We start from the raw sequence: 213,986 nt of genomic DNA, 5'->3' as shown, positions 1-213,986 counted from the left end.
TGAGACCTGGAGAGGCTGGGACTTGCTGAAAAGTCACACTGGCAGAGCTGGCAACCGGGTTTTAAACAAGCTCTGGGACGGCCAGCGAACGAGCCCTCTCTCCCTATCTCTTGCCTTGGCTGACTACGCGAGGAAACGAGGAAGGCAGCACTCACCTCGCTGTCCCGGCTGGTGCGGCGGCTCTGCGTCACGCACTGGATCTGCCAGGGCAGGGGCTGGTACACGAGGTAGGGCAGGGGCTCTTCACGGAACAGGCTGGTCCCGAGCTGGATGGAGAAAGGATGTGCAGCAGGTAGGAGGACAGGGGAGAAGCTGATGAGCAACTCAAAGAGCTGCAACTAAACAACACCAAGAGCTGCTCCCGCATACACATCACCAGGGATCACAGCCCCCGGTGACCTTGCTAACTGTGGTGATGCTCAGCTGCCCTTCCTGGCACCACGACGATGGGCGATTCCCACAGCTGCCCTCAAAAAGCAGGTGCCTGGACCCAGGAAAGGTACGGAGGTGGAGGACTTTGCTGCTGAGCTCTTAAGGGACAAGAACTAAAACTAAGGAAATTGGCAAAGCAAATACAGCCATCACGGGTAAGGCTGATGCCACGTAGCACCGTGTTAAGTACAGGTGGCCCAGACCTCACCCCAGGGTGGTCTGGGTTAGGGATGACAGAAGGATGTGCCCACCAGGGCGAGTACAGAGTTCTCTGCCTCTTCCCCCAGTCCTGAGTTGCTTCTCTAGGGCCAAGTGCTTTGCTACAACGACAGAAACCAGAACGTGCACCCAAGCCACCACCCCGGCCAGCTTGTGGAGGACAAACAGAGCCACGGAGTCACGCAGCCACTGCCGGGGCCGAAAATCAGCAGCAGTTCATGGCACAGCCCCAGCTGTGCTGCAGGGAGCTTGGGGCACCTCAGGCCCACAGAAGTAGCTAAGCCTGGATTCCGCACTGCCCACGAAATAACACACCCCTAGAAATAAGACTGAAAGCATCAAATCCTGCCTGCTGCCTGGCCAGCCCAGACTCACCTGCCCAAACGCTCTCACCACAAAAAACAGCGCTGTCATCAGGGTCGCCAGCATGGCTGGGATCTCCGAGGGGCTCCCAGCGTCCTGGGAAGTCCGAGCTCTGGGAGCGACGCGCAACGGGCTGAGTAGCTGGCGACTGAAACGTCCCCTTCTGCAGCAGGCAGACTCCAAGCCCCTTAATGAGCTTAGGGCTCATGTTCATCCCGGCAGAGTAATCACCCACTGTCCTTTTGCTCTTCTAATCGCTGAATTTCTCCAACATACATGGTGCTGGCATTCCAGGAAAAGCAAATCCTCTTCTTCCCTACGTACAAACAGGCCAGTACACTCCCACATGAACACAGCCCCCACACCTCAGAGCCATGGCACGCAGCAAACCTCCGCTGGGCTGCTTCTCTGCAGGATTACAGCAAAACCTCCCAGGCCCAGAAGGCATCTGTATTTCAGATGGGATTTGGGGTTTCTCGGGGCCGTCCTGTGCTCTCTGCACAGTCACTGCTTCAGGAGTGGGGTAGGGGACCAAGTGACTCGGTTGCTCCAATTATCACCTGGAAAAACCTAAAGGATGGGCTCAATTTCTGCACGGCCAGCAGATCCACACGCTGTTCTTCCTGTGCCTACTCTGTCCCTCAGCTCCAGCAGCCCTCCTCTGCCCAGCACGTTCGGCAGCCATCCTCCTTCCCTCCCAGCCCTCCCTCCGCAGGCAGACACAGCTGTGCACAGCAGCATCCATCCCAGCCCCTCCGCGTGCCCGCGTGCCCCACGCAGCTGAGGACCACGTTTGTCTTTTTGGCTCCGAGCATTCTGTGATCGCCAGAGGCCCCCAGCCCCCAGCCATCTGAACGTCAGGTTTCCAGCTAACAGCACGGGGCCCAGAGGAGTCAGAGCTGGAAGGATAAGGGCACGTGTTGAAAGGCTCTCTCCTCACCATTTCTGCCACTGTCCGTGTTACACGTCTGCAGTCTCTCGGCACTGGAGAGCCCCCAGGCAGGGCGCAGAGGCAGCCTTCACTGCAGTGCTCGGAGAGCAGACGAGCTGAGCCTTTAACCAGACCGCTTGAAAGAAAGCCCCAAAAGAGCAAACGTGCACAGCTGGAAGGGCTGGCTATGGGTGTCCCAGGGCTGCTGGAAGGAAGGAGGCAGGGGAAGGAATAAGCGCTGGGAAGAGAAAAGCACGTCCCCAGTCCTCCTTGGCTGACGGAGGGAACGTTACTCAGCGACCCAGCCACCAGGACTGCAGCACGCACACCACGGCGGCAGCCGAAGCTCAGCCACCACCTGGGGGAAATGCACGACTGCTCCAAAAGGAAGGAAGAACTCTGCAGCAGCCACCAGCCTGCAGAGAGAACCAATTCTCAGACACCCCGAGTTACCGGAGAGCAGCTCCAGAGCAAGGCCCCGTTTTCCACGGGGGTGACCCGGCTCCGTGCCCCACGGATGAGCCCCCGCCAGCCACGGCAGAGCCACGGGGCACCGGGAGAGCCCCTCCGCCCGCCCTCCTTCAGCCCCAGCTGAGCTGGCCTTGGTCTCCTCCGGCACAGCGCCCGCCTTGCAGCCTTGACACGAAGCTCAGGAGGGAGATAACCATTGTAATGGGTCTGGATGACTGCTTTATGAAAAGGGCAGGCTACAAGCCCATGAAAAGCTGTCCTGCTGGCTGAAAGCCCCATGAAGAATTGCTTTTGTAGTTTTGTTTTTAGCTTTCTATCTGCCCCTGCATTTGCTACCGTGGCCAGACACTTAATAGAATAATGGTAATAAAGCTACAGCAAGCTGAAGTGGTCTTGAAAAATTGCCAGAAATGACCTTGACAAGACAAAACATGAAGCAGCCTGGAGACAAGTGAGGGGAAGATGTGAAAGGTAAGTACAAGCTGGCTATCGAGGGCTACAACAGCACAGCTCGACAAGGAAAAAATAAAGCTACAAATGTCACCATCATACAAAACAGACTCATGTTGATTTAATTTGCTTACAAAACCAGATACAGCTATCACAAGTTTCAACAGGAAAGATAAACGTATTTGAAAACATATTATTGCTAAGGAAGCAGGCATTTCTCCACACTAATCCACGCTTCTCAGGACACAGACTGGGCGCAGCTACGTGGCTTTGCGGACGGTGTCCAACAGACTGACAACCTCCCCGTGCTGCAGGAAGCCAGCACAGTGGGGTTACTACAAAATCGGCTGGAGCTACTGCCATGAGTTCCTCCAAGAGCTGGGAAACTAAAAGCAAAATCCCTGCAGACGGGGATTGGTGTAAATCCGACAGCAGACAGGAAATCTGCGTTTTGATCCATCCCTTCCTATGGAGGAGGGATTCCCCTGGCCAGCTGCCGTTCCCTGTGGTCACCTGAGGTCTCCTCATTCGTCCAGGGCCAGTACGAGCTGGCTAGGATTTCTTCAGCAAGGACACCAGTGTGACGGGGCCTGCACGATGACTACCCCTGCTTTGTTAGCAAGCAGGGGACTAGAGGATCCATGCGGAGGCCTGAAGCCTCTGGTCAGACCCACAAACAGGAGCCTGGCCAGAAGATCCCAGGACAAAGGTGGGAGGAGGAATTCAGAAAATTTTAGAGTCCAGCAAAAAAAAAAAGTAAATACAGACATTCTTCTCGAGTTTTAAAATGTTCATCAAAAATATATTTCTATTTGCATGTAAACATTCCCCTGCCACACTCACAGCATGAACTGTTCCAATGTTGTGCCAGTATACAACAACCAGGAAGCAAAGCAGGAGGGGGAGTTCTGCCTCACTTTGCTGCGCATCATTAGCCACACTGAGAAACACAAACAGCACTGAAGGGTGAAGAACAGCAACTTTACCATCCTCCCTGCATCAGCTGTCTCTAGAGAGAACGACTTTGAAGATGATTTCTCACAGATGGGATCCCTTGAAATGCAGACTTCCTCATCAGACAAAATGGCAAATGGTACAGCATTTTTTAAATCATTAAATATTTAAAGTCAGCTTGGAGGAAAGACTGACAAAACAACCAAATACCACTTTTCCCACTTAGCAGTATGAAAGCCTAGCCTGACTTCTCCCCACTGGCTCGAGCAGCACCATCTGCCCCCTCGCAGCTCTGCGTTCCGGCAGGGTGCTGCCATGCTCTGCGTAAAGCCCCTCCAGCACCACAAGTACATCCACCCGGTGCGCAGAGCGATGTGCCACCTCCTCGTATCTGAGAGCAACACATCCCAACCCCTCAGCCTTGCTCCCAGCCACGCAAAGCCCTGGTTCGTGGCCTCAGGAGACTGCTCTCCCCGGAGCCCAGCAGAGCTGCTCCAGGAGCTGCTGCCCAGGTCCCAGGCTGGGCACCGAGGGCTCAGGTTTGCCTGCACAGCCCTGCTGCGTGGGAGCAGACCCCAGCTGCTGAGCTCCGGATCCCTCTCCCCAGGGCACGGAAGGACGCAGGTGGGGCTTTGTCTCCTCTGAACATTCCCACTAGGCTGAGAGCCCTAACAGCGCCTGCACCAGCAGGAACTGCTCCGTGCTCTCTTGCCATCCCTGCTCTGCATTGCCATCAGCACATTTGTAATACATGCGACGAGCTCCCACAGCACAGCTATGCTGTGCAGTTCTGGCCAGCCTGGCAGAAAAAGGAGGAAGCAGGGAGCTCTTTTCTAGAAAATCTGCCATGAAAGCCATCCCTGGTTTTGTTCCTACTGCTTCCATCCCAGAAGACAGGAACATTTTCCAGAGAGTTACAATCTACTATTCCCCAGTTATATCCCCAGACTCTACCCGTTTTGCCGTTCATTCTCCCCTCCTCGTGCACTTGCCACAAAAGCCAGATGACTTGGCTCACCTGCAATTAAGCATTTGTGGGGCATCAGCGTGGGCTCATTTCCTGACACATTTCCTCCAGCAAAGTCTCAGACAGATTCACCTCCTCCCCCTTGACCAGTTACTCAAAGTCCTCCATGATTCACAGCTCTGCTTCATGATTGCTAGAATACTAATGAGAGAACTGTTGATTTATTGAAGCCCTGATATTTCACCACTGGATTAAACAGTCTATAAAGTATATTTGGACACATTACAGGATTAGAAGAATCCACCTGGGAAGTTCACTTCCTCCTTCCTCCACTCTCTCGTAAAGAGACTTTATTTCAAGGGCAGAGCACAAAGAACAGTGTTGGCTGGGTATGACCAAACCCCAACAAATTGTTAGGGGGACTACACAGGCCCCAGCTACCACCTCTCCAGGTCCTGCACCCTGAGGCTGAGGGCTGAAAATGCCAAGTCCCACCTTTCAGTAATGGTACACTTTTATTTGTCTGTTTTCATCCAGTCCTAGCTGAAGTAGGCTGGGGCTGCTGGCAGAGGGCTTCTGTGCACCTGGGAAGAGAGGTCTGGCAGCTGGGTGAAGGAAAAGCATGGCTTACACACGGGATTAGCATGCATGAGCCAGGAGGCAGGACACGTACTGAGGGGCAGGAACCAGCCTTGCGCACACGTGCTGTCTTTAGCCTGCTGCATCCAAGTCAAATGGAATTAAAGAGGGATTATGGAATTCAAAGGAGCACTGTGCTCAGGACAGCGTGCGCTATCAGAGGCCCTGAGGGATTTGCTGCTAATATCAGTGTACACTGCAAAGGAGATACTTTCAGCCCCAGCATAATGCTGTTACAACACAAACCTGGAAACACTCCCATTAATAGCACTGCGAGGTTCCACTCGTTTGATCCAACCATACGCAGCTGGATGCCTCAGAAAACTGAGCTGGACAGGCTGAGCCCGGACCCTCCCTGCACGGCCACGTGGCCACCCCACATGTCAGGTCCATGCGACTCCTGGCGAGCCTTAGTTCAGGCACCGCCACCTCACCAAGGTGCTGCACCACACACGGAGCTGCCTCCACTGTGCCTCATGGCTCCCTCATTGCAGGCTGCCTGCAGCAAATCCACTGACGCTGGCTGGGATTGTACCACCAGCACCAGCACCATGCCCTGCCTCCTCCTCCATTCTGCACTTCGTTTTGTTATTTATTTATTAAATTCTCACATGACCAGCTCCAGCTGCTGGGTATCACAGAACAACTGGGGACAGGGAGAGAGAGACTCTCAGTCAAGTAGAACTCGAAGATGGAAAAAACAGGTCACTCGTGCTGTAACTACTAAATAACATTCTTTTGCAGAACTGGACACTAAAATAGAGGCTAAGGCTTTGAAATTGCTGTTCAGTGCTTTAGAGCTCCTGATTCACCCACCTCCTGCTGTTCCCTCCTACCTGCTGCAGGAAGCTGGAGTGCAATTACTCAGGGAAAGGATACACCTTTGAATCCCTCTTGAAGTCTTCTAGCCATTTCTTGTTGGTCTCAATCATTCCTTGAATACTCATCTTGTCTGACTCACAGCTCTGGAACTGGGAGTGCTGGAACAGGCGAATCTGCTCACTGTTGTTAGAGAGAGAAAGACGGTGGAAATGGGAAAAATGCCTAGACAGGAACAATCCTAGAGCTGAGAAAAAGTGAAGAACCTCTACAGAAAGAGCCACAGTTAGCAAGAAGTAACTTCTTATTGGCTCCAAACGTTCTGTCCAACCACATTATGGAGAAGACCTGCAGCAGCCACCCACTTTGGTCTGTGCAGCATCAGAAAGGTTCAGGTGGTAGCCTCCAGGATCATCTGTCACAGCAAAGCCAGCCTGAGTTCCACTTGGCCCATGGCTGCCACCCTTGGATCCTGCTCCTTTAATTAGGGTTAGCAGCACAACTCTGCAGGAAAGCTGCTGTTACAAGGCAGTGCTGAGCACGTGGCAGTGAAATGCTAACACTATCTAACTTACCTGCCTCATAGCCAGCTTATTTCACATAACAAGGTAGGTAAGAACAAAATCATATCTGATCTAGAAATTATTCCAGAGAAGTAAATGCAGCACAATGAAACAAGAACACTTGAGGAAAAAGACTCTTACTCTGCAGGTACGTATCCCAGCTTGTTGTCCAGAGTACCGGAACTTCCACTGAGTGATGGGAACCCACCTGGAAAAACAGACATTAAAAACAGGTCCCCCTGATCCAAATCAACAGTCTTTAAGCCTGGGTGCATTTGCTTTCTTGTGTTACGGACACACTATCCCTACAAGCTGAGCCACCAGCCAAGAGCATAGTGGTGTTAAGGAAACTGAGATGGTGAACCTATCCCCAGTCCACAGGATACTTCTAGTGGAGCAGGTCTGGTTTCTCTTTTGCTCACTTCTTTAATAACTTTCCTTCTGTGTACATCAGTACCTAAACTGCTCTGGAAGCAGGATAACATGGTCAGCCATATGTTGCACTGGGATGTTCTCATTCTTGATCTCATTAGCGCTCTTCCTAAGAGCACCACCAGCTGATCTGGCCTTATCAGCACTGGCATGATGAGCTGATTAGAATTTGCAGGACTGAAATCAAAAGTTGTAAGCAAACAAGTAGATGGATTAAGGTTACAAGACCTACCTGGGAAGTACTTGTGCCACTTTTCTGCCAGGATGCTGTCCACTGTCTGCCCGGCTGTGAAAGAGCGACTGGAGCTCAGCCCAGTGCTCCGGACCCACTGGTCCACCAGAGACACCCCAGCGGGGGGCACCAAGGAGCCACCTGCCTGAAGTCCTGCCAAGGATGCATACGTAGAAAGAGGGACACCATTGGAGGGCACCTGTGTCGAAGTGAAGAGTGGAGACTGGCGGTTGTTCAGAGAGCTCAAAACGCCGAGGACCCCATTCAGTTCTCTGGTGATGTGCTGCAGAGAGTCTGTCAGGCATTGGATCTTGTCCAGCTGTGGGCCAACCTGTAGATCCGTTCTCAAGTCAACTAGCAGAGGACAGAAGGAATAAAGGGATCACTGGGAAGGTGAGGGAGACGCTGCCTCCCTGGCAGGAGACTCACTTTCCGGAGTGTTTCACTGAGCTGAGTTTGATCAGTCTCTTTAAACTCAAATGAGCACAAGTGAGAAAAACATCAGGTACATCAGAGAGGCAAGAGGGAACGGCAGACACTGTTTAAAGCATTATACATTGGGTACAGCGTATCAAACCAGTCAGGCACTTACATTTAGGCTGACCTAAGCTTGCACTGGACATGCTGTTTGTGTCCTCAGAGTTGCTGAGATCAAAAGTCACCATCTTCTTGCATGCAGTACTCTTCAGTGTATCTTCATCTGAAAGCTGATCAGAAGAAGGGAAATGTTGCAAATAAAACCTGTTGTTCTGTCCCTGGAATAGCAAAGCCACTGGAATACTGCCTATGGCTCATCTACACAGGCTGGACTGCACAGTCAGGCACAGACCAAGTGAAGGTAGGGATATTCATCCTCGGTCTCCAACAGCAAAATCTAAAAGAAAAAAGACTGCCTGGTCTCTGGAAGAAGCTGTGCATGCACTGGAGGCCAATTTAACAGTTGTATGAACTGGCCCTTCTAGGCAGAAGTCAAAGTGTTTTGTGCAATAAATACGCCTTGTAATTCTTGCATGGCTGGGTTCTCTCTTTGCACCAACAAGTGCTTGACTATTTAAAGCTATGCACACTCACATTTCATGCTGCCCTAAGGCTACATAGTCACAGGCACAGCTGGACAGATTCTAAGGCTTGCATTGAACAGGAAAGCAGACTAGATCCTAGCTCACATGAGGTGACCTGCCCTTGTTTTCTCTAGGCAGAACTCATGCAGATTTTTCAGGTTGCTTTCTGTACCTACTCTGCAGTCATACACTTAATAGTGAGTCCAGATGTCTTCAGCGGAGGGAAATATTTGCCACCTTGCCCAAGACACGAACAGCTAATAAAATATATAATTCTAACGCAAGAGTTTAGTTTATATTGTAGGATACTTCAGCATATTGGTGTTAACATGCATTTGTTTCTGGCCTAAGAAGATCAAAGGCTCATTCAGCAGGTTTTCTCCAGCCAACTTGATCCCTGATGCCAGCAACCCTGCCTGGCAAGTTGCCATCAGCCAGAAACTCACCATCCCAAGCCTCAGCCTACGTTTGTTCAGTTGACTGCAGACCTAGTGAATCATGTGGATTATAGCCTAACCAGGTTTGTCATTCTCTCCGGCTCCGTGACCAGCCTATTCTCTCCTGCAGTTCTCACAGACACACCATTCTGCTCTCAAAGAACGTGTTTCTAATAATCCAGCTTCCCTTGCAAACACCAGTCTTCTGCCACCAGCTAAATAGCCCCCATTTGTACCAAAAGCTCTACAGAGACTCCAGCACAGGGGAGGAGGTCAAGAGCTCTGGGAACTGTGGGAGTGCAGTTGGGCAGGTCCAAGCAGGATGCTGGTGCTTACCTCCTCCAACAGCGATGACTCCAGCTGGCTTAGTTTCTCTTCCTTCTTCTTCAGCAGCACCTGTCCTTTCCGCATAACTGACTTCATCTTGTCCAGCTGCTTTGCTTCCTGCAGGGGATCAAACAGCCAAGCCAAGGAGGAAAATCTGCTTTAGTTGTCATGATGACTTTCACTGTCTCGCTTCTGCTCAGCACAGGAAATCGTGCTGCTGGAATAAAACTGCTTCCAAGTCTTCCAGAGCATAGGGAAATGAGTATACAGAGGGGAGAGCACATGCCTCTGGCAAGTTCACCCCAAGGAAAAGGAGGTTTCAATTCCTAACGCTGCATCCAGCAGGGTCAACAGCTTTGCAGCTATAGTCTGCAGGTAGGAGTGTTCTGGCAGCAAAGGAAATTATCTTTTCCCTGTCTTTAGTTGGTATATCAGCAGAACTGACAAGTACTCTGGAATCCCTTTTCATGCAATAGTTAAACCACTGCAGAGCTACAGCTGCAAACTTGTACTTAGTGATGGGATGGACACCTGCCAGCGCCCAGTGACTCACCTCTTCCAGGTTCTTGCGCACTCCCTCCAGGAGCTGGGAGCTGTCAAGATCCTGCACCACCTCCTGCGCTTTCTGCATATCTTGGTGCCACTGCTGCTTGGCAGCTTTCAGCGCCGTGTGCCTCTTCCTCATGGAGCGGGTCTGGCGCACCAGGAATTCCTTGGCATTCCTAATGGAGATCCCTTCGGCAGAGATGTAGCTTCTGACACTACAAGAAAGAGACAGGTATGCTCCTGGCTTTCTGTGCTCTCTGTTCCATCTGGCAAGCCTCATGCAGCTCCCTCCCCAAAAATAGATTGTCTGCGTAAAGCACGTAAGCTGAAGCAAAAACATTTGCTTGTAAAACCCAAGAAAAGAAAAAACAATACCCATTTTCTGAAGTAGCTGGTATACAGATACTCACTGATCAAATTGCAAGTTGCTGTCCTCGTGGCTTTGAGAAGGTGGGGAAGCAGACTCTCTGGATGAGTGCTGAGGAGTTGAAACATTTCAAAAGCTAATAAATATGTATGGGAAAACAGAACCCTAGGGCCCCCCTTAGAATCAAATTAGGGGCAAAAATTCTGGATGAAATCACCATGTTATCACCCTGATCCGAGATCAGTGCTGGAGATATTCTTTATGTGATATTTTAAAATAAGTAATAAGGACATTTCTGTCCCTGACTCAAGTCCTGCTTTTGACTCCAAGGACACTCAGGTATCCTACACTCCTTTCCCCTAATATACAGAAAGCAACAAAAAGTACAAAACACTGATCTCTCATGGTAAAGAAAACGCATCATTGCATCTCAAATAAATTCAGGCAGAAAGAACCAAAGTTGGGATTTTCCAGGAGTTACAGCCTCAAATCTCACAAGGCAAATGACTTTGCAGCCAGCTTTACTCACAGCTTGAATAGTTTCTCTCAGGTCTTCAACATGGAGCTCAGCTTTCCTTCTTGGAGACTCCACGCTTTCTTCTGCCTCCAGTTCTTTCAAAATCTCCTGCTTGCTCCTGACAGCTGCCTCAAGCTCACTGTCACATTAAAGGTAACAACGGCAGCAGTTGGTTAGACTGCGGGTCCATCTAGCCAGTAATCTACCTGCAAGTGTCCAAAGCAACCTCCAGTTTCCAGGAAGGAAAGGACCAGATGTGCAAGACAAGCGGGAACACAAACATACTGATGACAAGGAATTGTAACAGCTTACAGCAGCTGTCTCATACAGTTTCCCCCACACAGGAACAGACACAAGTAAGAGACTTCACACTATGGCAGTTGGCAGATACCGACTACTAGATCCAGGGCTGGGGTACATCAGACAATGGAGGCTATCAAGCTGAATAACCAGTAAGACAGGCTTCTGCTGCCCCTGGCTGCTAAACACAGCTGAACCGTTCATGCAACACCTCCAGACAACACTGCTATCAGGTAGAATTTGTACACTAAAGGAAATTTCTCACACACACACACCTGATACGTTTCTGCAGCCTTTGGCTTCGGGTCTGCAACAAATCCACCTGGGCCTCCAGTTCAGACTTCTGGTCTTGGAGCTCTTCAAGAGACCTGCGCAGTTGCCGGATGGACTCAAGAAGGTTGGTGTGCTCCTTCCGATTCTCCTCGAGGCGGAGTTGAGAAGCTAAAGCAGCTTCCTAGAAGCAAACAGAAAATCCCTCAGACTTCCCTGACAACGAGTGAAAGCGCAGAGTGTGCAAGAGACTTTTGCTATCTGCACAGTTCACAGGAGATCCCAGAGCTACAAATGCACAGACCACGTGCCCTCCTAGGGGAACAAGACTGTCTTCTCTTTTTGAGAAACAGCTGCAAGCTAATCAAACTCCCAGCAGGATGGCACTCCAGGCTGAGGCAAGGTGGCAGGGAGGGATTTGCAGACTCACAATTAAGGAGCAACATAGCTTGCTTTTATAAAGCCATGATTCTAGCGTGCCCACTCTACCCTCCCCAAAATAAAAGCAGTGCAGCTCCTCTCCAGAGCTAAGACATACATCTCTTTCTAGCTCAGTCCGTCTGTCTTCATCCAGCAGCTGCTGCCTTTTCTTCCTCAGAGATTCCTCCTAGATATGGTAGACAGCGTAAGTGTCAGAGCATGGGGGTGGCAGCAGAGGAGACTGCTGATGCTCAGCAGTTTCAAGACCATTTCAAAATACCTGAGCATTGTTCTGAGTTTTGCTTTATCCCATCCCCATCCCATTCCCTTCCCTTTAACTTCAACTACAGAAATACTTGTAGGAATACTTCATTATATTTGCTAGGAAAGTTTGTATTCCTGTGGAAAGAACATCCCCTTTCTGTTCAGCTGTGAGAGCATTCAAGGCATATAGCCATTTCTGCAGCACCTCACTTTGCGAAGTTTACGGTTGCATCCAGCATTTCTCTACCTTTTCCCTTCCTCACTCCGGTGCTCCTTGGAAAGGAAGGGCTAACAGAAGCAAGCCATTGTAGCAGGACGGGACTTAAGAGATTTGGCACACAGACATATCAGCCAGTGATTTTTGCCAGCTCCACAGGAACATCTGGAGTGCCTCCCCCTCCCACTCTTGTGCCCAAGATCGAGAAACGCTCTTTTCCTTTTCATCACAGAAGAGAGGAGGAGGTAAATCAGGAAAGGTTTGTCTGAAATCTAAAGCGACACTGAACAGGACATGCTGCCATGAAAGGATTTTACGAGCCCTCTGTCACAGCCACATAATGCCTCCCAAGGCAGGAGAGTACACCCAAAGCACTGACTCTCACCACAAATCCCACTAGCCGTAAGGCTGTACCGCTAAGAATGCTTAGCCCTGCTCTGACTCACAACAGAAGTTTTAACCTGTAATTTGGATGGTAGCTAAAACCCTGGCTGATCACTCCTCAGAAGTCACCCAGGAGGAAGCAGCCAGAGGAGCAGCTCCGGCTAGGAAATGTCCGCAGGTCCAACATGGCTGACTCACCTGGCTAAGAAGCTGCACGGATCTTGCTTTGACATTCTTTGCACGTATTTCAAGCTCATTTTCTGAATCCTGTAGTTTTCTTTCCTGCACAGAGATGTCAACTTAAAGAGAGAACGACACAAGTTCCTCACTCACCAGGCAGAGCTCTGCCATCAGAGGGAACAGGGGGAAAAAAAATAATGGGAAATTGTGACCTGTCTCTTGTATCACCCTTGGCTGTAGAGGGTGATGCACTGAGGTGTCACAGTACCCCGGCCAACGCAAAGCAGCCAAGCCACAAAATGCTAGGCAGTCTCCTCACCTTCTCCCTATGCCTACTCTGCAATAGGGTCAGCCGTTCATCCAGCTCTGCCTGCAGAGCTTTCACCTCCACTTCATGAAGCTGTCGGAGGCGTGCCATCTCACTTCGCAGGCCTTCAAACAGTTCTGCTCTTTGCTTTCTCTCCTGTTTGTTACAGAATATAAACAAGAAAAGTGGCTGAGTGAAACACAGGGTTCTCCAGCGAGCCACCACGAACACGCAGGACACACACCCTCTGGAAAGCCATCACACAACAGCTCCTTAGCAAATACCAATTTAAAAGCAAGATTAAAACCTCTTGCTTATAGGCGCAGCATTGTTAAGAGAACTGGCCCTTCTAGGCAGAAGTCAAAGCATGCATGGCTGCACAGAATGTTTTGACAGGTTAACCTTACAACCTGTCCTAAATTCGCTTTACATAGTGGCACCAACAGCCAGTTCTCTTAAAACAAAGGAGATCCCCCAGTTTTTTGGGTGGTTGAGATAAGCAGGCCTGGCAAGCAGCAGTGCCAGCCCAGGAACAGACCGACTGAGCCATTACAGTGACCTCCCAGTTCACTGCTCTCCCCCAGCAGTACCTCCTCTTCATACTGATCCTGAATCCTTGCCAGGACCTCCTGGTGCTCCTCTTTCATCCTCTCCATTTTCCTCTCATGGTCTTTTTCCACTCCCTGGCGTTTCTCTCTCAAAAGCTCACTGAGCTGCAATGATGACACAAAGAGGTTTCACTGAACCACTGCATTGCACTGCAGTGGCTCCCCAGGAGAGCAGCTTCCCACATGAACAGAAAGACTGAAGTTCAGAGTACCTTGCAAGTAGGATCAGGCCATGGCCTGGACAGTAGGAAACGATCACCCCACTGAGATGAGATGGTGCAGGAGTTCCCCTTCCCCGGATGCACCAGTCACCCTTGGGCAGGGGACTCGGCATCTCAGACCTCAAAGCTCCAAGGAGAGAGGGTGAAGAATTGTCAGCATCCAAGACGAATACTTGCCTCATGTTCATATGCCATTACTTGATATGCTTTTTGCTGCGTTTTCTGCTCTGCTCTCTGCAAGTCTTCATGCAGCCAAGTCTCCTTACTCCTCTGTGCCTCCGCTGCCTGGGTTTGTAAGCTAGAAATGGCCTGCCATGAAAACCACCCACAGAGACTTGTCACCCTTCTGACAAGATCCATTTAGTGCCACCCCACAAAGAGCAAACAGCATGGCAAGAACCGGTGTATACAGTCTCACCACCCCCTACTTGGAGCATGTCCAAATGCTGAGCCAGACCAGAACCATGTTTAGGAAGTGGAAAAAACTAGTGCCACCCGCCCTGGCCACATTTGGAGACACTGTGGGAAGGAAAAAACAATTTACATTCTAGGGACACTATCTTTTACCTTTTGATGCTTCTCTTCTGCTGCAGATTTCAGCTGCTGGAGTTCAGTTGCAAACTGTTTCTCCAGCTCCTCTGTTGCCTACAGGAACACGAGCAAAACAATCTGCTGGAAAACCTCTATTTGTAGGGACATGCTGTGCAAGATGTTGTTGCAATTAACGTCTATCCATAAGCATCAAAAAAGCACAACAGTCAACCCCTTTCAAACCAAGTTACATACAAGGTGCTTTTACTCTGTATGTGCTTTCCCTCCTAGAAGACCTCAATGGATCTCAGTCACGCTGTGCTATGCTGGAAGAATTACAAACTGCCTCCATTCAAGAACCCCAAGCTTTCTGGAGGACTAAAGCAGCAGCCAAACAGGTATCCCAGCCTGATAAAATAGTTTGCTTTAGCTTGGCAAAGGCACAGTGTTCTTCCTCTCTTCTGCAGATGCAACGTGGCCACTTAAATAATCATTACTTAATCACCATTGTAATAAAAATGGGGGAGTACTCCTCCTCAGCCCAATCGTACCCCCAACAGCATGCCAAACATCTTTCCTTTGTGTTTTAACTGAGTCATTATTAAAGCACATGAAGGAGTTATTTATTCTTATTTAATTTTAGCATTGCAATGCAAGCCAGGTCAGCATAAACAGCATGGGTCTGACCCTAGTTGGTAAAAAACAAGTCTCACCTTTCTCTTTTCTGTTTCTAATCTCTCCTTAAGCTCCCTCAGGAATTGTTCCTTCTCTTCTTCCAGCCTGACCATCTCTTCCTGTTGAGCTTCCTCCATTTCCAGCTTCATTTTCTCCAAAACAAGTTGCTTCTTCCTCTCCAGGCTCTTCTTCTCTGTTACCTGCAGAGATTCCCACTCTTCTCTCAATTTTTGCAGCATGAACTCTTGCTCTGCCCTGGCAGGTTTGCAACAAAAAGAGAGACAGAAGCAGGTCAGAATTTGGTACTTTTAACACTGTGCCCCATTTAGGAACCAGAGCTAAGAAAATACACTGGTACAGGACAGGACATGCAAAATCCAGAAGAAATGGAGAACCAAAGCACACTTTGATTCACAAGCGTATCAGCTAAGGTTTTGGAAATAAACAGCAGAGCAATCAAGTACAGACGTATCTGCCAGCCATTACGGCCCACCAGTTTCACCTCCAACCAATACTCAGCTCCCCAGCACGTACAGCATCACAGTTAGGCCCTCGTACTTACTAACCAGGCCAGGTAGCAGCTATGGGAGGCTCAGGCTGGCTAGTACTTCCTCTGCATGGTTGCTGGTGGCATGCAAGATGCGTCCCTCCCAAACCCCCCGAGTTTATATCCCTAGGGATGGCAGCTTCCTACTATTTGCAGGAAAACTTTTCACCTTATCTTCTCCTTCTCTGCCTCAGTCTCTGAGGCGATTTTGGCTCGCAGCTTTGAGAGTCTCTCAGTTTCCTCCTTTCTCACACGCAACTCTTCTTCCTCAGAAACCTTTGCCAAATCCTCTTTCAGAGTCCTGAGAAATGAACAACAACAACAAAAGTTCAGGAAGCTCTAGTATCTTCCAACTGCCTCCCCAGGGCCTACAGATCAGCTCCCACTACCTGTGCCTCCTGAGCGATGCATCCCCAAGACTCTAGCCAGTTAATTCTCTTCCATACCTTCCCAGTCTGGCTGCTGGCACAGGAGACACAGCCCCTGAGCATCAAGCTTCTGTGGTGTATTTTTAAAGTGTACTGTACCACCACAGGCGGCACTTTTTTCAGTAAGTGAAATCAACTGCTATTAAGTGAAGCCAGACTCCCAGCCAAGGTAACTGGAAGCATTAGCACATCTGTAAGCTTCATACTTGCATACAGCACCTCCTTTTCCCACTGGTTTGGACATCTCTCTCTCCAGGTCCAATTTCTGTGCTGCCCCTTGCACCCAAGACAACATTCCCACAACATTTCACACCACGATACCTTTTCTGCCTCCCTGTGTGCTGCTAACAACTCATTTGGGGTGGCCCTGGTAATTCTAGTACAAGTCCTGAGAGAAAAATCTCCCAAATAGAGGACGCCACTCCCATTGCTGTTCTGCTCCCTGGATTGCTATTAGAACTTCAGGCATTGGCTGGGTTTTACACAGAAATCCATGCCCTATTCCTTAAAGTCTTGTTTGGAAGTCCCTCCTTAAAACATACAGTACCAGAGTTTCAAATAGTTCCTCTGGGGTAACCTCATCTTCTCTAATGTTCCAATTTCCAGTCCTATTACTACTGTTTAGCCCAGAATTTGAAAGTCTGCCAGGTGGTAAAGCTCCAAGTACTGAACTGGAAACTTTTCCCAGGTTAACAATAAGAGACAGGTTCACAGCTATATGAAAGCTGCACGTGTACCAAATGGTAGCTCTTTGTGCAGGACATGAGGAAGATGCTCTCTTGTCTGTACTGGAGAGAGATTTCCTCAGGCAGACTGCATCCTCTGCATAGCTGCTTTGAGCATTTACAGCTCTGACAGCGGACCACTGCTCATTTCAAGATGTGCAGATCCTCACCCGCAGGACTGCCTGGGCCAGGACAGTCCCATGCTCCTTCCCACCCCGAGAGCCCTTTTCTTGCCTCTTTTACTCACAGCTCTGCAAAGCAGCACCCGTTTCAAGGTGGTGGCCTAGAACACAGCACAAACCTGCTGCCACCAACAGTGAATTGCAGCTGGGAAAGGCTCGGGGGAAACAGGACAAAAGAAGAGTACCTGAGGGATTTTTCTTTTTGCTGATGAAGCTTCTGAGCTTCTTCTTCTTCCTGCTGCCACATCTCCTCCTGGAATTGCTGAATTTTCTCCTCCTTTGCTTGCAGTAAGTGCATTTTCTCTCGTTCAATCTCCTTCTCCAGCTCCTTGGCTATTTCCTCCAGGGATTCTTCACTAGGCTGGCTCAGGGACTGCTCTTGTTTTATTTCCTTTTCAGGTTGCCTACCAAAAAAAGAAAGTTCCTTTGGCAAAAGGGTGAGAGAACTGAGTAACACGAAGGGAACAGCAACATTCCCCCACACAGTATCACCTCCAAACCAAAAATCTCAAAGCCACCTACTCTACAAGCTTGCCAGTCTACGAAGGGAAAGGATGTGCAGAAGCTCCCCTAGACTGCAGCCACTTGCAGGCTGCTGCGGAACGCTTGCTGTTTAGCTCACAGGAGGCGAGGAACAGCAGTGGAGGCAGGTGGAGGACACGGAGGCAGAAGACAACCTTGCTACAGAGCTCCTCCTGCCAGCGTCCCCTGCAACATTCCTGGAGAATAAATCCGTTCACCTGCTTGCCAGCCAAACTCACGGGCCTCACACCCTGAACTTTTTCAGCTGCAGATCCAGGAAAGCATTTTCCACAAGGCTATTGAGGGATACGCGGCCCAGGCTCCAAGCTTCGAGTAGCATGTTATCTGAGATAACAGCTTGGAGTGTCCCCAGGCACCACTGGTTGGAACTCTCATCGACTCCCAGAGACCCTCGGACTGATAAATTACTGACCCTAGCCCTAACAGCACTTAGGTCCTGAACGACTCTTCTTTTGGCACACTTACAGCTCACCTTGTGAGGGTAACACAGCCGCACCTCGTGAAGGACCTAGTAGCTTTGAAAACATGGATCTGACTGCCAGGCATGAAAGCAGATGCAATCAGTACTGGTTTCTAACCCAGGGACTGGCAATACACTTCTGATGGACCAGGTATTTTTCTGCAATTGCAATCTAAAGTGTGCTGGGAGTTTGCCAGCCCTAGGCAACAGAATGCCCTAAGCTCTCCAAAAATTCAGAACCAATCTGTTTATAATTAAGGTGGTTTTTTTGTGTGTGTGTTTTATTTTTTTTTTCCCAGACATAGAACAGCAAAATTATAAGGTCTGTCTGAAAGAGGCTGAAGGGGAAGGAGGACAAATGAAGAGTAGTCTAAGGACAACATTTTTATTCTTTGCTAGTGAAAACTGAAGCAGTGAGGTTTCATCATGCTCTAAGACTGCTAGCATAAGGCAGAGAGACTTCTGTCTTGCCAGGAATCAGGGAAATAATAGCTCTAGTAATATAACCTTTAGTCAGAGCGAAAAGGTTACTCATGCAGCCATTAGCAAAAGAACGAGAGAGAGGAAAGGGTAGTAGGGTCCTGAAAAAATCCTGCTTCCCCAGCATTCCCCCGTAACACCACATGCTCTGGGCCAACTGCACAGATGCCTACAGGAGGTACCATTTATCAGGCTGCTCTGCAGAGCAACGCGGGCATTTCTACCTTTTTATCTCTTGCTTTTGCTCTAATTTTTGTTTTAAAAGCCATCCAACCAACACACACACATCTACACAAACAATCCCTAATAAAAAGGGAGGTGCTGTGCTTGTCCTCACACCAAGGATTGCTACTCCACCACTTTGTCTTGACAGATCCATTGCCTATTTTTTCCCAATTACGTCTGCTGATCTGTCATTCGACACAGAAAGCAAGGTCAGCGTGTTCACTTCTATTGCAGTGGAGCTGCAGGAACAGACCAGCAAACACCACCTGTTTAGTACCATGAGAGACCACTGGCTTTTGCAGGGAACCCGAGCTCTGCCATCGTGTGCTCTGACTTCACTATCTCAAACCAGTGATCCCAGTGACTGAAAGTGAAGTGGTTACCTCCCCCCACACACACTGAGACCTCAGTAGTACTCAGCAAGAGAACTCAGGATCTGTAGGAAAATGTTTATTAAGGTGTGTGAGTGCTTAGCCTTGTTAGCGACACCGGTAAGGAGGCTTTTCCAAGACCAAAGCAAACAGATCTTTCTCCATACCACAGAGCCCTACGCCCCAGGCCCCAGGGGCTGAGCTGCTGTTCTCACCCTCGCGTACAGACTGTTACCTTGGCACTCTCGCCACGGAACAGCTGCTGGGATTTGCACGTGGAGATGTTCTCAAGCTTTGTTGTGCCCACCAAGCCACATCTCCTAGCGTGCTAACATCACACAGTACCTTCAAACAGTAATGGGGGCGGGGAGGGGAGGACAAAAGCTGTTATGCTTACAACACCAGAGACTTAAACGAACTTAAACGAAGCCCTTACTCTTTCTGTGGGGCAGCAAGCTCTTCCAGATTGATTAGGCTATCCAGCGATCCCTCCGCCAGCTCCAGGGCCACCGCCTCGTCTTGTTTGGGATTTCCTAAAGCAACACACTTCTGTCCTGATGTTTCACAACCACTCTGATCCCTCTCACTTTGCAGCACAAAAAAGGTAACAGAATATCAATTAGCACAGATCAGATTCTCGTGGCTGCTCCAGGTACACAAAGACAGAGGGAAGATGGGACGTGCAGCTGACTTAGATGGGCAGTCGGCAGCACCAGCTCATGCCTGCCAAGGGGACTCCGTTGTCCAATATAGGGCTGCCAAAACCCCAGGAAAGCTCCCAAGAGCCAAACCATTCACACCACCTCAAGCCCTGCCAAAGTAACAGGCAGCTGAGGATTTAATGCGTCTGTCAACCTCAAAATACTGAATCTCGTTGCTGGATTACCTCCCTCTCTTTGCAAGTTCTTACAGGATTTCCCCAGGATACATCAGCCCTATTAGTAATACTCAAGTTGTTGTCTAAATTAGAGAGAGAAATATTGGCAGGCATGTCTACATCTACAGTTCTACTTCATCTTGGAAGCACAGAGAAGAGAGACTAGGCAAGCACAAGGTAGCTTTGCAGGCAGAGCAAGAGGACACGTAGCTGGGAAGCAGGTACCAAGTGATAAGGAGACAATTCCTGGGGGCAGAACACATTTTCAGGGACCTTCACGTGAACAGCTCCTCCAAGCACAAAGTTGTGAATCCCAAGTGCACGCAGCCAGTCATTAAGATGGACTGCAACCTCTTCTGTTCACAAGTTTTCCTGGCACAGGCAGCAGCTTCTTGGTTCCCAGTGCCCCAGAGTGCTGTGTAGCTCTGTGTGGAAGCTAAGAGTTTGGACACAACTCATCTATAAATGCCACATGCTACAACTCTCAAAGGCAGAGCGGGAGCTCAGGAGACCATGGAGCTCACTGCTCAGCACAATATTCCAATTGTTTTAAACAAGTCTCCACAAGCAGGAGGGAAATAGCTCCCCTAGAGAGTCTATAGTTCTCACAGTAACTAAGGGTCTGGAAAGCCTGCGCTGCTCTCGGGGTAACAGCTGTTGCATTCTAGAGATGTCCGCACACCAGGACAATAAAACAGCTTACCACTCACACCTGGCTAAACAGTGACTTCCCCTATGCCACCCCTGTGGGAGGAAGTTGAACGGAACTGTTCCCACTGGAGCTGAACTGCCCTGCCATCAGTAGCAGGAGCCAGGCCCCGGGAGCCTCCAGCTATGGCTCTTCCCAGCGAAGAGCTGGCAGCCTAGCAGAACCAGTACTGACCGAGACTGGGACCTGCCTCAGAACCTGAAGGTCTGTTAGCAGGCAATGGCCAGTGCCTGTCTCCTACGGGTAAATGACATAAGGCACAACGCAATGAGGACAAAGTCAGACCGTCTTGGCAAGAGACTGACGTCCCCAACCTTGGAGCAAAGTCGGATAGCTGTAAGGGAAATGGAGAGGCCAGCTCCACGGCTGGGGGTAGTCGCAAGGAAGTGGAAGGCAGGCAGTTTTGCAGCCTTCCCAGCCAGAAGCTGAAACGAAGCTGAAATCTGTTGAGACAATACTAAAGAGGTGGTGGGAGAAAGACTGAATGGAAGAAATCCTGTGAGAAGCTGCAGGGTCTCAGGATGTCCTACAGGGAGCTCCTGTACAGGTTACAGTGACTACAGCACAGCAGAGGCAGACAAGACAGGAAAATCATCTGGAGCTAAAGCTGTCCATGCCTCCTTTCTAGCACTGACTGGTTGTACCATACCTCTCAGCAGCTTTTGTTCTTTTGCTTTGCTCTTCTTCTATACTGGCTTTGCTTTGATCTTTTTCTTCTCCTCCCAGCTCCTGGGCCTGCAGGTAAAAGCAAACAGTGTGGAGTTCGCTGGCTCCTTTGCCATCAAAGCCTCTCAGGACCTCACAGAGGCTCCGCTGAAAAGCAGTGCCACCCTGGTCCAACACACCAGCACCAAGCCCACGGACCAAACTGCATCACAGAGTACTCCAGAATGCCCAGCTGAACGTGTTAGCTTCCTCTCCTGCAATGGAACCAAAGTCTCGAGACATTGCAGGGGCACCTTGGAGGAAGAGATCCATCAGCCCAGAGACATCTGGGAGCTCGGCTCTCCAGGCTGTGGTGTCAGACTGTGGGCTCAGGTTGGCTTTTTTCAGTACAGAAGATGAGCCCTCTGCCAGGACTCAGCACTCCTAGCACAGGCTTGGGTTATTTCCCCCCCGGCCCTGAAGGTCATCTTAACACATCCAAGTAACAATAACATTGATATATTGACTGTGACCAGAATCACAACAGGACTTGATCCTGCCTTGCATCCTGGCTCTCAAACAGATGATGATGGGCAGCATACTTCATGCAGCCACATCTACCTACAGACTGCTGACTACGCCATCCAGCAGAAATCCGTCTGGGAGCTGCAGACAAAGCCAGCTCCCTTGGTAACACACTCAGAGTGACTTCAGATGGCTTACTTATGAAATAGGAAACACGTTTATATTCAAGTACTTGCTGTTTCAATAGTCAGCTGCTCCTGTTCCCACCTGCCAGCTACCAGGCACCTCTGTCCCTCCAGCAGGGCCACACAAACACGCGTTGTGTAATTCGCCTGGGGAGGGGGAACAGCTTCCCTCTCCAAACTCTCAGTCCCACACGAGAAAGGATTAACAGCTCATCCTGCCTGCTGAGGCTTCTGGATATGAGGTCTCTTGTCCAGAGAGGAGTAGCCCACTCATAAGCTCTTGGGGACCACAGAAACAGCAGGTGAGCTCTTCCCTTGCCATGCAGGAATGTACTGTGGAGCAGGGCCAAAAAAGCAATTAAAACAGCAGTAATTTATGCAAATGTTCAGCAGAGCAAACAGCAGAAGGATTCCCTGCAAGTGCTGTCACCTTCCATCACATCAGCCTGGTCAGAGCTCTCCCAGGCAGCTCCCTGCCACCCCAGCCTAAATAATGACTTAACTCCTGAGAGCTGAGGAGCCCTACAAACATCTCCTGGCTCAAACCAGGCTGTGCCGCCTGTGAAAGGAGAGAAGCCAAACAAATGAAGAACGAGATCTTTCGGGGAATAAAGATAACCGGTTACAGAGTAATGCTGCTGAGCTCAAGCCTGGGGCCACCGTGACACTCCCGCCCAACACGCCTTCCCAGGGGCAGTCCCTCCGCAGAAACCACCGACTGCAGATACCTCCGGACATACTGAGAAGGTGACTGGAGCGCCTGCCTGCAGGGAACAAGGGCTGGCTTTTAAGCCCTGTCTGTGAAATTGCTGGAGTCTTGCCCCTCTTGTTGCCTCAGGATCCCCAGCAGTCCCAGAGGAAGCACCAAATACTGCTAGCAGCTTGGTTTTCTGTCCCGCTTAAACACCAGGCTGAGTCCCACAGGAAAAATCTCACGCGCTCGCAATACAAAGCCAGGCTCCTGGACACATGAAAGCAGGATGACAGATAATAGGCCGTCTTCTCTCTGCAGAGCATAGCCCCCAAGGGGCCTCGACAGGAGGATTTCCACGGTCTCCAGCACACAACAGCTCAGATCCCATGCCTGCTTCCAGCTCCTCACCGCTATCACAGCAATGATGCCAGCAAAGCAGGATGCCAACACTTCAAATGCCTGCTAAGTGAAGGGTGAAAGGATCAACCTCCCCATTGCCAGCAGAGAAGTCAACTCTTGCAGGCAGCAGCCCACACTGCCTCTGCAATCTACCACAGCTCCTGCCAAAACAGGCTAACCAAAAGCTTCCAATGCTGCGCACGTGTAGTGTCACAGAGGCAGTCTTTTTTTTGAAAGAGAGCATTTTGCCAACATATTTAAAGCAAGGCAAGCTCATTGCATGAAAGTAAACACATTGCAACAATCCAGTCTCATTTCAAAATAGCCTCTGTCTTTCAACAGAAAAGAGCAGCTGCAGTTCTGCAGGGGGCACCATTTCAAACCTACCTCTCTCTCCTCAAGACAAGGCTGTAATAAACTCAAAACGTGCCTGCTCCAACAAGACATTTGTATGCACGAGGACTGTGCTGTAGCAAGAGGGAGAGGGGGAGAACACAGCAGGCATATGTTTTGTTTTCCCTTCACATCTGATTATGCTCATTATTAGGCACAAGAGGACAGGTGTATTCTCCAGACAACCTAACAAACTGGATTGCTCCTCTCTGCTGGACAGGTGGTGAGTTTGCCACTCAAGGTCTCCTCCAGTGCAGCTGATCAACTCACTTACAATCAGAGCAAGGCTGAGTAAACCCCAGCTGGAGCCTGACCCTCTGCCTCCCCATGCAGCACGCTCTTCCAGCCAACGCGCTGATGAGCTGAGAGGATGGTGCAGGAGAGGGGTAGCTGGGATGGCTCAACAGGAAAGTGGGGCTGCGGAAGACAACTCAGTAACATGCTGAGAAGACAAGATAAAACCTCAAGAGGCACAGTAATCTTCTCCAGTCAGGACTGCCCTAACATAGCTACATATGGGGCTGATGTGATGTAGGAAGCAGACACGTGCAGGCATATGTACGCTCCCCCATATGCCACAGACTCACTGAACGGATCCTATTTCGCAGCTACATGAAAGCAGGCAAGACAAGCAAATGCTCAGCAATAGGCTTCCCTATTACAAAACCTGTCAAGGGGACGCAACCTCCTTTTCTTCATTTTATACTATTGTGTTCTGCTACACGAGTCCTCTTTATTTGCTTAAGAGAAAGAAAAGGACAAAAAAAATAAAAAAGAAAAAAAGTAAAATAGACTCTGCTTCCCACCACTCTCTGGAAAAGCCAGTTGTCTACACTTGTAGTGGGGGCAGTGAAAGGACGTGTCTGTGAGCCCGCACACATGCACCACTCAAATCACCTCTACTCGAAGAGTATGTTCGTTGTATAGCTTCCCCTCATGGGAAGGACTGCAACTACCTGCTTCTCTGCAGATAAAATAGTGCACCAGAACTGCTGCTCCAATCCCTGCCCCAAAGGCAGGGTGCTTAACATCTCTCTCCTGTTTGCCTCAAAACCTTATGCCAGCAGCTTCATCCTGTGCTTAGTACACCACAATGCAGTATTTTAACCTGCTGGTTCAGAGATTGGTCCCTGATCACACGTAAAGCACTTACCTTGCACATGGGGCTGTCTAAAACAGGAGACAGAACACCCACATCCAGTACCTGCTCAGAAAAATGACTCTGGAAAGCCAAGTCCTGAAGAAGAAAGAAAACGATCAGTGTCTGACAAGCACGCGCTGGTTTTGCCAGAGCTCCTGAGAGATTAGAATAAAATCCAAACGCAGTTTGGAATCCATGCTCATCATTCCACTGATAGCAAGTCAGTTCAAACATCTAGTGCTACTACAATTACAAAGGTTTACAGGACACAGGAGACAACTACATCAAGACTCAGGCCTGCATCCAAGACCAGATCATATCTGTACTGCAGTCAGATGGCTCTGCTAGCGGCTTGACCAGCAGCAAGCTGGGTTTTCTGCTCCCCGTGCTGTAGGGGCACAGGCAGACACCGTGGGTTACCCAGAGCTACCTGCGTGGATGACAGGTGGGGCAGTGGCACTGTGCTGCAGCGAGGCTCTTTTCACTGATGATCCCGGAGGAAACTCCCCCTGCGGTGCCAGGGGACTGCAGTTCCACTCAAGGACGCCATGGAATTGCTGCAGGGCAGTGAGCTCTGCCATACCACCCCATGCACTCCTCCATGCCACAGGTCACAGCGGGCAGGGTGACACACAGCACGTCTACAGCAAGCAGCAGATTTCCCCCCTCGGCCCCCGACCCAATTTCCAATATTGTTGCAGGTTTTTCTGAGATTTTTTTTTTCCCTAAAAGCCCGCTCCTGCAAGTTGCCCGCAGGCCGGTCACTCGTACAGTTCTCCCGACTGGCAGTGGGTTCGTGCACCTGGCTGCAGACACAGCGTGTGTGTGTGTGTACACGTGCCCACAAGCAAGCACTAGAAGAGGTATCGTTTGATGCAGCAGCCACTTGCCAACACAGGCTTGTACTAACACTGGTAAATAATGATATTCTCAGCCATTTTCTGGCCATGCTGCCTCTGCTCCCAGTGGCAGATGGCAGCGGCAGTTTCCTGTAGAGACAAAGAGATGCTGATGGGCACTTCACCCCCCATCTCAGGGCTACCCTCCTGCATGTTCTTCCTCTGGGACACTCAGAAGCCAGGTCGCCCAGCCATACACACTTCCAATAGAAAAAGCTGTTTAGTCCCTTAAAGCATGATTTTATATTGCTTATTATTTTCCATTTTGCAATTATCTGAGTGGAGTCCCAGCTATGAGCGACCTACTTTTGCAGGGATATTACCTCACCCGCAGAACGAACCCGCACTTTTCTGCAGTCTCTGCTCCCGCTCGGTAAAAGCCTGTCATCACACCTGACCATGGAAGTACCACAGCCTCCCCACCACAAGAATACCCACGTCAGGACCTCACAGAGCAGACCTGCGAACGCTTCTGAGTGCCTGACCTGGGGCTGGCTTCTCCCTGGGAAGCATAGCCATGGAGTAAGAGAAGGTTTGGGAGTGAGAGCTGGTTCTGCCGACACTGCTCTATGTACACAGGCAGTTCCTGGTCAAGTCATTCATCTGATAAAGCCTGTGCTTGCTCAGGAATTTGCTAAGCACAACTGTGCTTCAGTATCTCAAGAACCCCGCTGAATACCAAAGCTACACAAAGGACGACGTTGGTGGCCTGCGCCACAGCTGTAATGTCACTGCTTAGCAGGGAGTCAGGGCAGTAAGAGTGCACGAGATGGCCATGATCTTAAACTGGCTGCACGTTCCCAGGGAATGCAAAGCCCATGCTCAAGGGAGAGGGACTTTTAGCGACTCACCATATGCTGAATCAGGTCGTGGTCTGAGCGGTTGGAAGCCTGCAAGTCCTCCACACATTCACTGGTCTCAGATGCCTTTGAAAGCTGAAAGGAGATGCGCATTATGGCCTGTAGATGTGCTAGCCCTGCCACTTCATTTAGGCATTTCCAACTAAAAAGAAGTCAAATGATACTCGGAAGACAAATCTGGTCTCTGTATACCATTGGGAAATAAAACAGCATGTGTCTGAGGTGACTGAACATCTTAGGAAAGACCAAGGGTGTGACCCACAAGACAATCACGAAACACCACAGAGAAAGGACTGGGGAGGGAAGGCAGGTGCAGAGGATGGGACTGGGGAGGACAAAGAAGTGCTCTTCGAATATCCCTGATAAAAGGCACTTGCTTATGGTCCTGTTCCTTCTGCAAGAATCTCCACAGCTCTGAGATCTCCCTAGACCACCAAGTAAGTGTGCGAAGCCACCCAGAACAGCAGCATGCTTCCTCAGTGACTGCAGAAGTCCAACACCTTGCTGTGCTGTGTCCCCGTGCAGCGAGGACTCCTGTGTTCCCAGTCATCGAGAAACAACGCAGAGCTGTTCACCACTAGCACCCGTGCAGTCCTGCTGACTTCAGCACAACTACCCAGAAACGTAAAGAAAGCACGCAGATGGTGTTTATAAAAGCAAAGCTTTCAGCTTTAAGCTCTTCAGGACAGAGCACTTTTTTTTAGGCTCAGTTTTACAGTTTATAATTTCTTAGACATTGTCCATCAATGGAATGAGATAAGTCATCAAAATTAGCTGGAGGAAAATTAGATTGGAGAGACATCATTTATCAGGTCTCACGCTAACACTTCTGCGCGACACTGAACAAACCTGGAAGGTGTGCGCCTGACCCCCCAGCTGCGGGGTCCAGGCTGTTACCCCACCTGCACCTCGTGATGCAGCGCAGCCCACCTCCTGCCGGGGCCTGCACAGGGAGCTCCTCATTCCAGCCCGCTGCCGCCAGCTGTCCGCCCGTTTCCCTCTCAGACAGCATCACAGAGGCAGTGCACAGACAGGAAGGAAGGCTCCAGGCTCGAGCTGCAGCTCTGGAGCCAGCCCCCAGGTACAGTCCCACAGTCCTTCCCCACGCTGAGCTCACGCTTCCCTCTCAGCATCCTCCCGCGGAGCTGTAAACATCACAACTGGCAGCTCACTTTACACTTTTGCCCTATCTCTACATAAGCTGAGAGAAACAACAGAAGGAGAGAAACAAAGCAGCACGGACAGCTGGGCTTGGTGTGAACTTCATTATAAAACCTGCTTGCTTAGTACAGATGGCAGCACTGAAAGCTGAGACTTATTTCTCCTCTAAGACTTGAAACACACAGCCCCGTCCAGGATTTTTGCCTGTCAGTTGCTTTGGACAGCACTTTGTGTACGCATAGAAGAATATTTCCTAGCTCAGTACTAAAGTTGCCGATCTGGGAATTCAGAGCACTCGTGCCCCCCCAGGAACAGGCTGCTGATTAGGAAAGCACTTATGCTGACTTAACAGAAGATGAGTAAGTGTTCCAAGTGCTTCCCTGAATCAAGGCCCTACAAAGCAATGGGAAGAGCCACAGCAGATTCCACACCAAACCCAATCCGTGCAGGCAGGTCTCTTACTTTGCCAGCATCCAGCCTGCTGTCTGTTTTCAGATCAGCTGCTTCTTCCCTCATTTCATTTACTATATTTTCATCAACAGACACGGTGTCAACGGTGACAGCCAGGCTTGCCAGCTGATCTGCCTCAGCAGCTTCAGCATCTGGAGACGCAGCTCTGGGTTGCACGGGACTGCCGGGCACATCTGTCCCTGTTGCTCTCCTTTCCTCCAGAGACTGTGGCAGCTCATCAGCTGCCGAGACATCACCTTCCACCTCAGCATCTCTCTCGCCCAGTAGTTCATTCCCAGCGAGTTTCCCATCAGAATCCCCTTTGTTCTGGCCAGAAAGGCTACCGTCAGCATCTCCGGAAAGGACTTTAACCGGCGTTGGAGGGCATGCATCATCAGCATCCAAGGAAGACTCTTGCCCTTCTTCGGCATGTCTTGATTTTAAAGACTCCTTCTAGGCAGCAAGTCAAACACAATTACAGCTACAACATTCTTTAATCCCTTCTCTGGGAAGATGCTGGGGTGAAAATAGTATGGGTTCTTCTACAGCAAGAAGCAAAAAAAATCACAAAGCTTTGGGTGACTTCAACGAGACCGATTTGACTTATTTTCATACAGTCCATCTCAAAGGAAAGGAACGTTAAGATAAACCCACTCATTTCCTGGGGTTGAGGCTTTTTTTTTTACTCTATTGTTTTTGTATTCATGGGGTCTCAGCACTAGCAGTGTCTGTTGCAGGGATCATCAGTCCCTGGGAGCACCTTAAATGCTCTGCAATAGGCTCATCCATGCTTTCACGCTGAGTCTGTTCAGCGAGAGATGGAAGCTTGCAGGAGAATTACCAGATGTTTAACTTCTGCCTGAAATAACTAGAGAAGGGTAGGCAGGATGCAGCCACCCCACCGTCCAGTGGCACAAACTTACAGACAGGCCCTGATTTAAGCTGCCACTCTGAGCTCAGAACAAGACCAGGACCAGCTAATGTTCTAGACTAAGAAATGGCAGAATCCACTGGCCCTGGGAAAAACAATCCCAAAAGCTTAGTCACCCAAAGGTTTGGCTGCCTCTCCCAGCAGTGGGGAGGCCCACAAAACCGACAATAAAAAGCGTGATAGCCAGGAGGAAGCAGGAAAAGGTTCCCTCATCAGTATGCAAACAAAACTGCTAGCACTTCCTATTTTCTCGCTGTTTTATTAATGCTGTGGTGTCTTGTCAAACATTAGCTGCATCCTGTGTACAGCGTGTACCATACACAGACTGCATATTTTAACGATGTATTTTTATCAAAGTGCAACTGGAATGCTGTCAGTTTTAAACACGGAGCTGCGGGAAACCGAAGGGATGTCTTGGACATGTCATTTGTCTGCGAGACCTTCTCAGGGCTGAGAGAATCATCAATCAAACCGGAGGGGAGGACAGAGAAATCAAATCACTGGATACTTTCCAAAAAAACTACAGTTCAGAGACTCACCTGCAATTTGCCAAGTAATAAATGAAAGCTTACGGCCTGTTTCCAGCCCAGTGCCTGGTTAGCGAAGGCTCACAAACACCACTGAATCACTAGCCAGCCACACGAAGCTCTCCAAAGGCCTTGATAACACCTTTGGTCCAGAACGCAGACAAATTTGTATGCAGGTGTCATCTCTGCAGTGATCCTCCAGTCGGCCCGTCTTTGCTATAATCCCTCTTATCTGGGGATAAGCACGTCTGGAAAGACCAGTCACCGATTGTGCTCCCGTTTGGATAGTTTGGTTTTAGAGTTTTTATGAGAACCTTCTCCCAGGACATCTGACAACGCCCAAGAAAAGGTACGCCAGATGAGACCAACCAGGATTCTTATGCTTAAAAACAGGAAACGGGTATTTCCCTTTGAGAGGCACACAGCAATATACTGATGTGGCCTTTAATACTGTGCACACAAAAAGATTTCTCTCCAGGCAAATTCACCTCAGTTACTAGAATATCCCAGAATAACCTCTTTAGCTGGTAGAACCCTATTTTAAGGACAGATGCAGACAAGACTTTTGTTAACATTACGCCTTAATGATCACTAGTGCAACTCACACAGTTCCCCCTTCTGGAGAATCAGATACACAGGTGGAAGGGAAGGGAGGTTTTCCTTCTGTCAAAAATAGACGGTGGATTTTCTATGGATTTCAGAGCTAGGAAGAGTCAGCCAGGCTATAATTGGCTTTAGCTGATCTTTTCACAAGCTGTAACACATTTTACCTGTGGCTGAGTGACACTAAAAAATATGAAATTTCTCCCTATCAGATATATTGCTTCCAGACTTCAAGTGATCAGCATAAGTGGGGGAAAACAAAAAAACACATGGGGACCAGGTTTTAGAAAGGCATCCAATTCAGAGAAAAGCAATCAGCATAAACAGCAGACACCAAAACTGAATCCTACTCATCTCAGGAAAATCCAAAGCGGCACAGTCATCCTGTGTAACAGCTTGAACATGAGAGATTACGACAAAAACCTTCACCATCTTTCTGTCTCTAAAAAGGGGGGAAAAAAAGAAAAATACTCATACTGCATACAGAACTCCTTTGAAAGCTGAACGTGCTTCCTGTTTTCAGGATGTTCTCAGGCAGAGAAGTACAGAGTGGGATAGGTCTGGCAGACCTCATCTGGGAATCATTTGTTCTTTATGTTTGCACCCCTCTCCGTAAATATCGTACTTTAACCAGCAAGAGAAACAAGCCGAGCAACTATGAGATCCACACCACAACACTGGAAGCTGCCTACGGCATGCAAAGCTCAATGACATCATGCAAGCGGGACCGTGATGTCAGAGAGCCACTCGTCACCTCTCTCAGACTGCCAGCTTCCTCTGCGGGACTCCTCTGGTGCTGGAGACGAGCTTCAGTGACATCGGCTAAGCGGCTGCCAAAGTTCTCCTCCTCCGCTTTGCTGTTCTCCTAATGGATGGGGTGACATCTGCTAGCAAATAGTCACACACACACCTCTCTGCACTGGTAGGGCCATCCACCCGTGACAAGTCAGCACCCTGTTTGTTCACTACTGCGTGCACCCAGACAGTGGAAACCCCTCCAGCTGAAGAGCTTTCCAACCCGGACTCAGGGGCTCACAGCCTCAGACTCCCACACATCGCACTCTCCTTACCAGCACACACACACCGGTGCTGCTTCTACTGCTGGCCCGCCCGGTGAACTTGCTGTTCAGACTGCACCAGACTCTTTCCAGATCAAGGCTTGCTCTACTTCCCACGAGTGAGAACTGCTGACTTACTACAGCAGTTCTTCACCAGGCTTCCCCAGGACGGGAGAGAGCAAGGCAATGAACCCACCAGTCATTCCTCCCCCTTAACTACTCATCGCTGCACTGGCACCTTATGGACGTCTTAATTGCCTTGGAACCAGCAACGCTGCCTCCTGCACATACATCTCTGCACTAAGATGTATGCTGTATTGTGCAATGTTTACTTACAGAGACTGCTCTCTTTCACACGTTTCCATCTGGTAAGAGAGCTCTGCATGTTAATTCCCCACCACATAAAGGACCCCCTTGACTCCAACTGTTTACCCAGAGATTGACCTGTACAGAAGGCAGAGTACCAAAGCTTCCCAAGCTGCAGGCTCTGCAGTTTGCGGATCACTTCTGCTGTCATTGGACCCTCTCTCCAGGCACCCAGAGTGAGATGCTTCCAGGTCTTTTCCTCTACTTGCCCCTTTCAGGGGTTCCCAAAGTTCTTTCACATTTTAACAGCAGTCTTGCACATCTGCAGCAACTATTCCATCACAGGAAATCAGGAGGCAAGAAAGCTGGCTTCAGGTGAGAACTAACCCCATGAACAGCCAAGCAAACCAAGCCACCTAGAGGAGGCCCTCTTCCTAAAAGGACATTTGAGCTGTTACACATAAACCTCACACCTCAAGTTCCCCAGCATCTGTCTTTGGTTTTATTTCCAGTGCTTTTTCCCAGCTAAATTACTCCTTGCTCCACAAGAGGCCACTGAAAGTGGTAGCATTTCTGCCCGTCTCTGCTTCCAGACAGTTGTGCCATATTCAGTGCGGCCTCTACTTCTACCCAACTTCCCTGCATCTCAGTAAGTCACTAAACCCTCGCATATTTCTTTTGAATATGGATATTCGACACTGATCCGCAGACTACACGAAACCAGCTTTTTTCATCCCTTTACTTGTTAGATTTACTTTCTGTAGGGCTTGTTTTATGAATTCCTTCCTTCTCTCCATTTTGAAAAGAAGCTGGAGAATGGTTTGGGATGCAGGCTGAGCGCTCACTCGTAAGAATGTTTTTCTACTGCCATCTCATGGAGCTACAAGTGAATTATATTTTTCATTGGGGCACTAATAGTTTATCAGGACTGAGATATCTGATTTACTAGCTTTTAAGACAGAGCTTGGCTGTTGGGCAGCAATTGCCACTTTATAATAGATTCCTGAAGCCCCACCATGTCACTGAAATGCCAGGACAGCTCTTTGCTCCTGGACACATTAGCATTTCAGTGACAAATTGGGCTCCAACGGGCTTCTTGTTGTTTGGAGATGAGAGAGTTGAGCCTTTTTTTTACATCCACTTTAACAGAAACCTTTGCAGTTCTTGCCCAGTGCTGTTCAAAAGGTTCTCCAAAGTATTTTACAGCTTGATTTTTTTGTGTACTGTGAAAAGGGTGAGGGAAATACTGAAAACGTTTTAAGAGAAATTAATTTGCCTTTCAGATACTGAAACAGAATTTTCAAAGTGATAAGAGAGGATTAATGTCAGCACAAACAGGCTGAATCACTAGAGCTGCTTGCAACGCACTTCACATTGTCCCTTTGTCATCTTAAGCCTGATCACTGCTAAGAAAGTGCTGGCAAAGAATGCACACCCGCAGGGAAAGCAAGATGTCTGCACACGGCAACACATGTACTAAACTCATTGCTGATGCTCTGAGCCTGAGCAATGGAATTTATCAGCATGCAAAATAGAAAACGGGTTTCACATTACCACACACACAAAAAAAAAAAAAAAAAAAGAGGCCATAGCCAGTCCACTATGAAGAACCTAAGAGATTCTTGTGGAATTGGATGAGAATGCAAGGATGCTGTATCCAGACTAAATTCCCTTCTCCTCTCTCTAAATGAGACCACTGCAATTTCAGCAGAGGATGAGCCTTCCTTCTACACCGACTGAAAAAAGCACTGAGGAAACAAACCATGCCTCTTCCCCATCAGTCCTTCCTCCCACAACGGGCACAGTGGTGCCACTCAGATCTGAGACCCTCTCCTTTCTGCCCTTCCTTGGAAGAGCTGATTTCTGTCTCGCCCATCACACCTACGCAACCTTCTCTCTTTCTTCATTCAGAAATAATTAAAACTCCGCCTTGTGCAAACGTGCAGTCAACTCAAATGCCATCTCTCAGACTGGAAGCATTCTCCTTCAAGCACAAGTCTGCCTTCTGGTACCCACACCATGCCCCTCTACAGCCTGCATCTGGCTTCTCACACCTGCTACCCTCATACTGCACTCAGCACTGCTGCTGTGCTTTCTCCATCAGCCCCACTCCAGGCTGTTAATTCTTGCGAATTACAAACATTCATTGGGCACCTTTCCCGCAGCCCACGCGTGGGCAGTGCACTGTCATAGCTCCTCTTCTATCTGGGCAGTTTTACGTGGCTGTTTCACATTGTCTTTCTTACCTCAGACTCAAAACTGCCTCCCAAGGCACTGACATCCATGTGCAGGTTTTTGAACAGTCTTCGTGTCCCACGGAGGCTCTAAACGTATTCAAAGAAAGGAAATGGTTGAAATTGAGTTCTGATCTCTGCAATCCCATAGGCCACACCGAAGGAACTTGAGGGTTCATAATTAGTGGAAATAAGGGAGCAGAGCCACAGCAACACACGACAGCAATAAGCCCACAGTCAATTAGTCTTAGAAATGCATGGTGGCAGATGCTGATTTATAGAGAGCACAAGGAGAAAAAAGATCAGACACTTTTTGGCAACCAAGCGACACACACAGGAAGTGCAGGGCAAATTAAGGCCTGAAGTTAAACTGAATGACCATGGTCAGGCAGCTGTTACTGGGGGTAGCATCCCAGTCTTCCATTCGTTGAGGCTCCATGCACTACAGTTACTGACACGGAATAAGAACCAATACACAAACTACCTCATTCTCACTTTCTTCCTCTTCGTTTCTCCCTTTATCTAAAGGTACTGTGTTCAGAGAACTCTTCTCTTCACAGACCAATCCCAGCAACTTCTTGGTGTGGCCAGTGGGCTTACAGGGCTCTGCGGGCTGCAAAGTCAAAAAGAAAGGGAAGTCAGAGGACAGGCAAAGTAACAGGGGAGATGCAAACCCACTGAAACCCACTGGACTTTGAAAGCTGCCGATGGCAAGAAGTTTTTGAGTTCTGAGATCTTGCTCAGGATTACACAGCTATCCTTGTTTTTCAGAGCCACAGCCAGCTAGGAGATGACATTCGTTATGAGGGTGCACCTTCCTGTTACAAAAAAGGGTCTCCCATCCAAAAGAAGAACATATGCAAAACCTTCCTGTGCCTCCGAACAGTGATTCAGTCACGACCATCTGTAGCAGATGTTTTGTTTGGCTCGCTCTGGTGAAGGTAGAGAGTGGCATACAGCTAGTTCCACAGGGCGAACACAGTAAAACAAAATGTTTGCACTCGCCAGTGACAATCAGGACTTAAGTCAGCAAAAAAACCCTTCAGTGAAGATGTTCATTTGGATAACGTTTTGCAAGTATATTATTTGATTTATCCTTTAAATAAAAAAAAATACTACATAAAGCATTCTTGATTTATTATCCTGAAGAACACATTCTATAAACAATCAATGTGATTGTAAGTCTTATTTTTATCCAGAAAATGTTCTTTCACTTTCTTTCTCATTAGATAGGAGAGTGGAAATTTTATTTTTTAGATTACATCATCTGTGCTGTATGCCATGCTTCATTTGGATAGAAATTAAAGATCACCTAAAATGAACTTGACAGCATTTCAACAGTAACTGAAAATGTCCTTTCTTTAAAGCTGCTAACCGTACAAAATCTGGCACTGGGCTCCCTAGAAATAGCGAAAAAAAAAAAACACGCAATAGTTGGGGAAGGTTTTGTTTGTTTGTTTTTTTAAACGGTCTGAAATATTTCAAAGCTGAGGAGAGGTCACAAATACTGCCTTTTAAACCTCTATGTATTGCCAAGCCCGTGACCTCTCGCAGAGCCTGCTTTTCTGGGCATATTTCCAGAGAAGACAGAGTCTTACCCGAGTTTCTCCTCTGGCTGCAAGACTGGAGTCCACAGAGCTTCCCACGTCCGAGTTCAGCGAACCACGAAGGATGCCAGCTGGAGAAGCCACGGGGCCACGCAACGGAGCAAGGTTCCCCAGGGGCGCCTGCACAGGTGCTAGCGGGGATCCTGAAGACTAGAGGGTGCAAGAGGAGAGCACGGGCTCGCAGTTGACACTCGTTTCAGAACGAAGGCGCTCCCCCGCGCAAACACTGTCTGCTAACACCGAACCTACGGCCCAAGAAACTGCTCTCGAGCTAACACCAAACAACGACCAGCACGTGACATGCGTGGGGAATAGCAGCTTGATTTACTCGTGTGTTTTGTCTTCCAAAGACCCATCTGAATGCTGTGATTCACCTTACAGCAGCACGGTCATCCGGAAAATAAACAGACATTACTCCAAAATGGGAGCAAGAGAACAACAACAGCCACACTAACTCACACACCTGCACGCAACCAAACACAGCACCCTCCAGGAGAGGCTCGACACCACACCATCCTAGGCAACCTCGGCAGCTTCCCTTCCTGCTTTGCCTTGCTACTCTGCACAGCGTGGAACAAGTGAAGGAGAAGCCCCTGACGGCAGAACGTTTCCTACACCCCGCAAGCTGCAATTACCATCTCCAGACAGAAACCCAGGCTGCCTCCTTACCTCACACCAGTGGAAGTGCACTTTTTCCACCACTACTGAAAGTAGAAAGCAGTTCTGCGGCAGCACATCAGTAAGAACCTCCTGAATACATCTTTACCTTTCAAAGCACAGCAAGAGCCCTGGGAGCCACCCAACGTCCTCCCCTCCGAACAATGCAAGCCTGACATTTCGAGCTGTCTTCACCAAGAAGCGGGACCGTTCTCTTTTACTTTGTGGAATTCCCCACCCAAGAAGTCTCGCCTTTGATACACCGCACCGGTTAAACTAGAAGGAGGGGTACGCTAGGATTTTCTCTGTAGCTTGCCAGTACAGCCAAGCGCTGTTCCTTCAGCAGAGCACATGCTTATTCATAAATCACAGTTCCTGTACTCTGTGTTAATACGAAATTACAGACTGAAAACGGAGTTAATTCACTTGCACACTGAGGGATGGGGAGAGAGATGAATGTATATCAATCTTTCTTCCACCAAGTCCCTGCCACGCCAATGGTAACAGAACAAATTACATATTCTGGGCTTAACTAATTATTTCCTACCAGATGGCCATTAACTATGTGTGCAGAGCAGTAGAAGTTAGCTGTCCTTCAGCAAAGATAAACTCACTTCCACTGGGCTAATTAAAACTTTCAGGATGATCTGCAGTTTATCTATATTTATAGGCATAGTTACTATCAGCTAACTGAGCACTAGCACGTACTGTTAATTAGAAACCGAAGCTAGCGACTTGGTGGAGTCACAGACGGGTACCTGCACTAGCAGAGCAAAGCAATTCCTTACCACTACACAGTGACCTCCCTTATAGGGTTGGGGTTTTTGTTGATGTTTTGAGTTTTTTGGGTTTTGTTTGTTTCACGGCTTTTGTTGTGGTGGCTGTTTGTTGGTTTGGGGTGGGGGGAGATGTTTTCAGAACAAGAGATTTGGTAAATTCTTATTAACATGAGGCAATTACTTCTTGACAAAGACAGAACAACCTGGAGCATTCTTCCAGTGACGGGGAGGCTCGGTGCAGAACATATCCCATGGTGCTAGTGTACAAACAGTGTCAGAGAGCTGTGCCTACTACCTGCCACTTTCTTCAACTGCTGCAAGCTGAGTGCCGGGTTTATGGAGCAGCACCACTTCTAATAGCTTTTTTGGGGTGATTGGTATTCACAGAGGAAGGAGAAAGTTACGTTTATAGATGGTCCATCACACCTGTAAATCATCTTGGTGTCCTAAGACCACAGCACCAGTGGTCCAAGGACTACATTGTGCTAAATTACACTGCACCTGCCTGCAAGTCAATCGCCCGTAACCACTGGGAATAATCCTTCCCTTTAAGGAAAGCTAACTCATTTAAACTTTTTCCTGTTTTTCCTCATTTAAGAGGGAACAGAGACCATTTGTCAAGATACTGGACATGTACGTGGGAGACCTGGCTTTGATTTACAGCTTCTATATTGCCTTAACCAACTCACTCGCTCTGGGCCTTGAGATTCAGTGAGCAAAATTAGGCTAAAAATAACTTATTTCACTCTCAATTTAGATTGTGGGATTTACAAGAAAAAGATTGAGTTTATACTGTGCTTACCACAAAGGGTCTTAGTGCCATGATTAAAGATGGTTTTGTATTCAATATTGCAATCCCATTTGATTGCTGCCCATCACCTCTTTTTTAGTGCAGAAGGCACCTGTCCTAATACAAAATTAATTCAAGATGTAAATTGTACAGTGTTTGCCATGCAAGGAGGATTGTGAACAAAGGATTTTTCATCCTACCTCTTGAGCTTTAGGAAAGGCACTATAACAGATGTCACATTTCCTTATATAACTTCCAGCAGTCTGCTTTCTCCCTTTGCTCCTGAAAGTTAGCTACAAATCAAGATTTCCCTCTCAGGTCTCCAGAAACGTTTACAACAGAAGTGCCAGCACAAAGGATTTAGTCCTACCTCGTTCCCCCCTGCTCCTTCACCAACCTCTATTTTGCTGCAATTCTCAGCAGTTTGTCTGGTTTGGGTCAGCTCCGCTTCCACGTGCTGACAGAGACTGGTGCTTCCCTGGCAGTCAGCCATCTGACGGAGATACTCAGGGGGAAGATGCAATTCCTCTGGGACTTCATCTCCCCACGCTCCGGGAGCTTGATCTGTCCTGCCATTTTCTTCCTTCACTTCTGTTTGCACTCCAGCACCATTAGACTCCCGGGCAGTGCATTTCCCACACGAATCCACCAAAAAACTAACACAGTCAGGTTCTGGGCTGGCACCTTCTTCACATTCCTGCAACGCGTGGCACAGTTTCATGTCCTTGGAGCTACACTCTCTCTCTGACTTCTTGGCAGGACTTAATATCTGAGACAGGGATGATCCCAGGACGGGACAAGGCAGCACAGGCTCTTCTGTGACAGAGTACACGTCCTTCGGTCTCCCAGACTCATTGTGTAGAGAGGAGACTCCCAGTATCTGGGGTGCATTATCGTTCTGAGAACTGTCCAAATCACTGCTATCACACTCTGACATCAAACCGCCTCTTTCGTCATCTTTACAGCCGTCTTTGGCAGATGAAAAAACATGTTTCGATGTAAGATGCACTGCGGAATGAAGACCCACATCAGTTCCTCCCTTTGCATCTATTCTTTGGAAGCAGTGTCGTGTTCCCACGATCTCTTCAGGGGCCGTGGGTAGGCTCCCTAGCACACCATTCATGCCGTCTCCTTTTGTATCTACTCCTAGTTTCGTCAGATCCATTTGCTTTGAGCCCTCTCTCTCAGGTCTGCTGCTGCTCTCATTGCTCCTGCAGAGACTGGTAGCTTGAGCCAAAGCCTCACCACCTTGAACTTTTCTCTTACTTCTGCTCTGAGATACTCTGGTGCGGGAGCTTAGCTCTTCTCGAGCGTGTGGAGCATCAACTGTCTCCTGCAAACCCCAGTCATTTGTGGCACTGGCATCAAAAAGAGTCATTTCAAGGTTCCTGCAGTAAAACCTTTCTTCTCTGGCTTGCAATAAGCTTGGACTTCTTTTCACATCCCCACCAGGTCCTGTAGATTTCTCTCCAGCTGAGAAAGGACGATCAGATTTACGGACACAGTCATCCATCACGTCTTTAATCTTCTGCTTTCCTTTCAGTTTTTCATCAAAGAGCAGGATTTTGTCTTCAGGGGACTCTGGTGGAGTTTGAACATTCTCAAAGTCTTGCGAATAGGATTTCTTTAACACATGCAAAGGTTGTACCGTTGGCCTAACCTCTACATCGTCAGACTGTGAGTCAGAACTGGAACAAAGATTTTCTTGTATTGCCAAAGGTATACCTTGCTCCTGGTGGATGTCTACGTCAAAGCTGCCGAAAGGTGGGCCGTTTCCTAAAATTTTCACCGCATCGGTTAAGGTCTGGCATGGGCTGCTGAACTCTGATACAAGAATAGGGTGCAGGTTATTTGGCCACATGTCTGCAAACTGCCTCCATGAATCCGTTACGCACGATGCTCTCCCTTTGCCTTTGTCAAAGAGGCCTTCATTTCTAATCTGGCTATCTGGTTCTGGCTCGGGACTCTCCTGCCCAGGGGACAGAATGGCGCAGGGTATTTGGCAAAAGGGTGTCGAAGGAAGAATCCCTGGCTGCATTTCCTAAGTAGATAAATATTAGCAAATAACAACTAAAACTTAACATGTAACTGTACATACATAACCCTTACTTAAAGTACAGCTATATTTAAAGTGATTTATATACAAATCGGTGTGCAAATTTTGGAGCACTTAAAGTAATCTGTATGCACATAATAGAAAATACTCAAATCGAAGGCCTGAGGTTTTCTGGGTTGAAGACATCTTCAGTAATAACACTCTCTTTCCCCACTGATATTTACCTTGTGACTGGCTAACAGAAGGCAGGAAAGAATTGCCATCACTTGGGACCTAAAGCGCATTTGGCTATGCCTGCAGTTGCCAAAAGCAGAGCAGGAGAGCCTCACACATCTAAACCTGGGTTCAGTGCCCAGATATCACAGCAATGTATGCACGGAACCTGCATAGGCACCTTTTATTGTCTTCTTCAAAGAAAGAATTTTTTCCAGCACTCCAAGTGTTTTCCAGCTCCCCTCCCTCCACTCACACACACAACTGCAGGATAATAATTGTTCCCTGTCCAAAAGACACCACGTCATGAAGAAGCAACAAGCTCAGGTTCAAAGTCTAACACGAAAATGTTTTTAATGCTTTTAAGCTGGAAATCCGTGTTCCAGTTCACTGTAATTCCAATAGCCAAATGGGCAGCCTGACGCTTAGCCAAGGTCCTTGAGAAGAATCCCCCAGAACCTCTGGTCAGTTGTTTGCACAAGCCAGAGGCAACCATGACTTCATGGGGCAGAGGCTGCACTTGGTATGACAAGACCCCACAGACGGCAAAACAGCCATCTCAGTCTCCATGTCTGGTTCCGATGGCATCCCAAAGCGCTGGGTAAGGCCGGCTGGGCAAGGGAGGAGGGCAGCCTCCTTCCAGGGGAGCCCCTCTCTTGGGAAGTGGCCTGGGATCTCCCAGAATCGCACAGCTGATTTATTAAACACAAGCCAGGCTTGGGAAGGGGGAGGAGTTTCTGTATGGAAGTGGCTAAGGAAAAAGTCCCAGGACCTTCCTGCCACATGGTGTCTTTACCTTAGCATTACTAAGGTATTTGGGTATTTGTCTAAATTTCCTTAAGAACAGTCAATATCTGCTACGACTAGCGCCAGCAGCCTTGGCCCACTTGCTTCTCAGCAACAACGCTATGGGGCTGCGGCACAGCCACTAGGGGTGTGGCCGCCTAAACCAAAACTTCCCAAGTTTTCTGTGTGTGTGTGACCCAGCAACCAGGCGATCGCTGTTCCCGTTCCGAAGCAGCACCAGTACAGCATCGCCCCCTAATTCACAGCCACTCATCCTCAGCCAGCCTTCTTGCTCCTCCCCAGAGTCACCGCAAGCAGCAGGGCCTACTCACAGCGGGTCGCTTCGGTGACTGCTTATCCTTCTTGTCTTTCTTTTCTTTCTTGTCCTTCTTCTTCTTCTCTTTCTTTTTCAAACCGCCGCGTGCCAGCAGCTTCTTTCGCTCCTGAGCGACAAGTTCTCTGTAGTGGTCATCGCAGGGGTGGTCCCACGTGGACTGGCCGTTAGCGAAGTTGAAGTAGTAGATATCGCCAGTGATATCCTGGCTGCGTAGCAAAAACAGCAGGAGAACATGAAGGAGCAGCACATCAGCTCTGCGCACGCAAGCAGCAGCTCTATGCTCTGCACAAGGACACGGCTTCATTCAAGGGTTTTTGAAGGCTCTAAAAATATTCCTACTGGGCAACGTGACCACCCTACATTCAGTGAATAGGAGCACCGTGTCTCCAAGAACCCGGAGGCATCGGTGTGGGAAGCAGCTCTCCTGGAGATTGCTCACGTCCTTATCCAACTTCTCAAACATCTTCCTTCTTCTTCCACCGCCCCAAGAAGAACTGAGCGCCCCTGCCCCCAGGAAGAGCCTGTGTACGTCACCCTCACTTCCCACCCGGCACCCTGCTCTGACACCCAAACAGGCAGCGCTCTGCACGAAGGCCAGCAGAGGCCAGCAATCTTAGAAAGCAGCTTCTGACAGAGATCTCTCACCAGGGCTTCCACTCGGGTGGTAACGGGGCCACAATGCCTTCCTTGGCCAGCCACATCAGCTCCGGCTCCTTCTCAGGGTCGATCCCGATGTCCCTTGCAAAATCCTGGATTTCTAGGAAACAGAACAGGAATCTGTGGAGCTGGACTACACCAGGCAGTACGCAACAAAGCCAACTTCCTCAGCGAAAGCGATGGACACAATGGGAAATCCCGATCCTGAAAGGACACTGCTCAAAGCTGTCAAAATGGCCCTGTGTCTCAGTGAGCGTCCTGCCAGGCTGGTGAAGCAGGGAGACGGAGGCTGCGAGCTGTCAAATATCCTTGCCAATCAAAGAGCTAATTTTTCAACTCTACATGAGATTCCATTTTTTTCTGCCCTCTTGGCTCATGCTCTCCCCAGCTCCCATTTCCTTAATACGCCTAGAAATGGCTTGGCAAGCTTGAGCCCCCTACTGCAGCTCCCAGGAGGACAGGCATCTGCTACCTTGTTCGCTGGGAATGTACGTCTCGTCGTAATCTTCTTCCAGGATGAGCTGGTCACCAATGCGTACCATAGCTCCTGCCATGGCTCCCTGCACCTGGCGGCAGGAAGGAAACAACCCAAAAATCACAACGAACAACCGCAGTCAGGCAGAAGCAAAGCTCCCTCGTCACACAGCGCGTGGCAAAGCCCCAGAAGGAACTCAGCGCTGGGGCCGTGGAGGGGAACAAGGTGCGCTGGGGGTGCCAAGCGCGGATGCAGACGGGAGGAACAAAGCGCAGGCAGCTGGAACTGACGGGGCTTGGGAAAGGCAGGAGGGCACGGGTAAAACACCGGGGAACAAACCACGGCCTAGAGGCTAATTAACGGCACCAAGCAGGGAATGATGTTGCGTTGTTTGTAAGCACGCTTCCACGCCTCTCCTACAAAAGGTAAAGGCCGCTTGCACTTAATTTTGGCTTTTTCATTATTCATTTAGTAGCGGAGACAGAGCCCGCCTGCTGGCTTTGCGCTGCTCGGCCACGCGGCGTGGGGCAGGGCCAGGACCTCTCCCCCTTCACACTCCTGCACCTCTTCTGAGGCCGGGGGGCAAGGAGTTCCCTGGATCACCCCTCGCCACGGGACCGCGGCACCCGAGGGAAGGAAGACGTGGCGGGGCTGGGCTCCCCGCTCCGCTCCCAGCGCAGCCCTGAATCAGAGACCCCCACGTCCCAGGGCCTGCAGGAGCAGGGAGCCGCGCTGACGCTGACGCAGAAGTTTCTACAGACAAGACGAGCGCCTGCTTTGGGCAATTTTAAAGGGGTTAAAGGGGCTGGGAGGACAAGGAGCAAGGAGAAGGAGAAGGCGAGCAGCTTTGCCCGCACGCAGAGCGGCGCTCCGAGGCCTCCTTGGGCTGAAGCTGCGCTGCCCGGGGACAGGCGGGCTTCTGTCAGCGCCCCGCTCGCCTCGGCCCTCCCCCACCTCCCGGAGGGCCTTTGGGGAGCCGAAAAACTGCCCCCCCCCGCCCCCCGTCCCCCGTGAGCGGCCCCTCAGGGCCCCCGCGGCTCCCTCACGCCGCCCGCAGCGCCGGGGCCGGGCCTCGGGGGGATCGGCCGGGCCTGAGGGGCTGTGCGGGGCGGGGGGCGGCTGGGGCCGGGGTTACCGGTCCCGGGGTTGCCGTGGTTGCCGTGGTTACCGGTCCCGTGGTTACCGGTCCCGTGGTTACCGGTCCCGTGGATGCCGTGGTTACCGGTCCCGGGGTTACCGGTCCCGTGGTTACCGGGGTTACCGGTCCCGTGGTTACTGGTCCCGTGGTTACCGGGGTTACCGGTCCCGGGGCTGCCGGTCCCGGGGTTGCCGTGGTTACCGGTGCCGGTCCCGGGCCCCGCCGCCGCCCGGGCCCGCTCCGCAACCGCATCCGGGTCGCGTTGCCCCTGGCAACCGCGCGTCCCGCCCCCTCCCGCGCGCCATTGGTCCCCGCGGGGAGCCGCCCGGCGTTCCATTGGCCGAAAGGAGGGCGGGCGGGGCGGGAGCCGCCCCCGGCGCCTGCCGGGAGCCGTAGTCCGGGCCGAAGCGGGGCGCCGCCGCGCGTCGCCACGGCGCCGGGCCCGGGGCCCCGCGGCCCGACCTAGGCCCCGAGCGGGCCCCGAGCGGGCCCCGAGCGGGCCCCGAGCGGGCCCCGAGCGGGCCGCGCTCCTCCGGGCCGGGCGGCTCCGTTCCGTGCCCGGAGCGCTTCCGCCGGCGGCGGGCGGGCGGGGCGACGGCGTCCGGAGCGGGCGGGCGGGCGCAGGGGCGGGGAGCGTCGCTCCGCCATGGCCGCCGCCCCGCTCGGCCCCGCGCCGCCTGCCCGCCCCGGCGCGGCCGCCCGGCCGAGGCGCGGGGCGCTGCGGGCCCGCTGAGGGCGTCGGTGAGCGGGGGGTTGGGGGGTGGGCAGCCCCCCGCCGCGCGGCCATGGCTCCCGCCTGGCCCTGCCTGCTGCTCTGCCTCGGCGCCGCGGCCCTGCGAGCCGGCCCGGCCCCGCCGCGCATCCGCCTGCCGCTGAGGGGAGGCGCGGCCCCGCCGCCGGGCCCCCGGGCTCGCCGGGCCCCGGAGGAGGAGGCCGAGCGGAGGGGGAGCTTCGTGGAGATGATCGATAACCTGCGCGGCAAGTCCGGCCAGGGCTACTACGTGGAGATGACGGTGGGCAGCCCCCCGCAGAAGGTAAGGGCCCCGCGCCCCCCCCAGCCCGGCCCCTGGGCGCCCGAAGGCCCCCCCCGGGGCTCAGCCTCCCCGGGAAGGGGACCCGCAGGGCTCGGCCCCGTCGGCCCCGGGCGCTCTTCGTCAGCGCCCCTTGCATCCCGGGGGCTGCCCCGCCTGCCCTCGAGCGCCGTTTTCGGGGTGCCCGAGGGTCGGGAGGCACGCTGAGGACCGTGTGCCGGCCTCGCGGCCCGGAGGAGCCAGCTCCTCCTCTCTGTTACGGGTGAGATCGTGGAATTCCCTGCTGCCCCGTCCTTTTGCACCTGGGCACCCGCGCCCACCGCCATCAGCGTTGCGCTTGGCCCGCCGGGGTGGGTGCCGGCGAAACGCCTGGGGGCCACCCTTCTTCAAGTGCACGGCCGGGTTCCATCCTTCTGCCGCCCACGGGGTAGGCCGGCTCTGCCAAAACTCCCCGTGCCCACGTAGGCTCGGAAATAGCGGCTGGCTTCTCTGCGTGCACCTCTTGCACGATCTGCCTCCTTCCTCGGGTGCCCAGCACGTTTTTGCGCTGGGGGTGCGCTCCCAGCGCGCGTCTGCTGGGAACGGCGGGGGAAAAGCAGCAGAAGGAGCAGAGTTCCCCCCGGCCGGGGGGTTCATACCGCCGTCACAGAACATCACGCACAGAAATCAGGTCCCTCGAGGCGGTTTCGTGTTGTCCGTGGGTCTTCAGGATGTGTTTTTTCTGCTCTGGCAGGGTGTGTTTAGGGAGAAAGGAGATTATTTCTGAAATCTGGTCTTAAATGTGATTTCATCATCCAGCCCTACTGGAGCTCTTGCCTGGAACCTGCCATGTGTCGCAGCTGCCAAACAATTTCAGTGAGAACCACCTGTTCCCGGGCACTCGTGGATTTCAGAAACAGCCCCCCGTTTGGGCAGCACCTCCCAGCCTGGGCCTCCTGCCAGCCGTGGATGTGGGGTGTGTGCACGTGCCTGCGTGCGTGTTTGCGTGCTGGAGCAAAATCCCTCCGGGCATTTTAATGGAATTAAAAGACTCACGTGAAAGGGAACGTTTGTGCATAGGCAGGAGATCGGGGAGCACGGTGCGTGTTTATCCGGGAGGATGCGTGCGTCCCCCCCGAAGGCCCACGTGCAGCCCACCTCCCTCCTTGCCTTTCCTTTCCACCTTCCTGCTGCTAACGAGGGAGCTCCTGCGTTCTGTCGTGCTTTAATTCTGGCTGCAGAGCCTCTATCAACAACGAGTTCCTCGCTCCCCCCGTCCCTCGGCGTGTTGGTTGCGCTGCACGCTTGTGCCCGTGCCACCAGCGCCGGCTGATCCAGCCCAGCGCCAGGAGGAGGGCGGCAGCGGAGCAGCCAGCGCCAGCTCCGGGACAGATGGCAGAGGCTCGGAGCCACAGCCGCCCGACTTGTCCCCCCGCGACCCCACGAGTGCTGCTGCCGAGGCGCCCGGAGGGGCTGTCACATCCCGGGAGCTGCGGGCGGGTTCGGGAAGCAGCCCTGCCACGCGCGGCCCGGCCTCGCTGGTGCACGTCGCGTCCTGGGCTGAGCCTGAAGGATGCGGGCGCAACGCGTGCGACAGCAAACCCGAGTCAGCAGAGCACGGCCTGCGAGCTCCCCCCGCCGCTTACGCCGGCACAAAAGGCCGCACGTGGCAGCGCCTGTGAGAGCCTGGGGGCAGCAGCCAGGCTCGGGGCGTGCGTGCGGGTCCTGGGGAGCCGCAGGTGTCCCCAGCTTCCTGACGCCGTCGTCGTTCTCGGCGAGGCGAAGTCTCCCGAGCAAAACCCCCTTCCCGCGTCCTCCCCCTGCAGCGTCAGCTCAGCAGGTCTCTCTCCGGGGAAACGCCTCCCCGGGCGCCCTGGAGATGAGCCCCAGCTGCCGGCGGGGCAGGGGGGCCGCAGGCAGGGATCGTGGCCCTGCGGGATGTTTGCCAACCCTGCCCGGGAGCTGCTAAGCCAGGGCAGCGGCAGAAATGAAGCGGGAGCAGAGCTCAGCATATGGACGGCTGATTAGCGGCCCCGGCGATCCGTGGCAGCTCGTGTAGCAGCAGTCCTCCCCCCCCCCCGCCCCAGCTGGGCGAGCAAATCGCATTTCGTGGCAGGGGGAGCCCGGGGACCCCGCCTTGGTGCTGCCCCCTCCAGCTGGGGGTACCCAGCGCCGGTTGCAGGGTCCGAGGCCGGGCAGGGCAGGGCAGGGCAGGGGAGCTCGCGCTGTTTGCACAGAGCCCGGCGGCGTTTGCTGTCTGTGCAGCAGCCTGATGTCACCGACTCCTGCCCCAGCACCGAGTCCTCTCTTGCACAACTGCTCCGAGCCGTGCTCAGCTCAGCCCCTCCTGCGCTCCAGCCCCCCCCGGGCAGCCTCCCTGCCCTGCCTCCGCCTGTCCCAGCACCCCAGGGGGGGCAGGCGCAGAGCCCTGCCTTTTCTGCCGGCCGGGGGCGAGCAGGACGTGCCCCGGCCGGGAGGGCAGAGCCAGGCTCGCCGCCGAGGTGAGGCGCAGAGGGCTGGGAAGCACAGGGCACGGCAGCCCCACGGCGCGGGGACGGGGAGGGCATCGCTCGCCTGCGGTGCCGAACGGAGCTGGGTGCTGCCGGGTGCAGCCTGGGTCCCACGGCAGCGGCGAGCTCCCTGTCTCTCTTCCTTCCCCAGCTGAATATCCTGGTGGACACCGGGAGCAGTAACTTCGCCGTGGGAGCTGCGCCTCACCCCTTTCTCCGGAGATACTACCAGCGGCAGCTGTGAGTACGCTGCGGGGCCAGGGGCTGGGGGAAAGCAGCACGGCCGCCGGTCCTTGTGCCCGTGCCCCAGCCCCACGGGCGGTCTCACGTCTTGGGGGGCGTCGGGCCAGACCCGGCCCCCAGACGTCCACAGGCACCCGCTCCTCTGCCCCGCTTTCACTCTGGCTCTTTGACACCGCTGCAGGTCCAGCACCTACCGCGACCTGCGGAAGGGCGTGTACGTGCCCTACACGCAGGGCAAGTGGGAAGGGGAGCTGGGCACTGACCTCGTCACCATCCCCCACGGCCCCAACGTCACCGTCAGAGCCAACATCGCTGCCATCACCGAGTCGGACAAATTCTTCATCAACGGCTCCAACTGGGAAGGGATCCTGGGGCTGGCCTACGCTGAGATCGCCCGGGTGAGTGCTGGCCGCTCTGGGGCCCTGCTGCCCCTCGGACAGGCTGCCTGCACCTCCGTCCCCACCTTGCTCCTGCTTTGTGGGCACCTCCGGCCGCCCAGAGCAGGGCCTTTAGGGCCAGCTTCCCGGGAGCGGAGCAGCGTGAGACCTGCCTGCCAGGCGCCACCCTGCAGCACCCTGGGAGCGCGGAGGGGCTCGCGCACACGCTGGCAGCCAGGGGCGTCCTGTCCCAGCACAGCACGTCTCGCCCAAGGGTTCGGATCGCCTCCGAGCTCCACTCGGTCCCAGCGGGCCCACCTGCGGTGCGCAGCTGTGCTGCTGACGTTGAGCCCTGCTCCAGCAGCGTGCCGAGACGTGATTCCTGGGGGCGCAGCGAGAGGACATCTCCCGGCTGTCCTCCCGCAGGCGTGGAGAGCCCCTGGAGAAGGGGCAGCACTGACGCGTCCCTGCCCTGCCTCTGCTTTTCTCCTCCCACCAGCCCGACGACAGCCTGGAGCCCTTCTTTGACTCCTTGGTGAAGCAGACCCAGGTGCCCAACATCTTCTCCCTCCAGCTTTGCGGGGCAGGCTTCTCGCTCAACGAGACGGAGGCCCTGGCCTCAGTGGGAGGCAGCATGGTGAGTGGTCTGGAGCCAGCGTGGTGGGGGGAGGCTGGGGCCTCCTCCTGCGATGCAGTGGTCCCCGAGGGCAGGGCTGGCCACGTGGGACCTGCTCTGGCTGGAGGTGGCGACACGTGGCGGCAGCACCTTCCCGTCCCCGTCGCAGATCATCGGTGGCATCGACCGCTCGCTGTACGTGGGTGACATCTGGTACACGCCCATCCGCAAGGAGTGGTACTACGAGGTGATCATCGTCAGGCTGGAGGTCAACGGGCAGGACCTGAACATGGACTGCAAAGAGGTGACGGGCGCCAGGGGAACCGGCCTGGTTTTGTTGCCGCTGCTGGAGGCGTTCGTCCTTCCGTTATGGCTAACGTCACCCAGGGCAGTGAACGCTGTGGGTGCCTGTGCATCAGGGGCTCGTTGTCGAAGGAAGCCGAGGGCAGCAGGCTGCTTGAGACCAGAGCCTGGGACGTGGCGATGGGCTCAAAGGAAGCAGGGCTTGGCCCTGGCCCAGCCTCGGTAGCTGTGCAGGGGTAGCCAGGGCAGCCAGGTGCCGGGAGGGAGGAGAGGAGCTGGGCCGGGGCGTTCAGCCTGGGTCACTCTTCCTCTCGCTGCCCCCAGTATAACTACGACAAGAGTATCGTGGACAGCGGGACCACCAACCTCCGGCTGCCGAAGAAGGTGTTTGAGGCTGCGGTGAAATCCATCAAAACAGCTTCCTCGGTCAGTGTGGCCCCTGAAAGCAGCCACGTCCCCGGTGTGGTGCTGCGGGCAGGGTGGCTGCCCGTCACCAGCCCCAGCATCTCAGCTCTCTGCCCGCACGGCCCCGCTCACCTCCCCTTTCCCTCCGGCAGACAGAGAAGTTCCCAGACGGCTTCTGGCTGGGGGAGCAGCTGGTTTGCTGGCAGGTCGGCACCACCCCCTGGCACATCTTCCCTGTCCTGTCCCTCTACCTGATGGGGGAGGCCACCAACCAGTCCTTCCGCATCACCATCCTGCCCCAGGTGAGCGCTGAGCAGGAGAGCGGGCGGGAGCTGGTCTGTGCGGGGTGGGCGCAGCTCCCTGCCCTGCACGTGCATCCCCGGGACAGAGCTGACGGCGCTTCCCTTCGTGCAGCAATACCTGCGTCCAGTGGAGGATGTGGCCACCTCTCAGGACGACTGCTACAAGTTCGCCATCTCTCAGTCCTCCACCGGCACCGTCATGGGCGCAGTCATCATGGAGGGCTTCTACGTGGTCTTCGACCGCGCCCGCAAGCGCATCGGCTTTGCTGTCAGTGCCTGCCACGGTAAGGGACGGGCGAGGGAGGGAAGCAGGGAAGGAGCGGAGCCAGGGGGAAGGGATGCGAACGCGCAGCGGTTTCACGGTGACCAGAGCCTTGCCTTATCCTGCCCGCAGTGCACGACGAGTTTCGGACGGCCGCAGTGGAGGGGCCCTACCTGCACCCCAACATGGAGGACTGTGGCTACAACATCCCGCAGACGGACGAGTCCACCTTGATGACCATCGCGTACGTCATGGCGGCCATCTGCGCCCTGTTCATGCTGCCTCTCTGCCTCATGGTGTTTCAGTGGCGCTGCTTCCACTGCCTGCGGCGGGACCACGACGACTTTGCCGACGACATATCCTTGCTGAAGTGACACCGGAGCTTGGGGGCAGTCCCGGGGCCCGCAGGTGAGGTAGCAGGGCAAGGAGAGGTAGGTCCTTTTTCTGAAGGCTGGAGAACAGAGGCAGGACAGCAGCGTGGGGAGCTCAGACAGTCAGCCGAAGGCCTTCTGGCCCCAGGGGACGCTGTGCCCTTTGGGTCTAGCGGGCCTTGAGTGACCCACTGCCAGGAGCAGGCCAGCCTCGAGGTTAGGCCCTTGTGTCCCTGGGTCACCATCGCCTAGGGCAGCATTTGGGTAGCAGGACAGGAGAGGGAACACCAGCACTGGGGAGCAGGTGGAGGTCTGATCCCTTTAACGTTAGGATCCCCCTCTGTGCTCCAGGGCTTTGCCCTGGTTCCTGACACCAGCCACCCCTTGCTGACCTGTAGCTGGCCACCAGCACGTGTTCAGCGTGTGCTTGCAGCCTGTGGGGAAGCAGCGTGTGCAAGGGCAGCCACGGGAGCCCCAGGTTTCAGCTGCTTTTATCTGGGACCTGCAGAAACAGTGTGGGAGCTGGGGGGTGACGACAGCACAGCAACCCTGTCCCGCCTGCAGCCCCTGGTAGGGCCGGGTACAGGTCTCTGCTCCGGTACAAGGATGAGCTGGGCTTCCCCTAGCTGTCCTGCCCAGGCCTGCCGAGCGTGACAGTCAGACTGATGAGCCATCCCATGTCTGTCCCCTTCCCCCTCACCCCGTCCTGCGTATCTGCCCTCCTCAGCCTGCTCCGCAGGGAAGCTGCTGGCCTGGGCCCTCCGTGTAGTGACGTGTGCGTGTGTGCATGTGCGCTGTGGCTGTGCCTTCCCCACGCAGCTCCCCTCCCCAGGACGCCTGTGAGCTGGACTCCAGCGAGTGCATCTCCGGAGCCTCCAGCCCCGGGCTCTTGGGAAATACCCCACGGATCCAGCCTGGAGCTGCCCGGGGACGTGGGAAGGCAGGCAGGGGGCTTTCCTAGCGGCTGCTCCCATCCTGCTGCTCTCCTGTGTACCGCTCGCTCTAACATTTACCGTGGCATTTCCCTGCCCTCCCGGCCTGTCCTCCCTCTGCTGCCGGCCCCAGGCTCTCTGCTCACCCCGCCCTGGCTGCCTCCCAGGACGGGCACCCATCCTCCCCCTGCTCCTTCCGATCACCACGGCCCCTCTGGGGACCGGGAACCGCCTCACCTCCATTCCAGCACCAACAGCATTTGCCGCGTAGAAGCTGGTGGCTGCTGCCCTCCGGGCCTGGGGACAACAGCCTCTGCTCCGGGACACGGGGCTCTCCTCCCTGCGCTTCGCAGCCCTCGGACCGCACGGGGAACGAAGGAAGGAGCTTTCCCCTCGCGCGCTGCACAGCCTGGAACAAGCAGAAACCGAGTGCCGGGAGGCAGCCGAGCGCTGAAGCCCAGCGCCAGCCCGTTTCCCCGGCCCACTCGCCTGTTTGAAAGCCATAGGGGAGCCAGTGCCGGGCTCGGTGGCCCCCGCCTGCAGCTGCTGCCTTGCCTCGCCTCACCAGCCGGCCAGAACCGCGGCGGCTCCGTGCTGCTGCGCTCGCGCCACGCGTCCTCGCGCCCCGGCACCAGACACGCTCGGACCCGGGCTCCTGCTCTCAAGGCATGAGACACCCCGGCAGCTCTGGGCAACGGGAGGTGGCTCTGGGGACTGCAGCGGTTATTATTTTTTAAACACATGGTTGTATTTATTATTTTAGGGGGTTGGTTGTTTTGTTTTGTTTTGGTTTTTTACAGTGCAAGTCACTGGTAGTACAGCTGCGCAGAATCAAGGCGTGTATATAGCAGGTCCGTACTGCACCCAGGGGTACAAATAACGGTCGCTTCTCACCTGTACAATATTGACATATAGCTATATTTTTAATTCTAGCGCTGAAAGCCACTGTTCCAAACCCACCATGAGGGGATTTGGTGCTGTTCTGTTTTTTTTAAATACGTTTAGCCCTCTGCTCAGTCCTAGGGCCTTGGCCACCACCCAAGCCCAGGGCTCGCTCGGCGGCAGCGGCACGCTTGGATGGAAGCACTTTATGGATCGTAGGCGACCTGGAGTTGGTTTCAGAGGCAGTATTGCGTGTAAGGGATCTGGTGGTAACGACAGAGGGGTGCAGGAGGAGGGCACAGCTGGATCACAGCGTGGTGGGTCTCAAGCTGAAAGGACACGTGGCAGAGGAGGCAGTTTTGCCCTCAGCTTGTTCATACGGCAAAGGGAGGACTTTATGGAGTGAAACAACCCTCCCTTTCTTCCTCTGTCAGCCCCCCCCTGCAGTCCCCTCCTCCCTTCCCCAGAGCACATGCTCTTAAGCTTGCAGACAGTCAATACCGCTCAGTTTCCTTACTTCTCTGCCTCAGCCTGGGACGTGGAAGTGCTTTGTTTTTAGCAGCGAGATTCACTAACTAAAAAGGCAACGTTCACCCGCAAGCGAAAGTCAGAGCTACCTGCGGTGCTGGGGCCTGGGCAGAGCTGAGCCCCGAGTTCAGCTGGGGACAAGGGCTGGAGCACTACAAGCCTACAGTAATCACCAGGGATAAAGCTTGTTAACAAAATCCTTCACTTAAATATCTCTTCAAAAAAGCAGTGAGGGAGCCATTGAGCGAGGCAGGAGAAAGCACAGTGTAGGAGACCACAGAAGAGGCAACCCAGCCCTAACGCTGGGAACTGCCCCGCCAGCCCGTTACATGCACCCCTAAACCATCCCCCTTAGCTGGGTCTGGAAACAGCCACCAGTTCCCGTGCTGTGCTCCCAAACCCTGCTCGTCCTGCAATTCAGCTCCAGCGCGAGGGCAAAGTTATGCAATCGCAGAGTGCACGCAGACCTCCACACCCTTGTGCCTGCCCAGGACCCTCCCCAGGATCCCAGAGACTCTGTTGTGGACCACTGCCTTAAAACATGCTGACAAGCGTGTGTGTGCACGTGTGGAGAGATTCAGACTGTGGCCAAATTCAGGCACGCCGTAGGTACCCTGGCAGTGCCTGCACTGAGCAGCCCCAAGGCAAAGCTGCTTCCAGCAGCGCTGAGGTTGTGCTACAGACTGCAAAAAAAAAAAAAAAAAGGAAAAAACCTACAGAGTAAGTGCAAGATTTTAAGTGGTGCTGAGCACCTCGTGAGCCCACCGAAATCCATGGAGAAAGGGTTGGTGCCTCAGCCCGTGTTTTAGGAGAAAGTACAGGAAAGGGAAAACTAGAATCTGCAACTGGTTGGTTATCCTGAGCTGCAGCACAGCCAAATTTGTTCATGCCCCAGTGCTCCTTCCCCAGGACCCGGAGTTACACCAGGAAACACCAGGTGAAAGCGTGTGCAGGACTCTGCCCGGCGGGAGGAGGGATGGGGCTGGCTGCCGCAGGCTGCCGCTGTAGACTCCAGTACTCTGTAACCTATCGTCTGTGTAAGAACAATGAATGTTAACACGGTAAATTATTACATTAAAAAGAAAAAGACAAAAATACTTCTCACCTAGAACCTGTTCGTTGCTAAGAGGGGAACTATTCTGAGCACACGCAGCCCCAGATGGACGTGGCGTGGCAGGGGACTGCTCGGCTGGGGCGTGGGGATGCGAGACGTCCTGCCAAGGGGAGCGGCTGTGGTAAGCGTGGAGCTGGTGGGAGCGCTGCCCCCAGGGAAGAATACGCGCAGCTAAGGGGGAAGAGGCAGTTACAGCAGCCCCCCAGCAAGGAGGTTTTGCTTTAACACGTTAGAAAGGAAGCCAGTAAGGCTACACACTAAGAAATGAGCAGCAGCACCAGATCACTGCATAATATACACACTTTATTTATGAATTTGTATGTATACAGACTTTCTATACACACATTACCTATATAATAAAAATGTACATGTGTATACATGGTCGTATAAATATAGAACTGTAGAAATCTTAGAACTGATCCTGTCTATTCACAGCAACTCCTCCCGTGGGACCACTTTGTTCGAGTAGCCGTCATTTGAGACTTGGACAAAAGGGGCAAGTGTCATTTGTGTTGGTTTGTGCCCAGAATTTGATGCACTGGAAGAGAGAGAATTAGTCAAGAGCCACTGGCACAACTCAAAGGCGCCGTGAACGGAGCGTGGCATTACTTTTCCAGAACAGTGCTGGCAAGGGGCGCTCATTTTAAGGGACGGTTTACTTTGCTCCTTAGAAACAGCCCCCATCGAAAGGTCACAAGGGAGCCCTCTCCAACCTAGCAGACCATCATGATCTACTGCCTGCACCGGGAACCTTATGAGGAACAAGAAGACGTGCACGTAGCAGGGAAGAACACTCACCTCCTTGTGAAGCACATGCGAACAGGCCATGGGGTGAAGGTCACCGGGCTGCACAAGCTTCTGGCACATGAGACACAGCTTACAGGCAGCGGGGGTCTGGCGCAAGCAGCGAGGGAACAGAGCAGATAGTCACAGCAGCCCCACATCCCACCTCAGATCCCACAAGACGTGTTCCAGCTACGTGTCTTGCCCGCTGCAGCCAGGGGCCACAGTTTGCCCAGTTCCTCCCTCTGCACACCAATCCTGCAGCCATTCCCTCCTCCCCCAACGCAGGGCATGCAGAACCCAAGCTGCTAACCCGTCCCTTCTACCCCACCAGCACGAGCAGCTGTGTGACAAGAGAGAGAGGTCCCAACTTCACTGGCTTGTCCCTTTGGCCACTTCTCAGAAGGGCTCCCTCCCCAGGTAGCTTTCCCTGGGGATGGTGAAGTGCTCCAGGAAGGCAAAAAAAAAAAAGAAAAAAAAGTCTTACATGTGATGCTGTTCCAGGGTAAGCCACCTGGGCTGGGGGCAGGAACATGGGCGTGCTGATTTGAGGCAGCGGAGCAGAAAACATGGGGGCCCTGATTCGACTGAGAGGCTGCAGGGAGGCAAACAAGGCATTATCAAACAGTGCAGAAGGAAAGGACAGCCGAGCTACCCCAAGTCAACGCAGGGCAAAACTCCCCTACAGTAAACGCCCCAGTCAGCAGAGAGGGGAACCCACAGGACACGCCTGGTGCACACAGCCCAAGCCTGAGCTCTGCGTGGATCCAGCAGCAGGCCCCGTGCAGCTCAGCCTGCGGGGAGCCAAGGAACAGGAAACTTCTCACTGCCACCACCCAGGTTGCTTTTCTCTGCAGCCCCCCTACCCCCAGCACCACCCCGGCTCTCCCACCTGAGCCCCGGCTGCTGCCCGCTCCTGCTGCTCTGCGAGCTTGGCCGCCACCAGCTGGTTGAGCTCCTCCATGGTCAGCCCCGCCATGGTCCTCCGAGCAGTCTTGATCTGCTGCAGGATGTTGGTGAGCTGGGCCCTGCAGAACAGCAGCCTGCTAAGAGCTCCCACCCACCGCCAGCGGGTCCCCCCCCACCAAAGGGCCGACGATACCGCGCGCCAGCCAGCCCCGTGCCAGGGGAAGGCTCTGGCACAGCACAAGGGTACGTGCTCTCAGCCATGTAAGTGAGACAAATCACACGCTGAGCTTCTGTCCCTAAAATGCTGGGAAAGAGTGGGAAATCCCAGCTGGAGCGAGAGACAGCGCCCACCTGTCACGCAGCACCTCAGAAGCTTAAGGCAAGGCTGCAGGCAGAGAGCTCCTGGCTGCGTTCACCTATCGCTGCTGGGCTTGGCATCAAGCTCCAAACCTGCCTTGCTCAGTGCTGTGGCAAACCTGACAGAGAGCACCCGCCCTTTGCTCCTTGCCTTTGGGCTTCCTTTACTTCCCTCCAGCCCCAAGCTGAGCTCCGCTTCCCCCTGTCCCAGCTGACACCTCACACGCACGTCTTCGTCCTCCGGGAAGGACAACACGAGGCACGTACTTGTTGCACTGCGGAAACCGAGTCAACAACTTCTCCAAAAGCTTTTCCAGCTTATCCGCCGGCTGCGGCCTGTGAAACTCTGGAGTGACCTTAACTCCTCCCAGGCCCGGCGGAGGAGGGATGGAGGCAGCAGGAGTCATATGAGGACTGTGGGTGCCGATGAGCGATGCCACGACAGGGCTGTTTCTTCCTTGGGAAGCAGGCAGCGGTGGGGAAGGCTGGTTGGGCCTGGAGATCGCGGGGTTCAGGAGAGGAAAGGAGAGCGCCCTAGGATCGGCGCTCGGCATGACCATGGGAACGGGGACTGGTCCTATGGGAAACGGGAGCCTGGGAGTGAGGGATGGGTTGGGCTGGAATGCCGTCAGCATGAAATCTGTCTGAGAAAGAAAAACGGGGTTGGGAGAAGAAAAGGCTGGTTAGAATAAGCCCATCCTGAAGCAGAGCTGAGCACCTTCCTCCCCAGCCAGACGGGAGGGGGGCTGAGCCACAGACACCGGCCACTACACTCCTCGTGATGAGGGAGGGCTGTGCAGACCCTTTCCCTTCTCACCAGGTAAACCCGGTAAACCCAGAGCTGCCTCAGGGGACAAGCCCAGGGCTCCAAGAAATGTAATCCTACAGTCTCCTCCAATGCACACAGCACAGGCAGTACCAGTCACAGGCCAACAAACAGGCTGTCCCCAGAGCCTCACAGAAGCATCAGAGCAATCAAAGCTTGTGTTTGTTAGGCTGGAGAGGCACTCACTTCTGAGGGTGGAGGTGGCAGTGTTGGGGTTGGGATCTGTGGGAGGCTGCTCAGCTTTGTTCCATTTCTCACCATCTGAATGTGGTCATTGAACTGGTCCTAGCAGAGAGAAAAGAAAACAGACGCATTTATCAAAGCCTCTGCCTCGGGAAGTTCTGGGCACCGAATGCCTAGAGCAGGCAAATTCCCCAGCCGCAGCTGCCTGAGCAAAGCATTCTCAGCCCCAGAACGGTCACAGGCCCTAAGCAGGTCATTTGGTTTCACAGAACAAAAGAGAATGAAAAAGGACCTGGAAAGAGAAACGGCTTCTGTGGTTAACCCAACACTGCTTTCGTATCCACGTGGCTTATCCACACGCACGAGCCTGAAGAGGCAGGCAGATCTCTGCAGCTGCTCACAAACACACTGACTGTGCCATGCGTTTGGGCACAAACCTCTTTCCTGGCTCTTAAGTCTTCTCTCAAAGAGAGTTGAAATTAAGCATGCAAAGCAGCGTTGATGTGAACCACACGTTCTTAGGCCAGGAGCTGTCTGATAGCAACTTACTCTGACACTCTCCTTTGTCATTCGTATCCTGTTCAGCCTCATCTCCCACTCCTGCTTTGGCCTCATTGTCTCCAGCGTTGGTGGCGCAGACCTGCAAGAACAATTTAACCTTCCCTCTTGCAAGCATGCTCTCACTTGCAGCAAAGTGGGAGCAGCTCAAAGCAACAAACTCCTCCAAACCTCCTGCCTTCCCCAGCAGGGCTCCCCTCCACTGGCTGGGCAGGAAGGAGAGCTCAAACCCAGGCGAGGAACCCCACAAGAGGGGAGCACACAGTGCTGCCCGAGTGCAGAGACTGATCTGGTGGACAGAGACATCAACCCCACAGACAACCCAGTGCCTACAGCACGTAGTCTAGAGCACAGCAGATGTTCAGCAGATGAACAGTGACGGAATAAATAAGCATGGTCCCACCAACCCCTGTTTTGTGACATTACTGAATCACATTAGATTAATAAAGAAAGCCACAGGAAACCCTGAACTATTTCAGTCAAACCGCTAGTACAAGCAGAAGAGGAGATTAGGTAATATCAGTGTTCTGGCGCGCCTATCACTTCTGAGACAGGAACTTACTTGAGGTAGGTGAGGTGTAGCTCTGCTTCTTTTTCTGCTTCTTCTAGTTTCAACACCAGCAGCTCCTTTCGGCTCTCCAGGGACAGGATCTAGCAACAGTCCCAACTAACGTTTACTGCACTGACATTTGCTTACCCCTTCTCCAGCCCCATGAAGAGCCTCATCCTTCACTGCTCCTAATTTCACATAATCTGTCATCAATCAATCAGTCATCTAGAATCTCAGGAAGACCCTCTTCAACTGCTTTGCAGGTAAGAAGTCATCTACTAACCTCTGCTTTCCAGGCCCGTTCCGTCTCCTCAAGAATGTTCCTGTTGATTTCATTGTGCTGGTTCTTCAGCTTATCTAGCTCCATCTCCCACAGCTGCCTGCAAATAGAGACATAACAAATCTGCTTCGGCACTGGAATGACTTGAAACAGGAGAGCTGACAAACTCCCACAAAGCCAATTGATCCTCGTAGCTCTTGATGGGGTGGAACTGTGGGATACCGACAGCTTCCAGACCATGACACCAGTCACATTTCCCAAGGCTGCATGAGTCACAGTCCCAAGAGTGAGCTGTTCCAGAGCATGCAGACAGCCACTGTGCAAATATACATGTAGAGATGAGCAAAGAGGGGAGGCAAGAATTGCCCTCACCAAATTCTGTCCAATTCCAAGGAACGGTGCACAGCTCTGAACTAAAAAGCAACCTGAACCAACACACAGAACTAAAGTCATTCTGATCCTGTAGAAGTTCAAAGGTGGCCCTTTCCACCTGTGCCTGGACCTGGAACATCTCTGCGCACTGTTAAAATACCTGAAGTGCTCCAGAGTTTAGAGCAGTTGGGCAGCTGCAGGGAACAGCATGGAGGAATAGGTTTCCCTGATTTCTGGGAAGCTGAAATTCAGTCAGAGGTAGCAGTTACAAGCTGAGTCAATTCACTACACATAAATGCTAATCTTATGGGATCTTTATGTAACAAGTATCCAGGAGCCTTCTTGTGACCAGGATCAAAGAGAATTTAATCCAGAGACTGCGAGCACCAGCCTGCTGAAAGGGGACATAAAACCTCTAGGGCGCCCAGGTGGACAGCACTGCTAGACCCCCCTCTGCAGCCTACGCCATCAGCAGCACAAGCCGCACTCCAAACCAAAATGATGAAATAAGAGTGTTCAACGCTATTAATCTGGAAACAGCTAAGTGCCTTACTTTTCATCAGACTGCTCTGCAATCAGAGAAGCTATCTTGTTTTCCTTCTCCTCCTGTTCTTTCAGCAACCTGCACGAGAAAAAAAGGACAGATGGAGTCATCCACCGTAGCGGTGTTACCGCACAGCCCCTAATGCTGCAGCTCTCAAGTTTAAACAACGTATTTGCACAGCTGTGTGCCCAACGCAACAGCACACTCTGAAGACTGTTTTCAAACACGTATTGAATAGTTCAATCACCAACATCCTCACAAGCAACAATTTTGCTGTATCATGACACTGCACAACGACTGTAGCATTTAACCTGAGCCCACCACAGAGCTGTGCCACTCTGACACGTACTTTGCAGGGGGGAAGCAGGCTGAGTACTTGGAGCCGTTACTAAAACGGCTTATCCGAAAACACCACTGAGCCCTCAAATTAAAAATTAAAACTAAAAAAATCAGACCTTGAAGACATATCAGAATGGCTCTATAAAAGCACAAATTCACCATGCAAAGGAACCCTAGGCTCTTTGCAAAGGAATCACATTGCCTGCTTTAGAACCCCTCTGAAACTAGCAGGACTCTTTGCACAGAGCGTGCTGCCTACCTCACAGCAAAGTCTGACCACAGCCGAGTCTTTCAAACCATTAGGTATAGCTAGGCTGCTTAAGAGGGAAGCTTAACAAGAAACCAAGAAACGTACAACAGAAAACAACAAGACCCTAACCCTGATACCGTAACTGAACGGTCCTGCCCCCTGCTGAAAGGCTCTGGACTCACAAAGATGCAGCAGAGCCCAGCAGAACTGCATGTTATTTTTGCCAAGTTCTGTCCATACAAATATCTAACAGGTAGAACAACCTGCTGCCCGGAATTTCACTTTGAGATCGTCTGTATACAAAAGCTGCTCTGCTGTAGTTGAATCCACTCAAAACTGCACAGGCCCGTCCTGAAATGCTCAACAAAATACTTGCTGCTTCCAAAAAGTTTCAAGTGATCCTCTTTTACTTGATCAGATATACATCGAAGTTAACTTACACTTTTCTTCCTAAAAAAATACTTGTTTTTTCATACTAATACCTTCTGCCTTTCTCACAGAGTTTCTCAATTTCTGCTTTCAGATCCTGCTCTTTCTGCAGGAATTCTTTCTTTTCTTTCTCCATCTTCTTCTTTGTCTCTTCTCGCTTGATTGTAACATCCTGAATTGCTTTCAAAATCTCCTAGAGTAACATAAGCATCGCACAAATGAAGAGCAAAATTCCCAAGGAATGTTTTTCTTTGTTTTTAAATCCATTAATATCTTAACAAAATTGAAGAGAGATTATGAGATTACACGCGTCATCGGAATCTTTCTTTTTAGTAGATCTAGACATGATTCATAGAGGTTATCACGAGGAAACACAGGAGACAGACAGAAAGCCTGAACTACGTGTTCTCCTGTCTCCTTAGAAGAACTTTGGGGCACTCCTTCTCCTGCTCTCTACTCTAGTTCTAGGCGATACACCACCGATGGTTCCTTTTATCCTAACCTGAGCCACCGCAGAGCTAGTTGCAAATCTGTTATTTAAGCTAGGGATCCATCAACAGTGGCTACAGAGATCTAATTAATGCTGTGGAGTTAGTTCTCCTCACTTCACACTGCTCTCCCGGTCAGCACTCATGGGGAAAAGCTCCTGTGCTTGTTGAAGAGATGCTGCAAGATCGCCAGCAGGAACAGACATATACGCAAGATGCTGTATTATAACTTACTTCTGAACTGCTCAGGCTCAGCATCCAGACTTGGGCAGGGACCTAGCCTTAATGCTACAAAATGTGCTTGCATGGGCACACGAGGTCAAATCAGCCCACCTTCATCGCGTAGGGCTAAGGGGCAGGTTACACAGGAAGAAGACTTGGCTAAATACCTGGTGGTTCTTCATCTCTTCCTCCCTCCGCTGCTGGAGCTGCTTAAGCTGTACCTGTAGCTGGTTCTCCACTTGCCTCTGTTTGTCCAACACCTCCTGGTAACGTTCCTTCAGCAAAGCCCTCTCAGACATCATTTTGTCCTGCAGGGGAGAGCAGAAATTCAGGGAGAACCTTCCCTTTCCCTCACACCAGAGACAGCACGGATGCAAGCAGGAAAGCTCAGCGGTGTGTGAAAGCCCACTGGACGCCAAGGTTGATATCGTCAAGAGCCACGTTATCGGCTCCCACTTTCAAAGCTCAGACTCCCTAGGTCAGAGAAGTTGAATGGAGGCACTGCCTGGAGCTGCAGCTACCACTACATTTCCCCTGCTAAAGAGGGCAGCTCAAGAAGGCTGAGGCTGGCATTTAAATGAGAAAAAACATCCTGTGGGAAGGGCAGGGGACCCAGCATCAGGATGCCTAGCGCCAGGAATAGCCCTGCCTCCGGCTACTTCCTTTACCAGCACATCGCTATAAAACTTTGCTGTGGGACATCCTGGGAACATTTTTAAGCTTCTCCCAACTCTCTGGGATGATTTGGTATGCAAATAATGAAAATCCACTGCTTGGGTGGGAACGTTTTTGTTTTATAAACAAGATGTTTAGAAAGAAACAAACCAGGGGTGTTTCACTTGCTGAGCAGCCAGAGAGAGACCAAGACTCATATCAGGTGTCCACTGAATTGCCGGGGTGATCTTTCTTGGTCGCATATTAACTACAGCACACGCTAGAGCCGCCAAATACCACAAACGCCATCCCCACCACCACCGCTCTGCAGCGTTTCAGAATTCGGGTCATTTTTGCTGACCGTGGAAGCGCCCCAAGAGCCTTTTTGTCACCCGTGCTCAGGGAAGACGGGCTCCCAAGGCATCAGCGGCCCAGCCGAGCTGCCCAGCAGAACCGCAGACGGGAGGGCTGGGACCGTCCGCGGGGCTTCAGCACCCACCAAGTTCTTCTCGATGTCCTGATCCGTGCTGGCGTCCACATCGGCCGTCTTGAAGTCGGTCTGCAAAGGCACACGGACCCCGTCAAGCCGCAGCCCGGCCAGCCCCGACGACCCCCCGGGGAACACCGGCGGGGACCGGGACGGGGCCGGCCCCGCAGCCCCCACCTGCACCGCGATGTTCTGCGACGGCTTCGCGGGGGCCGCCTCGGGCTCGGGCTCCTCCGCCGCCCCTCCGCGCTGCCCGCCGGCCTCGGGGGGGCCGCCGCCAGGGCCCGGGCCTTCCTCCCCCTCCTCCTCCTCCTCCTCCTCCTCCTCGTCCTCCGCCGCCGCCCCCTCGCCCCCCGACGGCACCGGGGCCTCGCCGGGGGCCGCCGCGGTCTCCGCGTCTCCTCCGGCCGCCGCCTCGCCGTGGCTCTCGGTGCTGCTCGGAACAAACACCCGGTCACGGCGCCGCCCGGCCCGGCCCGGCCCGCCCCGCCCGGCCCCCCGGGGCCCACCTGGCGGGCGGCGCGGCGGGGCCGGGCTCGCTGAGGCGCGGGGCGGCGGCGGGGCCCTCGGCCTGCGCCCGCTCCAGGGCCATGGCTGGGGCTGGGAGCCGGGGCCGGGGCTGGGCTCGGCGCGGCGCCGCTCCGCCCGCCCCGGGCCGCCCCTTCCGCCGCCGCCGGCGGGGCAGCGGTGGAGCGGCGGCCGCCCTCTGGCGGAGCGGAGGCCGGGCGGGGCTGTCAGCGGCCGCGGGCACCGGCAGCGGAGCGGCACCGGCGGCCGCCGCCGGCCCATGCCCGGTGAGCGGGGACCGGCGGGGACCGGCGGGCTCCCCCCCCCCCCCGGTACCAGCGCCGTCCGTCCCGGGGGGGCCGCCGCAGGCTCCCGGCCGGCCACGCCGCCGCGGACTTTGGCCCCGGGCCTGGGAGCGAGCGGGGAGGAGGGCGGAGGGCTCGGGGCCGGCGGGAGCCCACCGCCGGGACACCGGGCCGGGGGGTGCGGGAGGCCGGGGGGTGGGGGGGGCCCCGAGGTGGGCCCCGTGAGGTGCGGGGTGGGTGCCCCGGGGAGGCGGCGGCGGGCAGGGGGCTCGGTGCGACCCCCGAGGCCCGCAGGAGGCAGCGGGGTGCGGGCAGCGGGGCGCTTCCCGCGGGGTTTGTCCCGGGGGAGCCGGGTGCCGGTGGTTTCTGTTCCGGTTTCTGCGGCGCAGGCTGGGCCCTGGCGGCAGGAGGAAGCTGCGGGTGCTCCTCGGGGGACAGCCGGGGCGCGGGGACCCTCACGGCCCCGCCACGCGAGGCCCGGGCACAGCCCGGGCACCGGCGGCTCTCCCCGTGCTGCCTCACCGGGAGGGCCCCGAGGCCTGGCGGTGCAGGGTCCGTGCCCGCACCGTGCGCTGGCGCTGTCCTGGGAGGAGATCTGGGGGTCGGCAGCGAACCCTGGGCTCCTGGGGAGCCGTGGCTGAGCCTCTCACCGTCCGTTTGCTTTGCTCTTTGCAGCCTGCCTGTCTGATGCCGCATCGGAAGCGGAGGGCGCCGCTATGGAGTGCCGGGATGGAGGCCACGCGCTGTATCCACACGTGCCTTTGGCTGAGCGCAGCCTGGATCCCCTTCGTGCTGCCGCACGGACTCGCCTCCGGCACAGAGCTCGCTGCCGGCGCTGACGGCCGGGGCACGGCGCACGGGCACGGCAAGCTGGCGTGGGCTGTCAGCCTGGACGTGCCGGAGGAGGAACTGGAGCAGCAGGCAGAAGAGCTGGCCCGGACTGCGGGGCTGGTGAACATGGGCCGCATCGGGGAGCTCAAGGGCCATTACCTCTTCGCCTACCAGCCCGACAGCCACACGGCGCCCGAACACGAAGCAATAAGGAGATCGGTGGACACTTTGTTTGCACAGCATGACAGCGTGCGGTGGCATTCGGAACAGAAGCTTCTGAAACGCTCCAAACGCAGCCTGCACTTTAATGATCCCAAATACCCCCAGCAGTGGCATCTGGTGAGTGGTTTTCCTGCTCCGGTCTCGCCAGCGATCTCGGGCCCTTTGTGTGGTTACAAGCGAGCTGTCACGTGGTGGGCAAAGCAGCGACTATCTCTCCTTGCAGCCAGGAGGAAGCAGGCCGAGAGCTCGCCCTGCCCTCCTCGTGCTCGCCGTGATAACGGGAGGAGGCAGCATCCTGCCCAGTGCTGGCCACGCGCTGGGAGCACTCTGCCTAGTGGCCTGAGCGAACCTTTAGTGACCGTCACTCCCAGCCTTGCCCTGGCCCCGTGCTTCGTAGCCAGAGCGCACGAAAGGTCTCGGAGCCCCTGTCCTCGGGGCAGACCCGCTGCCCTGCTCATGCTCTGCTCTCACTGTCCTTTCTGGTGCTTAGAACAACCGCAAGAGCCCCGGGAAGGACATCAACGTCACCGGCGTGTGGGAGCGGAACGTGACGGGGCGCGGCGTGACGGTGGTGGTGGTGGACGACGGTGTGGAGCACACCATCAAAGACATACAGCCAAATTACGTGAGTGCCGGTTCTGCCAAGGGATGGGGCGAGGGACAGATGGACAGCAGGCGGCCGGGTGCGGGGACACGGCTCACCCAGGCCTCCAGCGTGCGAGAGCTCAGCAGGGCCTGGCCCACGATGTTGCCCTAGGCTTGGCCAGGGGCTTTGCACCCGAGCTGCAGGGTTACCGGCACTTGTATTCCCGTGCTCCCCGATAGGTGGCTGCTTGGATGTGGGAGCTGGCTTCCTCCTGACCCACTGCAGTTGCTAAAGCTTCCTCTGTCGGTCCCTTTCCCACAGCACTAGGTAGTCCTCTTGAGCTGCAGCCCTGTGTAGCAGCAATCTCTACGTTCCTGTGACCTCCAGGTCGCGTTTCAGGCCTCACAGAGTGCCTTTAAGTTCTGCTTTTCCAGAAGAGAGAAGAGCAGGTCCCTGAGCTGTGACTGTGGCTCTGTTTTCAGAGCCCAGAAGGCAGCTATGACTTGAACTCCAACGACCCTGACCCTATGCCTCACCCTGACGAGGAGAACGGCAACCACCACGGGACCCGCTGCGCGGGGGAGATCGCCGCCGTGCCCAACAACAGCTTTTGCACGGTGGGGGTTGCCTACGGGAGCCGCATCGCAGGTACGTGCACACGACAGCACCCCGACGTGCTGAGCTGACGCCTCGCTCCTCTCCTCTCCTCCCCTGTGCCGCCCCGCACGGCTCCTGGGAGGGGTGGCTGGCACAGGCGGCTCTGAATCAGCCAGCGCCTTGCCCAGACTGGTTTGTCCCTCCGAGGGAGGGACCTGCATCTGCCTCAGCTCCTCTGACTGACAGAGCAGGATAGGTGTGTGCTGGGGGGCTCCCCAAATCCTCCCAGCGCCGCCTGCCTGCCCCTAGAGCTTGCAGCAGCTGCACATCCCCACCACACAGCTGAAGCCAAGCGAATGTGCAGCGATGCAAACGTGTGCCCGCACTGGTGCAGAGCTGCAGGCTGTCTGGAGGCACCAGGGAAGCAGATTTTTCCCAATTCCCCGTGCTCCCCGGGCCTGTGGTCTCGACCCAGCCTTGTGCAGAGGGTGATGCAGGGTGCAAAGGGTCCTGTGCGAAGCCAGGGGATGTGCTGCCGTGGCCTTGGCTGCCTCCGGACCTCCGACTCCGCTTTGCAGAGGGAGGTGAGATGTCTGCCTGGCAGGACGTGTCCTTGCCAGGGCAGGGGACAGCGCTGCGGACGTGATTCTCTCCGCACCCGGCAGGTGGTGCCACGGTCCCTGTGATGGGCCCAGCCCCGAGAGAAGGCCGGGCTGGGGCGCAGGGTGGGCCCCGGGGTGCCAGGAGGGTGCTGGGGGCCTGGGGCTCCCCCGGGGCACCGAGGGCAGCTCCACACCCCTGCCCTGCCCGCTGCTCTCCTTGTGGGGCGCTTCCTGAGCAGCCGCCCGGGTCCCAGCGCAGTCCCTGGGCTCCAGCCCGCCAGGGAGGCTGCGGATGGAGGCTGCAAGTGACGCCGGGCTGGCAGGAGGGGAGATGAGCTCACGGTTTAACCGCAGCACTGGCAATGCAGGAGCAGGGAGGGTTTAGCCCAGGCTATTGAGGCGGGACGCGGCGTTTCTTTTGGGCTTCGGCTCTCCAAACGTGCGCCTGGCCCTGCAGGGCGACGCAGCGTGGCAGCCGTGAGCTCTGGGACGGGGAGACATGAGCTCTGGGCTGGGACAGGGAGACGTGCCACGGCAGCGAGGAACTGCTGCAGCCAGCACAGCACCAGCTGGGGCAGGCAGAGCCAGCTCGTCCCTGGCGGGGCCGCGCGGCTCCTCCACGGGGCAAGGCTCGGATGCGACAGGGAAAAGCCGCACGCTGCGCCAGGCGAGAGCTGGGATGGGTGGGCGGTTGTGCTGTTTATAAATAGGCTTAATTGAGCTGTGTGCCTGCTTTCCATTCGTAACGTTCTTTGCCAGCCGAAACCGTGATGCAAAACTGTAATTATTAAGGGTTCGGGTCATGGAAAACTCGGCATCGAGCCTTCGTTTGCACTTCTGTAGCCCCCAGGTGGGGTTGCCCTCCTGGTCTGAGCGCAGCGGTTGGGGTGTCCTCATCTCTCGAGCCCTTTCCTCAGCAGTCAAGCGTGCCACCCATCCCAGAGCGATGCCTGGCCGTTTGGTGACCTGGATGGGGAAGCAATTGCTCCAGGCAGGGACCAGCTCTGAAGAGCAGCACCATAACTGAGGGTGGGATGTGAAAAAGCCCCTGGGGAGCAGTGCTCTGGGCATGGGGACTCGGGAGCACACGGAAGTGAGCCCAACCAGTGTTCAGGTGTCCTGTCCCCCCTCACCAGCTTGGTCCTGGCCATGGGACTGGACAACTTGCTTAGCAGAAAAGCCGTGTCTGGCAGAGGATGTGGAGCTGAGCGTGAGGATGTGTCTGCAACCCCAGACCCTGGCTTAAATCTCCCCCCGCAGACTGCTCTCTGCTTGTAGCTCCAGACCTGGTTCGGTCAGGCTGGGAGAGCGAGTGTCCCTCCTGTGAACCCGCCGAGGAATTTGTGCGCACTGTTTGCACAGCTTGCTTTGATCCACTTCAGCCACGTCCATTGTCCTCTGTCTGCAGGCATTCGAGTGCTGGATGGGCCCCTCACCGACAGCATGGAGGCCATCGCCTTCAACAAGCATTATCAGATCAACGACATCTACAGCTGCAGGTGAGCCAGGCCACACCAGTACCCAGCAAAATGCTGCACGCCCTGCTCTGCCTGGGGAGAGGGTCACGGTTGGTGGCTGACTGCTCCCACCAGCTCCTCCAGTTAGTCAGGAGGCACCAGAACCAGTTGCCACCTTTCGGTGCCGTGCCTGGCAGGCACGCAGCCGGGCTGCGAGCTGGCAGCTCCGTGCTTCACGGCACCGAGCAGCCGCCTGCTCCCCTTGGGCAGGGCTGCGAGGGCCGGCTCGGTGCCTGCCTTCGCCCTGCACTTGGTTTTCTCGGGGTCTCTGTGCTGCTGGGCCTCGAGGGGCTGCAGCCAGGTGCCTGAGGTGGGGTGCTCTTTGTAGCTGCTGTTAGGAGCAATGCCCTTGTAAGCCTCCTCCGGGCGTTATTGCAACACCTCGTTGCTCATTCTAAGGGCAAGCCTCCACGGGAGGAAGCGTTGCTGTTTGTGACTCGTGTTACACCATGGTGTCTCTCTTTGCAGCTGGGGTCCAGATGACGATGGGAAAACCGTGGATGGCCCCCATCAGCTGGGAAAGGTACAGAGCAGCTCCAGCAGCACCAGTTGCCCCTGGCCTGGCCCTCCGGCGCTTGTGGTTCCTTGCCTGCCTGAACAGGCCGGGAGGGGTGTTGCTGCGTCTGTTTGCTCCCATCGCTGCCAGCGGAGGTGTCGCACCTCGCTGTGTGGTAGGGAGAGGCGACGTTGCAGCGGGAGGGCGGTGTTCAGGCACTATTAGATGAGCTTTCCAAGGAGAGGCTCGTTCCAGCAGGAACGTGCTATTTCGCAACCTGTGGTATTATTCCGACACCTTTTGCAACCCAAGGGACGCTCTGCTCAGGAGACCAAGCATCCCTGTGCTAAGAATCACCTGCAGAGTACACCCAGCCTGCCTGTGCGTGGCTCCTGCTGCCCAGGTCCCGCAGCGAGGGGACTCACTGGAGGGAGCCCCAAAACTGACTCCGCGTTGCTCATGGGATGCGGTTCTGCTTGATTTCTCTTTTGCTCGGCAGCCTCCTGCTGTACTTTTCTAACCAGGAGATAGCTGCTCTGTGCTGTGCAGAGCAGTGCTGACAACTGAGGTGTCAGTTCAAGATGACGAATGGTTTCCAGTCCTGCAATTCATTCCCTTCCTGAATGCAGAAACAGCTCTAAGAAGCTCTGGGACACAGAGCAGAAGCAAAGCTTGCTTTGCAGCAGCAGAGAGACCCTTCACTCTGGAACTGGCTTTTCTGGCCAATGCACGACGTGCCTTCACCCCCCGAAGGTGGGCGGAGGAGGAGGGTTGGGTTCCAGCGGGGTGCTTTCTATCTTGTCCATCAGGCACGTGTCCTTCCTCTAGGCAGGAATGACATCTGTGCAAGGTGTCAGCCTGAAAATGGGCTTCCCAAGCGGGGCTGATGTCATTGTGTTTCTCAGTAAAGGCAAAGCCCCGGTGCATGTCAGGGCTGAGGCCTTGCAGAGGGGCACCAGGCACGCGTAGGCTGTCTGTGTCAGCAGGAAGGCATCGGTGCTGCAGAAAAGCCAGTCCCAGAGTGAACCCTGGGAGCGGGGAGGGCTGGGCATGCTGTGTTTCTTCTGGAGTTCAAAATCCGGTCAGTCTTTGTGCTGTGATTGCCTGGAAGGTTGTTTTCCCTTTTCCTCTTTTTTTATTTTTAATGCAGAATCCACTCAAAATTATAGTAAACTCTAGATGAACAGTTCCCCAGCCCAGATGTTGGCCGCATCTCTCCCTTTGTTAGGCTCGCTCAGGAATCCCAGTGTCTGGTCAGGGCTGTAGCAGCCACAGCTCCCTGACTCCGCTGGCGGGGTGGAATACAGCCTGGGGGGGCTGCGGCTGCCCCCGCTGTCACCCCGAGCACTTGGCAGGGCTGGTTGTTGAAATTTCTGAGTGTGCTTTTTGGTTGCCGGCTGGAAATGCCAGGACACGGCTGTGCAGCACGTCCTGTGCCTGTGGAGCGGCGAGGTTTGGGGCAGCCCGCTCCTCCCGCGGCTCACGGCCGCCTGTGCCAGCCGTGCCTCCTGGCAGAAACCCTCAGCGGGTGCCGGGGGGAGCCAGGGGAAGGGAGAACCTCTGTTCCTGTCCCAACCATGGCCCTTTCTTCTCCGCAGGCCGCCCTGCAGCATGGCGTGATCGCAGGTCGCAGGGGGTTTGGGAGCATTTTCGTAGTGGCCAGCGGCAACGGGGGGCAGCACAGCGACAACTGCAACTATGATGGTTATGCCAACTCCATCTACACCGTCACAATAGGTGAGTGCGTGGGTCTTCCGTCCTGCTCCTTCCCAACGTGGAGAACTGAAATCGTCTCGAAAGTGCAGAACCTGCCCGGCTGGGGGCTGGCTGGATAGTGGGAATATGTAGGAAACTCTCCTCTGGGAATGAACGTGGCATTGTGCAGAGGTGCTGGGCTGCCGTCTTCAGGTCTGCAGTTTTCTTTTGAGCTACAGAGCAAGAGGAGCCCAAAGAAATCGTTGCCTGCATTCAGGCATCCGTCGCTGAGGCTGTGACAGACACGCTGCTGTGTTCAGGGAATGGCCTGAGATGCAGCACTCCTGTTACGTGTGATAGAACAGAAACATCTAATCTTGGGGACAGAAGCTACGTGGGGGGTAGAAAATCTGTTTAATATTTAGGCTGGTGAAGGGTTGTTTTTTGTGGCTGCCTTTCCTGTAGATCTTCTGGCCATGAAAAATACAGCCTTGGGTCTGGTTTCCCTGCCCCGCTCGCAGCAGCGGGCCTTGTCAGGGCTCTGTCTCTGCTGGCAGTGCTTGCACTGGAAGCAACCCCAGTGCTCCGAAAGCCTTACCAAGGGTCAGCTGTGCTCACAGAGCTGGGCTGGGACGAGGACCGCAGGGCTCGCACACCGCTGTCTAGGGAAGGGAAGAGCCCACCCGCAAGTAGAGACCGTGGTAGCAGATGGGGGAGCCTGTGGAAAAGGTACAGGTAGCAGGACAGGTCCCCAGGGGCTCGTCACCGTGCAGTTTCTGCAGTTAGATGAGACTGGCTCCGTATGGTCACTGCCTTTGCTCTTCCCCAGGCGCAGTGGACGAGATGGGCTCCATGCCGTTCTATGCCGAGGAGTGTGCCTCCATGTTAGCCGTGACCTTCAGCGGTGGGGACAAGATGATGAGGAGCATCGTGAGTAGCACGCGAGGCGCACGTCCTCCCCTCTGCTCTGCCTGCCTCGCCTGGCCGCGGGGCTGTAACAGCCCGGTGCAGAGAAGGGACGAGGCTCTGCGTCTGCTGAGTGCCGCACAGCGGCCTTAGGCTCGTAGTGGGCTTCTCTGTAAGGCAGGGAATGAACACGCTCTGTATCTGGGCCCTACATAAACAGTGCTCTGAGAGGCAGGTTCCTATTTCTGGCTGTTCCCGGTGTCGTCGCTGCCTGCCAGCAGGTAACCCGCAGTGCAGCGACCCTCTCCCAGCAGGGGTGTTCCTGGGCACGCCGTGTGCCTGGCTCCAAATGCAGGCCCCGTCTGTGAGGTCTGCCTCTGAGTGCAGGCAGGACGTCAGACCAAAAGGGACGGGGATTGCACGCCCCTATCTCCCTGCCCTGCGCTGCTGGGAACTGCAGGGAGACATCCTGTGGGACAGGGGCCGCTTGGGTGACCCCCGAGAAATTCCTCTGCGCTGCGTCCCTGGGAGTGGCGTCTGGGGAGCTCCCCTGCTGACAGCCAGCAAGAGACAATCCCATCCGTGTGTGCCCCATTTACACAGCAAGGATGGGGCTGGAACGAGGCTCCTGCGCCACCGTGGGCTCTGAAGGGCAGGGGGGCTCTGTGGGGGCTCCCCCCAGGCAGCCCCGTCACCCCCACAGAGGGCCAGGAGCAGCATCGGGCTCTTTAAACTACTTGGCCACAGCTCTTCCCTCTTCTGGCACGTGGGCCTCTCCCAGCTGATTTTTTCCTGAATATTTTTATCAGCTTTTCCTTTTTTGCCAAAAAATGACTTCTTGTCAACAAAATGTCCTTTTTTTCCCCGAGCCAAGCAGCCGAGCCTGTTTCCACCAGCCCCAGGCCTGACCCTGGGTGTTCCTCCCTCGGTGGTGGTGCCCTCGGCCGGCTCTCAGCCTAACCAGCCCCTGCGGCTGGGTGCCGCCCCTGGCCCCGGGTGCCTCCAGGGGCTGCAAGAGCCCAGGCCACCGTGGGGCATCCCATTCCCAGGCAGGACAGATGAGGGATGGTCTCGTGAGCAGGGAATTGTGGCCGTGGCTCCGTGCCTGGTAGAAGAGGCGCCGACTGCAGACCTGTCAGACAGGCTGCCCCGCGTGCTGGGTGAACCAGGGGAACGGGGAGAGCCTGGGACAGAAACACGCCGGGGAACAGGGAGAGCCTGGCTTTCTCAGCCGCCTGCGTAAGGCTCAGCAAGCTCTCATGCAGCTCCTCTTGTCCGGGACCACGGCAAAAATCAGCCCCAAACTGGAGCACGGCACAACCTGCCCACAGCAATGGCTCAGCTCGTGCAGCAGGGAAAGCGAAACCCAGAACGGAGCTAATTTTTTGTTTCAGAAATAACTGCAGTCATCCCAAGCTGGTTTTCCCAAGAAAGGGCTGTGCTCCCATCAGGAGTTGCTGCGCTCTCATTAGGAGTTACGAGTCTTTGGTTTCATGTCCATCTTCCCACAGCCTGCTGCTGGTGAGGTAGCCTTGGAGGTCTCAGACGTGCTTTCATTTTGAACGCTGCAGTAACGTGGGAGCTGCTGTTCCAGCAGGGCTCCAGAATGAGGGGCTGTGCGTGGCCTAGGAACGGTTTACGCCAGAGCGTCATCCTTTTTCTTTGCACTAATGTGATCCATCCTTTATGAGCTCCTTTCATGTTAAATCTTACACACCCCTTTCTGGACGAGAGTCTCCTGCTCCGAAGCGCCTGCTGGTAGCTGTGCTTTAGGGATGGCAGAGTTAACTTCTCTGCAGCCATCTGCTGGGCTTTTTTCTTTTACCAGACTATAAACTTTGTATGGTTTCCTTAATGGGAAGAATTTAATACAGCTTCTGGCACAAGCTGCATTTCCTACTGAAAGTTTGTGCTGCCCAGGGTGTTCTCTGTCGGACGTGCAGTGTCCGAGCGCAAGCTGAAGTCGTTAGCAGCTGACGGAACGGTACGGCGTCAAACACGGGAGGCCACAAAAACCACAGCTCTTGGCAGGGCAGGGTGTCTCCCGCTGAGAGCAGAGGGAGACGGACACTCGCCTCTTTTGAGGCTCTGTGTGCTCCTGCAGCCCCGTACGATCCCTCTGCAGAGGCCCAGTCGTGCTGGGGCGACGCCGTGGTCAGCGGAGAAGGTGAGCCATGGGCACAGCTGAAATTCAGAACCCTCCTGGAAGGTCCCAAACCAAAACTGCCTTGGGTTTCTCCCAGAGTGGCTTAGTTGAGGCCCAGCTCCTTTCTCCCTCCAAAGGAAGCTGTCTGCTTTCATCGTTTCATGGCTGTGATGTGTTATTGGTGAAACAAGGGTCTCCCGGGAGTGTTTGTGGGGAGCTTGAGCTCCCTATAGGCAGTGCCTCCCTCAAGCAGCAGTGGCTCATCCGAACTGGTATTTTGGTCCTAACTGCAGCATTTGAGTTGGGTGCGTGGTGCCCGCCCCTGACCCGGTGCTGCTTTTGATGCGTGGGCAGCAGAGCTGAGAGGTGTCACCTCCAAAGGCCCCCCAGGGGTGAGACCTGAAATCGAAGCTTTTCTCTAGACCCGGCCCAGGTTCTGTGGCGTTGGGGCACCTCTGACGTGTGTCCGGGGGAGAAGCGGCACCCGTCCCTTGGAGCAGGGGCACGTTTGTGTTGCTCAGGTCCCTTCCTCACCGAGCTGCAGCCCAGCCCCAGCACAGGGATGAAGCTCTCAGCAGGGAAGCTGGGGCGTTTCCTTTCCCACCCGGTACTGGTTTTTGCTCCGTACCCGAGGCCTGGCTAGGAACTGCCTGGGAAACGTTTCAGGCTTTCCAGCAGCTAATCCCTGACCCCCTCCCCCTGCTGCTGCCCCGCTCTTGTTGTTGTTCTGCTCCAGGCTGAGGGAGGCTGACGGGATCTCTGGCTGCCCCTTCTGTCTCCGAGCCTGATCTCAGCAACCACAGAGAGAGGGAAAGCTCGCGTGCTGCAAATTCCTCCCTGCTGTCTGGGGGGAAGCTGCTGATGCGGCAGGGACGGCGGGGAGACAGGCAGATTGGCGGTGGTGTGTGCGGGCAGGGGGTTTAGGACCACGTCCCTGCGTCCGTGCTGTGGAGGGGGAATCCTTGGGCATCCTAAGAGCTTCCTCTCTCATTTTGTGTGAAAGCCTTGCATGTGGGGGGTTGCCTGGATGCTGCCTTGGGGTGCTGTGTTTGTACCGGGACACTGCAGGGTGCTCAGCACCCCGTGGGGCAGTGCTCTCCCCTACCCGGGCTGCCACGCTCCGACTCCTCCAGCATCGCTGCGCCAAACCCCGCGCTGCTCTCCCTGCTCAGAGGCTTCCCATCTGCTCACCTGAGGCAGGCAGCATTCAAACACACCCCTGGCTGGGCTGGCTGCCTGGGAGGGCAGGGAGGTGCGCTGCTGCTGCTCGTGCCCGCCGTAGCCTCGGTGAGCAGGGGCTGGGTCAGCCCCTCTCTCCCCCAGGACAGTCCTCTCAGCCCAGCAAAGGCAGCCCGAGGTGGAGAAGGTTTTCACCATCCTGAGCAAACAATAGTCTGGGGCCCCTGGCAGTGCAGGAGGGGGTGGTGGGGGAAGCCTGGTCCTAATGAGGACAACTGCTGACTCTGTTTTCTCCCCTCCCACTCCCAGTTTTCCGAGCCTCCTCATCATGTTTCCAGCCAGCCCTTGGGGGATCTTTTCCTCCTCTCCAGACTTGCGGTAGAGCAGCAGCAATCACATGAGCACTGCTGATGGTAATGCGTGAGCAATAGATCAGCACTGCGGGGCTGTCAAGAAAACCTACCAGCTTGTGCACCATCCTGCACGCTGCTGGGGGTGCTCATGCAGGAAATGAGGAGCCTTGCCTCCACGTAGCGCCCCCGGGCTGCGCTCACTCACAGGCTCTCCGCCATCTGCCTTGTTCCCTGCCAGGAGGGCAGCTGCTGGCCCTCCTCCTGCACGTCGTGCTCACACTGCTCATTCCTTAGCTGTGGGCAGCGGTGGGGAGCCCCAGAACCCCCACCTCTGGCACTATTTGCATAGTTTGGGGGGCAGTGCTCTCCTCCCGGTGCCCCTCTGGAGCAGCCAGCACCGCCCTGTGCCCCCAGGGCTTTTGCTGGCCGTTGTTGCAGGCTGAGCGTGGGCTGCCCAGTTCCCAGCCCGGGCACACCAGCACGGCAAAGCGTGGCCTGACAGGAGGCCTCTCCCCTCTGTCTCCGAAGGTGACAACGGACTGGGATTTGCAGAAGGGCACGGGGTGCACGGAGGGCCACACGGGGACGTCGGCTGCGGCTCCTCTCGCCGCCGGGATGATCGCGCTGATGCTGCAGGTGCGGCCGTGCCTCACCTGGCGAGACGTCCAGCACATCATCGTCTTCACAGCCACCAAGGTGAGCGACTGGCCCTCCCTCCTGCTGCAGCTTCCCTGCGAGGATGCTGCGGGATGGCCGCGGTCCTGCGGCACATCTCTGTTTATGTCTGCCTGCCCCTCCATAAATCTCTCCGTTGTCTGGCTCCCAGCAAATGGATTGCGTTCTCCCCTTGCCCCTCGTTCCTCCCAGGAATGCGGCAGAGGCATTTTCCGCTGTCATGATAACGAATGGGGTATTTGCTCCAGGAATGCCTCTGTCTGCCACTGTACAGGTCTGCCACGGGCTCGCCGTGCCTGCCTGCAGACCCGGGGAGTGTACGTGAGCGCGCGGTGTGCCCGGCCGTGCCAGACCCTGTGCAGTGGGAAGGCGAGGAGAGGAGCTCTGCCCTGCTCTGGCCTTGCCTTGTTTTCTCCAGAGAGTTGAGCTCTTGGAAACAGACATAACAGAGAGCTCAGCAGCAAACACAGCCCCTGCTTTTGCTCAGCCCTGCCTGCTGCCCGGCTCCTGCTGACCCAGTGGAGCTCACGACGGAGAGGCAGAGTGGGAACTGGTCGGAGCTGTCTGATTCGGCCGGGGACAGGGCTTCTTCTGCACCCCCCTGGGGAGCAGGAATCTGTGTCCAGCTAATGCTGTACGTAAAAGAAAACTCACTTTGGCACAGGGCAGCGTTTTCCACAACTGCAGGCAAGCATTGCCGGAGTATGACAACCTGATAAGTGATGGGACCCAGATCCACCCTGGCCTGAATCTTGTTGATTTAAAAGACTAGGTTCCTTCTCCCCGAGGCTTCTGCCGTCCCACAGGCTGTGGCTTGGGTGGCATGGAGAAGGGAGCAGCTGGGATGTTTCAGAGCGGAGGCATTTGTGCCCTTTTGTGCTGCTTGATTTCCTTTCCGAGGAGCTGGGAAGCCTGTTTGTCCTGGGACTTGTTTCAAACAAAGGTCAACCTGTTTCTTTCTAATAAGGCCATGTGGGTTTGCTTCCCTGCTGCTGCAGGAGACTTCTGAGCCACCTTCCCCTCAGGCCCGGTTCCTTCTGCTCTGGGTTTACAGGGCTGTGGGTGTCCCCCAAGGTAACGAGTGCCCTGCATTTCTTTCCAGTACGAGGATCGTCACGCGAAGTGGGACACCAACCGGGCTGGCTTCAGCCACAGCCATCAGCACGGCTTTGGCTTGCTGAACGCCTGGAGGCTGGTTAACGCTGCCAAGGTAATCCTGCCCCTGCCCCGCGCGTGCTCCGCAGGCTCCTAGGGCAGACCCACCCCGGTGGCAGGGACAGTTCCTGTCCTGGCAGCACCGCGGGGTGACTCCTGCACTCCAGGCCAGCACTCGGGCTGTCCCCCTGCGGCCCTCACTACGAGGCTGCTTTTGGTATGAAGTAATGAGGCTGAAACCTGCCCCCGAGCTGCTGCTCTCTCACAACTATATATAGCCATGGGCGAGAGCCTTTGCTCGTGGGAGACAACAGCTCTGATTCATAGCTTGGGGAGGTTTGTCAGCAGCCCCAGCACCTTCCTCCCTGGGCACCAGGCTCCGGGGAGGGGATCGTGCCCTGCGGATCCAGCTGGCAGCATCCTGTCCCACGGCCTGCGGGGATGTGGTGTGGCGTGGTTAGATCCGGCGGGGACATCCCCACCTCCTGCTCCCTGTGCCACCAGCTGCCTGGAGACCAGAGCACACCCCCTGGCACTTGGTCCTCACCCACGCGCAGAGCACCATGCTGTGTGCAGGGGTGCTGCCGGTTGCCAGCAATTCCCCCTCTTTCATGGGGATTTTCAGGCTGCTTGCTTTTCCCCCGGGGCTGTGGGTCCTGCCCCTCTGTGCTGCAACAAAAGAGCTTCAAGAAACTGCTCAAAGCCGCTCAGGTGGCCGCAGAGACAAAACCACAGGTGCTGGTTTCGGAGAGTCCTGAGTCTCAGTCAGCACCTCCAGCCCCCAGGCAGTTGCTTTCCTTCCACTCTTAGACACGTGGGCGCCCCTCGCCAGCCCTGTGGTGCTTGCTGCAGCCCACGTCCACGTGTAGGAGGTGTGTTACTGCCAGGAGGTGTGTTACTGCCGGGAGGCTGGCAGGGGTGGTGGGAGATGAGGAGGTGGGCCTGCAGGGAGGGAGCGACCTCGTACTAACTCCTCTTGCCTCTCACCTGGCAGATCTGGGAGTCCGTTCCCTACCTCGCCTCGTACGTGAGCCCTGCCCTGAAGGAGGGCAGGAGCATCCCGCTGCTGCCGCAGGAGCTGGAGGCCACGTGGAACGGTAAGAGCAGGCGTGCCACGCCACAGCCCGTGCTCGTGCGCGCCGAGGCCCCAGAGCCAGCCAGCTGACGGCCTGGCAGGGCACACCACCGAGGGGTTAAGTGCCGGGCTGCCTGGGCTTTTCCTTCTCTCCTTCCGCTGCCCTTCCCCAGGGGATCTGTCCCTGGGTCTGCGCCCCCTCGATAAGCCCCGCCGTGGACAGAGGAGCCAGAGGGCCCTCGCGCAGGGCCCGGCTGGGCAGCAGCCAGAGCCGTTCCTCGGGCTTTGTCCATGTTAGGTAATCTCCAGCTCCCGACTTGGCCGGCCGCTGTCCACATAAACAAGGCGATGCTCGGGCTGCTACCAGTGGGAAGGAGAGCCGGGCTCGGGGACAGCCCGGCCCCGCACCAGGGCCGAGCCGGGGAGCTCCTGTCCCATCCTGGGGCCTCCGCACCCCTGGCTGCCCCCTGGCAGGGGTCTGGGGCTTGGCAGCACCCAAGCACGGGGGTCCCTCAGGGAGGAGTTGGGAGCTCAGCAGGCCAGCGCCTCCCCGCAGATGGTCCTCTCCCTTCCCTCCTTGCTGGGAGGTGCTGGGCGGGTGCTGGCCACAGGCTTTCCCTCTGTCCTGCCCCTGCCCCGCATGGCAGCGGGCTAGACCCCTGGGCAGCACACAGCCGCCTGGCTCCCGTGCAGGTACCAGCACTGCGGGACCCCAGGGGGCAGAGGGGTGACACCCTGCTCCAGCCCTAAGGCAAGGGCTGGGGGTCAGGCAGCTCCTTTTGCCCTAAATGGAGCTGTGAGCCGACAGCTGGGCAGCAAAGCAGCCCTGGGAAGAGGCGAAAAAGGCGGTTTGGAGGAGTGTGTGCAGGGCAATGTGCGGCCGGGGGCACTGCTGTCCCCCAGGTACCTGGCCCAGAGTTATCCCTTCCCCACGCAGCCCCGGGAAGCACCAGGAAGGGGCTGCCCCATCCTGGGGTGCTCCTGCCTGGGGGGAGGCCGGGGAGCACCCACCTGCACCCACCTGCTGCGTGGCCAGGGCTGCCAGGAGGGGCCGCGGGCTGCCATCTGCTCCGCAGCGTGCCAGGGTTTCCCCTGCTATAATTAGCAGCTCTGGGGCTGAGCGTCTGCGGAGCTGGGAATGGTTTGGGACCGGCACGTCAAGTCTGGCCACCAGGTTTCTCATCCCAGACCTCTCCCCAAACCCGGCTCCTGTGTCGCTGCGGTTCGGGGCAGCCTCTGGGGTTGCCGAAAGCTTGCGCAAATGCAGGGTGGGATGGTCTGGTGAGGGACGAGGAATTATTTCACTGCAGTGGCCAAAGCGCTCTGGGTGGGCTGCTGAGCTGTGCGGGGTGTGACTGCCCCGGCTCCTGCTGCTTGGCTCCCCCGGCACACACACACACACGGGGGCAGCCGGGAGGAGGCAGCAATTTGTGTCCTGTTAAGTGGCACGGCAGCACCTCGGGGCCGGCTGGCAGCAGCCACCGGCCTCGGCCAACCCTGCCTCCCCTTTTCCAGTCAGCGCCGCCGACCTGGAGCTCTCCGGTATGAGAACCCTGGAGCACGTGGCAGTCACCGTCACCATCACACACCCCCGCCGCGGCAACCTGGAGATCAGGCTCTTTTGCCCCAGCGGCATGATGTCCCTGATAGGAACCACCAGGAGCATGGACTCGTAAGCGCCGGGGGGGCAGGGACTGCAGGGCAGGGCACCCAGCAGCCCCGAGCAGCAGCGCCGAGGCACGTGCCCGGCCTCGCCGCTCAGGCTGCGTTACGCTCAGGGGTTCTTCCTCCCCCCTCTGGCAGGGATCCCAACGGCTTCGCTGACTGGACCTTCTCCACAGTGCGATGCTGGGGCGAGGAGGCACAGGGCACCTACAGGCTGGTCATCAGGGACACCGGTGAGTCCTGCTGCTGGGGGTGGTGGCAGCGAGGTCAGGCTGGGTCTGGGAGCGGCGGAGGTGGGAGCGTCCCCTCCCGGAGCTGCTGGGTGTGCCCTCGTACCCCTGCGCCCGGCTCCGTGCCGTGCCCTGGGGAGCTGCCAGCCCAGCACCTGGGCTGCTTGCTGCGGGTTAGCCTGACGCAGTGCCAGGTGGAAGAGTTCCCCACTGGTGCAACCTGTTTCTTCTCCAGGAGATGAGAGCCTGAGGCCTGGGACCTTGAAGCAGTGGCAGCTGACCTTGTACGGCTCCTCCTGGTCCCCAGCGGAGATGAAGGAGCGGCAGAGGTAGGAGACCGCAGCCCCGTCTTGGTGGGGAGCAGGAGCTGGCAGGCTAGGGGACGTTACAGAGGTCTCTGGGCCGGAGCTGTCACGGCAAGGTGATGGCAGGGTGAGGAAGAGGGGCTGCAGCCCAGCAGCTGGCACCTCGCACAGGGCTGCCCTCAATAGGTGGCAGAGGAGGGCCTTGGGCTGCACAAAACAGCTCCGTTGCAGAGCTGGCAACCCCCAGTGGTGTGAAAGGCACTCCGGAGCCTTCACGGGCATTTGGGATCCTCCCTGGTACGGCCAAACCTGCGGGACCCTCACTGGTGCCTCTGTCCTGCAGGCTGCTGGAAGAAGCCATGAGCGGGCAGTACCTGAACAGCAACTTCTCCCTGCCCTGCCCTCCGGGGCTGGAGATCCCCGAGGAGCAGCACTACACCGTCACGGCCAACACGCTCAAGGTGAGCGTGCTGGGGCTGGGGAGAGGCACGGGGCGCACGAAGCAGGGGTACCCATCCTCTGCAGGAGTCACTGGGGAAGGGGAAACCTGCGCCTCTGATCCTACTGGCACTGTGTCCTCTCCCCTGGGAGGCGCAGGGTGACAGGGCAGAGCGGGGGGTTAGTTGAGGCTGTTTCTCAAGGGGCTTCCTCCTCCACAGACCCTCCTGCTGGTGGGATGCTTTGCTGTGTTCTGGACTTTCTACTACATGCTGGAGGTGTGCCTGACCAGGAACAACGTGGGCTTTGACCTGAGCTGCAGCGGCTCCAGCACCTGCAAGTGGTACCAGCAGGGCGGGAAGCACAGAGCCCTCGAGAACGGCCTGGAGATGGAGTCTGTGCCGCTCTACAGGGAGAAGGAAGCCGAGGATGTCGAGATGGAGTGCGAGCAGCTGGAGCCTGCCCAGGAGGGCAGGGGGGAGGAGGGGTCCTGGACCCCCACCCACCCCAAGCCTCCCACCAGCAGCAGAGCTGCCGGCTTCCACGAGGCAGCCCCCGCCGCAGCAGGGTACCTCGGCCGGGAGGCAGCAGCTGAGCTCCTCTCGGAGGGCAGGGAGCACCAGGCATGCTAGCTGGGGCTGGGGGCTTGGGCTGCGTCCCCCCCCTCGGTACGTCCTTCCTGAGCGTGGGCAGCAGAGACTTCCTGAGCCCCCGGGGACCATTGCCGCTGTGTCCTGCGAAAAGGGGTGTTGGAAGTGGCTCAAACAAGGAGAAAGTCTGCTGGCAGTGGAAGGGGAGCTTTCCTTTCCCTTGCTCTGGAAAACAAAGCAAGCCTTAAGCCCGTTCCTAGAGGAGCTTGCTCCCTGTCCCCTGTGCTCTGACCCCGCCACCCCGTCCTCTCCGGCAAGCACACGAGCAGGCGTACGCTTGGGGGGGGCAGAAGGCAGCGGGGCTTCCTCCATCGTCCTGCCCAGAGGCTGCAGGGCGTAAACGCAACCCGGAGGGTGCTGGGTGCTGCCTCCCCCACACCCCCCTTCCCATCTGCTGCAGGGAGGGCGGAGGGCCGGGGGGTGTCCCTGCTTGGGGACTCGCTTCGGGGGACACGAGAGCACCCCCGGCAGTGTTGTGGCAGCGCGAGCTCGCTGTGGCTGCCGCCCCCCCCGGTCTGCGTCCTGCCGCTCGCTGGGGCACGAGGGGAGCGCCAAGGCTGCGCGCAGTGCCTGGCTTGGGCTGGGGAGGGAGGCTCGAGTTGCTCTGGCAGCGGCTCGTCTGCGAGCAGGGCTGGTTTGTTCACGTGTCTTTGGGTTCGCTGGTTTATTTTTTTAAAGTTGGGGGTTTGTTTTTTAAACAGCAAAGTCCTTTTGTGTAGCTTTCCAAATAAAGTCTTCTAAAAACCCTCCTCTCCCCGAGCCGTGACTCCTCTGCCCTCCCAGCGCTTGCTCGCTTTGGGAACCCGAGTCACCGAGTGCCCAGGGCTGGGGGGATGCTCTGCTGGGGGCCAGGGCTGCTCCTGGCAAGGGCCGGAGGGGTTGGAAGGAGGAACGGCAGCGGCTTGGGGTGGGGAGGGCTGAGCCCCCCCCCCCCCGGTCTGCACCATCCACGTCTCCGGGGCTTCGGCTTTCCTGGCGCGCCCGCAGGCTGTGCCCGCGGGACCGGGCGCGAGGCGGCGGGCAGGAGGAAACCTCGGCACGCGGCGCTAGATGAATAACCTTTTAATTTTGACAAAAACGAAGTACAAAACCGAGGCCAATTTTCTTTTCTCCCCATTCGCAAGGATCTCTGCGAGAGTGGCGCTTGGCTGGTGCGGGGTGGCGGGCGGGCAGGGTGGCTCCGGGTGCTGGGGCGCGCGCCCTCCCCGGGGAAGGGCCACGGGGCACCCGCGGGTGCCCGCGAGCGCGGCTGGGCGCAGGGGGGACGGGACCAGCTGGCGGCGGGGCTCGCAGGAGTGAAGCGGGGAGCGTGCGAGGCCGGAGAGGAGAGGAGGAGAGGAGAGGCCGCCCGGGAGCGGGAGCCGGAGCGAGCGCGGCGGGGCACGGCTGGGCTGCGGCTCGGTGCCGGTCGTGGCGCCGGAGGGGTCGTTTGGGCTGGCTGGCTTTTGGTTTTAAATAAATACCAATCGGTGGGGGGCGGCTGGAGTCGCCGGCGCCCCAGCAGCTGCGGCACGCGGGGCTGGAGGGAGCGAAGACGGAGGTCCTGGCTGGGGCTGGGGGAGGCGGGGGGCTGCCTAGCTGATGATCTGCCGGGGCCGGCCGTAGCTCATCCCCGCCTGTGATGCGCCCTTGTTGCTCCCCATCTGTAAGCCGATGACGTTCTTGCCCTCCTTCAGCTGGCTCTCGGTGAACTCCCGCTTGTGCTCCTGCGCCTTCCTGCGGGGCGGAGGGAGAGGCCATGCGGCACCCACCCCTCCACCCCCCCCCCCCCAGCTGCCGGATCCTTGGATCCTCGCCCTGGCATTGGAATTCCCCCCATTCCCCTCCCCAGGGCCGTAGCCCCAGCCCTCTGCTCCCTGGGGCACCCAAGAAGGGACCGAAACCTCCCGGGGCTGCCGCTGGGCAGCGGGAAGGGGACGGCGCCAGACCCAGCCGGGTCTTGGGGGGAGCTGGCAGGCAGGGGGCGGGGGCGCAAGGGTCCCCCACTTACTTCATGAACCAGTTGGGGTCCCCGTGGTAGTTCCCGTCGTTCTTGGTCACCGCCAGGCTCCCCAGGGCCATCAGCGTCCTCTGCACCGCCGCCATGTCCTTGGCTGCCGAAGGACAGCAGAGTGTGAGCGCTGGCATGGTGCTGGCAGCCCCGGCCCCCTTGTAGCCCCCCCGCCTGCAGCCCCCCGCCCGCAGCCCCCCCCCCAGCACACCTTCAAAGAGGTCGACGGTCTGGAAGATGTCTGTCTTCACCACGCCGTAGTCCTCGGCCGCCTTGAGGAACTGGGCGATCTGCTCCATCTGCTTGAAGACCATGGTGGGGGGGCTGTCGGGGATCTTGACGGGCTTGGAGCCGTCGGGGTAGAGGCTGTTCACCAGCCGGCTGAGGACCTGCGGGCAGAGGGAGGCTGAGCTTGCCGCACAGCGCCGCACAACACCGCACGGCACCGCACAGCACCGCTCCCACCCGTCCGGCCCCGCACTTACGATGCCGTTCTTCAGCCAGACCTGGAAGCCCAGGCGGCCCCGGTCGGGACGGCCCACGCTGGCCCCGCACTGCGCCACGATCCACTCCACCAGGCGGTCCTCCAGCTCGTCGTCGTACTTCTTCTCGATCTTGGACTGGACGTCCCTGCTCATGCCGTACGCCGGGCCCTTGTTGGCCATGACTGCGGCGGGCGGGAGACCTGGGGCAGGAGGGGGGGCATGTGAGGCTGCGGGGGTGCTGCCTCCCCCTCGCCCAGCACAGGGCACCCCGTGGCATCCACCTCCTGCTCTCCCCGTGCCAAGCAGGTGCTGTTCGATGCCAAACGGCACATCCAGAAATGAGCACACGGCCGCGATCCTTGCGGTGTGCCCAGACAGACGGTTCCCATCCCGGCAGAGGTGCTTTGTCCCTGCTCTCCAGCTCAGGGTGCGCAGCACCTGCTCAGCCTGCTCAGCCACCAGCAGGTCCCAAGGGTGCCAACGTCCCCGGCATCAAGCAGCCGGTGGCCGTGGTGCGCCTGGAGCAGCCGCACTGCCCGGAAAGTGCCCGGGAAGGAACCGGCACGACTGGAGAGCGGAGGGCTCTGGGCAGCAGGGCTGGGTGCCTGGGGCACAGCGGGGTGCCGTGGGGTGGCCACGGCTCTCCGTGTCCCCATGCCCGTGCCAGGAGGCCAGTCCCCAGGAGCCGTGCCCGTGCCCTTGTAAGGACATGGTGCGGGCAGGGACGGCGGTGACCGGGGCGGGCAGCACCGGAGGGTGCCAGGAAGGGTGCCAGCGGGGAGAGGTGGTGGGGAGCCGGCAGCCAAGCCCCCCGCCGAGGCGGCCTCGCTCCTCCCCACACGGCTCCTGGTTGGGTTTGAGCCAGCCGAGTGCCGGGGCTGAGCCGTGGAGGAGCTGCGTGCCCGCGTCCCCTGAGCTCCCCGGCCACCGGCTCGCCCCGCGCACCGGGCAGATGCAGCCCGGCTCCGGCAGCACAGCCCCAGGATGCGGCAGGGCTGGGTGCGGTAACGCCGAGCCTGGCTGCTGCCAGCGGGGCGGGGAGCCCCCAGCCCCGGGGTTCAGGCAGCAGTACTGCATGAGTCCCCCGACAGGCTGTGCCCAGTCCCGGGCACGTCCCCGATGCCGCAGGCAGCGCCGCTCGGCCGTCACAGCTCGCCTGGCCACGGGGCACTGACCGCCAGCCCGTGCCCACCTCCTGCCCTCATCGCCCCCGCACTGGGCTGCGCCCCTTCCCGCAGGAACGCAGTAACGGGGGGCTGGGGCTGCTCCGAGTGCTCCCCGAGTGCCCCAGGGCTGGGCAGAGCCAGCGCCCGCCCCAGCTCTGCTCCCGTGAGCCGCGGAGCCCCGGTGGCAACGCGGTGCTGAGGACCAGGGGCAGCAGCGCACCATGGGCAGTGTCCCCAGCCCATGGAACTGCATCCCTCCCCGTGGGAGCGGGACCCTGACCCGGGGAGCAGCCTCCCGATCTGGGGAGCATGATCCCATCCCAGGGAGCAGCATCCCAATTTGGGGAGCAGCATCCCAATTTAGGGAGCAGCATCCCAATTTGGGGAGCAGCATCCCAATCCAGAGAGCAGCATCCCAATCCGGGGAGCACGACCCCATCCCAGGGAGCAGCATCCCAATCCGGGGAGCAGCAACCCCATCCCGGGGAGCAGGACCCAATCTGGGGAGCAGGACCCCATCCCAGCGAGCAGCATCCCAATCCGGGGAGCACGATCCCATCCCGGGGAGCAGCATCCCCATGTCCCAGGGGCTGGCATCCCGAGCGGGGCACCCTCCGTGCCCGCCACCCCCCCCCACCCCCCCCGCAGCAGGACTCACGAGCGGCTGCTGACGGAGGCGAGGGGCGATGCTCTGCGCGGGAGCCGGCGCTCTGCACAGTTAGGAGGCCGACGCCGAGCTAAAAGGCCGGTGCCGGGACAGTGATGTCAGCCAGCCCGCGGCCAGCCCCCCATCCCTCCCTCGCGGGGCGCGCCAGCCCCGCAGCGCACCCTGACTCCAGCCCCGGCACCATATTTGGGGAAAGACTCCGAAAAGTGGTGACTAAGGCCCGTGCCGGAGCATTCCCCGCGTGCCTCAGCCCCGGCAGTTTTGGGGCAGGGAGGAAGCGGGGCCCCGGGCTCTGATGGAGTAAGTCCTTTTATAGGCAGGCGCTCGCCGAGGTTTTCTGCCCTGACTTCATGGCTGGCTTTCCCCTGCGCTCACCGCTGGGACGGGACGAGCGGGGCTCTGCGGGGCTGGGGGCACGGGGGGGACCCGAGCGGCAGGGACAGGCCACGCGATGGCTGCGGTGTGTGCCGGGGGGGCTGCTGGGGAGCAAAGCGAGCCAGGGCGGGCCTGCACAGGGTGGCGAGGCCTTGGGCATCCTGCGGGCGTCTGGCCAGGGCACAGGAGTGTCCCCAAGAATTGCTCTGCCCCCGTCGAGGAGGGCAGGATGCGGCCAGGCAGCCCTGGTGCCAGGTGGGGATGCGACAGGGACCCTCAGCCCCGAGGACCCGCAGCCCCCAGGACCTCACAGCACATCCATGGCTCCGTCCCCAGCCCTCCCCGGCCCCCCCGCAGTACCAGGAGCTCCAGCAGGACACAGCCACAGCTCCAGGATTGTCCCCACAGCCATGGGAGCCCAGGGGCTCAGCGAGGGGGCACAGCCCCACGACCCGCAGCCTCCCTGGGCACCCCTACATCCACGGGTGCGCTGCCTGCCTCCCCAAACCCCCCCCCACCCCAAACCCCGCTCCCAGCAGCTCCCAGCCCCTGGGGCACAGCACCAGCCCCACAGCCTGGAGGGGGGCAGCCCTGGGGGGCCTCTCAGCTTCCCAAGAGGCGAGGGGGAGGCTGGCGGAGCAGCAGAGTGCGGCTGACACCCAGCGGCAGCGCGGGCAGCCCCGCCGAGCCCCCCCCCCGGGTGCAGGACGCGGGGTGCCCCAGCCCCGGCCCCGCAGGAGGAGGCAGGCACGGGTAAAGTGCAGACACTTTAATGGGAGCCGCTTCCCGGCACGGCCGCCCGGAGCACACCCGCGCAGCCGGCTGCAGGAGCAGCGGACGGGAGGAGAAAACCGGCCGGCAGCCTCGGCGAGGGGCTCGGCAGGATGCGGCCCCGCTGGCCACCCCGGCACCGGGGTGCGAAGGCATCGCCGCCGCGCTCCGCTCCCCAAAACTGGCAGTAGGCACTGAAGGTCCCGCACCCGTGTGCGTATGGGGCCGCGCGTCCCAGCAGCAGCAGCAGCAGCACCTTTTCCAGTGTCACTTGTCACCACGGACGGGCGCCACGGGGGACAACACGCGGCCACGCAGCCCCCGGTGCAAGAGAAGGGCCAGGCCACCAAAGGGGGTCCCCAGCCCCACTTTCGGCTAAGACACGTGCTGGGCAGGCCGGGGGGGGGGGCCACAGGCACCCGCTGGGGACCCAGCACAGTGAGGAGGAGGCACGGCGGGGAGGGGACGGAGAGGCTGGCGGACCCCCAGCACGGGCATGCCTCCCCGGGGGGCTCCGGCCGGGCTTTTGGCACAGCCCCGGGCGGCGACACCGCGGAGCAGCGGCCCCTCTGCTGCCGGGCCCCTAGAAGACGTAGATCTTGTCCCGCTGGACGCAGTCCAAGTCATCGTCCAGCGTCAGCAGCACCTGCGGAGAGGGGAGCGGAGGCGCGGTGGGCCGGGGCTGCAGGCAGGGCCGGGAGCTGCGCCCCCTCACTGAGCCCCTGGGCTCCCATGGCTGTGGGGACAATCCCGGGCGCTGTGCGGGCGGGCGGCACCTACCAGGAAGGAGCCGAACATGGCGATGGAGGAGAGGAAGTGCCAGATGTCGTGGTCGTCGAAGAAGTCGAGCAGGATGCAGTCGCGGTTGTGCTCCCGAGACTCGGCCGGCGTTTTCTGTCCGGGACAGGGCGAGCTGTCACCGTGCCCACCCCGCAGCCACCCCGCGCCCCGCGCCGCCCGCCCGCCTACCTGCCAGGTGCTGAGCCCCTGGAAGAAGAAGAAGAGGGCGAAGCCCCAGACCACGGAGGTGCCGATAATGCAGAGCAAGGGGATGAGCTTGATGCGTTCGCCGCTGCGGAGCTGGAGGAGAGGCCGGGGTCACCGTGCAGGCGGTGCCCAGCAGCCCCAGCGAGCAGCCTCCGGCTGAGCACCCCCAAAACGCCCGTCCCCGGTGCCCTCCCCGCACGGCCGGCCCGGGGCTGGGCTCCGCTCGCACCTTCATGATGATGTAGAAGGCGAAGTAGAGGAGCAGGTTGCAGATGCCGATGGCCAGCAGGTAGGAAGCAAAGTCATTGGGGTGGACAATGAGGCCGTAGGCAGCGCTGGGGAGGCAGGGAGAGGCAGCGGGGTCAGCTCAGCCTGGGGTGTCCCCCCCCGTGCCCTGCTGCCCCCCCGAGACCTGCTGGCAGCTCTCCCAAGGGCTGCTCCTGCAGGGGATGGGGCGGTGCAGGGGGACGCTGCGGTGCCGCGGGTGCAGGGGCCGTGCTCAGCCCACAGCTGCCACGAGCTGGGTGTCCTCAGCCCGGGGGCTGGCCCGGGCCGGGGGGAGCAGGGCAGGGGCAGCAGCGGGGATGGGGGGGCCTGGCCGTGGAGGAAGCAGCGTGGGGGCCTCGCCTGCCCCCAGCTCCGCACTTACAGCGACCAGTTGATGATGTTTCCCATGACCAAGAGCACCATTCGGTCCTGCGAAGGGAGACGGGACGGGGTGAGGAGAGGGCCTGGGGGGCACCCGGCCAGGCTGGGGAGGGTCTGCTGTGTGCCACGTCTCAGCACAGCCCCAGGCCGGTGGCCAGCAAGCTCGCGGGCAGCGACGTCCCTTCCCCTCCCATCACTCACCACGTACATGGGCCCGCTGCACTGCCGGACGCAGTCCGTGTACAGCACGTGCAGGATCCTGCGCAGGATGCCCGAGTCTGCAGGGAGAGGGGAGGTAGTGCTGGGGGTCCCGGAGGTAGTGCTGGGGGTCCCAGAGCCAGCCCCTGCCCGTCCCAGCCCTGCCCTGCTTGGGGCCAGGCCCCCAGGTAAACCCACCCAGCCCTCACCGAGCTTCCAGCGCCCCATGTAGTAGAGCTGGGTGCTGAGCAGGAGGGTGGCCACGATGTGGATGACGGAGAAGACGATCCAGAAGGCCATGTTCCCTTTGCCGAAGACCTGGGGGGAGAGAGGAGCGGGCAGCGGGCTGGGGAAGTGGCCACCCCGAGCCGTGCCCGGCCCCGCCGCGCGCCCGCACTCACGACGCCGACGACGGAGAAGAAGATGACGACGGCCAGGCAGGCGTAGGCGCTGTAGGCGCTGGCGTTGATGTCGGGGTGCCGCTTCTGGTACAGCTTCAGCATGCAGAGCCCGGCGATCATGTACATGAAGGAGGTGTCTGCGGGACGGCAGCGGTCAGCGGGGTTGGGGGCGGCCCCCGGCGCGGCGCCAGGGCGGCACTCACCGAACTGGAAATTGGTGTAGTTGGGGCAGACGTGGTAGCAGGCGCTGAGCAGCCCCTCCATCATCAGGGCCGTGCCCATGGCGTAGAAGAGCCCAAAGTGCTTGGGGATGCCGCACTCCTGCGGGGCCAGAGAGGAGGGGAAGGGGCGCTCGGAGAAGCCGAGACCCCCCCGGGCACAGAGCCCCGCGGCCACGCGTCCCCTACCAGGGCGTGCGTGTCGTTGCGCATGAGCGCCCGGTTGTAGTTGATCTCCCGCTGCAGGATGATGAGCAGGAAGAGCAAGCCCAGCAGGACGTAGCCCAGGTTGCTGAGGATGTTGTTGAAGGCGCTGCGGGAAGCGGTTCAGCCCGTCAGTGCCCCGGGACACCCCCATCCATCCCCCCGCAGCCCTGCCCCACGCGCGGGGCACCCCGGCTGCACGCCCGCCGCCCCTACCTGAGGTTCCCCAGCGGGTGGGCGCACAGAAAGTTGTAGTAGCAGATGTCCTGGTTGCCGGTGACGTTCACCACCTGCAGGCATGGCACAGTGAGAGCGGGAGGTGGCAGGGAGAGGACACAGGGGGACACCCGGGGACACAGGGACGTTCCCATCGCGGCTGGAGAACGGTTTGGGACAGCTCCCCGGGAACGGGCCGGGCACCCAGACCCCGCTCACCGTCTGGTAGGTGATGACGAGCTGGATGACGGGGAGGGCATAGAAGACGGCGATGGTGGCGATGTTCCTGGGGGGGCACAGCGGTGTCACCAGGGCGCCCTGCCACCCGCCGGGGGCACCGTGGGGTCGCCGTCCCGAGCCCCCCCACCCGCACCTCCCCTGCTCACCAGAAGTAGATCTGGTATTTCTTCCGCAGCACCCGCTTGTCCTTGCGGGCCAGGTCGGCCACGCAGAGGTATTGCTGGAAGGAGAGGCAGGGTCGCAGGGGGGCAGGCGGCAGGGCAGGGCTGGGCGCCCCGGCACGGCCCCGCGCAGCCCCGACGGGGACACACCTTGGTGCGGATGACGTTCTTGTCGTAGTCGATGTCGGCCAGCGTGTCGTAGTCGTCCTCCTCGACCGAGCTGAGCGAGTCCAGGCGGGGCCGGCCGGCCACGTTCTCCAGCGACCGCTCCCCTGCGCCAGAGCCGGGGGGATCAGCGGTGCCAGGACCACAGCACCCCGCGGGACCAAGCCCTCCTCGCTGACACCAATCACCCCCAATTACACCCGCGCCTCCCCTCTAGCTCAGCCCGGTCCTGCCCCGGGACTCGGCCGCACCGGGGGCAGCCCTGGGCCGTGCGGGGCTGGGGCAGAGCGGCTGCGGGCACGGCGGGGGCTGCGCCCGGGGCAAAGCTCGGGGCAGGGCAGATTGGTTTGATTGGACCGTCCCTGCTCAGCACCAACATCTACCCATAGCAATGCACAGCTGCCTCATCGGGGCGGAGGGGATGCGCCGCTTGAACTGGTCCTGCCCTTCAAAGGAAAGCGAGAGTTACTGGGGCAGGACAGGGACCCAGCGCACCGCCGGCACCTCGGGAGGCTCCCCGGCACGTCACCAGCCGGTGGTGCCCACCTGGAGACCCCAACACGGGCTCGCAGGGAGGGACAGGGGCTGCCAGGGGACGGAGAGAGGCAGAGCTGAGCTGCCACCGGTCGGTGCCCTCGCCCTGGCACGTTGGCTCCGCGGCGCAGCGCAGCGCAGGACTCACCCACGTATCCGTAGGGGACCTCTGTAGAGCCCATGCTGCCCGAGGCGGCCTCGGTGCTGCCGGAGGAGCCGTTCTCTGGGGGGAGGGACAGGGTGGGCATGCGGCACGGCCACCGGCCCCCGCGGGCAGGGAGGTGAGGGGCAGCGCGCGGCACTCACCGAAGGAGCCGTAACCGTAGGTGTCGTAGGGGACGTGCCCCAGGAAGGAGTCGGGGATGCTGTGGGAGTGCCCTGCAGGAGAGGAGGGGACGCACAGCTCCATCAGCCGGGGGCAGCCACCAGCAGCACCCCCAGCACGGGGCTGTGCAGCCTTTCAGTGCGGGGCAGTGCCCTGCGCCCCTGCCTGAGGCTGGGCATGGGGGCACGGCCCGGGCAGCAGCTCGCACGGACAGAGCAAACGCTGGCACCTACCCAGTAAAGATGCTGGGAGTCGCCAGAAAGTCATGGAAAAAGAGAGAGAGACTCAGTCAGGCGCCCAAGGCCCAGCTCAGCTGCGTCAGCCCCAGAGCGGAGAAGCCAAACCCCAGGACATTCCCGTCCCTGCTTTTTGGCCTTACTTGAAAGGGGAAAAAACCCACCAACCCCAGGGACATCCCCTCGCTGCCGCCCCCAATACCCCTCACCCGTGTCCAGGCTGGGCGAGTCCATGGCTGCCAGGAGCCCCTTCCTCCTCTGCTGCCTGCCGAAGGAAGCGGCCGTGAGCAGCGCCGCAGGGCGGCCGTGGTGCCGGGGCTGTGGGTGGCACCGCTCCGTGGGGCAGGGACAGGGGCACGGCTGCCACGGGCGCAGCACCGGGAGGGGAGGGGGTGGTCGACAGGGGCTGGGGGGCCACAGAGTGCTCACCGGCAGCTCTCCCAGCAGGCGATGAGCAGCGTGAGGACATAGAAGGAGAGGAAGATGCCCAGGCAGAAGAGCATGCTGCTCACGTACGCCTCCGCTGCGGACAGAGCCGGGACGAGGCTCAGGGCGAGCGGTGGCCCCGGGGACCTGTCCCGGGGTCCCTGCAGCACCCCGCAGCTCCCAGCCGCTAACAGCGCCCGGAGCAGTCTCCCACCCAGGCTTACAGGTTATGGCAGGGGACACCATCACCTCCAGCATCTTCTGCCGGTTGTGTTGATCCACGGGCTCATCTGCAGGAGGCAAGGGCAGCGGTCAGCTCTGCGGGGTGGGGGTCAGCCCCGTGCCCAGCACCGGCCCCGCAGCAGCAAGCCTCCCCCCGCCAGGCGCCTACCTGGGGAGGTGTGTTTGGAGAGGGGGTAGTAGGGCAGAGCCCCCCCGCACGCCTCGTCCTCGGTCTTCACCACCACCACCACGTAGAAGCTGTTGCTGGGGAAATCCTTCTTCTGCAGCGGCCGTCCCGGGGCGAGAGACAAGGATCAGCAGCGCCGGGCCGGGCCGTGTGGGTCCCTGTGGGGCTGAGCCCCACGGCCGGGGCCTGTCCCCACGCTAAGTGACACCGGCCGGCAGCGGCACGGCCCCGCGCCCACCTGCACCGTGATGGCTGCCTTCTTGGTCATGGTCTGGTACATGCCGATGAAGGCCACGTTGTTGTCCAGGTCGTAGACGGGGCACTGCGGGGTGCAAGGGGCAGTCAGCTCTGCTGAGCACCGCGGGTCCCCCGGGGGAGTCCCCAGAGGCCAAACCTACCAGGATGTCCTGGATGGAGATGACGGAGCAGGGGAAAGCCATGGCCGAGGTCACCTTCACAATCACCGAGTCCACTCCCTCGGGGAACTCGTACTTGAAGTACTGGGGGGAGAAGGGCACGTCGCTGCCCGTGCCGCTCCCCCCGGCGCGGAGCCTCTGCCCTGCCAGCCCAGCCCCTCACCTGCGGCTGCGATGCCGTGGCATTGAAGCTGAAGGCTTCGTTCGTCCTGCGGAGAGCAGGGAAGGAAGGATGAGGGCCGGCCAGGGCAGCGGCTGCCCGGGGAGGAGCAGCCCCGGGTGGCAGCGGGCAGGGAGACGGGGTCGGGCCCCTCACCGCAGCACGAAGTTCTCCACGCGGGTGACGCGCAGCTGGTAGGAGGCGTTGAGGGACAGCGTGGAGACGTCCACGTAGAAGTGCTGGGTCTCCACCTCCGCCTTGGTCTGCGGCTGGCACAGCGTGCGGCTCACCTCCTGGTACGCGTACTTCCTCTGGTACCTGGGGCAGGCAGACCCCGCCGTGCCGTGCCGTGCCGTGCCACCGACCCCTGCCCACCCCGTGCCCACGGGACCCCCACCGGGGGGTCCTGAGCCCCGCCGATACTCACAGGCCCCGTAGGATGAGCGGCACCTGGAACGAGACCACCGCCTCCTTCTGCCTCACCACGAAGAGCACGGGCAGGTCCTTGTGGTCGGACAGGACGTTCACCGACACCCGGACTCCCTCTGTCTGCGGGGACAGCGCGAAGGCGACGCTTTGGCCGGGCAGCAGCGCCCCGCTGGATGGACTTTGCTCGGCAGACACGTTGGCCCTTGCTGATGGGGGGACGCCGCCCGTCTGCTGTCCCCAGGGCGCCCGGCTCCGCTGCCACCCGGGGCAGGGTGACGCGGGGCTGCACGGCCACGCTGGTGCCCGGGGCTCCCTGGGGTGGCAGAGGCACTGCCTTGGGCCGACTCCTGGGTGCCCAAATGGGGAACGCAGCCCAAAAGTGGGGACGCAGCCCAAAAGTGGGGACACTGCCCAAAAGCGGGGACACTGCCCAACAAGGGGAGCACAGCCCAAAAACAGGAACGCACCGCAACAAGGGGAACACCCCAAAAACGGGAACGCACCGCAACAAGGGGAACGCAGCCCAACGAGGGGAACGCACCCCAACAAGGGGGAACACCCCAAAAACGGGAACGCGCCGCAAAAACGGGCCCCAGTCCCCAAAAGGCCACCGCGAGCCCCCTCGGGCCGGCGCCCCGCTCACCCTGTTGCGCAGCACGGTGTGGTTGAAGGCGTAGATGTTGAGCAGGTCGCCGTCCACCCAGTCCGAGTAGGTCCTGTCGAAGGTGGCCTCCTTCTCCTGCACCCGCCGGCGCTGCTGGGGCTCGGGCAGGGCTGGCGGCGGGGCGAGCGCCCACAGCAGCGCCCAGGCCAGCGCGGCGGCCCCGGCGGGCGGCATCCTGCCCGCATCCCCGGCTGGGCTGCGGCGGACCGGGGGGGGGGGGGGACCGGGGAGGGACCGGGGGCGGACCGGGGGGGTCAGCCGGGGCGCGCCGGGGAGCCCGGACCCATGGCGCGGGGGGCGAGGCGGTGCCGGTGCTCGGTTCCCGGTGCCCGGTGCGGATCCCGGTGCCCGGTGCCCGGTTCCCGGTGCGGATCGCGGGGCCGGCGCTCGGTGCCCGGTTCCCGGCGGCAATTCCCGGTGGCGGTGCGGATCGCGATGCCCGGTGCCGGCGGCAGTCCCGGTGCCGATGCCCGGTGCCGGTCCCGGTGCCGCCCGCCGGTAAACACGTCCCGGCGGTGACGTCAGGGCCGGGCGGGGAAGTGACGCGCGGGCGGCGCCGACCGAGGGCGGCCCCGGAGCCACCGGGGGGAGCGGGGCCCTGGGACGGGCGGGGGGGGCACGGGGACGGGCCGACAGAGGGAGAGACCGACAGAGGGAGAGACCGACAGAGGGAGAGACCGACCGACAGACCGCCGCAGCCCCGGGGCGCCCGCGGGCCTCCCCTCTCACCCGGGGGCCTTACAGCACGAGGGGGCTGGGGCTGGGTTCTGCTCCTGAACACCCCCGATCCCAAACGTCCCGCTCCTACACGCCCCCTGTTCCTAAACCCTTCCCCAGCGCCCCGAGCCCCCCCCTGGGCAGGAGCCCCAAACCCACCGCCCCTGCCCCAGGTCCCTGCCCGACCCACGCAGGGGCGCGGAGCTTTATTTCCGCAGGTGAGGGGCTCCGGGCACCCGTCGGGCGCACGCTGCTTCCAGGGTGCGGGTTGGAGGCTGGTGGCAGCCGCGGCGTGCTCGGGGCAGAGCCAGAGCCAGGAGCTGAGCTGCAGCTAAGGCCCGACTCCCGTCCAAGTATCGCCTCCGCTGGACCGACTCGGAGGTCGATGCTGGAGCGACGCGCGCTCCCTGTTCACGTCAAGGCTTAAAAAGAAATCACAGAGCAATCGGAAGCAAGCTAATACCTCCTGTCTGGGGCCAAAACACCGGCTACCTCCACTTGCGGAACATCACGTAGAGCTTCAGGTACAGAAAAATTCCGCATCGCTTTGAAACGGTGGTGAAAAGAAAGGAAAACACAGGAACAAACAAAACCCAAAGACTAGAAGTAAGAACGGAGACTAAACGAGAAGTGAGGACCCAGACGAGCGCGACTCCAAATACCCACGGGAGGGAATGCTGCGGATTTACCTGGTGAAAGGCTTCTCTGTGGAAGCTCCCCCCGGACCCAGCAGCACCTCGGCAGCCGGCCCGGCGGGGCCCCCAGCACCAACGGGACACACGAGGCAGCCAACACAGGGAACGGGAGACGCACGCGCACACACACACACACGCCGGAACACGTTGGGGTGAAACATTTACATTTATATTGAAGTATGCACTAGACAGAGTGAGTTCTACCAGTTGATGCTTTTCTTTTTTTTTTTTTTTTTTTTTTTTTTGCCAAAGCAGAATCACAATTTCTTCCTGGGAAGGTTCGAGTCAGTGAGCAGAAACAGGGCAGCGCCTCCGAGCAGGTGGGGAGGCCGCTGCCTCCTCGGAGGTCCCCACCATGTGCCTGGAGCGTCACCCCCCTCCTCCCCAACAGGTTCCCAGACACTTTTTTCTGTCCTTTCACATCTTTTCTCTTTGCTGCAATAAATAGGGAACTGGCAGTGCTCGCAGGCCACTGTACAGACAAGATACCAGGCTTCAGCACAGAACTGAAAAATGCAACTGGATTGTTTACAGAAGGAAAAAAGCCCCAAAGGGCCAGTTCTTTCACAGCCAACCATTAACAATGAAATAATTCATGCTGGCCGGGCTGGGGCAGCCCAGCCCAGCCCCGATCCCAAGGGACATCGGTCGCCCAAAGCTGCAACTGAAGCTTTTCTATGCTTCCTTTGGTGAGGCACTGGGTTTTTAGTATTTGCTCAGCGAGGAGGCACAATCCCTCCTTGCCCTCACACAAAATTTCTCAATTTCGCGCGGGACAGTTTCTCACTAGACAGCCCCAAGCACAGCTAAAGTCTCATAGGAGAAAAAAAAAAAGCTGTCCTTCCTTTCCTTGTGCAGCATCAGCACCTATCCGTGACGGTTACGGCAGCCGAGGAGGAGGGCTGCGAACACCGAACCAAGCACAGAGCGTGGCACCTCAGCAAGCCAAGCTTAAGCAGAGCCCCAGCAGAGCTGCCCTCGGTCACGTTGCAGAGGAGCCACGAACCTGCCCAACCTCTCTCCTTCCACTCAGCGCCCCGCCGAGAGCGGCTGACTCACAGCCGGACACAGCCTCAGTTGCACGGGTGCTTAGTTGAGAAGTTAGAGCTTTTTATTGGAGGACACATTCCTGGTTAGCGTCTCTCTAACCAAACGCAGTGACAGCACGGAGGGAAGCAGGGATGCATAGATTAAACTATCGCACTGCCTTCTTATAAAAGCCTAGAAAGCTGAAAAGCTCGCAGGGAGTAGGGCGCTTTATCCCTCCTCCCTAGGGGTGTGTGTGTGGAGGGGGGACAATAAATCTTTTCCCCAAGAATCCTCCACTGCAATGGACTTTCAACGCCTGATTTTACACTTTTTCTTACACCGGCTTCTCCAGCAAGCATCTACTCAGAAGCGTGGATACCTTTATCTTAAAGCCCCCTCCGCAAGGCAGCAGGGCTACAGAGTGCATAGGCTGAGCGGGGCGTGGGGAACAGCGCGTTCCTGGCCTGGTTCACGGGGGTAAGACAATCATCCTTCTGCTACTACAGCACTCCAACACTTTTTACTTTTATTTCGGGGAATTGGAAAGCTTCATCCTTCCTTCATCTGTGTGTAGATCACATATACTGGAAACAAAACACACACTATGCATGCAATCCAGGCAGAAATCCTGCTATGATCAAATCTACAGGAAGAGGGGAACGTAGTGGGGACATAAAAGTATTCCTTAATGCTAGATTATAGACTGCGTTAAACACCAGCACCCTTTATTATAAAAAAGGGCAGACAGACTATATACAGTACCTATGTACTCTCATTGCAGCAGGGCACAGCAAGCAACCTGGACACCTGAACACCCCTCGTTAAGCATACAGCACGGAGTGCCCGCTAAGAAGCTGTCGGTTCCTCTCCCGTTTACCTGCCCAGAGGAGCGTGTCTGGCCGCAGATGGCTCTCACACCCGGAGAGGTGCAGGGACCTGCGCTGGCAGCTACCGCAGTGCGAATCGCTGCCGTGTCTGCCCAGCGCTGCCACGCTCCAGCTGCGGCAGGTAAGCCGAGGAAGAACAGACTTGAGTTAAAATTACTTTATTTGCAAGTATATTTAGCTATTCGTCTAGGGCTCTGCGTTTAGGGTCCAAAACGGTTTCTTTTCGAAAAAGAGCAGCTTTCACTTTTAGATGAAAGGCTGTTTTCATACCACCACTAGTAGACTATAACCAGCTCTCATAACAACAACAAAAAAAATCCCACCTACTCGCAGCCCCTGTAAGAGGGCGCTCGCTGCACTGGCTCCCTTGCCTGGAGGTGAGCCGCGTCCAGGGCAGGAAGAGGCTGCACCTTGGCTTCGCTTTTTACTGTAAGAGGCTGTAGTTGCTTGAATAAAATGTTTATACAAGTAAAACAGAAGCAGTAAAGAAATATACACCTTTGAACCTGTAAAGCTTCAGACTGATTTAGGCCTTGCAAAAAGGGGTTATTCATACGGGTTTTCTTTAGAAAAAAAAAGGGTGTAACAGTCATACTTTAAAAAAAAAACAAAGAAAAGAACGATGAACAGCACTGCAAAGAGCCCTGTAGCACAGGCAACTCAAAGGAATGAAATGTCAGTTCTACAGTAGCGAGGAAGTAACTACCTTGTGTGATATTAACTGGATAATTAAAAGTCCTAAACTGAACAACTGTTAAAAGCCAGCAACACCATACACAGACAGGAGCAGAGAACAGGACAGCCAGCAGCGCCTGAATGAGGCTGCCCGCAGGGAAAGCTGCACGGAATGAGGAGTGCCCCAGCTGCTCGGCATGGTGAAGCAAGCACGAGCACAAGCACCTGGCAGTGTTACACACGTTCAGTTAGCAGTTTGTTTCGTTACACTTCTGAATTCCAGTTTCATGCTGCTTCAGAAAGGAGTGAGAAAGCGACACGTGTCGCTTAAACCCCCCAGTGGGAAAAAAAAAAAAAAAAAGAAAAGGAAAGAAAGAAAACGTTAAAAGGTGGGACCGAGACTGAAAAAATGCATCTGTTCTGTTATTAGCAAGTGGGAAGTGACTCTTGTTCACAGGCTAATACACAGAGCACAACCCCTACAGCCAGGAACGGTGAGCCAGGAGCTGTGTGTGGGCTGTCAGAGACAGGCTAACAGGTTCTAGGACAACCACAGAGCAACAATACGTGAGGGGGGCACAGGGTGACAGTCCTGTTCTCATTTTAAATGAGGAATGGTTTAAAAGTAAAACTCTTCTTCAGCTAATTTCCTCCTGCAATAAAACCAACCAAGCCGGCCCTCATATGTACAAGACCAGTTAAACATCAGCCTTCCCCCTCAAAACACTAGGTACGAGCATCCGTAACATTCTACAATGGAAAGTGCTTTAAGAAAGAAGGATTCTGTAGTGCCAGTGACAGAACTGATCTGATGGGCTGGAGGATGTTAACGCCGACGTCAGCTAATCAGGCCAGAGCAGCTCGTTTCTCCTCAGGGGTCTCCTCCAGTAGCTGCATGATCAGTTCATGGAGGGGTTTGCAGATCTTGGCGTAGCCCCCTCCCGTCAGGTGCAGGAAATCAAACATGTCGTGGTACGAGATGGTGCCATCCGAGTGCACGAAGCCGGCGTCTACATCCAGCAGCTGGACGTTGGGCAGTTTGGGGAGGGAGGCTTTGAGCAGATGGTTCACCTTGGCATTCTTCTGCCGCAGAGGGTTCGGCTTCTCTCCGCGGGGCAGCAGGCCCTGACACAAGAAAGAGGCAGTGAGGAGCTTTCATACAGTAACGATTTCCCTGTCAGCTCAAGCATCCTTTCAGGACTCAGGGTGTCTGCGACAGAGGGATCTCACTCCTCGGATCGGTCCCTTCAGATCTAATTTCAAATGCAACTGAAGACGGGCTATAAGCACAACTGGCAGGGCACTTGCTTGTTTAAAGCTATCGGCTCGTGCTCTTTCCAAAAGCTGTCAGTGGTGCACTGAACGCCTCCGCTAAGCTTCTCAACGGGGCAGCCACCAGCCGACCTGCTAAAACAAGGAGGCAAACCGAGACTTCCAAATCCCAGCTCTGATCTGGGCGCTTTTATCCCTTGCAGGACTTCTTCCACAAAATTACCACGTGGGACAGCGATGCTGCTAGTGGGAACGATCGCATCCACCTCTGGCAGAGCTGAACTTCTGCAGGGCCGAGCGAGCAACGCAGAAGATAAACGAAGCGACCGCCCTCCCGCCCCCCCCCACTCCCAGTATCAGGCAGACACAGCGCAGAGAACACGGGGCCTCCTCGCAGCGCTTTGTTTTCGCAGCACTCCGGGACATACCAGTACAATAACTTTGGCCTGCGGCTGCTGGGTATTTATCAGGCGCACGATGGCCTCGATTCCGCCTGCTACTTCTTCCGCTGTGTTTTCGTGATTATTTGTTCCAACCCAAACAACAATGACCTACGAGGAGAAGAAACGTTCGCAGCTTTTTCAGAACAAGTTCTAATACTCTTGCTGACCCTGGAAACCCTGTATAAACATCATCTGCGACCAGAAAGCTCGGTTAGGAATGTTTAAGTATAAACCCACAACGCAAGAGGTCTTCAGCCGTCAGTTACGCTGGCTTTTGAATAGCACCTCACAGGCCTCGGTACAGACGAACCAGGATTACCGAAGGTTTTCTGTTCAGCCTCGGAGATGCCCGAGTCCGCCCCATCCCACAAAGCCTCTTGGCCAACACGCTGCAGGAGCCCGCGCTGCTCAAAAAGACGACGACATTTACACAGCGCGCGCTCCTTCAGCACAGGGACAAGCGTGCAGCTCAACTTCTTTAAGGAAAGACTAAATGCTGTTAAATAACAGGAATACGAGCGACGCTGCCTTCCTACTGGAGCACACCCCGCGTCACTGCCTCGCACCACAGCGCCTTGGTGGGCCGCTCGGTGCCTTCAGTAAAGGAATTCGGCTCGGGTGCAGACCGGGAAGCTGTTCTTCGCTACGCGTACCGAACATCTTTGCTGGCTTCCTATCAAAGATTTCACCACCCCTATCTAGAGGCTGAGAATACTCGGGCCTGAGACACGCTGCAACTCCAACCTGCACCTGGCGATGGTAAATCACAGGCCCGATCACCATCTGCGCTGGGACTGCAAGGCCATCTCTCCCGAAGGTTCCTCCGACATTTGCACACTCGGCAGCGAAACCCGCGCGCGTGAAAGCACGGCCCTGTTCCCAAACACTTCCGGTTTAGCCAAACACAGTTCAGCACTTTATGCATGCTTAGTGCCAGGAGCTGCTCAAACAAAGGTCTCTTAAGAGCTAGCAGCTCCCTCGGTTGTGCACCGCTGACGTCTCCTGTGAGTCAGCACAAGGCTGCCCGTTTGGCTTCCCGGTCATACCTTCGGTTTAATGTTCTCCAGTTCACCGTTCTTCAGTCTCCACAGAACGTGGCCGGTGGTGTCCCCGCCGATCCCAAAATTCAGCGCATGAAGTGGTGAGAAGAGCTCTCGCCATATCTGCAAGCAGAGATCGGTTTCCTATTTCAGAGGAGCAGCCTGATCGTGACAGAGATACCGCACAGACACGCGGTGTCGCCAGCGACACTGAAAGGAGCGGTGCGATACCCCAAAACTCACTTCCAGAAATGGCATTTAAGCACAGGACAGGGCTTTACTCCAAGGTCCAGAAGAGGTGGAATTGCTGGTGTTCACTCACTCAGTCCTGGCACAAAGGAAGGGGAAGTTCTCTTGAACAGCTACTTGGTGTCAGGAACACAGAGCGCTGGAGCTGCTGTAGACCACGGTGTCCCTAACCTCAGTTAATTACGTGACTGCTGAAGGCGTCTAGGATCTGAAGAAATCCCTTCTATTGCCGGGTAACAGAACTAAAAAAACCTGATGCACACTGGGAAGCGGCTCTCAAACAAAGTTACTCGGCTACTGCCACCGGGGAGCAGCAAAATTCTTGTTTTGCTCCAGCAAAGTTTTAGGGATTAAGGAAATGCGTAAAACCTAGCCAGCGCCTTAACCAAAATTCCCCTCTCAGGGCGTCTCTAACACCTTCCCTTTGGCACCAGAAAATTAGGTCCGTGCACGCGGCACGCTGAGGGTTAAACGCGCTCTGGCCAAGACACACCTACAGAGATTTCGCTCCGGGGAGGTTGGAACCAGAGGTCCACGGAAGGAGTGAAGGGCCGTGCGCGTGTCCAAGGGGAGGCCGTTATTAATTGCTTCAGAGCAGGACTGCAAACGGCCGGAGATAAACCAGGGAGACTTTGTACAGGCGTTGGGGAACGAAGGAAACGGGGCAGAGCGAGCCAGAAGAGACAGCAGTAAAACCAGAACGGAACGGAAGAAGTTGTCAGGACCGCGCACGCCCGCACGCTGCTGGGTGGGAGTCGCTAAGCCGCGGGACCCCCCAGCTGTGCTCACTGCCCGGCAGTACCTCATACTGCTGCAGCAACTGCACCATGGAGTCCCCCACGAAGAGCACGTCGGGTTCCTTGTCTTTGCAGTCCGAGACAAACCTATTGTGCTGTTAAAAGAAAGCAGCGCCGTGTCAGCTCGGACCGATCTCTCCTCACCAGCACCTCTGCTGCGGGGCCCGAGCAGCTCCCCCTGCTCCCCCCTGCACGCTTCTTTCTCCGTGTTAACCCGTGAGCTGCTGGGCACCCCTCCCAGCCGCACGAACCCCGACGAGGGACGAGCTCTTGGCTCTGAGAGCAGCGTTTTGCCTGCTCTGGGCGCTACCCGCGGGCGGTCACAGCGAGCATCCTCTGGCTGCTCCACCCCGAGCGCAGGAGGAAGCGCTGCAGCAGGAGGCTGGGAGCGCAGACGCTTCAGACGCTTCGCCTCTGCTCTTGTCAAAGACACACGGCCTTGCGGAGGCACCCGTGGAGCGGAGCGCTGTTTTGCGCTGCGTTTAACAAAGGGGCCGGCGATCTCCCCCCCGTTAACGGAGCAAGCGGAGCATTTGCTAAAGGCGTTTCACAGCCTGGCGCTCAGGCCTCGTAACGCCGCCGCTCGTCGCCCGGCTTCACGGCCGCAGGCAGGGCACGGCGCAGCCAGCGCGCTGCCAGCCGCCCCCAGCCCCTCAGGGGGGAGCTGCCCCGCGCCTCCCCCTCCCGCCCCGCCGCACCTGCGACATCCACCGGTCGTCTCCCTGGACGTCCTCGGCGGCGTGCGGGACGGCTGCTGGGTTCGAGTCCCCGTGGCTCATCCGGTTCCTGCGGAGAGAACAGGGCGGGCGGGCCGCGCGCAGTGCCGGCCCCGGGAAAAAAAAACGGAAAAAAAAAACAACGCGAAAAACACAACCCCGAGCAACCCCGGGGCGCTGCCCGACGCGCGGCCCGCGACCGTTTAGCGGCCGATCCGGGACCGTTTCACGGGCGCGCCGGTCTCTAACCGACGCCGAAGGGCGCTTTGCCGCGGGCAGCTCCGCCTGGCGGGCTGTGACGGGAGCCCCCCGGGGCTGCGGCGCGGGGATCCCCGGTCCCAAGGACAGAGCGGGGATGATTTTTGGGGCAAAACACGGTAATTCTGGGGCCGGCCGGGCCCGATCCCCGGCACGGCCTGCGCGCACGGCGTGAGGCGGCGGCGGCAGCGCCAGGCCGCGGGGCGAGGCCGGGCCCCGCCGCCGGCATCCACCGGCGTTGCAGCTGCCGGTGCGGCGCCCCCCGTGTCGCGGAGGGGACGCGGCCCAGGCCCCGGCGCCGCCCCGCACTCACGGCTCCCCCCGCGACTCCATGGCGCTCGGCCGGGCGCCTCCCTCCTGCCTCGGCCCGGGCCCGCTCCGCTCCGCGCCTGCGCCGCCGCCGCTTCCGCTTCCGCCGCCGCCTCGCGGCCAACCCCGGCGGGGCCGCGCGCGGGCCGCTTCCGGGCGCGCTGCCGGAAGTCCCGCCCCTAGGGGGGGAGCGGGGCGGGGGCGGCGGCGGCGTGACGTCACCGGGGCGGCCGTGACGTCACCGCGCTGCTTCCTGCGGCCCCGTCGGTGCGGGCCGGGGCCGTGAGGGGCCGGGGCCCTGCCCCTCCCCCTGCGCTGCCGGTCCCGCCGCCGGTCCCGGAGCCGCCTCAGGCCCCCGTCTGCGGGCACGGAGCCCCGGGGGCCTCGCGTTTGTGCCCCCGCGTGAGGAAGGGCCCTGCCGGGGGCGCGCCGTGCCTCGCAGCAGGCCCCGTCCCCGCGCCCTGCCCGCCGGTACCGGCAGCGGGCGGCCCCGCACCGTGACCAGCGCTGCCTGCGGGGGCTCCAGGCTCAAGCCGAGCCCTCCCGGCGGGGCCCGAGGCCGTGCCCTGCCCCCACCCGGGGCCGTGCTGCGCTTCGGGGGGGCGGGCAGGGCTCGGGCTGCCGCTGCCTGGCGGTACCGGGGCCGTGACGCTCCTACGGGGGCACCGCGGGGGTCCTGGGCCCCTGCTCCCGGCGGTGAGGCTGGGGCCGAGCCCCCCCCCCCCCCCCGGGGCTGTGCTCGGAGCGGACCCCGAGATCCCGGGCTGGGCCCCCCCCGGTGCCCTCCGCCCCCCCCCCCCCCCCCAAAGGTGGGCTGCGCGCTCCCGAGGCCGCGCGGGGGCGCGCTCGGCTCCCGGCCCCGCCCCTCTCCCGCTGACCACGCCCCTTCCCCCAAGCCGCGCCCCGTCCCCGTAACCCCGCCCCCTCCCCTCTGGCCCCGCCCCCCGGCCAATCGCCGCGCGCTGACGCCCGCCTCCCCCCGCCCCCGCCGCGCTGCCGTCACGCGCCCCGCCCCGCCCCGCGGGGTTGCCATGGCAGCCGCCCCCCCCCCCCGGTGAGCTCACGCGGTGCCGCAGCCCCGCGGGGGGGGAGGGGGCGCGCTCCTCGCGACAAGATGGCGGCGGCTGCAGCGGCGGCGGCGGCGGCGAGCGGCGCGGGGGGGCCCCCTCCGGCCCCGCGCCTGCCCCCGGCCCCGCCGCCCCCGCGGCCCCCGGGGCCCGCCCGCATCGGCTACTACGAGATCGAGCGCACCATCGGCAAGGGCAACTTCGCCGTCGTCAAGCTGGCCACGCACCTGGTGACCCGCGCCAAGGTGAGGGCACGGCCCGGTGAGGCGCGGCCCGGCCCGGCCCGGGTCCCCCCCGCGCCTCCCGCGGCCTGCCCCGGCCGCCCCCGCCCCGCTCCGGCGGCTGACAGGGCCCCGCCTGCCGCCGGGGCCCGGCCCGGCCCGAGGGGGCCGCGGGGGGCCGCGAGGAGCGGGGCCGGGCGCCGCCGAACCGCGGCGCGGGGGGGGGGCGGGGGGCTCCGGGCCGCGGGCGCCGGGCCTGGGCGCGGCGGGCTGACGGGCGGCCAGCCCCCGGCCGGCCCCGCGGTACCCCCGGCAGGGGCCGCGCGGCGGTGGCGGCCCCCGGGCCCCCCCCTCGGGACCCGCCGGGGACGCCGCAGGGCCCCGCGCGGGCACCGGGCTGCCCGGGCGGCCGGGGAGCGCCTCGCTCGGGGGGGCAGGACGGGGGGCTTGGCCTCCGTGCCGGCGTCGTTATGTAAATGCCAAGAGCCGCGGGTACATCAGCGTAAGAGAGAAGTCGTGCTGCTTGGTGACGGGCTGGCTTTTCGCCCAGGTAACCGAGTAAAATTCGCCTCGCTTATTTCTGTTCGGCAGTCGGTTCCGCGCCGTCCCCCGGACGGTTCCGTTCGGAATCGGGTTTTGTTCGCATACGTTGTGCGAACCGACACCGGCCGCTGGGCCCTCGAGCGCTCGATGCTGCGGTTCCACCTGCAGCTCAGCTCCTGTCGCGCTCTGCAGGGCCCGGCCGTTGGTTTCGCCATGACGGGGCTGAGCTTTCCCCGTAGGAACGGGGGTGATAACAGCTCGGATGCTCAAACGAGCGCCTGATCCTCTTGAGTAGGGATCAGCCCTTTAACTCCGAGCCGCATCCCTGTTTTCAGCCTCTCTTTTCGAGCCAAGGCTTCTCTCGGGTGGCGTTAACTCAAAGTTTGCAGAATACCGAAGCAGAGACTCTCTTTTTGCGTTCAGACGGTTGATTTTTCTGGAGAATGGCAAAACGTACACAAAGTTGTCTTTGGAAGCCGTCTTCAAGGGTGGCAGGACGGGAGCGAGGTTCGATGCCTTGTGTATGAATGAGGGGAGAGGCGAAACTGGGATCGTGGTGGGTGGGAAGGACGTGGCTGTGCTGACCGGCAGCTCCCGAACGTCCGCTCTGACGGTGGTGCGGGTGGTTGGGTTCGCTGTGGGATGGGAGGTCTCCTCGTTGCCTTGTGTCGCCGAGCCCAGCGGAGGTGGTGTCTGCGGTGTCCTCTGTGCTTCTGAAACGCCCCTCGGCCGGCGGGGCAGGGGCAGCCCCTGCGCGCGCGGCTGCGCTGGGTGAGTGAGGTACCTGCGCTGGGAGCAACTGGCGTCTGCTGGGGTCAGCGGGCGGCAGAGGTGGAGTAGCGGGGAGCTGAAACTGGACCTGGGAGCCTTCCTAAGTCCGAGGTCGGGTTTCCTTTAAAATCCCACCCTGCCAAGAGGAGCGCAAGCGAAGGGGCTTGGTTTGCCTTCGGTCCCAAGTGCTGCTGGCTCAGGACTCTTCCTTCTCTGCAGGGGCTGTCGCTGCTGGCTCGGGGAGAGGAGGGAGGGAGGGAGGGGGGAAGAGCTGTTTGCTTCGGGCTCTGGGACTCGTGAGGTTAGAGGGGAGGTACAGGTGTAAAATACCTCGGAAAGGGCAAATCTGCACGGAAAGTCGTCTTGAAACGGCGGGGGGAACAGCAAACAGCCGCCGGCAGCTTTGTTTTCAGCCCAGCCATACTTTAAACAGTTCGGCTTCATGGAAACGGCTCAGAGGAAAGCAAAGGCGTTGGGAAGTGTTCCCACCAGTGATTTGCAAGAACCCTTTGGACGTGACACGCAACTGGGGCACGGTTGTTGCGTGTGCTGGCAGCTCCTTCCAGAGATGTGCTCTTCCAGCGGTAGCTGCATGGACGACCCAGGCGGCGTTCAAATATAGCCACCAAATCCCTGCGCGGACCTGACCCCGTGTCACGTTCCCGTAGAGAAAGGCTGGTTTGCTCATCACGGCCCCTCCTCGGGACCCGTGCTCCTCTGCCTTGGGAGGAATTCCAGCGCAAGCGTCCGTGCGGATTTTAAAAACGTCGTATCCCGTCTTTTTAGGTTACGGCGAAGATAAAAATTAATAACTTGTGTTCATTGCTGCTCGCGAATGTAAAAGGTGGTCTCTTGGTAAGGTTCTGCAGCCTGTTTTCCTTTCCTATGGACATTTACCAGGGCGAGCGGACTTTGATGTGACATCTGAAGATAACAGCTTGAGCGTTCCTGGCTTGCGTTCCCTCTAACCTCTAAAAAAAAAAGGCAGAGCGCTTTGGTGGCTGTTCTCGTATTAAAGGACTGGGATTTCTGTGCCGTTTTGGAACTGAAGGACTGCGTTTATTTACAGAGAGGAGGAGGAGTGCGTGTGCTGGGCGCGCCTGGCTCTAATGGCCTGGCACGTCCTGCTGACACAGAGCATTGCAGTTTACGTATAACTGGATTTCACAAGTTGAATGTGGGTCAGCGGCGTTGGGGACACTACCGAAAGGGAATGTTAATCATCCTAAAGGGCAGGAGGCCTGTATTCGTAATTGTCTTTGCTGGAACTAATGAAATAGCAAGGGACGGTTGACAATTTGTGTGTTAACCGGGCCGGCGATTTCCATTCGGTCCCTGGCCACGCGAAGCTGGAATCCTGTGCTCTGTACGAGCGCCGCTCCCATAGCGGCACGGGACCCGGGGCTGGCTCTCTGGCTGGGATCCACCCACCCGCAGGATATCTTGCTGCATCTCCCCGCTTCTGTCCTGCTTCCCTTTGTCCCTTCTGACGTTTCACGAGAAACCCTTTTTTGTGGGGGCTCTAAAAACCTTCCGAGTGGCTGAATGAGCTGTTTGCCAGGCGGCTTCCACTGATCCATCGCGCAGGTGCCCGCGCTGGAACTCCAGCTCCGCTCAGAGTCGTGCTCAGCGCCGCCGTTCTTCACAAGAGCTGATGGATGCGTGTTAACGGGGGGGACTTGGGGAACACGGGGTGGGCAGGTACCTCCTGTCCCCCTCTCTTCGGTGTTGCGCTGCGGGCTTCAGGAGCTGCTGCTCTTGTTTGTGCCCCTCCAGCTGGAGCCAGCCCCGCCGCGGAGCGGGCCTGCGAGTCTTCTCCTTGGCGGTTTCCCCGGTGCGGTCCCACGTAGCACGGCAGTGTAAATGTTAAGCCTTCCCTTCTTTATGAACGGTGTTTCTCTGAGTTCAAGCCGTTGCGCTGCGCGTACCGGGCTCCTCGCCGGGAGGTGAGCGTTCGTTCCGTCTCCGTTTTTCTCTCGCCATGGCGATGGGAGTTCACGGTGCTGGCAGAGCGTCGCCACCTCCCGAGTCCTGCGCTCTGCCTGCTCCGTCGTCTCAACTTTTTTCAACCGGCTCTCTACTTATTTTCAAGTTTCTGGGAGCTTTAAACGGCAGCCGGGTGGTGGACAAAGCTAGAACAGTTCGAGCTAGTTTTGCATCGTGGCCTCCTGTTTGAGGGGCTCCCTGGAGCTGCCTTACCGGGTCACAACCCAAACCACGACGCTTTAGTCCGTGACAGAACGCGGCCCTTCTGCCACGGCCAGCACCAGCTGTAGTGCGGTTGGACAGACGCTGTAATTAGGCTGATTTCTTTTGCCAGGTTTTTAAGGAGCGGAGCCTTTCCTGGGGAATCGGCGACCTCGCTGCTGTAGCTGGGAGGGGGTGCTGCCGTCGGAGGCCGGCTGTAGTTCCTGTGGCTTGCGTTCGGGTGCACTAGAGCTACCGGTCAAAATCTTGCGCTGAGTTCGCGGAGGTAGGCGCCTTGGAACCAGGATAAAAATCCAGCTGGGAGGCTTTGCTCCTGATGGGGCTTTGAAGCCCTTGGAGGAGCCTGGCTCAGCCTGGTGCACGTCGGTGGCTGAACGCGGGAGGCTCCCGCGGCCGCCGTGGTGGGTCTGGGTTTGTCTCCGTGAAGCGGAGGCAGAGCTGCTCACGGACGAGTCGCTGGAGAGGTCTGGGCTGCTGCCCGTTATCCTGCTCCTCCCGCCCCGTGGCGCGCAGCAGCGAGCTGTGGGGCTGCGGGATAGCCGGGAGCTGTTGGTGTTCGGTGCGTGATAACCCCAGCGGTGCGCGTGGCGGTGTGCTCGGGTTCCCTGCCTTGTCGGGGGGGGAATTGTTTGTTTCTGGTGCTGTTCCCTTCGCAGTGAGCCGTGCGAGGGCCCTGCATGGTGACCTCTTCGGTCCTTCTCGTTTTCAGTGCTTGTTGGTGCTTCATCTGCCCCGCTTCGTATTGCTCTTGGCCATAAGGAGGGCCAGTGGATGCCAGAGGAGTTGGTGATCCACAGCTATTATAACACCGCTTACACGGCCTTTGGTTCTCGTCGTCTGTGTGCTGCAAGAGGGTTGTTTTAGGTGGGGGAGAGGTGCAGCGAAAGCCGAGGAGCTAGAAATGGACCGAGGCTAAGCACAGTTGCTGCAGTGGGGATAAGGGGGGATATTTATTAAGCCCCACAGAGGCATTAACTCTATCAGCTGCGAGCCGAAATAGTGGCATTACACGTTTCATTAAGGCGGCTTCCTTGCTGTGGGAAATAACATACGGTTACCAAGAGATTAATGCAGGAGCACGGTTAAATTTGAGACCAGGGCTCTTCCTGAGGAGCCTAACGCTGCGAACAGTTAGGAGCGGGGCTGCACGTAGCTGCTACCGGCGGCAGCAGTGCCCTGCGAGGGCAGGGCCGGGGAATGGCCCCGCGGAACCTGCCCTGGCTCAGCCGCCCCTGGCCGGGGGAGCAGTGTGAGGCAGCGGAGCTAATCGGTGCCTGCCGCTGTGCTGTGCCGGAGGTAGCTTCACTGGGAGCTGAGGGGGCTACGGCTTTTGTGCCTCCGGCGCGGCAGCCTCCCGCCTTGCGCGCAGCATCGCTGCCTCCCGAGCGCTGGGGGCCTTGCAGCGCCGGAGCTGCCGCAGCAGGTGGCTGAGCGGTGCCGAGCGGCGCCCGTCTCTCTTCCTCGGAGGTGCCCTGCGAAGGCTCCGCGGGTGACGGATGAGGGTTTGGAGAGCCGGTGCTCTCCTTCGGGTTGGAAGGGGGAGTCCTGCTAGGAGGAGATGGGGGAACAGCAGCGCGCTGCTGGGAGAGCGGGCTCCTTGGTGCTGGATGCTGTCACGGGTAAGCAGCAGCTGAAGTGTTGGGACGTTGCTGCGGGGCTGCCGGCACAGCAGAGGTGAAGGTTTTTGGTTGAAATTCTGCCCGGCCGAAGAGATTCTTGCGTGGATTCTGCTTCCCTTGGGAGCTGCGATGGGCGCTGGCACCTGTCAGGTGTCGGTCCTGCGGCCGCACGCTGCAGCCAGGGTTCGTACGCGAGCAAGGGTTAAACGGGCTCAAGTGTCTCCCCTCGGAGCTTGCGTGGGTCCGACCAGAGCAATTTTGAAATCCCGCAGTTAAACCATTGTGCTCGTTTATTGCAGACGGGGCCTTTCTGCTGGTCCCAGGCCAGGGGCTTAACACGCTGCATTAACACTTAAATGAAGAAACCACCGAGGGCTGATTCACTGTTAGTCATTGTGTGTCTCTCTTCTAGGAGCTCTGACCCCAAGTCCCTGCAGTTGAGGCTGAGCCTCGCCCTCTGCTAAATGGCCATCAAAGGGGCTCCATAAAGAGGGAATTATGTGGCTGGCTTCGGCCAAGTCTCAAAGTAGTCGAATCATACTAACCCACACAAACAAACTCCCACAGCCGGTGGAACCGACACGTTGTGCCCAAAAATAGCCCAGCTTTTGCCTGCGTGTGCGGGGGGAGACGAGCGCGGCTCGGCCGTGCTCCTCGGAGGCCGGGCAGGATATCCCGGGCTGCCCGAGCATCGCCACCGAGGTGGCTCTGGCTGGGGCTTGGCCGTGGTGTTCGGCCATGGGCCCTGCCGAACGTGGTCTCGAAGCGTTGAATTCTTACCTAGCACGGGTCCTGGTTGCACTGACGTGTCGCTGGTTGTCCCAGCAGCCCGCGCCCGGAGAGGTGTGCCGGGAACAGCGCGCGGTGCGCCGTGGGGACGCCAGCACGCCGTGGGGACGCCAGCACGCCGTGGAGGAGACGTTGTCCTCGCACAGCGGGAGCTGGGTTGGAGCGACTCCAGCGTGCCGCCCGGGGAGGCGCGCAGCGGGTGGTGGAAGACGGGCTGAATTGGCCGGTCCGGGAGAGCTGGTGCCGCTCGGTTATCTCGTGCGTGTGGCCGGAGCGCGGGCTCTTCCCAAAGCTTTGGGCCTGAGGAGGTTGGAGACGAGACGGAGGTGTAAGCGCGAGCGTCGGGTTTGTGCCCCTTGATTGGAGCGCATGCCGGTGCCGTGCTGTGCAACGCGGCTGCTTTGCGGTCGAGTTCGTGTGAACGCTGCCATGGAGAAGCCTCCGGGAGCACGCCCGTGCGAGCCAGCTGACGGGGACGTGACGGGAGAACCGCGCGGGGACGCTGCAGGAAGCCTGCAGGAGCTGCAGGTCCTCCGCGGTGCAGGCGGGACCCCTCGGCAGCGGGGAGCAGCGCCCGTCCGGGGCCTCGGCACGCACCGACGGCAGAAGGCGGCCGGTCCTGGCGCTGCCATCTCGGTGTGCCGGGTGGCCGGAGCCGTCTGCGGGCATCGAGGTGTTCCTCGTGGATGCGGTGAGCGGCCTCCGGTCGGTATCACATAACGCCGGCGGCGTCTTCGCTACCGACAGCCAAATTCCGAGTTTTGTGCCGTTTCGGTGCCTCCTCGGTGTTCGCTGCTTTGCTGTGCAGCAATCAGGAGCTCTGCCTTCAGTTTCTTAAAGGACCTGATGCAATTACAGCGCATTAATTACCAAGGTTTGAAGATCACTTAGAAGAAAAGGAGTCTCTGTAGGGCGTCCGCGTGCCACTGCGGGGCTGGAGCGCGAGGCTGCCGTGGTTTGTCAGAGCGCCAGGCGCAGGAGGGCTGGCGGTGCCAGGGGAAGGCGCACGGCTCGGTGCTGATGGGGATAAAGGAGGACGTGGGGCTCAGGCATCAGATTCAAGTATTGCAAATAAAATCTGGATCTCGAGGCCGTGAATGTCTGCTGCCTTTCAGCAAACAGATGGATGCTTCGTGTCTCCTTCCAATGACTTCTAAAATATGGTTAGTGCCATGTGAAGCAGTCTTGATGAAATGGACCCGGCGAAATGCTTTCAAGGCTGAGAAAGCGTGCGTGGATTTCTGCAAAAAGACACATTTCCTTCAGGCTTTTCCTTCTCTACCAGCCCTCTCGGCTCGTGCTCGCTTTGACTGCCTCCCTTCCTGCGTGTCCTCACCGTGCAGAGGATGCAGGAGCAGAAGCAGCCCTGTAACACGCGCACAGGTGTGACACCGCGCTGCTGGCAGGGGGCTTCTCGTGCGGCTCGGCCGTCTGCTGGGGGAAACACTCGCTCAGCCTGCGGTGCTCCCGAATCTCCCTCCTCGGTTGGCTCCAGGTCTGTTTCTGGTCCCTCTCGTGGGGTCTCGCTCAAGCCCAGAGGCTTCTCTCTAGCGGCCAAGGGCGGGCGAGTTGGAGCTGATGAGGCTTCCCCTAAAAACTGATAGTGGCGTTCAACAACATGCGAGTCCTTTTGGTGGACTTTGCAGGAATTCAGCCCGTGAGCTGTGTGTAGCCGTGCGAGTCCGACCAGGTAACGTGCTGACCCGCAGCGGGGATCCTGATTTGTGGCCGGTTGCCGCCTGCGGGGTGAAAGGAGCCGATTTGTTCGGCGCGGTGCTGCTGCTTGGAGGTGTGCCCGGGGCGGCCCCGGCCAGGCAAAGCGATCACCTGCGAGGGGGGGCAGGCGTTTGGGGACCCCTGGGGTCGTGTTTGGGGATTTCTGTGGGTCGCGTTGTATCGCGTGTGTGGAACCTGGGTGGGCAAAGCCCGTCATCACCTGGGTGAGTTCCTGCCGAGGCGTCTGTCCGTGCTTTCCCTTAGCTGGCAGTGCCGCTTCTCACCGTGTTGGCTCCTCGGGGCGCCTGGCGAAGGAAGGCGCCGTGCTCCCCCCCGCCCCGAGGCCCGGAGCAGCTCTCCCGCGGGTGAAGCAGCAGAGGCAGCTGAACTGCCCAGCTGTGCTGGGGGCCGCTCTGCCGGCTGGCTGAGCCTGGGGACCTCGGCTCTGTGCGCTGCCTTGGGAGAAGGAGGCACTAATCCCTAACCTTGCCCATACTTAGCTTTGCAGGGGAACGATCAGCGCTAGAGAAAAGCGTTCGCCTTTCGCCACTCGCTGTGAGTGCCCAGGCACGTCTCTGGGCTTCAGACGTGTTAGTTTGAGCTCAGCAGCACCGTCGGGAGCTGCAGATAAAGAGCGTTGCTCTTTGTGCTTGCTCTCCTCTCTCCAGAAACGCTTGTAGGAAATCCTTGAGCTGCAATCTCGCGAGTGGCTCTGTCGAGGTTATCGGCCGGCCTGGAGCGCGGGCGGCAGATCCTGCCGGGGGCAGCGCGCGCGGCGTCCCGTGGGGCTGCAGCCGCCCGCGCTCAGCCTCGCGTGCCGGAGCCCCTTGGGTCACTGCAGGGACTCCTCCTGGCCTCCCCGCGCCGGGAAGCCTGGAAGGGCTCCCGTGCTGCTCGGGGTGCGGTTGGCTCCCTGGGCTCCAGGTGGCCGGGGAACGGGAGCGGTGGCTGTGGGGAGCTTGCGCCGCGCCGGGTGTCTGCGTGTCCCCGGGGCTGCTGGCAGCTGGGGCCGGCTTCGGCAGCGCTCGGGGTCGGAGGGCTCCCCCCAGACCCATTGCTGCGTGCCGCAGTTGGTGCCGTTTCCTGCACGTGTAAACGTCTCGTTGAGCAGGCTCGTCATCCGGCAACCGCCGAGCAGTGCGCTCCTCGAGTACGAAGCCCGGCTCTGTTCTTGCACCTCGCGAGCGTTCTGGCGCAGCGCGACGCTTGCCGGCTGTGCAGCAGCAGTTCGTTCCCGAGCAGGGTCTCGTCGGAAAGCAACAGAAATCAGCCGGATCCGTGCTGGGCACCGGGGGTTTAACATCTGGCTTCGCCTGAGCTGCTCTGGGGAGCGCGGGATTGAAAAGCAGCTTTCCTTTCTGCTGTTAGCTGGCCGCTCTGTGTCGGTAGGGGCAGAGCACGGGGCTGCTGGAGGAGAAGGAAACCTCGGCGCTGACGTCCGCGGGGCTTGCTGCCGCGTGGGCGGTCGGTGCCCGCCGCCCTGGCAGAGGTGCAGGGGCTGTGCATTTCCCACAGCGGCTGAGTTATATGGGGAAACCTTTGCTTAGTCAGAACAAAATATTAATATTTTTTTCAGCCAAGTTGGGACTCGGATTACATAGTAAAAAGACGAGCGAGGGCTGACTGTAGGTATTTTCCCACTCGGTCGGCGCTCCTGCCGCTTGAGTCATTTGCGAGCTGTGTGGGCCTTCGTCTCCACTTCCCGCTGTTTGTGTGCTGTGGTGCCGCAGGTCCTGGGTCGGTGCAGCAGGCAGAGCTGGGGCATCGGCTGCTCGTACGCTGGCCGTGGGGACGGTTGGGTGCGGAGGTAGTCCCTCCACGTGTGAGCTGTGATGGTTCAAGAGCTGCACGACGGGCGTGGGGCCGCGGGGCCGTGCCGCCTCTCCTCTCGGGCATGGCGAGGCTGCTCGCCCGCCTCCAAAGCAGTCAGCGGAGCGGCAGCCCTGGCACCTGCAGCCGTGACTGCCTCAATTCCTGGGGAAGAGAAGCTGCCCTCGGTGGTGGTGAGGTGGCGGTGAACTCCAGGGGTTGGCATTAGGGATTAGGAGGGAGCTCTGCTCAGCTGGGTCACGCTTCAGCGAAGCATCTGGCTTGCTTTTTAATGGCTGCAGCGAACTGGAATGTTTTACAAACTCCAAACAGTCATTCAGATTGTTTACCTTTCCTTGATAATTGTTCCTAAATAACAGAGTGCAGTTGTACGACTACTTTGTAGGCCGGCGCGCGGCTTAGCTGTTTAATTCTTGGGCTCTTTCTCTTGGATTTGTAAACAGCCCACGGGGCTGCACCAGCACCAAATCGCTTTCTGATGGCGTGCCGTGAATTTGTTCACTTCTTTCCCTTTTGGAAAGGTGCGTAGCTGTGCGCGTTTGCTGCCGAATGAATCGGTTGAAATTCCAGCTAGGTCAGAACTAAATCAGGAGACCCAAAATCCCAAGACTTAAGCCACGGAGGAATTTCTGTCGGACAGAAGCCGATACCCGTCGGTGTTCCCTTGTGCCTGCGCGCACTGCTGTCCGCACACAGGTGCTACAAGCTGGCAGGTGCTTCTCTCACGGTTACCGCGGTTTGGTCAAAGCCATGCAAAAAAAAAACCCATCGAGGAGCAGTAATTGGTTGGGGTGCAGGTACTGCTCGCTTTGGGAGGCGTGTGGGGGCGAGGTGAAATCTGTGCGTTCCGGTGGTTTGGGCTCTTTGAGGCCAGCAGCGGAGGGGCTGCGCGGCACCGACACCACCAGCGAGACCACAAGGAGCAACCCCTGCCTGCCCGTCGCTGCCCGAGCAGCGCGGCGGGCTCGGAGCCACGCACGGTGCAGCTGTTCGGAGGCTGCCCTTGGCACTGAGCAGGGCATTAAAAGGTTCGTGGTGTTCGGTTACAGGCGCTGCTCCGGCCAGAGGAGCGTCGGAATCGACACAGCGCTTGCCACGGGGCTGGTCGAGGCTGTGGCTCCCTCGCAGACCTCGTGGGATGGAAGCAGGGCCCGCTGCACGGTGCCACCGGGGTGGGAACGGGGCTGGCGTGGGCGCACGTCCCAAGGGGCTGCCACGCGGGGACGTGGCGCTGCCCTGTGCGGGGCGACCGAAGGAGCTTCAGTGCGGTGTCAGGTGTGCCGAGCTCGAGTATTGGAGAGAGGAACAAAGGGAACAACTTCAGAAATGGAATGAGAGCAAGACTCCTGTATAAAACTTGCTTATTCCTGCCTTCTTTGCTTTGAGTTCGTGCCGAAGGCGAGCAGTGGCAGCTGGAGCAGCCTTTCAGCTGGTGGCTCGGCGTTTCACTGCTCTGCTTCCCCTTCCCTTTCCCTGTCTCGCAGCACTAACGTTAACTGGACTGTTTCGCCGTAGGTACCATTCTTTCATTGCATAAAACGACATTTAATGGTCATACACACGCGCACCTCGTTGGAGAAGCTCTCGTAGCAGCTGTTTGAGGAGCTTGCTCTGCCCGCCCGCAGTGGCTCCTGCTGCACCGCGTCCCGGCGGCCAGCTCTGCGCGTCCCGGCGCTCGGCAGGGAAGCGCGGCTTCCTGACACATTTGCATCGCAAACCCTAAGTCAGCAGTTTGGGGTTTTGTACGGTAGGGTGCCCTGGCTTGTTTGAGTGAGTCATAATTCAAATAGTCACCAAAGCAAACGTGCTTGTCCAAACAAGAGGCGCTTTGCGGAGACACCCAGGCAGGCTATTTTAGAGCGAGTTACAGGTCTCCGAGGCAAACAGCCGAACGCCTTTGTTTTGCCACATGGAGGGCTTGAAACTTGAACACCCGACGCATTGGTCCTGGTGATAAGGCTGCGCTCCTCCTGGCCCGAAACAGAGCTAGCTTCCTGTCCTCCTGATTCAGGCTGGGGGGAAAAGTGGTTTGGGCCAGGTGGACGCACTTTCCTTCCCGGGTACCGAACCAGAAGCTGCTCTTTGAACAGCCTGAGATGGCGTCCGCCTTCCCATCTGCGCAAGGCTCAGCTGCGATCCGAGTTGGTGGTGGCAAAATGCAGTGCCTGAACGTTCGGGTGTCTGCTAGAGAACGAAGATCATCTCCCAGCTGAAAGAGTGATTAGGATTGCTTTTTTCTTTTTTGTTAGGAGTTTTTTCATGCTAAACGAGTTTTGAGATCGCGAGTTGTAGTTCCAAACGTGTTTGTTCTGATCCTTTGGCTCCAGCTGGCTTTGTGCAGAGAAGGGTACGGGTGGCTCCACAGGATCGCCGCGTGTTGTTAGCAGGACTTGTGCCTGGCTTTGTCTTCAGACTCCTTTAAAAACCCGCAGTGCTAATTCGTAGCTTGAGCAGGAACAATTTATGATGTGTGACTTCAGTGAGTCACCTGATACGGAGTCAGAGGCAGCTGTCAACCACATCGACTTGAACACGCGCCAGAAACCCTGTGCCTGATGCTCCCCGCAGCGAGGGCACCTCCGTGGCTGCGCGGTGGGGCTGCGGTCTGTGAGCGGGGCCTGGGAGCCCCTCAGAGACCCGTGGGGGAGAAGCAGCGGCGCTCCAGCTCTGCAGCGCTGTTCCGGCTCGGCTCTGCCTCCTTCCATGGTCGCGGCCGCTCGCCCATCTCCCCACCGTGCCCCGGAGGAGTGGCCGTCCGCCGGCCACTGCTGTGATACCCGCCCCTTTTTGGTTCCGTTTCGGTGTCGTTAGGAAGCCAGCAGCACCCCGGCCCTGCTGCTGGGCGGAAAGCGTTGCAGGACGCTGCTTTGGCTTTGGGTAGGGTTTGCGTTTGTATCGGGCCCCTCTGCCCTTGGGCTCCTGTGTTTGCTGCTGGCTGTCGGCGCTCCCCTTGGTGGCAGAGGCGGCGCGGGGCCGGTCACCCAAGCCACGTGCCTCCGCGGCGCCCTCCCGGCCCTCGCGAGAACCCGGGGTCGTGCTTCTGGTGGAAGGTCACACAGCTGGCGGGAGGCCCGAAGGAGAGCTGCGGCCCGCCCCGAAACCAGGTCCTGCCGAGGTCCTGGCTGCTCGGCCCCGGTGGAGGCCCGGTGCTGGCGGCAGCTCAGCCCCGGCCCTGCAGATCCCCAGAAAGCGGCTGTCCGCGCGGGTCTCCAGCGAGGCGGTCGCTGCTGCCTCATGGAGCAGAAGAAGTGAGGAGCAGTGCAGAGCTTCCTTCCCAGGCCTCACGGCGTTAGCGTGAGCGCGAGCAGCCGACAGGATCGCTTCAGACGTCAGCGGTTTGTTTTCTAGGAGGCAGTCAGCTGCCAGCTTTTGAGTAACTCCTGAGAAGATGCCTAATGTAGGAGCGGGCTTGGTCGTTGGCGTGGACACAAGTCAGCCCTTGAGTCGCTCGCTCGGTGATGGATGCTCGCTGGTGCCCGTGGAGTCAGCCTGCCCGCCTCCCTTCCTCCGCACCCTCGGGAGGATCCTGGGTGTCCGGGGCTGCCGGTGCAGTCGCAGGAGACGTTGCGCGAGGGGCAGAGGCCGAGATCTCACTTTAGGAAGAATGACAGCCAGCGTCCCTGCAAGCTCTCACTCACCCTGCGCAGCTGCGATGTATGCGCCCATACATTCACGTAGGCTGGAATTGCGTCTTTCGGCAAGCTGCCTTGTGCACCTGCGATGCACTTTAGATCTGTGTTCGATAAAAAGCAAATTAGAAGTTAGAAGTATAATTAGAAGTCGTCGGGGAAATGCTGTGAAACCACTAACGTCGTTTTGGAAAAATGTGTCCTTCGCTCACGTGTCCGTGGAAGTGTTTCCTCCGGGTCTTCGCTGCAGGCGGTGCGCAGGACGGGGCAGCGGCCGCGCAGAACTTCTTCTCGTGCAGGTAGCAGCCACGAGGCAGGCTCAGCCGTGGCAGCGCGGCCTCTGGGAGCAGCTGCAAAGGAGGGCTGCCGGACAGGGGCGGTTCTCTGCAGTGCTTTTTAATCGGCTTTGTCTTTTAAAACCGCCAGGCAGCGAGATCTAGTAACTGCGTGGAAGTGTGACGGGGCTTCTTTAGTGAGCCTCATTCAGCAGATACTGATTTCCTTCTTGGTCGCCTCTCTTTCCTTCCTCCCCTACTTTGGTGGCAGAAATACTAAACCTGAGTGAATTCCACACCTCCCAAACGTAGTGATTTAGGGGCTTGAAGCTAGCCTACCTCATGGTACTGCTTCATTTTTTTATTTTCCTTTGAAGGAGTCGAGATTCCCCGTGTGGTGTCAAACTTGCTTCTGTTTCAAAGGACTCGGGTAGCAAGAGTTATGTTTTGCAGAGGTTTGGAGTCGAGCACACGTGTTACAAGTGGAAAAATTTCGTGTGCGTAGCTTCTGAGCGTGCTTTGAGGTGAGTTCAGCGTGAGGGTTGGACTCCAGCCTTACAGACAGGTGAGGAGAACTCCAGGGCAGCGTTGTCAGGAACGACTGCTTCCAAGGTCTGGGAACTGATGTTAATTTCTGACCTGTAAATGAAATTTTATAAGCTCTTAGCCGAAACGGATGATTTCCAGTAGGTCAGCCCTGCTTGTGCCTGTGCCGTGCTCTGTCTGCACACACCGGGTGAGCTGCGTTGCTTTGGAGGTGGACGTGGGTGCTGGCGATCCCTGTAAGGAGCCGTGCTGCGTCCAGCGTGGGGCTGGGCAGTGGCCACAAGGAAAACGGTCGAACGGGACGGCTGGGCAGGTGCTGATCGCCGTGATAAACGCTTCATGAAGGCGCTGGCCCTTAGCGCCGTCTGCCCAAGCTGATGAGCCTTGTCCTTGGTTTTTCCGGAGCGCCTCAGCTTCTCACAGGGACTTAGTGCTGCATGGGAAGCGACGTGCTCGTCCAGCTGGTAGGCCTGGGGAGCCTCGCTGCCGGGGCCGGCTGAAGGAAGAGGCAGCGGCGAGGTGGCTCCGGTGGGGTCCGGGGCCATCTCTGCCCCTGGGGAGCTGGGCAAGAGAGGGAGCTGCCGCTGGGCTGGATGCGGAGCTGCTGCTGGTCTGCTGTTCGTGGCTAGGTAACGATTTATTTTCAGTTAGGCTTCTCTGGTCTCTAATATATTACGTTTTTTCACATATGGTGGAGCCACAGGCTTGAAAAACTTGGGGAGGGAAAGCTGTGCGTTGTTTGAGAAAGCTCCTAAACCCCTCTGCTTTTATTGCATTCATCCGGCCAATTCTGTGTTAGCTTCATTTCCTCCCTTGTAAAGGAGATTGAAGGAAATGTGCTGGAGAAGCACCTCGTCCTGCCAGATGAATAATTCTGGAGGCCAGCCCCCAACTAATGTCATTTCAGCGGTAGCCCAGGGGAAATTTGCCCGGGGTAGCTCGGAGTGCTGACAGCGCGGCTGTGCGCTGCACGGCTGACTTTAAGGCCGGTGGCTTTCCCCAAACTTAATGGAAACCTGAGTGCTTCCAAATGTTGTCAGCCACTCAGACGGGCTCCTGGAGCTTGCGGAGCTGCTCAGCCGCTGCCTCCTCTTCAGGTGACCGTCGGTGAGATGCGTGAAAACCCAGGTCCCTGTCAGGGCTGCGGCTGTTGAGGCAGCGCCCCGGGTTCATGGGGCTTGGACTGAAAAAGCGACCGGTGAGACGTCCCCGTGCTTCTGGCCCTGGGAGCCGGCAGGGCACCTGCGCGGGGTCTCGGAGAAGGTTGGACCCAGAGCCCAGAAGTGTTAACTGCAAGGGTGGTAAAAACCAAGGATTTCTTTGACTACCAGGTTTTTAGAGCCAAGTCGGTATTTCAGGAGCTGTTTGAAACGCTGAAGATTAGAAACTTGCTTTACAAATAGGAAAATAGCTGTCAGTTTGCCAGCGATTGATCTGCAGGAGCTGACTTGACCAAATATGATGAGCCTAGCAACAAAGCCAGGGGAATTGGCTCTGCTACCAAGGCCATCCTAGAAGGGTTAAGAACCCAGAGGGCCTTGCAGTCGCTTCTGTGCCACTTGGCCTTGCCTCGCTCTGCTCGTTTCGCTTCCTATGATCAGTTGCTCATAGCTTCCAGGCTCCTGCAGAGTCCCCTCTCGCCTCTTAACTGAGGAGCAGGAATGTTGATGGTGAACGCTGGCTTCCAAGCAGACGAATTTCTTTTTTCCGTATCAGTGTCGTGCTGGCCGTAGCCTTTCTGTTGAACAGGAACATTCAGGTTGTGCAGATGAAGTTTCACGAAGCTGGCTGACAATGGGCTCTTTCTGCAGCGAAGTGCCAGGCAGGGGAATGTGCAGTAAAGGAGCCGTGTTTCACCTGGGTCTGTTTTCTTAACTACACAACCCGATCTCGCATGTACCTCCGCTGGTAAGACACCTTATAAATCGCCTCACTTGGAGAAAGTAGGTGGAAGGAGATGAAACGGTGAGAACGTAGATGTGAATTTAGAGTGAATAGTGGTGGTTTTGTTACCCCTCAAGGCTCCTCTCCTTGATTAAAGTAGTACAAGCTTCTGTTATTTCTGAGCCTTGACTTGGGCTGGGACAGCAGGGACAAGAGTTGAAGCTTCGCAGCCTGTCCGTGATGTCCAAAAAAAGCCTGCAGAGTGCAGAGGGACTCAGGAGGCAGAAGCGGGAGCAGCACCTCTGTGCTGATTCCGTGCAGCTCTCCGGTTCGTGGTGAGATGTTGGTACTGCAGAGAGGTTTAAGTGACGGCGCTATAGGCAGATGAAGCTTCACCTTGCTCCATACGTTTTGGCTTAAATCTTAAAGCTTCATAAACAAGGCGGCGCTTCTCAATAAACCTGTTCTATCTCATTTGTTTATTGGCGAAAAGAGGATTAAAGCTGGCTTTTAATACTTCCCTCTCCTTTCCCAGGTCTCTAAGCAGAATGCTGTTGTGTGGCTTTCCTACGAGGAGAAAAACTGAATTCCTTCTGCTCTTGAACAGCTTGACCCTCTTCCTCAGCGCCCTGCTCTCAGGGGAGGAGCAAAGCCGTGCAGGGGCAGATGAGCGCTCGTGGGGTCTGCGTGCAGGTCGGTGCCTGCCCCGAGGTCACCGGAGGCGAGTGAAAGGGAGGTGGGGAACGGCGCTCAGGGTGGCAGCAGGGATGAGCCTCCTTGGGGCAGCCGTGACTCCATCTCCTGAGAGCGCCCGAATCGCTCCGCCACAGGCTAATAAGGGAGGGGATGCTCTCCTCATGTTGGAACCGGGGTGCTGTGTAGGAAGGAACGTAAGATTTGTATCATCAAAGGCAGAAAGCAAGAGGGAACATGATTTTGTAGCCTGGTGATGAGGGAACTCCCCTGGGAGGGGATAGGCATCGGTTTCCATCTGTGCTCCAGGGACTGTTTATGTATTTTGTGTTGAGAACTGTTGGATGCAGCACAGCCAGAGCTGCAGTCCTGTGAGCAGCCAAGGAGTTTCTGAGCAATAATTCGGGCAGGCTCGGATAGCTAACTGTATTTCACTGCCGCTGAGGCTTGCTGTCCTTGGCTTGTCTCCTCTGCCGGGCGTTTTTAGGAAGGGGACCTGGGTTATTTACAGGTGACTGCAAGCAGTCGGGTTACTGTAGCTTGGTGCATTAATACATCCCAGCTGCGAGTGTCAGCCAGCCACGGGAGCCCTGCCAGTCCTTGGCAAGTGCAGTCTGTTAGTTTGGTCCCCTTCAGATGAGTGGTGTAAAGATAACCGAGGGTTAGATGACTGCCTCGGCTTCTGCAGAGAGCTGTCGGGAGCCGCCAGCTGACAAAGGACCGGTTGTGTGTAGATCTCGGGATTAAGAAACTTCTTTTCACTTCTAACTCTACTTAAGTATTCAAATTGCTTAATGAGAGAGAGTATGAAAAACTAGCAGGGTAGGAAGCAGGGTTTCCAGTAAATCTTAAACCACAAGAGGTTTGTCATTATCTTGGGGGTGGAGGGGAACCCTGTTGTCTATTTGCTAGAAAGGAACCAAAAAGGTGAGGCTCAGCTCACGGACCCAACACCACCTTGCTTTTTCAGACGCGGGTTTGTAAAAGGTGGAAAAAGATAAGCTGCTTGCTCCTCGGAGAGGTGCACGAAACCAACGGCTGGCTGTCGGGAGCAGAAGCTACCGGGGTGGTGGCGCGCAAAACAAGCCTGGTCCTGCAGCACTTTGTTTAGATAAAAGATACTGAGAGCGTTCGGCGGCAACCTGCAGGGACTTCAGAGCACGGGGTAACGCACCGACCTCCTCTGCTGCGCCGCGCGCTCGGCTGGTCGGCTGTGCTCAGCCAGGGGCGCGTTACCCTCAGGGCACGGTGTGTGTCCCGTTAAAGGACACACGGCCGGCGTTATGGCAAACGAGCCGCGTTTCTCAAGCGCTGCCCTGCTGGCTCAGGGTGAGACGCGGGCCGGTGGCCGACGCGAGGGGCCCGCTGACGTCTCGTGCTGAACCCACAGCCCCCGGTGCCGGCTGCTGCCAGGCTGGTGCGGTTCTCGCTCTCCGCAGCAGGACCCGTTCGGATCGAGGCTGAGCTCCTGCAGGGGCTTCGTGGCGGGGCAATGCCCACGGTGGCTGGACACCAGCAGGCTGTGGGACAGGGAAGGTGTTTTGGCGAGGCGCGCCTTCTGCTGCGGAGGCACTGACGCTTCACTGGCAGACAGCCGTCCCCCGTTAAGAAGCCACCGGCTCATGCAAAAAGCGAAGGGTCTGAGCTTTATATAACCAAATCCGTTGGCTCTAAGGCTTTTCAGAAACAAATTTTGTGACTGCGCTGGAGGCTAATTACAGCAATATGTATGCTGGCGTTCTGTAGTGAATCAGAATATCTTTGGATCTATCCATATGCTCTTTGTTGCATTACTTTTCAGCGGGCATGAATGCAGTCCAGGAGGGGGTTGAGGAGGGCGTGTGGCGTGGGAGAGGTTCCAGCGTGCCTCCTGTTTGGGTGAGCTCGCTGCCTGGTTTCCAGGCTTCCTGCAGGGTGGTGGTGCAGAGAGCCTGGTCTGTGAGGCAGCGATCTGCTTGTGTGCTGTTGCCTTTTAGATCATAAAATGTTGTCGGCCCATAAAATCGAGCTGGAATGGGTAACTTAAAAAGTCTTTATGTAACCCCCTTTACATAAGCCCCTTTGTTAATTAGTCATTTACTTAAACAGCCACTGAATAAACATAACTGCATATCTGCACTTCTTGAGTATAGCTGCAGAAGCCCAGGAAAGCGTGTGTGAATGCAGAGCTTGGGATCTTCAACCTGGGCTTGCATCGTTTTATTTCTTCTCCCTAGACGAATAGCTACAGTGCTCCAGCAAACACTGCCACCTCTGAGACGGGGAGTTTCTTCGTGCAGTGTTTGAAGAGGCACGTGAGTTTTACACCGTGATATGCGTGGCGTTGGGCATGGTAAGGATGTGATAGGACTGAAAACCAGCCCGAGATCCCAGCCCCTTCACGGCTCGGCGTCTGCGAAGTGGCTGCCCTGTGCCGACACTCGGGGTGGGTTAGGTCTGGCCTTGTGCTTTCTGTGACTCTCACCCGGTTGTTTTGTACCGCGGCTGATGAAAGCAATGGGTGCTGTTCATCCTCCTTTCTCCGCACCTCTGCAGTGATGTACGGCTGAAGCAGGGATGAGTAATGCTTTTTAAAGAAATGTTACTCTAACCTTTATGCTGGATGCGTCGATTGAACATTTTAATCTCTAGATTTTCCATTTCATTGGGATGACTGTACATTCCTATCAAGTGATTCATTTGATGAACATAAGTTTTCTACGAACCAAAATATCTCTTCAGACCCTCGGAGCACACGGGCTCTTGAGCACAAACCCGTACTTTTGTGGCTGGAGTTCTGCCTTTGCCGTAGCCCCGCGGGGCGGGCAGACAGGTCGGCGTGTGGCGCTGCCCTCTTTGTCCGCTTACCGAACGCGCTCGGTTCCCTCACATTCCATCTAAGTGACGTTGGAAATCTTTTTTTCTTCCTTCCCCAGAGGGACCAAGCGGAGCTGTTTACCCTCAGCTAGCCGGCTTCCCAAGGGTTCTCAAGCACCGTAAGGCTGGGGGAGAGAAGGGTGGCCAGAGAGACCCAGGCAAGGGGCGCTGACGTTTGGTCTTCGTCCCGTCAGGTGCTTTGCCATCACCACGCTCCTCTTGGTTTTCCTTCTGCAGCTGTTCCCTCAGCTCTTCGGCCTTTCGCGGGCTGTGCCAAAGCTCTGTCCTAAAGCTGCCGGTGCCGGAGCCCGTGCATCAGTGGTGGGAACGTGACTGGGGTATCCTGGGGGGTCCACAGGAGGATAATTCCAGGCCGTGCCTTGCTCAGGTTTTTTCTTGGTGGCTGTGAAACTCTCCTTGGCGTACGCCGTATCTTCGTAGGGTTGTTCGCCTGTCTGGCTTGTTTGCAGCCGCATCTTCCTACGTGGGCAGTACTCCGCTGGCTCACGGTCTGGTTTGCTTCATATGTGCGCCCGTTGCTCCTCGCCGTCGAGATGTGCCTACTGTGAGCTGTGCTCCGTGGACGAGCTGTTCCCGGACAACCAGCTGGAAAACAACTTCAGCAAGGCAGTGTTTAAGTATTCTGCGCCCCTTGGTCATCTTGAACTTCCCAGTCTGCGCCCGGCGTTGTGTGTGTGGCAGGGCCGATGCTCGGAGGTGTAACGGCGTTAACCCTGGCTCCCGTCGGTGCAGGGGCTGCAGCAGTGACACGCGGCTGGGCTACGTCACTCCCGACGCTAATCCTAAAGCTGTACTCACCTGTGGTGGGGTGTGAATCCGTTCCTTTAACTCTCCTTTTTGTGATTTTTTTTTTTTTTTTTAACCTGGAGCCTTGCCAAGCCTTTAATCCTGCTGGCACAGCAGCTCTCCCCCTTGCAGCTCCCTGTGTGTGCCGGGGTGGTGCAGCTGGCTGCTCCGTGGTCAGGTTTTGTGCTCTGACCTCCGAGCCCCGTGGCTGTTTGGCATCACGTTCCTCTTCCCGTTCCCAGGCACTCGTGGAAGCCGTAGCCTGTAAGGAACACGTTTTTGCAGAGCCCCGCTGATGGGAATGAGTTACCCTCTGCGGGCTTGTGGCTTCTTGAGGAGGTGCACGTCCTGGCCCCGGCCCATTGCAGTTATCTCAGATGTCACTGTTAGTTAGTTGTTCTCGGAGACTCTACCGCATTTCACAACCAGGGAAGAGTTCTCGTTTCCCCTGGGGCAGCTGCTGCATTTAAAGAATTTTTGATAGCTACTGGAATAGAAAGCTCCGTTCCGTTTTGTACCTGTTTTACAGGAGTTCAGGCTAATGTGGCTGAAGGTCGTTTCTCAACTTCTCTCCCGTTCTCCCCAGAAGGTTCTCCCGCGCAGTGTGAGCTCCTGTGGCTGTGCCAGCTCTGCCTGACTTCCTCCTCGTCGCTCCCCAGCCCTAACAGAATTGTACGGGGCGGGCAGGGAAGGGTCCTCGGGTCGAGGCGAGGTTCTGCAGCGCTTGGCTCTCCGCTGGCTGGTGCGCGGGGGAAGGCTGAGGCTCTCTGCCTGCTTACAGGAAATGCTGTGCGGTGCTGCTCAGGCAGGGGCAGCACATAGGTGTTTCTGTTGACAGATCTGAAGCGGTTAGCTTATGCTAATGGAGCTGGTTTCTGTGCTGTGACCTGGAAGGTAAGCGAACGGCTGGCTGCACGCTGCTGGGTTGCACTTGGGTTCTGTAGCACCAGGGTTGTGTCGCCTCGCTGGGGAAAAGGTTTCTTGGGTTTCTCAGGGCTGCTGCTGAATCCCATTCGCCTCGGGCGGAGACTCTTTGCACTTGCAGCTGTTTTCGCAGTGAGAGCAGCCCCTTGGAAGTGACGTTTCTGAGTGCTGGGCCTCAGAAAGAAAACCAGGCATGGCTGGCGTGGTGATGAAGGGGAGGTTGTGTTTCTGCTGAGCGTTCCAGTTCGAAGTACCCTTGAACTTTGCATGCTCTTCCATCCAGAGTGGACGCTTGGGGGGGAAGCCTGTGTTGAAAGAGACCTTCCTGGAAAGGCTGGGTGGCACACGATGCGGTTACGGGAGCAGCCCGCCCGCCCGCACGTGCGCCTGGCCTGACCAAAGCCAGATCTCTGCGTGTCAGATGCAAGCAGGCACAAGTGGGGCTGCTGAAAGAGGTCGGCTTGCTGGCCTCTGGGGCTGGTAGAATGTGCTGCAGCGGGGAGAAAGCAGCACTGAGGCACAGGCAGCCGTCTCTTCTGGTGGCCGGCATCCTCCCGTGCTCTGCTGCTGGGCTGAACGGTGTCGGGGCTGCACTGCCATACGCCGAAGGTCTATTTTAGTGCTTTTATTTAGTCGTAGTTGGTTGGGATTTCGATACGTGGTTTTAAATTTATTTGGGCATGTCTAGAGGATAAGAGATAAATGTTCCGCATGGAAATAAATTTGTTGGGATTGGGGAGGGCAGGGGGTAAGGGGAGGACTGGGCGGAGGGAGGAACAACACGCTGCCTTAAAGGCTGCTGCGCCAGCCTGAACGCTTCTCGTGAGGTTCTTTCTCTTCCCAAGAAGAGGTACTGCAGTTGAAACGCAAGCTCTGGGTTATCCGGTTTCTAGCAAAGACCAGTTTGGTAGTGTTACCAGCCTTGCAGTTGGCGAATAAGCCTTTTCTCCTCTGCATTTAAAGAGAGAAAATGGTGCTCAGCCTTGCCAGATAGGGGCTTTATTTTCTTGCTGGTATGGTTTAAGTTAATAGAAATCTCATTTGTCTGCTTCTAGTAATGCCTGTCCCTGGAGAGCAAGGTCATCACAAATGGTACAAATGAATGAATAGACGAGATCGGAAATGTGATCTGAAGTTCCTGCAGGCTCGCTCATCTTGCACCCTCCGTGTGTCAAGGGAGACCGAATTTACGTCACTGTGCCTTACATAAGGATCTATAATGTGATAGTTTCTGAGGTTGTGTGGGTCTTATGAGGCTCCCGTATAATTGGTTCAGTATGCGCTCAGCGGAGAGCTGCGCAGCACTTCTGTACCGCTCTGCAGCTGCATGGAGAGAGTTGGTGTCAGGGAGCCATTTCCCTTAGGTCTGTGGATCCCTTTTGGCTTTCATCTCACTGTTTTCTCTGGTGCTGCAGCTGTTTCAGACTTCTTGGACTTTGAGTGCATGCTAGGTTAAAAACGCTAATCGGTGGAAGAGCACGGCTAACTTGTAAATGGGCTTCCTAAGGCCAGACAGTCAATATTTGGATAAAAGGTTGATATCAAACGTGAATAAGCAAGGTACTGTGTTTGGGTACGCTTCTTCACGCTCTCTTGTATGGCTGCCGTACATCAGTCTTCCTCGAGATCAGTCAGTCTCTCGCTAACTCGGCCTCCTGCCCCTTCTGGTCGTGCTCCTCAGAAGCAGCGATGCGTTTGGAAGCGCGTTGACCAAGGCGCGTGCACCAGGTAAACTCAAGTACAGGGCTAGCAGGCGAGGCGCAGAAGAATGGTGCTTAGCTTTGGGAGACGGCCTTACAACTGCAGCCAGGGCCACCTCCAATGGTGCCAAGTGAGAAGTTTCCTAAGATTCGCCGTTTGCTTTTGGGCGAGGGGTGGGTTTTTGTGGTTGATCCGAACCTGGGCAGTTGGTTAGAGCGATGGGGGTGCGCGATGAAAGCGAGAGCCCCGTTACCCGCTAGCTTCTGTCCTGAAAGCGCTCAGAGGAGAGGACTCCAGGAAGGGGGACCCCAGAACCACGCAGGTCGCTGCTCGAAGCGTGCGGAGTTACTTGCAGGCCTTGTGGCACACGCATGAGGGTTACCTGGGAGCCGAGCAGTGCCTCAGCTCCGTGTGCCCTTCCACACCCCGCGTGTGCCTCCCTGCTCTGCGGTCGCGTCCCAGCGCCAGCCGGCAGCAAGCGAGCTTGCGGCTGCTCGGCGGCCGTGCTGCTCTTGACATTTATGTGGTGGTCTTGTGATACTCCAGGTTTAGAAAGCGAGCAGCTTGTTTTACTGGCCGTGCCATTCGATATCTGTACAGTGTGAGCTCCAAGCTCAAATCCCCTCCGAGTACAGTACAAGTGGGACAAGTGCTCTCAAGCGTTAGAGCTCGAGGGCCAGGCAGGGCGTACAAAGCCCATTCCCGATACGGGCAGAGCAGGCTCGCTCCAGAATGGAGGTCGTGCCCACAAGCCAGGACTCCGGCAACGCGTGTGAAAGAGTCACTGCAAAGCTTGCATCTGTGCTCCTAATTTTGTTGTGTTTTACTCTTGTGCAGGAAGACGGAAAAACTGCTTGAAGTGTCAGAGTGATGGATGTGGGACCTGAGCAGCGCTGACCTAGATAGGGAGAGCTGTTATCCACCGAAGGTGTCGGCAAGCTGCAGCTCAGGCAGCTGTCTCCAGATCCCCCAGTTTGTGCGAACGAGAGCTAACTGCTTGTTGTTGGAGGGCTGTGCCTAATCCCGCCCCGTCCCAGCGTCTGCGTAGCTGCCCTCCAGGCTCAATTTACAGCATCACTTGGGCAAAAAAAAAGAGTTCGTATGCCCCAAACCCTCTCCAGCACCCACTTCGCTCAGCGTGCTGTGCTGTCTGACATTGTCCTTAGGACAGATTTTACCCGCAGACATCTTCTGGCTGTGGCTGGGACCTCTCCTCTGTACCTCTGTCCCACGGGAGCAATAAAAGAACCCCTGCCTGGGGTTCTGTGAAGGGTTGGACATCTCCTGGGGGGTGGCACATAGGAGGGCTGCAGGAGACTTCGGTGCCTCACAGCTGAACTGCAAAAGCTGCTTGCTGCATTTCTCTTGCCCTCAGAACGACGTCCGTGGGGGCACGATGCGTAGATGTGGGACTGAATTCGAAAGCGGCTCTTTCTGCCGGCTGCTCGGGGAGAGATTTTATTTCTCTCTTGGACTCCGCAGCGACACGGGCTGTTGAAGCGCATTGTAAGAGGGACAGACAGGCCGCGCTCCGAGCGGTGGTCGTTGCTTGCGCAGGGCAGCAGGACAGGCTGAGAGCTCTGCTGGAGCGAGGTAGTGGTCATGGGGATCTGCTCCATATATAGCCCTCTGCTGTGCTGCCATTCTCAGTTCCTTCAGAAAAATCTTATAAGGAAAATCAAATCCTGACTTGGCAGCCTGTCTGTCTAATCTTTGGGAAATGCAGATGTGCATCTTGGAACAATTTACTCCTGGTTGTGTTTAGGGCTACCAGAGTGACTGTTTATTCCCACATATGGAGCATGGTTTCAGAAGGTAATTTAAACAAATGGAGTGCCACTTCCAATTTTTCAGGCTTCCAGTTTAGGAGCCAAAACTGTTCTCCCGGCTCCAGCTCGCCCACCCTGGCTGTATCAGTTCCCACATGGCCTGCCAAGTTTGCAGAGAGCCTCCCGCGGCCCCCTTCCCCTTCTGGCGAGGCAAAGGCCCCCCGGCCCGGAGCTGCCTGGGCTTTGCTCCGGGGACGGCGTGCGGGGCTGCGGGCAGGGGACCCGGCACCGTGGCTCCGCTGAACGAGCTGCCTTGGGCTGTGTTTGTGGGGCTGGGGGCTATACAAGCTTCTAGCTGTCCTTCTGTACCTTGTCGCGGTTAAAGTTTGGGTTGGAACAGCAGTTGAGGTGTGTGAGAGTGTCAAATGCCATCACCTGCAGGGGTTTGTCCTGCAGGGTGAAGTTTGGTGCTTCTGGTTAGCGCCAGCGTTGTCACAGCGAGTGTTATTTCCTAGCAGTGCCCTTCAGGAAGGCCACTTCGATCACAGCAGATGAGCGTTATCTGTGTGGTGTGTTGGGAACTTGTGGGAAACGTCTACCTCTGAGTTCGGTGGCTGTCAGACTGAACCGGAGCTCTGGGAGCATACGCAGTCACCCTGCCTGCGTGCTTCCTGTGTGTTACACCAAGGGTTTGATGATTTACAAATATTTGACCGGAAGAGGTTGATGGTTTTTCTTCCTAGTGCTGAGCTGAGCAGGATGAGAGAGAACCAAACTTTTCCTGTAATAAAACGATCCAGCCCCACGCTTGATTTCCTGGTTGAAGTGATGGGGGGACCCCCCCGAGGAGCGGCAGCCCGGCGAGGGGAGCGCGGGGAGCAGCACAAACCTGCACGGGGCAGGCCGGGGAAGGAGAAGGGGTCTGCAGGCTGTATTGCACAGGGCCTGACAGCGGATGCTCGGAAGGACGGGTGCGAAGGCAGAACTGCTGGTGCCGTGTTTGCAGTTTGAGCCGTTAATTGTGTTGCCACTTGGTTTACAAAATGAGCTACCTGAATGTACAGGTCTCTTGCTTTTCTGTGCATTTTGCTGTGCTTACAGGGTCCAGGATAACTAAAATAATTCAAAACTCCAGCAGTTTCTTCTCGGGAAGGTAAATGCTTTGTTTTCTGCTGAAAGAAAAATCAAAATGTGTTGTTAATTTCAGGCGCAGTTAACACCTGGTGCACTGAATGCCTGTCTGGTCGCCGTGAGGAATAGGAAATAATGTGAAGGGGGAAAACCGCCCCACTTCTGGGGTATTACGGTTCTGCATGGAAGGGAGCAACGCTTGCTTTGCAGAAACACCGGGTCACCTCCCCGAAGATGCCCAGACACTTCTTAGACACGCGCAGTGATTATCAGCCCAGCTTTTCTTGTGCTCCGTGATTCCTTGAGTTGTGACGCCTTTTCCCTGCCCATCCTGCCGTAGGAAAAAGCTCAAATACTGCAAATTCAGACGTGAAGTTGTGTATCGCAGGCTTGTTTTAAGACCCCCAAATGGATCTGTAGATTGTATTTATTTGTTTGGTTTTTGTTTTCTTGCAGTTTCTGCGGGTATAAAAGAGGCTTTGTCCTCTGCAGGGCCCTGAATGTCGCGTGTACAAGGGGAGGCATTGAGCAAATTCCAGGCTGCGGCTTTGCTTCCACGTGCCCCTGCTGCATTTACCTGTATTTAGTGCCTGTCTCTGACTCAGTGTTTACTCTTCAGTATTTAAACATTCCCTAGAAATTAAATCTTTTAAGAACATTATTCTTCACACCAAGTGCTTGTAGAAGCCCAGTTGTGCAATGCCCACGCTCGTGTATTGGCTGCTGCCTCACTCCCTCGGAGCGTGATTTACAGCGGCGAGGCAGCAGCTCCGGCGAGCGCCGCGCTGTTACGGCTCTGCAGCCTGCTTTCAAAATAGCAGTGTCTCCCTGCTCTAAAAACACTCGCTTGTCCCTCGTTTTAGTTTTCCGAGGTTGGGTGCAGCACCGGGTGTTTGCCATGCCAGGATGTCGGTGCTGAGGGATGAGGTCCCTCGTTGCTGCGGGCCTCGCGCTTTTCCAGCCGAAGCTGCTGGCCTGCTGGGACAGAGCGACGTGTGCAGTTCGCATAAATGGAGCTGCAGCGATAAGTCCACGACGTGCATTTCCACTTCAAGACCAAATATAAACAGAGGTCCTCGAGGAAGCTGGGCCTGCGGCAGCGCCGTGCCAGGGAGACGCTTCCGTCTGCCGCCTGGCACGGGCAGGTAGGAGTCCCCCGACCCGGGTGGCTTCGCAGCCTCCTCTCGCTGCTCGGGGGGTTGCAGCCTGGCCGCCCTTCTGCACGGACCCTCCTGTGCCCTGCTTCCCCGGGAGGCCATTGCCGTGCCACGTTTTGGCTTTGAAGTATGTTTTCAGCTCCTCGGCGCCTTGTCTGTGGGTTTAAGCCGCTTGTACTGATAAGGGAATCAGATGCTATTGTTGGAAATCGCTTCTCTAGGCTGTAACTCAGCTCCAGACCCAGCGGAAGGTAACTCTTTATAAAGGTGGTCTGTGCAGCTATGGCTGTGAAAGGAGCTTTTGTTTAACCAGCAAGCTTGACAAACTTAAAATTTAAGCTAATCTCCGTGTTCCCACCAGAAAATGTCCTTGAAGTTTCCAGGGGAGAGGCAAAGCCCCGAAAGCTCCAAGAAGCAGGCGCTGTCTTCTGGCATTGCCAGAGCCGTCAGGGGAAATAACCCCAAAGGTTTGGGAGAGCAAGCCGTCAGCGTGTCCCCGACGTAGCCGCTGCGCTGGAAGCACGGGGTGGATGAAGGCAGCCGTGGGTGCTCCCTCCTGAGGAGGGTCTGCGGGCACGGCACCAGCGGCCGGTCGCAGGCAGGCAGGCGCTGGCTCCCGGGGGCCGTGCCCCTCGCTGCCTGCCCGCTTTGCGGTGAGGTGCTGCTGGAAACCACGCTGACAGCCACTGCTTGGACTACATCCCCTAAGTGTCTTTCTGGGTCTGCGCAAACAGCTAGAAATGCGTGCAGGGGGTGGCGCGGGGGCACGGCTGTCCCGGAGCTTGTGGCACTCGCTCTGGGACATCTCGGTTCGCTTTGGATGCGAGGAACACGCGAGGTGAGGGCAAGGAAGGGGCTGTCGGGTGCCTGCATTTCTTTTTCTTGGTACTCGAGGGTTAATGTCTTGACGGCTGCATTCCTTAGCTTCACTTTTGGCTTCCCTTCCTAAAAATTTCCACTTCATTTCATAACAGTTGTGGAGTGAGGGGTGGTGATACTCCGGAACCTTTGCTCGCCGAGATTGGAAACGTGCTTTTGTGTGAGCGGCAGGGATGGATGGGGTCGGCCACGATTGTTTTCAGGCCCGGGGGAGCCTGGAACAGATCTTGTTTACCAATAATTTCAGCACTCCCTAAACTGAGGGATCTGTAATTAAATTAAGGAGTAGAGATAGTAAATAGAGGCAGTGGTTTTGAGAAGAAAATCACTTTCTACCGTTTTCCTGTGAAAGTTATAAATGTTGACATCTTAAGGGTAAAACCGTGCCCCACTGACTTGATCCCTTCAAGCACCAAGCCAAGTTGCCGGGTTTCGCAGGCACGTAGTAAACTTCGGATTTGATGGAGAAGTCTTGGAGAGGTAAACTGCAGCCTGTTGTAAACTGTTCCAAGCAGGCAGTGGTTTAACCGAGTAACAGGTAATTTTAAGGCTGGCTTTCTGTGATTGCTCACTGCTGGTGCAGGTCCTGGTGTGAGGTCTGGCACGGCCCGGGGGTTTGACACCAGCCTTGGCTATCTGGTGCTGTGTGCTGGTGCCGCACGTGCACGCAGGTGCCAGGCGCTTCGAGCACGACAGCGCTGGCTTTGCGCGTGCAGCCCTTTGTACTTGTGCCTCGGGAGCTGATAACCCGAGCGGGATAACTGCGACGCGAGGTCTTCTGCGAGCGGGGCTCCTGCTGGCTCGGGTGCTTCGTCAGTCCTTCAGCCCTGCGGTTCGGGGGCGTTTTGGGCGCGAAGAGGACGAGCGGTCTGGGGGAAACACCGAGACCTGACAGCTGGCAGAGCAGCTGAGAACTGCTTAGCCCCCGGCGTGGTGCTCGCCGTCGGGTTGCCGTGCTCCCACAGGGGCAGGCAGCCTCTCTAGGGCTGCGCATGCTAGCTCAGGTCTGACGTTAGCCCTCCAGGGTCACCCGTCCTGGTTGCGTCTAGCGACTGCCTGCAGCTCGCGGGCAGGAGAGGGCTGCTCCCGGGACGGGCGTCTGTGCGGGAAGGAGAAGCCGCATGAATTAAAGCGGCTATTGAACGGGCTGGCCGCAGCTGAGAGCAGACGGATCCCGAGGGCGAGCACAAAGCCTCGCAGAGCAGTGGATTTTCACCAGCGATGCGCACGTGCGCTGCCCTCAGCACTTCAAACACCGTTCTGGGCCCGGGGTCTCCAGATGCGCACTGGGTAGATGGCGGGTTCGGTGCTCAGCCGTAAGAAAGTGCGGTTTACGAGGCATCCCGTGACAGGGCCACTGCTTATTTGTTCCCATAGAAACTGCCATCTCATCATGGCAAGCTTATAACGGCTGTTGCTGGAAGTGCAGCCTCTAAAAATTTCTGAATACATCGTCCAGATCCGGCGTGTGCTTCGCTTTATCCTTCGCTTCCCTGTCCAAGTCTCGGTCCCGTCCCGCGAAGTACACTCGGTCCAGTAGCATGTGTACACCTGACACCTTTAATCACAAAGGAACGCGACAATATCGCCTTTAATGGGACGTTAAACGTGCTGGATAAGGGAGAGGCGCTTGTTTGCACGCAGCATCTCTCACCCGGCCTGCAGAGCCCTGTTACCCAGGCACGGGGAGCCCGGCCGGGCTCTGGGTCGCGGGCGTGCTGCCGGCAGCGCTGTGCTCCCGGCGAGCTGCCGCGTCGCACCCGGTGCCTCTCAAATATTTACCTGCCGAGGGTCAGGCGCAGAGCCTTGGCTTGCTGGTAGGTGACGGCTGCTGTGTGGTTCATGCATCAGGCCGGACTGCGTTCAGGGCTGCTGTCGCAGGATTTGTGCTCGCTCAGCGGCCTTTGCTGGGTGGGACAAGCTGACGGCTGCTCGGGACCGGTCGCTCGCCCTGGTCCTGGTGCGGTCTCCGTGGGAGCAAGTGAGCTGCTGCAGGGTCCCTCGGCACAGAGCCCACGGAAGGTGACAGGGAGCAGAGCTAGCTGGGACCTCTCGAGAGGCGCCCATAATCCAGTGTTTTGCGTGAGCTTTCACTGGTTGGCAGCCGTGAAGGTGTAGCGTCGTGTTGTAACTCCCTTTTCTGCCAGCACACGTTGTAGCGTTAGCTGTTGCTCTTGGTTTGTTCTGAAAACCCAGGGAGATTCACTTTGCTATTTAAAAAAAAGAAAAGACCCAACATGGCTTGGGAAAGCCCCTGTGCGTGTCTGCATTTCAGAGCCCGGAATGCCACGTTCCCAAAGGGACGGGGGCTGAAGCGCTGTATGGCCTCCTGTGCCACCTCGCCTGCCTCTTTAGGACTTCTCCGGTACCTTTGTGATCCCAGCGTGACACACCGTGCTCCTGCAGCTCTGCTAACTGGGAGCTATTACACTTTGCGTATCGCTGCCCACGGTGCAGCTCTGTTAAAGCACGGCGCGATAGCGCTGCGGTGCCCGGGCACGGCCGTCGGGCTGCGGAGGGGCCGAGGCTGAGGGACGGGGTGGTTATGCGGAGTGACAGATTCCTCGGGAGGCTGTTGCTGTTTGCAGAAGGGGAGCCAAGACATCAGCGCTTAATATCTTCCAGAAGTCCTCCGCTTTAACCCCTAAGGAGCCTCAGGAAGCGAATCGAGAGCCTGTGTGACGCCCTCCCTGTGGCCCCGCCGCGTGCCCCGGTCCGGTGCCGGTTGTTTGTCCTGGCTGCAACTCGTGGCTCGCAGGGAGCAGAGCTCCTGATGTTGTACGGGGACCTGGTGGTGTGCGCACATTGCCCTTGTCGTTAGCACCCAGCCGGCTACTCCCTAGGTGTTGGAGACTCGCGGCTGCACGTCGGCGCTGCCTGCTGGGTACGTGATCCCCTCCGAGCTGGGCTAGGGCAGTCCTCTCTCTCGCTGGAGGTCTCTAGAGCTGAGCGGTGAACTTGGCATTATACGTGCTGCTTAAAAACATCCCAAACCAAATCTTCATTATGTTTCTTAACACTTCATGCACGCCATCTAATAACTCTTTACTTCTGAGCTTTTGCTTTTTAATAACCCAAATCACTTGCATTCAGATCCGAGGCTCATTTTCTTCAGCCGTGTATCTGAAATTTACTCCTTTTCCTTCTCATTTGTGTCTTTGGGTCATCACCGAGGCAGAGCGAAATGGTGGTCCAGGGTAATTTTCAGTAACTTTTAAAACCCGCTTGCTCCAATATCCTCTTGGTTCCTAATATCCTGGAAGTGGAGGCTTCCCGTGGACACCTGAGGCAGGCCTTTCCCTAAAAGCGTGGAAGGTGGCTGTGTCCTGCTCCTCGCCGCCTTGTCTCGAGGAGAGCTCTGCGAGGCAGCAAGCGCGGCTCGGTGACGCAGCAGGCGGAGCGGTGGCCACTGCCGCACGGCATTCTTGATGTGGAGCCTGCTGTGACAGATTTCTTCCTGCATGCGACTACATTTCCAAAACTGTGCTGCTAAGCAACTCCGAGAGCCTAGCGGTGCTCTAACGTGGTGTCAGTGAGTAACAGGCCTCTATGATTTCCTCCAGCTCTGCTGACTGCAGGCAGGAGCGTTAGCAATACGAGGACCACGATAATTACGGGGGATCTTGCAAGCAGGTCTTGACTCTGGCTGCTGAAAGGGGCTGGATATTTTGGTGCGGAGCTGCTTCAGCCATCGCTTGGCTCTGGGCAAAGCAAAACCAAGTCGGTGGTACCAAGAGTTCACACTCTTGCTTTTGCAGGATGCTCGTAGCTCAGTGTGATGCGTATTAACGAGCCTCGCTGATCGGACGTGGTGCTTTTTATTTTTAGCAGCATCGGCTCTTCAGCAGCCACTCCACATTTTAAAAGGGCAATCCCAAAAGACGTCGCAAACCCATGTCTGAGGGGAAGTCGGTTGTGTTCTGCCAGAGCCGGCTGGAGTGCTGCGGACAAACGGGCACTAGGTGTTGGGCAGCCCCACCTGGTCTTTGCTGGGTGTTTGGGCTGCGGTGCAGCCTCGGAGCCGAGCAGCTGGCTGTGCCGCCGGACCCAGCCCGCGTTCGTCGCGCCGGTCGGAAGCAGAGGCCGTGGAGGGAGGGAAGGAGGAAATGGAGGAGGTAAACCCCAAGGGGCTCGTGTGCGAGGTAGTCCAGAAGAAAACGTTCGTGGCTTTAGTCCTAGGTGATGTAGCACACTTCTACGTACGGGTTTTATTTTCCTGTTCCTTCACCGGGGTTTTCAGGGAGATTCTGAGGCAGGGGCAAATTAAGGAAAAGAGGCTGTGCCTGCGTTCAGTGCGAGCTGGTGGTTGGCCTCCGCGCAGTGCCGGGCTGGCTCCTTCGGGGGGGAATTCCTGCAAGTCTCGGAGTCCCCAGCTCCTAACAGCACGCTCGTTTTGATACTCTCAGAAGGGCGTTGTTACGGCCTGCTGGGAGGCACTGGATGGCACTGGTCAGACCGATGCTATACATGAGCTCACCGTAGTCTCCTCCCTCCCCTCTGCTGTCTCGGCAAATAACGTAGCTCTGCTAGGCCTGGAGCACAAATCCCCTCCGAGGGCAGCTGGAGCGGTCCGGGTCTCGCCTGGTGCAGAAGGCATTTTGGAGCAGACCTGTAGAGCAGCACCCGCACTTCTTCAGCTTGTTGGAAGGTGTGAAACGGGGGAGATCTAATGTACGTTTGAGGTCGCTGAAACCTTTGTTAAATACAAACGGGGAGCCCTTCAGAGTCACAACGCAGTGCTCAGAACAGCTCCCAGCGGCTGCTGCAGTGCCGAAGGACGCTGCCGTTTCTGCTTAGGCTCCTGCCGGTGGCTGTGTGCTGGGGCCTGGGACTGAACTCTGCTCGTGAAAGGCGTTTCAACTTTCTCCCCAGTAATGGCTTTTCCTCTGATTCCTGCCCGCTCTGTCTCCAGGCAACCTGGCCTCCCGCAGGATCCGTGTCCCCGTGACGTCCTTGCTGCTCTCCCCCTCAGATGCTCAGCTTTTTCCGTCGCTGCTGAGGTGCAGAGCTGAACGCGTGCAAGCTGCTTTTTGTTTCCCCTCCTACGTGCAGAGTGATGTGCACTTCTCTACATGTGTGGGAAATGCAGCAGATAAAGACAAGAACATCCTGTGTTGTCATCTGATTTTTCCCAGACCTTTCCCAGACCTCCTCCTCTTCTCCTTGGTTTAAGCCGAGGTTAGCGCCGTGTGCTGGTGGCCGGCGTTGCGCGGGCACGGCCCCGGCTTGTTTATCTGCTCTGAGACAGAGGTTCAGCTGCTTGGGTGCGTGGTGGGTGAAGGAAGGCTAAGAAAACAGTCTGAATGTGGTGCCCTGAAGTAAAGGATAACCTGTACTGAACGGGGCCCGAGGTGGGCACGTTTCCTCCCAAATCTGGATGCATTTCTTGACCTCTCGTGCATGCAGGTTGGCCGGAGGCCAAGCTATAGCAGGGGCAGGAGTCCACCTGGACCCAAACAAAAGTGCTGCATTCCTCTCTGCGTGTCACGATGAGAGGATCCAAGCCTTGCCTACGGAGTAGGTCATGCTTACTTAACCAGGATCTGCTTTTTCACGTTGCGTTTGACAAGTTAACCGGTTGAAATCAGTTTAAGCGTACCTCCATTAGGCTCTGCGCTGGCTTAACCGAGCTCAGGCAAAAACTGGTTTTAATTAACAAGTGCAGCCTGCGCACGAAGTGCCAAGATTGCTTTTAATTTGCGCAGAACCCGCGGAGGTAGCTCTGCAGACTGTCAGCAGATCGTAAGGCTGAGCCCTGGCAGTGTGCATGTCTCAGTGCTCCTTCCCCTCTCCAGCAAACCCACGCGGTGCCTGTGTTGCCGTGGTGGATCCCGCTGGGATTAACGCAGGGCCGCTGCTAACGCTGCGAGCAGGAGCTGCTTTCCCATTACCTGTCTGCCTGCCTTTTACACCTGCAGCCTAGGTTAGATTTGGCCAGATAGCGGCCTCATTTGCAGCTTAATCTTTGCGAACTGATTAAAGCGTGCCCTGGTTTGGGGATCTCGCCTCCTGCAGAAGGCAGGCTCCTGTTAGCTCAGGCGTCCCCAGGCAGCAGCAGGGCGTAAGGAAGTCTGGGCAGAGCTCTAGCCCTGGGGGACCGGCAGGGGTGGGCAGGGGGCCTTCACTTAGCTCTTACCTGAGCCGTGGTTCCCTGTGCTGAAGCTAACTTTAACAGTGGTTCTTGGATAGTCTGCCTTTCTAGTCCAGCGAAGAAGCAGAACTAAGCCCTGTAAGCAGGCGTTCGGTTTTCCAGGCCCGCCACCTGCGGATGGACGCGTGGACGTGCCTACGTGTAGTAATACCGGCCTTCGGTGTGGGCTGGCATTTGTGGGTGGGGGGTTTGTTTTCTTCCTCAACCAGGAGAAAAAAGAAATTTTCCATACCAGCTCTAATTCATGGCTCTGACTCGGCGAAGTTCTTCCTGCCATCTGTTAAGCACCGTAACAGCTCTGAAAGGCTTCCGAGCCAAACACAAATCACTGGCACAGGCGTCCGGTGAGCCTTGGAGCTGGGGTTTTTCCTTCTCCTGTACCAAAGAGTGCTAAAGAAAAAGATGGAGAGATCAGCTGAAGTGTAAACATGGTACGATGAGAGCAGAACTTAGAAGCGAGAGGAATTGACTATACCTCCCTTGGTTTTGAGTTGGTTAGATGTGGCATCTAAAATCCGGTTTGTGAGCGCTTGCTGACTTCTGCTCAATCAAGTGTGGTCCTGCCCTGCAACTGAGGAGGAGAGGGCAGTGGTGTTTGGGATCAGGACATCGAGCATCTGTCCAGGGCTCGGAGAGGGGGGAAAAAGTCTGGAAATGTTGCCGTTACGGGCTGGAGAACTTGAAACTACAGCACTTGGGATTTGCGGAACATCTCCGTGTACTGAGATGGGCCGTTCTTACTGGTGGCCCCTGTTATGTTTCCCTTGCCTTTCTCTAGGATCTTCGTGTCCGTGGTGCTGTCCAACAAGCCTGTGACCCAGCGTGTGTTAGCATGCTCAGCAGCCAGTGAGCGTAACTGGGAGTCTCTTGTTGCCCATTGCTACCCGCGGTGATGAAATACGCAGGGAAGCTCTGTAGCACTGCACTGTGCTGCAAGGTAACCGTGACAAGTGAAGGGGAATACAGGTACCGCAGGCCAGCTTTAGCAGGGCAGTCGGCCCTGCTTGTTGCTTGCAGAACCTAATTCCTAACTTGCTGTGGCTGAACGTGCAGGAGTATGCCCCTCAGCCCCTTTATCCTTCAGAACAGGGCAAAAAAAGGGGGATTTGCGTCTGGGATTGAGCCACCGTTTGGCCCTGAGGCTCGTGCCGGGAAGCAGCGTGGTTTGGAGGTCGTGGGCACCCACCAAGAGGAGGACGTGGAGTTTTGGCTGTATGCGGGTAAAGGCTGGGCTCCCAGAGGGCGGTGCTTGAGTTTCTCCTGGCTGTGATGGCCCTACAGCGTCTGTGGGCTGTTGTGTGGGCACCGAAGTGATGAGATGTCTGTACCAGGGCTTAGCTCCCGTACCGAGCTGTCGACGTGAATGTTGGTTTTGTGCTTCTGTCATTGAAATCCCAGCCCTGCTCCCCTGGGACACGGAAGGGTCGTAGCGGAGCGCAGCGTTCACACAAGCAGGGTATTAACGGTGCCGCAGGCCTAGAGGATTTGGGCGTATTGACTTTTTGCAGAACACCATCGGTATTTTCTTCACCTTGTGCAGACAAGTCGCTGCATTGATTCTGACGAGGGATGTGGACAAGGTGATAACTTCCTTCCTGAGCAAATGCAACTTCTCGATGTGCATTTTGGTCCACAGTTTCCTGCTTTCAGTTGCCAATATTTGCGTTTATGCCACCTCTAAAAGCCACCAATTTTGCTGCAAAATGGCCTAGTTTTATCTGCAGCATCACCGTGAAGTTGGTTCTGCTGGTTGCTAATTCTGAGCTGTGGATGCCTCTTGCCTGTGAGCTTGTCAAGAGAAGTTTTTTCTGCTTTGGTCACAAGCTTGCTAGCGTCAAGCTGCGTAGAATGGCAGTTAGGAGTTAGGAGTGCATCTTTTTTTTTTTGGACACTTTCTTATGACTAAAATGCCACAAATTACCTATTTGCATATCCAGAGATCGCTCCGAGTGACCCTAACCGTACGAGCAGACTTGCGATGACAGCCTGCCTGACAAACATGTGCCCGTGCCACCAGGCTGTCCGTACGGAAAGCAGAGTTGCTGTGGAGTGACGTACATCAAGCCGAGCTCCTGAACTGGGACGTGACCTACGGTAGCCTAGAGTTCAAGTTTTGTTTATCACACCCTTGTGTCCGTATGCTGGTGAGGTGTTTTGACACGCAGCCAGCATGCATTTTGTTTTCTATGTATGCTTGCTCGCTTATCTGGTCTGCAGAGCTCTTCTGAGCGGCCAGCTCCGGCGTGGAGTAAAGGATCCCGACCAGCTGGAGGATCCTGACCTGCTGAAGGATCCCGTTCCCCCTTCCCCACCTTAATGCTGGTCTCTGCTCTTGGACTTCTCCTTCAGGCTCCGTGCAGCTTTGGTATCTGCTTACTGGGGTGCTGGTGACCCCCCCAGCAGCTGCCTAATCCAAGCGGGCTGTGTCGGAGCTCCCCAAGCGCTCCTGGCAGGCGGGAGCAGCTGGAAAGAGAAGTTGTCCTGTTGCTGCCTCTGACAGCCCGTGGTGTCCAGGAGGATGCTAGCCTTAGCACGACGGGCAGCAGAGGGCTTCCGGGCTGGCGCAGCTCGAAATTGTGAGCGTAAAAAGGATTCAGGTGGGTTTTGTCTGAGATGACTCCTCCGCGAGGAGCCTTCCCAGGGCGCAGCGGTGTGAGCAGAGCCCAGTGCCCGCGGCAGGTGCTGTGGGCTGGCGCCATTAGTTGGACGTCACAGCAAGAGCCGTGCCCTGGGTTGCCTGCCCTGCTGAGCCGGGTGCTGTCCCGGAGGACGCCGGCTTTCTTGCATCTCAGTCAGCCTCCTGCGAGCCTATTTATTAGCCCGCAGCCCCACCTCGGTGGCCGCTTTGCCTGCTGCGTGCTGTGCCGTGAAGGGCCGGCTGTGGGAGAGGAACCAAGCCACGTGGGCGTGCTCGTCCACAGCACATCTAGGGAACGTCTGAGGGCTTTCCAGGAGGAATTTGGAACAGGACTCCTCTGAACAATTCTAGGAAATGTTTTTCCTAAAAAAAAAAAAAAAAAAAAAGCTTTATTTTTTTCAACGCAGTCAATTTGTCAGTGCCATCTGTTGGCTCGTTACACAGAGGTGATCAATTGCTGACTTACGGGAACACTTAGCGGCATAAATATTCTTTTATAACTATTACTGGTCAGATTGATCACAGCGTCACAGTATGAGATGAGTGCGTGTTTTTTCCTGAGTTTTAACTTATGCCACTGCAGAAACAACTGCACTGAACTAGAAGAGGTGGTTTCTTTCTGGAACAGTCCCCGATGCAGGGAAGGTGAGTTAGGTACAGCTGGAGCGGAGCCAGGGTGGCGCGAAGGAGATGTTAGCCCAGGACGGGGTCTCGCGCTTTTTCCTGTGTTCACTGCACTGAAGAAAAAGGAAATGTCCTCTTTTTTCAGGGCTTCCTTCCACTGCCAACAGACCGCTATTTCCTATCCGCTTTCCCTCTTCCACTCTCCAGTCAGTCGGACGTTCGTTCCCAGTAGGTGCTCGGCCTCCCCAGCTCGCTCCGGACGTGGCCGTGACCTCAGGCTGGGGCCCTTCCGCGCGGCGCGCAGCTTAGCAAGCACCGGGCTGGTGTCCGTAAGCTCTGGGTATCGGCCTCGCCGCTACCAGTGAACCCGGTGGAAGATGACCCGATGTGGGAGGGCAGCCGGGGTGAGCTCGGTGCCGTGTTACTGCCTCTCCTTCTCGGGACTCCATCTGCAGCCCAAATTCACACGGCGTGCTCTGCCGCGTGCGTGCTGCGAGCGCCGGGCTGCCGTTCTTCCCTGCTTACCCTCAGTGCACGGGGGATGTTGCGGGCATACCTGTTCGGTGTGTCCTTAACGCTGGTTGGTTTTGAGATGTTGAACAAAAGGGGGATGACAGGCGTTCAAAAACGTGTGAGAAAGCCAATTCAAAGGGTCAGAAATAAATACTCCGAATGGGGACTGGATTACGAAGCCTCTATAATGCCAGAACAAGTTCTGAAGAAGCGTTACACGCAGTTACCTTACGGGGAAGCAGCCGTTCCCTCTGCCACCCTCTGCAGTTGCATTTCTCTCGTACACCAACTGCGGCGGAGGACTCGTGCCGTTTGGGGAGGTGCTGCCGCGCGCTCGCAGCCTGCCCCAGGTCTTCCTCCTGCCGGACGCCTGCTGGGGCACCCGGCCTGTCCTGCCTCTGCCTGCGTTGTCCTCCTGTGCCAGCGTGAATTTGTCTGCCTTGTTGGCAGGACAGGATTGATTCAAGGAAGTGTGTATGAACATTAGCCACACTTCGCTAATAAACAGGATGTCTGTATAAATGTGAAGTCCTCCAAGCAGGCATTATTTCCTGTACCAGGACTTCGGCATCTGTTCAGACACTGACACTTGGCGTGTGCTGTTCAGCCGCTGAATTGGCCTGGTCTGTCTCAGAGGAGCAGCACCAGGCTTCTGGGCTGCCCTGGGCTTTCGGCGTGATGAAGTCAGCCCAGAACAGGGACCAAGTTTGGAGTCTGTGTTTCACTTCCAGTTTTCCCAATTTTTCAAGTCTCTTTAAGGTTTACTTTTTTATTTTTGTACATAAACCTGCTCCGTGTCCTGGGATGCAGAAAACAGCAGGAGCTTGGAGCAGAAGAGGTTGCTGGAGCTCATGGGGAACACCCGGGAGTTCACATCTGCGAGCATTTTGGGGTGCAGTGAAGCAACTTGCTGTTTTGGTTTGAGATGCAGTTTCTGTCCCTCTTGACTTCCCGTGCGGAGCAGTGAGCCGTGCTGGTGATGTCGGTGACAACGAGGTGTGCTTCGGGGCTCCCGGAGCTTGTGCCTGTCCTGTTACTGAGCTGCCCACTGCTGTGATCCTGCTAATCCGTGATTGAAACTCCCACTGCTTTTCATTAGGCTTTTACCTGGCACGCGCACACACCTAGCGCAGCTCGGGAATCAAACCTACACCGAGCAGTGTCCAGCACAAGTGCACCAGGAAGGGAGAAGTCTGGAAATGGGACGGCCAAGCCAAGCCTTCTGGCTCTGAGCTAGACCTCCGCGCTGACGTGCAGTCAACTCGACCGATTCACCTCCTTTTTACAAACTGCTGTTGTTAGGAACTTAACTTTTCTTCCAAATAGCGTGTTCCTCAGACTGCTAGTGTAAGTTTTAATGGGATCCAAGAAGAAACAAAAAATGAAATGTTTAGAAATGGAGGGAACATTTTGTTAATTGGTAGCAGCGTGTATGCTCCAGACTTGGCATAGATCCTGCTGCCTGTAAGCTTCATTAACTTTTGATAAAAGAATAGTTAATTTTTTCAGACTGTTTTTTATAGTTCTTCATTGTCTAAGAAATTAGATTATGGTTTTCTTTCACTTTTAATTGCAGCCCGACTTGTACTTTCTTTAATGACGTTTAGTCTTGCTCTCTCCCCTCGCTATTTTATGTGGTATTTGCAGGGATGAGGGAGTGCATTCGGGGCCGTTTCTTGGTGCTCCGTGAGGCTACCTGGAAGCAGTTTCTTCTCTACAGACGTCAGCACAGGGCTGTAGTGCTGCTAGTGGGGCCGTGCACGTGAGCTGTCCCAGCTGGAGCAGGAGCCTCTTTGCCTGTCCCCTTCCTGCTGCCTCTGCCACGGAAGCGTCGTGTCCCTCGCGGAGCACCGCAGCTCTCCTGTCTTAAACCTGCCCAAGTGACTGTACCAGGCGTCCCTCCTGGTGGGACAGCACCCCAGTGGACGTGTGTGCTGTGCTAAACGTGTGGCGTGTGCTGTCACACGTGGTCAGAGATGCCAAGGCAGGTGCTGGCCGGCTCACCAGCGTGGACCCGGTGTCTCCTTGAGGAAGGCTGGTGGGCAGAGCAGGGATGGGGAAGGCGGGGAGATGGCGCTGGGTTTGGTTCCTGAGGAGCTGGAGCCTCGCCAAGTAAAGGTTACTGGGGCAAAACCTTCACTTGCTGCCAGCCAGGATCCCACTGGCCTAGGGCAGCGCAGCAGCCGTGGGGCATCCGAGGAGGGTCAGCCAGGATCCGAGAGCAGGCAGCTCCCCAGCGGGGCGGTCGGGCTGGTAAGGGAGCACCAGCAAAAGGACGCAGAACCCAAAGAAAAGCTGTATGGAGGAACTGGTTAACCACCCCCTTGAACGTTTGCATTGCACAGCACGAAGTGCCGGCGCTGCGGAGGGAACTTGCAGCCCTGCTTCGGGGCTGGTTAACCCACGGCAGGGTTATCTTCATCCTCAGCGGGGCCAAGCTGCCTCGGGCAAGCTGCTGGGCCCCTGCAAGAAGAGCTCTTCCCTGGTAGGGTGCGTTCAGACGGGGCTCGCTTTCCCAGCGGCAGGAAAACCCTCGCTCAGAGCAGGATTCACTGCGGCTGTTTCCCCACGGCCGGGTTTTCGTGAAGTCAGTCTGGCTGAAGCGCCCGGAGCACTGAAGCCAGGCTTCTCTGTGTTGAAATCCTGAATCATCTTTCAAGGGAGTGGGAACATGAGCCAGCTGGGAGACGCAGAAATGGAGAAACTTGGTCTGTTTTGGAAAGCCTTTAAACCACTCCTTCCCCCTGGAAAAAAGGCAATCCGGAACCTCTGCGACAAACCGAAGGGAGCTGCTCTGCCGGGCCCGGTGAGCCCCCACCCCTGAAACTCCCTGCGCTCTGCCTGCCGCGGGGCGCTCCGAGGGGATTTCCTACTTCCACCCTCGCGAGGAAGCTCTGAATTTCCTGAAACTGGAGCGCTAGGTGGTTTCCCCAGGCTCCTTCAGGAGACTTTTACCTTTTATATTCTGTCCGTCGCTGGAGGCACCTGAACTGAATGAACGCATCTCGAAGGAACTCCTCCAGAAACGCCAGCGCTCTCCTCCTTCGGCTTCTGAGGCTGGATTTTGGGTTGCTCAAGGGCCGCCCGTTTGATCTCGAAGCAGGAGCCTTTGTCAGAAGACATCTTCGGGCTGGTGCTTGTGTTCCTGTGCCACGGACTCGGGCGTTTTGTGCCTCGCGGAGGCTGAAGACACCACCCGTACCGGGTGCCACGCGTGGCAGGGTGCCGTGCAGGATGGCAGCACGGTTCTCTGCGCCCTGCGTTACCGGGGAGAAAAGCAGAGAAATTCGGTTCTTCTGCTTTGTCTGGACTCACTGACAGCGTTACATTCCGTCAAATTCTCCACATTCCTTGAACTTGGCCAAAAGTGTCAACTCGAGTCACACAATTAAGCTGGGAAATGAGATTTCCTTAGAGCAAATACGCAGCTGGGAAAGGAGTAAGGAACTTAGGAGCACTCCAGACCTGAGGATTTTCATTTAAATATTTGTGCCTGAAAATGACTCATGTCTCTGGGTAGACATCTTGGCTTCGCTCTTTGAGGAAGCTCTTACTTTTGTTTCTTTTAATATTACTGGTCTAAGCTTTACAAAAGCTTGTTCGTACGAGGAAAGTCCTCGGTGAAAAGCGTGCAGCGAGTGTTTTCCAAGCCCCCTCTAGGAAGCTTTCCAGCCGACCCGTGAGCTTTGTCCTTGAACACCATCGCCTGCTGATCGCTGCCGCTCGGCAGAGCTGTTGTGGGGGCTGGCTTTGCCGTTTCACCTTGGGTCTTGGCTCTCGCCCTGCTCCTGCCAGCTCCTCCTAACGCTGAACGCCAGAGCTGGCTGCCTTACAGCTTCTGTTCGTGCTGCAGTAAGCACGCTCCGTGACTTCAAGTCCGAATTATTCCTCTGCTCCAAGCGTTTCAAGTGGAGGAAACGGCCGCTTGCGCCTGGTGCCTCTCCGGGGTTCTGCTCTCTTCTGCTTACATGCAGGGCAGTTATCCTCCTGGCAAAAAAAAAAATGTTATAAAATGTTTAATTTTCACGTGATTCAGGTTCTTCAGGATCTAAAGATGATCTGAAGGGAACATACTTCCCCCTGCCCATAGTGCCCTGCCTATGAGAGCACCGTTTGGCTTTGCTCGTGGGCTTTGTCGCAGGGAAGCGTCACGGGCTTTGGTGGCTGCCTGCAGGGCTGACACCAGCTGGCTCAAGGACGTGCGTGGGGCTCCTTCGCCCGGCTCCTGCCGTCATCCCAGGGCTGCAGGGCCTTGGTGCTGCCAGCGGGCGCTCCCGGGGACCCCGTGCTTGTCCCTTTGTGCTCGGGCTTTCCCCTGCCACCAGCACCCGCGGCCCTTTTGAAGGTCAGGGCTGTTCCCTCGGGCTTTGGGGAGGTTCCAGGTGCATGTGGTGCCGCTCCTGCAGGCTGGCCCAGTCTCACATCCTGCCCTTCGCTAGCAGCGTCTTGTTCCAGAGGGAAAATAGCGCTTGGGTACGGGTTTTGATCAGGAGGGACTTCAGGTGTAATTCTTTTTTCGGGTGATGCTTCGGGGCCTCGCGCTCCCGCAGTGAGCGGCCGCTGGCGAGGCAGTTCGGTCAGCACCGTCGCTTCTCGCAGCACGGCTGCTGCGGGGCGTGTGTCGGTGCCTGCAGACGGGGACGGTCTTGCTGGTGGAATCAAGGCTGGAAGAACCTGCGACTTCTTCCCTCCCCTGGCACCCCTTCCTCTCCCTCCGCAAGGAACAGCAGCGCGTGCTGCACCGGCCGTCGGGTACCGGCTGGGGTTTAGTGGCTTCCCCTCCTTCCCCAGCAGTGAGCACGTGTCCCATACGCACCTTGAGCATGGCGTGCCTCTGTGCAAAGCACGTGTCCTCGTCCCCAGCCAACGCTGGTGTCTGTTAGAGCCGGGCCTTTCTGTAGCCGGGCTCCGAGCTCGTGTCCAACCCTGCTGGCTGTGCCTCAGCAGCGTTCCTCGCCGCAGCGCTGCTTTGCATGCCCTTCCGCGTGTCTTTGCATGATCCTGCGGCCTTCCTTGGCAGAAGCTTTGTAAATCGTGCTTTAGGAAAGCAACCAGGGGAACGTGTAAGAGTGGCTCTTTTCCCAGGTATAGCCCAGCCTCCGAACGAGAAAACTTGCTGGTGGCTGTTAATTCAGCCCACGGATCTGGAGCTAGGCTGGCGTGCCACGGCTGCTGTCTTGCACTGACGTCGGCTGGTGGGGAGGAAGGGACTTAATCCAAGGCTGACACGTGCTTTAGGAGCGGCAGTGCGAATGTTTGCCGAGAGCAGCCTGCCCGCAGCGGCCCCGGCTCTGCAGCACCGGGTGGCTTCTAGGGCTTTCCCCTGCCGCTGGGAGCAGCCTTCTCCCTCGGCCTCCTGCCTGGCGAGGGGTCCCGCGGGCTGGAGCTGCCTCTCCTCCCCGCTATGCCAGGCCTCCTGGAAGAGGTTCCTCCGCTCTTATCTGCGTGCGTTGGGCAAACCTTCACTTATTTATAGGGACCCGGGGTGCCCGTGAGCCCCGGGGAGGGAGCCTCCAGCCGAGGCGAGGGAGGAATTGGCCGAGGCTGGGACGTCCGGGAGAGCGGCTGACTGGAAGCACTTAGGCTTGTTTAACTGATCTCAGCGTAGTGTTAGAGAGCACTTCTGGTTTAAAATTGTACAAATAAATAGGATTGTTAGATGCCTGCCGTGCACCCAGCCCCTACCATCGCTGCTGATTTCTCAGCCGTGTCACAGTAAGCGAGGCACTGTGGCTAATGCTGGAGGCCGGGCTCTGGTGCCTTTTCTCCTTCCCAGCCTTCGGTGCCTCCCGTCCCCACCTCCACATCTCTGAGAAGCTCTAACGGCCTCGTCCCTGGGGCTTTTCACAGGTGAGGCTCCTGCAGGCTTGTCCCTTCCTTCCGAGAAACGCCTTGCTCTTGTACTTGGGCTCATAATACACGTCTGGATAATGTAATTTATCAGAAATACCCTAGCTGTCGATTTGTGTGACCCAGCCGAAGTCCATTATAAATCCATTACGGTTGGATGCGCGGGTTGGTAACGGGAGAGCCTCTGACAGAGGTCTGTAGCAGCTCCTCACCGACGTAACTGAGGAGAAGTAGGAAACGGGTCACCGTAAGAGGACATCTGGGGCTCTCAGCCAGCTCCGTTCCCCTCTGGTGCCGAGGGGAGATTGGAGCACGGCTGGCGGTGTCTGACTTGGTGTCGGGAGGAATTCGTGGTGGATTCCTTCTGCCCTTTGCTCGAGGGGCTCCCGGGCTTGTGAAGTCTGGTTCCTGGTTCCACTTGCCTCCAAATCTCGGTCACTGAGAGCTGTTCCTGCGCTGTGAGGCTCGCTGGCAAGCTCCCCAGCTGCTCCGTGCCCCTTCGTCGTGCTGAGGAATTGCAGCTTTCAGGCTGCTGGGGCACGTCTTCAGTGGTAAGTTAACACGGCTGCGGCAAGGCTGAACTGGCACGATCTAGGAGACTCGAATAAACTGAACAAACGCTTGGACTTGCTTGCAATATATCCATGAGTTTAGAAATAATTTGCTTTTCAGCACAGCATTGGGTGCCTCTGTGAACAGGCAGTGCTGCGGTAATGGGCAACAGCTTAAATGTCCCGCAGCCTGCTGCAGCACTGCGCCCTTAATGAGGTGCCCACTGCAGGGAAACCACGCTGACAATTAGGAAACAAAGCTTCTTCCTGCCCAATTTATGGCAAGCTGTCTGGATTTGGTAGGCTGCTCGGAGATCCCAGGCTCTCTGAGGCACGGACTAGATATTCTGTTCTCCTACAGTGTTTAGCACAGGCGGTTCTTATGTGCAGCATTTGTTTTTAAAAATGCTTTTCTAAATAAGTGATTGGGTAAATAACCTCGTTCTCTTTTTCCTTTCTGCTAGGTTGCTATCAAGATAATTGATAAGACGCAGCTGGATGAGGAGAATCTGAAGAAGATATTCAGAGAAGTTCAGATCATGAAGATGCTTTGCCACCCACATATCATCAGGTTATATCAGGTAGGAGCTTTCTGGTGGCTTTTCCATCCCTCTGCACTGCAGCTGTACACCATGTAGCAGTGTTCTGTAGAATTGTCCCTCCAGTTCTCAAGTCCTTTGTTTTCAAGGTCTCAAAGTGCTTCGATTAGAGGGGGGTGGGCAAAAAGTGTGGCTAATCCTTCTCTCTTCTGGGAGATCACACTTCCGCTGTGGGCTGGCCCCCTGCCATTTGTTTATGGCTATTGTGTGCTTTCCAGTTTCCCAGTTGAAACCGGATGTGGGCTCCCCTTCTCGATTTAAAGGAGAGAGTAAGTCCATCTGCCTGCAGGACGGAAAGCGTGCTGCTCCCTTGCTCTCCGCTCCTTGCGCAATTGCCCTCTGGTTCTGAGGACTTGCTGGGCTGTTCTCTGCTTTCTTGGAAGGTGATCAATAGCAATGGCGCAGCTGCTTTTGTTGTGTTTTTTTTTAATGTTGTTTGCAGACTTTTTACTTGTTTGGCATTTTCACTCTGCAAACAACATCAAGCAGAATCCACGTATGATGCTTTTTACGCACATTTTTGGTGGTGCCCCTCTGATTGCGTGGTCAAACAGAGCAGCAAGGAAGTTGCAACAGGCCAGAGGCGAGCAGAGTGATAGGGGCATAGAAATAAAGGAGACCAACACCTTGGTGAAACGCTAAATGCTATTTTGGAAGCTGTTGATGAAAGATTCCCTCCCTGAACCTTCTTGATTCAAGGGCTCACAGTGACTTACAACCAATGAGTGCTTGAGAGCTCTGTACAAACTTCCCTCTGCTTATGATCCCATTTCTGGAAGCTGGGGGACAAAGGCTCCTTACCAGAGCCCTGCCTGGTGCGTGCAGGACTGCCACCCCACTCGATGCAGCAATACAGCTGCCAGAGGGCTCGCAGTCACGGAATTGGAATGTGAAAACTTGAAATTCGGGGGGAAATATGCTGGGGTTATTTCCTTCTGCAATGTGATACTGACGTATGCGTTTTAAGGGAGAAGTTAAATAACCCTCAGTGGAAGTTGCCATTTCCTAGAATCAGCTCTTGTCTGTTCAAGACCAGGCTGCTTCTGATCTGTGCTTGATAGACGTAAGCAATTGTTTTGACTCCAAAGAGTTAAAATTGAGTTGACCTGAGAAAGGTTAATGTTTACCTCTTCTGGCCAAACAGCCAAAAGTGAGATGGCTACTACAGAATTTCGACATTTTAAGGTACTTAGGGAATGCTTCTTTGCAAACTGATTCCTTCGTGCCTTTTTTCAAAAAAAAAAAAAATTTTGTCCCATCTAAAGCTTTTGATAGGGTACTGAACAAGTGACAGTAGTGGCTTGGCTTTGCTAAGTTGAGAAGAGAGTTCCTGCTATGGATCGTATTTCATCTGGGTGTTCTCTAAGGGTACTTTCTGTGGCATTTTGTTTTTAAATAAAAACTACTGAAACCTGGAGTTGGGAATTCAGAGTTTTTCATCAGGAATTCGAGTTTAAAAACCGTGTTTCTTTGAACTTACAGTACTTGAACTGTGTAAGTGGAAAAGGAGAAAAAGGAAATAATAGTCCTAAGAGATTCTGCTTGTCTCAGAACAGCTCTGTGCTATTAAAACAGCAATGACAAAAACCCCAAACCCACCCCCTAGGAGTTCTCTGGACACGTGGCGTTACCGTGCGTGGGAGCAGTACGCCGTGCCCTGGGACATCTGAGCAGAACTGGGGTTTGTCTCCGTTACGCTCCTGTCCGAGCACTCGCAGTAACAGCAGAGCAGCAGTTGAAGCAGCTGCTGCTGCCCAGGCCAGCCGTGTGCTTGTAAATGCGAAGCCGACGCGTTTGACTCCTAACTCGTGGTGAGAACAGGCAGCGTAGGGCTCCAAGTAGGGAGCCTCTCTGTTGAGGTAATAGTCCATCCCAGCTGAAAGGCGAACTTTCACTTGTCTTTGAAACAGGCACTGACAAAAGCCAAAACAAACCCAAATGTTTCCGTGCTTGTGCAAACAGCCCAGCTGAAATTCACCTGTTGTGCCCGGTACCAGAGGCTCGAGGCCCTGGTAGTGAAGCAATGTGATGTTTTCCCCCTGACAAAGCTGTGAAGCTCGTTAAATAAACAACACAAAGCTTCGAAAAACACTGCCAGTGTGAGCTTGCCCGCAGGCGGATCTTATAATCCGCTCACAGAACAGCCCTCAGAGCCACCCTTACCAGCATACGGCCCAGTGGCTGAAGACGGGCATTATGTGCTGCTTCCTTGTCTTTAGCGTATAGTGCCTTGCAATATGCTTTTTTTGCCAGTTCCAGGTGCTAATAGGGATCGTTTGAGACCCCCGGGGTCCTTTTGGGCTGCACGAGCCCCGAGGGCTGGCAGGGCTGCGCTCACCGGCTGCTGGACGCCCTTGAGCCCTGATCTGGGCCCCGCTGCTCTTCTCGCCCGTTCCTCTCTGCCTGGTCTCTTTCTTCCCTTCCTCGGGACGTGGCAGGGCTGTGGGGCTCTTCGCTTAGGGGGTCCCTTCTGAAGCTCAGCCCTTGGATCTCTTCTCGGTTTCTCTCCAGCTCAGTTCTGCCCCGCGTGCCCTCACCAGGTCTCCAAGCCCTTCACTCCCGCCTCGTCCCTGTTCTCCCTGCCCGTCTGGTGCCTGCACCCGGAGCTCTGCTCTGCCGCAGGAAAGCAGCTGCCCCGCCGCTTATCTTCCTTCCTTCCAAGCACTTTTCTCTCCTGTGCAGTAGATCCACATGGCCCTCTAAAGAAATGACATCTAACCCCTGGCCTTTGCACGCTGAAGCTCTGCGTCTCCGGAGTCCTGACAGGCTCTTAAAACGTGAGGGGTTGCTACCTGCGGGCTCCCAGAGGCAAAGCTCTAGCTCTGCTTCACTTCTGGTAGGTCTTGGCTCCTTTGGAAGTCACTTCCCAGTTGAGCGGGTATTCTCTGCTTTGGCAAAAGTGTGTTAGTTGTTTCAGTGCCTGGAAGAGACTGCTTAATGAGAAAGGTGAACTGGTTTGGTGGCAGCAGCCCTGGGAGCTCTCCCGGGCTTCTGGGGCAAGACGAGAGCAGGGAGCAGACACTAAAGGGAAGGGAACCCAAGGAGGAGGAAGGTACAGGTGAAGTGCTGTGTTTAGCTACAGCTTTAGTATTTAAAACTTGCTTTTTGATTCTTACTTTTCCCAGTTCCAATCCCTTTCTCTGCATTGCTCTATAAACCATAGGAAGGTCACGGTTTTGATGTGATGAAAGCAGCTACATGCGTTATAGGAGGAATAAAAAAATTCCATTAGTTTGCCTCGTGCAAAAAGAAACAGTCTCCTTACCTGTCACTTTTCTGTCCTTGTGTCCAGGTTATGGAGACGGAGAGGATGATTTATCTAGTGACGGAGTACGCTAGCGGAGGGGAAATATTTGGTAAGTACATTTATTGCATTCTTCAATCAGATAATGTACTTGGTTAACTACAGTAAACTGAAAATAGCTGCCACGCTCTCTTGTTTCAGTTGAGAGATGCCCTTCAGGCTGAGAACTTTCCATTGACAAGAGGGGTAAAGAAATAAATGATACTTGATGGAAAAATAACTTCCATAACCTCTGTTTCTTCTTCAGGTTTCATTGACAGGTGGTGCTGCTCCTCTTTTATGCTGACTTTGGGATTAAATATGTTGAAGTAGCAACCAGTTAAATTTTAAAAAACATGGTACCGAGCGCTTTGCTTCACAGCAAGTCCTCTGAAACTTGTCGGCTGTAGCTCGAATGTTGGCACGTGTTAGCTTTCAAAAAAAAAGGCTGTCCTGCAGTTCTGTAGTATTTCGTTCTCAAACCCATGTATTTTCTTTTTTTGTTAATCTGATGTTATCTTAGCATATAGTGGATACATCCATTTTAAACTCCATTGTCTGCTAACGAGGTTTTGGCTGAGCTTTCTGACCACGGAAGCTAGTCCTTAAAGGAAAAGCAGTATCTGTGCAGCACAACTGCAAGAATCTAATGGCAGCTCTTTAGTACCTTTGTAGATGGCTGTCGTGCTTCCTTCTCAGCATCGTCCGTGTTGTTCAGCTGCTTCTTTGGGAAGGTGACAGCTGAAGGAAGAAGCGAGCAGTGGCCGATGCTTGGGAATTGTGGATTGCCTGGTTAAAAAAACAAAACTGACTTAATCCAGCTGAGTTTTCCAGTTGTTTACTAAAACATTAATCTTGGTGCTGGATGCTGAGCAATTCTGAGGGCTTGTGAAACTCATCTTATGTTGTGCAGCAAGCCATAATTGCAGTAAAGTCATTTGAATGTTTATTAGACACTGCTGGTGGTTATGAGACTTCACTTGTATGTGGATCGCTGCAGAAAAGTATGAATTCCTTTTTACTTTTTCTCCCTCTTTTGTTGAATTTGGCAGAGACAATTCATCTTTTTATAAATCCAGAACTATGTGCAAGCTCATATACAAACTTGGAATGAATTCTCTTGGTTACAAAAATAGCCCTCTACATGATTTGAAGTGAAAATCTAATTGCTTTCTGAAATATTTTGTGCCGTAGTAAATTCAGCTCATTAGAATGGCTAATTTCCATTTTACTGCCCAACATTTTATCCTCGTTCAGAGCTGGGAGCGGATAGCTCAAGCACTGCCAGTTGCTCAATGGCCATGATGTTTTTCAGGTCCGTGGCCGGGAGGCTGTGCCCTCGTAGGGTGTTTTTTGCATTTCAGGCACTGCGCGAGGCCCGGCGAGCCCTCGGAGTTAGAGCAGAGAGAGGAAAACCCAAGTTTCAGCTTTTTGTAATCAGGGTTTCCTGCGTAGCCATTAATACTTTGTTCTAACAGAGGAAGCAATTTGCTGGGAGGAAGCAGCAACCCATTTGGGAAACGTTTCCTTGCCGTTGTTGGCATCCCCAGCACTGAAGGACCTCACGTCCTCGTGGTGTCGGCAGAGATCGCGCTGCAGCGCGGGCCGGCCTCGGGCCTGCTCGTGCTCCTCTGTAGTGTTGCCTGCTGGATGGATGCTGGGGCTTGCTGCTTACTGAGGATAACATTTGCTTGTGTATTTCTTCTCCTCAGTATCTGTGCCTTGTCTGGGAGGCCTGCTGGGAATCGCTGGGCTTGCTGCAGGGGTAGCTGCTGGGCGTGCGTGCAGTGCAGTCACCGACAGGGGAGGGCCAAGTGGTGTCTTTTGGTGAGGGAGGTTTTACTCCGTGTTAAAGTGACTTTAACTCCCGTCAGTATCTCAGACCGGCTTGGAGAGGTACTATGTGCACAACCTGAAGAGCTCTCAAGCTCGGCTCCTCACTGTGTGGCCCACAAACCAGAACAATGTCCCCTTGCACCCTCATGGAGCATCCAAAACTTGCACCAGGGCACGGGTACATGAATAAAAACCTCAAGTTTCCTTGTATTATCTACCCCTATTTCTGGCCACGGGGGGAGTCCTCTGTATTAAACATGCTTGTACTCAGTCGTTCATCCCTTTCTTGGTTGTGTTTCAATGTCTGCACGAGTGCCGAGCTGCAAAAGGGGTGTGTGTGCGTGTGTGTGTGTGCGCGCGCGAGGGGCACGCTGACCACGGCTTTGTGTGTGTTGCACACTGGATGTAGGGCTGGGTGCCTCCTATAACCTGAGTTACATCATTACAGCGCTGTGAGCTGCAAGTTTGTCTGAGGCAAATCTAAGCTGTTTCCCTTTGAGGCTTTAAGAGCCCGCGGAAGGCGTAAGCTGTCCCTTGCAGCTGTAAATGTTCCCTAGGCAGTAACCAGGATGGAATTTGTAGCCGACGGGACGGCGGCGTCTCTAAATGGCTGCTGTTGCAGTATGCCAGTCAGGGCTGGGTGCTTGCCTTCCTGTCCCTCGTCGGTCTGAGCTTTGCAGGTTTCCTCGGTTAGCACCTGAGAGAGCTTCGCACGTTCCCCAGCTGAATTTCCAGTAAGAGGAAAGCTGTGGCACGGCCGGTAGCTCCTTCGGTGGGCAGGCTGCGCCGTGTCTTTGATTCGTCTGTTACTGGAAACGCTCTGGTAATTCACTGTTTGCATAGCAGTGCACGGGGATCAGGGAGAAGACTTGTTTTCGCTGGGGACTTAAGCAGCAAAATGTAAACTGTTAGTTCTGTCCCTGCGCATGTTTTGCGTGTGGCTGGGCTGGTGATTTGGCACCATGAACAAATAAATGTCTCCTCCTAAACAGAGGATGCTCTTTGTGCCACATCTCTCGAGTGTCCTTCTTAGTGGAGGTCAAACAACAGTCTGAAAGTGTGTTTAGTTTTTAGCTGCTTACTACGAATACTGTAAATAATCTGCAGTCCCAAATAATTGGCAGACCAAAGCACGGGCGTGTGGCTGGTCAGCAGAAGGGCGCTGTGCTTGGTGGGCGCTGCGACGGGGAGGCAGGCACTGCTGCATCTGCCTCCGGCCTGCCTCAGTGTTCCCTCCCGACAGCTTGGCAGGAGCTTTTCTTGTGACCTGGGCAGACACCAAACAAAACAGCGCCATCGTGAGAAGGTCGGACTGCTTCTGAGATCGCAAGGTCACCAATTACTCTGCAAATTCGACTTAATCCACCCCACAGCGGAGACGCGAAGCCTAGGTGGCATTTGCTTTCCAGACAGTAAGCAACTAAAAGTGCAGGGAGTCTGTCTAGGGGTTAGAAGTGGAATTTGTGTATCAGCCCTGTCTCTTAGTCAAAAAGCATGCTTTCTTCACCATCGGCTTTAACCACTTTTTTTTTAATGCAGAGTAGTATCAGGCTCTTCATGTGAGTCAGGAGAACAACTGCTGTTTTTAAGGGATGTGAAATGAAATCATGTGTTGCTTATTGTATGGAAAACACTCCAAGAAGCAACTCCGTGCACTCTGGGATCCAGAAGAGCACACTGGCAGAGGCATTTGGTGCACACAGGACCCAGAGGCAAGAATCTGCGCTTCTGGAGGCGGCGTGCTGGGGATCGGCGTGCTGGCTGCCCAGCTGGGTCATCGCCGGAGCCTCTCTGCAGGAGAGGTTTATGCAGACTAAGCTCGCAATAGTTAATTTTGGCATACAGTTGCCCTTGGTGGTATGTGGAGCATTCTGTAGCTTCATTGTTCCTACCCTTCCTCTGGAGCTTGTGCAGAAATGTCAGCCTTCTCCAAGTGCTGCGCCTACGTGCGGGGCGCGGGGACGGGCCTTCGCTCCCCATCTCTTCGATAAATGTGAAATTTCACTCCTAACCTAAAAGAGTTTTTTGCAGCCTGAGCACGACTAAAGGAAGGGGAAGCAGCATTTTCTGCCTGAGTGTGTGCCTGAAGGCCGTGGGACCGAGCAGCCCCATCCCTGTGTCCCCGCGAGGCCGGGCCCGGAGCCACGGGGAAGGGGGAGCCGGCGGCAGAGTGAGATCCGCAGCGGGGCCAGGAGCAGAGGGGTTTGGACAGCCCTCCCTGCAGGGCTGTCCATCAGCAGTTCGTGAGAACCCGGCTTGGCTCTTCGCTACGTATCAGTGCTGAAGTAGGAGCGTCAAAGTCTTTTCCTTCCTGGGCTGTGAAGTGTGTCCGAGTGACCCAAATTGTGTACTTCTGTGCTTCTGGAGTGTTTTCAGTTTGTGTTTGAGCCTGGGCTGGGTAAAAGAAGCTTCTGAGAGCCTCGTAGAAACGTGCCTGCTGCAGTAGCTGGATTTGATTTCTTGCCTGCAGGAGGAACTCTTTAAATGTTTTCAGAAACGTTGAGAGATTGGAACTTTGCTCTTGGTTTAAGAGCGCTTACTACATCCGCAGGCTGCGTTCCCAGATTCGAGAGCATTCAAAATGTGAATGACCTCGGCTCGTTCAGGAGCCGGGCTGCTCTCTGTTAATCAGCAGCGATGCTCGCGTTGGAGCGGGCCCTTAGCTCTGCTCATCACTGCCACGGCCCTTCTGAGTGAAAGGTGCATGGCCCTGGGAAGGGCTTAGTGAAACGCGGCGGGACTGGATGAGATAATTCGGGACTGGATGATGTAATTCACTTGCTAGTAATAGCAGAATTTACTAAGAGTTGCATTGGAATTGGTGTTGGGTGCCCTTCCCCAGCCCGGTTCGGATTTGCCCATGGAGTAAGTTTATCCAGTGAATGAAATGTGATTGACGAGTTTTTGAGAAACACCTTCGCTCTGTTGCACAACGTCCGCAGTGAGACGTGGAGGAGCAGGTTGCCGTTCAGTCAGAAGCAGGCAGACCTGCTTTCATGTCTCGGTAATTAGTATTTACTGCAAGTCAATTATGTCGCAGGTATTTTAATTAATGGGTGGCTGGGAAGAATACAGCCACCCGATGAGAAACCTTCAGAAGTGATTTATTTTTATTATTTTCAAGAGCAGATATCTTTATCGAGCCCTCCAGTTTAAATGGAGTTTGTGGAGTGAAACGAATCTCTTCAGCCTATTTCGGGCTGGAAGTTGGCTGAGGTCAGCAGTGACCAATCCGAGGAGCAGTGCTCCCTTGAAGTGGGCGAGGAGATAACACTGGGCATCCATTCCTTGCGTTTTGTCTTCGGTTTGTTCTGGGAGCATCGTTGCGCTGGGTCGCTGGCTGTGGCCTGGCTTTGGGAAGCTCTTCCCGAGTTTCTCCAGCTCCTGGTCCCACGTGGGGGCCGGGGCGTGTGGTTGCTGCGGGCTCTCCAGAGCACTTCACAGGTTTCTCCTGTTCCTTCTGTAGCAATGTCTTCAACTTCATGAACTTGGAAACCACTATTCCTAGCCATACCTTCTATCGTGCAATATCAGATTTAACCAGATTTGCTTACATGGTAGATAGTAAGAAAGGGCAATAATTGTTTCCTAACTCACTGCCAGTTCCTTTGGCTTGTACACTTTCCCTGGTAGAGTTTGGTCGCCTCTTGTGATGAGGCTCGAGGTGTTTTCGCTTCCTTTCTGACATGTTTTACTGCCTGTCTCCTCCCTGTTTACCTAACTTACCGGCTAGTATGATCAGTGGCTTTTGCAAGTCTGGCGCTTTCATGTTTTAAGTGGATTGATTGAAGTCTGCTTGCTGTTGGATACCTCCCTGTGTGATCTCCGGGTCAGCTGGAGACTCTTTCTGTCCCTGTTTGCAATGGTAGCTTCCAAAGGAAGCCTCTCTGGCCACAGGCCCTGCCTTTGAGTGAGAGCATAACTTCAGCAAAGTACTTCAGAGCATCCAGATTTCCTTACAGAAGTAAGCTCCAGTTTTATACTAAAGCGTATTGAATATTACAAATACACTTTTGCACCAAAACAGTAGCAAATACCCAGAAACTGGGAATACCTGCACATATTTTGAGTGTGTGGGACAATTTTCTTTGTTGCGTTGCAGAAGTAAAATTAAAAAAAAAAGCTCCTGAAGCTGCTTTGGTACTGAGCTGCAGCGTTATAATGGGAGCCTGTGTGTGTGAGGAGTATTTAGGCTGGCTCTCGCCCAGGGTGCTCCCTGTGGGGTGTGACTAACCGTCTTCCTTCGCTCTGTCCCCCACAGATCACCTGGTGGCCCACGGACGCATGGCGGAGAAGGAAGCTCGGAGAAAGTTCAAACAAATAGTGGCCGCTGTCAACTTCTGCCACTGTCGTAATATCGTTCACAGAGATCTCAAGGCAGAAAACCTACTTCTGGATGCTAACCTCAACATCAAAATAGCAGGTGAGCTAAGACTGGCGGTGTGGGAGGAAGGCAGCTGCTTTCAGAAGTTAATAAATGTAGGCATTGGCTGCTTCCAGGTATTCAGAAAGGAGGAAACGCAGTGCAGCTAAAGGAAGCTTTGGATTTCTGTGTGGCCTGCTGCCCGGAGCTGAAACTGGCAGGTTGTAGCCAGGAGATTTATACCTCCCTTCAAGTAGTGCAAAATAAAACCAAAGAAAAAAAAATGCTGGCTTGGCTTCGTAGGCAAATATGCAGCTATAGATATTGCAGGGTTCCAATACACTGGGTAACGGGCAAGGCAAAGAATAAAGAAATTGGCCTTGTTCTGAGTCCTGCTGCCAGTTCAGGATTTCTTCGAAGCAGGTCAGACCAGGTGAGAGAAAAAGAAGGGAAAACTACAGATGACAATTTTTGGTATATAAGTGAAAGAGGAAAAGCAGTCTTGGAATAATTTCACTATCTTACTCTGACAGGGCAAGCGAATAGCCCCAGTGCTTTCGGTATTTTATTCATCGCAGGGGCAGAAGCTGAAGTTAGTAAAAACCAGGCCCTTTCAGTCTGTTCCCGGTGTTTTGCTGGACAGTAGGTTTCTTCTGCTACTAACTGCCCCTCCAGAGAGCTTGCACCTGGGGCAGTTTGTGTGCTGACCTCCCGCGTCTGCGTGCCTGTGTTCCTCTTGTACATGAGGAACGAGCCTGGGCTGTTGAGCTCTGTGGTGTACTACCCAGACTTCGTTTCGCTTTGTTGGATTATGTACTACCGGATTGAAACGAGGATTTAATACTGCCCTCGTCATCTCATTTCATGGGCTTTTGCTCTGGAACAGCCAATACCTACCATTTAATTCTGCTATAGCCTAATGCATACCAGAGTGTTTTTTGGAAAGCGCTTTATCTCCTCCCCGTCTTAACAGGCTTCTCTGGAGAGCTTGTCAGCTTTTACAAGGGTTTGTAACTTGAATCAAAAAAAGTGCCTAAGACTAACTTGCTACAAAACTCTTCAGTCTGAGAGCAATGTTAATACCGATGCATTAACTTAAACTCTTCAGGGAGCTTATATCTCAAGATGTACGTATTTATTTCCTGAAAAGTCTTGTTTATATCTATCAGGAGGTTCCTCACCTTCCTTTTTGAACCTCAGATTTTAGCTTATGGAAACTTAAATCATGGTATGGAACACACACACAGTAGTATCTCTCATGATTTTTCCTTTATTACTGTGTGTTTTTTTTTCATCCTCGCTTTGTGAGGAAAGAATGGGAGGGAAGGGAAAGGAGCGAAGGATTTCTATGAATCTTCCCCTGCCCACTTGATAGCCCCGTCCTGCTTTGTTTCGGTGCAGGGACGCTAACCTGTGCTTCGCTGTTCTGGGAGCAGAAGCTGAGCAAGAGGCGTGTCGCTGTTAAGTACTTGCGTGGTTTCTAACGTTTCCTATGTTTTAAGCAAAATCTGTGCTGCCTTGCACTGCGAGTGCCTCTCTTGGCCAGCTGACAGCCTGAGAGCGCACGCTTCCCAGGGCTGGGCTGCCTACAGTCGCTGAAGAGAAACACACTGACAGCGTGGAGAAAATGGCTTGGTTTTGCCAGGCAGCAAGACTCGTTTCCTACGTTGGGTAAGAGCTTCCATGCTGAAGGAGGCAACAGCCATTGCCTGCTGGAAGCCACCATACCGCGCAATGAGAGGCAGAGCTCCTACCGGAGGGGTTGCACGGGAAGTCTTTTTGGGCAGCACTTGCTGGTGTCTGTTTTGTGCAGGCAGATGCGCTGACGATTTGGGGCCATCATGTGTTCAAGGGGTACAATCTAACCCGTGTGTGTGTGGAGGGGAGGGGTCCTGGCAAACTGGAGAGAAGAAAAACTTGAAAATTAACCCAGGAAGAAACTGGAGTGCAGCTGGGTTTCTTAAAGAAATGTCCGCGAGCACACTGACAAGCTCATTGAATGTCTGAAACTTGTGGAGACTCTTTATCTAGGGGAGGTGGAAACTATTTTCCTTCCAAGGCTGTTCCCAGCACAGCCTCCAGAAGGTATTTCCCACCCTGGTGATGGTAGTGTTTTACTTGGCAGGAGGCTGTAGCAGTGATTTGAAAAGTAGCCTGGAAAAGCTGATTTATGGTATAGGATTTTCCGAGTATTAAGTTTGGTCCCTATAACTCATCAATTACAACTTGACACCAGTTCTTCCATTGTTTCAGGAGAAAAAAAAAAAGAAAAGCAATAGCAACTGATCGCTTTCACTCTGGACCTCCCAGGATAAATAGTGCAGGCGTGCTCAGAGCCCTGTCAGACAGGGCGAAGGAGCAGCAAAACCTTCGCTGCCAAGCCTGTTACGCTGCCTAACTCAAACCTCTTCCCTAATGCACTTAATACGTCCGTAGCTTCCATCAGCTGAGCCCCGAGCGTGCCTTCTGAAGGCTCCATTTGGCAAATCCTGGTCGCTTGTTTTCTGTCGAGTAGCAGGAATCCAGAGAGCCTGCAGGGAGCCAGCGTATCACCTCAAGCACCCGGAGCACAACTGTGGGACTAGAGCCATGTGGTTCTGATACGCAGATGTAAAATCTTTAGCAGCTTGCATAATTCCAGCAGCTGTTGGAGTTTTACCTTTCAGCTCGCCACCAGTGCAGATTTTCTAGCACTTCTGTTGGTCTTTCTGACCTGCATTTGCAGCTTTGCGTTACTTGGTGTGAGTTCAGTAATGAACACTTGCAATTAGAAGTGGGTTAATGCTGCTATTTCCACTTGGCGGTAACTACAAGTGCGCTTTTTTGTTGACCGTAACCATACCGTTTTTCCCCGAGCAGTAAGGTACAAGTGCTGTTACCCTGGTTCTCATTTTTCCCATGGATGCCTTTTCCCCGCGTACCTTCTCCCAGGCTGAGTCAGTAGCTGCTGGCACTGTGCTCGCTCGTGCTCCCAGTCCGAGGGTTCAGCCAGGAGTTGCGATTATTGCTAAACACGCAGGCCTTCCTGGGGTATGATTTCAGGCAGGAATCCGATCTATGCATTGCTTTGCATTCATTTGCAAGAGCCTGCTCGCTCCTTCGCCTTCGGAGGATAGAAGTCCCCGTTGTACAGCCTAACGTCAGCTCCCTGAAGCTCTGCTCTGGCGAAGCATGAGGGACTGGACGACTGGACCCACTTCTTCGTAGTGCAGAGAGAGGGTTTTGAGGTATTTTCCCTGTATGGCAGCATCCTGAGTTTTAGTTTGTCCTTCAAAAACTCCCCTTTCCCTTTGCGGCTGTTTGTGGAATGGGACCTGGTTGCTCCCTGGTGAATTGGATTTACGTGTCTTTCCTTGGGCTGGGATGAGCTGTAGTATTTAAGAAAATGTATTTCAATCATGGGGCATTGGGGTTTTTTTTGCTTTAGCTTTTTGTGTGGTTTTTTTTTCCTGTTGCTTTGGAGTTTCAAATTCCCCCCACTGACTTGGTGGGCAAGGGGAGCTTTTCAAGTCTCCTTTCCCCATGCTTGGCCTCAGTTCCTTAAGCACCGGTGGCCTCTAGAAGAGGGATTCCAGCCTAGAGCTCTATGTAAGTGACCCTGCTGGCTCTGCGTGAGCCCCGGAGCATGGGGGGAAGCTGCAGCCCCCTCCAGCCGCAGGCTTTCCATCCCGCAGCCAGGGCAGCAGTGGGTGAGTGCTGGTGGTGCCAGGGGCTGCTGCTCGAGCAGTTTGCAGCGTCCGCCCTTTCTGCTTTCCCCGTGCAGTTTTTTTCCCTGTGCTGGCGCTTACACAGGTACAAACATTTTTCTTTCGGCGAAACTTTTGCCCGTTGCATCTGTGCAGTTCCCATCTCTAAATTCTAGAGCAGCATAATACCAGTTCCCGTCCTGTCCCGTCCCTGGGCAGCGTGCTGGCGGCTCCGAAGAGCTGCAGGCCTGCCGGACCTCTTAACGTTTCTGTACAGCCACGGGCTTGGGAAGACAACGTGACATGTTTGCTGCTTCAGCGATGCAGGTGGTTCCCAAAATGCAGCTCAAACGGTTGTGCGAGCTGCACCCTGCTGTGCCGAGCTGCGCCGAGGTGGTTTGCTGAGTGCTGCAGCTCTTTGAAGGAGAAGAGCCCAGTCCCCTGAAATCAGGTCACGGAAATCCTGCGAGGCAGCGGAGGTTGTACGCAGGAGCACCAAGTGGCTGGTCAGGGTGTTCGTGGGAAGCCAGCTGGGTTTGCTGGCTCGGGAGCTGGGGGGAAGCTCCGGGCACTGCTGCCAAGGGCTGGGGGGTTCTGTCCAAAAGCTGACGCCTGGTTCCCTTTCAGCGGGGTAACTGCAAACGTTCCGGGTCAAACTTGCAGTTTTACATGGTCTAGGAAACCAAACCTTCACTGGTGGCTGAAGGGCGCATGCTGAGCTCCTCAGCTTCTGAAGCAGGGACAAAGACTGTAAGGAGAAATAGGCAGATAAAATTAAGGGGGATGTTCAAGATGAATGTTTATTTCTTTCACAAAATAAGGGGGAAAAACTTGTGTTTTGCATGTCAAATATTTTTTGCCATTTGCATGCCTGTATTAAAATCTGCATTTTCAGTCAAATTCTCCTGGAGAACTTTGGGATCTCATGCTCCGGTGACAGGTAGGCCGGGTCAGCTCGCGTTATCCCAGATGCGCTGCAGTTGGGAACAGCGATGGAGTAAAAATTAAAATGAAGCTCTTCCTAAAAGTTTTACTTTCCGCAGCCATACTGTCTATTTTTCCACGATGTTTTTTTGTTTAATCGGTTTGAATTTGCAAACTGCGTATTTCTGGCTGCCTTTGGTTTTTCCAGCATTTCTCGCCCAGGCCTGCCGGGAGGATCTGCTGCTCGTGCAAATGCTGTGAAAAATGTCCTTGTGGCTGGGGGTCCCTGTCCACGTGCATTAATGTCACTCACCTTCCTGCTGGCACAAGTCTAGCAGAAAAATAGGCAAAGCCATTTGCAAATAACTGCTGCGGTGCCGCTCCTGATAGGAATTGCTCCCAAGGACACCCTGTCATGGGACCTGGAACCCTCTCTCTCACTCTGGGTTTGCTTTTGATCAAATGAGTCAAAAAAAAAAAAAAAAAAGGAAAAGAAAAAAAGAAATGGTTAGTGGGGATTCCTTTTATTTTATAAGAAAAAGCTCACTTCTCTTAAACCCAGACATCTGTTCCTTTACTCTCTCTAGCGCAGCTCTCAGCTGTATTCAGGGGCGGCAGATTAATTAGGGAATGCCGTTAGTGCCCACGTAAGCTGATGGTTGACTGCCCATAAAGTTAAGACCTTTCTTTTAACTTGTCGTTCAGGATTTATTCTTTGCTGTGGGTGAAGGATTTGACTAGGTTTGTAGAGATGCCTACCGCAACTGAAGATTTCAGTTCATGTGGTGCTTTCTGGAAAATAAATTTTAAAAATTGCATGTTTTTCCCCTTTGTATGCGTTCTGTCTTTGCTGGCAGCTGCCCTGATTCTACTGAAGTTGTGAAACTTGTCATCAGAGAGCTGAAGGTTGGAAATTAACACACAGACGTGTGTGTGGTCCCTCGAATATAAGTCGGGAACCTCATTCCAAACCCTTCACCCGACTTAGAGCATCCCTGGCTGGTCTGATGGCTATTTATTGACTCCAGCTCGGAAATCACGTGTCTGAAAAGTGGAGAGCAAGCTTCAGATCTGTGTTCTTAAAGAAATGCAGTATAGTTAGAGTGTGTGGAGCAGGCCCAAGCTGGGGTATTTTGCAGCAGGTTGTTTAAATGGGGCGAGTTTTCGTATGAAGTGGACAAGCAGCTGTTGATATTTGGTTGTCTGTTCTCTCCGTATGGAGGAAAGAAATTTGCACACTGTTCCAGGTGCCTCTTTTGCACTCTTTATTTTTCTGGTGTCTGAATATCAGTTATCCATTGTGGGATTCTGTGGGACTTTACTAGACACAGCGAATTATTTCGGTACCATTTGTTCGTGACGGTTGAGGTGGATCATACTCCACTAACCAGCTCTCGTTACTCTTTCAGATTTTGGATTCAGTAACATCTTCACACCTGGCCAGCTGCTTAAAACCTGGTGTGGAAGTCCTCCCTATGCCGCTCCAGAGCTCTTTGAAGGAAAGGAATACGATGGGCCAAAGGTTGACATTTGGGTATGCGGTGAACCTCCTTCTCTTTTACTTTGATTTTGGTTTTGCTCTGTTTGGTTTTGATTCTTGCCATCGCAGCGGTGCTCAGCCTGCTGACGCTGCGTTGATCCGGGTACGCAGGCACCGTGGTGGTGCAGGGCTGCCGTGGGCAGGCTTGGGCTGTCGGCTGGGTTAGCCATTGGCTTCTGAGGCTTGGAAGAAAGTCTAAATTAAGCCTGAAGGAGAGAAATGAGGCTGGCTGGGGACTGAGACATCACGAGGTCCTTTCCAAGGATTTGCTCTTTCTTGTTTTCTATTTTATTTAAACAACGTTTACTGCTATTAACCACAACCTCTCTCGGTCTCTCCCTCTGTTGCTGACGTGACCTTGGGTTTGGATGCAGAGTCTCGGTGTGGTGCTGTACGTGCTGGTCTGCGGCGCTCTGCCCTTCGACGGGAGCACGCTGCAGAATCTGCGCGCAAGGGTGCTCAGCGGGAAGTTTCGCATTCCATTTTTCATGTCCACAGGTGAGGCACACACACGCTCCGCAGTCTGCCCGCAGCGCCGGGCAGGGCTCTGGTCACATCTCTGCTCACAGACCCCTTGAAACACTTAAATTTTAATAAACCATTTGATTTGTGTGGTGGGTGAGGGATGTGCCAGAAACCTTATCTGCTGGATAGCAGTTTGTAAGAGAAGCTAAAATGAGTTCTGAATCTAGAATTTAGAAGCCCAAATATTCTTACCTAAAAATAATCTGCTTTCTTGTATACATAATTGCAGACTATAGCAAAACGTTAGCAAAGATACACTTACTAAATTCTGGGAAGTGTGAAAGCTAAAAATGGACTAGTGATGTAGGAATATGGAGGCTTTCACTATATCTGCTTTAGACGAGGCTTTTTACAGCATTATGGCACATTAATTTCCAGCAATAGCCCCACCGCAAGTGAATGTCCATGTCCTGTTTCTGCAAAAGTGTTTTGGAATACTTAAGTAATAAATCCTGTCTCTGAAAAGTGTGATTAATTCTCAGGTAAAACCAGCTTTGCTTAAGAGCAGCTCGTATTTTATGGTACCTTTAAGTGGAAATGGGGGTTGAAGGCCCGCTTTTCTGGTTCCAAGCTGAACGTCTCACCACACTTGCACGCTCCAAGCTTGGCTCAAGTGGTGGTGCCACACACGGGTGTGCCTGCAGTAAGCCTTAGGAGCACCATGCTGGCAGCCTGAGCCATGGCTGCTGTGGTTTGTTCTTCAACCCCAAAGAGCCAGTTGGGTCCCCGGCCCATGCCAGCAAGGCGGGCAGGGACAGGGTGACAGCGTGCCACCTAGGGGCGCTGGCAAACAGCACAAGGGCACCGTGGCCTGGCCAGCCTCCTCCCTAGCATGGGGAAATCCTACGTGAGATTTCGGAAGTGTGAAAGGGGCGTACTGATATACAGCTGTATCGGCAGGAAAACTTTGCTCCAAAGGTAGTTTCAGATCAGTTTTGGAAGACCATTGAAAATATTCCTTGACTGAGGATGTTCTCACCCGTAGGAGCTGCGGTAGCGCTGGAAGCTCGGCGCTGGGAGCCAGTGCCACCGTTGCCCTTGGTAGCTTGAAAACAGGAGATGCTCCCGTGTCAGGGTGGCAGCAGCTATTGAGGTGTCTTGAGAGAGACTTTCATTCCTGTGTCACCCGACTTAGACCAGTGCTTAGCCAGAGGGCTGTGGGTATTCAGTGTCAAATGTGGCCCCGTTAACTTCGAGCATCAGCCTTTGGTTCTGTCTGGAAGGGGCCGTGTTCCTTGTCCCAACAGTTGCCTGCAGGTAGCATCAAATGTCTGCAGCAAGTGGCGCACTGAGGACTGAACGGGTACGAAGTGCAGGAGGAGAAGCAGTATTTTTGTTGTGTATGACTTCCTACGGAAAAGCATGTTCTTCTGAAAGAAAGACTTGGCCTTTTTTTCCCTTTTGCCCTTGCAGCACAAGGCTGCCGCCTGCGGAAGTTGTGCCCCTCGCTGTGAGTTACTCACAGCTCTGTTCTCTTGCAGAATGTGAACATCTGATCCGCCACATGCTGGTCTTGGACCCAAGTAAGCGGCTCTCAATGGAGCAGATCTGCAAACACAAGTGGATGAAGCTTGGAGAGGCTGATGCAGAGTTTGACAGGGTGAGAAGCTGAAGCGAGCTGGTGCGCGAATGGGGTTTGCTCAGTGCACATAGGACTGCAAATAGACTCTGGGCAAGTAGTGCCACAGAGTGTGTTTCAGCTGCTTGGGAACTCTTGTTCCAAGTGCCGGCGTACTGCCTTTCTACTTTGTGTCCCTCTTGTCTTGCTTTCCACATCAGCCTTCAGCTCTGTATGCTTTTATATTTTCTTCCCCCTTTGAATTACTGTACCGTCAGCCTTCAAAGCTCACGGCAGCTTGCAGCCTGGTGAATTGGTGCTGTAGAGCATTATGACTCATCCGTGTGCCTTTGGGAACGTAAGCACTGAAGTCTGCGTCTGTGCTCTTGCAGCTGATAGCAGAGTGTCAGCACCTGAAGACTGAGAGGCAGATGGAGCCACTGAACGAGGATGTGCTGCTAGCAATGGCAGAAATGGGGCTGGACAAGGAACGCACAATTCAGGTAACACCACAGCTGGTAGTTCTGTGCTGCCTCTTCTGGTCGGAGAGCAAATGTCTGTGCTGTTTATCACGTCTGGTAACTGAGCAACTTCAGCGCAGTATGTAGCTTATTTCATTGCTTGACAGAAAGCGATTGACCACTTTCTCCTTTTCTTTTAGTCATTGAGAGCTGATGCTTATGATCACTACAGTGCAATCTACAGCTTGCTGTGCGACCGTCTGAAGAGACACAAGAATCTGCGCATTGCACCATCTCCAAGTATACCACGGACCATGACCTTCCCCACCTCTGCTAACATCCAGGTAGGTCCTGCTTGTATTACGTTCTTCCAGTCCTAGAAGGCTGGCCTTCTAAACCTCACCTGCTAAACCTGAACTTCCTTGTAAGCATCCTCCTTCTGACGAGTGTCAAAATCTTCCTTGTCTGAGATCTTTTTGTATACTTAGGGTGCCATAATCTCTCTGTTCCCAAGTGGTTAGGTCTGATCTTTGGTGTTAATCTAGTGGTGTTTGTAAAGGAGTTGTAAGAGATGCTACCTTCATGTCTTCTGATCTTGATCCCTCTGCTCAGCAGACAGAGCAGGCAGGCAATACCATGAGCATCAACGTGCCACAAGTCCAGCTCATCAATCCTGAAAACCAGATTGTGGAGGTGAGGTACTCCCCACGATGACCGCTGCAAGTTCTTTTCCCAGGCTTGCACTGAAGCCTTTTGATTGATTGACCCTCACGTTATGTTTCAACATCTCCGATATTTTTTCTGCCCAGACTGATGGAACGATGAACTTGGACAGCGATGAAGGGGAAGAGCCATCACCTGAGGCTCTGGTCCGTTACCTCTCGATGAGAAGGCACACGGTTGGAGTAGCTGACCCACGGTTAGTACTGGACTCTACCTCCTTGATGGAGGATTAAGGGCATTCTCCCTACTTGTAAACCCTTTCTTAGCTAGACTTTGGGGCTATTTATTTCTAGGTTTCTGTGATCTCTTATTAATGGTGAGTGTGTCTGTTGTAAAGGTTTACTCCTGGAATGTGACTTTGGTCCTTCTGAGATGTCACAGATTTATTCGTGTGTTACGTTGGCAGATCAGAGGTTACTGCCTTAAGGGAACTTCTAGGCTCTGTTGTATTAGAAGAGTTGATACCTTTTAGGTTGGCAATGGTCTCCAGTTTACCAGGCTGAGAGATACACCTTACAAAATGCCCGTTGATTCCAGACCTCAGCTTTACTCTAGCCAGACCAGGTGGTGATGGATGCATGTATCTGTATTGTAGCTGGTTTCAAACCTTTGGTTTTCTGCTCCTACTGTGAGTGGCTTGGAGTTACTCCTGCAAACTCAATTTTTGCTAGATGGGGAAAGAAATTCAAGGTGTCTCTTCAGCCATAGTGTCTTTTTAAGTGTATGAAATATTAAAAATATCCTAGTCCCATTGAACAACTTGGTTAGCATTTGAGCTGAGGATGAGATTCTTCTCTTCTTGCTGATTAGCTCTGTGTAAGCTTATAGCTGTGTTGACTATTGTGCAAGCCAATTTTTCGCCTAAGCTGCACTGCTGTCATGTCCTAGCTGAAGTCTTTGTGGTAAGTGCTTTCAAGGTTAATACAAAGAGCAAGTGCTGGAACAAGCTCAACCTGGAGGGGAAAAAAAAAGATAAATGAAAACTGAAAAGTGGCCTGGCTGCTTTCTGTGACCACTTTCCAGTGGAGTAAAAAGCTTTTTTGTGAAGGGAAGCTGAGCGCGCTGAGCCCATGGGTGTTCCCTTTGCATCATTGCTAAGTCACCTGTCTGTAAATATGATTGCACAGGACGGAAGTCATGGAAGATCTGCAGAAGCTCCTGCCTGGCTTCCCTCGTGTCACTCCTCAGGCTCCGTTCCTGCAGGTGACCCCGAACGTGAACTTCATGCACAACGTGCTGCCCAGGCAGAACCTGCAGCCCACGGGTCAGCTGGAGTACAAGGTACTGCCTGCTGCGTGTGCTCCCTGCTGCACTCTGTGCGGCACCAACTCACGGGTGGTTGTGCATTTGTGCTCACGCTTGCTTTCTCACTATATCTGCCAATTCCTTGGACTCCGTAAGCTTCAAGAATTACACTCTTGCTGCTGCTTGAGGTATGATTCTAGTTAGTTACTTAAACTACGAATGAAAGGAGACAGGAATGTGAAATTGAATGGGCTGGGGAGAGAGAGGGCTGCTCCCTGGCTTTGAAGCTCCAGGTGGCAGCCTGCCTGGTAACTAAAGAAGAGTGCTGGGAAGCAGGGAGTTAAACGCTGCTTTTCCACTGACACTGCTTCTCGCTGCCCCACTTCAGCTTGGAGATGTTGGTGATGATTTCTCATTTCTCCTGAAGCCCAGAAGACTTGTCTTCTCTCGTCCTAACGTCCCAGTCCTTGGCCTTAAGCCAGGGTTCTAGAAGCATCTGGTACTGGGTTGGTAACTGCACTGTATGTGCTTCCCAGGAGCAGTCCCTGCTGCAGCCCCCCACCCTGCAGCTGCTGAATGGCATGGGCCCTCTGGGGCGGAGAGCGTCAGATGGCGGAGCTAACATCCAGTTACACGCACAGCAACTGCTGAAACGTCCTCGAGGTCCATCTCCACTTGTCACTATGACACCAGTAAGTAGCCAAAGGAAGGAGCAGAATTGGTGGTGTGTTTAAAAATACGTTCTCCTGGAGGCAGAGATAACGGCCTCCAGGTCACAGCAGACCAAGCAGTAGGCTCAGGCTGTAGCGCTCCGTGGAAGCGCAGCAGTGGCAGTGCCTGCGTGCTTCCAAAAGGCTCCCTGCCTCCGGAGCGGTGGGGGGCTCTGTCCCCGCATAGGACAGTTTCTGTGGTGTCCTGTAGGCAGAAGCTGGGGTGATTTTCCTTGTTGGAATTGACGGAGGATTTGTGAACTTCTTACTACAGTTGTTTTTCTGCTCTTTTGCTGATAGAAAATTAAAACGTCAGTCTTGGGTGTTAGTGCACAATCTGTCTTCCTTGTTGCATCTATATCAATGAATTTTCCTGGTAGCACCAGAAGCAGCAGCCTTGCTCAGGCAGTAGTGTATGGGGAAAGGAAGGTGGGAAGGGGCTCTTGGCTGAGTGCCCTTGGTGCTGCAGAGGGGCTGGCACATCATTCTGCGAAAGCCTGTTTGGGAAGGTCAGGTGGCTGCTGTGCGGATGGGAGCACGCTGGCTGCCTTCTGGAGCCCATGGCTTCTCTTCTCTCCGCAGGCTGTCCCAGCTGTCACTCCTGTGGATGAGGAGAGCTCCGACGGGGAGCCAGATCAGGAAGCTGTGCAGAGGTAACCCCCAGTCTGCTAACATTTGCCCTTATTACCCTCAAAGAGGCTCACCCTGTGGTGTTCCGCTGGCTGCTGAATTAAAACAGGAGCAACCTCATTACAGGCAACAGTGTTGATTACAGCAAAGGCTTAACACCTCTCTTGTTCTTGTGGGTGTTGATTACTGTAGGCAATTACTCCTCTGATGCTACTAGGTGCTTACAAAACTGGATTTCCCCTGAAATTCTGTAAGCTATTTAAGCAGTATGTTCTCTAGAAACTCTGAAACTGCTAAATTCCTTTGCTTAGTGTGCACCAGCATGCAATCCACACTAACCTGCAAAATGAGTGCTAAGTGATTCACCCCTCCCTGCTGAGTGATGGAGGTAGGAAGGGCTCATCTGTGGCCTTGGGTGTAAATGCAGCTTTTGTATCAAGACGTGCAGTAAACATCCAACTCTGATGCCTTAAACAAAGTGAGCTTGCTGGAAATGTAGGTACCTCTGGGCTTCTAATTTTAGCAGTAGGCCTTAAAACAGTCTGCTCCAATAAGAGAAGGATTGTTAGACATCAGGCTGGAAACTTCTATTCCTTGTCTGCTCCAGACACATACTGGGAAGTGGGTAGAATGTGCTTGTACTCTCTCAATCCATGAAAACACTAACCATGTCCTTGCTAACATTTTCTCAGTAGCTTTTGTGTAGTTCCTTCTGTCCTAACCAGCTGGTGCACTATGTGTTGGGTTTGGTTATGGAGTGCTCCTGTTTCTTACCTCAAACTTGAAAAGTTTTCTGGATTTCCCCGAGTTTGTACAGGCCATCACCTCAAGTAAGACAACATTTTTTCAGGGGCGAAGGATTGGGAGAAGGATTCAGATGAGGGGTTGGTTGCAGGCAGAGAAGCTCTGGGGTGGGTAGAGCTCATATCCCAGAGCCTTTGCCAGCTCTTGTCATTTCAGTGCTTCAGAGCACCGGGATTTGAACAGTGGGTGTGTGCAGTGACGGATTGTGCAGAATGTGTGCTGATACTCCTTTTGCCTACCAGAGCTCAGAAGGAAGTCAAGGCTGGTCCATGGGAAAGAACGTGCTTCCAACCCTGCCTTAGAATTGACGCAGCCCTTCAGCAGAACACATCTTGTATTTTCTGCATAGCCTTGTACTCTAGTTCTTTGCCATCCTCATCTTTGTGCTCACTCTGTGTTTTCCAGCTTCATGAGCTGCTGTTCATCCACTTGCCCCCGGCAACATGATGACAGAAATAAGGCCAAGTCGTAGAGTTGAGCAGGTGAAGAGCACGCACCTCCAGACAGAGCAGGCTGTGTTCGGTTACCATTCAGCTGCTGTACCCTAACTGTGCACTGTCCTCCCTAGCAGGGCTCGGGAACAAAGATTCTCTATGCTGGCAGCTGTACACAGATGTGCCACCGAGGTAGCTGTTTACAGGCCTCAGAATTGCAACTTTTATCTCCAGTGACAACATCTCACGCGGTAGACAGTCTTTCTGGAAGTTCAGATCAGATAAATGAGCCTGATTCTTGGCAACTTGGCAAGGTGATACCTGGACATCTTACCTGGCCAGATTTTCACTTCTCCTGTTCTAAAACCTCAGGTTTCACTTAAGTCTTGTTTAAGAACTAGCTCAGTTGGAAAGATATCAAAACCCACGTGCAGTATTTTGTAGCGTGCAAGCTGCGGAGGTGTTCAGATCCCACTGAAGGGCGGTCTCCTTAGCCCTGCAGGTCACTTCACTATTCTCAACAGTGCTGTCCTCTCAGACCACACATTCTTCCACCAGATGGCCCAGCAAAAGCCCCATCCAGGTTGTGTGTTAACTTGCTCTCCACCCCCTTATGTTGCAACCCATAACTAGTCATCAGAGGAGAAGGGTAAATAGCAATAACATCAGGGAGGGATGCAAATATTTAGCTTCTCAGAACAGCGCTCTGAACACTCTGTATGCAGCCACCAGCGAACAATTTTTGCCCTTCTTAATCTGACCTTGAAAGCAGCGTGTATTCTTTTCTCTGCTCCAGGGAACAGCCACATCTCCTTTGAGCTTTGGGAAACTTTCTTCCACCCGAAACACTGTTAGAGCTCATGATTGGATTGTTCCCTGGAGGTCTGAAATAAAATGATCTTAGCAAACCACAACTGTAAAGCTCTTTGGGAAACTTTCCCTGTCTGCATCAAATGATTCTTAAACAGCTAATGGCACAGACTTTGGCAAGTTACCACGATGCTAAGCGCTCCTCCTCCTGTTAACTTGCTACCTTCTGCTTCCGTGGCGGTAGTAGCTGGCAGAGGCTGATTTTGGAGGAGACAACTTTTATGCTTTCTGTTCTTCTCTGCTTTACAAGGTGAAGGTGCGGCTGCAAGGAGGCTTAGCAGGGTTAAAAAACGGTGAGAATCCACTCTTAGTATCCCTTGTGTCACTGGCCCAGCGATCTTTGCCACAGTTACCACAGCTGCCGCGTTGCTCCTGGCTCAGCAGCAGGAATAGCTGGGTTCATAAGCGGGCGTTCGTCCCGCCTGTCCTTGAGCAGGCAGCGTGCTGCCCAGGCGCTTGGCAGAAGCCAGGGCACCCTGCGTAGGTGCTTCACCCCTTATCTTTTCTGGCCCCGTGCCCCTAGCTCTCTGAGCATCGTTGCCACCAGTCCCTACGAGCTCAGGCAGGCGCTGTCAGGACTGCGCAGCGTTCCTCACATCCTTACCGAAGCGGAGGCTCTGGGTTGTGCTCTGCGTGCTCCCCGCTCCTAGAGGGGTTGGAGGGGAGCTGCAGGATTTTCATTCCAGTGCAGGAGGCGCCTCAGCTTACGCTACTGATTCCAGGCTCTGGTGCAAGAGGCAAGCCCAGGGTTTTCACCGAGGGCTGTGGCCCGGAGAAGCAACTGTCTCGCTGCTCAGCTTCCCTCGCTGCTCTTCCCCTGCTCATCGCTGGGCGATTTCTGCTCCACGGGGAGCGGAGCAGGGCCTAGATGGCGCCCTGCGACCGGGCTGGGCACCAGGCCTCGCTCGCCCGTGCACTTTGTCATGCTCCTGAGGCAGCCGAGCCTCTACTCACCCTTAATCCCCGGCGGGGTGTCCCTTACGCGCCCTTCCCGTGCTGTGCTGAGCTGGCCTCTGCTCGAGCGCTGGGCCCAGGGTGTGACAGGTCAGGTCTGAAGTGCAAAGGGCGGCCTGCAAGGGGGTGCTGAGCAGCAGCTCTGCTCTGCGCCCCTTCCCTGGCCATGTCTTGCGAGGTTTCTCGTGACTAGTCTCTTGGCTCCATGAAAAGACTTCCCTGAGGATTGGTAGGGCCTTGAGAAGGAGGCAGGCCCGTTGTAGTGGAGTGAATCCACGCTGACAGCAGCTGGTCATTTTGGTATTCCCAGAGGAATAACCAGCATTCCCCTCGAGCTGAGATGCGGCTTTCCTGCTGGGAAAGGCAAGCGGCTGCTCTCTCCCTCTGAGGCTGGTGTTAGCGCACAAGCAGCTGAAGCTGCAGGTGTCCCCTGAGCACTGCAGGCCTGGCGATCTGACAGGCACGGGCAGTGTGTCTGCGGCGTGCTTCTCCCTGGGCGTCACGCAGCTCCCAGCCGGTCCTGAGCACTGCAGCAAGCGCTCTTCCTTCACGTTTCCTCTGGATTATCTAACACTCCCTGTTTTTGGAGTATCATCACATCAGTCTCTTATAAAATGTGCTCCTGCTTGTTGCAGATACTTGGCAAATAGGTCAAAAAGGCACACTCTGGCAATGACCAACCCTACAGCTGAAATCCCTCCAGACTTGCAGAGGCAGCTAGGACAGCAGTCCTTCCGACCCCGGGCTTGGGCTCCACACCTGGTACCCGATCAGCACCGGTGAGTAATGGCACCGGCCGTTCGGGCAGCTTTGCGCCAGGAAACCTGCTCAGATGTCACCGGGAACGGAGCTCTGAGGACATCCTGCTTGGCAGGGAGGGGCGAGGAGGAGGAAGAAGTACCAGGAGCAGGCCCCAGGGCAGATGTCTGACCACCCTGGGGACGTTGGAGTTCTGCACTGGCACGGGCTCCATGCCTGCAGATGCGGGCAGTGCTGGGGCAGGAATCAGCTGGCTCTTCCCCTCCAGTCCCGTGTTTGTGGCTGGAGATGACTTGCCAGAAGGGCTGCCATCACTGAAGGGGATGGGAGTAAACTATTCATGTCAGAGGAGAGCTTTTCTCTGTTGTATTGGTAGGTGTCAAGTTAGCTGTAGGTAGCAGGTTTTCTATGGAATATGTTAGACTCAGATGCAGGGGCAGGACTGCACCAAAAATCATCTATGCCAGGGCTTAAAAACCTCACTGTTCTGCACCAGAGTTGTGTGTTTAGACTGCAAAGTCTCTTTGCAAAGCTCCTGGAGAGCCATTTTATTTCTGATCTGTAACCCCTGATGGGAATGATGTGGGGAAAAGAACCTTGGGAGGAAAGAAAAATCACAATAGAAAGGAGGGAACCGCTGCAGATTGTATCTTAACGCACTCAGAATGTTTGGGTGGGTCATTCCTGATTGAGAGGTGTTAATTTGACACAGGGTACTTGGCACAGCAGCAAACCGGAGACACTAACGCCACAGAGAGAGCTTAAAACACGCACTCTGAACCTCTCGGTGCCAGCTGCAGACTGCAGTTTGCTGCCCGTTAGTCTCGCTGTTGAAAAAGCAAGTTGCCTACCAGGCTGGATTTGTGCTCACGCTAAATCCTTCAGCCAGCTCACACTGGCAAGCTTGACAAAGCGCTTTTTATTGTAGCCAGATACCTGCTGAGCTGAGCACTGATGTAATCAGCAGAGACAGGTGAACTCTGAGCAGACTGAGGCAGAGTCAGTGCCACGCTGGAACTCCAGACAACCAAGATAAGCACCTCCGTGCGCTGAAGTTACTCCCCCAGAGCTGCTTGGGGGATGGAAAGGGCGGGAGGGGGGGGGAAAGGTTTCTAGGGTCACAGAAAAGCTTGATAGGAAGAGAAGTGCAGCTTGCAAAACAGCCAGAATATGCTGTGTCCTACTTTAAGGATTGCTTCAAATCGTGAAGGTAAGCTGGGTCACTCACGCGTTGCAGGAACTGGTTTTTGTTTTGCTTTAACAAATTGTTGAAACGCGCTTACCCAGTCAATACGTTGGTATCACCTCTGCCTCTTGGCTTTGGAGTCCTGAGGCTGGTTGCATCACGAACAGGGTGGCATCTGTTCATTCCACCCTCAGTGTCGTAACATGCTCTAAGCCTGCCTCCCATTTCGCCTGAGAAATATGGAAACTTCATCTGACCACGGCCCAAAGCGACTCCCCCAGTCCTGTCTGAGACACACAGCACAGAAACCATTAGCAGTCTTATCATCACATAAATAGACCTTGGCTATTGAACAGCTGGTGGGGCTTATTTTAGCACTTAACATATTTTAAGCCATCTTCTTTATACATAGCACCAGTTTTGGTCATGACGACTTAGGATCTGGAAGCAGAATTGAAGTACAGTAGGCAGCATTGATCTGCCTTGGCCGTGTGTGTTTGGGAACCTCGGTGTAATTTTTATCTGTAGCTTCTGCTTTCCACTGATAGAACAAAAGATCAAACGGATTAGGATAATGGATGGGATAGCATCAGAAGGCAGTGGCGCAGCTCTGTCCTTGGAACAAAGTCGTGTGTAATCTATAGAAACGAAGTATGTCCTGCTCAGCCAGGCCAAGTGACAGGAACTGAGCCCAGCGTGCTGGCGGTGTTCCAGCATCGGTCACCTTCTGACAAGGGAAGCCTCTCCAGGAGAAATCATTGTTCTTCTTGGAACAGGCTTCAGCAAGGAGCCAGTACTCACAGCAGCTACGGCACTGACTCGTCTGCAGTCGCACACACCAGGATCGCACCAGTCTGCAGGCAGAGGAGCTCCTCGTGGGTCTAGGGCCAGGCTGTGGAAGTGCTGGAAGGAGCACATCTCCCTGACCTCACAGATGGGCTTTGGTCGGAGCCCCTACCACTAAACATGGACGACTTTTGTAGAATGAATTTGAACAGAAACCATTAGGGCAGGCGGAGAAACTTGCCTCTGTTTATCAGAGGGCACATTTTCACACGTGTGGGAAGTTAGCCTTGTTAATGATAATACAGGTTTCACCTTGATAGCAGGGCAGGAGCTTAGTGCTCGACTCTGATAAGGGGGAGCCCCAGCTGTGGAAGAAATGAGCTCCCGAAAAAATCCTATTCTGGCTCCCTCTTATGGTGAAGAAGAAATCTCACGGTGAAGAGAAAGCGTGTGTAGTTTCTTGGCACAGTTAACGCTGGCTATGTCTGCTCTTCATGGTGCCCATTCTGACTGCACAGGGCCAAGCAACCAGGACTCTGCGAGTGAAGTGACAGCTTGGCTGATGCTTTAGGAAGACTTTGCCTACTGTGCAGAGTTTTATGGTCTTGCCCTCTTTTTGAATTCAGTGCATCTCTGAGCATGGATGCCAGCCCCCCTTCCTCCTCAGTGGCTGTGGAACACGTCAGGCTGGGAGCAGGAGAAACGTCCCTTCTCCATGTGCCTCTTCTGTTGTCCACAAGCATCAGTAGTCCCTGAGAGGTAGTCAGGGACCTCGTGAGCTGGAAAGCTCCAGAAGTGACTACTGAAGAGGTGAATTTACGTGTTTAGGATGCTGAATAGCTTCTCTAAACTTTCTCTCTCTGAGGGATGGATGTATTTGGGCAGACGAGTTGCTGCCCATCTCCGATCTGGTTGGTGGTTGAACCATGTCCAGCCTCTAAGACACATTTATCTGCCCAGGACTGAGGATACTCGGTAACCCCGTTTCCTGTTCACGGTGATGATAGCACATTATTTCTTAATCTAAAACATGATTTATTCTGGATGAGTGGGCAGGTAGAACTTGGCGTGGCTGCTGTAAATTAAATGTCTCTACCGGAGCTTGTTTTTTAAATCTGGCATCACTAACCCACTTCCCCATGTGTTCAGTTCTATTTACAAGGACTCCAATACTCTGCACCTCCCCACTGAACGCTTCTCCCCGGTTCGGCGCTTCTCTGATGGTGCTGCCAGCATCCAGGCTTTCAAAGCCCACCTGGAGAAGATGGGCAATAACAGCAGCATCAAACAGCTTCAGCAGGTAAAAGAGGGGCGTGGAGGACCTCCAAAGAGCATCTGCGAGGGTTTCTTATTGTCTCAGACTTCAGGAAGCAAAAGGTGAAGTCTTTACAGCCGATGGCTGTGGACATGCAGTGGCCTTCCAGCTGAGGAGCTTTCTCCTCCTGTATGTCTGCAGCAACCTTGCCGAATGTCCTCTAAATGTGCTGTCAACTGCAATCTGTGAACCTTGGGGGCTTCCACCCCACTCTTTCTGGGGGGAAATAATGCAGGTGCTGTGCCCATACGTGGGCTGTTCTGCCAGCCCTTGTGGTCCCATCAGCACTGCCAGACTGCAGCTGCTGCTCTCCCACATTTCCTATGGCAGCAAAGTTTTGGGGCTGTTCCAGGATGTCTGGGCAAAGGGCAGTTCCTACTGCTTGAGCTTGGAGTATGTTGTATTGTATTCCTTCTGCAGCCAGTGTATGTCTTATCAATGGCCTCAGTGGGATTTGGCACTGGGACAGGACTTTCACCTTGAAACACAGGAGAAATATGAGATGCTCTTTTCACCTTTAAGCTATCATTATAAAAGCTTTGTGCTTGCATTTCTGAGGGAAGACAATGGTGCTGGTTTGATCTCATGTGCAGTTTCTCTGTTATCTAAGGCTTGAGCTAGCCATGTTATTACACACCCGATTCTGTCAAATGGATCAGGTTTTCTTTACTGGATTTTTCAGATAGGTAGAGAACAGACTGCCTTGTTGCCATGCACAAAAAGTCACTTGGAGGCTGTGTTGCGTTTGTTGCAGGAGTGTGAGCAGCTTCAGAAGATGTATGGTGGGCACATGGATGAGAGGACACTGGAGAAGACGCAGCAGCAGCACATGTTGTACCAGCAGGAGCAGCACCATCAGATTCTTCATCAGCAGATTCAGGTACTAGAGCCTGGACCAGACCTTCTGATGTCCTAACTGGGTTTCCTGCATGGCTGCAGATAAATACTGAGCTGGTCCCTGTGGGACTGAGGAGGGTAGATGGCTCGGCTTGCTGTAGTAAGAAGCAAGCCTGAAGGAGTTCAGCAGCGATGTTTACTCAGCTGCTGTGATAGCTAAAGCTGCAGTCAGGAATCAAGTGTTTGGAGAACATGGATATGTCCTACTTCACCAAGCAGCGTTTCCTAAATGTATTTCTTGCTCCATTATTGATCACAAACACTTCTCGTTTTTGGTGCCTGGTTCAGGACTGTATCCGGCCACCTCAGCCGTCTCCACCCTTGCAAGCTCAATGTGAAAACCAGCCGGCTCTGCTCACTCACCAGCTTCAGAGGTAAAGAAATGGCTTTAGTAAAGCTCCGGGGGACAGGATTTACTCTACCTCAAGCCCAGGGGTGAGCTAGCACACTTAGAGGCCAGGGCCAGGCTGGAAGCGTGTAAAATTAGAATGGCAGAGCCAGTTCCCAGGTGACTGTGCGAGGTCCTGTTTGCTGGATTCTGTCCGAAGGACCTCTGGAAGTAGAGAAATGTGATTCAAAGGCACAAAACTGCTTTGAACAAGTGATTGACAGCTCTGCCTTTTGGCCAGCTTGAAAACATTACCTTCAGTAAGCCAGTTCCTATCATGCTTTCTACTCGGAGCTGCTTCTGGGCTTCTCAGTCCTCTTCAGGCTATCTGTTAGGTAACAGTCCTTGTCTGCATCGCCCCGGCTTGTGGATGAGGCAGGCGGAATTCTGGGGAAGGAGAAAGGAAGGCTTTCTCACAGGCCAGAGTGACTCAGGAGGAGAGCTTGCGGTGTCCTTGTCCCCGGGGTTTTTGTTCTAGCCACTGGGTTATGCTCACTACCTCTGTGACTTAGGCAAGTTAGATGGCTTCCAAAATAGAAGGCAAGCTGCAGAGAGCTCGGGATCCCAAACACGGGCTTTATGGTGTTTATTTAAAACAACAGAGATGTAGCATTTGGCGTCAGTTCTCTCAGTTGAAAAGGCATCTTAATGAGGAGCACGCATGATGAAAAGGCACTTGTTTCCCTGCGTAGGTTACGGATTCAGCCATCCAGCCCGCCCCCGAACCACCCTAATAACCATCTCTTCAGGCAACCAAACAGTAGCCCACCTCCTGTGAGCAGCAGTGTGCTCCAGCCCCACGGTAAGCACCGACGGTTTACTGAGCCATCTGCACTGCTCAGGGCGGGCCACTTGGCAGAACCGTATGGTCTTAGCAAAGCTCCGGGGAAAGCAGTGCGTGTGGGTGCTGGGGGCTTTGGTCCCTCTGCGTTCGAGTCCTTGCGGTTTGCTGATGATGTAAAAGATTCTCCATCTGGCAGCAAGGGCTGGTGTTATCGAGAGCTCGCAAGGATCTGCCAGCTGGAATGTGTTGATACGTTTCTTGTCATGAGATCCTTACTTATCGCTCCTGGGGGTGGGGAGGAAGGGCTGATATTCTTGGGTTTATGCAAATCACCGTCAACTCTGCTGTGTTTCCCTTTTATGTGCGAGGGCCTCTAGCCGTGACTTTTGCACCCGGGTGCAGTGTGACAGGAGTCAGGAGCAGCTCTCCCCTCACCACCTGCAGACGTGTGCTGGGGCTCTCAGCACGTCCCAAAGAGCAGCAGCTCCTCTCTCCTGAGCCTTGCTGCAGGTGCTGAGAGTCTCCGTTCCTCGTAGGTGCAGCCTCCCAGTCCCAGTTCCAAGGGATGCCGTCCCACAACACGATCTTCCCGCAGTCTGGTAACTGTTCCCCCCCCCCAAACATGGGGCTGACGTGCCTGGGCCTGCAGCAGCAGTCACAGCCTCAGCAGGTCACCATCCAAGTGCAGGAGCCCGGTGACATGGTCAGCAACAACCTCCTGCAAGGCGCCTCGGTGGCCGGGCAGGGCATGTCCTCCCACGCGCGGGGCATGTCCATCAGCCCCAGCGCCAACCAGATGCAGATGCAGCACCGTGCGAACCTGATGGCCTCCCTCACCTACGGCCACAGGCAGCTGTCCAAGCAGCTCAGCGCCGACAGCGCCGAGTCGCACAGGTAAGGCCGCCGGACACCCTGCACCGCTCCCCCGAGCTGGGGGGGGAGCAGCGGTGGGGATGGGTGTCAGGCAGAGCTGCTGTCCGTCACATGGAGATGGGGCTTCTTCAGCAGCCCCGGGCTGTGCTGCACTCATTCTGGGGATGAAGCTGTCTCCCTGCCACCAGCAGCAGTTCCTCACCCAGGGTGGGGGCTCAGGGAACCTGCAGGGCTGCACTGCCTTGTGGCTTGGGAAGCACCTCCTGCCCGGAGTGGCTGCCGCTGCCTCCTGCCAGGGGCCTGTTGGCTAGTAAGTGAAAAGCCAAGCAGGGGGTGCTTTTGCATAAAACATTTTTCCCCCCCCCCAAATCATGTTTTCCTCTCGGTACAGTCAGGGTTCCTGCTTCCCTCGCACTTAGCAGCTCTGGACAGGGCTCCGCCACCTCATGCTCCAGCTCTCCCCGATGGGTCACTTGGGTGACTGTGGTCACTCTGCCATCGGAGTAGCTGTCGCCTCCCTGCTCTCACGTGGGCGCAGCAGATCAAGTGGGCCCTGTGCACGGCAGGACCACAGAAAACAGCCTTGTTCAGCTGGAGCTGCCGCAGTACAGTCACTTGTTCTGTTTTCTTCCTTGCAGTCTGAACGTGAACAGGTATTCCCCTGCCAACTACGACCAGGTGCACTTACACCCCCACCTGTTCCCGGAGCAGCCTCGTGTTTCCCCCAGTAACTACAGCCCATCGGGAGGAGTTGGGTTTCCTCCGGCTCAGCAAGCTCTGAAAGTCCCACAGCTTGACCAGTATCCCAATTTCCCTCAAAATGCACATCAGCAACAGCAGCACTACACTGCATCGGCACTACAGCAAGCACTGTTGTCCCCGACACCTCCCGATTACAGCCGACACCAGCAGGTACCGCACATCCTCCAGGGACTACTTTCTCCCCGGCACTCGCTCACGGGGCACACGGACATGCGGCTGCCCCAGGCAGAATTTGCACAGCTCATCAAACGGCGGCAGCAGCAGCAGCAGCAGCAGCAGCAGCAGCAGCAAGAATTTCAAGAGTTGTTCAGGCATATGAGTCAAGGGGATGCTGGGAACATGGGCGCCAGCATGGGACAGAGCCTGTCGGAGCGTCAGTCGTTGTCTTTGCCTTACCAGAGTGCTGACACGTACCATCCGCAGAACAGCCCCCAGCATCTCTTAAAAATCAGGGCGCAAGAATGTATCCAGCAGGTACCTGCATCCGTGCCACCACACGGATATGTACACCAGCCAGCTCTGTTCCACTCGGAGAGCATGGAGGAGGACTGTGCGTGCGAGGGCGCCAGGGACAGCTTTCCAGACAGTAAGAATTCAAACACATTGACCAAAGGTTGCCACGAGACCCCTCTGCTTGTAAATGCAGGAGGGCACGGGGACCCAGAATCTTTGCTAGGAACTGCTAATCACGCGCAGGAGTTGGGGACACATCAATACAGACATCAGCCCGCTGCTGGATTCAGTAGGAATAAGGTGCCCAGCAGAGGTAAGGCTTAGTGCTGCTCGCATGGATGAAATGCTTTTCCATGTCGGCTGCGTATTGCTCGTGTTTCTGCCAGAGCACACCATCCCTACCCAGTACAGCAAGGATTTCGTGACATATTTTGCATAGCACAGAATTACCTAGATTCTTTCTGGCTTCTGTGGCCGTAAGTAAATTGCAGGCATAGTTGCTCTAATAAACAATGTTAAATAAGAAGGGAACTTGACCAGATTCTTCTCTTTGGAATTTGACCTACTTCTGCAGGCAGATAAAGGCCAGGTCTCAGGATGCCAAAGAGATAGGTCTCCAAAGAGATGCTGTGATCTGCTGACTCCTTTATTCTTGGTGATGTTCCCCACCCTGTGTAAACAAGTGCCCAGAAGTTAAGTTACTGGTATAGCAGTAACTGCAGTGGGGCGTATTCCTTCTGAGCAGACCCCTGAGTCCAGGCACTGCTAAAGCTTCCATAAACAAGCTCCCTAAGAACTGTGATAAATGACTTGCTGCTAAATCTGCCTTGCACCAACTGCTCCGGCCCGTCGGGAAGCAGCAGCAACAGCAAGGCTCGCTTGAGCTAGAGGGGATGATGCCGAAGAAAGTGAGTTTAAACTTGCCATTAGTGTGCGAAGACCTTCCCTGCTAGCTGGAAGCAGTTGTGCCCTTGCTCCTTGGTGGCTGCATTGGCAGCGATGTGCTGTAAGAGAAAACCCTGCCTGAGCTGCAATTGCAGGCCTTTTCTGTAGGAAAAACAAAATCCTACCCCTTAGCTCAAAGGGCTTTGAAGGGAGGCTTTCCAGGCCGAGCGGGGTGGATCGGCATTCACTGCAGGACTGAGTTGTGCTGGGCTGAAGCCATCAGCTCGCCCTTGGCACAGAGAGCCCTATTGCAGAGGAGCAGTGTCCTGGGCACAGGAGGCAGCGTTTTGTTTGGGGACACAGCATGGGTTTGTTGGGAAAGTACTGGGTTGGAACAGAGCGGCTCCGAGGGCAGCGCGGGCATGCCAAGCCGTGGCCCTCAGCCTGGGGGCAGGGGCGTGGGGGCGAGGCACGGCTCTTCTGAAGCCTTCTGAAATTGTGTTACCGGGGTGTTTTCTCAGACCTCGGTTTCCCTGCGGTGCTTGAAGCACAGAAGGGAAGAATCGCCCCAGGTTAAGCGGAGGTTGGAAGCTGGGCAGTGTGTTTTGGACCCAATCTTGAGTTTACATCATAATATCGTAAGGCTGAAACGTGTGAAATGAGAGGGGTTAGTGAAGTCAGAGCTAAATTTCTGCCCCGGTACTGATGGTGCTAAAACGGGTTACACAAGGGAAAAGGACTTTAGACTACAAGACTTTGTAAATGAGTAAAAGCAAGTAAATGTTTACAAATAGTGTTGTGTAAGCACTTCTGACAGGGGCTGTTTGGAGGGCTCGTGTAGTAAACCATGCTCGGAGACGCAGCTGCTCGGAGCGCCTTCCTCCGGGCTCCCATAACCCACTTGGAATCCGGCCTGTGCTGCTTCGGCTCCCAGCGGAGTGGGCATCCGAGCGGCCTGGGCACGCTTACCTACACTGAAATCCTATAAATCTCCCTGTAAGCACCCATAATGCGCTCACGTCACTCACTGGTGTGTGGTACAGCTCGGGGGTTACCGAGTGCCGTGCACGGGTGCTGAAGGACGGGAGATGCTCGCCCCCTGCGTCGGCCGTAGGTGGTGAGTGGGGATCGTGCCCGTTTCAACCAAACCTGCACTCAGGATGTGACCCAACTGCATCTGAGCAGCTCTGCCAGGCCTGCTGAGCCTCCTGCCGTGGGAACCCTGCCTTCCCCCGCGCCGCAGGAGCCGAGCTGGCGGTGGTGGCCCCGCGCGGTGCCAGCGTCACATGCTGCGGGGACACAAAGCCCGCCTGGCCCGGGGGGGGGTAAGGAGAAGAGGCTTTCTGGCTGCGGGCTCAGGCTGCTGGAACGGCACCGGGGCGAGGAAAGGAGCCCGAATTCAGGGCTCCCCACCTCTGCTGCCTGAGCGGCGGTGTCCCCAGTGTGTCCCGCCGGTGTGCGGCTGTCAGGGGTCGGGGCCCCGTTTGGCCACGGAGCCTGGCCGAGGGGCCTTCCCCTGTGCCCCCCGGCTGGTGCCAGGGCTCGCTGCCTGGTTTATGGAGGAGCAGCAGCGGGCTGCTGGCGCCTGCCTGCCCGCGCGGCCGTTCCCACAGTTGGAAGAGCGGCCCGAGCGGTGCGTGGGTGGCACGGCTCTGCCAGCTCGGTGTTACCTCATGTTTTCCTTCTTGTGTTTTCCGGGAAGGCTGACCGTTAACCAAGCTTAACCCCCTGGTTGTGCAAAGGAGAGGAGGCCAGCTGCGTCCCTGGCTGCCGGACGTGGTGCTGGCAGCCCCGTGTGTCTGCGCGCAGGGAAGGATGCTGGAGCGGGCGAGCTGGCGTGGCCGCGTGCCTGGGAGCAGCGCGGAGAGCCCGGGTGGCAGAGTTCGGTTGTGAGCAGGTCTGGTCCGGATTTTGGCAATTTTAGGGACGAGTCTCTCCAGAGAGAGCACTTCTCGCATCTCCCAGCCAGGAAATGTCTTGCAGGGATCGCTTCCTGCTGAGCAAGGCCTGTAAAACCCAGTGACTCTTCGGGAACCCACCTGCGGGGTGTCACTTTGGGGCAGCTCCCCAGTGCTCGTGGCCACGTCTGCATGTTTGTGCTCTGCAGGACTCCTCACCGAGAGAGAACTGTTTACATGCATCAGAGCCAATGACAGGCCTCTCCATACCTCAGGACTTTATTCAAAACATCATGTACTTGATGACGATAGGTTTTGCTTGATAGGAATGTAGCCTTTACCCTCGGTCATAAGAGCTTGCGGTGCAGATGGACTTTGCCAGGCAGAACACTCTTGTACTCCTACAGCCAGATTGTAGGAGGGCAGGGAGAAGTCATCTGATAAAAGCTAGTATCCTGGCAACTCCTCCAGCCAGATATGTTGCATACAATTGCCAAGGGGCCCTGCTAGAACATCCTGTGTTGGAGGCTTGGGAGACCCTTCTCCCTCTTCTCTTGTGTAATACGGGCAGTGCACGGAGCAGGGTGCAGGACGTGCTCAGGTCCAAGGGGGAGGCAGCTGGGGCATGCTGTGCGACGGAGGGAGAGGTCTGCCTGCCTGCCATCTCGGGGAGATGCTGCACCGCGTGTGTGAGAGCAGCCAGCGGTTCCGTCCCACCTGGCAGGCGGCGCGCTGCTCTGCAGCGATGTTTGTTCGTGCTGTCAGGGCACAGACCCGCAGCCTCACAGCGTCACGTGTCACCGAGAGCTGCCAGTGCCTTGTAATAACCTGTCCTTTTTCTGTCTTGTCTGGTTTTCAAGAGTCTATCGTAGGGAACTGTATGGACAGGAGCTCCCCCGGCCAAGCGATGCAGGTGCCTGACCACAACGGACTGGGCTACCCTGCGCGACCCGCGGCCGGCGAGCACCCGCGGCCCAGGACCCTGCAGAGACATCACACCATCCAGAACAGCGATGACGCCTACGTAAGTCGGAAGAGGCCTGTGCCCAGCAGATCTAGGGACAGCGCGGAGTCCCCTCGATGCGTGTGCATTATGGACGAGGGGTCACGTGGGAAGGACAGCACCCTGCTCCGCGGGGCTGCTAAGAACGAATTGCTGTTGAGACGCCCCAGTCAGCACGGCAGTTTGCTAATACTGAAAACATTTTAGCAGAGACCAACATGGGAAGTACTGCTTTGCTCGTGTGTTGCCTGATTTGCCCCAGAGCTGGCTGCTGTAGCTATGGCACCTCTTCTTTTTCTCCCAAGGTGTTTCTGGTGAAGCCATTTGGGCTGCCCCAGGCTTGGCTCTGGCTGCAGAGGATTACAGCAGCCCAAAGCCCAGCTTTCAGTTCTGCAGTGCTGCTAAATGACCTGGCTGTTACAGCCCAGACCTTGACCAGGAACAAAGAGCAGCTGCTCTGCTTCCCATGTTTTGAATCTCTGAGAACAGTCATACTCACATCTTGGCGTGTTCCTTGCCACAGTTTCCTCCTGCTGCGAGGGAGAAGGGCTCTTCCCTCATTAGTCACATGCAGGTCTGGAGCGCAGTCCGATCACCCCGTCCGTTCCCAGGTGTTGAGGTGGCATCAGCCACACCTCTGCTGTCCCCGATGTCTGCTTTTACTTCTTCCTAGAAGCCATCACTGAAGGCTTGCAGAAGCTCCCTGGGCAGCCTGTTGGGGATAGCAGGGGGCGCAGCAGGTGACTGGTTCTGATCCCCCTTTGACCTGTGCACTGGTGTCTCCGCAGGTGCAGTTAGATAACTTGCCTGGAATGAGTTTAATGGCAGGAAAAGCACTCAGCTCTGCTCGGATGTCTGATGCCGTCCTCAGCCAGTCGTCACTCATGGCCAGCCAGCAGCTGCGGGACAGGGAGAGCGAGGGTAAGGACGTGGCCGAGCTGCAGAGACGTGGAGGCCGTGGGACCCTGCGCAGGGCGTGGGTCAGGAACTGAGAAGAATCCATGTGGTCCTGACAGCTCGCGGTCTGCTTTGCAGAGCCACCTCTGCTCCCCATGAGCAGCGCAGCAGGGGGTCTCTCTGGCCCTGACATACTTTTGGGTATGAGCCTGTGACAGCTTGCAGAGCTCACTGCCTGGGTGCTCCTGGCCGGAGCCTGAGATGGTGGGGCAGCGATCTGGGCTTCCTGCAGAAACACCAGGCAGCCTCACCTGCTGGCCTGATCCCCACGCAGAAGCTGTAACTCCTTAGTGCTCCTAGTGCAAGCCCTGATGTTGGTCTTTGACCTTACAGAATGCGGAGAAGGTTTGGAAGGTCAAGAGCATCCCAACCTAGGTGATGGCAACCAGCATCTAAACACCTCCTGTTACCCGTCGACATGTATTACGGACGTCCTACTGAGTTACAAGCACCCGGAGGTGCCCTTTGGGATGGAGCAGGCAGGGGTGTAACGAGGAGGGAGTGAGTATCTGTGTCGTCCGTTTCTCTCCAACCACTCACCCGGGCTCGCCTGGATGGCAGACCCAAAGATGTGCTGGCCAGACTTTCACGTGTCTCCTTCCCCGTGCCTTTGCTCTGGTGTCGGTGCAAGGCTGGAGAAGAGACCAACTCGGAGCTTCTGCGCTCTGTGGCTGTCTGCTGTCCCCTCTGCTCCTTCAGGGAAGGTGCCCTCCTCCACGCACTTGCTGTCACACATTTGTGCCATGTTTTACTGGCAGTGGCTCTGTTCTGGGCATAGCTTGTGGGTCTGGACCATGAATATGGCAAGGGGCTGTGGGAGCAGAATTGCCATCCTGTGGTATCCCCTAACGCATCTCTGCTTTTTCTCTCTGTTGCAGGTTTTATGTACAGCTTTGAAATGAAAAAGGTCCATTTTAAACCAACAGTATCTAGCAGCATTGCGCCAAATTGCCGTAGTATTTCTGACTAACTGGAATACCATGGCCCCTTTCCTCATAATCAGTTCATCCAGTGTGTTGTTCCTTTGGTTTCTTTAATTTTTGCCATATTTGCCTGTAACTCCAGCTATCACAGAAATAACCAGAGAACCCGAGTCCTACACGTCAGCAGAGGATTCATGGAGCCTGAGCACTGAGTCTGGTTTTGGAGGGCTTTTACTGGCCGGGCAGGGCCGCGGGGCTGCTCTGGTCCAGGAGCAGAGGGACCGGTGCCTCCCGGCGCACGGGGAAGGAGCAGGCGGGGATGGAAGCTGAGCGCTGCGCTGAGCCATCGCAGCCCCGGAGCGGAGCCGTCCCCAGGAGGCCGTGCTGCCCTTCCCTCCCGAATCCTTTGCACTGGGGAGGGACCCGGCGGGACCGAGCCTGGGAGCGGGGGCAGAAGGAGGGGGCCCCGCTGCCCGGCCCTCCCCGCGGGAGCACCTACCCCTGGTGCAATACGCTTCTTGTCTCACCTTCGTCTGCTTTTGTTCTTACTTCATTTTGTCATCGTGCTAAGAGGATCACTTCTTCCCCCACCCTCCCCCTTTTTAACCTTTTCTTCTCAAATCCGCATACAACTTTTTGTTTTTGTTTTTGTTTTTTTCTCATGGCTTAATGTAGGGAAGACAGATTTTTTTTCTTTGTTTTCTTAGCTTTTCCTCCTGATCATGTAGGAATTGTTTTTTGGTAAATGTTGTTTTATTATTATTGTTATTAATAAAAGGCAAAAGGAATTTCTGTTTGAGAGAAATTTTTAACTAGATTCTGTTCTATATGAATTGTGACTTGCACCTTTTGTTCAAAGTATTTTATTTCTTTTAATGACTTTGTAATTGTGACTGGTTTTCTCTCTCGTGCCAGTGGCGAAAGTGGTATTCTCCTTTATACAGTTCAGACATGCATAGGTCTCTTCTTTGTCCTTTCCATTCTTTCCTTGACTGAGAGAAAGCAAACCCCCAGCAGCCGGGGCTCGGGGAGCACCTGGTGTCATCATTGCCTTTGGGACTTCACGAGCTACAGCTGAAATTCTTCTTATTGACACTTTGGGAATCTTTTTTTTTTTTAAAAAAAAAAAAAAAAAAAAAGGAAAAATCGACCCAGCCCTCCTGAATTTGCACAGAAGGAAGTGTGAAACCAGCATGGCAGAGGTTAATTCGCTATTGCTACCAATGCCTCTTCCCACCCCCTCCCCACCCTGTCCCCAGGAAAATAATGCTAAACGGATCTGCAGCCCAGAAAACCAGAAAGGAGGAAAAACTCGGCAGCTGCCAAGCAGCATCTCCCCGGCCAGCGTTCCTGCTGGCACCCTCGAGCTGCTCGGGCTCAGTCGGGGCGTAGCTGTCCTGCTGCATTTATTTCCCCACCTGGTGAAGGGGGTCCTGTGCGGGCCGGGGGGCGCGGGGAGCCTGGCAGGGCTTGCCGGGCTTCAGCGGGAAGATGCCAGGAAACACTGAAAGCCTTTCGCTCTGTACCTTCGGTTTGTTTTCCTTTTGTTTACATGACACTGTATTTCTGGGAGAGTTGACAGCCACCCTACAGTAAGCATCCAAAAAAAGCAGGGACTCGCTTAAACCGTGCCATTTCGCAGTATCACACTTTTTTTTATCATTGCTTTGTATTGTAGTAATCAATACGCGCAGTATATGTTGAATGTATATTAATATACTTTGCTATTATTTCTGTTTTTTGGAAATGTCAGAAGTATTTTTCTTCCTCATTTATGTTGGACTAAAAAAAAAAAAAAACAAGTTTCGGTAAATCTTCAGTCCATTTTTTTGTGGGTCACTTGCAACTAGTCAATTAGTTGGACAGTGGGATCATGACAAATAAAACCATGATTATGATCTTCCCCCGCTCTCTTGTTTGCCTTGTTGCTCAACGCCGGGGGCGGAGGCGGGACGGCCGGGGGCTCTGGGGGCGAAGGCTGGCGCGGTGGCACCGCTGTCCCCTCCCGCGGCCGGGCACGGGGCAGCCGCAGCGCCGCGTCCTCGGGGCAGGCGTGGGGCGCACGTGGCCCCGTGCAGCGCCCGGTGCTTCGGGGCTGCCTCGCTCCCGGCCTCGCCTGCGCCTTCCTGGCAGGGGCCGCAGGGCGCCGGGGCATGGCGGAGGCGCAGCCGCAGCCTGGGTTGGAGATGTTTTCCTGAAATCCTTGGCTTATCTCCCTGCCCCCACTGCAGCGATAGGGCCTCCCGCGAAGGCGCCGAGCAGCGCTGCGCCCCGGCTGACTCATCCTGCGGATGATTCCTGCGCGGTGACGGTGACGGGGGCTTCGCTGCGGGGCCCTGCTCGGGGAGAGGGCTCCAGGAGCAGAGCTGGAGCCTGCAACACGAACCCACACCGAGCCCAGAGCTCCCAGCTGCGCTTCCCCAGTGCCCGCGGGCAGCCAGGCCCCCTCTGCAGCGCTTCCCTCCCTCGGCTGGTGCAGCCGGGTGCCGTTCACCCTGGCTTTGCCAGCAGCTGTTGTGGTGCCGGCGTCGCTGCTGCTTCCTTTGCTCCCCGATTGTGCCTCGAGGTGCCCGTCCTGATTCTGTCCTGACCCCGAGGCTGCCCCGGGAGCCTGCAGGGTGGGAGCGCTTCAGCGGGATGCGGCGTTGGCCCCCTGTGCGTGCTGCACCCCTCTCCATCCCCCTGCGTGCGGGGAAGGGCAGGGCCGGGGGTCAAAGCCACGGTGCCAGGCGCCCCCTTCCCAAGCCGGGGCAAGGCCTGGAGCAGGAGGACCGAAGCTGCGGGCAGGGGAGGAGAGCGGGGGGCAGCTGCCAGGATGGGGATGCGGTGCCCGGCCACTCGGCTGGGCTTGGGGCTGCAGCGCCCGTGCTGCCCCAGAGCAGGGAGCATCGCTCCTCCGCAGGCGGCTTCCCGGTGGCATTAAGCAGCCCCTCCTGGTGCTTGGTGCTCCTCCGCAGCGCTGTCTGGGGGCTGTGCCCTGCTCTGTCCCCAGGCCCCACCAGGCTCCTTCCCTCGGGCTCGGCCCTCGCACCAAGCAGGGAGCGCTCGCTCTGGCTGCTGAGCAGCTGGGCACCAAGGAGGAATTTTGGGGTGGCTGTGCCGGGGTGCTGTGCCCAGGCTGGCTGAGCTCGGGGCTGAGCCTTTGCCTCGCTGCCCGGGTCCCCGGCGATGCTGGCGTGGGCACGCAGCAGCCCCTGGGCACGGCTCCAGGCCCTCTGCACGGGGACATGCCGGGAACCGGGGGGATGTGAGCAGTGAGGGGCTCGGGCGCTTGGGGAAGGAAGGGGCAGGGGCCCACAGCAGCGGAGGAAGAAGGGCGAGGGGTTCGGGTTCAGCAGGCCAGATCCCTGCGGGTATAAACCTTGTCCCCGGGCTCCCGGCCAATCCCTGGGGGCTGCCGAGGGGCCCTGGTGGGGCCGGAGCAGCGGGCAGGAATCTGGGTCACCCGGAGCGTAAACAGGCTCCTTGGCCAGCGCGCTGCGTCCCGCGGGGAGCTCCTGTTTGCTCGCGGCCCTGCCAAGCCGGCGCTCCTTGGCGTGCTGGCCCGCGCCCGGGCTGTGCGCACGATCCTTGAACTCTCCGCGCCACATCGCCCGCGCCGGGGAGTGATTTCTTGGGCTGCAGCGCTGGCTTATCTCCGGCGGGAGCAGCCCCTCCTGCATAAATAGCAGCCGTGGGGAGGCAGCGGGCTCACACGGGACGAGCAGCAGCAGAGCGGTGGCAGGAGAGCGCTGGTAAGAGCCCGCGCTGCCCCGGGACGGGATGCTCGCCCAGGCTGCCCCCGGCTCCGGGGCTGCTCCAGGACCCCCGGCCGGGGCACGGGACCGGCGTCCTGCCCCACAGCGGGAGGGGGCCACGCAGGGACCGTCCCACACGCTCATCCACCGGGAACACCCTTGGGGTGTCTGGTGCTGGGTCGGGGGGCTCGGGTCCTGGGCTGGCTCTGCTGAGGGCTCCCTTCACCCAACTGCCTTGCTCTGCCCCCAGGTTCGGCCCGAAGATGAGAGTCGTGGTGGTGACCCTCGCCCTGCTCTTCCTGACGGGTAGGTCCAAAGGGGGGCAGCGGGGACGGGGACGGGGCAGGCACTCCTCACCCCCACGGACGGGGCAGCCGAGCCCGGTGCAAGCGCTGCGGGGAGCACCCGGCTTCCCAACCGCTCTGCAAGCCAAGCCACGGCCACGCGCCTCCTGTGGCTCCGGGAATACCCCCGGGGTGGTGAGGGCTCAACGGGTCCCGGGCACAGCAGCAGGGCTGGATCTGCCTGGATCTCCTGGCTGTCTGTCCTGAGCACGCCGTCTGTCCCCGCAGGCACCCAGGCCCGCTACTTCTGGCAGCACGATGAGCCCCAGGCGCCCCTGGACCGCCTCAAGGACCTGGTGGACGTCTACCTGGAGACCGTGAAGGCCAGCGGCAAGGATGCCATCGCCCAGTTCGAGGCCTCTGCCGTGGGCAAACAGCTGGAGTAAGTGGGGGGGGGGCTGCCTGGGGGGCGTCCTGGCGGCCGTGTCCCCGCACCCAGCGCCGTGCCTGACCTGGCTCTGCTCTCCCCAGCCTGAAGCTGGCCGACAACCTGGACACGCTGGGCGCTGCCGCCGCCAAGCTGCGGGAGGACATGGCCCCCTACTACAAGGAGGTGCGGGAGATGTGGCTGAAGGACACCGAGAGCCTGCGCGCGGAGCTGACCAAGGACCTGGAGGAGGTGAAGGAGAAGATCCGGCCTTTCCTGGACCAGTTCTCCACCAAGTGGACGGAGGAGCTGGAGCAGTACCGCCAGCGCCTGGCACCCGTGGCCCAGGAGCTGAAGGAGCTCACCAAGCAGAAGGTGGAGCTGATGCAGCAGAAGCTGACCCCGGTGGCTGAGGAGGCGCGGGACCGCCTGCGCGGGCACGTGGAGGAGCTGCGCAAGAACCTGGCGCCCTACAGCGACGAGCTGCGGCAGAAGCTGAGCCAGAAGCTGGAGGAGATCCGGGAGAAGGGCATCCCCCAGGCCGCCGAGTACCAGGCCAAGGTGGTGGAGCACCTCAGCAACTTGCGCGAGAAGATGACCCCCCTGGTGCAGGACTTCAAGGAGCGCCTCACCCCCTACGCCGAGAACCTCAAGACCCGCTTCATCTCCCTCCTGGACGAACTCCAGAAGACCGTGGCCTGAGCGGCCGGCTGGTGCGGCCAGGGACTGACCCCGTCCCGCTCCCGCAGTGCCCCTGCTGCCGCCCCCGCTCTGCCCGGGCTGCCCGGCACCTGGGGTGGCCGAGGGGACCGGCTCCGGGGGCCCCGGGCCAGGCCAGCCCCGGGGAGCCCCCCCAGGGACCTCCTCCTCGCACACCCCCTTCCCTCCCCGAACCGGAGTCTGTCTCAGCTTCGCCACTCTTTTATCAAATAAACACGACTTAAGTTATTGGAGCTCACTCAGTCTTTGCAGTGGATGCTGGAGGGGGGCAGCCTGCGGGGGGGACGCACGGGTGCAGCGAGTGGCACCGGGCTCAGCTGCATCCCTGGGGCAGGGGGTGCTGGGGGGGCCAGGGGAAGCAGGGACAGGGAGGTGGCAGGGTGGGTGCCCGGGGCTCTCCCTGCTGCCACCACCGACCTCTGAGCCCTGCGGGTGCCGGCCCCAGCTCTGCCCAGGGCACAGCCCCAGCTCTGCGCCTGCCGCAGCCCCGCGCGGCTCTCCCTGTGCTAAGGGCTCTGTGCAGGGCCGGCACGGGCTCTGTCATGCTGAACGCCTTGAGAAGCGTCTGCTGGGGGGGAGGCATGGCGGGGGCTGCTTTGGTGTCGGCTGAACCCCCCCAGCTTGCAGGAGAGGCCCCCATCTCCTCGCCACCCCGGACACACGTGTGCGTGTGTTGGTGCTGCGCAGTGCTCACCCACGGCAGAGGTGCCCACCCCCAGCCCGCGCCCTTCCTCGCCCACGCTGCACACTCCTCCTCGCCACCCCGTGCCCCCAGTGACCCCCGGCACAGCCACCCATCTCGCTTCAGCTCCACTTTATTACAAGAACCGCCACGAAGGGGACGCGTCGCTCCGTGGGGGAGCCGGGGCCGGTGGCCAGGTGGGACCCGCACCCGGCCGCCCCCCGCCAGCCCGCGGCGGGGCTACGCGCCCGGCGTCAGCTTCCAGAACTCCGAGAGCTGCTCCTTCAGCCGGGCCAGCTGCTGCTTCACCACGTCGGCGTTGTCCGACAGCCATTTCCTGCAAGGGGACCGGGGTCAGAGCATGACACCGGGGGCGCACCGGTGGGCACGGGGCACGGGACAGGGTGCCCAGCTGGGGGAGGGGGCGCGGGGGCACCTGGCTTGCTGAGCTGCCTCTGACTCCTGCACCGTGGTGAAGACCGACTTGACCACGTCGGTGGCTTGCTTGACGTACTCCTGCACTTTCCTCACCACCGTGTCCGTGTCATCGGGCGTGTCGGCCCCTGCAAGCACAAGCCCCGTGGGAGCGGTGTGTGCGCACCCCTGCACCCCGCGCACCCCGAGCTCCGTCCTCCGCCTTCCTCCCGTCGCCCTTACGTGCTCCCACCGCCAGGACGGCCACGCAGACGAGCAGGAGCAGGACTGAGACCTTCATGGCTGGGGAGAGAGCAGAGCACGTGGCGTGGGGCGGCAGGCGTGGGACCCGTCCCCAACCCCTCTCCCCGGTGCCTGGCGCCTGTCCCGGCCCTGACGCTTGCCGGGGGCTTCCCCACTCACCTGGCCGTGCTGCGCTGGGGCTCTGCTCCGTGGGGGCAGCCCCGGCCTCCCACTTTATACCCTCCCCAACAGCCGCCTCCGAGGGTGCTTGTGCAAAGGTCAGCAGCGGAGTGGCCGCGGGGAGGGGGTGCGTTCCCAGAGCCCTTTCCCGCTGCCAGGTTTGCTCTGGATGGGTTTTTCTCCCCCCGCCCCGAGTTGAGAAATCCCCCGGCACTGGGGGCCAAGGCTGCAGGGGCTGGCTGGGGGCTGTGCATGTGCATGTGCACACACGTGTGCACACACCGGGGTGAGGGTGGCCGTGGGGACAGGCCCGGGGCTGGCGTGGGCTCGCACAGCACAAGGGTGACATCCAGTGGCACCCGCGCCTGGCGTGGGGTAACGCAGGGCTGGCTCTGCTCAGGGGGCTGTGACCCCGGGGGGGCTGCTGGCAGTGCCCAGGCTGCGTCCCCAGCCCCGGGCACCCCGAGGTGCTCAGGCCGGGAGCGGCGCAGGGCCTTGGCCTTGGCTCTCTGGACCTCAGCATCGCCGGTGCCCGGTTGCTCCCTGCCCCTGCCACCCCTGTGCTGCGCCCCAGCACCGCACATCCCCGCCGGCCTCCACTCTGGCGTGCTGTCCCCTCTGCCCCAGCCTCCCCGTCCCAGGAGGGTCTCAGCCCCGGGTCCCCGTGCTCCCCCCGTCCCCTCGCTGGCCTTGCCCACACGTCCTGGCAGCGCTGGCCCCTGGCACCCCGCCAGAGGGCTGGCAGAGCCGCGGGTGCTATCAGTGCCGCGCACACGTCAGGCGCTTCCACGTCGCGACCTTGCTAAAGTCCAAGCCCGGGGCCCGTGGCGCAGGCCTGCGTGGAAGCGGCGAGGCTGCTCGGGGAGCATAAATAGCGGGCGGCGCTGCCCGGCTCAGCAGGTCCTACAGGAGGCAGCAGCACAGGGGAGCCTCTCCTGCACCGCTCAGGATGTCTCCGAAGGCGGCCGCCCTCTTCTTGGCGCTCCTTGCCATCGCAGGTGAGGCATCACGGGGTCCTGGGCCCATGGGGGGATTGCGAGGCCGAGCACGGGGCTCTGCCTTGGGGAGGGATGGGGACGTGGCGTGACATCCCCGGGGGGGGTCTCAAGGCATGGAAGTGCCAGCTCTGACCCCGTGTCCACGCGCCTGCAGGGACGCAGGCCGATGTCAGCACGGACCAGGTGGCCACCGTGCTCTGGAAGTACTTCAGTGAGCTGGGCAGCAATGCCAAGGAGACCGTGGACCAGCTGCAGCAAGCCGAGATCACCAAGCAGATCAAGTAAGCGCAGCGGCCGCCACGGCACTGGGGGGCTGCGGGGCAGGGGAGGGTGCTGGGTGCTGGGTGCTGGGCGCTGGGTTCTGGACCCTGGGCGCTGGGCACTGACCGCCTGCTCTCCCCAGCACCCTGCTGCAGAGCAACCTGAAGAGCATGAACTCGTACACCGAGGAGCTGCAGCGGCGCCTGGTGCCCTTCGCCACGGAGCTGCAGGCGCGGCTGGCGCAGGACTCGCAGCGGCTGAAGGAGCAGATCCGCAGGGAGCTGGCCGAGCTGCAGGCCAAGCTGGCGCCCTACGCCGACGAGGTGCACCAGCAGATCGGCACCAACATCCGCGAGCTGCAGGCCAAGCTGAGCCCCTACGCCGAGGAGCTGCGCTCGCAGGTGGACCGGGGCACCGGGGAGCTGCGGCGGGCGCTGGAGCCCTACGCCACCGAGCTGCGGGAGCGGCTGCGGGACAACGCGGGCAGCATCCAGGCCTCCCTCAGCCCCTACGCCGAGCGGCTGCAGCAGCAGATCGACAGCAGCGTGGAGAACCTGCGGGGGCAGCTGACGCCGCTGGCCGACGACCTGAAGGGGCAGGTGGCGCAGAGCGTGGAGGGGCTGCGCAAGGGGCTGAGCCCCTACGCCCAGGAGGTGCAGGACGGCCTCAACCGGCAGCTGGAGAGCCTCTCGCTGCAGATGGAGCGGGCGGCCGAGGAGCTGCGCGCCCGCCTGGCCACCAACCTGGAGGAGCTGCGCTCCCAGCTCAGCCCCCTGGCGCTGGAGCTGCAGCAGGCGCTGAAGAGCGACGCCGAGGGGCTGCAGCAGCGGCTGGCCCCGCTGGCCCAGCAGCTGGAGGAGCGCGTGGGGCAGACGGTGGAGGCTTTCCAGAGGCAGGCGGCCCCCGTCGGCGAGGCCTTCAGGCAGCAGCTGGTGCAGCGGCTGGAGGAGATGCGGCAGAAGCTGGAGTCGGGCACCGCGGGGGTGGAGGACCACCTGGACCTGCTGGAGAAGGAGGTGCGGGAGAAGGTGGCCACCTTCCTCAGCACCACAGAGCAGGCAGAGAGCTGAGCCCCCCCCCCCTCCCCCAGTAGCATTCAGGGCTTCTCCGCGTGGCAGAAATAAACTGGCGCGTTGTGATGCACCCGGTGGTCTGTGTCCATCCTTCCCCCTGCACCCTGCTGTCCCGAACCCCCCCGGGTGTTTCTTGGCCTCACCTCTGGATTTGGGCCCGGGGACAGACGTGGGGCCGGGAGGGGGCCAGGGCAGGCTGCGGGTGCTGCGTGGGGGCCAGGAACCTTTCGGCCAGGTGAGCACACCAGCCAGGGCTGGCTGCCCCCACACGGGGGCTGAGCCTGGGGCGTCACCGCACCGCGGTGCTGCAGTGTCTTGGTGGCACCTGGGCTCCCCCGGGGCTCCGGAGGGGGAGGCATAACGCCGAGCATCCCCGCTGGAGCCACTGGCACGGCAGGGGCTGGGCACCCCGGGCCTCACCAGCAGGCTCTCTGCAGCACCAGGACACCCTGCTCCGGTCCCATGTCCCCAGAGGGACGACCAGCCCCAAGCCCCTCCGGTACCCGGACACGATGGGGACACCTCGCAGCGGCTCCACCAGCAGAGCGCCTCGGGGTGCTCAGGGTCGTTGCAGCGGCACAGGAGCAGGGGGGATGTGGGCACCGGAGGAGTCCCCTGGGGCCTCACCCCGCGTGCCGGACTTTGCCCGAGGCGCACGGAGACGCCGCAGGTGCTGGCCCCCAGCCCGACCGGTGCGGGGCAGCCCCGGAGGTGCCTCTTGCAGCAGGTCTGCTCCTGCCCCTGTTTGCTGGGTTGCTTCAGAGCAAACATTCAAAGCCCGGTGTCAGCAGCTCGGGTGCAGTGGCCGGGGGGGAGCCGCCCGCAGCAGCCCCTGCCTGGCTGGCACCGGGGCTCTCCTGCCCCTCTCGGAGCAGCCGCTCTTCACGGGGACAAGACCCGGACTGAGGACACGGACGTGTTTTTCACTGGGGGAAAATCTGTAAAAGAAATGGGCGAACCCTGCCAGGGCTGGGGTTTTGTGGTCCCCAGGTGTGGATGCTCGGGGAGCGGGTGGGCTCGGGGCTGCAGCCCGGGGGGGTTAAGGCCGGCCGGCCGGGGGTCCAGGCTGGCACGGGGCACGGATGTGCGGGCAGGCGGCGGTCAGATGCCTGCACTCACGTCATGCCTCAGGCACGCCGGTGAACCTCCACGTTGTACTTACATGGTGTGAGGTCCAAAAGGCCTCCCGCTGCCGACGCGCTTATCGCCGGGCTCTTCTGCCTCCCGCGGGCACCTGTATAAAGTGAGCCCGTGTCGGGCGCCCTGCACGGGGGACGCGGGAGGCGAGCAGCGGCCGGGTAAGGGGCAGGGAGCCACCCGGCCCTGGGACGCCTCGTCCCCAGGAGAGCACGGCCGGCCTCGCCTCGCAGCTCCCCCGGGGACCGACGTTACCCCGGTGTGCCCGGGGAGCGCGATGCAGGACCAAAGGGACGGGAGCTGCGGCACGAGCTGACGCCTCCTTTCCTCTTCCTCCTGCAGCACCGCCGCTGCTGGCCCCGCAGATCACGACCCCCGAAGGCTGCGCTTCCGCTCGCCCTCCTGGCCTCCCTGCCAGGTGGGTGCCACGGTTACCCCAGGCTGCCCGGGGCATGGGGGCGGCCCAGAGCCAGGCAGGGGGTGAAGGAGGAGCCCCCCCCCCCGGCCGCCCCTGCTCACTCGGCTCAGGGGGTGGATTCGCAGGGTGCCCTGAACCCATCCCGTGACATCCGCGTGCCGCCCTGTCCGTGTCCATGTCCGTGTCCCCGGGGCGTTCCGTGACTCGCTGAGCCACCAGCAGGAGCTCACAGACCCAGCACTGCCGGGGGGACGCCTGCCCCCGCCCAGAGCATCCCCACCCGGACCCACGTTTGGGTGATTTTCACCCGGTCCCCACGTCCTGCTGCGGGCGGCCGTCCCCGGGCTCTGCGGGCTGCTCCGCTAACCGCGGCCTTCCTCCTCCTCCTCCTCCTCCTCCTCCTCCTCCTCGGCTCCACGCGCTCTGGGGGGGGCCGCGGGGCGACGCGGACACGCGTGGGAGGAGGCGGGGCCACGAGGAGGGGGCGTGGTTATCGGGCAGCGGGCGTGGCCACACGGGCGTGGCCATTCGTAATGGCAGCGCCGCCCCGCCCACCTTCCCCCTATTCCCTCCCCCTTCCCCACGTGTCCCCGCCCTCACGTGGCCGCCCCCCCCACAACGTGTCCCCGCCCTCACGTGGCGGCCCGGCGCGCAGGCGCGGTGCGGGCCGTGCCGTGCCACAAGATGTCGGCGCTGGGCGCGGTGGAGGCCGGGGCCGGGCCGGGGGGGGCCGCGGCCGCCCTGTTCCGCCCCGTGGGCGCCGAGGACGGCGAGCAGCGGCCGGCGGAGATCGAGTCGCTGTGCATGAAGTGCCACCGCAACGTGAGGCGGCGGGGGGCGGCCGGGGGGCGGCGGCGGCGGCGGCGGGGCCGGGAGCCGCCCCCGCGCCTCACCGTGCCCCGCTGCAGGGCGTGACGCGGCTGCTGCTGACCCGGGTGCCGTTCTTCAGGGAGCTCATCGTCAGCTCCTTCTCCTGCGGGGCCTGCGGCTGGGCCGACGCCGAGATCCAGGCGGCCGGCAGCATCCAGGAGCGCGGCGTGCGCTACGCCCTGGCCGTGGCCTCCCGGCAGGTGAGCGGCGCCCCTGTCCCACGGCGGGCCTCGTCCTGCTGGGAATAGAGCGCTGGGCCCCGAGCCGTGACGGGAGTAACGGTGGCGCGGCGCTGAGCGCGCAGCCGTGGGGGTGCGGGGCTCTCCCTGCGTGCCCTGCTGTGATGAGGGGCGTCTGCCGGCCTCGCCGGGGCTGTGAGGAGGCTGCCCCTCAGGTCGGGGGGGGCTGGGGTTGAGCTGGGTGCTGAGCGGTCCCCGAAACCCCAACTCCAAGCGTGGTGTCCCGGCTGTGTGCCGCAGCAAGCGGGGAGGCTGCTGGAGCTGGCCCGGAGCTAAGGCTGCTGCTCCGGGAGAGCTGCGTGGTCGGCAGGGTGTGGGAGGCGCTGGGCCTGCGCAGGATGCTCGTGGTGATTGTGAACTGTCGTGTGCAGGACATGAACAGGGAGGTTGTGAAGACTGACTGCGCCACGACTCGGATTCCAGAGCTGGACTTTGAGATCCCTGCCTTCTCCCAGAAAGGAGGTGGGTATGGCGCCTGCGCCCCTCCGCACGCCTCCATCACGTCCAAGGCAGCGCGAGGAGCTGGCCTCGTGTCTGTGCGTGTGGTCAGTGCGAGCTGGCAGGATCAGCACCACTGCTGTGGTGTACTTAGCGCTGCCAACGCTTCTGTTTTCTCTCCCTTTCAAGTTCTTACCACCATTGAAGGCATAATTGACAGAGCTGTTGTGGGCCTGGAGCAGGACCAGCCTGTCCGCTGGGTAAGATGCTGTGAAAGAGGAATCTCTTCAGAGATTTGGTACATGCTTACTTTGTTGCTCTCCACTCTGCTGATTAGAAGTGTATCAGGCTCTGGTTTGTTCTATTGACAGCATTATCTTCAGCTCTGGGTTACCCCTGACGTCAGTCTCAAATGTGTCTCTCTTTTTGCAGGCAACAGACAAAGAGGTGGCAAGTAAAATAGATGAGTTCATTGCTAAATTAAAGCAGCTAAAAGAAGTACATTCTCCTTTCACATTTGTAAGTATGTGCAGAAGGGCAGACCCGTTCTGTTGGAAGTGTGGGCTGGCTTCCTAAGGCTTTCTTTGGCTCTCTTCTGCTGTAGATCATAGATGATCCTTCAGGGAACAGCTTTGTGGAGAACCCCTATGCACCACAGAAGGATGAAGCTCTTGTGGTTACTCGTTACAAGAGGACTCCCCAGCAGGCTGCCATGCTGGGGATTGAGGTAATGTGGAGGTGTTGTGCTCCCTTCCTGGCCGGCTGTGCCCTCCCCATCGCTGGTGGTGTGGTGTCAGCTTTCTGCACGTGTGAGGCCACGTGGCCTGGGCATGCACTCCTCTGTCCCTTGCTGCCTGGGAGACCCCAAATGAAAAGGCAGGTGCAGGTAGTAGTTAATGCTGTTTCTGGCCTCTCCTGTTGCAGGGAGAGGAGTTGGATGAGAAGCCAGCTGATTCTGCAGAGGATCTGAGGAATGAGGTGGGTGACTTTGCAATCTCATGATGGCTGTGTCGAGGTGACTCTGGTACATGGGGCTGGCTGATACTCCCTGACTGCCCTTTTCGTTCCTTTGATCTAGGTACTGCAGTTCAACACCAACTGCCCCGAGTGCAACGCTCCAGCTAACACAAACATGAAGCTAGTGCGTATCCTGTGAGTGACAGCACGGGGTCAGGCTGGTGGCATCTGCTGGGGTCTGTGCAAAGGCCAGGGTGAGGGTTGCTTTGTGTGCTGTCCTAGACCTATTCTGCTGGATCCATAAGGCATGAATAGATGATACCTAGCAGAGGGCGCAGGCCACTTTGAGATTTTTCTATTGTTGAATTTTCCTTGACTGCCTGCTCCAGAAATCCCCCACTTCAAGGAAGTGATTATCATGGCCACAAACTGTGACTCCTGTGGGCACAGGACGAATGAGGTGAGCTGGTAAACTATGGAGCTCTTCTTCTTTTTGTGTGTTGGGGGGAGTTCTTCTATTCTTTCATGGATAGATGTTTCTCAGACTCCCTGCCAGTGCTTCACACTGCTCAAAACGCAGCAGTTTGGGCAAGCCAAGCAGGGAGGCTGGGCTCACAGTCTGTTTCATGAGGTACATTGATGAAGTGCACTGCACTGAGCATAAAGCTGAAAAACTGACTTGCTTATGGGTGGGGGCCAGATCACCTGCAAGCTGTGCTGAAGCTGACGCGTACAGCGAGGTTAGGCTGGGTCTGTTCAACTTGCTGGAAGGCTCCTGAGTTCCCCAAATGAGGGGAGAGAGTTCTGTACAGAAGAGCTGCGTTTAGTGAAAGAGGGTCATCCAGCTCCAAACCTGCCCGGGTTCCCGAAGTGTAAGGGGCTGTCCCTGTGTCTGGTGCAGCCTTGGCACTGCGAGCTCAAAGCTGCCAGAGCAGGCCCTCCGAGGGCGTCGTGGCCTGACTTCCATATAAATTATGGCCTGACCAGTGTAAAAGTCGGGGCCACTGACTGCCAGGTGTTCCTAGGTGAAGTCTGGAGGAGCGATAGAACCCCAAGGCACCAGGATTACCCTTCGGATTACAGATCCTTCGGACATGACAAGAGACATCCTAAAGGTAAAGAGCCTTCGGATACCTGCCCCCCTGCTTGTTGACTGCCCCCTCCTGCAGAGGGTGCCTGGTGGCCCAGCTGTGGGGTGGGCTGTCAGGACTCACGTGGGGGTTCCTGTTACAGTCGGAGACGTGCAGCGTGGAGATTCCAGAGCTGGAGTTTGAGCTGGGAATGGGAGCACTGGGAGGGAAATTCACCACGTTGGAAGGGCTGCTGAAGGACATCAAAGACCTGGTAAGTGGTCCTGTGCTGCTGTCTAGTGGAGCTCTGCCAGAAGTGTTTGTATTCCTCCGCAGAGCAGTGCACTGCTCCTCTCATGCTTCTTGTTCCCTTCCCAGCACAGTGTGCTGGTTGTGCTTGTGGCTACTTACTTCCAGTTTCTGCTGTTCCCACCTAGCTCAGTGGCAGCACAGGTCAGACTTGGGCATGCTGTCTACTTGGGTCCTTGTCTTCTGCTTGAGGGGTCCTTCTTGACACCCAGCAGAGCTCAGACCCCTCTGTATTAATGTTTGGCCTGTGTGTGGCAAGGGCACTGTGGGACTGGGTTTCTCCTGCCCTGCGTAAGTGCTGGGTCTGCTCTTCCAGGTTGAGAGAAACCCCTTCACTCTCGGGGACAGCTCTACTCCAAGCAAAAAAGAAAAGCTGCAAGAGTTTGTTGGCAGACTGCAAGAGGTGAGTGTCCTCTTAACCCTCAAACTCCAATGTGGTTTTGTCGTTGCAGTTAATGGAGTGTGTTTAACTGAACTCAATGGCGAGTGCCACAGAACCTCTTTGAGCTGTTCCACGCTTGTATTCTGTGCTCTCACATGTTTGTCAAGCAGCTGCTGTTAACTAAGGAAGGTGTTAAACTCTCTGAAGTGTGCTGTGGATCTCTTGGTACCAGCAGTGCCGAAGGACTAGAAAGCCTTAATGTATTGGCATGCTCTCTTTCTGCAGATAATAGAAGGAAGGACAAAGGCTCACTTCGTAATGGATGATCCAGCAGGCAACAGCTACCTTCAGGTACAGTGGTGTGCACTCAGACTTCCTGAAGTGTTCTGAACAGCTTGGGTCTATTTCCTTTTTTTCCTTGTGTGTTGGCTGTCAGGGTTCCCTGGGGGCTTGTGTAACGAGGGCGTTTCTGCGGGCTCTGCCCGGGGAAGGAAGACCGCTGGTAAACTGGGGGGAGGGATGATGGCAGCAGTGTCTGTGTGTGGGATTAGGGGCTGGGAATGGGGTGGTTCTGTCTGGGGCACGGTGGACGAGCCTGAGGCTTGGTCCAGGGCTGTTGGGTTTGTCTGGTTTGGAGCTCCTCAGCCCCAGGCAGGAGGGGACGGAGGCTCAGGAGGCTTCTCTCTGCCCCGCAGAACGTGTACGCCCCGGAGGAGGACCCGGAGCTGAAGGTGGAGCGCTACGAGCGCACGTTCGAGCAGAACGAGGAGCTGGGCCTCAACGACATGAGGACCGAGGGCTACGAGGCGGCGGCGGGCCGATAGCAGGACCGATGGCAGCGGGGCCAAGCCCCCTCCGTCCACCTTCCTCCGCTTCCTCAGCAGCAGGACTTGCTCCTTCCCGGGGGCGTGCTGGGAGCGCCGCGAGGGCCGTGTTGGGGTGGTTTGGGGTGGTTTGGGGTGGTTTTGGGTGTTCTGGGTGTTCCAATAAAGCGCCTGCAGCTCCCACCCTGCGCCCGGCTCCTCGCGGGGGGGGGAGGTTGCAGGAGGCCACGCCCACACCCGGTGGCCACGCCCCCACACCCGGTGACCACGCCCACCCGCCGATCACAGCACTCTTCCACTGACCACACCCACTCCCCCAGGCCACGCCCCCTCGCTCGATGACCGCGCGCGCGCCGCCCCTGACCACGCCCCCGCGCCGCCCCGTGTCCCTCGGCGGCCGCCGTCCCCCCCCCCCCCCCCCCCCCCTCCCGCCGTCCCCGTCCCGCGATGGCGGCGCGGGGCCTGTCGAAGGCGCAGTACCTGCAGCGCTACCTCAGCGGCCCGCCCGCCGCCGCCCAGCCCCGCCGCCGCCGCAGGAAGAAGCCGCCGGGCGCCGCCAGGGCCGGGTGAGTGCGGGGCCGAGGCCTCCTCCCCTCCTCAGTGCCGCCCCGGGCCCGGCTCCACGCTCCCCGCCGGGCCCGGTTCCCCCTTCCCGGTCTCTCCCCCCCCGCTGACGGAGGCCCCGGGCCCGCCCGCAGGATGCGGATCGTGGACGACGACGTGAGCTGGAGCAGCCTGGCCGCCGGCGGGGAGCAGGAGGAGGAGGAGGACGAGGGCGACCTGCCCGTGGTGAGCGCCCCGAGAGGGCGGCGGGCGCCGGGCGGGGCCTGTGAGGGGTGGAACGGCCCCGGGGGGCGAGGGGGGAGAGAAACTGGGGCTGCTGGGCGCTGCGGTGCGGGCCGGGAGCCGCAGGGTCGTTGGGTTGGGAATCCCGCCGGGGCGGTCGTTAGGGCTGGAATTGCAGCGTCGTTAGGGCTGGAAAAGCCCCCCACGATCATCCGGCCCAGCCGCCCCCTCCCACCACGTCCCCATGTCCCCGGGCACCACGTCCAACCTCTCCTCAGACGCCCCCGGGACACTCAAGACAAAGGGGAGAGAAGCCTCGAGTCCAAAATCCTTGAGTCCAAGCCCTTGGACAGCTGCTGCTGTCACCCACAAGCAGACAGCTTACACATCCTTCTTACCCACATAGTCGCACCTAATCGCTTCTTTTGCAGAGCGTAAGCCCATTTCTGTTTCTTTTTCCTTTTATAAGTTGCGTTGTTTACTCTAGCGTTTCATCCTTAGGTGGCAGAGTTCGTTGATGAGCGTCCCGATGAAGTAAAGCTCATGGAGGAGTTCCGAACAAATACGAAATGGAAGCTTCTAGGAGGTGAGGCTAGGCCTTCCTGTCACTTCTCCCTGAATGCTTTGCCGTTCTAAACAAAAAAACGGCAAGGTAAAAATATTGCTAGCTCGCAAAAAGTCTTTAAGTGCTGAAGAGATCACGGTCTGTGGAGAACCTTACTGATGGTAACTTACTGATGGTTTTTCTTTAGACCAGAATGAAGACTCCCAGAGTTCGGACATCTCAGTAGCTGCCAAATCTACCACAAGGTCTGTATTTCCAGCTAGAAATTCTTCTCCTAGTTAATCCTTTTTTTATTTGTTTTGGTCGTCCTCTGTCTCGTTCTGCAGTTTCAAAGTCTGCTGCAGTGTGAGAAGTAGCATACACGGGGATACCTCTTCCGCTGTTGAATCCCCTCTGGATGGGGGAGAAAAGCTGTCAGCTGGCACGTCGTTTAGGTTTTTGCAAGATACGCAAACAGCCATCCTGCAGTCCTTTGATATCAGAGAAATCTGGGTGGTGACTGGTTGCAGACCTGGAACACAGTGAGGATGGCAGCATTGCAATGTGCCTCTCTTCTGACAGCAGTTGTGGGATGTTCTGTGATCAGAGCCCAGGCTCAGAGACAGCCTGGTGGGGCGTTTTGTCATGAGAAGGTGATTTTATGAGGGCACAAAGTGGGTTTTATAGTCTGAGTGTTACGAGGGTTCCAGCAGACTTTAAAGTGATACTAACAGAGTTTTCCTGTGATCTAAGTTGTCTTGGAAGGTTTCTCAATCTGTTTTGGTAAGTCTGTGGCTCAGTGATGCAGGTTGCTGTTATTCTATCCTCCTTGTAGCTTTACAGGTTCCATTTTGTTTCTGTTTCCGGTCTGGAGACAGCAAAGCAAAACAAATAAGCTAATTCTCATTTGAAGTTTCCCTCCTCCTCCTAGGCGACAGCGCCACGACTCCCCAGACAACACGCCACCAAGGCAACTGCGGCATGACTCCCCGGATCTGTCTCCTCCTAGGCGAGAGAAAAACAATTCCCCCAGCCTCTTACCTCCCAGGCAACAGCGCCACGACTCCCCCGATCTCTCCCCGCCGAGACGGAAGCGCCACGACTCCCCCGATCTCTCCCCGCCGAGACGGAAGCGCCACGACTCCCCCGATCTCTCCCCGCCGAGACGGAAGCGCCACGACTCCCCCGATCTCTCCCCGCCGAGACGGAAGCGCCACGACTCCCCCGATCTCTCCCCGCCGAGACGGAAGCGCCACGACTCCCCCGATCTCTCCCCGCCGAGACGGAAGCGCCACGACTCCCCCGATCTCTCCCCGCCGAGACGGAAGCGCCACGACTCCCCCGATCTCTCCCCGCCGAGACGGAAGCGCCACGACTCCCCCGATCTCTCCCCGCCGAGACGGAAGCGCCACGACTCTCCAGAGCCATCACCTCCCAAGCAACAGCGCCACGACTCCCCCGATCTCTCTCCTCCGAGACGGAAGCGCCACGACTCCCCCGATGTCTCTCCAAAGAGAGTCAGTTCAGCAATGGGAAAAAAGGGCTGCAAAACAACGGAAAAGTCACTGTCAGGGGGGATGCAAGGAGAGCAACCTCATCTCCAGCATGGCTTCTCTGACAAGTCCTCGTCACGTCAGAAGCGGCAGGCTACTCCAGATCTGTCCCCGCCACGGAAGAAGAGAGACGATTCTGACCCGGATTCATCGCCACGTCGGCAAAAGAGGTCTGGGTCACCTAGTCAGAAAAAGCCGAGTAGAACAAAGGTGAGTCTGTAAGAGTGCTTGTTCTGTCTCTGCTGATCGTTGCTGGCTGCCCGGTCTGTGGTGGTGTTTGCATGCTTCTGAGGGTGAGCAGTGCGGAATTAGTAGTCCGTAAGCAGGGAATGGTAGCGGGCAGTTTGCCGCTTCCGTTGGTTAAACTAGTTCTCATAATCCGACTTGTTATTAGCTTGAGCAGAGTTAACCTACAGGTTAGCTGGGTGAGGCTTACAGACTTGTCTGAAAGGAAAACTTACACCTTGTCTCCAAGCAATGCACGTTCAAAGGAATAGAATTTAAAGACTGATGCCGCGTGTTTGTCTTTTCCCTGCAGCTTGTCACCTCTTAAGGTATTGATTTTTCCGTGAGTTACCTCGTGCATCACCACATTTAGACCTCCCGTGATTCTAGTACGTGTTTGCGTTACAGGTGCTTCCCCGGACACGAAAAAGCCTAGGCACGTGCCCTCGCCTCAGAGGTGCCTGAGGCATGGCTCCGATTCGCCGCCTCCACGGAGGGCCACCCGCAACGCCTCCGATGCAGACCTTTCTCCCCAGCGGAAGGATCGCAGGTTAGGCCTGTTCCGTAATGATTCCCCTAAGCAGGGTCCTCTTCAACAGAATCGGAGCAACTCTTCCGACTCTGATTTCTCTCTTCTGTGAAGGACTCTGCCCACTGGGAAGGATCAGCAGAGCTCGAGGAGTCCCACTGATCTCTCGCCTCATCACCACCGTGACTCCAAGGGATCTCCCAAGAAGGTAAGGGTTTTGTCTTTCCATCTGAGCTCTAGATGACTTCCTTCTGATAGAAAACTTCACAAGTCCAATGGCTTACAGACTGTAGAGCAGAAATACACCTCATCCGGGCAGCTGTGCTGGACTGTCAACTTGCTATGAGATGAGGCGTGAGGTAGGCATAAGGGGACTCTGTCTCAGTCCCCTGTTTTTCTTGGAGGGCTGTGGAAGCTGTTCCCAGGACTGGCAGCAGTGCGGCTTTGTAACGTGGCTGTCCTTCCTGATACTTCTCTTGACTTTGGGCCATCCCCTCATTATGCCTCTGGGTTACTGGACAGCTCTCAGCTTGCAGCAAGTGTGATTCTTGTTTGATTCACAGGCAAACATGATGATGTCTGGGGTCAAAGCTGGCTTGGTGTCGGCTGATGTGCTGCGGAGGGAGCAGCAAGAGCTCAAGAAGCGTGAGAGAAGTAACAAGCGCTTGGAAGGTAGGGGTCTAAAACCACTGACGAGCACCAGCTTGCTGTATTTTTCTCTGCTTTCTGCTGGTTCTCAATGCTTTGTCAGGCCCTGTCCTGAGTGCTGGTTGTTGATGGAGAACAACTCTGTGGAGCAGCATCTAGACATGCTGATGGATTCCTGGGCGTCGGGTCAGTGGGCCTCTGAAAAAAAAAAACACGCTTATAAATGGTGATTTCAAAGCAATGCTAGTGAAATAGTTGGGGAGGTGAGAGGCTTTTACACTGCAAGTCCTAATCTGAAGAAGTGAACTGGTGTTCAAAGAGCTCGTGGTATGAGCGTGGCTATGTGGGGCAGTAGCTAAAAGGAAAAGCTGTGATCTTGCCTGTTATCAGTAGGTAAGCTCTTTCAATGGCTAGAGCGTGTAAAAGGAAAATATGCAGAGATGAGTTACAATTAGTCACTGAATTATCTGGAGACTGTGAAATATTCCAAAATGAGTGACTTAGGGCATCTGTCACCCTCAGAGGAATCCCGGCACACTGAAACCATCTTCCGAGACAAGTCAGGCCGCAAGAGGGACCTTGCGCAGGAACGACTTGAGCAGAAGCAGAAAGATGAAGCCAAGTCCGAGAGAGATGAACAGTACGCCAGATGGGGAAAAGGGTAAGGGTTTTTCTAGATCCGTGGTCGTTGGGTCTCGCATCACAACTCCACTCCCTGCTTTTTCGTCCAGTTTTGGTACCACCAAAGGTACCGCTTATAGCGGTGGTTTTGGCGGCATGTTGTTTCACAGGGTCAGGGACTGAAGGTTAGTAATGTTTTGAGTTTGAGCCTTGGACCAGGGTACAACCTACTCCAACATGTCTTAGAGACCCCCTGAATTATCCTGTCCATTGCTGCATGTGCTTTGGGAATGCTGCACGCAACGGAAGTTCAGGATTGTGATTGCAAGTCACAGTAAAGGATTCTGTAGTTTTGGGATAAAGCTTTGTTTGTGTTCGTTTTCAGGCTAGCACAGGGGAGGCAACAGCAGCAGAATGTGGAAGATGCAATAAAAGAGATGCAGAAGCCACTGGCCCGTTATATTGATGATCAGGATCTGGATCGAATGCTGCGAGAACAGGAGAGAGAAGGAGACCCCATGGCTGACTTCATCAAAAAAAGGAAGGCCAAGGAGAACAAAGAAAAGAAAGGTATGGGTGTTAAGCTACACTGGTGTAGGTTTTAAGGCCCAAGGAGCGTAGAAGTGCAGCTGCTGTTTAATTAATAGCATAACATTGCTTCATGGCAGCTTAGTCCTTGTCTGGAGTTAGTGACGCAGCAGTATTTGCTATTAGTGGCTTGTTACCAGTACCTGTTACTGTTATTTGTTAGCTTAGAGAGTGTAACCAGTGACTTAGGCAGTCAGCACACTGCGGTTTGATTAAGGGAGTGTTGGGAGTTTCCACTGGGAGCTCCAGCTGGCTCTTAGGCAGTCTGTGTGTTAGGTCTGTGTATATATATATATATATATATATATATATAGCTTTTAGGTTGATGTGATCACAAGATTGCACTGTAGTAGTAAATGGTTGTATTGCTCTTTCTGTCTCTAGAAAAACCTAGGTACAATGGACCAGCACCTCCACTCAACAGATTTAACATATGGCCGGGGCATCGCTGGGATGGCGTGGACAGGTATATAAATGTTCCTGAGACATTGATATCGTAGAACAGCAGTAAAACTAAAAGGGCTTTTACTTCAAAGAGCTTACAGTGAATGAGATTTAGCATATTCAGCCTTTACATTGCCAACAATTATGAATGGGTGGTAAATACGTCCTTGCCTGGGACAGAAAGGAGCAAGGCTCTAATCTGATCAGGTCCTTCAAGGCCTGTAGTGGCTCTGACGAGGCACCAGGGGAGCATGCTGTGCTGTGTGTTGGCACTGTGTTGCATCTGTTGGCTGATAGCAACGGTGCAAATAGCTTCTGTAACGGGAACATGGGGCAGGAGGCAGAGAGACCGCCTCAGGATGTAGTCGCTGAACTCTCATCAAAGGCACTAGCTGCTGTTAACCACAGATCAAGGTGGAAGCTCAGCTGGAGACGGCAAAGCAAAAATGGTGAAAAACTTGTGATGTCTCTAAAAAAAAATGTTGTCGCTTTAGAAAATCTCCTGTACTGCAGTCTTGGTATCGCTTTGTAGGTCCAATGGATTTGAGCAGCAGCGCTTTGCCAGGATAGCCAACAAGAAGGCGGTTCAGGAGCTTGCGTACAAGTGGAGCGTTGAGGACATGTAGGCAGAAGAAAACCATGCAGAACAGCACGCCTGGACTAGAGGGCCACCTTCTACCGCTGCCGGGGCCGTAAGTAGCGGCTCCCTCTGCCTGGACCAAGCGCTGCCCTCAGCGTATCCCGGTGGGCCGCCTGCCAAGAGGCAAGGCTGCATTTAGAGGAGAGCTGCTGAAAGAGGATTTCCTGCCAGCCAGCGTGGACTAGCGTGGAGAGCTGCAGCGGTGCTACGTGGGGTGCTGCAGTGGCCGAGTGTGCTGGAGAGGCGCAGTGGCTGCTGCCTGCCGCTGCTCTCTGGCGCTCCCTCGTGTGGTGCTGCAGACACAGACTCCTGGCCTGTGTATTCCTCGTCTAACAAGCTGTAGAAACTATGCTGAATTGTTTTATGCCAAATGCTTTGTCCTCTGAAGGTGGTTTACAGATCTTCAGGTGTCTTAAATCTCAGGGTTTTTCATGGTGAAAGTATGCTGAGAACTTGGTCGCTGGAGAGTTAACCTCATCCAGTAGGTCAGTCTGTTCCAGTCGTGGTTGAGTTCTTCCAGAGAGCATCCGTGCCCTAACGCTCAGTACTGTGAGCTGATTTGCCTCTGGGCTCCTGTCAGATCTGCCCCCATGTCCTTGCTAGTGAGCCCAGGGGGCTTCTCTTCAGTTTTGTGCAGCTATTGTGCCCGCTAGTTCACGGAGTCATCGGCTTGCAGTGAAATTAGTAAAGCAGAGCTGCTCCTTGTCCTGCTGGAGTTGTGCCAGGCGGGTTGGTCTGTGGCAGGAAGCTGCTTGCTGTGTATCTGTCGCTCTGGTTCTACCCTGGAAGAGGCTGAAAGAACAACACGCGATGTTATACTTGAAGGCAAAATCTTCAGAAGCTCCAGCAGCTCCTTGGGGGTCGATTTCTTGTGGAAATAAACATGCAGAGGCCGCTTAAACTGTTTCCCCTGACCGTTATTTGCTTCAGAGTAGCTAATGGTCATGGATGAGTCCCCACAGATGTTTCTCCGGACAGTGCTGCTTGGCACTTCCTTACCACTGCTGCCTGGGGGCTCGCTCCAGCGTGGGACGTAACCCCTCTCTTGTGATCAGAGTTGTCGGGCTTGGAGCTGGAGGCCAGGCGGAGTGTTTCGCTCAAACCCTGCTTGCGAGAAAGCACTTCTGGAAATAAATACAGTTGTTCTTGTTTACGTCCCAGAGAGCATGTATTAACTGCAGCCAGCAGTTTCCATGGAGATGCCTTGTCTTCAACAGTGATCAGGGGCCAGTCATCAGCATTGCTCTTTGCAGCGATTCGCGAGCAGTAGGAGGGCTGTGGGTGAGAATATAATGACAAAGTTTTCTCTGGAGTGTGTGAGCCTTGAGACTTTCTTCCCTGTTTTTCATTCCCTGTTATGTTTCTAGCCGTCCTGAAATCTGTATGTACACTTGTAAATAACAGCTTTCTTTTTTTACTTGATTTGCGTGTGCTGTTTTTTTCCAAGGCAAGGATGAGGCGGGTAAATAATTGTCAGCCTGCTGGTAAAAGGATTGGATGTAATTTCCTCTGCTGCCATCACAGTCCGTGGTTTGCTTGGCCGAACAAATTGTACTTTGCTAACATCTTTTTCTGAGTCTGTTGGTAACTATCCAGCTAAAAGCGGGAACTTGCTGGACCGTAGCTGCGCTGAGCTGCGCTGACAGCCCCGCTGGTATTTATGGGGTAGTCGGAAAAGCCTCGCTGCTGGGCACAGGTACCCTCCATCCCTGCTTGCGAGTACATAAACCACGGACTTCTATCCACAGCCAGCGACTGGGGTCAGGAGAGGAATGGAGAATGAGGCACCATTCGTAGATCCTGTGGGAGTGAGTTGTGGTTTCTACTTTAGTAGCTGAACCGAGGGAAACAGCCCTGAGCAGGGCTCATTTTTTGCGGACACAAAGGCGGTGTAAAGGAACACTTGGCTTGTGTGGGCCCTGCTGTAGCCTGTCAGGCAGGAAAGTAGTTTGGGAGTGCGAGGCACTAGTGGGAAGCAGCAGTAATGGTTCAGTGCTGCAGAGCTGCTTGCTGCAGCATATTGAAAACCCGCTCTTCAGTCACGCGCAGGTTCTGCGTGTACTTTTCCCTTCACCACCAAGGTCCTGGCTTATTCCTGTAACCAGGAGGAGTTGCAGCCTTGAAGGACAGAGTTACTTTTAACACGCTCGTTTTTGATCTCACTTAAGAGCGCTTCTGGAGATGTATTTTCTTGTGTTGTTATTTTTTTTCTTTTTTTTTTAATGTTGAATTACTGAATTCACCTTAGAATTGTTGCTGTGTTTAGATGCTTGTACTTTCTTGTCCACCCCGCCTGGGTGGAAGCGTGCTGCTTTCTTACAGAGGAGCAGAAGAGCGCAGCTGGCTAGCTAGCATGGAAGTAGGGAACATAAGTTGCTGTTTAGGAAGGCAGAGCCATCTTGGCACTGGTACTAAGCACGGTGCTTTTTTAGCACGTGCAAACAGCATAAACTTCTGCTCCTGCAACTTATTTTGAAGGCTCCAGTTTCAAAATTTTAAATGGAGGTACGTGTTTATTCCTACCATAGGGACCTTAGAGCAGAGCTCAGTACGGTACTGAATTTATATAATTACATCTATTACAATTTTATTACCAGATACTTCCTTGCCAAGATATATCTGTGCGAAGTAACAGAGTATAGGCGAGCTTAGATGATGCAATTTAACCATTAAAATGAATCCTTTTATATCGTTGCCTGGATGCAAATTGGCAAGTGCGGTGATGGCTGTTGTGGATGCAGCTGGACTAATACCACAGGGGAACTGAAATGGCCCTTCAGCGTGAGAAGGGACAGGAGAGCCGCCTCTCCCCATCTGCTGAGCGGCCTGGGAGCGCCGCTGGACTGAAAAAGCCTCGAGTCGCGCTGGTGCCTTGCCAAGGGCCTGCTGATAGACTGCTGCCGAGGTGCTGCCGCAGCTCCCTGGGGATGTGCCCGCTGGAGAAACCAGGTCTGGGGCTCTCCTGCTCCGCTCGCGCCGTCCTCGCCTCCCCGGGGTAGGTGCGTGCTGTGTGGCATAGGCCCGGCCTGCAAACGTGAGCTGGTGGAGGGAGCACGAGCGCTGTGATCCACGCAGGGCCCCTTCTGCTGGCACCTGGTGCAAGCAGGAGTCGCTGGGGAGCCCGGACCTGCTGCGGAGCATCCTGACCAGCAGCGTCCCGCTGTGCTGGGCCCCGTTAGGAGGACGGGAGGACAGTGGGAAGTGGCTCCAAGGGAGTTTTGAGATTTGACAGTAGGTGTGAATGCTTTTCCCTGTAGCTCTGAGCAGAAGGGCCGGCCAGCAGCCACCCTTTGGAAGCAGAGCAGAGCTCTCGTAGCTCTTGGGAGGCTCGTCTCAGGTCAGCCCTTGGCTTATTGCTCGGCGAAGACCGGGATACGAAGGAGCGGAAACGGCAGCGTCGCTGTCAGGATGATGTTGAACACGCATTTTGCTTCGACAGCAAAAGGAGGAAAGCTGAAGGCTCCCGCACCCTGTAAGGCAGCAGGAGGGGGGTGAGGACGGGCCCTGCCAGCTGACCGAGGGGGCTGCCAGCCCGGGGAAGGGAGACCCTGCGGGCACGGGGAGCTGCTGCCTGGCACGCGTTTGGGCCAAGGAGGAGGGAGGCTGGTTTGCCCCCACGCCCTTGGTCCGTGTCCTGAGCTTTGACGCAGCTCTCCTGTCCCCGACGTGGCTCTGCGTGAGTGCTTTTGGCAGCAGAGAAATTGGAAAATGCTCCGGGCTCCTCGGGGATGAGAGGGGTGGTGGAGATGGAGCGAGTGCCGCCGGGAGCGAACCTCTTCGTTACTGTTCCTGGAAGGGCAGCAGCCATGGTTGGCATCTACCAGCAACTTTGATTAGCTTTAACCAAAAAAAAAAAAGAATATTAAAATCTTAATTTAATTTAAAACACTGTCATTCACAGTCATGGCAAACACCAAGCAGAGTAATTATTATGCAAATTAGGCAGATAGAAAAATGATTAATAATTGCACAAATTAAAAATTATTGTAAACATCCTGTGACGAGTGATAAGTCTGCGAGGAGCGGGTGCGCAGGAGGCAGCGTTGTTCAGCCGGCTCCTGCATCCTGATTTTCTCATTAGCGGGATTTAATTAGCAAACGCTGCGGAGGAGCCGAGCGGGGTTTGGGGGGAGGTCGAGGGCCGCTGCCTGCGCTCAGGGGAGGGGGGAGTGCTGCCAGCCCCGGCCCTGCTGCGGCTGCCGGGACGGGGAGTGAACTTTCAGCTCCTGGCTTCCAGCTCCCCCTCAGACACTTCCCCAGGGATTTGCACTCTTTTGGGGGGCCCCTGCTCCTGCTGTCCCGGGGGTGCTGGGGGTGGCCGCCAGCCCCTGCCCATCATATCCTTTCTGCTGCCGTCCCCGTCCCTCTGCCCGGTGTCCCGGCAGCCAGGAGCAGGCTTCACCCCTGACCAGCCCCCAAAACGGGCAGTTGTTAATTACTGGTGGAGCTTGCTCCCTCTAAGAATTAATGAGCTTATTTGTCTGGCATTTTGCTGCTAATTGCATAACATTATTTTTTCCCCCTGTTCGACTGTTTTACTTTTATACTTTTGACAGTGAGCACGATAATAATAATAATAGGCTTACACTGGCTAATAGGCTTACGTGGTGCATTATTCATGTCAAGGACAAGCAATTAAGCTTGGCCTCACACATAATAATTAGATTTTTGTTGATGAGCTCATCAGTAATGTGTTTAGTCGAGATTAAGAGCTTAATTCCTGGTGGGTGACACCAGCTGCCCCCCACGCCCCCTGCCCAGTCACAGGGGGGTGGGTGGCGTGGGACAGCCTCGGACCGAGGGTTCCAGCCCTGCCTCTGTCCTTCTGCCCCACCACGGCCCGGGGAAAGTCGCTCTGCACAGGAGGGATATGAGGGAGGGACAGGAGGAGGGAGCTGGAGGGGTCACACGCACGTGTTGGCAAGGGGCGAGTGCTGCGCTGGCTGCTCTGGGTGCAGTGGGGTGAATGTAGGGGATCTAACCCGGCCCTCCAGCTTAAGAGGGGACAGGAGAGCCCCCCTGTCCTCCTGCTGAGGGGTCAGGCGTGGCTGCGGACAGACTGGGAGCCCTCTGCAGGGACCTGGAGCCAGCTCTCTGGACACTTGTGCCAGCCTCCTCCTCCCCATCGCCCTTTGCTGGAAGTCCCCAGAAAGCCGCAGACCCTCGCTGTGCTCCCCCCTCGGCAGATGAATGGGGCAGATTTGCAGAAGGCAGAAAGGCGTATGCCTGTCGATACTTCACACTGGGAAACAGATGAAAGCGGTTTCTCTGAAATGCTGTAATTTCCTGCAGCCCCTCCGTCTCTGGTTCCCGACACGCGCCGCTCCCCCGATCCCCGCGCTGCTCTGGGCTCTGCTGCTGCTGGGGATTGCTTTGGGAAACCCTGCTGAGGAAGCAGGGGCTGGGGGGGCTCCCAGAGGCCGTGCACTCCTGCAGGGCTCCTGGTCCCAGTCCCTGCCCTCCCTGGTGTCCCATCCTCACCTCTAAATTCCTCGCCTGGCTCCGTTGAGCAGGTTACAGCCTCCACCAGGAGGTGGGATGGGGGCACCGACCTCTCCTCCTGCTCCCCACCAGGGCCCTGAGGGGGTGACTGGGGGAGGAGGGTGCTGGGGCCTCCTGGGAGCAGCTAACGAGCCCCTCTGCAGCTAAGGAGCCCTGGGTGCCCTGCCGCAGCTCTCCAGGCCGGGGTACCCCCACCGCTGTCTGCGTGCGTGCCCCCGGGGCAGACATCCATCAGCGAGACTGACGGAGGGAAATGTGGCTTCTCCTGGCCACCAGGCTCTTTTTTTTTTTTTAAATAGCTCCAATAAAGCAGGTTCTGGCAAATGACACGTTATTGTAACTGGTTCCTGCTGAGGTCTCCTATTATTTTTTAATTAAAAAGAGCCCAAGATTTGTCATTTAAATTTTTCTCCAACTGGCAGCGCCTCTGCGGCCTCCTCCAGGGCCTGGGGTGCAGGGGAAGGGCAGGGGAAGGGTAGGGGAGGGCAGCTGGGGCCGAGGGGAGGGCACCGTGGGGGGGCTCACCCTGAGCCCCCCGCTTTGGGCTGCGCAACGACCCCTTCCCCAGGCTGGCAGCGGGGCCGGGAGCGGAAAACCACCAAGCCTGACAGGTTAGTGATTGTATATGCATGTGTGCGCTTTTCCTAATTATGGAATAATTAGGGACATGCCGAGATAAAAATTACCAATAATATTTACTCTAGACTCTTACTTTTTTTAAACAACCTCTCTCTCTTGCTCATTCTCCGAGTCTTGGTGGAAATAACTTTGCAGATCCCAGTTAATGAATATTTGTAAATGCAAGAACGTTCAGCGCGGGAATATCCAGAGGGCATCCTCTCTCTTCCTCGTAATTTTTTTCACAAGATATTTAATATTTATGGTTCCATATCCTCGTGAATAAAAGGAGCCACCCGCAAACCCCGAGGAG

The 213,986-nt window shown here is 56.4% G+C and overlaps 14 protein-coding genes across 39 annotated transcripts; 7 read left to right on the top strand and 7 right to left on the bottom strand.

Moving 5' to 3' along the window:
* Nucleotides 1-2,965: 2,965 nt before the first annotated feature.
* CEP164 (centrosomal protein 164) lies at nucleotides 2,966-46,806 on the bottom strand. Of its 14 annotated transcripts, none has more exons than XM_040534162.1 (33): nucleotides 44,850-46,806; nucleotides 42,017-42,110; nucleotides 41,533-41,644; nucleotides 40,883-41,093; nucleotides 37,866-39,536; nucleotides 35,261-35,419; nucleotides 34,147-34,275; nucleotides 33,675-33,752; nucleotides 30,819-30,929; nucleotides 28,016-28,456; nucleotides 26,384-26,467; nucleotides 24,646-24,729; nucleotides 21,301-21,386; nucleotides 19,502-19,651; nucleotides 17,172-17,390; nucleotides 15,821-15,952; nucleotides 15,143-15,359; nucleotides 14,466-14,543; nucleotides 14,076-14,207; nucleotides 13,660-13,782; nucleotides 13,082-13,225; nucleotides 12,781-12,864; nucleotides 11,836-11,904; nucleotides 11,303-11,481; nucleotides 10,740-10,866; nucleotides 10,254-10,321; nucleotides 9,851-10,058; nucleotides 9,307-9,414; nucleotides 8,065-8,179; nucleotides 7,473-7,826; nucleotides 6,950-7,016; nucleotides 6,306-6,428; nucleotides 2,966-5,385 (listed from the first exon to the last, which is right to left on the bottom strand). In XM_040534162.1, the coding sequence occupies exons 2-33, from the start codon at nucleotides 42,096-42,098 to the stop codon at nucleotides 5,286-5,288; spliced, it is 6,045 nt and encodes a 2,014-aa protein (XP_040390096.1). In that variant the 5' UTR covers nucleotides 42,099-42,110; nucleotides 44,850-46,806; the 3' UTR covers nucleotides 2,966-5,285. The 14 variants fall into 14 exon arrangements, with proteins under 14 accessions (XP_040390096.1, XP_040390092.1, XP_040390090.1 ...); XM_040534158.1 differs by lacking the exon at nucleotides 44,850-46,806 and adding an exon at nucleotides 43,359-43,418; XM_040534156.1 differs by lacking the exon at nucleotides 44,850-46,806 and adding an exon at nucleotides 43,272-43,376.
* BACE1 (beta-secretase 1) lies at nucleotides 43,799-53,387 on the top strand. Of its 3 annotated transcripts, none has more exons than XM_040534177.1 (10): nucleotides 43,928-44,191; nucleotides 46,829-46,917; nucleotides 47,102-47,318; nucleotides 47,797-47,934; nucleotides 48,083-48,217; nucleotides 48,541-48,642; nucleotides 48,774-48,923; nucleotides 49,036-49,207; nucleotides 49,318-49,593; nucleotides 53,008-53,387. In XM_040534177.1, exons 1-9 carry the CDS (start codon nucleotides 43,943-43,945, stop codon nucleotides 49,557-49,559), a joined length of 1,494 nt encoding a protein of 497 aa, XP_040390111.1. In that variant the 5' UTR covers nucleotides 43,928-43,942; the 3' UTR covers nucleotides 49,560-49,593; nucleotides 53,008-53,387. The 3 variants fall into 3 exon arrangements, with proteins under 3 accessions (XP_040390110.1, XP_040390111.1, XP_040390109.1); XM_040534175.1 differs by lacking the exon at nucleotides 53,008-53,387 and adding an exon at nucleotides 50,284-51,250; XM_040534176.1 differs by lacking the exon at nucleotides 53,008-53,387 and having other exon boundaries at nucleotides 43,799-44,191; nucleotides 49,318-51,250.
* On the bottom strand, nucleotides 53,295-61,835 carry RNF214 (ring finger protein 214). Its single transcript, XM_040534060.1, has 15 exons — nucleotides 61,792-61,835; nucleotides 61,421-61,676; nucleotides 61,256-61,315; nucleotides 60,270-60,410; nucleotides 59,446-59,585; nucleotides 58,384-58,452; nucleotides 57,462-57,558; nucleotides 57,191-57,279; nucleotides 56,620-56,710; nucleotides 56,074-56,172; nucleotides 55,329-55,705; nucleotides 54,688-54,823; nucleotides 54,283-54,390; nucleotides 53,811-53,906; nucleotides 53,295-53,550 (listed from the first exon to the last, which is right to left on the bottom strand). Exons 1-15 carry the CDS (start codon nucleotides 61,833-61,835, stop codon nucleotides 53,485-53,487), a joined length of 1,869 nt encoding a protein of 622 aa, XP_040389994.1. The 3' UTR covers nucleotides 53,295-53,484.
* An 87-nt stretch (nucleotides 61,836-61,922) lies between these two features.
* On the top strand, nucleotides 61,923-80,124 carry PCSK7 (proprotein convertase subtilisin/kexin type 7). Its single transcript, XM_040534150.1, has 16 exons — nucleotides 61,923-62,037; nucleotides 62,731-63,225; nucleotides 63,599-63,733; nucleotides 64,177-64,342; nucleotides 66,302-66,392; nucleotides 66,879-66,933; nucleotides 68,505-68,643; nucleotides 69,431-69,531; nucleotides 73,714-73,881; nucleotides 74,963-75,070; nucleotides 76,010-76,112; nucleotides 77,606-77,762; nucleotides 77,894-77,988; nucleotides 78,221-78,314; nucleotides 78,634-78,751; nucleotides 78,950-80,124. Exons 2-16 carry the CDS (start codon nucleotides 62,743-62,745, stop codon nucleotides 79,358-79,360), a joined length of 2,424 nt encoding a protein of 807 aa, XP_040390084.1. The 5' UTR covers nucleotides 61,923-62,037; nucleotides 62,731-62,742; the 3' UTR covers nucleotides 79,361-80,124.
* A 301-nt stretch (nucleotides 80,125-80,425) lies between these two features.
* Nucleotides 80,426-83,828, bottom strand: TAGLN (transgelin). The gene is made up of 5 exons (XM_040534155.1): nucleotides 83,678-83,828; nucleotides 81,854-82,053; nucleotides 81,580-81,757; nucleotides 81,369-81,471; nucleotides 80,426-81,094 (listed from the first exon to the last, which is right to left on the bottom strand). Exons 2-5 carry the CDS (start codon nucleotides 82,031-82,033, stop codon nucleotides 80,953-80,955), a joined length of 603 nt encoding a protein of 200 aa, XP_040390089.1. The 5' UTR covers nucleotides 82,034-82,053; nucleotides 83,678-83,828; the 3' UTR covers nucleotides 80,426-80,952.
* On the bottom strand, nucleotides 82,060-83,707 carry LOC121058525. 3 transcript variants are annotated; one of them, XM_040534152.1, is made up of 3 exons: nucleotides 83,576-83,701; nucleotides 83,352-83,516; nucleotides 82,060-83,311 (listed from the first exon to the last, which is right to left on the bottom strand). In XM_040534152.1, the coding sequence occupies exons 1-3, from the start codon at nucleotides 83,597-83,599 to the stop codon at nucleotides 82,346-82,348; spliced, it is 1,155 nt and encodes a 384-aa protein (XP_040390086.1). In that variant the 5' UTR covers nucleotides 83,600-83,701; the 3' UTR covers nucleotides 82,060-82,345. The 3 variants fall into 3 exon arrangements, with proteins under 3 accessions (XP_040390086.1, XP_040390085.1, XP_040390087.1); XM_040534151.1 differs by having other exon boundaries at nucleotides 82,060-83,516; nucleotides 83,576-83,707; XM_040534153.1 differs by having other exon boundaries at nucleotides 83,352-83,668.
* A 987-nt stretch (nucleotides 83,829-84,815) lies between the features above and the next one.
* On the bottom strand, nucleotides 84,816-92,091 carry SIDT2 (SID1 transmembrane family member 2). Of its 4 annotated transcripts, XM_040534146.1 has the most exons (28): nucleotides 91,849-92,091; nucleotides 91,204-91,325; nucleotides 90,933-91,094; nucleotides 90,780-90,825; nucleotides 90,599-90,700; nucleotides 90,439-90,522; nucleotides 90,183-90,294; nucleotides 90,016-90,081; nucleotides 89,795-89,888; nucleotides 89,575-89,630; nucleotides 89,363-89,374; nucleotides 89,111-89,182; nucleotides 88,953-89,027; nucleotides 88,654-88,716; nucleotides 88,256-88,377; nucleotides 88,091-88,164; nucleotides 87,924-87,990; nucleotides 87,705-87,778; nucleotides 87,474-87,597; nucleotides 87,270-87,387; nucleotides 87,067-87,203; nucleotides 86,875-86,983; nucleotides 86,669-86,745; nucleotides 86,469-86,515; nucleotides 86,049-86,154; nucleotides 85,802-85,912; nucleotides 85,613-85,726; nucleotides 84,816-85,478 (listed from the first exon to the last, which is right to left on the bottom strand). In XM_040534146.1, exons 1-28 carry the CDS (start codon nucleotides 92,041-92,043, stop codon nucleotides 85,416-85,418), a joined length of 2,604 nt encoding a protein of 867 aa, XP_040390080.1. In that variant the 5' UTR covers nucleotides 92,044-92,091; the 3' UTR covers nucleotides 84,816-85,415. The 4 variants fall into 4 exon arrangements, with proteins under 4 accessions (XP_040390080.1, XP_040390082.1, XP_040390081.1 ...); XM_040534148.1 differs by lacking the exon at nucleotides 88,654-88,716 and having other exon boundaries at nucleotides 91,849-92,090; XM_040534147.1 differs by lacking the exon at nucleotides 89,363-89,374 and having other exon boundaries at nucleotides 91,849-92,090.
* Nucleotides 92,092-94,819: 2,728 nt separating this feature from the next.
* PAFAH1B2 (platelet activating factor acetylhydrolase 1b catalytic subunit 2) lies at nucleotides 94,820-101,102 on the bottom strand. Its single transcript, XM_040534154.1, has 6 exons — nucleotides 100,961-101,102; nucleotides 100,372-100,459; nucleotides 99,679-99,768; nucleotides 98,634-98,750; nucleotides 97,573-97,695; nucleotides 94,820-96,997 (listed from the first exon to the last, which is right to left on the bottom strand). The coding sequence occupies exons 1-6, from the start codon at nucleotides 100,978-100,980 to the stop codon at nucleotides 96,719-96,721; spliced, it is 717 nt and encodes a 238-aa protein (XP_040390088.1). The 5' UTR covers nucleotides 100,981-101,102; the 3' UTR covers nucleotides 94,820-96,718.
* A 1,007-nt stretch (nucleotides 101,103-102,109) lies between these two features.
* SIK3 (SIK family kinase 3) lies at nucleotides 102,110-187,215 on the top strand. Of its 4 annotated transcripts, none has more exons than XM_040534115.1 (25): nucleotides 102,110-102,268; nucleotides 146,763-146,879; nucleotides 150,190-150,253; nucleotides 156,278-156,439; nucleotides 162,399-162,523; nucleotides 162,904-163,027; nucleotides 164,536-164,654; nucleotides 165,005-165,115; nucleotides 165,274-165,417; nucleotides 165,686-165,766; nucleotides 165,883-165,992; nucleotides 166,924-167,077; nucleotides 167,578-167,733; nucleotides 168,334-168,404; nucleotides 172,079-172,222; nucleotides 175,324-175,474; nucleotides 176,244-176,369; nucleotides 176,675-176,760; nucleotides 177,467-177,576; nucleotides 178,095-178,452; nucleotides 179,070-179,959; nucleotides 183,290-183,453; nucleotides 184,221-184,353; nucleotides 184,723-184,890; nucleotides 185,268-187,215. In XM_040534115.1, the coding sequence occupies exons 2-24, from the start codon at nucleotides 146,838-146,840 to the stop codon at nucleotides 184,878-184,880; spliced, it is 3,783 nt and encodes a 1,260-aa protein (XP_040390049.1). In that variant the 5' UTR covers nucleotides 102,110-102,268; nucleotides 146,763-146,837; the 3' UTR covers nucleotides 184,881-184,890; nucleotides 185,268-187,215. The 4 variants fall into 4 exon arrangements, with proteins under 4 accessions (XP_040390049.1, XP_040390051.1, XP_040390052.1 ...); XM_040534117.1 differs by having other exon boundaries at nucleotides 102,111-102,268; nucleotides 165,689-165,766; XM_040534118.1 differs by lacking the exon at nucleotides 172,079-172,222 and having other exon boundaries at nucleotides 102,111-102,268; nucleotides 165,689-165,766.
* Nucleotides 187,216-188,864: 1,649 nt separating this feature from the next.
* APOA1 (apolipoprotein A1) lies at nucleotides 188,865-190,708 on the top strand. Its single transcript, XM_040534144.1, has 4 exons — nucleotides 188,865-189,046; nucleotides 189,300-189,355; nucleotides 189,622-189,775; nucleotides 189,865-190,708. The coding sequence occupies exons 2-4, from the start codon at nucleotides 189,313-189,315 to the stop codon at nucleotides 190,460-190,462; spliced, it is 795 nt and encodes a 264-aa protein (XP_040390078.1). The 5' UTR covers nucleotides 188,865-189,046; nucleotides 189,300-189,312; the 3' UTR covers nucleotides 190,463-190,708.
* Nucleotides 190,709-191,277: 569 nt separating this feature from the next.
* APOC3 (apolipoprotein C3) lies at nucleotides 191,278-195,513 on the bottom strand. 3 transcript variants are annotated; one of them, XM_040534140.1, is made up of 5 exons: nucleotides 195,451-195,513; nucleotides 194,002-194,262; nucleotides 191,820-191,879; nucleotides 191,599-191,725; nucleotides 191,278-191,499 (listed from the first exon to the last, which is right to left on the bottom strand). In XM_040534140.1, exons 3-5 carry the CDS (start codon nucleotides 191,875-191,877, stop codon nucleotides 191,403-191,405), a joined length of 282 nt encoding a protein of 93 aa, XP_040390074.1. In that variant the 5' UTR covers nucleotides 191,878-191,879; nucleotides 194,002-194,262; nucleotides 195,451-195,513; the 3' UTR covers nucleotides 191,278-191,402. The 3 variants fall into 3 exon arrangements, with proteins under 3 accessions (XP_040390074.1, XP_040390073.1, XP_040390072.1); XM_040534139.1 differs by lacking the exons at nucleotides 194,002-194,262; nucleotides 195,451-195,513 and adding an exon at nucleotides 192,000-192,652; XM_040534138.1 differs by lacking the exons at nucleotides 194,002-194,262; nucleotides 195,451-195,513 and having other exon boundaries at nucleotides 191,820-192,656.
* On the top strand, nucleotides 192,846-195,451 carry APOA4 (apolipoprotein A4). Its single transcript, XM_040534136.1, has 3 exons — nucleotides 192,846-192,997; nucleotides 193,152-193,278; nucleotides 193,401-195,451. The coding sequence occupies exons 1-3, from the start codon at nucleotides 192,949-192,951 to the stop codon at nucleotides 194,326-194,328; spliced, it is 1,104 nt and encodes a 367-aa protein (XP_040390070.1). The 5' UTR covers nucleotides 192,846-192,948; the 3' UTR covers nucleotides 194,329-195,451.
* A 1,004-nt stretch (nucleotides 195,514-196,517) lies between the features above and the next one.
* On the top strand, nucleotides 196,518-201,156 carry ZPR1 (ZPR1 zinc finger). The gene is made up of 14 exons (XM_040534133.1): nucleotides 196,518-196,708; nucleotides 196,795-196,956; nucleotides 197,367-197,457; nucleotides 197,623-197,693; nucleotides 197,866-197,952; nucleotides 198,038-198,160; nucleotides 198,358-198,411; nucleotides 198,512-198,578; nucleotides 198,780-198,850; nucleotides 199,416-199,505; nucleotides 199,624-199,734; nucleotides 200,086-200,172; nucleotides 200,437-200,502; nucleotides 200,847-201,156. Exons 1-14 carry the CDS (start codon nucleotides 196,571-196,573, stop codon nucleotides 200,973-200,975), a joined length of 1,347 nt encoding a protein of 448 aa, XP_040390067.1. The 5' UTR covers nucleotides 196,518-196,570; the 3' UTR covers nucleotides 200,976-201,156.
* A 170-nt stretch (nucleotides 201,157-201,326) lies between these two features.
* BUD13 (BUD13 homolog) lies at nucleotides 201,327-208,975 on the top strand. Its single transcript, XM_040534119.1, has 13 exons — nucleotides 201,327-201,372; nucleotides 201,404-201,541; nucleotides 201,674-201,764; nucleotides 202,263-202,347; nucleotides 202,514-202,571; nucleotides 203,237-204,067; nucleotides 204,490-204,633; nucleotides 204,727-204,820; nucleotides 205,176-205,284; nucleotides 205,783-205,921; nucleotides 206,267-206,451; nucleotides 206,854-206,935; nucleotides 207,446-208,975. Exons 2-13 carry the CDS (start codon nucleotides 201,423-201,425, stop codon nucleotides 207,537-207,539), a joined length of 2,031 nt encoding a protein of 676 aa, XP_040390053.1. The 5' UTR covers nucleotides 201,327-201,372; nucleotides 201,404-201,422; the 3' UTR covers nucleotides 207,540-208,975.
* Nucleotides 208,976-213,986: the final 5,011 nt, after the last annotated feature.

The sequence above is a fragment of the Cygnus olor genome, chromosome 22 (genome assembly GCF_009769625.2).
Source record: "Cygnus olor isolate bCygOlo1 chromosome 22, bCygOlo1.pri.v2, whole genome shotgun sequence".
In the NCBI taxonomy this organism is placed as follows: Eukaryota; Metazoa; Chordata; class Aves; order Anseriformes; family Anatidae; genus Cygnus; species Cygnus olor.
The sequence above is the reverse complement of the archived record's forward strand: the minus strand, read 5'-3'. Positions and strand labels throughout refer to the sequence as shown.

Excerpts from the sequence above, each read along its gene's own strand:
- CEP164 (XM_040534158.1), bottom strand. The coding sequence starts at position 43,409 with ATGCGGTTGCGGAGCGGGCCCGGGCGGCGGCGGGGCCCGGGACCGGCA. Across the intron at positions 39,537-40,882 it reads AGTCACCGAAGCGACCCGCT|GAAATGCAGCCAGGGATTCT; the intron begins GTGAGTAGGCCC and ends TTATCTACTTAG. Across the intron at positions 12,865-13,081 it reads AGAGTAGGCATAGGGAGAAG|GAAAGAAAACTACAGGATTC; the intron begins GTGAGGAGACTG and ends ATCTCTGTGCAG.
- BACE1 (XM_040534177.1), top strand. The coding sequence starts at position 43,943 with ATGGCTCCCGCCTGGCCCTGCCTGCTGCTCTGCCTCGGCGCCGCGGCC. Across the intron at positions 44,192-46,828 it reads TGGGCAGCCCCCCGCAGAAG|CTGAATATCCTGGTGGACAC; the intron begins GTAAGGGCCCCG and ends TTCCTTCCCCAG. Across the intron at positions 47,935-48,082 it reads CCTCAGTGGGAGGCAGCATG|ATCATCGGTGGCATCGACCG; the intron begins GTGAGTGGTCTG and ends TCCCCGTCGCAG.
- RNF214 (XM_040534060.1), bottom strand. The coding sequence starts at position 61,835 with ATGGCCCTGGAGCGGGCGCAGGCCGAGGGCCCCGCCGCCGCCCC. Across the intron at positions 61,316-61,420 it reads CGCAGAACATCGCGGTGCAG|ACCGACTTCAAGACGGCCGA; the intron begins GTGGGGGCTGCG and ends GTGCCTTTGCAG. Across the intron at positions 56,173-56,619 it reads TGACAAAGGAGAGTGTCAGA|GACCAGTTCAATGACCACAT; the intron begins GTAAGTTGCTAT and ends TCTCTCTGCTAG.
- PCSK7 (XM_040534150.1), top strand. The coding sequence starts at position 62,743 with ATGCCGCATCGGAAGCGGAGGGCGCCGCTATGGAGTGCCGGGATGGAG. Across the intron at positions 66,934-68,504 it reads GCCCCCATCAGCTGGGAAAG|GCCGCCCTGCAGCATGGCGT; the intron begins GTACAGAGCAGC and ends TCTTCTCCGCAG. Across the intron at positions 76,113-77,605 it reads GCTGGAGGCCACGTGGAACG|TCAGCGCCGCCGACCTGGAG; the intron begins GTAAGAGCAGGC and ends CCCCTTTTCCAG.
- TAGLN (XM_040534155.1), bottom strand. The coding sequence starts at position 82,033 with ATGGCCAACAAGGGCCCGGCGTACGGCATGAGCAGGGACGTCCAGTCC. Across the intron at positions 81,472-81,579 it reads GACCGTCGACCTCTTTGAAG|CCAAGGACATGGCGGCGGTG; the intron begins GTGTGCTGGGGG and ends GTCCTTCGGCAG. Across the intron at positions 81,095-81,368 it reads GACCCCAACTGGTTCATGAA|GAAGGCGCAGGAGCACAAGC; the intron begins GTAAGTGGGGGA and ends TCCGCCCCGCAG.
- LOC121058525 (XM_040534151.1), bottom strand. The coding sequence starts at position 83,616 with ATGCCAGCCCCTGGGACATGGGGATGCTGCTCCCCGGGATG. Across the intron at positions 83,517-83,575 it reads GGATGCTGCTCCCCGGGATG|GGGTCCTGCTCCCCGGGATG; the intron begins GGATCGTGCTCC and ends GCTCCCCAGATT.
- SIDT2 (XM_040534146.1), bottom strand. The coding sequence starts at position 92,043 with ATGCCGCCCGCCGGGGCCGCCGCGCTGGCCTGGGCGCTGCTGTGGGCG. Across the intron at positions 91,326-91,848 it reads ACACCGTGCTGCGCAACAGG|ACAGAGGGAGTCCGGGTGTC; the intron begins GTGAGCGGGGCG and ends CTGTCCCCGCAG. Across the intron at positions 86,516-86,668 it reads GCAGCGGGCCCATGTACGTG|GACCGAATGGTGCTCTTGGT; the intron begins GTGAGTGATGGG and ends CTCCCTTCGCAG.
- PAFAH1B2 (XM_040534154.1), bottom strand. The coding sequence starts at position 100,980 with ATGGAGTCGCGGGGGGAGCC. Across the intron at positions 98,751-99,678 it reads AGTTGCTGCAGCAGTATGAG|ATATGGCGAGAGCTCTTCTC; the intron begins GTACTGCCGGGC and ends CTCTGCTTGCAG. Across the intron at positions 97,696-98,633 it reads TGGAGAACATTAAACCGAAG|GTCATTGTTGTTTGGGTTGG; the intron begins GTATGACCGGGA and ends TTCTCCTCGTAG.
- SIK3 (XM_040534115.1), top strand. The coding sequence starts at position 146,838 with ATGAAGATGCTTTGCCACCCACATATCATCAGGTTATATCAG. Across the intron at positions 165,418-165,685 it reads CCACCTCTGCTAACATCCAG|CAGACAGAGCAGGCAGGCAA; the intron begins GTAGGTCCTGCT and ends CCCTCTGCTCAG. Across the intron at positions 165,767-165,882 it reads CTGAAAACCAGATTGTGGAG|ACTGATGGAACGATGAACTT; the intron begins GTGAGGTACTCC and ends TTTTCTGCCCAG.
- APOA1 (XM_040534144.1), top strand. The coding sequence starts at position 189,313 with ATGAGAGTCGTGGTGGTGACCCTCGCCCTGCTCTTCCTGACGG. Across the intron at positions 189,356-189,621 it reads CGCCCTGCTCTTCCTGACGG|GCACCCAGGCCCGCTACTTC; the intron begins GTAGGTCCAAAG and ends CTGTCCCCGCAG. Across the intron at positions 189,776-189,864 it reads GCCGTGGGCAAACAGCTGGA|CCTGAAGCTGGCCGACAACC; the intron begins GTAAGTGGGGGG and ends TGCTCTCCCCAG.
- APOC3 (XM_040534138.1), bottom strand. The coding sequence starts at position 192,522 with ATGCTGAGGTCCAGAGAGCCAAGGCCAAGGCCCTGCGCCGCTCCCGGC. Across the intron at positions 191,726-191,819 it reads CGTCCTGGCGGTGGGAGCAC|GGGCCGACACGCCCGATGAC; the intron begins GTAAGGGCGACG and ends TTGTGCTTGCAG. Across the intron at positions 191,500-191,598 it reads GAGGCAGCTCAGCAAGCCAG|GAAATGGCTGTCGGACAACG; the intron begins GTGCCCCCGCGC and ends GTCCCCTTGCAG.
- APOA4 (XM_040534136.1), top strand. The coding sequence starts at position 192,949 with ATGTCTCCGAAGGCGGCCGCCCTCTTCTTGGCGCTCCTTGCCATCGCA. Across the intron at positions 192,998-193,151 it reads GGCGCTCCTTGCCATCGCAG|GGACGCAGGCCGATGTCAGC; the intron begins GTGAGGCATCAC and ends ACGCGCCTGCAG. Across the intron at positions 193,279-193,400 it reads GAGATCACCAAGCAGATCAA|CACCCTGCTGCAGAGCAACC; the intron begins GTAAGCGCAGCG and ends TGCTCTCCCCAG.
- ZPR1 (XM_040534133.1), top strand. The coding sequence starts at position 196,571 with ATGTCGGCGCTGGGCGCGGTGGAGGCCGGGGCCGGGCCGGGGGGGGCC. Across the intron at positions 197,694-197,865 it reads AGGACCAGCCTGTCCGCTGG|GCAACAGACAAAGAGGTGGC; the intron begins GTAAGATGCTGT and ends CTCTTTTTGCAG. Across the intron at positions 199,735-200,085 it reads TGAAGGACATCAAAGACCTG|GTTGAGAGAAACCCCTTCAC; the intron begins GTAAGTGGTCCT and ends CTGCTCTTCCAG.
- BUD13 (XM_040534119.1), top strand. The coding sequence starts at position 201,423 with ATGGCGGCGCGGGGCCTGTCGAAGGCGCAGTACCTGCAGCGCTACCTC. Across the intron at positions 201,542-201,673 it reads CCGGGCGCCGCCAGGGCCGG|GATGCGGATCGTGGACGACG; the intron begins GTGAGTGCGGGG and ends GCCCGCCCGCAG. Across the intron at positions 202,572-203,236 it reads GCTGCCAAATCTACCACAAG|GCGACAGCGCCACGACTCCC; the intron begins GTCTGTATTTCC and ends TCCTCCTCCTAG.